Source organism: Amyelois transitella, chromosome 20 (assembly GCF_032362555.1).
Source record: "Amyelois transitella isolate CPQ chromosome 20, ilAmyTran1.1, whole genome shotgun sequence".
Classification (NCBI taxonomy): Eukaryota; Metazoa; Arthropoda; class Insecta; order Lepidoptera; family Pyralidae; genus Amyelois; species Amyelois transitella.
In genome coordinates, this window is record NC_083523.1 from 8490675 (window position 1) to 8779032 (window position 288358).

At 34.6% G+C, this 288358-nt stretch overlaps 12 protein-coding genes across 13 annotated transcripts; 7 read left to right on the forward strand and 5 right to left on the reverse strand.

The window, feature by feature from the left end:
• Positions 1 to 11919: 11919 nt before the first annotated feature.
• On the forward strand, positions 11920 to 12999 carry LOC132902949 (uncharacterized). The gene is made up of 3 exons (XM_060949995.1): positions 11920 to 12043; positions 12241 to 12373; positions 12550 to 12999. The coding sequence occupies exons 1-3, from the start codon at positions 11969 to 11971 to the stop codon at positions 12819 to 12821; spliced, it is 480 nt and encodes a 159-aa protein (XP_060805978.1). The 5' UTR covers positions 11920 to 11968; the 3' UTR covers positions 12822 to 12999.
• A 92-nt stretch (positions 13000 to 13091) lies between these two features.
• LOC106139939 (putative nuclease HARBI1) lies at positions 13092 to 14919 on the reverse strand. 2 transcript variants are annotated; one of them, XM_060949967.1, is made up of 6 exons: positions 14798 to 14919; positions 14445 to 14685; positions 14166 to 14362; positions 13934 to 14066; positions 13692 to 13833; positions 13092 to 13538 (listed from the first exon to the last, which is right to left on the reverse strand). In XM_060949967.1, the coding sequence occupies exons 2-6, from the start codon at positions 14679 to 14681 to the stop codon at positions 13111 to 13113; spliced, it is 1137 nt and encodes a 378-aa protein (XP_060805950.1). In that variant the 5' UTR covers positions 14682 to 14685; positions 14798 to 14919; the 3' UTR covers positions 13092 to 13110. The 2 variants fall into 2 exon arrangements, with proteins under 2 accessions (XP_060805950.1, XP_060805949.1); XM_060949966.1 differs by having other exon boundaries at positions 14445 to 14919.
• A 6-nt stretch (positions 14920 to 14925) lies between these two features.
• Positions 14926 to 17378, forward strand: LOC132902941 (uncharacterized). Its single transcript, XM_060949965.1, has 2 exons — positions 14926 to 15604; positions 16496 to 17378. The coding sequence occupies exons 1-2, from the start codon at positions 15104 to 15106 to the stop codon at positions 17264 to 17266; spliced, it is 1272 nt and encodes a 423-aa protein (XP_060805948.1). The 5' UTR covers positions 14926 to 15103; the 3' UTR covers positions 17267 to 17378.
• LOC132902942 (uncharacterized) lies at positions 15598 to 17754 on the reverse strand. The gene is made up of 2 exons (XM_060949968.1): positions 17377 to 17754; positions 15598 to 16443 (listed from the first exon to the last, which is right to left on the reverse strand). Exons 1-2 carry the CDS (start codon positions 17752 to 17754, stop codon positions 15694 to 15696), a joined length of 1128 nt encoding a protein of 375 aa, XP_060805951.1. The 3' UTR covers positions 15598 to 15693.
• Positions 17755 to 19746: 1992 nt separating this feature from the next.
• Positions 19747 to 26712, reverse strand: LOC106131520 (general odorant-binding protein 56a). The gene is made up of 4 exons (XM_013330635.2): positions 26650 to 26712; positions 22762 to 22872; positions 21996 to 22110; positions 19747 to 20230 (listed from the first exon to the last, which is right to left on the reverse strand). Exons 1-4 carry the CDS (start codon positions 26692 to 26694, stop codon positions 20100 to 20102), a joined length of 402 nt encoding a protein of 133 aa, XP_013186089.1. The 5' UTR covers positions 26695 to 26712; the 3' UTR covers positions 19747 to 20099.
• Positions 26713 to 32753: 6041 nt separating this feature from the next.
• LOC106131550 (uncharacterized) lies at positions 32754 to 34064 on the forward strand. The gene has a single exon (XM_013330666.2). The coding sequence runs from the start codon at positions 32754 to 32756 to the stop codon at positions 34062 to 34064; it is 1311 nt and encodes a 436-aa protein (XP_013186120.1).
• Positions 34065 to 34496: 432 nt separating this feature from the next.
• Positions 34497 to 35267, forward strand: LOC106131556 (protein tipE). Its single transcript, XM_013330671.2, has one exon. It carries the CDS (start codon positions 34497 to 34499, stop codon positions 35265 to 35267), a length of 771 nt encoding a protein of 256 aa, XP_013186125.2.
• An 8794-nt stretch (positions 35268 to 44061) lies between these two features.
• On the forward strand, positions 44062 to 56774 carry LOC106131547 (protein tipE). Its single transcript, XM_060950049.1, has 3 exons — positions 44062 to 44208; positions 52981 to 54065; positions 56719 to 56774. Exons 2-3 carry the CDS (start codon positions 53137 to 53139, stop codon positions 56744 to 56746), a joined length of 957 nt encoding a protein of 318 aa, XP_060806032.1. The 5' UTR covers positions 44062 to 44208; positions 52981 to 53136; the 3' UTR covers positions 56747 to 56774.
• A 10599-nt stretch (positions 56775 to 67373) lies between these two features.
• On the reverse strand, positions 67374 to 74264 carry LOC106131545 (dynein regulatory complex subunit 4). Its single transcript, XM_060949996.1, has 8 exons — positions 74221 to 74264; positions 73771 to 73810; positions 72597 to 73289; positions 71298 to 71485; positions 70268 to 70353; positions 69613 to 69757; positions 68979 to 69121; positions 67374 to 67487 (listed from the first exon to the last, which is right to left on the reverse strand). The coding sequence occupies exons 1-8, from the start codon at positions 74221 to 74223 to the stop codon at positions 67403 to 67405; spliced, it is 1383 nt and encodes a 460-aa protein (XP_060805979.1). The 5' UTR covers positions 74224 to 74264; the 3' UTR covers positions 67374 to 67402.
• Positions 74265 to 74986: 722 nt separating this feature from the next.
• Positions 74987 to 77506, forward strand: LOC106131465 (uncharacterized). Its single transcript, XM_060950156.1, has 4 exons — positions 74987 to 75226; positions 76007 to 76123; positions 76795 to 76899; positions 77294 to 77506. Exons 1-4 carry the CDS (start codon positions 74987 to 74989, stop codon positions 77504 to 77506), a joined length of 675 nt encoding a protein of 224 aa, XP_060806139.1.
• Positions 77507 to 96556: 19050 nt separating this feature from the next.
• Positions 96557 to 209974, reverse strand: LOC106131698 (uncharacterized). The gene is made up of 3 exons (XM_013330871.2): positions 209218 to 209974; positions 124567 to 124892; positions 96557 to 96956 (listed from the first exon to the last, which is right to left on the reverse strand). The coding sequence occupies exons 1-3, from the start codon at positions 209366 to 209368 to the stop codon at positions 96816 to 96818; spliced, it is 618 nt and encodes a 205-aa protein (XP_013186325.1). The 5' UTR covers positions 209369 to 209974; the 3' UTR covers positions 96557 to 96815.
• Positions 209975 to 249249: 39275 nt separating this feature from the next.
• On the forward strand, positions 249250 to 251475 carry LOC106131541 (uncharacterized). Its single transcript, XM_013330657.2, has 2 exons — positions 249250 to 249331; positions 250098 to 251475. The coding sequence occupies exon 2, from the start codon at positions 250106 to 250108 to the stop codon at positions 251399 to 251401; it is 1296 nt and encodes a 431-aa protein (XP_013186111.1). The 5' UTR covers positions 249250 to 249331; positions 250098 to 250105; the 3' UTR covers positions 251402 to 251475.
• Positions 251476 to 288358: the final 36883 nt, after the last annotated feature.

Consider the following 288358-nt stretch of genomic DNA (forward strand, 5'->3'; position numbering starts at 1 on the left):
CCCTGGCCGGGATTCGAACCCGGGACCTCCGGTGTTACAGACAAGCGTACTTACTACCGCTGCGCCACAGAGGCCGTCTCCTTAATTACTCCTGTCTAACATCGTTATGCTTTCGCATAACGCCATCAAATTAAACACAATATTATATGTAATGCCGCTCAAGTTTACCAGGTGCCCGATATCCATCTTAATCGGCGTAGTGTGTATCACGCGACTCTTATTAATACAATTTTGCACCTTTATTCCTTATTAATTGTTACTTTTCTGATTGTAGATACGGTTACCAGAATATGCCGCTTTGTTTGTTGACCCTGTTAAATGTATTAAACAGTTAGTCTTTCTTGACTGCCTCTGTGGCGCAGCGGTAGTATGCTTGTCCGTGAGACCAGAGGTCCCGGGTTCGAATCCCGGCCAGGACATGATGAGAAAAGAACTTTCTCTGATTGGCCTGGGTTTTGCATTTTTATCTAGATAAGTAATTATTATAAAATATAGTATCGTTGAGTTAGTATCTCGTAACACAAGTCTCGAACTTACTTCGAGGCTAACTCAATCTGTGTAACTTGCCCCGTATATAATTCTATTTTTAACTTATTGATCAAAATAAGCCAAATAAAATTAAAAATGAATTTAATAAGAAATTTTATTGTTTGGTTTTAAATTGAACGTGGCCTCTCAGTCTTTTCAAGACTGTTGGCTCTGTCTACCCCGCAAGGGATATAGACATAATTATAATATAGATATACATGGTTTTAAGCGATTCGGAAAAAGAGAATATATGTACTTTTCAAAAGATACCGTAAAAACAAAAAAAACGTCAGCGGTAGTAATGTTTTAAAATCTAAATAACATTTTCCTAAGTATAACAAACACTTTCCTAAAAACCGCATCAAAATCGGTTTAGCGATACGCGAGATAAACCCGGACTAACATACACACTTACAGGTCAAACTGAGAATTAACTTTTTTTTATAAAAGGCAGTTAAAATTGAAAACACAGGTTGAAATCCTTCTACTATCACCAGAGATCGGAATAGGTAGATTGAATTGGGGTCAATGAACCGAAACGTATATATTAATATGGACATGCCTCCGGGATTGCGGGATTTGTAAATTATTAAGATTTTATCCGGAATTTTTTACAAGTGGGATGAAGAATATATTAGTGGTAGCAGCCCCGACTTCGTTCATGTAAATTGTATCCAAAGAGGCTTATCCATGTTATGCTTTCTATGGTAATTCATGATGCAAGTACATAAAATCAATCTACCTATTCCGATCTTTGACTATCACGCACCAATGTCTCGTTTCTTAACATTAATAATGACTAATATATGTATAAGTACTATTAAGGTTAGGAAGTGTCGTGTCGTGTGGTTCCCGGCACCAATACAAAAAGAATAGGACCACTGCATCTCTTTCCCATGGAAGTCTTAAAAGGCGACTAAGAGATAGGCTTACAAACTTGGGATTCTTTTTTATGCGATGGGTTAGCAACATGTCACTATTTGAATCTCAATTATATCTTCGATCCAAAAAGCTGAACGTGGCCATTCAGTCTTTTCAAGTCTGTTGGCTCTGTCTACCCCGCAAGGGATATAGACGTTACCATATGTACGTATGTATGAGTTACTTACCTAACTTGTGAATTTTCCAGGCAAGAATGAACATTTTAATAACAATGTATAAAATTTGAGCTTACTTATTAATATTAATAATGAATTATACTTAATTATTAATAATGACTAAAACTTGAGCTTACGTCGACCACCTTAGGCCTCATCTTGCTTACCATCAGGCAGGATGGAGGTCAATCTCAGGAGGTCAAACGCGCTCAAATCTATTAAATTATAAAAAAAATCATCATGATGATGCTATCAAAACTTGATAACAAACAGCTGTCAATGACACGAAACGAACAAACTTGAAAAAATGATACAAAAATATATATTTACTAAGGTATTTGATGAAAAATTCATTACTTTACACTAGTTATCAAACAACAAAGTAACATACAATCAATAAATTGCATCTTTTATTAAAACAATTGTTTATTTAACTAAATGTCATGTTGAAAAGTCAATAGTCGTAACTCGCCATCATTGAGTAATGATTGGAAGAGAGTGCGCATTTTGCTCGTAAAAAACTAATGGTAAGTGTGAATTTTTTAATTTAAGTGCCGTGTGGTTATTGGTATCAATATAAAAAAGAATAGGCCTATTTCTTTCGCACGGATGTCGTAAACGGAGACTAAGGGAGAGGCATGCCAACTTAGGATTCTTCTTTTAGGTGATGGGCTAGCAACCTGTCACTATTTGAATCTCAGTTCTATCATTAAGTCTATCAACTGAGCGTGGTCAATCAGTATTACAAAACTGCTGGCTCTATCTACCCCGCAAGGGACTTGAAGACGGGATCATAATATGAATGAATAAAGGAATGCCATTTTTAAACTGTCTTGTAGGTAGTTAATTGTTTATTAATGCTCTTACGTATTCTATGGTAACACCAAATTTTTATTTTTAAACGCCTTTTCGTTCCCTATTTCTTATATAAATATCGAATGCCAAATTGGAACACAACGAATTCTACCATTCTTTTTGACTTGCTTACTCTAAGCTTGAACCAAACGGGTTTGAATTTCGAATGTCGGCTCAAAAAGCGGCATATCTACGAAATCTGACAATTTGCGCGCAAGCTGGCTGCGCGTGCGCACCAACAAATTTATTATTATTGTCAGCGGAATGACAACAAAAAGGCGGAGTTGGTTAGCGACACTCTTAGTTATGGTGCTAATTTTTAATTCATATTTTATTTACTTTATGTCACATAGTGCCGTGTGGTTTTTGATACTTTAGAATGGAACCACTTCATATACTTCACATAAATGTCGTAGGTATTTATGTGAAAAACTAGTATCATCGTAAGAATTTTACACAACATACATACATATTTATAGTCACGTCTATATTCCTCGCGGGTAAGACAAAGCCAACAGTCTCAAAAAGACTGAATGTTCACAATCAGCTGCACGACTTCATGATAGAATTGAGATTCAAATAGTAACAGGTTGCTAGCTTATCGCCTACAAGAGGAATGCCAAGTTTAGAAGCTATCTCTTAGTCGCCTTTTACGACATCCATTGGAAAGAGTGGTGTTATTTTTCTATTGGCACACGGTACCACACGGCTCAACATTTAAAACAAAATCTCTTCTACTCCAAATTTTTTTAATAAATAAATACTGTCAGGATTTTATTTTGTTATACTTATAAGAATTCCTTACCAAATACTGTAAGAGGTGTATACCTACTACTACCGTTGCATTTTTGGCGTAAAGAAATAAAATAAATAAATAAATTTACCACGGAACCCTAATAATTCCAGAACGATACCCCAAACGCGTGGGTCAATTACCATCCTTTGTGGGACGCCGCTAAACATCAAATAAGCCGCTCTGAACGATTCGTCACACTCATTTAGTATATTAAACCAGCCACAAACCAGTCTAGTCAGACCCCCATAACCTTTGGGGATTCCACCGATATGGACCAGGAATGTATGGGGATAATTAGCCGTGGAAGGTCTCTGATGATGGCAGGGCAAAACAGCTTTGTACAAGTTAAATAGACAAAGATATACCGACTAATTTTCTTATTAATACTGATAGCGTTACGTTCATTCATAAGTCTTCTCTGGGGTCTAAGTTTTATTGGTGTTAGAGTAGGAGGTAGTCAAATTCTGAGTCTTCTCTGAGATCTGGTGGTTTTGATTGGGAGGTGGTTTCAAATTCTTTAATCATACATACTTACATACATATCTACATATCATCACGTCTATATCCCTTGCGGGTTAGACAGAGCCGACAGTCTCGAAAAGACTGCTAGACCACGTTCAGCTGGTTGGCTTAATGACAGAATTGACATTCAAATAGTGGAAGGTTGAGCCCATCGCCTAAAAAAAGAATCCTAAGTTTATAAGAATATGCCTTAGTCGCCTTTTACGACATCCATGGGAACGATATGGAGTGATCCTATTCTTTTTTTTTTATTGGTGCCGGTACCACACGGCATTCTTTAATCAATCAATCATAATTATTTTTGTCAAACACTGTTTAAGATAATCGGTAAGATGCCCGGTTAATATGCCTGATGGGCAGAAAAGCACAGGTTCCAATCCCACCTCGGCCACGTATCAATGTCTATTTTCGAATTTATGTAAGTACATTGGTTTCAATACTAACCGATGCTCGTACGGTGAGGGAAAACGTCGTGAGGAAACCTGCACATTCAGGCAACTGGATGTGTAAGTCATGATCGATCCTATACGGGTAGGTATAAAGGCTGCCGAGGTCAGATGGAAGTCTTTTCGTGTAAAAACTAGATTCACCCAATCCAGGATCCATGGTTAAAGTCATACCCTCCTCTCCAGAGTGATGATGATGCAACCGGGACTAGAGCCAGGAGGAATATTGCTTGAGATTATCCTTATGTTAAAGGCTTTTGTCGATTTAATAATCTTCTCAAAACACACACACACACACACAATAAGATCTTAATTCAGACAAACTTTTAGCAACTTTCTTTAGGCTATGTTACTTAACACATACCTAAAGTGAAATATAACAAAATAGAGGCCGCCCGCGACTTCGTCAGCTTTAAAATTCATATCATAACGTGACAATCAATCCCGCGGGAACTCCGGGATAAAAAGTAGCCTATGTGTTATTCCGGGTTTTCAGTACATACCAAATTTCATCGTAATTGGTTCAGGAGTTTTTGCGTGAAAGAGTAACAAACATCCATACTGACATCCTGACATCCTGACATCCTGACATAGGTACCTACTCGCAAACTTTCGCATTTATAATATTAGTAGGATTACAAAACAGTTATTGGATTAAGGAGGAAATTTACAATGTCAGACTTATCCCAATTGGGATTTCTTCCAGTCAACCAAACTAAGTTGTTGACCATGTGAAATATACGCTTAGAACTATAAGTAAGGCGACTAAGGGATTGGCTTATTAACTCGGGATTCTTCTTTTTGGCGATGGGCTAGCAACCTGTCACTATTTGAATCTCAATTCTATCAAAAAGCCAACCCCATGTACCTACCCGTAAGGGATATAGACGTGATGTTATGTATGTATGAATGTACAAGCAAGTAAATTCACGGGAAATAAGTTTGCTATCATAACCCATCTCGTTATGAGTATAATGTCCGAAATTTACAACGAACGTAAGTACAGCAGCCTTCCGTGACCCGCCCTAGCGAGCCCGCGATTGGCTACCGGCCACAGCGTTAGAAATGACCTCACAAATTTACATCTGTCTCGCTCACTCCTATAGAAATAAAGCGTGGTTCGTTTACCCTCTCTGTCTAACATCAGCTGTAAAAGATTACAGAAAGGTACTGTTAATTCATTTTTCCTACTAATTCTAGTAACTGTATCAAACGATCATTACAATTAAAAATCTCAATCGAATTTCGAACTTGTAATTCACAATTTAAGATCGAATTTATCGTATTTTTCCATGGCGTTTACGACGTTTCGTTTGCTTGTTAAAAGTATAATTTTAAAACAGTTTTTTTTTTTTGCTAAACACCATAATAACTGGAAGGCAAAATGGAGGTCGTTTTTTTTTCTGAAAAATTCCTCGTGGACCGCTGTTTATAATTACGTTGCTATCTTGATTTTAGATAAAAGGTTTTTACATACTTTATTAGATGTGTCCTTCCGTTTATATTTAAAAAAAAAAAAGTAAATTGCATTCGACAATGCAGTTATGCTTTTCCGATTCGCGTAGGGTTGTCAGAATTGTTGACAAAAACATAAGTAGTTATGTACGTACAAAGTTACCTATGCCTAAATTATTCTCACTTACTGCTCAATCTATGAATTTCCAAAATAAAGTCTATGTTACTCCCCTCTATAATAATTGTATCTCTGTATATAAGTATACCTATTTTTTTCAAATCTTTTATAAAGTGTTTGAGGTTAAGTCTCTTACAATAAATAAAATGACGCCATTTCTTGCAATATTTTATCATCTTCCTATAATATAAAAACATAATAAATGCAAGCTTACTAAAATAAATAAAAATAAAAAGCCCAAGCCAATCAGAAAAAAAAAATTCCATCATGACCTGACCTGAGATCGAACCCGGGACCTACATTGACATGATGTCTATATCTTCTGTGGGGTAGACAGAGCCAACAGTCTTTAAAAGACTGAAACGCCACGGTCAATTATTTGGCTTTAAAATGCACTTGAAATAAAAAAAAGTGACAGGTTACTAACACATAGCTTACAAGAGGAATCCCAAATTTATAAACCTATCACTTCATCGCCTTTTACAACATCAATGGAAAATATATACGGAGTGGTTCTATCCTGTGGCGGAAACCAAACGACGCACCTTCGGATTCAGACGCGAGAATTTGACAACTACGCCTATCTAGAAGCCATCAGGTTTACCCAGAAATGTGATGCATCCGAACCTATTCCTCCAAATGAATCCCAATTCCATCATTGAGAACTAACAGCTGAACGTGGCCTGTCAGTCTTTCATGACTGCCGGCCCTGTCTACCCCGCAACGGTTATAGACGTGATTATACGAATGAATTTCTCTTAATTGCCGTGTGGTTCCCGGCACCAATACAAAAAAGAATGGGACCACTCCATCTCTTTCCCATGGATGTCGTAAAAGGCGACTAAGAAAAGAAAAAACTAAGAAAAAAAAAGAATCCCAAGTAGGTATGTAAGCCTATCCGGTTTACAAACTTGGAATTATTTTTTAGGCGATGGGCTAGCAACCTGTCACTAGTTGAATCTCAATTTAATCTTAAAGTCAAATAGCTGAACGTGGCCTATCAGTCTTTACAAGACTGCCGGCTCTGTCTATCCCGCAACGGTTATAGACGTGATTATACGAATTAATTTCTTCAAATTTATCGCCATAATGTCTAACCAAGTAGTACTTACCTAACTAAAAACTAATTACACAAAGTTCAGGAGAAGGCAACCCTAGATGAAAGATACAAACATACACAGCGGAACTATTGACGTCGGCTACCGCGGAAATAATGACACACAATGTGATATGTATACCCTGTCAATCATGGCGGGTAAATGATGCACTTATATTGATAGTACCAATTGTTGGCATAGGTACTTACTTACTATACCTAACCTTACAAACTTGGGATTCTTTTTTAGGCGGCTAGCAACCTGTCACTATTTAAATCTCAATTCTATCATTAAGCCAAATAGCAATAGCCTTTTCAAGACTGTTGGCTCTGTCTACCCCGCAAGGGATATAGACGATACCATATGTATGTATGTATGTATACCTAATCTATGTAAATTCAGTTGCAAGGTATAAAAGTCTAACGCAATATGAGTAATCTGTGCCGTATCTATCCTGCTAATATTATAAAGCTGAAGAGTTTGTTTAAACGCGTTAGTCTCAGTAACTACTGGTTCAAATAGAAAAATTATTTTTGTGTTGAATAGACCATTTATCGAGAAAGGCTATAATGACAACACGCTGCAACTATTTGGAGCGAAGAAATAATGGAAAATGTGAAAAAAAAACGAGGATATTTATTCATCCTTGAGGGCTTCAATGATGCCTAAAATAACTATTCCACGCGGACGAAGTCGCGGGCACAGCTAGTTAAAAAATAAAGTGTATTACAAGCACTATATTAGTTCAACTGAAAATTGATGTTGTATTTACATACATATTATCACGTCTATATCCCTTGCGGGTAGACAGAGCCAACAATCTGAAAAATACTGATAGGCCACGTTCAGGTGATTGGCTTTCTGATAGAATTGAGATTCAAATAGTGACATAGTGACAGGTTGCTAGCCCATCGCCTGTAAGAATCCCAGGTTTATAACCCTATCCCTAAGTCGCCTATTAAGACATCCATGGGAACGAGATGGAGTGATCCTGTTCTTTTTTAATTTTTAATTGGCGCCGGGAACCACACGGCACTATATTCAACAACATACCTAATATTATTTACAAACATATCATAAGTTACTGGCAAATTAGTCTGCGTACAATAACAAAAAAAAAAAGAAAATTGCATTGCGGAATGCATAATGCGCATTAGTTTACAATTTACAAGTTATGCTTGCCAACTCCATACCTTAAATAGATAGTTGCCTGAACGCGTCTGAGATGAGTGATTCAGATGTAAAGACAATTTGGTTCCGTATTATTTTATTTAAAACTAGCTGTGCCCGCGACTTCGTCCGCATGGAATAGTTACTTTGGTAATCATTGAAGCCCTCAAGGATGAATAATTTTCCCCGTTTTTTTTTTCACATTTTCCATTATTCGCCATATTTCGCTCCTAATAGTTGCAGCGTGATGTTATATAGCCTAAAGCCTTCCTCGATAAATGGTGTATTCAAAACAAAAAGAATTTTTCAATTCGAACCAGTAGTTCCTGATATTAGCGCGTTCAAACAAACAAACAAAGCTCTCAATAATATTAGTATAGAGTATAGATTTTATTAGGTATTTTATTTTATTTATTGCTTATTAGGCATTAGGTACATAAATACAATAAAAAAGAAACAATTAAATATTTTTGAAGTTCATTTTAAGTTCATCATCTTTAAATATTATTTTTTTTATGAGTATATTAAGTATACTCACACTCAAAAGAACCAAATAAAAAAAAAAACAATTTAAAATAAAACAATTAATACATAAGATATCTATTCATACATATGATCACGTCTATATCCTAGTTCTATCCTTGTTCTAGTGTATAACTTCACTGATAATTGTCTATTTCACATTTTCATTTTACATAGTTTGCCGTGTGGTTCCCGGCACCAATAGAAAAAAGAATAGAACCACTCCATCTCGTTACCATGGATGTCGTAAAAGGCGACTAAGGGGTAGGCTTATAAACTTGGGATTCTTCTTTCAGGCGATGGGCTAGCAACCTGTCACTATTTGAATCTCAATTCAATCTTAAAGCCAAACGGCTGAACTTGGCCTATTAGTCTTTACAAGACTGTTGGCTCTGTCTACCCCGCAAGGGATATAGACGTATGTATGTTATATCAGCACACACAAGAATGCTTAAGTTATTATTGTATTCACCTGCGGATCCCCAAAAACAAGTAACGTTGAACCAGTGATGCAGTAAACTATTGAAATTTTCTCCACGCGATGAAAAAAAAACCAGCCGATACTCAGAACTGGTGCAATTATTCTTACTTATTTGCATAGATTCGTAATTACCTATTTATAGAGAAAAGATGAAAACTTTAAATATGGCGAGCCGTTATTTGCCCTGTTTTTTTTTTTTTCAATTTCCACGTGCAACTTTTACTTGAGTGTTTTACCAATCGAGTTATGTAGGTAGGTACATAAGTTATTCTTTGTAAAAGTGACTGTTGAATTTAAAAAAAAAAAACAAATATTGGTACTTACTTTACTGTCATTTTTATTACTTGCATAATTATTGTAACCGAGATTACTGCAATAAAGAATATTTTATTTTATATTTTTTTTTTTGTATTACGTACGCATACAATTTTGATCCGGGCACCGGCTCCAAAAATGTAGGTATGTTAGGTTCCAACCTAATCGCCTAGCTATTGTCAATTAAGTTTTCAATTATTTTTAACATTAAAGTGTTTTTTTTTATTTGGTCCTTTTTGGTGTGAGTATAAATAAAAAAGAATAGGACCACTCCATCTACAAGGCGACTAAGGGATAGGCTTACAAACTTGGGATTCTTTTTTTAGGCGATGGGCTAGCAAACTGTCACTAGGTATATGAATCTCAATTCAATCAAAAAGCTAAACAGCTGAACGTGGCCTGTCAGTCTTTTCTGGACTGTTGGCTCTGTCTAACCCGCAAGGGGTTATTTTATGTATGTATATACTATAATTTTTTTAAACAAAATTCTGTAGGTACTTAGGTAAGTCCATTCTAACTATATACAAAAAGTATGTAAGTATATTATGTCTGTAATTTACAGGCTACATTATGGTAGTACTGATGCATGTAGAGATTGCATATAATTGTCGCTTTGGCGGTTATAATGCTAAGCATAATTGCATACGTGTAAAAAATATATTTACGTAAATTATAAGGGCACATTATGGGCAATTTTGTGTTCGACATAGTTGTAGGGACAATGCGATCTATTATAGAGTAGTGTGAATCCACCTCAATTTTAATAAATAAATACATACATACATAAAAATCACGCCTCTTTCCCGGAGGGGTACGCAGAGACTACATCTTTCCACTTGCCACGATATCTGCCTGCATACATCCTTCGCTTCGTCCACATTCATAACTCTCTTCATGCAAGCTTGGCGGTTTCGGGTACTCTTGACCTGACCCTTTGCCAGGACGTCCTTAATTTGATCAAGAAACGTTCGTCTCTAAATAAATGTTAAAAGTAACCTGCCCTAGTACATAAGTCCGCGACTCTGAAAAACTGCCGTGGGAAATTCTAGAAAAACTTAGCCTTTGACATTCCGAAGGTCTATTCTATATCTGTGCCAAATATGGTGATAATCAGTCCAGTAATTTTTGAGTTTATTCGTACAAAAATAAAATTGTTTCCTCTTTATTATTTATTACTCACAAAATTTAGCTAATGAATCAGCTCAACTTGTCAAGAAAAACTACAGTGAATAATAAAGGACATTTTTTTCCTAATATACTTACCTATGTACTAAAGTGATCCTGGATATTTATTTTTATTTATATTACAAATCAGATGAATCGTAAAACAAAATACAAAAGTATCAAACGGAATAAACAGCAGGCCAACTCTTGACTTTGATTCGATCTCGATATTCGATCTCGATTCGATCTCGACAAAATCTGATATTGATCACAAAACGGTACTCTTGAGCCGAATCGAATCGAAATCGAGATCGAGTTGAAATCAACCTAAGATGGCGATCCGTTAACCATTTCCGGGTAATGACGTAATCTACATCGAATGAAAGGTTCTTTATAGTGACACTACTATCTAAAATTTTAAATTTACAATGACTTCTTTTCTTCCAAAAACACATATATTTTGTAATGTTTCTGTAAATATAAGCTATTTTACATCAAATAAGGGCACAATAACTAGTGAAACGTTACTAATTTTCGATCAAACTAAAGAATTTTATTGGATTAATAAATACCTTTGCACAATTTTTAAAAAAGAACTTTGACAGTGACACTTCATAGAAAAAGGGGCGCGCGTTTATAAAAAAATTTAGTAAAAACAGAAAACTTTCAAGTGCTTGGAATGTTTGAAAAAATGTTTAAGTGGTTTTGTGTTGCCTTTTTAACAGAATTTATGTTATTTATTGATATGGGTTTTATAAGTAAGTCGAAGAGTGAGCTTCGTTTGTTCACACGTCTAATATTTTTACTTCATCTGTTATATTTCCTTTAATACGCTATCAAAACTTTTTGAACATGAGTCAGAATGCAAGGCCTACATATCCCCAGTTGGAAGCTTTGGTGAATTTTTTGGAGGAAAATCCAGGAATAGCTAAAGGTCATCTGCGTTCCGCTCAAGCAAAGTGGGAGACTAAAAGAAAATGGGAAGAAATTACCATTACGCTAAATGCTATGGGAGGGACGCAAAAAGATGCCAAAGGTTGGACAAAGGTAAGATGTTTAATGCATGATATATAAATAATTAAATATTGCTAGTAGTTTCATTGTGAAGATAATGTTGATGCATTTTTCTATGGATATTTACAAGTTTCTTTATTCAATCATAAATGTTTTATTAAAAAAGTATCAATATGCATAATGTTAATGGTTATTTATTCGTTTTCAGTTTTGGACTGACAAAAAATATGCCCTAAAGAAAGTTTTAGGGCAGCGTAATGCAGATGCCAGCTGAACCGGAGGTGGTAGATCTGCCAACTTACCTCCACTCACATGTATAGAGGAGAGAATGGTGGCTATTCTTGGTGGCAGGGGTTTTGCAGAAGGGGACTCTCAGTTTAGTGTTCCAATACTACCATCTCAGGTGATAATTTTTATTAAAGAAGTTAAAATAGCAAAGAGAGATCGCATAAAATTTTGCATTTAAAATATTTATTCCACAATCCTTTGCCCCTCAGTGCTAAATTAAACAAAGAACTTATTGGAACATGCAGGTTAGAACCATGGAGTTGATAAATTTGTTTTTCTATTGTTAAACTAATTCTGAATTATTGTAATTAGGACCAACCATCAACCAGCCAGCCATTGCCAGCCAGTGTAACATCAACACCACTAGGACAACAGGAAGATTCTATCGTCTTACCTCTACCGGGAACTCCAGCCCACTCTCCACCTTTAGCCTCTATGCAATCTAGTAAGTTTGTCTTTCTATTTTATGCAATGGGAGTACAAACTTTGGATTTCTTCCCCTTTTTCAGCTAGATAAAATCTATATAATTATATATATATAATATGAAATTAATTACCTAAAGATTTATGTTATGTTAGTTAATAAATAAAGTTTACCAATATTATGTTTTAATTTTACAGCCCCGAGAAGAAGCCCTCGAATTCGAGCCAGGTTGAGTCGTCAAGCTGCCAGAACAACAGGAGAGCGAGGTAGGCGATCTCAACTTCAAGTTGAAAGAGATCGCCTTGTTTCCATTGAAGAGAAGCGGGTCAAGGCAGAGCTTCTTCAGGCTAGAGCATTGCAAGAGAATATGGCGGGACTTGCTGCAGCTTGCAATAATATAGCTGAAGCCATATCAATATTTGGGGAAAGACTGGTTAATGTTGTAGAAACTTTTATGCAATCACATTAAAGTTTCTACAATTAAACGTAAAAGTAAAGTAGTTTTTGGATTTATGGATATGGATGGTATTGCTGTTTATTTGTTGTTTTTCTTTTTTATTCCATGTTATAACTAGTAGATTACATTAGTATTATTTGACAAATACCAATGTTAACAGAAATACTTTGTAATGTGTACCATATTTTTAAGTGTTACAATTATGTTTACTTAATAATTTTTGCAATTAAATTAATAGCATACAGTAGTAGTGGTAGTATAAATGTATAAAATAAAACAATATTAATATGATATATCTTTATTAATTTGTTCGTCTCCTTGTCCACAACATATTCACTATACGTTGCCGGGCTTCAACTCCTCTGCGCAGTTCCAGCGTGGCTCCAGCGCTGTGCGCGGCGGCGCTCGGCGCGGGCTCCGACGATGGCTGCTGCGCGGTGCCCGACGACAGCGAAGGGTTAACTTCGCTGGGGGAGGGGATGCGTGCTGTGTTACACATATTATGTAGCACACAACATGCGTTAATTATTTTTGAAACCATGTCTGGTTTATAATGAAGCACCCTATGCTTCAGCAAACACCGCCAACGTGCCTTTAATAACCCTATCGTTCGTTCCACTCTGTTACGAGCTGAACAGTGTATTTGTGTATAGAATTCTTCTGGAGAACCAGCTGCAGCATTGACAATTGGTGTCATCATGTACTCTCTTTGTGCATACCCCGAGTCACCTGCAAATATTAACAAGATGTCATTATTTAAGTTCAGCTTAGTACCTAGACTGGGCACCTATGCTTAACAGCTGAGGTAGCATCTAGGAAAATATTCTAATGAAATTTTTCCAATCATAGAAATGTAAATAAATAATAAAAATAAACACTTACCTAACAAATACACTGTCTCCCCTTGGTTCACTAAATCAATTAGGTGATTTTTGATTGCATGTTGGTTAAAGATGTGTGAATCATGGGTAGCACCACCAAAACATGCATCTACACTTATAATATTTAGATCAAAATCACATATCTGAAACAATAAAAAAATTAATATACCTTTTAACAGTGGCAACCTATACATTCACAAATTACTTCATTTGGTAAGGTATAGTTAATTTAAATGATCTTACAATTTGCACATTTCTGGAATGGTAGTGTTTTCGGTTGAAATACCAATCCTCATTCTCTGATGGTCTTACCATGGCCACATGTGTTCCATCTACACAACCAATAACACCGGGTATTCCATATTTTTCATAGAATCTAAAAGTTAAAAAAAAATTATGAAATGTAATATTTATTATAAAATTTATGTTTCCTACAAACATTTTCCTATAAGAAAATTTTATTGTAACTACTTACTTCATCTTTATAGCATTCCGTTCATTAACATTAGTAGGGAACTTTATATATTTTTGTAGAATTATTATTTGGTTGAACGCATCGGTCACCTCTTTGATACACCTTGACACTGACTGCTGTGACATTGCAGTACCATAGTTCCTTCCTACGATACGTTGATAACTGCCTGATGCATAAAAAGAGAGAGCAACCAATATCTATAACAAGAAGAAAATTTAAAGATTTAGGTATAGATTTTAGAACTAGAACGAAAAAACTATAAAGAACTCAAATACTTGCCTTAAATTTTATGGGAATATCACTTCTGCGAGAAGGTGCCTTTAAGTATGGGGAGAGCACCTCCACAAGCTCCAAAAAAATTTCTTTTGTTATTCGATAGTTTGCCACAAATTCTTCATCGCCAATTTCTATAGCTGCTGCACAATAACGTGCTATTTGCGTTCTTCTTCTTCTTTGGCGTGCGTCAACTCTCTCAGCTTCATCCAATAAATTTAATTGTGCTGCAAGTCGAGCCATCCTGCTATCAATCCACAAAACAAAGTTGTAGACAAAAAATTGCAAATATTTCCCAGCACTTTCACTCACGAAGAAAGATTATTGTATCTCAAAGCATTATTGTTAAAGAAACTTACCTATTTTCTATAATTTAATCTTGAAAACACACTTTTGATTTCAAAAAAGTAGCGTCTTGTGAATCGTGTGATTTGACGTATGTTTTCGATTTAAACATGAGCATAACTCGATCTCGATAGTGTCGAGAGTAAAGGTACAGTTACACATGCTCATTACTAGCATGCTAAAAAACGTGCTATTAGTATGCTTAATATGAGTATGCTTATGAACTGTTTACATTTGCTAGCAATAAGCATGCTAGTTTTAAGTATGCTACTAAATAAGCATGCTCAAAGCAAACACTCCAACACAAATGCGATTTTAGCATGCTCTTTGTTAGTTCAAACAAAACCATGGACGATGAAACAACCATCCGTACGGAGCTTAATAAAGTTATTCTTTTGCTATCGTTGCAATGCATCCGAAGACTTCTCTCAGGTAGAAAGAGAAAAAACCAATGTAAAAGGAATAGGAAGATTTGGGTCCGTGATTGGCTAAGTAGAAGGGAACAACTTGGAGCAAGTACTCGATTGCTAGTAGAAATGCGAGAAGAAGATATTGATGGTTACAAAAATCATTTGCGCATGTTACCGCATCAGTTTGACGAATTACTATCTAAAGTTGAAAGCGCTATAAAGAAACAAGATACACACATGCGAAATGCTATTCCACCAAAAGTGAAACTGGAAGTGACATTGAGGTATCTAGCAACTGGAGATTCGTTATACACATTAGAAGCACTTCACAGAGTTGCAAGGTCTACTATATCTCTATTTATACCTGAAGTGTGTGATGCAATATACAATGTTCTGAAGGATTATATGCGGGTAAGTAAAGTAAACCAGTGATTATTAGTTTAAATCAAGTATTTATTGTTTAAAATCTAGATTAAAAACTTACTAAACTAAATTTAACTTTAACACATTTTCCATGCTTTGTTCAACAAATCTTCTTCAGAGACAGTAGAATCTGATTGGGATAACGCGTAAGGAAGTGTGTAAGTGACTGTATTTGTGTTTGTACTGGGAGGTATGAAAGTCATTGTCTGTGTGTTTGTAGTAGGAGGAGTGTAAGTGACTGTATTTGTGTTTGTACTGGGAGGTATGAAAGTCATTGTCTGTGTGTTTGTAGTAGGAGGAGTGTAAGTGACTGTATTTGTGTTTGTACTGGGAGGTATGAAAGTCATTGTCTGTGTGTTTGTAGTAGGAGGTGTGTAAGTGACTGTATTTGTGTTTGTACTGGGAGGTATGAAAGTCATTGTTTGTGTAAAGGGAGACAAATTTGGGTACTGGCGTCGACGTCTTGCTGCAGTCAGAATTGTTTGGATCTCATGTTGTACATCTAATGCGTCGTACAATGGTAGAGTTCGCAATTGAGCTGCAACATTTTGAGCAAAATAATGGAATTCGTCGTAATTAGGCGGTGCATTTATAGCAGAACTAATATTTTGTAAACGATCGAGAGCATATGTAATGGGTTCTTCTTGTAAGCTTCTTTTTCTACGTCGTGTTGATGAGTTATTAGATGAACGCGATTGTGATCGATCTTCTGTAGTTGGACTAGGAGAGGGTGATAACACATTCATCGATTGCGGCGTCAACGAGTTTGAATATGAAACAGCGTCACTTGGTTGTGAATCTTGCGATGGCTCGTCTCTGTCTTGTATCTGTAAAAAAAATATATTAAGTTTATAAAATACTTATTTGTTTTTTTTACAGATTCCCGGTTCTGAAGATTGGAAACGCATTGAACATGGATTTAGAACTAAATGGAACTTTCCAGGTTGTGTCGGAGCGTTGGATGGCAAACATATAAATATATTCGCCCCTGATGATACTTCTGACTACTATAACTACAAGGGCGCTCATAGCATCATACTTCTGGCATTAGTTGATGATGACTATTGTTTTTCATACGTAAATGTTGGGACTAATGGTAGAGCTTCTGATGGAGGTGTTTATCAAAAATCTAATTTAGCACAAGCTTTGGAAAATAATTCTCTCAATTTTCCGGACCAATCAGTTATTGTGGCAGACGCTGCTTTTCCTCTAAAGTCATACCTTATGAAGCCCTATCGAACAACTCCAACGCGTAAAGAAAAAATATTTAACTACCGTTTATCGAGAGCCAGACGAATCGTTGAAAATGCGTTTGGTATTTTAGTGACACGATTTCGAGTTTTTATGGATGCCATAGATATGGCCCCCAAAAATGTCGATAGAATTACATTAGCTGCCTGCTCTTTACACAATTGGCTTCGGAAAACATCTGATATGTACATCACGCAAAGATGCGTCGACTTTGAAGATACACAACAACGTGTTGTGGTACCAGGATCATGGAGGGCACAACTACGGACTGCTTTGGAAGGCTTACCACCTACACGCTACGCTAACCACGCTTCTCGACAGGCAGGAGCGATAAGAGACATCTATGCGCAGCTCTTTGAAACTACAGAGGCGGTACCGTGGCAAGGTCATATGATTTAAATTAATAACTACATAGAAAATGCTGTACTACTTATTCTATGATATTAAATAATTGTGTGTTACTAACAGTTACGTGCATTTTTATTTAAGTATTGTAAACCAAAACTCACCAATTCCATAGAAATAGGGTCCCTGTAATCGCCAGTGTCTCCAAGGAAAGAATGCATTTCGTGAAACCAGGACATAGATGGGTTGTACACAGTAGCGGCACCAGAACCGGATCGCTTGGAATTCTCAATTTTTTTTAATTCGCTGTGGTAAACGGACCTCAAGTTCTTGATTTTTGATTTTATAATTTTCACAGTCAAAGTAGGATCGTCCATGTTGGTTAATAAATCTTGATATGCATTATTTCTTGCAATATTGTTTTTGTACTGTGGTATATGCGGATTCCATAGGCACTCGTTGTTCCGATATAAAATTACAAATTTCAACGTTTTTTCATCGCCCCAGCGAGACATTTTTGGCGAGAAATTGTGCACGCGCATCTACTGTGAACGACTGATCGCTACTAGCATGCTCAATAAGCAAACCTGTTTACACGCGCTAAAAGCACGCCCCCTTCCACCCGCGCCGCAGGTAGCATGCCCAAAAATCGCACGGCCGTCGATTTTTGAGCATACTCGTAATTAGCATGCTAATTATTAGCAATGTTTCGACACACATACCACTAAGTAGCAATTGCTCAATAGTGGCATGCTTTCGTGCTAGTAATGAGCATGTGTAACTGTAGCTTATAAGACATAACGGCGGTTTTCGATTTCAAGTAGTTCACTATTCGACCACAACTCGATTGGCGCTTCGGTCGTTTTCCAGAGTACCAAATTACTGATTCTCGATGTCAATTCGATTTTGATCGTAACTCGACCGCGTCAAGAGTAACCCTACAGTTCAAAGTTATTAAGTACCTCTCATTTTGAAATAAGCTAAAGCGCCATCTAGTCGACATTTACTGTACTAATAAATATAACAGCGCTATCTATACAAATTGTTCATTAAAATACAACAAAGCATGCTCGTATTGTTTGGTACAATGCTATTCGCTGTTGTTAGTTCTAAAAGTACACACTAGATGGCAGTCTTACAATTTTTAAAGGAAACAAGTTTTCTCATACCAATCGTGGAGATTATCTATTGAATATATGCATTGAAATACCTACATATTAAATTTTAAAAATAACTATTACGAAAAGATATAAGAATCGTGGCAAGTGGAAAGATGTAGTCTCTGCCTACTCCTTCGGAAGAGAGGTGTGAAAAAAAGAAGCTATAACAGAAAAAAGCGTAGTAAAAAGAAGCAAAGCCCTTGGCAAAAGATGATACAATTTCTTTCATAGCTTTGCGTACACCTTCCCCACATAGTTTCGAGCCCCGGGTCCGGCTTTTTCTCCCTCTTTTCTCTCTCTCCCTCTTTCTCTTACAGTCATAACTCTATTTATGAAAACTCGCGGTTTCGAACACTCTTACCTGGGCCTTAAACCAGGATATCCTTAACTTAAAATTTTAATAATAAATGTCTTAATAATTTTGGCGTCATTGTGTACAGTCGGCCACATAGAAAAGTGTACCACTTTCATATCATCGACTTATCGAAGGTTTCTTTTTCTTTGTGATCCACTGTACACGTCTAATACGATTTAAAAGGTTTGCTGCCTTGCCAGATACAAGGTGTACAGACATAAAATAACATATAATCACGTCTCTATCCCCTGCGGGGTAGACAGAGCCGACAGTCACCAAAAGACTGAATCAAATGATTGTGAAAGCTTCCGCTGTTTGGCTAAATGATACAGACATACATATGTACTTATAATCACGTCTTTATCCCATACGGGGTGGACAGTGTCTAAAAGACTGAAAGGCATATCAGGGTGTTACTAACTGTTAATGGCTTCTCAATACATTATGTATGTAAGTATTTATGTCTTTTGTTTGTAATGTATGTTTTCTTTTCAGTATGCATGTGCACTTTATCACACAACCAACTTAAAGATTTTCCATTTGGTCAGCTGGTAGAGAATGCCAAACGGCATTAAGTCCGCCTTTTGCACATTTATTTGTGTAATAATTATTTTTTATGTATAACTGACCTCAATTCGGAATTGAACTTAACGCTCACTAGTTATTTACCGATTTATTTTGGTTGTAGGCAACCGTCTTTATTAATTAACCCGAACTATCGCTCCCGCTACACGTATTGACTTATCATAATATCTACATTCAGGTCTACCCTTTTTTTAAAGGCTAACGCCATTATTGGACACATGGAACTTTTTCTCAAAAAAAACGGGATCTTCAGTTTTTACCGGAATGAAAAGTACTATGTTTTTCGCCAGACTCTTAATTAGAGACAACAAACAAACAAAAAATTACTTTCGCATATAATGTACATAACATTATATTATTTGGGATTCATTTCGTTCGGAAAAGGCGAGAAGTATAAAAAAATATAAAACATATTCATCATTTTATTTCTGACAACTACTTAAATTCGTTCCGGCAGTACTGTTTAAAACTAAGTATTTACCAAACATTTGTTTCTACACCCTGTATTACGCTTTCACATAAAAATAATCTCAACTTTAAAAAAAAATCAGACGACAAACTTCGCTAATCTCAAAATAGATTTATGACAACTGAGAAAAATTAATAAAATGAACATAAAAAAAATAAACATGTTAAAAATTATATCGAACATTCTGTTCCAAATTTAAAAATTACCAAATTCCATTTGATGTATTAATTCAAATAGTTCAAATTAAATTCAATTGATTGATCGGTCAAGTTGATGGGTTCAATTGTTTGATGGGTCCATTTTGTGGGTCCAATTGGTTTATAGGAAGATTGCGTGTTTCGGGTCCTTCTCGTGGTAGCATTTGACGTAGTTCCACGCTGTCTGGGCCGGGTTGTTGCCTTTGTTGGCTAAGCAGGCGTCTATCAGCTTCTCCACGTTGGTTTTGTCAGCTGTGTAATGAAAACGTGTTGACATTATGGAATATGTAATGTATGTAACATTATATTCGACGGCCTGTGTGGCGCAGCGGTAGTACGCTTGTCTGTGACACCGGAGTCCCGGGTTCGAATCCTGGCCAGGGCATGATGAGAAATGAACTTTTTCTGATTAGCCTGGGTTTCGGATGTTTATCTAATACTATAAGTATATAAGTATTTATTATAAAATATAGTATCGTTGAGTTAGTATCTCGTAACACAAGTCTCGAACTTACTTCGAGGCTAACTCGATCTGTGTAATTTGTCCCGTATATAATATTTATTTAATATTAGTTGAACTGACTTTACTACTGAAGGGATTTTCAGAAAATGGTTGTCTTTTTTTGACATTGCAAAATATTGTTGATTCCTTTGATTATGAAAATGTTATCAAAATCTGTAAAAAAGTGCGTAGACTTATAAATGAGGGATTCTTCTTTTAGACGATGGGCTAGCAACCTATCCCTATTTGAATCTCAATTCTATCATAAAGCCAAATAGCTGAACGAGGCCTATCAGTCATTTCAAGACTGTTGGCTCTGTCTACCCTGCATTTATGCAGACACGTCAGTATAATAAACTCTCGACCAGAGATTAGAACTTCCCCAGTATCATCCCGTTCGACTTTAGTTCTGTGGTCATAAGTAATACAGTTGTTTTTGACCTGGTCAGTTTCCAACGGGAATTACCATTTCCTGTCTAGTCATAAAATTAAGATAGTTATCACGAGTCGGCAAAATTAGTTTGTACTGCGTTCGTAGAGAGCCCAGGACACTGTATTGTCACATTTTATTTTTATTTTGATGTGCTTTCACATTGTGATTTATATATTTGTGATTTTGAGAATAATTGGAGTGCTTGTGTGTTACCGAAATGAGTTGTGTTGCGGTGAAATGTTGTGATACTTATTTTAAAATGTCAGAGGTATATGTATAAAAGTAAGATGTCTAACAATTCGGCCAGAATGTAAATCTATAATAACGGTTTTTTTCCTTTGCTTCTTAACAAAAAAATTGCTCAGCGTATAAGTCACACGATTCAGCGGTAAACGCTGCCAGTGTTCTGGGCACGATGCCTCCATGTGGCGCATTGGAGCGTTTATATAATACTTAATTGAAATCTTTTACGAAATATAGTTTAATGTAAGTGTCAAGTAAACTGTCTAAAGCGACTTAAATTGTTTATATATAATATTAACGTAAGGTTTTTTAACAATAAAGAGTTTTTAAATATACCTAACGATGGAGCGAAACATTCCGAGTCCAAATATATAAAAAACTAATTTTGGCCAAAATGGCACTTACGTTAAGTATTTCTTTGCTCCTTATAGTTGCAGCGTGATGTTATATATTCAACGCAAAAATATTTTTTCAATTCGAACCAGTAGTTCCTGAGATTAGCGCGTTCAAACAAACAAACTCTTCAGCTTTATAATATTAGTATAGATGTATATGTCGGCCTCTGTGGCGCAGCGGTAGTACGCTTGTCTGTGACACCGGAGGTCCCGGGTTCGAATTCCGGCCAGGGCATGATGAGAAAAGACCTTTTTCTGATTGGCCTGGGTCTTGGATGTTTATCTATATAAGTATTTATTATAAAATATAGTATCGTTGAGTTAGTATCCCGTAACACAAGTTTCGAACTTACTTCGAGGCTAATTCAATCAGTGTAATTTGTCCCGTATATATTTTTATTTATTTATTTAGATGTTGCACCCTTAATAATGATGAACTCTTACCTGGGTTAGGAACCTTGGCGAGGGCTACATCCTTCTTGAACTTGCCGTCCTTCGTCATCAGCTCAGACTTCACCAGCATACACAGAGCATACTTCTTCAATGGCTCGTTTTCTGTCTGAGATTTAAAAAGAAAAAAATTTTTTTTTTTTCAATAATTTCTAACAGAAAGTAAGTTTAGGTAGTCGTGTTATGAAAGACTTAAACATGGTATCACGTACATTCAATCACGTCTATGTCCCTTGCGGGGTTGACAAGAGCCAACAGTATTAAAAAGACTGAAATACCTCGTTCAGCTTTATGGCTCGAAGATGGAACTAAATCATTGATTACTCATAATAAAGTAGATATTGTGTAAATTACCAACTTTTTTCAGGCAGTGAAAAAATAAAACTAAAGCGAGAAGCCTTTTTCCGTAAAAAAATTAGGAGACGACTCAATAATTTACAAGCAACATGTATAACTAAGGGATAGGCTTACACACTTGGGATTTTTTAAGCGATGGTTTAGCAACCTGTCACTATTTGAATCTCAATTCTATCATTAAGCCAAATAGCTGAACGTGGCCATTCAGTCTTTTCAAGACTGTTGGCTCTGTCTACCCCGCAAGGGATATAGACGTGACCGTATGTATGTTTGTATGTTGGCTCTGTCTACCCCGCAAGGCATATAGACGTGATCATATGTATGTATGTCGGCTCTGTCTACCCCGCAAGGGATATAGACGTGACTATATGTATGTATGTATGTACTATACCGTATACGGTACCTTGTAGTCACCAGTCTTCAGTTTGTTGACCAGCTGTTCATCCACCTTGGTCTCAGCGAGACATTCCGAGCGATGTTTCTTTAGTTTCTCTTTTTGTTCGTCTGTTAGGGCCTGAGACAGAGAATGTGTATTAAAATCGGCAGAATATGAGTGGACTTTATTGACATTAGTTGTATGTATATATATTTAAGCTATATCTATACATATAATAAATCTGTAGAAAGGTCAATTCTGTACATTGAAAATATTGAAAAAATAAATAGCAGGGGGTGTTACTGGATCGATACCAAACACAAAAATGTGATTAAAAAAATTTTTGTCTGTCTGTCTGTATGTTCAGGCATCACGTGAAAACTAACGGTTCGATTTTGATGAAACTTGGTATAATTATACCTTATTATCCTGGGCGTAAAATAGGATACTTTTTATCCCGAAAAAATACGAAGAAAAAAAAATCTTAATTTTTCAGTTTATCCATAGACGTTGTTCTGTAGAACCGCGAACACACGTTGCGTTACCCGCAGTGGATTTAGCGCCGTAACCTGTAGCGCCTAAAGTCGGCTTTGGCTTGAACCGTTTGCTGCACAAGCGGGCCGCTACTAATTACTATGAAAAAAATACTACATAGCTACATTAATTCCCATCAAGCTGAAAATGAGTATAATTATTTAAAACACAATCAAAAGCATTATTTCAAAATTCCCCATGATTCCGGTTTAAGGAAAAAAATTTACTCACGGTCAAAGGTAAAAAATGGGTGTATCGCAATTTTCTTTAAAACGGTAAGTTTTTCAAATCGGAAAATTACCTCAGACATGAATTGAAGATCATAAAGTTATCTATAAAAAAGGTATCAATAATTTTTTTCAACAAAGCTACCGTTTCTGTGATATAACGATGCAAAAAGTTGCAAGCGTCATAATATGCATCCGTTTCCTTGCCACCTCTGAGGTAGTGTACTATTAGCGCGTTTTTTTTTTTACATTTTTATTATTAAACTTGAAAAAGTCTGAAATAGGTTAGAATAAACACGTGTTTTCACTACGCAGTGGCACTCAAGACTAACTTTCGTATTTATTATTTAAAAAAAAAATTGGAATAACCCTAAGTAAAGAAAATGATTTTAGGACAATAATAGAGGTTACAATTATCAAATTCAATGCAATAATCAAATTAAAACTAAAGCTACTTATAAAAAGAAAGAAAAAAGATGACTAAAAACTAAAATTTAATTTATAAATTGTACAGTCCTTGCATAGCATCAACATGCGGGAATGTGCCCAGAAGGCTGGCAGCATTGCCAATTCGAATGGCAATGCTGATTCTCTGAGCCAGATAATTTCCAGCCCTCCGGTCAAGATATACCTCAATTAGCTTTTTCGACAATTGTCGGAAAAGCTGATGGGCAGATAGGCCCCCCGGTCCCAGAGTTTCTACCCCAAAAGGTTCAAAAGTATAGATATTACCGATAACTACATACATACATACATAAAATCACGCCTCTTTCCCGGAGGGGTAGGCAGAGACTACCTCTTTCCACTTGCCACGATCCCTGCATACTTCCTTTGCTTCATCTACATTCATAACTCTCTTCATGCAAGCTCGGCGGTTTCAGGTACTTTTGACCTGACCCTTTACCAGGACGTCCTTAATTTGATCAAGATATGTTCGTCTAGGTCTTCCCACCCCGACCTTTCCCTCCACACTCTCCATGTATATCTGCTTAGTCAACCTGTTTTCATTCATCCTCTCCACATGACCGAACCATCTCAACATACCCTTTTCTATTCCTGTAACTACATCTTCTTTCACATCACAACATTCCCTTATCACACTGTTCCTTATCCGGTCACTCAATTTCACACCCAACATATTCCTTAACGCTCTCATTTCCACTGCATTTATTCTGCTTTCGTGCTTCTTTTGCCATACCCAACTTTCACTCCCATACATTAATGTCGGGACCAACACGCCCCTGTGCACAGCCAGTTGAGCCTTTTTGGATAGTTTCTGACTGCTCATAAAGGCATGCAAAGCTCCATTCACCATGTTCCCCGCGTTCACTCTCCTTTCAATATCACTATCACACTTGCCATCTGATGTAAACTTTGATCCCGATAACTACATATTTGCGCCTTTTGAGGTTTTTTGCCTCATTTGAAGCAAAACGGCCTTAGATTTAGTAACCTGAAGATGAGACGGCGCAAGTGTGTCGACACAAGTAGCATCCCACACCAAAGGCTGCCCCAATCTCCAGGGTACCAAAGTCATACCATCCGGTCTCTTGGCATCATCCCGAGCCAGACCGTTTGGTTCTAGGAGGATTATATCATTTAGGGCGGCATGGCGCCCTAAACGGCCGGCACTCCTAGGGCATGAGAGGCCGTGGTGTCCATAGCCGACAACGGTTATTATGCAAGGACAACTATTATTAAAGACTAACGGTATTTCATGTGTTGAGCATTCTGAGATAAAGCAGCTATACGACCCTAGCCACGTACACAATTAATCAGAGAGACAGATGTTGTCTCAAGGTTTCACTACAGTATAAATGAAGGGACTGGGTTTCATTATACTTATGTATATTTTATATTTTGAATTCAAGTTAAAATTACCGACAGAACAATATTTTTACTTATATTACTGCTACATAGAGTATATACGAGACGTGCTTATGCATATTTATGACGCTTGCAACTTTTTGCATCGTAATATCTCAGAAACGGTAGCATTATTGAAAAAAAATATTGATTCCTTTTTATAGATATCTTTATGATCTACAATCTATGTCTGAGGTAATTTTCCTATAAAACTTACCGTTTTGAAGAAAATCGTGAAAATCCCATTTTCTTACCTTTGACCTTGGGTAATTTTTTTCTTTAAACCGGAATCATGGGGAATTTTGAAATAATGCTTTTGATTGTGTTTTAAACAATTATACTCATTTTCAGCTTGCTGGGAATTAATGTAGCTTCATTCCTATTTTTTGGTCTAAATTGACCGGATTGAAAATAAAATGGAGAAATAAACCATCTACGCGAAGACCGACATCCGCGCGGACGGAGTCGCGGGGGAAAGCTAGTTTCTACTATAATTTATTTATTTATTTATTTATTTACTAATTTATGTACACAGAAAACATCGAGACTGATAAACACAAGAAACAAAATTACAAAGGTTCTGCTTATTTCAAAACAAATCTCTTCCAGCAGACCCGAGATAGGAAGGCAGGATAGGAGGGATAGGCATGATGGAAAGGGTGACAGGCGTGTACTTATATAAATATATATATATTTATGTGTGTGTTTGTAACGAACAAACACAAAAACTACTGAACTAATTTTCACGACATAAGGCACAGCTACAGCTGTACCTACGAATAGACTACATTTTTTATAACCAAGGTTCCTTTTTTTTTGGAATTTTCCACTGGAGCGAAGTACTGCCAGTTAAAGAAGTCAATCAATTTTTTTTTTAATGTTTAAAATTCTTTTAATAGTCATTTGAACTTAAATTTTATACCTGCTCTTAGTTAAAATATTGTGCACATTTTTTTTTCAAATATTCTCACAATGTCTTCAAACATACATAGATTTTATGTATGTAGATAGATATATAAAAACTCTTTATTGCACCATAAGAGTTAAACATACAAAACAGCATAAAACAGATAGAGATGGTACAAAGGCGGACTTATCGCTAATGCAAATAATGCACTCTATCTCCTATTCTTAAAATTTGGACAACTCTTTTGTCTTTTTCCTCCTATCAATTCGAATTTTTTATCAATTTTTTGAGGCAAAATACATCAATTCACACCAAGGTTACCTTGTCTAACAATCAAATAATAAGCTGAGAAAATTAAAATAAGTAAAATTGAACACTTACCTGAGCCAAAACTAGGCAGGCAGCGATTACGATAAAAGTTTTCATATTGGCAATGTTCTTGTACAAACTGACAAACATGCGTTCAAACTTCTATATATATAGTCGATGATCCGACGATTCAGGATAATAACACCGGGATCACGGGATGGCCAGGGGTTGATAACATTGAGGTATATTTTTTTATGCCGTGCCGTGGCGTGTGGTTCCCGGCACCAATACATAAGAGAATAGGACCACTCCATCTCTTTCCCATGGATGTCGTAAAGGGCGACTAAGGGATAGGCTTACAAACTTGGAATTCCTTTTTTAGGCGATGCGCTAGCAACCGGTCACTATTTGAATCTCAATTCTATCATTAAGCCAAATAGCTGAACGTGGCCATTCAGTCTTTTCTAGACTGTTGGCTCTGTCTACCCTGCTAGTGATATAGACGTGACCATATTCATCTAACATCCCGACCTGTATTCGGGTGTATTCGGAGGAGGTAGACGCTAAGCATTGCGATTAATAAATTATGTACGATTTAATTCAAAAGAAAAATTGGCAATCCATTTTAAATAATAGATAATATACAGTATTGTATTGTATTTTTTATCAGCTGAAAATATTCAGTTACCTGTATGAAACATAATTAGATAACCTTATTATGACAACTCTTACCTAAAAATATTTAATTAATATTTTATTTAGAATAAGTAGCATTTTTTCTAATTATTAAATAATAATGGCAAGTATTATGAAAATTACAAAAAGAAACCACTCTCCTAAACTGCTATATATTTCAATGTCTTATAGTTTTATCTGGTGATAAGGATTAATTTTTGCATACATACATACAAATTATCACGTCTATATCCCTTGCGGGGTAGCCAGACCTAACAGCCTTGAACAGACTGAAAGGCCACGTTCAACCGTATGGCTTAAAAACCAAACAGTGTCGGGTTGCTAGCCCATCGCTTACTAGAACAATCCCTAGTTTATAATCCTATCCCTTAGTCTTATAAACTAGGGATTGTTCTTGCAGAGATTTTTACGACACCCACTCTTTTTCGCATAACTTGTATATTATGAGGGATATATTCATCTGTACTGTCGTGTGTTATTTATTAAAAGTTAATAATAATCGTGAGCAGAAAATGTTTTGAACACCTGTTACAGCACTTAGGTAGGCAGGACTGGAAAGATCTGGCTGGGACTTGCGATGTCACTCCTCGCATCTGTCCACACTACGCGATATATTATCAGATTTAACTGGTTTCATGATAGAACCTTCCAACGATCTCACTTTTATCTGGGTAATTCTTGTTTTGAGTTGAGACAAGTTTGACTGCTTGTAGAATTAAAAAATTGTATAGAGTTAATGGCATGAAGAGGTTGCGCGTCATGTTTTTATTGTACGTTTTGCATTGAAGTTATTATTTATCATTCATGGGAATGAGACGGAGTGGTCCTATTGTTTTTTTTTATTGGTGCCGGGAACCACACGGCACGATCTCTTCATTACTCTCTCTATATTACATTTTGAATCAAAATTCAAATTTTTTTATTCATTATTATAGGATACTTCATATCGCTTAATAATTATCAAATTTACTTTTGGTTTCACAACATTGGTTGATGTTAAATAAATTACTTAAAACTAAGTTTACCGCCGATTCCAAAGCGTCAGTGCAGACGAAGCGGTAAAAAACGGCACTGCAGCATTTTCTTCAACAACGTCAACTTCACGACTATCCAAACTTGGAATAGAATGTGGACGAGAGAATACATTGTTACTACAATCTACAAAATTGTACAATCATACATTGTATAATTTTTTTGGCGTTGTTCAGACAATTGTTGCATAGTGTCGCTACTGTTATTGCCTAGACTAGATTTTACTATTCTGCCTATGATGGTTTTGAGATGTCTAACCTTTAAGTGTGTGGATAGGCTTATAAACTTGGGATTCTTCTCTTAGGCGATGGGCTAGCAACCTGTCACTATTCTCATTCTATCAGCTAAACGTGGCCTATCAGTATTTCAATACTGTTAAGCTCTGTCAACCCAGCACGTCTATATCACTATATAGACGTGATTATATGGATAAATGAAAGCAGGTTGACTAAGCAGATATACAAGGAGAGTGTGAAGGGAAAGGTCGGAGTGGGAAGACTTAGACGAACGTATCTTAATCAAATTAAGGACGTCCTGGCAAAGGTCAAGAGTACCCGAAACCGCCGAGCTTTCATGAAAGAAGAATAATGAATGTGGATGAAGCGAAGGAAGTATGCAGAGATCGTAGCAAGTGGAAAGATGTAGTCTCTGCCAACCGCTCCGGGAAAAAAGCGTGATTTTATGTATGTTTGTATGCCTGTATGCATGTCTGTATGTATATATATATGTATGTATGTATGTATGTATCTATGTATGTTTGTATATATGTATGTATGTTGAAAGTAAGCAAAACAAAATCGTGTCGTGTAGCCCGTCCAGCCGCTAACAGATAAATTGCATTTGGACAATAATAACTAACGACGTAATGCAACAATCGGCCGCCATCATTGATTTATTGTTGGACGTTGACCCGAATGGCCTCTAGCCTCTGTGAGAAAAATTTACATTATATTTGTAAACAAATTTGGCGTTTTTTTGAGAAAAACATACATTAATACGTCTTTATCCCTTGCGGGGTAGACAGAGTTAATAGTCTTGAAAAGACTGATAGGCCACGTTCAGCTGTTTGGCTTGATGATATAATTAAGATTCAAATAGAGACAGGTTACTAGCCCACCGCCTGAAAGAAGAATTCCAAGTGTATGAGCCTATATATATAGTTAAATTATTTTTAAGCCTATAGTTTTATGTTTTTTATAAGTTTCTTAATCGTATTTTACGAAATCCATGGAAAAGATATAGAGTAGTACTATTCTTATTTATATTGGTGCTGGGACAAGCATGTAACTATTTATATGAGAAAAACATATCTTTTGTTTATAGAGATAAGCCTACATTTTCTTGCTTTAAGAGTAGAAGCTGTCAAAAAACACAAACACACGCACGTATCATGTATCCTTTGCGAGGTAGACAGAGCCAATAGACAGTGATTCTAGATTGCTAGCCCAAATCTGAAGACTCGCAAGGTTTTTATGTCTTTCTCTGTTACAGTCTGGGAAGAGAAGCACTTTATAAGTGTTTTGAAGTTTGGCGATTTCAAATTAAATGAAGATTAAAAAAACTTGACAATATTGTAAAAAAAAAGTATATTTTTTCGTTATGTTAATGTAGATTCATCATTAAGATTGACTTTCAGCTGTTTGTTTGAACGCTCATCTCAGGAACTATTGGTTCGAATTGAAAAATTCTCTTTGCTTTAAGTAGAACATTTATCGAGGAAGGCTTTAGGTTATATAACATCATGCTGCAACTATAAGGAGCAAAGAAATAATGTAATATGTGAAAAAAAAGGGATAATTATTCATCCTTGGGGGCTTCAATAATGCCCAAAATAACTATTCCACGCGGACGAAGTGGCGGGCACAGCTTGTATGAGATAAAAATTAATTTAATATAAGATCCCGGTTCCTTTTTCCTTTCATCCCGGAAGGATGTAATGATGAGAAATGAACTTTCTGTGATTGGCCTCGGTCTTGAATGTTTATCTATATAAGTATTTTTTATAAAACTAGATGCCGTACGCGACTTCGTCCGCGTGGAATCAGTCTCGCGGGAACTCCGGGAAATATAGTAAATATAGCCTATATGTTATTCTGGGTCTTCAGCTACCGACATACCAAATAACATCGTAATCGGTTCAGTAGTTTTTGCGTGAAAGAGTAACAAACATCCATTCCGACATCCTGACATACTTACACACTTTCGCATTTATAATATTAGTAGAATATAGTATCTATCGTTGAGTTAGTATCTCGTAACACAAATCTCGAACTTACTTCGAGGCTGACTCAATGAGTGTAATTTGTCCCGTATATATTTATTTATAACAATATGAGAATTCATGAGAGTGCTGTGTGGTTCCCGGCACCAATGAAAAAAAGAATAGGACCACTCCATCTCTTTCCCATAGATGTCGACTAAGGGTTAGATAGGCTTACAAACTCGGGATTCTTCTATAGGCGATGGGCTAGCAACCTGTCACTATTTGAATCTCAATTCTATCATTAAGCCAAATAGCTGAACGTGGCTGTTCAGTCTTTTCAAGACTGTTGGCTCTGTCTACCCCGCAAGGGATTTAGACGTGACCATATGTATGAGAATTCATATTCGAATGTCGATGAAAACGTTGCAGGAGCACCAAAATCTGGCTATGACACAAGCATGCGCCATAGACCGCCTAAACTTCAACAAACTTAAACGCAACAAAACAGCCCTTTTAGTGACACGTGTACCATTTAGAAACATGAAAAACAAACAGCCGAATGTGAAAATGTAACATGTTAAATTGTTTTTGAAAATGGAACAACGCTTAAACATTTTTGGGTAAGAGAATTTAAGTGTAAAATCTAAATTTGGAAATGTAATGTATTATTTGTGAAAATGGATTAGCGTTAAAAATTTTGTGATAAGAAAATTTTTGTCTATTATTTTTGTAAATGGAACAGCGCTTAATGTTAAGTGACAAGAAAATTTAAGTAGTGTTAAAAATTTACGAAACAAATTGAAAATGGAATTGTGTTAAGTGTTCCTATATAATTAAACAGCAGGTTACATTGTTTATGTAGGTACGTTAAAACTATTTATTCACATCTGCAGTAGGTAATACTATTAATTTCAAAGATATCCATGAGACAAGCGGATAATAATCAAAATTTAAAGTCATTTCTGAACCTTTTTTATGTTAAAATACTTTAAGTTTACAGAGAGATCTGCAGTTATACCAATCCATGGTCAGTCTTTTGGTAGTAACTAAAAATTCAGTAATGCGATGACAATTACCAATTTACGTTACTTTATGCGGTAAAACAGTGATGAAAACAACTTCAGACTGGTACTAACAAACCGCATTGCGCAGGCTGACTTACACATAACTTCGCGTTAGTTGACTTAATTCAGGATGGCATGTCAGCGAAAAACAACAATTACTGTGATAATATAACAAATTGCTGCTATTTTTAATACAAATATTGGACATTTTCTCAAAAATTGTAATACTTGACGGCAGTTCTAAGACATTTTCTTAAGGAATACGGAATCTCGGTGAGTTTTCATGTGATAAGGTATAATATTAGTTACGAGTATTTTTCTTTTTTTGGGGTATCGTCTACTAGTTCATTGAGTGAATTTTTAATAGCCTATTTAAAGTTAATAATCTGTGAATATCTTTTCATTATTTTATCTCTAGTCATAAATAAATCAATTGTAAATAGTCATAATAGTCTCTATGTTTGTAGCGAAGCTCTAGATCTTCTTCTTTCACTCTTCTCTCAATTTTACATGCTATTTGCCTGTTGTCTACTGTTTTAGAACGTAAATATTTACTCGGTTAATTAGATTGTTATATGATTTTCTGTAATTCATTGACATAATCTGCAATATTATTGTATTGTTTTTCATTCATATTAAAACTGTTCGTAATATTTATATATTGTAATCATCAGTTAACGTAAATACAATAATTATAATTCACAATGATCAAATAACGATAATACCACAATATGTCATAATAATGTGTCAAATTTAATATGAAAGTCTATTAGTGGGAGATCTATATACAAAATGAATACATCATTTGAACAGGAGTAGGTAAACTTAAAATATATGTGGATAAATATGTTAAAAAAATAATGTAAAACTCAGAAACCATATTTCCGCGTTTTAAGACGTTTTTAGATGTAATACCAAAGAGTAAGTATCATTTTATTATGTAATAGATGAAAGACATTAAAGTTAAAAAACAGGAAGCCATAACACAATGTTAAGTATACATCATATGTCTATTTTATTATTAGTATCATAGCGGCCGTTGACATCAATGAATTATAAAAAAAATAGCACATTCGGGGTTGCCCGCACTGCGACCGAATCGATCCGGCCACAGCGCCTGCGCAAACCACCCCAACGCACGTCAGTGGTGATACGACGCGGCTGGCTGCTGGTATCACAAAATGCCTAAGCCGACGCCTGTCGAGGACTTGATCATCCCCCCTCAAGATCAAAAGATATGTGGGACAATATGTGTGTGTCAAATGACAGCTGTGCTGAGTTGTGTCGCGATTGTGTACCTCACGGTGGCTATTTACATGCCGTACTCCCGCGCTATAGCATCAGGCATCGATCCTACTCCAATTATGTGTACGACTACTCGGGCTGTAAATAAAGATAACTGCGACTGGGGATCCTGCGGAGAATGGTGTTTGAGCAAAACCTCCGGCGCTTGCATCCAAATATACGTAAATGTCAGAAAGAATGGCTCATCTTTACTTTTGTCCGAATGCGGCAGCGCTGCAAACAAAACATGCTACGGAATAGATCAAGAAAATGCTCGAAAGTACCACTGCATACGAGATGAATGTAGGAATCTAACTGGAACCTTCAATTGCACCGAAGGAAAATGTATAAACATAACCGATGCATTCGAATGTGCGTTCAGAGAAACAGATCCACCGTTAAAATGTTCTGGAAGGAGAGGGAAGATTACATGTATAGATGTTCACGGATTGTTTTCGTGCACAAGAGGCACTTGTAGAAAAATAAGAACACCGTATAATTGTGATCGGAGATGCGTTGATATCCCGACCCGAAATAAGAATGTGATAGTTTTGAGTGGGGACAGAGTATTTTTGGCGAAATGTGCTAAATTAGCTCAAGAGGATGGTGGTGCGGTCGTCTGGACTGATAATGGGGAGGAAGTGTTAATGTTGTCATGTCATGCAGTCCATAATGGCACATCCGGTGTTGTGGCTGTAGATTGTATCAATGCGGCTTTGTTACCCCGCAATGACATCTCTGATTTGACCAATTTTACCTACCTTCAATATTTATATACAATGAGAGCTACACCAAATCGTTTCATAGCTCCATCTGAAGTAGAGCTAACCTTAGCCAATGATAGCCGCCTAATGATTAATCTCGAAGGATGTGTCAATACACTAGCTGACGAATGTAAGGAATTTCTTAAAGATTACGGAAGAGATGGAGCTGATCATAACGCCAAAGCCAGATTCCCTTGTTTTTACACTGACAATGATTCTGAAACTGTGGTTGCAAGATTTGACTTAGATGCCACCTATCGTCAATTTATAGTGGCACTGAGTTTACCAACAGTATTGGTGTTTGTGTCGTGCATAACATTGGTATTGTGTCAAAAGACTATTGAAGTTGGCGATGATGCAAAGATGAGATTTAAAGCATTTAAGAAAGGAGGTATTCAAGCTGACATGCAAATGTCTCCAAATGATCCTGTTTCTCCACTCTGAGATCAGTCACGTGAGATATATTTATTTAATTTTCACTTTTTCATCGTGTCAAAAATTTCATTAATGTTATGGTAACATGAACTATGACGTAAATAAAACTGATTTGACGTGTAAAGAATTACGTAACAAATAACCTTGACACGTTTATTCGTTTATATGGTGTTCCAAAATGTATATAACACTATGGATTACCCTACTAATGTGTATTTTAATTTTGATTTGTTGCATAATTACTTTCTGGTTAATTTGTCACGTTTATATTTATTTCTTTTTTAATACGAGTCTACATGTATGTGATATCTAGCCATTATCATAATTAACTAATTCTGTTTTTTTGTCTATTCCAGGCGTTCCCCTCCTCTGCGAGGGTCCGGCTAGTTCACTAAGAGACGACTAAATGCTTGCAATGCTTTCTGCCAGCTAACTTCCCTCATGTCTTCGATGAGCAGATCTCGTGCCAGCCTCTCCCCGGCTGCTTCAGAGAGGTCTACACTGCCTATGGGCGCCTCTGCAGAGCCAGGAAGTCCAGAGTTTCAGCCTTTGGAGCCAACGAGGGAACAGTTATTAGCGCACTTTTTCGAAAGATTCAAATTTTACACATCATTGTGTCTCGGAACGTCAGCCATACTCGCAGTATTTGCTTTTCTCTTCCTGATACCCTTCGTCGTTGAACCAGCGATACAGACTATTTTAGCCGAGTTCGTGCCAGAAGCTGGAATATGTGCAGTTTCAGAGCATGTTCACGCTGAGACATTGACTAACTGCACTTGGGCATCATGCCGAGAAGGTTGTACGACGGCGCATACGAAATGCCACAAAATAAGGGTCAATTTGAAACGAAAACCGTTCGAAGAAAACACACCTATTCCGTCAGAATGGGATGAAACCGATTTGAAGTTCTTGATAAATCCAGAGGGATGTGGTTATCCGCCGAGAGTGAATTGTTCGGTGTTTGCACACGAGTACGCAGGGCCGAAGGCTCCGAAAATTTTCCCGTGTTATTACAGTATGACACGGCCAGATTTGGTAGTAGCAAGATATTCGTGGGACTCCACCATCAGAGGTCTGGTCCTGGCACTGGTGCTGCCAACAGCGGTTTTCGTGTTCAGTTTGAGTGTGCTGGCCTATTGGCACTGTCGTTGTTGCGAAAGAGCCTGCAATAGACGAGTACACGCCGAATCGTATGCGAGTAAAGAAGAGTAAGTACTTTTTTGATAATTTTAATGTATTATAAATGATGTATTTAGAAGTCTAAGTATTTTTATTTTTCAGAGTAGTCACTAGATTTTCACTATGATTTAAGTTATTGATTTATTTAAAAACTGGACTTTCAGGTCCGATAGTGATTTCAAGTTTGGCGATGGAAAATCTTAGTCGCCATTGTTTCATGGAACTAGTAGGATACAAGTACGTTTCATGTTGAAAAAATGCACTGTACCGCGTGAAAAACAAATCTGTTTCTAAATTAATCTGTAAATCATATTTCTAGAACTGCCTTATATTTGCTTACAGCTTAATACTTAAATGATATAAATAATTATATGGGCTAAGAAAAAGCACAACTTCTGAATTGAATAAGCCTGCTACTGTTATAATTAAGAAATACATATGTAAAATTGGGGTATTTTGCCACTAATTTCTAATGTCTTCTTCCAATATTAGTGAAAGCACTGAATATACTATTGACTGAATTTTAATCCAACGGCTTTTTTTTTTAATTTTGCATGGTTTGTTAAAGAAAATTTTTATATTTCAAATTTAAAATATTTTTTTAATGTAATGTTAGTCATTTTGCTGATGTGAATACAAGGCGGTCAATACACAACACAAGTGAAATGTAGACCTTCAGTTACCCACGTTTTAGTGGCGCCCTCTAGAGATTGAAAGAAATCTTATCACTTTTCTTTTTATTTTTGGTGTATAGAACTCAGTTATAAATGGTAATAATATAAAAATATAAATATATATATGTATATTATAATGCATAAAAATAGGAATTAAAAAAAAAACGTTTGATTTATATAAGAATATTTTTTTTGGTTGTAAATTTTTTAATAATATTTTCTATAGCGGGGGCACCACTTTCACGAGTAAAATCGTTCTATAGATTGCACAATTAAACTGACTTACTATGTAAAAATCCTTCAGCACTGTACGTTCTACTCTACATAGAAGTTTTAGTAGTCTTAGATATACTTACTTATTTCTCTTGTTTCTGTAAGACATATTTTTTACCAAAATATTATTGAACCTAAAACATAAAGATCTTAATATACTAGTTAGTATAAATATTTGGTAAATGATAAAAATAATTTAAATTTCAATTAAACTCAATCAAGCATTTTTTGAAATGCCTATAATATATTTTGTAAACTTTAACTAACTGAAAAATAAAATTGTCAATTTTTTTTCTTCGCAATTTTTAATTAAAAAATTAAATTGTCAATTTTTATTTCGCAATTCTTAAATTAAAAAAAAATTACCAAAATTATAAAAATTTATTTTTCTCTAAATTTCAGTAGTAAATTACTATGCGAGTTGGACGACGACCCGAGTGACGACGTGTTCTGACGCCGCGCGTCAGCCGCCCGCCGCCGTGCCTCGCCCCGCGCTGGATACCAGCAATTTTAAACACGACCATTGTGTATTTGTAATTCCTATCAATTCTTTATCTGATTGGACCCAGGCTAATTATTTTAATTGTGAAATTAGGAAATTGTGGGTAAAGATGTTTCTCAGTATAAATATTTATTACAAAAATTATCGTTGAGTTACCGTAACACGGATGTCTCGAACTTAATTTGTATATTTTTTCCGTATATTCCAAATTTAGGTTATCACGATAATTCTTTATTATATTAAAATATTCAAACTACCATCAACAAAACTAAAATAAAATTAATTAAGGAAAACTGAAAGATATAAATATATTTTAAATCTTTAAGTTACATGAATAGTATAATCAATCGTGAACTTTTAGAAACAATTTTGAACTTGATTTATTATTACCTTGAAAGTCTGAGACGATTATTGATTGCTCATTGCTTGTTGTTCAAATTTTAATTTTGAAAAATATGTACCCATTCCAGTATCATAATTTTGAAGTTTTTATTTTTATTTTTTATGATACTCATAGAGTTTCAACACTTAGGAAAGCTAATAAAAAAAATAATATTAAAAAGAGATATTTTCTTATATATTTCTGACCATTACATTGTGGTTGCGTTTACATTGCATGAAATTTAGACGCACAAAATGACTGCTGCATGTTAAGCTAAGCTTCAATGGATTAAAGATTGAATCTTAAATAAATTTCCGCTGCTTTGTAGTAGCTAGCATTTCTGGGAATTTTGTGATTAATTTTATAACTTTTACAGTGTAATCGTTGTTAAAATATAATCTTTTTGTTGTTAGCATATCTTGACCTGTCTTTTTAATAATGCGGGAAGGTTTATTGTGAGGAAGGGTGAGGTTGAAAACCAGTATTAAAATGTGAAAAATTGGCGGGGAGCTTAAGCTGAAGCTTAAAAAAAAATAAAAAAATAATATTTAAAATTTCGAAAAGCGTCTCTTTGTTCTAAAATTGAGCTAAGCCGGATAGTCATAAGTTTTTAATTATTTGCTTCCGGATTTCTCTCCCGGTTTGTACAAATAGTATATATTATAATTAATTAGATAGTCTTTTACAAATATGTACATTTTCAGATTACTCAATGAACACAATTCGTTTTAACCATTTTAGTCACAGATGTAAAAAATGTGTTGATTAATATTGGTATTATAAATATACGATTGGTTTTTTATTAATTTAGTTCCATTGTCTAACAAATTAAGTTATACGATAACAACCAAAACAATTTTATTCAAATTGTTCAATATATTTTTAAGATTAACAATCACCTAAATGGAATAATTTCATTAGTAGGTATAAATATGACATGAATATTATATTAAAATAGTTTATACATTTAAAATTATATTTCTATTTTTCTTCTTTGACTTGAATTAAATTTCATTGTAAAATAGTGCTTGTTTTCATTAAGCTTAAAAAAGGGATAATTATACTGCCCATGAAACTCGTATTTTATAAAATATCTGCCATATTTTTGTGATACTAGCGCTTATTGTGTACAAATACAATAAAGTTTAAATTTCTAAAAGAAAATATATTATTCGAAATTGTCATGAATTTAAAATATTTTTTATTATACTTAAGATTTGGGGGATAACTTTTTGTTCCTACTATTCGAAAATTTTAAACTTTCTTTAAATCAGAATCTTTATCTGCTAGAACCCGGTTTTCTTTAAATAAGTAGTGGTTATTTTTACGTTAAATTAAGATTATGTTCGTAATATTGTAATGTTAAGTATTCTGTAATGTACGTGTTAGTATTTTGCAATTATTGTAATAACTTTAAGCTTATCTACTTATAATTTAAAAAATAAAATAATTTAAAAATAATTTTATTTTTAATATTTTATTTAATAGCTTAATTAAATATATTTTTTAATTTACTAACTGTAAATGGAACATAAATTCCGATGTTATGATTATATAATTATGTGCAAAAATTAAAAAAAAATATTCATATATTGCCTCACTGAGCGTTTGTAAATAATTTCAATAAATTATTGTAAATAATCAATTTCTTGTTAATATAAATTGGATGACTATCTATTTAGACGTAGTAGACAATATTGTAAGTTGCAAGTGGCATCGTTAAGCACAAAAGACACAAATCAATGACAAATAAAGCTTGTTTTCTAGAGCTGTGTTTTATTGTTTTATTATTATTATTGTTTTTTTTTTTGCTGTTAATAACTTTTTTAATTTACTCATGGTTTTTTTTCCTTTCGCGTGGGACGGGCTAAGTGAACCTTTTCCTAAGCTAACACGTTTATTGATTTTATTTAAAGAAAAAGGTCCTTCACTTTTTTCAGTGTTTCAGGAAGTTTTACATTCATAAATAAATTACATTTTTATCATTAATGAAAAACAGAATATAATTATCGACACATATTTTTTATAATTGCCATCCTTAATATATAGAGAAAATAAAATATTTATTTTATTACAAATATTTTTTTGTTTAAAGACTCAAGTAGGTATTACCAAAGAAATTACTCTTGTCTGACTGACTGAAAGGCATTATTACAGCTAAATAAATATATGAGAAACTGATCAAAAAAACATATGTAGGTATTAACAAAGAATTAACTCTGGTCTGACTGACTGACCGACGGTAACAGAGCTGAAACTTCGGGGCGTAAGAAACTGAAGAAAGAAATCTGACATGTTTGTTATTTGATCAATGTATCAGCGCTAAGAAATATCTATCGAAATTCCAATAAAACAACGGATGTAAGCGATTATATAAGTCCAAATCCATAAGTCCTTTTATACTATTACTTTCTTAAAAACTACTATAGTTTTTCAAAACCTAACCCGCTAGACCCATTTAAAAAAAGTTGATATGGTGGTAGATAAAAGTTGGAACAGCTAATCAAATTACAAAAACAATTAATCAAATGTATGTTACTGAAATTTGGAAGTATATGTTTCTTGAGAAGTATAGGCGAGCCTAAAATTGGTTTGGTAATTTTTTTCTTAACTTATTTTTCTTAAAAAAAACTGTATTTAAATACCATTATTTAATTTTATTCTTTTTTAGACATTTAAAAAGGTGTTCATTCTTAAAAAATAAGTTTTTGTGGTGTGACATCATATACTCAGCAAGTCATTGCGTTTTGTACGAGTATTTTATCATCGTCAATGACTCTTCAATTTGATAACTTTTCATTATAATGGTTTTTATTTATAAATTAACCGATTCGTTGCGGATGACACGTATCCGTGCCATCACTTTTTTTTGCGTGTGGCGTTAGACACGGATGTGTGCCATTTTGAAATCGATGCCAACTCTTTCAATTTAGCTTAAAAAAATTTTTACCCAGAACCAAATTATCATCATTTTGCACGTATATTAAGCTCGTAGTATTCGTTTCTGGATATTGTAAAAAAAAATATTAAATAGGGGTAACCAACCTTTTTAAAAGTTGCGTTATTTTTTATTTAACCATCATAATATGAACAATTATTAATGTATTAAACAATAAATAAAAACATTTATTAATCAGACAACATGATCCAAAGCGTTAGTTACAAGAGCTTATATTCTATGTACTAACATATATTCTATATACTAACTATGTAAATACAATTTAAAAACAAAAGAATGTTGTCACAGACTGTTGTCTGTGGATTAATTTTCAAATAACTGGACAGTTCCCACGATTGGCTATGGCATCCAAAACACTATTGCGGCTGACGGTGAGTTTTGTGAGTGTTCCTCCCAGTCTTGTGAATTCTGTTCTATAACTTTGTCATCGTCGCTTTGTGTTTCAATCTCTGTGTCGGGAATGTACTTTCTTTTACGCCGCAATTCTTGAACAGTAAATAACCATAATACTTAATTTAAACAGTTGAAATTTGTTATGAGGAAAACCAAACAATGCTTATAGATCTTATTTAATACTTCATAATCAATCAAATCATTAGGAAATGCAAAAAAAGTTAAAAAGGTTTAGCACAACTGCATTCAAAAAGTCACTTACCCTCTATTTCCCAGAAATACACTTATTTTGACACTTCTAATCACTTATATCTCTTTGCCTGACCGTTCACGTTATTTTCTAATCCAAACTAAGAGTATTCAATCTTTAAAACGCGTCAAACATGGTCAAATACATTTATACTTATCCGCATGGCTGAAGACACGGATTCGTGTCATCTAATCGTATGGCGTTGGGCACTGATCAGTGTCACGTTACTTTTGTTCGACGCCACAGTTAAAAGTTAGCGAAATTAGACATCGCAACGAATCGGTTCAGACATTTCATCGTAGGAAAACAGTTACGAAAATCCCCTTGATAAATAACGTTATGCGACAATAAATAAAATATATATATAAATGAAAATATTCCTAAATCACTGAAAAATAAAAGCTTTTAAAATAAGGACTATAGGATAATAAAAAAACCCACGTAATGACTTTAAGACAAATTAAAGTGGTCATTATAATAAGTACATAGGGTCGCAGATTACATTTTCAATTTTTTACTATAGTTTCTCAGTTCTTCGCAGATCTATGGCAAGACCTAGGCCTGCTGCCTAAAGGTTGAATGACCTCAAATCTTGCGTTTCACTGCATTGCCGTATAAACTAGTACTACGTGGTAACTAACTAATAGGCATATTACTAAATAGCATACATACATACATTTTAAATATTATTGTCGTTATACCGTGTGGTTCCCGGCACCAATAGGAAAAAGAAGAGGACCACTCTCCATCTCTTTCCCATTGATGTCGTAAAAGGCGACTAAGGGTTAAGCTTATAAACTTGGGATTCTCCCTTTAAGCGACAGGCTAGCAACCTGTCACTATTTGAATCTCAATTCTATCATTAAGCCTTGTAGCTGAACGTGGCTGTCGTAGATTGTCGGCTTTGTCTACCCCGCAAGGGATATAGACGTGAGTATATGTATGTATGTTATACTACATTACGGTTATCTTTATTCTGAAAATTCTATGTTGGTCTGACAGCGAAGAAAAATTATAGTGTGCCTGCTGCTTCTCTTACCGTGCAGATTGGAAAAGTCAATCAAAGGAGGTAAAGGCTTATAAATTTCTCTCAAAAGACTCTAAGGACTAACATACATACATCATCACTTCTATATCCCTTTTTTTTCCTCCGAAGGGGAAATCCTTATAACGGACTGCCTCCCGGGTCTTCACCCGGGAGAGTGTGGAACTCCTGGCATCTAATGTGCCAGCCTACCCACTAAAACCCCTCCAGTGCGCCCTTTTCGCCATTTTGTTGCAGGGAAGACAACTAACAGTATCGAATAGACTAATAGACCACGTTCAGCTGTTTGGCTCAATGATAGAATTGAGATTCAAATAGTGACAGGTGGCTAGCCTATCGCCTAAAAGGAGAATCATTAGATCAAGGAAAATATTATGCGGTTTGCAAAAATGTCGCATTTTTATTGTTTGTAAAAAGAAATGGGTCAGCTATAATTGACGGTGTAGTTCAATGCCCGTCAAAGTGATTTGCCGCATTACATGTAAAAAAGATAATTGTACATTCACCTTTAGATATGTGCCGTGTGGTTCCCGGCACCAATACAAAAAAGAATTGACAAATGCTGATAATAACAGATACCTACATTAACATACACGGGATAGAGTGACCGTATCTTGAAAATGCCAGCTACCTGAAATGTACATATATACATAAAATCTTAATGTTTCCCGGAGTGGTAGGCAGAGACTACATCTTTCCACTTGCCACGATATCTGCATACTTCCTTCGCTTCATCCACATTCATAACTCTTTTATGCAAGCTCGGTTTCGGGTACCCTTGACCTGACCTTTTGCCAGGACGTCCTTAATTTGATGAAGATACGTTCGTCTATGCCTGCCCACTCGACCTTTCCCTCCACACTCTCTTTGTATATCTGCTTAGTCAACCTTCTTCCATTCATCCTCTCCACATAACCGAACGTGGCCTTTCAGTCTTTATGATACTGTTGGCTCTGTCTACCCCGCAAGTGATAAAGACGTGATTATAAGTATGTATCAATTTAGACAATCGCTTTTACATCAGTTAGTCCGTCTGTATGTTTGAGTGCTAAGAAAATAAATCTTTATTTAATCAACAGTATAATAAAACCACATATTAAATTATAATAAACATGCAAACAATTTTCTTATACCAACTAACACACCAAAACAGAAATGTGTTTTTTATCCTTATTTTTTTTCTTTCAATATAATGCAAATAAAACAAAACAAGATTTATTCTATGTTACATACATACATACATACAATCACGTCTATATCCCTTGCGGGGTAGACAGAGCCTACAGTCTTGTAAAGACTGATAGGCCACGTTCAGCTATTTGGCTTTAAGATAGGATTGAGATTCAAATAGCGACAGGTTGCTAGCCCATCGCCTAAAAGAAGAATCCCAAGTTTATAAGCCTACCCCTTAGTAGGCTTTTACGACATCCATGGGAAAGAGATGGAGTGGTCCTATTCTTTTTTGTATTGGTGCCGGAAACCACACGGCACTATATATTATTCTATGTTCCAAGTTGCTATTTAGTTTATGCCTATAAACTAAATCGCAACTGGCAGCTCTATTTTCTTGGCATAATGCCAGATCGATTAACTATTTAAAATAGGTCACCTTTGTCTTTTTCATCAAGTAAATCCATTAACCCTATGAATGACAATACGATTGTTTTTCATGTAATTGAAAAAAAAAAAAACTTAAATTCATTCATTACAATGCAACGGAGAGTGCGCTTTCAAAAAATCGTATAACACAGAAATCATTTTTGCGTGAGTCCAAAGGGGACGATCCTATGAATTTTGTATAGTCGCATCCCACTGAAGCGCACAGGAAAATAATCTCAATAAAACGTCGCAGTAAAACCCCAGAATTGTAAAACAAGACTGTCTGTCGCCGAACGGTGCGGAGCGCATGGAACGGGCTGTATCGACCGGGCAAGGGCGACGCGCGCACTCAAATAAACGAATGTAGAACTGCCAAAAACATTATCAAATTACAATATTTTTCAAAAATAGAACATTTAAATGGAAAATGCTTTTGACAAATTTTGTGAAAAAAAAATTGGTTTTTTAATTTTTAAAAATTGGAATATCGTATTCCAAAAGATTGCAACCAGTTCTAATTTTCAAATATGTTTTTGTTTTAAATTTTATTATAATTTTCTTTTTTTTTTGACAGTTTTTATTTAATAGAAATCGTGGTTTTGTTCCAAAGTTATTTTGATTTTGTACATAGACGGTTTTGAAGAGCCAATATGACCAATACGACACAGCCTGCGCCCAGTAGTGAGCGGGTCGCGGAATCGCGTCGACGTCTTGCGTAAACCGACGTCATTACAAGGGAATACAATCGAAGACGTTGTCAATTATCAAAATAAAGGTCTAGTGTTGGATATCGAGTGTTTGCATACACTTATATCGGTAACGTGCGGTAATAAGAATGATCTGTGAAAGAAAGGTTTGAAAGGACAGGTTTACTCGACGTCGATGCTTCTATTTTTGGTCAGCACCACACATTTGTTATATTTGCTCCATTTACATTCCACTAAATGGTATTGGCTTTTATAATCTGTTTTATTGCCACACACAGGCTTGAAAACGTGTTAAGTCATCACTGCGCTATGTTTAAATTGACTAAGTTTGTTATTGTTTAAATATCATTTTCAAAAATCGTATTACTGCCCTACTTTTTAATTTATTTTTTAATACCAACTTTTGTAGAATTGTTTTTGTTTATGTCATGTTCTTTTTTTAATTACATGTTCTTGTTCGGTTTGACATTTCTTTTTTTTTTCTGTAATGACATGATATTTAAAAAATAAGCCAGTATGTACCTACAATACCTATACAGGACTTGGTTAAAAATTGGCATAACTTCAATCTGTGACGTCAGATCTGATTCTTTTGAGGTTAGGTTATGTAACAGTTCTTTATTATAACTAGAGAACCCTAGGTTTTAAATATGGCTGGGCGAAGTATTTAATAGTCTAAGCATGTTTTATATCAAATAATTTTAGAGAGAACTACATTTTAGAACTTTTTGGTAAGGTACTTATTTCATTGTATTTTCATATAGGTACATAATAATTTAAAAATACTATCAATGATAGTTCTTATGCTTAAACTATGATGTTAAGTTTAAGAGATTTTGTCATATTAATCTAGTGACTCTTCGACGTTGTATTCAACTTAAAAGTAGGTACCTTTTAGTATACATAAACTTTTCGGAAAATTATTACATTCATTCACACAATCACGTCTATATCCCTTGCGGGGTAGACGGAGCCAGTAGTCTTGAAAGACAGGCCTTCGTTCAGCTGTATGGCCTAATAATATAATTGAGGTTTAAATACTGAAAGGTTGCTAGCCCATCGCCTTAAAGGAGAATCCAAATATTAAAATTAAAAAATATAACCTATAACTCAATAACAGTAACAATCCCTTGCGAGGTTTAGAATGATCTAAAGAAAGTTGGAAAATTAATAAACAGTACCTACTTTGTATTTGAAGCAGTAGATATAATTCGATTTAGGTGATGTGACGTCAATAAGTGATACCCTGTAAACTGTACCTATCCAATTTTGAAAAAAAAAAAGGAACATAATCTATATGCAAAAAAAAAAAATAGTGGGCTAAATCTGAAAAAAGTGCTAATTATGTGTCGTTAAGTCTTAGTCGAATAGTTATTATCACTGAAACTCTAGCGACTTCGCTTCATACTATTTAGTGATAGTGCTTTAAGTGAGTTAGACCTCAACCTGATTGCCTGTAAGCGACATACATACATACATATGGTCACGTCTATATCCAGGGTAGATAGAGTCAACAGTCTTGAAAAGACTGAATGGCCACGTTCACCTATTTGAATTAATGATAGAATTGAGATTCAAATAGTGACAGGTTGCGAACCCATCGCCCAAAAAAAGAATCCCAAGTTTGTAAGCATATCCCTTAGTCACCTTTTACGACATCCATGGGAAAGAGATGGAGTGGTCCTATTCTTTTTTGAATTGGTGCCGGCAACCACACGGCACAAAGCGACATATCTATAATAATAGACGCAACCTTATCTATATTAATTCTATAATATATTAATATTTCTTTTATTCAACTTATTTCTTTCTCACAACATTTTCAAAAAAATATATATTAAAAAAAAACAAAGGAGGAGGACCCTTACTATCGGTGGTCAGGGCACAATAGAGTATTATTAATATTAATTAACCTTTAATAAATTACATTTTCAGTAGTTTTCCAAGCATTGATGATCCGAGAATAATGCCTGATCAATTTTACCTTTTAAATTTCGTTTTCAGTAATTCCCCACGTAAGAAAGTATAACGTATAAGGCTGCATTCCGATTAGTTGCAAGACGTAAAGATATTAAAAAAAAAAAACAGAAAGTATCCATTTATAGAATCTGTTTTTTCAATTTCCCTCTCTTTTGATGCCTTCGCCTCGAGATACGAGCCGTGCTGACACGTTGCGCGAGCCAAACAAAAGGCGTCGGAACTCCGTGTTTTTGTTCCCTTGTCTATGTCTCGTCTCTTTGATAGTTGTTCCATTTTCAAATTTTCCAATTTTTTTTTTATTTCATGCATCGGAGTTTTTTGTTATTATTGGTTTTTTTTTAGAGATTTTCGAATCGTTCTTTTTTTAATAATGGAAGAAAGTTTTCTTGACTTAATGTAATAATTTAATGTGTAATTTAAATTAGCAAATTAACATTTTTTTTTTAAACTGATTTATTTTAAAACATGTATGTGAAAAAAATATATATCATAAAGTTTATCAACAATTTTGACATAATTAACAATTAATTACATACAAATTGACGGGCTTCGTTTTCAGGTTAAATTGAAATAATTGTTTTCATTTAAAAACTTAGTAATAGGATCCCGTTTTTAACTTTTAGGTACGGAAATAAATGTCTTGTGAAAGAAAATTTCAAAACGTACAAACAATTGCAACAACTTTGTTATAATATCTATCGTATTGGTTTGATACATACCTACATACATAGAGGAAAGTAACCAAATATGGGCTACCATTTTTTATTTGCCTCAGAAATAAAAAACTATTAAAAAATTGACCATTTATTGTGGTCAAAATAATCACACATACATTTTTAAAGAGCTAAGTAACAATCATATGTTCTTAATATTATTATATATTATTATCTTGAGCATTAAACAAAATATCAAAATAGATTCTAAATATGGAACAGGTACTTAAATATGGGCTACTAATAGAAACTTAATATGTCTTCTACGAAAATAACAATTATAAATATTTACCTTATAAGAGATCAAATTACTTTGGTAGATGGAAGAAATCACATAATTTACTTACAAAAATCACATATCCAAGTGTCAAACTCTGGCCCAGCACAGTCATTATGTGCCCAGAGCTGACACATTAAACATCTTACCCACAGTTCTCCTGCCTCGTTTTCGGAAAAAAATTCCTGACGCTGCATCGGCAGTATCAGGAGCCTCTCTTCCTATAGGGGCATCTGGTTCACTATCTGAATCAAATTGGACATATTCTTCACTTACACTTTCTTCCTTGGTCTTGGCTTTCTTATTTCCTAAACTTCTTTTCTTTTGCTTGGGTTTCTTATCTTTTGTTTTATTTTCTTTTTCAATTTTCTTCCTATTTGTTGCAATAAGGTCATTTTTATATGGAGACAAAGTTATGACCGAAGCCACAGCAGCCCATATTTAGGACCATAGTAATAGCCCATATTCGGAATTCTTAACTAAAATAAATTTGATCTTGTTCTTTACAAATCATATATAGCAAGCAATAAATCGATCGAAAATCATAAAATTAAACTTATATTTTGCAATAAAACACATGGTTACAGTATTAAGACCTAATTTTCTTTGATTAAACAACACATTGATACGTACCTCAGAAAACTTTTCGACAGCAGCAACACAAGTACAGCTGACAATGGCGACAGCTCGCGCGCGATTGACGAGAGTGAGTGAGTGCGATGTAAAAGCGAATGAATGCGATGGACGATCGTCGTTTGTTGTGTCATTCGACTGTAGGTTTTCGAGAATTGTTACTAGCCCATATTAAAGCACTAGCCCACATTTAGTTACTTTCCTCTACACATCATCATATCTACATCCCTTGCGGGATAGACAGAGCCAACAGTCTTGAAAAGACTGAAAGGCCACATTCAGCTTTGAGATGAATTTGAGATTCAAACAGTGCCAGGTTGCTAGCCCATTGCCTAAAATAAGAATCCCAAGTTTATAAGCCAATCCCTTAGTCGCCTTTTACGGCATCCATGGGAAAGAGATGGAGTAGTCCTATCTTTTTTTCTATTGGTGCCGAGAACCACATTGGCATTGGTTTGATCTGTAATCTAAAAGAACAAAAAATAATTATAAAATTAAAAAAAATATAGATCTACATCTTACGAAACATTTGCAATAGACAATGCAGGCATTATATCAATTCACAGTAGCCTATTATATCCAGAACCCTGAACATCTCGATTCAGAGGTATCAGAATGACTTCTCGATGCCAAAATCGATATTTGGAATCCACCCAGACTTTTCGGCTGCGAAATAAACATAATGATTGAATGATATTGTCCTTCATTTGAATAAAATTACTCTCTCATCTCTTAGCAAAATGCTTAAACTAAACATTACGTATACAAAAAACACGCCTGTTTCCAAAAAGGGTAGGCAGAGACTACATCTTTCCACTTGCCACGATTACACTTACACTTTATACTTCTTTCGCTTCATACACATTCAATTTATCACGTTTTCATCTTGAACGGGGTAGATAGAGCCAATGGTCAGACTCGAGGACCATTTAAGTGGATGTCTTAGTGATGGAATTTTGATTCCAAGATACCTTAATTAATGGCAGGTTGCTGACCCATCATGTAAAAGAAGAATCTCAGCGACGAACATGACACGCGCGATGCTTTCTTTATCGCGCGAAAAACTATCGCCGTTCCGCTATTTATTGTGATGTGAAAAGGGACAGCGATAGTTATTCGAACTCGTGACAGCAATACAAGCATGTTCGCGCGTGGCATGGTCTATTTCTAAACCTGTCCCCGGGGTTTGAAGCAGAAAATGATGCAGTGCAGTTTGTTACCGCTTCTTCTGCACTGACTGACACCTTTGAAGCGGCAGTAATCATAAGTAGTTTTAAGTATTTTATCTGACGTCAACCAATGTTGTGAAACCACAAGATTTGACAATTATTAAGCGATTTGAAGTGTCCTTAAATAATGAATAAAAAAATTTTTTAAATTCGTTTAAAAACTTTTGTTGACTTCTACAATCTGCGTTAGAAAGAGAAGCTTAAAGTTAAATACAATTTTGTTTTTATTTCGCTATAGTAGACCGGTTGTTCCTAGTAGTGGAGGCTTGCACGTGATGAATGTGCATGTGCAATTGTGCATTGTGCACATTGATCAATCTAGCCGAATTTGGCGATGGGCTAGCAACCTATCACTATTTGAATCCCAATTCTATCATAAAGCCATACAGCTGAACGTGGCCTTTCAGTCTTTTAAAGAATGTGCTCTGTCTACCTCGCTTGAGATATAGACGTGACTATATGTAGGTATGTATTTAGCTGAAATTCCTCGAAATCAATGTAAATTCTATCGCTTTGATCTGAATAGGGAATCTATTCAGAGTTATTTTGAGGTTAGGTACAATGGACGTTTGGATTCCAGATTTCCATCTAGACAGACTGAAATAATTGTGGTTAAACTACTATTAATAATTTGTGGGTTAAGCCAAATATAGATTATCTATTAATTCGTGCTATATTCAACTTTCTAAAGCCATACAACTGAACGTTTCAGTCTTTTCATGACTGTTGGCTCTGTCTACCCTGCTAGGGATATAGTCGTGACTATATGTATGTATGTTATATTCAAGTCGTGTCCATATGGATGAATTATATTCCCTAACCGCATACAATGTAAGAAGTTTTTGATAAAATCTAAAATTTACAAAAAAAAATATTTTATTATTAGTTTAAAGATTTTTGTTAATGATTGATGAGTTTTGATAATGATTATACTATTTATAAATACTAAATGTATTAAACGCGTTTATTTTATCTCGGACATTTCGAATCATATGCAATATATATGTATATACATATACATGTATATATATATATATATATATTATACATGTATATATATATATATACATGTATTTATATATATATATATATATATACATGTATATGTATATGTATATATACATGTATATATATATATATATATATATATATATATACATATATATTATATATATATATATATATATAATCATATCAATACAATGATCCGTGGTCAAGTGCCGTGTGGTTTCCGGTACCAATATAAAAAAGAATAGGATTATTCCTTCATTTCTTTCCCATGTATGTCGTAAAAGGCGAGTTAGGTATAGGCTTTTAAACTTGGTATTCTTCTCTTACGCGATGGGCTAGCAAGTTGTCACTATTTGAATCTCATTTCTATCATCAAGCCAAACAGGTGCCTGTCAGTCTTTCAAGACTGCTGGCTCTGTCTACCCCGCAAGGGATAAAGACTTGATTATATGTATGTAGTAAGTAGAGTTAAAGTCTAAATGGTATCAATATTTCATTTACAACATCAATCAAATGAGCACATTAAAGCATATTATAATATTCCACAAGAACGATGTAAAATGATTGATGTGGCTGTCTGTCGTATTGTAATCAAACTGTATGCCTCCGTAACTGAGGTAGTAGGTTCAAATTTATGGTTTGTTTCCCACCATATAATAAACGTATCGTTAATATATATATATATATGTACGGCCTGGTAGTGTTTCTGCTCTGAGACACAGGATAAAACTGAAGACTTTTACATTGTATATTTTTTAAAATAAGTATTTATTTTAAAATATAGTGAAGTTGAATTAGTATTTATACCACAACCCAAGTACGTAAGTGAGTAGTTTAACTTAATGTCTGTAATTGATTTCATATACATTTATTTATATACTACCGAAATCAGAGACAGATTTTGAAAAAGACTCTTAAGGCATTTATATAAATAAAAATGGTATAACTAACAAGATATATAAAGTAAGTAGGTACATTGATAAACTGTTGTTGTCTTCATGTCCTTGAGTCGCCTTTTAGTTGCCATAAATGACATTTGAAGAGACATGTTGCCAAAAAATATTTTTTCTTTCTTTTTGTTTTGTTTAAACTTTTATTGCATTTGACCCTTACTGTCAAGGACCAAGGGAATCTGAGCAAGACAAGGTTAGACCTTAAAATAAAATAATACCTATATTACTAGTCTTAGGTATAACTTTTAACAATTTTTCATTCACAATTTCTTGGCTCATTAAGTCACGGCATCAAATTTTGCCTTATTTCAGAGGCGCTCAGTGTTACAAGTTATGAAATATCGCCCCTCAGAGAATTAACTCTTTATGAATTATGATGATCTCGGGTGATTCTTAAAATATCTTTCTAAATATTAGTATTAAAAATTCTAAAAATACTTCGATATTAGTGCACAATTATTCCGTCAGCCAGTCTTCAGTTATCGTGTTTTATATTTTACAAGAGGCCGCCCGCGACTTCGTTCGCGTGGAATCTTTCCCGCGGGGACTCCGGGATAAAAAGTAGCCTATATGTTATTCTGAGTCTTCAGCTACCTACATACCAAATTTCATCGTAATCGGTTCAGTAGTTTTTGCGTGAAAGAGTAACAAACATCCATACTCACAAACTCACAAACTTCCGCATTTATAATATTAGTAGGATTACAAACCTATATACTCGTAAGTCAAATGACACAGAAAAGTTAGGAAGCTCACGTATACAGTCCACCAATTCTCTACAGTTTCTGATGTCATTATAACTAACTTTAAATTGCGTGTGTATGTATTTTTTTTTTTATTTTACTTACCTAATTTCTCTTTAATTACCAAAATATAAATCACCAACGAAATTGTTCTACGGTTCACATTATATCTTGCTGTAAAATTGGTTATGTTTCTTAGTAAAAACCCATTATTGAGACCTTTGGCGCCCAATTAAATAATGCAGAAACTAGTTATATAACTAGAAGTTATGATTATATGTAGAACTTAAAGTAAATTTATGTAGTATGTACATGTGTGTGAAAACAAAACGACGCAGGCGACTCTTAAAAACAATATATTAGCACAACTTTCGTTCACTATTTTTACATAACAGGTCTCTGAGTTAGGATTCAGATAAGCACAGCAAACGAAAAAGTACGATGCAAATCCGTATATATTTTTATACATACATATACATACATATGGTCACGTCTATATCCCTTGCGGGGTAGACAGAGCCAACAGTCTTGAAAAGACTGAATGGCCACGTTCAGCTATTTGGCTTAATGATAGAACCGAGATTCAAATAGTGACAGGTTGCTAGCCCATCGCCTAAAAGAGGAATCCTAAGTTTATAAGCCTATCCCTTAGTCGCCTTTTACGACATCCATGGGAAAGAGATGGAGTGGTCCTATTCTTTTTTGTAATAGTGCCGGGAACCACACGGCACTATTACAAAAAATACACGGCATATATTTTTAGACCTAAAAATTACGCACGAGCGTATGTAGATTCACCTTTAACGAGCTAAATTGGTATAAAGTACGTCACAATCTCCTTATTAACATTATCGTTGGGCTAAAATTGAATAAGTACGTGTGCCTTTGTTCTCAAATTGTTACAATTAGGTTATGTATATATCTATCTACACATTTTAAGCAACTGATGCTCTTACAGTGAAGGAAAAAATCGTGACGAACAGCACATTCAGGCAACTGGATGTGTAATCATTCGATCCAATACGGGTTAGGTTTTCCCTGCAAAGGTTGCGGAGGTCAGACGGGAGTCGCTTCGTGTAAAAACCTGACTCACCCAATCCAGGATCAATGCTCTAGGGCTTACCCCGGGCTCCTCTCCAGAGTGGTGAGGATACGACTGGTACAGAGACAAATTGTTAAATAAACAACTCCAAATGTACGCAAGCCAATCAACTCCACATGTATTCTTCCTAAGTAGAAAGTGTTAATTAGCATCAACGAAAATCAAAGACATTTACTTATAGATCATTCATCTAGACTCATCAAGTATTCATTATGTCAATTTATTAATTTTATTTTGTTTTGCTTTCATTGATTTCCTTTACAGTGATGAATGATGGTACGTTGAGTAAACCTGCCTCTGATGTAACCACTTCTTTCACAGGAGTTAATAACAATGTAACTGAACAGATAGTTATAAACACACAAAAAAATCAAAGCAACAACTAACACATAACAAGACTGAGATGACCGTTTCAATGAAATGAGGCAGGTTAGCTGAAACAAGCGATATGGTCGCTTCTAGTCGATTCACGCCAACATGGCCGACGAAGAAAAAATACCTCCGACCTTCCTCGAAAAGTTGCTCTTCTACACGACTGCAAGCTTCGTACTCCTCGCCATCTTCAGCCTCTTTGCCTTCCTCTTCTTAGTACCGTTTGTGATAGAACCAGCCTTCACGACCATATTCATGCAATTCGATCCAACCGCAGCGCTGTGTGTGACCTCACAAGTCAAACATCTCGTCGGAGCCAGCAACTGCACCTGGGCGTCTTGCCGAGAGGGCTGCACCAAAGACCTTTTCGAATGCACTCAAATAAGAGTCAACTACAAACTCGGCAATGATACAAATGTCACATTGGCAGATTTTGAAGAACTCGTTAGAGAAGAAAGAGCACTGAGGAAGGATTACGAATACGACAGCTTCGATTCCACAGACGAACTACCCGACGTCTTACCAACCGGTCTCCAGGGCAGTGACTCCGAATGGTATTTCACGGGCGCTCGTCTGTTCCCAAACGTGAAAGGATGCGGTTACCCGCCCATTTTGAATTGCACCATCTTCTATGGCAAATACAGGCCTTTGGGCACCAACTACTCGTGCTACTACAGCAGAGTGGACCCTGGTTTGGTGATCACGGAGTTAGATATGTGGCAGAACACGTTAAATTTGGTGTATGCGATGGCTATACCGATCCCGTCGTTTATAATATCGGTGATATATCTAACGTTCGCGTACTTCAAGATTTATAATACGGAGGAGGAATCTGAGCAAGAGCCGTTGAAGAATGATGCGGAGGCGATGGCGACGGGTGATGATGAGAAACCGACGACGCCAGGGTCGGATACTTTCAGGGAAGACTTGGCTTGCTTCGGACATCAGCTGAAGTTGCAGCTAGCGAACGAAAAGCCTAAGGAAGGCTTCGAGTCCAATAGTCCACCAATTTCCAATTCGGCATCTTTATCTGGGTAAGATTTCAGATTGTTATCATCTTTTATCTGTCGTTTATGAATAAAGAGTGTATTTTATTTCGAATATGAAGTCATCTGGTGTGTGATATAATTACTTAATGTTTTGTCATGTGCTGTGTTGGCTGTAAAATGAGTTCTTTTTAATCATATATCTGTGTGTTACACTTTTGCGAGACACCACCTTTTGACTTCGTATTGTAATAAAGTATGCTTTTATGTTTTTAGAAGCATGAGAAAATGGATATGAGATGATTCTTTTAGAGAACGTCGCATGTTTGTTTTAGAAATTGTACAATTAGATTATTTGTTTAACAAGTTACCTTCGAATAGTCGGTATTTTTGATTTTAATTAAACACAGGACAGTATAAAGGAACTAAACTTTATCTTAATTAAAGTCGAATTGATTTATTAATTTTTATGTTCCATGAAGAAATTTTATTTGTATCATAACAATATCTACGTAAGAGCTAAATATAGTCGAGACAAATTACATCCAACTTAGTATTTATTTTGTATATAAATAAAATAAAATATATTGATTTCCTTCCATGAAACTAATCGAAGTCATTCTAATTTTTTTAGAAGAATAAAAAAAACGAAATACTTAAAAAAAAAAGATAATTTCAGTCTGTTCATGTCAATAGAAAAGACTTTTCTGTCAATAAATACTCGTATGTTATCCAAAGGCCGAGCGACCAATAGAAAACAGTTTCAATGTTCCGCAGCTTGTTACCGCTTCTTCTGCACTGACGCCTTGGAAGCGGCAGTAAACTTAGTTTTTAAGTAATTTATTTGACGTCAACCAAGTTGTTAAACCATACGACAATTATTAAGCGATATAATAATATCCTATAATAATGAATAAAAAATTTTGAATTTTTTTTTTAATTTTGTTCAATAATTCAAAAATTAATCTGAGCCACAATTCTTCTAGCAGATTACTGTAATAACCACAGAGTGAAAACGCCCGCCTCACAGTCTTTCTTGATTTGTGGTAATTTTCTTCAATAATTTCCCTGTTGTTCTTGTCTTTGTAATGCATATAATTCACCCTTGAAACGCTAGTTGAAATGACGTGGCGTCACTCAAAGTTGCCCTTTAGACCTTCCAGTGAAATAAATATATACGGGACAAATTACACTGATTTAGTTAGCCTCGAAGTAAGTTCGAGACTTGTGTTACGAGATATTAACTCAACGATACGATATTTTAATAAAATATAACATACTTTACATGCCACTTTTATAATTTCGAAACTTTTTTTTAAATTTTAAATTAAAATTCATAATGAATTTTAAACTTTACTTATATTTTTTACCAAGTTTTTTTTTTAAATAATTAAATCTGCATTTCAAAGGCTAATATTAAAGATTTTATCATAAAAAGTAAATAATTAACGTGTGAATAGAAACTCAAGAAACGACGTGCTGTGTGGTTCCCGGCACCAATAAAAAGAAGAGGATCCGTTCCATCTCGTTCCAATGAATGTCGTAAAAGGCGACTTAAGGATAGGCTTATTAACTTGGGATTTTTCTTTAAGCCGATGAGCTAGCAACCTGTCACTATTTGAATCTCAATTCTATCATTAAACCAAACAACTGCGGGCTCTGTCTACCCCGCAAGGGATTTTAACGTGATTATATGTATGTATGTTAAAGAAACGATATTTAACAAATAATAAAATAGTAGGTATACCACACCTAGTCAGTACATTATGACGGGCGGAATAAATTTGCAAAACTTGGGTATTAACTTTGAACAGTAAGTCTGAACACATCTTTTCAATATGTAGATAAACTTAATGGGAATAGAAGTAAGTACTTAAAACACACTCAAAGTTTCCTTTCGAGAAGAATCTTTAGCGTTCTTTATGACTTTAATACATACAAACAAAAATGCATATAATCACGTCTATATCCTTTGCGGGGTAGACAGAGCCGACAGTCTTAAAAAGACTAATAGGCCCCGTTCGGTTGTTTGGCTTAATGATAGCATTGAGATTCAAATAATGTCGGGTTGCTATCTCATCACCTATAAGAATAATCCCATGTTTATAAGCCTATTCCTTTATCGCCTTTTTGAATTTTTGCCCCTTTCGAATTGAGATTCAAATAGTGACAGGTTGCCAGCTTCCTATGAAACAATAAAGTTGAAGAAACCCTAATTTATTACTTTAATCTTATATATATGTATAAAAGCGAAAAACACTCACTTAGGAATCACGAAATCTCGAAATCTACTGAGCCAATAAAGATGAAGGTAGATTTTAATCAGGAGGGATCCACTAAGAAAGGATTTTTGGAAATTCTATTCCTAAAGGGGTGAAATAGGGGTTGCAAGTTTGTATGAAACTTCGTCATTTTAAGTGTGGTATAATTACTTGAAATTTTAGATTTAAATTTACGTTTTGATTAAAATAATCTACAAGAAGGGACATTTATTTTAAAATATTAAGGGACCTCCGCTATACGCTTTGTGTAGGGACTTTTAAACTATTTTTACAGAATTTTATACTGATAAATCACACGACATTAAAAATAAAACTTCAAAAAAAAATTTTTTTTTTGTTTTTTTATATATATATATTTTAAAATAAAACAAAAAAATTATACAAAAATTTTATGTAAATATGTATAATTACCTTGACAGGACCAAGTCATCATTCGTGAACGCCTAATCGTGAATAACAGCTTTAAATAAAATAGAGGTATGTGACGCTTTTGTTTCGTTATAAGGCACAAATAAATATATAATTATTTTTTATAATTACATAATCATTATAATTAAAATTATATACACCAACGCTAATTTCTTGTGCACTATAAAACTACATTTAATTTAAGCATACTTTATTTAGACTTATTAAAATTGATGTTGTTTTGTTTTTTTAATGTCAAGAGTGTGAATCATTATTTAGCTTTATATATATATTGTATAAAATATATTTATGTTAGCGGCATCTTTCGCTTTACTTAATTTTTAATATTTTCAATATATGTATGTGTAGTTAGTTTGGGTATGTAAATAAAGAAGGACTTAAGTACGTGTTTGTGTGAAATATCTATTATTAGGTATACATACATACATATGGATATAGTCACGGCTACATATCTCTTGCGGGGAAGACAGAGCCAGCAGTTTTGTAAGACTGACAGGCCACGTTCAGCTGTTTAGCTTAATGATAGAATTGAGATTCAAATAGTGACGGTTTGCTGTCCTATCACCTATAAGCATAATCCCATGTTTATAAGCCTTTCCCTTAGTCAACTTTTACGACATCCATGGGAAGAGATGGAGTGGTCCTATTCTTTTTTATATTGGTGCCGGGAACCACACGGTATTACATACATACATACATACATATAATCACGTCTATATCCCTTGCGGGGTAGACAGAGCCAACAGTCCTGAGCGGACTGATAGGCCACGTTCAGCTATTTGGCTTTAAGATAGAATTGAGATTCGAATAGTGACAAGTTGCTAGCCTATCGCCTAAAAAAAGAATCTCAAGTTTGTAAGCCTATCCCTTAGTCGCCTTTTACGACATCCATGGGAAAGAGATGGAGTGGTCCTATTCTTTTTTGTATTGGTGCCGGGAACCACACGGCACCGGTATTACAAAGTAATTAAAACTAGAGGAGAAAACTGTTTAGTTGTGACTGCTAATGTTGTTCTAACTAATGCAGTGTAGTTTGTTCCGCCGCTTCTTCTACACATGCGCTTTGGAAGCGGTAGTAGTTATAATTAGATTTAAGTGATGCGACGTCAATAAGTGAAACCATGTATCTAATTTTGAAAATAAATCTATTCTTTTATATTAATGTATGGGAGTGAAAGTTGGCTGTAGCAGGAGAAGAACGAAAATAGACTAAACGCAGTGGAAATAAGAGTGCTTAGTATTATGGTGATGATGAGAGATATTATAAGGGATAGCATGATAAAGGAATCTTGTGATGTGGAAGAATAAATACATACATACATACATATGGTCACGTCTATATCCCATGCGGGGTAGACAGAGCCAACAGGCTTGAAAAGACTGAATGGCCACGTTCAGCTATTCGGCTTAATGAAAGAATTGGGATTCAAATAGTGACAGGTTGCTAGCCCATCGCCTAAAAGAGGAATCCCAAGTTTATAAGCCTATCCCTTAGTCGCCTTTTACGACATCCGTGGGAAAGAGATGGAGTGGTCCTATTCTTTTTTGTATTGGTGCCGGGAACCACACGGCACCAATACAAAACAACAAAAATGAAGAAGAAGATATAGTAACATGAATAGAAAAGGAATGCTTAGATGGTTTGGTCTACACCTCCGGAAAAGTGGCGTGATTTATGTATGTATGTGTGTATTGATTTCATAAAATTTTTATTACGTAGCCTCCATGAATTATAGTACAACATTGGCATTGATTGTGCTGCAATAGTAATTGCAAATGCAGGAGTGGGTTTTAATTCTAAATTCAATGTATATTTCTTTAAATGTACTAGTATATTTGTAGGTGTAGTACGTATAAATATAATTATATACCTACTAGCTGTCCCGGCAAACGTTGTTTTGCATTTTGTGGGTTTGAGAAATAGATGTTGGCCGATTCTCAGACTTACTCAATATGCTCACAAAATTTCATGAGAATCGGTCAAGCCGTTTCGGAGGAGTACGGGAACGAAACTTGTGACACGAGAGTCTTGGCTCTATCTACCTCGCAAGGGATGTAGACGTGATTATATGTATGTTTTTTGAATACAGAATACACATTAAAAAAATGTGGGCGAAAGTTAACCCTTTCTAATTATAATTGACAAGTTTATATTTCTGTTTCAGATGACAGGAGTCCTGAAGATTCGGAATTGGTTACAGAGTTTACCACGAGATGAGGTGAATGACAAACTCTTATAGAAAGAAAGTGCTCTATATGTGATTTTATACTGACAGAATAATACGACTTTTAAAATTCCTCTCACTCGCTTCTAAAGGAGAAGAGGCTATAGCTATATGCAAGTGTTTGTAAATGATAAAACAATTGGCAAAATGTCAAACTTAGGCGAAAGAGATTTTTATAATGCGTTGTGAAACTAAAATGATAACGATTGTCATGATAATAATTTCTTTATATTGATAATTTAATCTAAAGATTGATTTTGAAAATACTCGTTTTCAAAAACATCAGATTTAATCAAAAATATCTATAGACCTTAAAAACTGTTTTATGTTTAGACATTTTACTGAATTATGCAATAATATATTGCTCAAATTCAAGTAATTTGCAAAGAAATTTTTATCATGAATAACAGTTTATATTAGGCATAAAAGAAATTTTATCTCCTTACATATAGCAAATAACTTATTTAAGATTTTATGCTCGTATGCTAATTGTGTCAAAATGCACGCGTGCTGATTATATTGAAATATATATAAATATATAATATACTGAGTAAAAATATGATGAAAAATGTTGGTTACAATAAAAGATAAATATATAATTATTCATTGTTGATTTTGAAAAGCAATAGTTGAAGATAAATTTGAAATAGCATTCGACATTTAATAGTAAAATAAAATGTGGAATAAATAATATTTAAATACATCGAGTAATTAAAATTTATGACATTATAGAAATAATTTATTAGTACAATTCCATTATATCATTTTAGTTTGTAAGTATAGTCTATTTTGTTTGAAAAATTTATGTAATTTACCTACTTTATTATAATGTTGAAAAGGTAGCACGCTTAAAATTATCTTTAATTTTTACCAATAAAGAAATGAGCATATTTAATACAATTAACGGTAAATATCAACCCAATTTGGTTAACTTATAAAATAAACATTACATATAAATATTTGATAAAAATAATTTTGACAATGTTTAGTAAGTATTTAGTGTTCAAAACCGCCCAACAAAATTCTTAAACACGCTGTAAAAAAACACACAAAACTAACATAAAGGCAATTGTATGAATTATTGAGAACGCGTTTATAATACCTTGCTTTACCGCTGTAGGCGGTATCGATCCTTCCGTCCCGTATCTATTTAAAAATTCAACGATACTTATTGTCCATACCAATCCGACCGAGAATCTTACCAAAATAGAAAACGTTATCCAATCGATAAAGATTTCCAAATCCGTATAATTTAATGTGAATTTCAGAAAATACTTTGAACAGAAATAAAGAAAAAATTTGAAGTTAAATGAGAATTTCATATTCATAAAAAAAGAAAATAAAAGCATTTTGTTGTAATAAAAGTAAAAGGCTTGTGAATTAATGTACGATTAAAAATAAATTCGTACTTATTACATGATTATTTAATTTTTTAAATCATCAGTTAATTTATTCTATTACAATATGATTGCACTCGATAATTGTGTAATGTTTTATAAATAAATAAATATAAGTGTTGCTTTTGATGATATACAATAATATTTAAAGGTCAGATTTGGCAACATTTATTCACCTAGACTGGAAAATAAGGAATAGGTACTTAGATATGGCTAAATACTACGCACACGTTTAGATTTATTGAACTAACTTATAAGGAAAAATCTAATTGCCTCGTTTCGTAATAAAAAGAAAATCATTTGTCACTTGTAATTATTTTTCTTTTTCGATATTCAAAATTATTGTTTTAATTTTTAAGTAGAATTCATTTGAAGCAAATTATAAAAACCTGGTATTGTTCAAATCGATATTAAAAAAAACTCAATTATTTTATCAATTGTCAAATTGTAACAGCAAAGCAATTTATTAAATATCATTGTAATTTAATGTCAATTTGTTTAAGGTAGCGATCGCGATAACACAAAACTAAAACTCACAATGTCGTCTGATATTTTTCTTAATTTTTTTTACAGAGATTTTTTGATTTATCAGGAAAATACACAGAATCAACAACAATAACTGATTTTTAATGATAAATATTTATTTCTAATCGTTATTTGAAAAAAAAAATATATTAAAAATATTAATTCAAAATTTATAAATGTACATTTTAATTAAAATACTTTTGTATCAGACCGCACAAAATTAAAAATGAAAGACATTCGAGTTTTGTGTTAACACGATGAAAGTTATTTTTCCATGTCAACGTCTGAATTTTGGGTTGTGTAAGATATTTTAGTGTAATTTTTGAACGCCCATATTTGCGCTTGATGTGATATCACTATTAATGTAAGTTTCATTAACTTTAGTTCTTTTTTCTGTTTTGCTAAAATTGTTAAAACTTTAAAGGGGTTTATAATCATGATTAAATCTGGTTCTTATATAAATCAAATTGGGATTCTCAAAAAAGAAAAAGCTGCCGCACTTTCGTCATGAGCAATATCTAAGCTTAAATTGTAAATAATAATTACGAAAAGTAAGCTAAAAAATAAACTTGATTTTCAAACTTTTTCATTTCTAGTGTAATATATACTAACACCAATTCAATGTGTGTAATCTTTATGACTGTTTGTGTTACGATGTAACGATGACTGCTCTAAGCTTTGTGGCTTTTAAAAATGGAACACTTTTATACGGTTAATTTTTTAATAGGCCGTTTCAAGTTATCATTGTATACATATAATAAAATAGTAACTGACCGTTGTCTTTACCTGAAAGATGTTGTCAAAAAATTGATATGAAAGATCTATTTAAGATCAACAGAAGTCAAAAATGTGATTTTCAGAATTAGTGTCTGTCTGTATTCCCATTACGACAAAACTGATTTCAATGCGGTTTTCTCAAATGTGTTATGCTTAGTCCAACTTAATATGGTAACTGGTATATAAAAAATTCTTCCCCACCACTCTAAGAAAGCAACATCAGGTCACTTCTTTTGTTTAAAGATTGTCAGTAAACTTTAGCGCGAATGAAGTCGCGGGTAACAGAGGGGTTACTGTGAGTTTTACACTAACAATCTCGTGGAACCAGTAAACGCGAATTTGTATGGAAATTCATTAGTGCCATCGCGTTACCACTAGGTGGCGCTTTTTGAATCAATTCAGGTTCACTTGCTCATCGCGTTTTATCGAGTAAAACTCTCACTGATCCCACAGTAAGTATGATAAATAAATCGGCCATAAATAAAAATAGTCTGGAAGAGACACAGAGGTTGACACAAACTACTTTTGTTTTTGGCACTATTGCAATTTATTTATAGACTACTAGAGACCGCCCGCGACTTTGTCCACGTGGAATCAATCCCGCGGGAACTCCGGGATAAAAATGTAGCCTATATGTTTCAGCTACCTACATACCAAATTTCATTGTGATCGGTTCAGTAATTTTTGCGTGTAAGAGTAACAAACATCCATACTGACATCCTGACATACTCACAAACTTTCGCATTTATAATATTATTAGGATAATTTATGTGCCTATTGAAAAACTAGCCTTATGTAGCTCATGTTCCAATGACTTAATTCAAATTTACACTTTAATTCAATTCATCGCTTAATTACTTAGGATGCCTGAATTTTGTCAAATAAAAATCAGCTTTATGACCGCCCTGCAAGACTTTCAAAGTAAATAATTTCATGCAACAAAGTTCCGCTTTCATTTGTTAATGAAATATAGTATTTAAGTGCACCTAATTTTGTTTATATGTATAATTAAAAATCATAATTACTCGTACATTATTTAATACATCCTACGAGATTACATTTAATTGCAGCAATAGTAGAAAATATGTTTTATTGTACATTATTAATTTCTTCAAATTGACATCTATAGAACATGATTTATTTAATTTGACAAAATATCTTCTTTACATAAAGTACCTTTAAGAAGTGAATGCTTATTAATTAATTAAGCATTCACTTCTAAGGTACATGTACTTTATTTACTTTTTTTATACCAATTGGTATAAAAATTTGCTTGCATGCGAATCTTGTGTAATCACAGATGACCATGTCTCATCTATCGGTCGTATGTCAAGGAAAATTAAAGATTATATTGTCTCTTAGGTAATAATCAGAGATCGGAATAGGTAGATTGATTTTATGTACTTGCATCATGAATTACCATAGAAAGCATAACATGGATAAGCCTCTTTTCCGGGATTCCATTTCAGTACTTACACTTACAGTAAACTACATTGTCCGCGGGTAACATAGGACTACAATTTACGTGAACGAAGTCGGGGGGAAACAGCTACCACTAATATATTCTTCGTCCCACTTGTAAAAATTCCGGAAAAAATCTACAAATCCCGGACGGAGGCATGTCCATATTAATATATACGTTTCAGTTCATTGACCCCAATTCAATCTACCTATTCCGACCTTTAGTAATAATTGAAAGTCCACTTTACCTGTGAAATCATTTGTTTCGAACTATTTAGATATTGTAAAGTATAGCTTTAAGATTTGTAGGAATTCGCATTTGTGCTGGTTTTAAACGTGCAATTGGTAAAAATATACAGTAAGTTATCAAAATGTAATTATTGTACATACATACATAATAATCACGTCTTTTAAAAGTCATGAAAATACTGAAAGGCCACGTTCAGCTGTATGGCTTAATGATAGAATTGAGATTCAAATAATGACAGCTTGATAGCATACAAGAGGAATACCAAAGGTCATATGCCTATCCCTTAATCACCTTTAACGAAATCCGCGGGAAAGATATGGAGTGGTTCTTTTCGAAAGTACCGGGAACCACACGACAGAAGTTAACTGTAATTATTTAACCGATTTGTGATAGTTTTAGTAAAGACCCCGAGTTCTTGGATATATACTTTTGTACGGTTATTATGCTCACAAAACATACATACCATCACGCCTGTTTCCCATTGGGGTGGACAGAGACTATGGATTTCCATTTGCTACGGGATCCTTATAGACCTCCCCGCTTCCTCCACACTCACTACACTTTTCATGCTTCGACTATTACGGGTACTCCTAACCTTAATTATGACACTTACAAAAGCGTTTATTACGACTTCCAAAGGGAAGATCTTCCGCCAGGCTAGGTGTGATGCCTGGGGAACCGCGGCTCCGACGATGTTGAGTCGGAGGTTGTATAATATATACTCCGATCCGTGAAATCTTTGCTTGCGCGATTTAGACTATTTGTATTTTTCCACTCGTAATTGGTTAATGCTGGATGTCGTCACAAAACTATTATTAAATCAGTTCTATTATCACTACATAGTATAAAACAAAGTCGCTATTTTAGTCTGTCTGTCTGTATGCTTAAATCTTTAAAATTACGCAACGGATTTTGATGCGGTTTTTTGTAACAGGTAGAGTGATTCAAGAGGAAGGTTTTTATGTATAATTTTTTCCGAATTTTGCACCCGTGCGAGGCCGGGGCGGGTCGCTAGTTTATAATAAATCATAATTTATAGATTTCACCAATTGCACGTGCCTACGCAATCAGCTTTTACATCAAAATGTGTGTAAAGCAAAAAAAATGTTTAATATTATATCATTAAAGTGCGTTTTCATTCGTTTTGAACTGTTGCCTTATGACCTTTTTGTACATACAGAAATAAATTTAAAAAAAAAAAGTTGGTAGGAAATAAATACACTTATTGGCTTCGATTAGTGTTTTCTTTCATTCATATCTACCTCTCATTCTGACCTTTTCATACGCCGTACTTAAATTTTGTATGAGAAAATCGATTGAAGGAACTATGATGGGTGCTTCGTATTATTTATTCACAAATACTACCTAATTCTGGTGTTTCTAAATTTGTAATATGAAATGGAATTCTCCATTTTGTCGTTATTCGTCTTTAAATAACAGCCTACAGTATAGATCAGTGATTCCCAAAGTGGTCTACATTGACCCTGATAATTAAGGGGGCTATGACAACCTGCTAAGGGGTCAACGGAAAAAAAAATTGGGGTCAATAAAACGAAAATGAGGGTCCACGATAGTGGATCTTAACACATACACTGATAGTAGGTACCTATTTACTTACATCATACTATATTTTAATATCAAAACATACACATTATTTATAAAAGTACCTATGAAGTAAAAAAAATATAATATATGTGTTGGGGATGACCGAAAAGGTTGGGTTTCAGAATATTTCTTTATATTTAATGTAGTTTTTTGTGGCTGTCTCGTTTTGTCAGTGGAAAAGTAAAGACCGTATTTTTGCAATCTCTTTATTTTATTTATTCCTGCCGCTATTTAGGGGAATCTCTGGAACAAGGACAGCTGCGGGTCTACCGGGCAAAACGAATCCATAACAATCACTACATAGTATAAAACAAAGTTGCTATTTTAGTCTGTTTGTCTGTATGCTTAAATCTTTAAAATTACGCAACGGATTTTGATGCGGTTTTTTGTAACAGGTAGAGTGATTCAAGAGGAAGGTTTTTATGTATAATTTTTTCCGAATTTTGCACCCGTGCGAAGCCGGGGCGGGTCGCTAGTATGTTTATAAAATTATGTATGTTGTAAGACAGGAAACCAATATCAGGTAAGTAGGGGGTCTACCCACGGAAAAACATGGCAAGGGGTCTACGAAACAAAATAGTTTGAGGAACTCTGGCCTAGATACTAACTATTTCTGGTGTTTAATTTAAATATGAAATGGAATTCTCCAATTTGTCGTTTCTTTAAATAATAGCCTACAATTTGTAATAAATAAGTGAAGCTTTAAGAAAATCATAATAATAATGTGTTAGGATGAAGCGAAGGAAGTATGCAGAGATCGTGGCAAGTGGAAAGAGGTAGTCTCTGCCTACCCCTCCGGGAAAGAGGCGTGATTTTATGTATGTATGTATAATGTGTTAGGTTCCTCTGCAAAGGTTGCGGAGATCAGACGGGAGTCTCTCGTCCAGGGGAACGTAACTCATATCGGATCATGGTTACACATATAATTGCCTGAAGGTTTCCTCACGATGTTTTCCCTCACAGTAAGCGCATCGGTTTGTATTCAAACTAATGTACGTATCTTTGACAATTGTAATTGGTACATCAACTCGGCACTTTTTGGATTTGGCACTCTTTTTGTCTCTACAAAAAGCCTTATGGTTAGAAAGTTAGAATTGACGGCAACTTCTTTATTGTCTATGCTTCAGCAAGGATGAGATAGTTAAAGGAAATAGTAACTTTCGCCGTGTGGTTCCCGGCACCAATAGTAAAAAAAAAATTGAACCACTCCATCTCTTTCTCATGGATATCGTAAAATACATCTAAGGGATAGGCTTATAAACATGGGATTCTTCTTTTAGGCGATGGGCTAACAATCTGTCACGGTTTCAATCTCAATTCTATCATTAACCCAAACCGATGAACGTGACCTATTAGACTTTTCGAGACTGTTGGCTCTGTCTACTCCGTAAGGAAAATAGACGTGATTAAATATATGTATGTAACTTTGGCCCAGGGCGCCCACCCTGCCCCTCTGTAGATACGCCCCATTATGAACCGTATGTTACCATATTAAGTATGCACAGCTGTGGGCGGTAATCATGAGGGCAATTGTGTATTCGACACACGATCCAATTGGGGTTAACATATTACGTCGTTAGTTAAAAAAAAATTGGTAAGTAACTACCTACTAATTTTATTTTTGTTCTCCCACGAAGTGGCGGTTTAGTTCGGCATAATTGCGGTTATAGGTTGAATTTCACCATTATTACACTTTATATGTATAATTTAATAAATTTATTCTTTTAATTAATTTTTTTTATTATTATTAATTAAATTAATTTAATTAATCTTAGAATAGAATAGATTTATTTTCAAAATTGGATACAAGGTATCACTTATTGACGTCCCATCATTTAAATCGAATTATAACTACTACCGCTTCCAAAGCGCCCGTGAAGCGGCGGAACAAATTACACTGCAGCATTTTCATCGGACGTCAATATACAAATCAATACAATCTCTAATTAATTATCTTTTTATCAAGAATGAAAAGCCGTAAAATCCGTCTATCCCGCTAAGTCCTATGTGTTGTCCATTGGCGGGGCAATAGAGACACATACGTAAAGCGTGTAAGATAATAGGCGCACGCGCACATTCATCTAGTTGCTCCTTTTCCGTGTAGATCTAACTAGGTATTATCTTGAAATTCTTCTTTCAGGCGATGGGCTAGCAAACTGTCACTATTTGAATCTTAACACAATCATTGAGTCAGATAGCTGAATGTTGCCTGTCGGTATTTTCAAGACTGTCAAGGCTCTGTCTGCCCCGTAAGAGATCAACACGTAATTTTATGTATTATATGTAAGTAGTAATCATAATTATTTTGGTCAAGTATACGATTCTGACAATGTTATTGTGAAATAACCATTAAAAACAAGAATTATGTAAGCACACAAATATATTTCTATGAACTATGTAAATAAAATGATTTCCAAAATATATTCCATGTTTATTAAACCTGGTCCTTGGTTATAAGGCCAGCTGGTCCCAGGCCAATTACTGGGGACAGTCCAGCCACGGCTACCGCTTTTAATGGCCTGAAAAATGAGCAAACTTTTTGACCTGCAACACAGACAGATAAGTCATACATACATACATATAATCACGTCCACATCCCTTACGGGATAGACAATAGTCCCGAAAAGACTGAATGGCCACGTTCAGCTGCTCGGCTTAATGATGGAATTGAGATCCAAATAACACAGGTTGCTAACCCATCGCCTAAAATAAGGATCGCAATTTTATAAGCTTATCCCTTAGTCGCCTTTTACGACACCCATGGGAAAGAGATGGAGTGGTCCTATTCTTTTTTGTATTGGTGCCGGGAACCACACGGCACAGATAAGACTGTAAGCTTAAACTATTACTATTAAATTTGATCAGATATAGATTACTAATTACATTACAAATTTAATTGTAATATTTTATAATAACGTAGTTACCTCCGTCCGATTATATAAAGCTAAAGTAATAACAGTTTCAAGAGCTAAAATCAACATTGTAGGTAGTAAGGTTAATTGCTTACCCAATATTGTTTGGCACAGTGACGGTCAAGATATTAATAACTAATAATTATGTAGTTACTTGCTTTGACATAAAATTATACTCTTTAAGCACAAGATCTAACCATAAGAATGATAATATACTTCTTCTTCTAAGACGGCTATACGAGGATGGAACAGCCTCTGTGCGCACAGAAGACGTCTTGTCAGGAAACTTTCGCCCTAGTGCCGGAGTACGCCAGGGATGCATAATATCACCGCTCTTGTTCAATGTATACACTGAGTTAATAATGCGCATCACTCTAGAGGATTGGACAGACGGTGTGAAAATTGGTGGATACAAAATTGCCAATCTACGTTATGCTGATGACACCACTCTCTTTGCAACTAGTACCCAACACATGGAAGATCTACTTCAGAAAATGGAACGTGTTGGCCTCGAGTTCGGTCTGAAAATAAATCGCAGCAAGACGAAGATGATGGTTGTGGATCGCGCTAACAGTAATTCGCCAGAAGTAACTAGAATCGCGAACTGTGACGTGGTCCAATCGTACACTTACCTTGGCGCTCTGATTTCGAATAACGGTGGATGTATCGACGAGATAAAGCGACGAATGGCAATCACAAGATCGGCAATGGACAGAATGAGAAAAGTATGGAGGATAATATACTTAGAAAACTAGATTAAAAAGTAACTTAAATAGTAACAATTCTTTCTTATAATTACAAAAAAAAGAGAAACTTTAATAAGTGCTTCCATCTATAGAAAATATTTAAAGTAAATAAAACTGTGCTATGATGCTGACATCTATGTAAAACCTTAACAATCAGTACATGAAATAGTTTATAATTTGACAAATAGATGGAGCTATACAATACAATAGTATTATCTACACTAACTAGATGGCGCTGTAAGTTACATATATTATTTAGTTCTTACATTTATTACTAGATGTCGTCTAATCTAACTACAGGTCATGTTTTCTCTATGCTTCGCTAGATGGCGCGGAATTGAATTTCGCTTACTTGAAGCCTAATTCCTCACGAGGAACGCCAAGATTGACAAGTTTTGCTTCGTAAGTTGCCAATAGGTCATCATGGGCCTTCTTTAGCCTTGCCGCTTCGTATCTTAAGTCTTCTACTTGCGTGTCTTTCAGTTTCAGCAGCTCCTGAGAAAATAAAATAACAATTGAATGAATGAATTTTTGAATTAGGTATTCTTTATTGCACAATAGAACAAAACTTAGCTAGATACTTGTCACTATTGCATCTATTCCATCATTAAACAATCCAGCTGAAAATTTTGTTTTTTCTACACTGTTGGCACTATATACCATGTAAGATATAAAAACGCGATTATTATATAAGTATATATTTACAAAATAAACCTAACAGTATGCCGTGTGATTCCCGGCACCAATACAATAAATAATAGTACCACTCCATCTCTTTCCCATGGATGTCGTAAAAGGCGACTGAAGGGATATGCTTACAAATTAGCGATTCTCTTTTTACGCTATGGGCTAGCAACCTGTCATTATTTCAATCTCAATTCGATCACTACTGACTGATTGACTTTGATTCAAGACTGTTGGCTCTGTCTACCCCACAAGGGATATAGAAGTGACGATATGTATGTGTGTGTGTGTGTAAACCTTACAGTCAACTCTGTAGGGCCCAGGTCTCTACCCTCCATGTTCTTCAACTTGGTCTCCAAGAGAGCAGTCTTCAGCGCCGCTCGCTGCTGGACTTCCAGCACCGCCCTCGTGAACCGGGACTTCAGCTCGTCGCGTTCAACCATGATCCTTGGGGAAAGGGTGGGTATGGTCATCCATCCGTTATCGTAAGTATAACGGAATCCTACTACTATTATAAAGGCGAAAGTTTGTATGGATGTTTGTTACTCTTTCACGCAAAAACTACTGAACCGATTACCATGAAATTTGGTATGTAGGTAGCTGAAGACCCTGAATAACATATAGGCTACTTTTTATTCCAGAGTTCCCGCGGGATTGATAGGGTTTCCATGCGGACGAAGTCGCGGGCGGCCTCTAGTATATATATAAAGAGCTTTTTTATATGTTACGCTGTAATGCATTTGCATAGGAATGTTTGCAATGACTAAATAGATAAAAGATTTACAATTTTAATAAATGAAATAAACGGGTATTTGTATGTGATTTGTATCAGCGCCATCTAGTAGTAACGCGATGGCACTAATGCAGTTCCACACAAATTCGTGATTACTTGCTCGACGCGTTTGAACAAGTTAAACTCGAACTTACCCCTCAGGTAATAAATTTCTAAATTCTTACCTGTCAAACCTCACTTGCAGAACTTCGTATTCCCATTTCAGGACTTCAAACTGCTTCTCAAGGGACGCGAGTTGTTTAGTTTTCGCCTAAAATGTTGAATAGATGTGTAATGTTGTGTTAGACAAAAAGATTGCAATTTTAGTAGCTATACATATATATGCCGTGTGGTTCCCGGCACTAATTTAATAAAGAATAGGAGCACTCCATATCTTTCCTATGGATATCGTAAAAGGCGACTAAGAAATAGGCTTATTAACTTCTTTTAGGCGATGGGCTTGCAACCTGTCACAGTTTTAATCACAATTCTATCATTAAACCTAACAGCTGAACGTGGCTTCTCAGTCTTTTCGACACTTTTAGCTCTGTCTACCTCGTAAACGATACAGCTGTTATTATATGTAATTATTTACTATTTAAGCAGATTGACTTAGCAGATATACAAGGAGGTTGTAGAGGGTAAGGTCGGAGTGGGAAGGCCTAGACGAACGTATCTTGGTCAAATTAAGGACGTCCTGGTAAAGGGTCAGGTCAAGAGTACCCGAAACCGCCGAGCTTGCATGAAGAGAGTTATGAATGTGGGTGAAGCGAAGGAAGTATGCAGAGATCGTGGCAAGTGGAATAGAATAGAATAGATGTATTTTCAAAATTGGATACAAGGTATCACTTATTGACGTCACATTACTTTAATCTAATTAGAACTACGACCGCTCCCAAAGCGCATGTGTAGAAGAAGCGCCGGAACAAATTACACTGGAGCATTTTCATCGGACGTCAATTTACAAAGATGATTGATGACTGACGACATTTTTTAAAGAGGTAGTCTCTGCCTACCCCTCCGGGAAAGAGGCGTCATTTAATGTATGTATGTATTTACTACTTATAGTATGTACTTTACTAAACCTAGAAAATACAACATTAACCTTTAATTAAATCGTCATTTGTTCCTAAAAGTACAAACCTAAAGGCTAAACTTCAAAACCGGACCATAAATGTAGAAAACTATTTTGTTTTTCGATAGAAACTTACTCACCGCCAAAGCAGCCTTATCCCTGTCGTAATTGGACATCTGCCTCTTCAACTCCTTATTGTCTATGATGGCCAGCTCCAGAGGCTCCCTCAGACTCTTCGTCTCAGCCACGGCGTCTCTCGCAATCTTCTCAGCTCTCTCCTTCACTTTCTGCATATCCTCCATTTGCTGTTTCAAACTGCTGATCAAACCTGTAAATATTATTAGTAAAAGCCGACTAAATGATAGTTTAATAAACTGGGCCGTGTGGTTCCCGACACCAATATAAATAAAGAATAGGACCACTCCATCTCATTTTCATAGGATACCGTAAGAGGCTACTAAGGGATTGGGCGATGGGCTTGCAACCTGTCACTATTTGAATCTCAGCATACATACATACAAACATATGGTCACATCTATATCTCTTGCAGGGTAGACAGAGTCAACAGTCATTAAAAACACTGAAAGGCCACGTTCAGCTATTTGGCTTAATGATAGAGTTGAGATTCAAATAGTGACAGGTTGCTAGCCCATCGCCTTAAAAAGAATACCAAGTTTGTAAGCCTATCCCTTAGTCGCTTTTTACGACATCCATGGGAAAGAGATGGAGTGGTTCTATTATTTTTTGTATTGGTGCCGGGAACCACACAGAATTGAATCTCAATTCTATCATAAAGCCGAACAGCTGAACGTGGCCTTTCAGTCTTTTCTTGACTGTTGACTCTTCCTACTCCTGATAGGTTATAGACGTGATGTTAATTTGGTAAATTTGAAACACGTAACAACCTAGGTTTCTAAATGGACTTCGGGCTCTGAAGCAAATAATGTTTAGAATAAAATCGGTAAAAGATACATAGGATGATATAAATGTACAATAGTCTGTCGTACCTATAAATTATATATACGGGACAAATTACACTAATCGAGTTAGCCTCGAAGTAAGTTCGAGACTTGTGTTACGAGATACTAACTCAACGATTGTATATTTTATAATAAATACTTATATAGATAAACATCCAAGACCCAGGCACATCAGAAAAAGTTCTTTTCTCATCATGCCCTCGCCGGGATTCGAACCCGGGACCTCCGATGTCACAGACAAGCGTACTACCGTTGCGCCGCAGAGGCCTTTGCATGTTTGTTTAACTATTCGTATACATAGGATCCAGTAAGGGCAACTAATTAGGTCAACCTTAAGTCAGTTAAGCCACATTTCTGATTAAGCTTGACATGATTAAACGAACGCATTAATATCTAATGAATACCACTTGAACTGCATTACGAATACTTTTAACGATGCCGCAAAAATCAATACTTTACCTAGATTATTCAATGTGATGTCATTGTAATAATTTTTCAAATCAGAAAATGCTCTCTCATGATGCGCTATCAGCTCTGATAATTGTTTATTCTTCCTTTCTTCCACTTCGGCAATTTCAGTTCTGTGTTTCACTGTTAATTCCACTTTAGTTTCCTGAAGTTTCCTTTCAGCTTTCTCTTCAATCTGTTTTGCTCTTTCTTGAAACTCATCTCTTGTTTTCGATAGCTCTTCAGCGTGTATAAGTTTAGCACGTCTCAACTCATCTAACGCCGCAGAAACTTTCTCTCTCATTTCTGCACGCAATGTCCGCTTATCATTAAGCAATTCTAGCTCTTGTTCGGCATGTTCTTCCTTAGCTGCTTTTAGTGCTACTAAATTTTCAGCACGCAAAGCGGCTGCAGCGGCTTGCTGTTCATATTTAAGATGCTTTATTTTCTGTTTTTCAGTTTCGAGGAGCGCTTCATTCTCTTCTTGAGCCTCTTCAGTGGCGCGTTCTCTATTCCTCAATTCCGCTTTAGCTTCTTCTAACTGTTGCCTTGTGATTTCCCAGAAAGTTCTGATTTTGTCTCTTTCTAGTTGGAAGTAATTGCGTTCTTCTCTTTCTTTGTCTAACTCTTCTTTGACTTTGAGAGCGAACTGCTCGAGTTTCTCTCGGGTCATCTCAGATGTGTCCACGCCATCGATGATGATGGCTGAAAACGAATTTTGAAATTTATATTTATCTAACAAACAACAACAATGGCTTTTTTGATAACTGTTGCATGTAAATACATACATACATACATATGGTCACGTCTATATCCCTTGTGGGGTAGACAGAGCCAACAGTCTTGAAAAGACTGAATGGCCACGTTCAGCTATTTGGCTTAATGATAGAAATGAGATTCAAATAGTGACAGGTTGCTAGCCCATCGCCTAGAAAAGAATCCCAAGTTTGTAAGCCTATCCCTTAGTCGCCTTTTACGACATCCATGGGAAAGAGATGGAGTGGTCCTATTCTTTTTTGTATTTGGTGCCGGGAACCACACGGCACAAATACAAAAAAAAATATAATTGCATGTAAATGTTCAGTCTTTTCAAGACTGTTGGCTTTGTCTACCCTGCAAGGAATATAGACGTGACCATATGTATGTATGTATGTTGCATGTAAATCACCAAAGATTAAAAGCATACCTGGTGCCTTTTTGCCACCGCCTTTCCCTGCTTTCGGCGGCTGAAATGATAAAAATTTATGTTTTATTTTGTAAATAAACACAATAAATTTGACTTCAAAATATAACCAGAAATACGGCCCACTTTGATTCCAATCAATCACCAATCATCATTAAATATATAAAAATTAAATGTAAATAAAATCCGGCCTCAATGGCGCAGCGGTAGTACGCTTGTCTGTGACACCGGAGGTCCCGGGTCCGAATCCCGGCCAGGGCATGATGAGAAACATACTTTTTCTGATTGGCCTGGGTCTTAGATGTTTATCTGTATAAGTATTTATTATAAAACATAGTATCGTTGAGTCAATATCTCGTAGCACAAGTCTCGAACTTACTTCGAGGCTAACTCAATCTGTGTAATTTGTTCCGTGTATATACGTATATACCCAAAAAAATCAGAAACACTCACCATTATGTACAATTTAACGCGTCAGTCTACACAACTGATTATTAATAATATTGCAACGAAATCACAGTAAGTATGTGGTATTTTCCATTGTCCTTATCAAAAATAAACGTTGCCATGACAAAAACATAGTTGTTGGCATAGATACCTCTAACAGGAATACCATGGAGGTACTAAATGTTTATAAACTTCGTGAATAAATTAGTAGGTAATAGTGCCGTGTGGGGAACCACACTAAATACAAAAAAGAATAGAACCACTCCGTCTCTTTCCCATGGATGTCATAAAAGGCGACTAAGGGATAGGCTTATAAACTTGCGATTATTATTTTTGGCGATTGGCTAGAAATCTGTCACTATTTGAATCTCAATTCTATCTTAAGTCGTGACTTACGTTAGACTTACGTTCAGCTGCGTGCAGCTGAACGTGGCCCGTCAGTGTTTTCGGGACTGTCGGCTCTGTCTACCCCGTAAGGGATATAGACGTGATTTTATGTATGTATAAATTAATTAATTTAGTGAATACAACGTGAAATAAATAAATAAACATTATTTTTTCATTTGAACAGATTGAGTAAGCGTCGAAGTAAACTCGAGACTTGTATTACGAGATACTAACCCAACGATACTAAATTTTATAATAAATACTTATATACGTCAATCTGAAAACGTCAGTATTAATGACGCAATAGTTCAGGATGACAACAAATCAACATTAAAAGTTGAATCATGTAAAATCTATTAGTATATAAAGGATTCTCGTTTTAAAAATGCCAGTTAGCATAACACAGCCCGTCTTCAACTATCTCCTACTATTTGGGTTATTCTTATTAGATTTTATCATTGGAAATGGAGTTATAGATGTTGTCCAGAAAGCTCTCTGCAGGATCGTATGTTTTACAAAGAAGATTATCATTGAGGAAGCGAAACATTCAAATGTAGTGAACGAGAGTCCTATAAGTTTTTCAGTATTTTTCACTGAGATTTTAGTACTGACTGTGACCGTAGTTGTAAGTATCCTACAAAAATCATTTGAGATGAGACAAGTACATACATACATATAGTCACGTCCACATCCCCTAAGGGGCAAACAGAGCCAACAGTCCCGAAAAGACTGAATGGCCACGTTCAGCTGCTCGGCTTAATGATGGAATTGAGATCCAAATAGTGACAGGTTGCTAGCCCATCGCCTAAAAAAAGGATCGCAATTTTATAAGCCATCCCTTAGTCGCCTTTTACGACATCCATGGGAAAGAGATGGTGTGGTCCTATTCTTTTTTTGTATTGGTGCCGGGAACCACACGGCGCAAAAACTACTGAACCGATTACGATGAAATTTGGTATGTAGGCAGCTGAAGACCCAATATAACATATAGGCTTTTGATCCCGGAGTTCTCGCGGAAATTCCACGCGGAAGTAGTCGCGGGCGGTCTCTTGTATATAATATAGTCACGTATATATCCATGCATCTGTTAGGGTAGCTGCCCACCTGGTTCCAGGATTTTGCCTTTCACTACCCAAAGGTTGGCTGGAAGAGATTGCTTAGCGATAAGTCTACCTTTGCTCAACATATTCATAATGTATGTTTCTACAACATACCTATGTATTTTTTAATGAGCAATAAAGATAATTTGTATTGTATCCCTACGTATAGAATAAAACCAAAAGAAATAAGAATAAGACCACTCCATTTCCATCCAATGAAGTTCGTAAATAGCGACTAAGGTATAGGTTTATAAAATTGTTTTTTTTTTATTATAATTGTTTAGATTTAAAAAAATCTTTTTCAGATACTAAATAAATATAAGCGGAGTCGGGCGAGCGACAAACTGGACGAACTATTGGACGAAAGCAAAGACTCCTTGAGACAGACCAACGAGTTTCTGGAGAAATGGAGAATGAGACGGGTTAGTTAAACTACATACATACACATAACATACATACCTACATACGTATAACATACATACATACATATAACATTCATACATAAAATCACGCCTTATTATACATATAATCAAATAATACTTCTTTTAATACATATAATCACGTCTATATCCCTTGCGGGGTAGACAGAGACAACAGCCTCGAAAACACTGACAGCCCACGATCAGTCGCTTGGCTTAATGATAGAATTGAAATTAAAATAGTGACAGGTTGCTAAATCATCGCCTAAAAGAAGAATGCAATGTTAATAAGCCTATCCCTTAGTCGCCTTTTACGACATCCATGGGAACGAGATGGAATGGTCCTATTCTTTTTCTTATTGGTGCCGGGAACTACACGGCACGGTATGTTTGTAAATACTTTATTGCACATAAAAGAGTTACAAAAAAAAAACAATCCGCCATTGCAAATTATTCATTTATTTTATAACTATCTACTATTTCTTGTAACTGTGTAAATTTCTGTCCAATAAAGATACTATAAATGAACAAAAAAAAATAGTATGGCATAAAACATAAAGCACAATGATGGACTTGCCTCCAGGAAGGAATTTCTTCTATCCAAGGTCCGATACAAAAAGAATGAATGCAAAGAACTTGTAAACATGTGATCGCAATAAATCATCCATTCCCAGGTTCAATGGCAGATGTCAAAAGATTTCTCTTATTTGGACGAAGAGCCACAGGTGATCAAGCCCCTCAGAGTAGAGATACCCATTCTTCATATGGCTATAATAGATGTAAGTTAATACATACATACATAAAATGACGCCTCTTTCCCGGAGGGGTACGCAGAGACTACATCTTTCCACTTGCCACGATCTCTGCATACTTCCTTCGCTTCATCTACATTCATAACTCTCTTCGTGCAAGCTCGACGGTTTCGGGTACTCTTGACCTGACCCTTTGCCAGGACGTCCTTAATTTGATCAAGATACGTGCGTCTAGGTCTTCCCACTCCGACCTTTCCCTCCACACTCTCCTTGTATATCTGCTTAGTCAACCTGCTTTCATTACACGACATCATAGATATGGAGTGGTCTTATTCCCGAGAACCACACAGCAATTTATTGTTGTACAAATGAAATAACGGTAACAGTACAATAAATAACAAAACAACCATTATTTTTTCAGACCCTAGGTACCAATCGAAGTCTAGAACGAGGTGACGCAGGCGACTCAGCCAACATAACCAACTCAGCTATACTCTCAGTCACATCCCTAGACGACGATTACGAATCTATACCAGATCAAAACATTCCTGATGATGTGAAGAATTGCGAATTCGGCAGTCGACATCTTTGGAATGTCATGGAGGAAGATTCGTGTGAACATTTTGATATTTAAGAATGTTAGTGTGTGTTGTCACGTCTTGGTAATAAATTTTGTGGTGTTCACGAAAATATTTTATTATAATTTAGATATTCATAAAGCTTCAGATTTGTCTTCGATTGAAAATTGTCAAGAATCAGATATTGTTATCGGAAATACATAGTCACGTCTATATACTTACCTTGTAGGGTAGACAGAGCCAACAGTCACTGAAAGGCCACGTTCAGCTGTATGGATTATTGATGGAATTGAGATTCAAATAGTGATTTTGCTTGCCTATCGCCTACAAGAAGGATCCCAAGTTTATTATCCAAGTTTATTATTAGTCGCTTTCTACGACATCGATTGGTAATATATTTTAGTGGTCCTATTCTAAGTAATTAGCCTTTCCTTAAGTCGCCTTCTACTACATGTATATTTTACTTTTTTCTTTTATTTGACATTATGTGTAAGATAGTGGTCCTATTCTAAAACCCCATGAACCACACGGCACGGCACATCAATATATATATATATATAGTCATAGTCATAGCTTAAAGTAATTACCAATTCCCTTTACATCCAAAATCGACAGTCGTGTTATTAACAACAAATACTGCATAAGTAATGTAATAAGCAGAAAATTCAGGCGCTAATCCCTCAAAGGAACTTGGGTGTTAAATCCTACTTAAGGGGATAAAAGTGGGGATTAAAATGTCCATACCAACTGAAGATATTATTATTTTTTTTTGTTTTGAAGTGATGTAAAAAATTTAAGAGCTTCTTCGATGACCAAGACAAAACTATCAGGTAATCGTGTGTTTGAAAAAATAATGTCTAGGTAAGTGAGCAAGAAAAAGTGGTTAAAAGGCTTTTTAAACACGGATATTATCTTACGTCTATTCGGGATTAAGTCTAAAAGAAAATCATTACGGGTATAACGACATACACACATACAATAATCACGTCTATATCCCTTGCGATGTAGACAAAGCATACACTCTTGAAAAAAATGAAAGGCCACATTTAGTATGGTTTATTGATGGAATTGAGATTCAAATAGTGACTAACTAGCCCATCGCCTACAAGAAGACTCACAATTTTATTAGCATATACATATATATAGTCACGTCTATATCTCTTGCGGGGTAGACAGAGCCAACAGTCTTTAAAGACTGAATGGCCACGTTCAGCTATTTGGCTTAATGATAGAATTGAGATTCAAATAGTGACAGGTTGCTAGCCCATCGTCTAAAAGAGCATTCCAAGTTTGTAAGCCTATCCTTTAGTCGCCTTTAACGACATCCATGGCAAAGAGATGGAGTGGTCCTATTCTTTTTTGTATTGGTGCCGGGAACAACACGGCACCAATTTAATTAGCTTATATCTTCAGTCACCTTATGCGGATATTGCAATAGTACATTCAGATTCACAATAATACTCACCTAATGACTGGCCTCATAAATATATAATTTATTCCGAGCCAGCTAATCTCTGCTGGAATAAATTAATTTCCGCACCCTAGGCTCTCATTAGACACGATTCGACACCACAAGTGTGTCCTTTGAGGGATTATACAAGTTGTCTGTCATAAAATATGAGTAAGTGTTAATAAATGTTGAGAGAGGTTCATATTTCATCACCAGATTTGAAAAGATTTACCTTACATACATACATACATACATACATACATATATAGTCACGTCTATATCCCTTGCGGGGCAAACAGAGCCAACAGTCTTGAAAGGCGGCGTTGGCTCTGCCTACCCCGCAAGGATTATAGGCGTGTCTATATGTATGTATGTATGTAAGGTAAATCTTTTCTAATCTGGTGATGAAGTGAAGAAATGAGGCTTATCAACTTGGGATTCATCTTTAAGGCTTTAGACGGGCTTGCCACCTGTCACTTTACATGAATTTCAATTCTATTAGTAATCCAAACAGTTCAAAATCAAATTTAAATTCAAAATTTTTATTCATTATTATAGGATACTTCATATTGCTTAATAATTTTCAAACTGATCGTAGCCAATCAGTGTTTTCAAGACTTGTTGGTTCTGTCTACCCCGCAAGGGTTATAGACCTGATTATCTGTATGTGTAGGCAACCTTCTTGGTATTCGCCATAGCAACGGTTGCCATGATGTTGTTTATTAGAGATATGTCAAAAATAATTTTTATTGTTAGATGTTCTTAAGATATACGTTGCATAATATAGACATTTTAAACTGATTATTATCTCCTCTTTTCTCCTTCTTTCTCCTGTAGGAATAAATAACTTTAATAACTATACTTCCTACAGTATGTTTGTATGTTAAACAAATGAAGCTACTATCATGTTTCCACTCCAAGGAGCAGCAGTTCGACACCAAATTGACAACATTCATTTATAACCTCAGTTCACAGCAGAATCCGGAATGATGAATGTGTCAAAAACTGATCATTTTTCAATTCCGATTCTATTGTTTTAGTTGTATTTTAGTTGATGTTGGGTTTTGAATCCTATTAACATTATAAATGCGAAAGTTTGTAAGTATGTCAGCATGTATGTTTGTTACTCTTTCACGCAAAAACTACTGAACCCATTATGATGAAATTTGGTGGGTAGGTAGCTGAAGACCCAGAAAATCATATAGGCTTTTTATCCTGGAGTTCCCGCGGGATTGACAGGGTTTCCATGCGGACGAAATTGCGGGCGGCTGGGAACCACACGGCGACTTTTTTTCCTATTATTCTTCTGACGTTAGTCTTGGTAACATCTTCACCTCTCTGGATAGGAACCCCGGGCCTCTTTTACTAACATACTGGATTGAGTGAGACATGTTTTTCCGTCGTATGAAAGTTTTCATGAAATACGTCTGCTAAATTTCATATTATAGCACTTTTAATTTTTTTCATCTTTAAAAATTAAACACCCGTTCACACGTCCTATCCCCAAATCACAGACAAACCCGTGAGGCGTGTTCATATCAATCATCTGTGGTATCATTACACCGCATTTACGAAAGAAGGGTAAGTCACGTGCCGCTACGAACCAAATTATAGTGTTAGAAGCATGGTTGGAGTTGCATTGTTAAATGATTTGTTTGTTGTTAAGCCGTTTTGGAAAATTAAACGTGTTCTACGTTCAGAATTCAAATTCAAAAATTTTATTCATTTTTATGGGACACTTGATAATTGTCATATCTTTCGGTTTCACAACATTGGTTGACGTCAAATAAATTACTGAAAACTATATTACTGCCGCTTCCAATGCGTCAGCCGCTTCCAATGCGTCAGCGCTGAAAAAGCGGTAACAAACTGCACTGCAGAATTTTCTTCAACAACGCCAACTTCAAAACTATCCAAATTTAGAATAGAAATGTTTAGAATTTTGTTATCGAGTGGAATAAATAAAATATGGAATCATCACCACTAAAATCACGCAGAACTTTTATTTGCGCATAAGAAGATTTAAGAAGAAAAGAGTCGTTAAATACAAAATTCGACTTGGCGTACGTATAGAGTAATATAATAAATAATACAGGTTTTTTCGCAAACACGTGAATTATACTTAGTTTTTACCGGAATGAAAAGTATCCTATGACTCTTAATGTATTGTGATAAGGTCGCCTTTTGCTGCTTTGTTTTTAATACATTATTATTGTGAATTTGCTGTAATTTATTGTGATGCAATAAAGAGTTATTGTATTGTATTAATTATCATATATACTTTAAATTTTAAGAATTTTGCTTCAACGCGGGGAGAGACAACAAACAAATTAACTTACTTTCGCATTTTATAGTTGGGATAATAATCAGGTTAGTTTAACTAAAAACCATCATCAAACACAATTTCTAAAGAACTATATCTATTGGGAATATTTCACATAATAAGATAACGACGACCAGGCGTCCATGATCTCTGAGGCGATCCATTTATCACCCTCCTCTCTTTTTGTCCCTTTCTATTCAATACTTTTTGCGTGGAAGATTAAATTTCGCACGTCTAGCTGAGGTCCTAACCATTAATACTATGCGACCAATTTCAAAAGTACCCCCTTACGAGTGGCTCGCAAAGGTATCAGGAGGTCTTCTAAAATTGGTAATGTTCATCCCAGTCATGTCATAGGTTTTATTTCCAACAAGTCTGGTTTCTGTTACGCTGATTATGATTTTTGTGTTTTGGGAATTATTACGAAGGGTTGAATTGATGTTTTGGTAACGTGCTCTCGTTTTGTTTTGTCTGACACTTCTGTTTGTATTGTAATTATATTATTTATCAATATATGTATGTTGAAGACTGCCATGTGGTTTCCGGCGCCAATACAAAAAAGAATGGGACCACTCCATCTCTTTCCCATGGATGTCGTAAAAGGCGACTTAGGGATTGGCTTATAAATTAGGGATTTTTTTAGGCGATGAGCTAGCAACCCGTCACTATTTGAATCTCAATTCTTTCGTTAAGCCAAATAGCTGAACGTGGCCATTCAGTCTTTTCAAGACTGCTACCCCTACAGGCTCTGTCTACCCCGCAAGGGATATAGACGTGACCATATGTATGTATGTATGTATATGTTGAAGAAATTTTAAAATTTCCGTTACTAGTGATGATAGGTGACCATGGGATAATACAGGTGAAAGGCCAGGCTGAAACTACTCGTCTACTTTGAGAATTTAGGTGAAAATTATAAAAATTAAATCACGAATCCACCACTAACTTTTGTTTAAGTTGAATACACGATAACTTAAATAATATGAAAAAAAAAACGGTAGTAATTAAACAGTTATTAAGTAGGTTCATTCAACCTGTGAAAAATCAGCTAGTTATAAATGTCTAAGCCGTAATTTCATCCCTTTATTTACTGTTATTGCAGTTAACTAAACAAACACCAAATCGGGTGTCATCAACACTGCAAATAAAGGCGTACGTTCCCGGACATAATACAAGACAAATTACAAGAAAATCTAACGCCCCTACATTATAAATCAACAAAACTATGGTGAAAACCTAAAGCTCTTTATACAATATTAAATTGCTTGAAATATATCTTTTGCAGTCAACATAACCATTATTACAAGGCAATAAGAGTTATTCTTGAAAATTATATTTGTATTATGAATAATGTCGAAAAATTCTAAATTCAAATGCTTGAAGTAATGACCGTTAAACTTACCATCGTAACTTGGACCGTTACACGCACAGCTATGTACTCATTGAGGGGTAAATTTATACTAGAAATCGTTTCAAAGATGGCCGCCATGTGGCCACGTGTTGGTCACGTGACTGAGAAGAAAATGCAAGCGTTGGTTCGGAATAACGACTTAAATGCCGTCATTAGTGACTTGATTATAGTTTTTTGTTCATTGTTTGTTTCGATAGGATTCGTAATAGATAGGGGTATACCAAATATTTTTTGTGGCTTTGATTATTGCGAGAAATCAAAGAGAATTAATAATCATCTGACTGTCTTTGGAACTAGAATTCAGAAGGAAGATTTTACTATTTATTTTTAGTTTAAATTTCGGTTATTAAAAACATGCTTAATTGAAAACTATAGCTTTTAAAAATTATTTTCAAAATAATTATTGCTGGCTGAAATCAATTGAAATTTTTATTTTATTAACTTCTTATAAAGTTTTTTTCTAAGAAATGTTGCATACATACAAAAATATCATCACATCTATATCCCTTGCGGGAAAGACAGAGCCAACATTATTGTAAGACTACTTAATAGGCCACGTTCAGTCGTGATTCAAATATTGACTATGAAAAGTTGATTCAAAATCAGTTGAGATCAAATTAAAAAATGTTGATAATGCGCAAAATAAAAAAAAAATACTGAGGAATACTGGCTTGTTAATAATTAAGTAATTTGCGACTACTTAAACGGAGTTTTAACTTTCTTTTTAAGTAAGTGATTTTTCGCTCAAAAAATGCATTTTGTTTTTTCTAAATCCCATTAATCTCTTCCCACAGTCAGTGACTAAGTAGAAAGATATTAAATATTTTGACACGTGCCCTTATATTAGCCCTTCAGTGCAAACCAGCGGGCGGTGTGAACCGCACCTTATAAAGGTAAGTGAATTATTAATTATTAATATTTTGTGGTTTATGATTTTAATAGGGTTATTTTTTTGTGTGTAGTCTAATTCGCTTAAGGTTTTATTGGATTAATTTTATGGGACGCTGATACGTGTATGATCTACGTGCGAATAATTTTTCAAAACAATCTATACTAATATTATAAAGCTGAAGAGTTTGTTTGTTTGAACGCCAATGTTGACCATACGAAGAATGAAATGTGGATGAAGCGAAAGAAGTTTGCAGGGATTGTGGCAAGTGCAGTAATTAAATGTTTGCCCACCCCGTCCGTGAAATATGTGTTGGCATAAGTATTTAGCTATACATACATACATACATATACATATGGTCACGTCTTTATCTCTTGCGGGGTAGACAGAGCCGTTAGTCTTGAAAAGACTGATAGGCCACATTCAGCTGTTAGGCTCAATGATAGAATTGAGATTCAAATAGTGACATGTTGCTAGCCCATCGCCTAAAAGAAGAATCCCAAGTTTATAAGCCTATCCCTTAGTCGCTTTTTACGTCGTCCATGGCAAATAGATTTATTTGATTCTATTTTTTTATTGGTGCCGGGAACCACACGGCATCTATGAATCATTTCGTTTGAGTTTCAATTTCCTCCCAATTGATGTACCTACTTACATCTAGACACCCAGTAATTATAATCCCAACTTCGGTACAACACTGTACATCACATTACACAATACGTACGCGAGTAGACACATTTGCATCGATATTAAATGTCCAACGGCCTACGCGGTGCAATCAAGGGATGATTTTACAAGCAAAGAGTATGAAATTTGTGCAGACGATTCGCATTTGTTATACATACTTACAAATGGTGACGTCTATATCTCTTGCGAGGTAGACAGAGCCAATAGTCTTGAAAAGCCACGTTCAGCTATTTGGCTCAATGATAGAATTGAGATTCAAATAGTGACAGGTTGCTAGTCCATCGCCTAAAAAAAGAATCTCAAGTTTGTAAGCCTATACCTTAGTCGCCTTTTACGACATCCATGGGAAAGAGATGGAGTGGTCCTATTCTTTTTTGTATCGGTGCCGGGAACAACACGGCTGTATATTGTTATACTCGTGCTAAGTTCTTATATTGTCTTTCGCCTGGCTTCAGTCCCGGTTGCATCCTCACCACTCTGGAGAGGAGCCCGGGGTGTGCCTTTGACCATGGATCCTGGATTGGGTGAGACAGGTTTTTGCACGAAGCGACTGCCGTCTGACCTCAGCAATTTTTACAGCGGAACTTAACCCGTATTGGTTTGACCATGGTTACACAAACAGCTGCCTGAATGTGCAGGTTTATCCAACTAAATATTATAAATGCAATTTTTGTATGTCAGGATGTCAGTATGGATGTTTGTTACTCTTTCACGCAAAAACTACTGAACCGATTATAATGAAATTTGTTATGTAGGTAGCTGAATAACAAGAATAACATATAGGCTACTTTTTTCCAGGAGATCCCGCGGGACTGATAGGGTTTCCATGCAGACGAAGTCGCGGGCGGCCTCTAGTATAATATAGTATGTAAACTAATGTACATTACTTCTATAATAGTCATTGGTACATAATTGATATGTTTAAGGTTTAAGTAGGAAAATTGCATATTTTTACCAGCATGGCACGCGCGGCGACTTTTTTATCGCGCGATAAACTATCGCTGTCCCGTTTCATGTCATAATAAAAAGCGGAACAGCGATAGTTTGTCGCGCGATGAAAACGACGTCGCGCGTAATATGCGCATAATTGTCTTCTTTTGGTTTCACAACATTGGTTGGCGTCAAATAAATTACCTACTTAAAACTAAGTTTACTGCCGCTTCCAAAGCGTCAGTGCAGAAGAAGCGGTAACAAACTGCACTGCAGCATTTTCTTCAACAACGTCAACTTCACTTGTTCAAATAAGTAGCACCTTTGTACTACAATTACTGTGTTAAATGCTCCTGTATATATGGACATAACATAAATAAATACATAAATGTGTAAATTTCTATGCAATAAAGATATTACAGACAAACAAATAAATAGTTACTCTATGGCCACTCCCGAATATTATTAAGGCTTCACATTTGGGGTCCATTCTGCGTGTTTAAGTGATATTAGACAACGTCTGTCATGATTGATTCCGGCAATTCCGATGCGATGACGGCTGGTACCTCGAATTTCTGGTAATAGGTAGGTTATGTGTCCAGTTAGAGGGTAGAATGCATTAGACGGTGGTGATGGTCATTATTGACGACTTGTTCCACGTTATTGTAACTATACTATCATAATTGTCTGTAGATTCTTTATTATATTACTTTTATTCAACTTATTTCTTCAAATCAAATCAAATCGTTTATTTTATGAACATAGGTTACCACAGGTTGACATTTTATTGTGAAAATGTACACTATGCCCCGCCATTGGGCATACAAAATTAATATTTTAAACTAAATAATAAATATTACTTTGCCTCATATCCATTTAAAAAAAAAAACAAACAAAAATGTTCATGCATGCTCTTTATTACAACATTTTGAAATTTAAATTTAATTAAAAAAAAAAAAATATTTTAATATATTTTAGAAGGCCACTCAATGACTGGAGGTAAGAACCCTTACTGTCGGTGGTCAGGGTTCAAGAGAAAGAAACCTCCTTACAATGGGCCGTGTCTAGAAGTACTGATTTTTGTATCTGACCCATGACCCAACTGCCAAGCGGGAGCCTATCTATACGCGTATTATATTATTATGTTGGTACATATGATTGTTCTCGGGCCGATGGAGACCAGGTTAATTTGGAAGGCTTTCATTAAGCTGAAGCCGACATGAAGAGGCTTGGTACCTTTTTAATTTAAACTAGCTGTGCTCGCGACTTCGTCCGCGTGGAATAGTTATTTTGGGCATCATTGAAGCCCCTCAAGCATAAATAATTTTACCCGATTTTTTTACATTCTCCATTATTTCTTCGCTCCTAATAGTTGCAGCGTGATGTTATCTTCTTTGATAAATGGTCTATTCAACACAAAAATATTTTTTAATTCGAACCAGTAGTTTCTGAGATAAGCGCGTTCAAACAAACAAACAAACTTTTCAGCTTTATAATATTAGTATAGATAGATAATTATTTCATACCTTGATAGATATGACACTCAAAACTTGACAAGTGATATAGCATACCTCTCATATTGCAAATTAAAAATTAAATAAAAAAAATGAGCTGGCGTAATATTATATTTTTTCACCTTTTTAATTAAAAATTGGATAGAGAAATTCCTGAGAATCTATATAAAAATACAAACAAAAACTCATATGAAACAATTACACGGCTGCAGTATATTCATTTCGACAGCCCCGCTGCCAAATCAGCATAACTCGTAAAATGAACAAAAATAACACCACATAACATAGGTTTAATGATGTAACCCGACGCGTCACACTATGACACAACCCCTTCGCGGGTTATTCTGCGTTTTGTGTTTTAAACCCACTCCAAAAATGAAGGAAGAATTCTCAATTGATTGCTGTTTTTGTATGTTGGTCGTGGAGAAAAATAAATATATATGTTAATACTTCTGTAGTACGGTTATATAACAAGTTAAAAGAATATAATAAAACATCTAACTTAAATCAATGAAAAATCAATTTGAGCTTACTTTAAGATAGATTTTTAACCGACTTTAAAAATAGGAAGGTTCTCAACTGCACCGTATTTTTTATAATATTTTTACAATTAACTTTTTCCAATAGAGTTAAAAATGATTAGACGCCTATATAATTTAAAAAAAACAATAATTTTTTTAAGCAAAATATTTTTTAAATTTCTGACATTTGTTTTAACATCAAAAACCTTTCAATAAATCATTAACCATTAAATGGTTAATGGCAATTATAACAATGATTTATTTATCCATACTACATATGGATGTACATATGTATGTAAGTGAATGAATTCACTCAATTAGCCGACTACATTACATTACATACATATAGGTATTGAACGTAATTACATACCATTGATTGATATCCGTACCTGATCTGCCTATTATATTACCATCCGATTAGTTCCTGATTGAATAATGGCCTTAATTTACCTTAATACCTAATAGATATTGGAATGGTTTATTTGGTAATGGCATCTTAGTAATCGAACATATAGTTTTGTGACAGTTCGATATATAATTCATTCATTCAATCTTATGATCATGTCTATAATCCGTGCGGGGTAGACATAGCCAGCAGTCTTGAAAAGACTGAGAGGCGACGTTTAGTTGTCAGGTTTAATGATGAATTGAGACTGAATTATTGAAATTAAATTCTAATACCATTACTAAAAGATTTTTTTATGAATATGTGTAATAGAATCTAATGATTTGTGCGTTGTATTCAACAAATTATAATTTTTAAAAAATATTTTCTATATTAGAAATCACGTTATAAGGATATTTCTTAACTATAAAAAATTAGGCGATTTTTTACAGTTATTTACGACTAAGGGATACGTGACCTTTCAGTCTTTAAGACTGTTAGCTCTGTCTATCTCACAAAGGATAAAGACTTGACTATATAAATATATGTATGTATATACTATTAGATACAATTATGATATGTAAAATTTTAATGTGTCCATCACGGAAAATTAAAATTAAAAAACAAAAATAACGATCAAGAATAACCCTACACCGCAACTGTCCCCAGAACCAAAAAAACAATATGTAACAAATTTGTTTTTCAATTTCGCACCAATTTTGCATACAGTCCCCGACACCGCCGAGTGAGAGCGGTATTGTGTTTTTTTACGACGCGTAAATTTTTTTATTTTTTTTTTCTATTTTTTTTTCAACTTTTATTGGCGTCGCAAGGTGGAAATGAAAAGAGGTTTTTCGCCATAATGTCGGGTGTATTGTCGTCGGAATTTGCTAATAACACCATGGGATTTGATTCATTTTTTTACGACTCACTTTTTCGTGTTATTGTAATGCCGCACTGAACTTTATATCGCCTATGTTTTTCTTTTTCTATTGTACGGTTATTGAAATCGGTTATTATGAAGTTTTATAAAATATTTTTGATATACAAAATTATTTTTTTATACATTTGTGTACGCTTACTTGACACAGATTGGACTATTTAGTGCATTCACAAGTCGATATAATTATTTAATATTTTTTTTTTAATTCTTACGAAAGTTGAGTTTAAATTAAATATAACTAGGGGCCGCCCGCGACTTTGTCCGCATGGAAATCCTATCAATCCCGCGGGAACTCCGGGATAGAAAGTAGCCTATATGTTATTCTGGGTCTTCAGCTACCTACATACCAAATTTCATCGTAATCGGTTCAGTAGTTTTTGCGAGAAAGAGTAACAAACATCCATACTGACATCCTGACATACTCACAAACTTTTGCATTTATAATATTAGTAGGATTTTCCGATCAACGAATCTATTGACAAATCAGCCAATAGAAAGCAAATGACTGCATGCAAACCCCATATAATTCATCTCAATAATCACTCCATAAATAACAATATATTATTGAAATCGCATGATCGATGTTCGCTACCTTGTCTAAATGCAAATGTGGGTAGTTCGCGGCTGCCAAAAATCTGAATTTCAAATTTATTTGTTTATTTTTTCGATATGGCAACTAATAGTGCGTACACGGTTCAAATATTGCGTATGCAAAAATTTCGATTATTCAGTTGTGCGATTTTGCATTCTGGTACAGTCGGCCTGATAAACGTTGAGGATATTTTTTTTTATTTCCTTTATTCTCATCCATACCTATCCACTGTTTTAATAATAATTAAATTTGTCAGATAAGTATCAGTTTTAAAAATATTATATAAAAAATATACAATAATTTTTACTTAATAAAACATGTGCATTTTTCGTTCGATATTTATTTAAAATTTTATTGCAGAAAATAAAATGTACTAAAGTAAGACTATTTATGTTTAATGTCAAAAATTAATAAACAATTGTCACACAAATATTTTGATCTTTTTAATATTCTCTTTCACATTACATTATTACTGATTTAACTTAACCCGTTAGTGCTTGCATTCATTTATGTAAAGGACTGTACCATCGAAAGTATTTGATTGATTCTGATTTTATTTTAGATTGACGAATTGCTTGGCTTATTAGCATTTTTTGATAGTTAACAATGTAAGGGATATCAATAGAAATAGTTAAGTATGAAATGATTGAGACAAATTATCAAGTTCCTTTATTTTATTTTAGAGACAACCAATAATTATCCTATTATTGGTATTAAAAATTCTCCCTTGCTTACCAAATACATACATACGTACATAATATCAAGTTTATATCCCTTGCGGGGTAGGCAGAGCCAACAGTATCGAGAAGACCAACATCCAACAGGCCACGTTCAGCTGTTTAGTGATAGAGTTGAAATCCAAATAGTGACAGGTTGTCAGCCCATCGTCTTAAAAAAATTCGAAGTTTATAAGCCTATCCTTTAGTCGCTTTTTACACATCCATGGAAAATAGAGTGGTCCAATTTTTTTTCAATTGGTGCCGGGAACCACACGGCACACGGTTTTATGTATGTATGTTTTTATGTCAGTTTTTGTGACTTGTCCAACCTAGTTTTATTCATGTGGCTTCTGAGTTATAAGTCCACTGACTCACTGACTCACATCTCATGTCATCCGTAGCAACGAGTCATGATTTTAATGTTTAACCCCTAATTTATTTTTTAGTTCTTACGTTCAAATCTATGGGAACAGTTAATTACTTACCCTCGGTGTGAAACTCGACTATCTTATAGATAAAAACACCCCATGAATATGCGCACGCACACATTTTTTTTTGTGCTCTTGCGTTTGTGTGAAATGTGTGTTTAATCTTCAAATTGAAATTTCATCGCATCATTTAAACGATTAATAGAATACCTGCTGAGTTTATACTCGTTCTCACGATAATTTCTTTCAATATAAATCTATTATCCATATCACGTCTATATCCCTTGCGGGGTAGCCAGAGCCTTGAAAGGATCTTGAAAAGACTTCAAATTCAGAAATTTATTCAATTATATGGAAAACTTCATATCACTTAATGATTGTCATATCTTTTGGTTTCACAACATTGGTTGACGTCAAATAAATTACTTAAAACTAAGTTTACTGCCGCTTCTAAAACTTCAGTGCAGAAGAAGCGGTAACAAACTGCACTGCAGCATTTTCGTAAACAACGTCAACTTCAGACTGAAAGATAGATAGATAAACTCTTTATTGCACCATAAGAAAAAGAAAAACAGAAAAAAAAACACAGGTAGTCAATGAGGTACAAAGGCGGACTTATCGCTGAAGCAATCTCTTCCAGTCAACCTTAGGGTGGGAGGAAATTAAAAATAATAAGGCGATTGGCGCAGTACATATAAAATAAAACGCAGAATATAAATATACCTAAACCTAATATAAATACATACTACATTGAATACCTACATAAATAATAACTTACAAAATATGTCCCTACAAATGAAATACATAATTATGACAACCTACAAATACATATATACATGATATAATATAAATTTGGAAAGTGTAGAAAGATAGTGAGACTTAACTTGATTTTTGACACTGCCTATAGTCTGGGCTTTTCGAATGTGAACAGGAAGGCATTCCACAGGCGGATAGCCAGCACAGTGAAGGAGTGAGAAAAGAATTTAGTATGGAAAACAGGCAATCTAAGTCGGAGAGAAACCGTACTACGCAATGCACGTGTGGTGTCTTGAGCATCGCTGTAAAAACAGAAACGCTCCCTTAAGTAAGGTGGAAAACAAGGCGACTAAGGGATAGGCTTACGAACTTGGGATTCTTTTTAAACCGTTGGGTTAGTAACCTGTCGGCTCTGTTGGCTCTGTCTACCCCGCAAGGGATATAAACGTGACCATATGTATGTATGTATAGGAATATATGTATACTCTTACAGCATACATACGTGATATGTGTATTTGTGCGCTGATGTCAATTTTATTTATAGAATAAATGTTTCTGTTAAAGACAGTATTCAGACTTTACTGCAGCTTTTCAAAGAATTATTATAGTAGTGTATTTACTATACTATAAATTCTAATAACATTGTTATTTATACTGTAATAATCTACAATGGGATGTTTGTTTGTAGTAACATATGTTTATGTCCCAATAATTAGTGAAGGACTAATTTAAACCGATTTATTGTTAGGGGAGAATGAAAAAGGGAATTCCAGGAATTCAAATTTTGTGTCGAATATAAAAAAAAAGATAAAATGGAATAAGGGAAATACGCAAACGCAATAGTTGAAGGAAAAAAAAAATTAAATATTTATATTAGTTCTTTCAATTTCAAATTTTGCAAGTATAGAAATTGCATTTTCAAGCAGTCATTCCTATTATTTTGCTTTTAGTTCTTTTTTTTAAGAGGCGAGGCATACTGCGCTTTTTTAAAATCGGTTTAGTTGTCCAAAATAAATTGTCTAATCTGATAATTGAATTTGATAGTTGGTTTGCTATTAATGGATAAACCTAGTGTATGTATGCTGTTTCTCTTCCCTCGCATTGGTAAAAGTCAATTAAAGGATAAGGTTTATCAACTAAGAATTTTTCTTTTGCATCGCCCAAAGGTTAGCAACCTGATATCTATCTATCTTTGCATCGCAATTTCATCACAAGGCCGTTAGTTAAGCCTGGCTTTTTGATGTGATTGTTTGGCTCTAACTAGCCCGTAAACAAATAGATAAAAATCTCTTCTCTCGTTCTCAAATTGTTAAGAAAAAACAACATTTTCTCAACTTGAAAACTTCAACTTCCACCGCAATAGTACTTCAAGTTACTATTAAGTTAACTGCGTAACTTACCAGTATAATATTGGTCTAAGTTGTAAAAGACATCTAAGTTAGATGGATGGTGCTTAGATACCATATGAGTTTGAAACTTGGGCGCCATTTTTAAAATATCACTTTATAAAATTGCCTTGAAGTTTTAATAGATTTATTGTTTTACTAGCTCACCCTTTCGGCTTTGCCCTTCCAGGATACATCGTAGTACAAAACTTGCTACAGTTATGCACATTAGTTTGATTGCTAACCGATTCTCTTTCGTTTAGAAAAATATCATTAGGGATCCTTTACATTCAGGCAACTGGATGTGTAACCATAATTCAAGAAGAGTTAGATTCCTCTACTATAAAGATGCGGAGGTCCATTACATTTACCATTGATCCAATACGGGTTAGGTTTACCTGTAAAGGATGCGTCAGAGGTCAGATGGGAGTCGCACCGTGTGAAAACCTGACTCACTAAATCTAGAATCCATGGTCAAAGGCATACCCCGGGCTCCTCTCCAGAGAAGTGAGGATGCAACCGGGACTAAAGTCAGGAGGAAGAAAGATGCAGAGGTAGACGGGGATAGTTTCATTCTTAACTTACTAATTACTAACTGACCAATGCAGGATTGTGGTCTTAGGTCTCAATAAGTATTTGATTTATCCTAATATAAAATTTGTTCTAAGGTGAGACAGAGGATCATCATTATGTATTTAATTCAGTTGTCTGAATGCTTTCTCATAAAGTTTGATAGAACTTTCACTCACTTACTGGATTAAAACTCGGCAGAGAGTCATTGTTTCAACTTGGGATTCTTCTTTTAGGCTATGGGCTAGCAACCTGTCACTATTTGAAACTTAATTTTATCATTAGGTAATCTTATTTGTATCTTTTCTCTGGGTGAAGTTTTATACACGATTTACAGGTAACCTGGAAGGGATTGCTTTTACTAATAAAGTCGCCTTTTGCTGCTATGTTTTTAGTAAATGATTGTGTATTTGCTGTATATTATTGTATTGTATTAAGCTAAACAGCTAAATGGGACCTGTCAATCAGATTGATGGCTCTGTCTATCCCGCGAGGGATATAGACGCGATTATATATATATATATGTACATATATTTTCTGCTTTTAGGCGATGGGCTAGCAACCTGATACTATTCGAATCTCAATTCTATCATTATTTCCGTAGTAAATAGGTTATATCAGACAAAATACATTTTATTTATAAAAAAGTATATTTTCAAATAAAGATATTTAAACAGACGTAATAATTGGCAGTTTCAAAAAATAATAAAAAAGATTACACAATTTATAAAATAAAAATAAAAAACGCACGTGAAATGCTGACAGATTATATGAAAATTATAACTAGGGCATATTAACTAAAAAAATCTTATAGCTAAAATATACAGGCCATTTTTTTAATGTAATTTACATCACATTTTTTTTATTATACAAAATAAATCTACAAACACAAAGTACCTAAAAATAAAGATATAAATTGTTTTTATTGAATTTTCAATCGAAGTTAAGAAAGACTTGGTAGTGAGACTTACATATCTATCAGTTTATAATTATATTGCTTACGGTTCCTTTATTTATAAATGTCGTTATAATATTTTGTTATATGCAATAAGCTTTTTACATTTGTATACAAGACTCAAATCCAGAAACGAAAATTTAAATTTAATTAAATGTTCTACTTTCAGAAAAATTTTACCTTTTATTTTTTAATACTGTAAAAAAGTTATCTGTATTGAGCCGTATATACAAATGTAATTTTTTTGTTTATGTCAAGCATTAATTTCATTATGGAAATTTAGAAAATTTTCACTACAAGTTACATTAAGCATACCAATTTTAATTTATGTACAAAACTCTTAAATGCATCGCACGTTTCTATTCACCATTTTGTGTTCACAAAATTTAAACTATTCACAATTCTCCATTTATTTCCACGATCATGTTTAACATTTTGTTCACACAAAGCAACAAATAATTTCTAGGCAATTAAGAGTTCCCAAGAGATCATTAGGAAAACTTCTTTTTATTTAACCATTTTCTTAAATAAATACAATATCACATTTGAACACATGCTTCTATGTATTTTGTAACACCTTAAATTAAACCACTATAACATATTAATTAAATAAAATGGTATTAAAAAAATCTCATAAACACGTTGATCCCAAAATAATTTGTTCCCAATGTAATTTACTGTTACATTTTAATTTATATTTTGATACATTCAAAATATACATTAAAAAAATCAGTTCAATAACATCATGTACCCTTTTTTCTTATATAAAAAGAGTATAAATAAATGCGAAATTATTGATTTGAAAATAATTCAAATTAGGAATCACCAGACGCGAATGCTTCGAAACGTAGTGAAAGATATCGTGGTTGAAATAAAAAGCATTAACTAAATAGAACTCCCAATTATAAAAAAAAAGAAATAGTATTTCTTTTATACTGTAATATTTAAATTATGAAGTTTTAGAACCCTTCCACTGCGTTCCGAAGCATGATTTAATATTTGAAGCCTCGGAACTTAATTTATGAGTAACCAACTAGCTTGAAACTATGGAGTATTAGTACTATTGTAAATGTATTAATTGGAATAATCTTTATTCCTATGTACCAGCTATTATAGTCACATACCTTGCTTGATACCAAAGCCTTTAAAGACCTATTTGGAAGCAAACTTTCATCATGGTGGAGTCTTTTCAGTTTTATAATTTTATTATTAAAGTAGCGTTACGAAGTGTAATATGTATGTAAGTGTAAAATTAAAACCAATCAATTTTTATTTTTATTTTTGTTGTCAGTTATTTTAGAATGATCCAGGGGAAAACGCTGACAAATTTTAATACATACACACAGTAGTAGTACATACATACATCTTGAAAAGAGCCAACAGTCTTGAAAATACTAATAGGCCACTTTCCTGTTAGGCATGATAATAGAATTGAGATTCAAATTTTAATTTATAAATAAATACCAATCATAAAACTGAAATAACTGGCCACCCATCATTCTTAATTAAATTATTTACAATTACGTAATCATAATATTAAAATATACGATCTCTGATAAAACTCTCCACTTAACAACTTGGCACGAACCTATCCAAATCGCCCACTCATAAATACGTTACAATTCTAAAATAAACATTTTCATTACACAAAAATTAAAAATGAGATCAATCGATGATAAATTTTAGGCTGCTCTCTTTGGAACAATTCGCGGGAAAAATGGACTTTATTTCGCTTCAAATAAAATCTATTTTATATGTCTATACACTTTCAAAACTGGTCTTTTTTTTTACAAAATATTTTTATAGGACATTTCACTACTAAAATAGCACTTTTAAATGTATGCATTTCAATATAACTATGGATATATTTCAACACCAAAAGCGGAATGTAAAATTGACATTTGAATTATCATAAAAAATATTTTATTATTATAATTATGAATAAACAGAATCACCATTTTGAAGTATTTTGTAATCATGAAATGTATCGTCTCGTTTAAAATTACTTAGAAATGGTGATGATATAATACCGATTATTTATATCTTATATTTTAATTAACTTGTTTTGTAATAACAATACAAACAGTAGTTCCTTTTAAAAAACATCTTAAATTACAATGCAGTTTTACAAATTTGAAGAAAATTGTGTTGTAATAGTTTCATTTCGTTTTTTTTTTTGGTTTATTTAATTACATTCGGAAAACAAACTTTTATAAATCATTTATCGAAATACAATATTTGCCATGCAACGTCTTAATTAAATATATATAAAATATATCTACAATGTGCGTTCACAGACGTTAACACAACCACACTTATCAAAAAGCCATGATTGTTCACGTCTTTGTAAAATGGTTATACAAAATTTACAATTCATTATTATTATAGTGAATGAAATAATGTTTTGAAATTCTTTTAATTACTTTTTATATACTCATAAACTTTGAAATACAGAAAAGTTGAAACTGTCATAAATTCTGAATTTCCAAATAGTCTAATTTAAAAAAATTAATTTAGTAATTATTCTGAGAATTATTTTTTTGGATACCTATTCAAAAAATATGTCTCAAATACATATTTGTGCACATGCATTGCGTGTGCAATAAATTTACTATATGTAATAATATAAACGTAAGCTTGACGCATTTTTACTAATAATTTTAATAATGTGACAAAACTTCAATTGACTAACTCACATAATGACTATTAAACCGATAAGTTTAATCAATTTGCAACTAAAAACTCTATGAGTGAGTAATTTATTGTTTTACATTTAATTTTACCACTATTTCATTCACTATATACAATATATTATAATACACGTGACATTTAGAATAACCCGGACATTATTCTTCGCACGCTTTACATTACTCGTTAGCTTCAGTTCTGATCAATGTTTATATTAATTCACCGTTTATTGGACAGCAGCTTCCAGCCTAACATGAAGAGGACGACCGTGCAGATGGAGCCTGGTAGCTTGTCTTTGATGATTGATGAGATGGAACCCTCGGACTTTTCTGAACTTGTTGGACTCGTTACAGCATCAGTCTGAAAAGACGAGAAAAAAAAATGCAATAACCATATTTTGATAAACCACATTTAACCTTTTTTTTTTTAATTTGGTAAATTTATTAAGAACTGTAATAATCACATTTTATTAACATAATATTATTAATTAGTAAACATTATTTAATTTTGAAAGAAAAAATATATTTATTGTTTCTTCTTGTAGAGGCATTTTCAATTATAAAGGTTGGCAATTATAATAGGTACTTTGAAAGCTTGTGATAGTGACTTAGTTTATTTATTTCCCTATTTTTTTTTTAAATGAAATTAAATACCATGTGGTCCCATCACCAAAACAATATGACGACTCTATCTTTTTCCCATGAATGTCGTACAGGGTGACTAAGGGATAAGTTTTTAAACGCGATGGGCCAGCGACCTGTCACTATTTGACTCTCAATTACGCAAGCCAAATTAAGCCTTACAGCCGAACGTGACCTGTCGGTCTTTTAAGACCGCTGGCTCTATCTACCCCCCAAGGAATAAAGACGAGCTTTTATGAATGAATGAATAAATTAAATTGAAAATAAGTAATACAGATAAGCATAGATTGGTCTATAGCAGTCATACTTCCGTTTATAACTTAAACGTCAATATCAAAAATAAAATAAAATAATGCAATAATAGTAGTTTCAATAGCGTGTTTCATTGTACTAAAGCGTTATTGACCGGGAATCGAAGCAGTATAACGCGACCATAACACTTGCACGCTTGCACCCCACTATAAAAATACCATTCAAATTATCCGTACTATAAAATGGGCAAGTGTATCACTCACTTGAATTGCCAACAACTGTGTTTTATATGTCTCGATACGATAAAATTAATTTAATATCGATAATAAAAGTATTTAAACAATATTAAGACCGAACGTTAAAATGTTAAAAAGAAATTAAAAATAAATTATGCCCAATATGGTTGACTGGTAGATAATGCTTCTAGCATTAAGTCCGCCAATTGTGCTATACTTTTTGTATTTTGTGCAATGAATAAGTAAATAAATAAAATAGTTTTTTTTTCCGACATTTTAAAACTTAATACAAAGCTGCCTGTCATATTTTATAAAAATGTAAGTCTTTATAACTCAGGATAAGTTATTAATTTTAAGACTTAATTTTTCATATAATTTCATTTGACTTTTATATGAAATGTAAATTAATACTATACTTTCCCTTAAGACAACTTGCACGATTTTTTCCTAGAAAATCGAATGAGAACAAATCGAATCGGAATCGGATTGTATAAAAACAGAGAACCAACTCCATACTAAACTTTACGAGGGCATTGTTTTATTAATATCTATAAAAAGTGCTTCCAAGTACTTCACTTTAGCTAGAATCTTCTTATAGCCTTAGTATTTACAGTCTTAATGGATGTGCTAAGTTTATTGTTCTTATGACTTACTTTTGTTTTGTTTATTGTATTGTTATAGTTAAAAGTTAAACCCGATACGAAACAATAAAGGAATGTAATTATTTCCTTCTGGTAATAGCTTTCGTTAATGTTTCTTTGTTATTTTATTTTTTTTAAAGATGGTGTTTTGTAGTATTTTGTGCCTTTAAAAAACACATGGTGTAACTCTTATTACTTTTATTACATTTAAATTTCTTTTGACTTCCTGAAATTACCTAATTTTTTAAAACAGGTCTTTTATTATTTATTTTACAAACTTGCGTACATTTTTTAAATAAGTAAATCCGTAGTTCGTCCGTCGATAGAACTTTAAAATCAGTAAAAAATTAAAAGACATTATAAAAAATGTTTTTTATTTTTTACTGATTTTAAAGTTCTGTGAAGTTTTAAAAACACATAGCTTTAATCAACTAAGCTGAAACAAACCAAATATCACCCACGCAATAAACAATACCAAACGATCTCAATTCTTAATCTCCTTTTACAAAATAAGCCCTCAATCCGAGCAAATAAGACATTCAAATTAACATCCTACGTCTCTCAATCAGAGATGAAATTCCCTTGTCTCCAAATCCCTAAAAGGAAATTGGTAGGAAACTAATTTATTTTTTTATTTACTCCTTGTGAAATGTATGTAAATGATTCCTTGCAATTGATGCTTCTTATCAGGTGGGTTTTCTGTCTCTCTTTTTCTTGATACGATTTGTATATTTGCATTTCATTTTCCTCCTTAATAATGGAAGCAATTTGTTGGTAGCAAATTCAATTTGTAAAATAAAATTAGGGCATAATAAAATTATACAGATTTTGCGAGGTACGTATAATGTGGGTTATTTGAGGGTTTAAATTATGTTCAAGGGGAGTCTTATAAGCTCTTTTGTACTTATTTGTAATCTACTTAGTAACATGTCAATGATTAAACCGTTTTCTGAACAGATATTATAAAAGATTAGGATTTGTTGTTTTACCGTCAAAGTAAAATGAAATTTTCATAGTAGGGATTATTCTATATCTGTATACATATTTTATTCTAACAAAATTTTTACCTACTAAATATTAATCTAATATGTTAAATGTCAATATTTTGAAATTAACCTTTGTGTTTTCATACACCTGTTTAAATTTAAATAGATAGTTTACTTTCGTAGCAAATGAATACTTAAGAAATAAATTAAAATTATAATTTTAACATATTTTATTTATTTATTTATATTTTTAATGTACTACATCAAGGGGAAAAAATACAACTGGAACTGAATCTAAGGAGAAACTTAGTAAAAGGGCACTACTTATTTCTAAAGAAATTTCTTTCAGTAGGCCCACGACAGAAAAATGTAAAGAAATCCATTGAATTACTTGTACATAAATAATTACCAAGGTACAAACTTACATAAACTTACTGACACTTAAAACTATTCTTTATTTTGGAATTTTTCAAAAATAATCTTTCAACAAAAGTTATAAATTAAAAAAATACTCAATTTTTTTGTAAAATAAAAATACATACCACATCGCATCGCTGTGTAACCAAACGAAAAGTCTCACAAAATGAGTTTTATTAATACGAATTGCGTTTGTTCATAAAAGGGATCATTGATGTCTGCGAAGATCCGAAAGGGTGTATTAAATTTTGTAAAGGCACGTTCTTATTAAACTCTCATCTTGTGAAAGTATTTCATAATTTTTATTTTTGTACACAAACTTTGTGATGAATATTAAATTTGGATAATTGAAATGTCCAAATTTTTTGAGAGTTTTCAGTAGGTACATATATGGTTATCAATTATAGGTCCTAATTTCGAGAGGGAAATAACCGATATAAAAGTGAATAGAAAAGGGAATGGCGAGATGGTTTGGTCATGTTGAGAGGATGAATGAAAGCAGGTTTTATAAGCTAACAAAGGAAGAACATGTGAAATATGAATATGAAAAACATGTGGCGTTATGCCTATATCCATTGCGGGGTAGATAGAGCAAAAAGCCTTGAACTAATAGGCCACAGTCAGTTGTTTGGCTAAATGATAGAATCAAGATTCAAATAGTGACAGGTTGCTAGCCCGTCGCCTAAAAGAAGAATCCCAAGTTCATAGGTCACCACTTAGTCGTCTTTTACGACATCCATGGGAAAGAGATGGAGTGGACCTGTTCTTTTTTCTATTGGTGCCGGAAACCACCTTTCTTTGTTAATTGGATTCGTTGTGAATACAAAAATATTAAAAATATCAGTTGCCGTGTGGTTCTCGACGGCTGGCTCTGTCTACCCCGCACAGAGCCAACAGTCCTTAAAATAATAATAAGCCACGATATAGCTTAATGATATAATTGAGATTCAAATAGTGACAGGTTGCTAGCCCATTGAATAAAAGAAGAATCCCAGGTTTAGAAGCCTTATGAAGCATATCCCTTAGTCGCCTTTTACATCATTCATAGGAAAGAGAAAAAGTGGTCCACACGGCACATAGAAGCTCTTTTTCTCGCAAACACGACGTAGATATTCCAACTACAGATAATGAAACGACAATGTAAGTTGATATTGTCGCTGCAATAAACTTTTATTGATATCAATATAGAAATGAAACTATTTACAGCTGTATATCATAAACTATGAACACGGCGCATCGTTTTGTCGATATTGAAAAGTCAAATGATGTTTGTAACTATGCTTCATTCATTCATTCATAAAATCACGTCTTTATGCCTCGCAGGGTAGACAGAGCCAGCAGTCTTGAAAAACTGATTTATTTACATTTTTACTAAACAAAACGTAAATATAAAAAATATGATGATTGATGCTAAAATAAAAATCATATATACTACTCTGTCAAGAAAGTAGCGGGAAAAGATCAATAATACACAAACTGTTTGTTATTCATCCAAATTTATTTTATCACCTTCAAAATATGCTCCTTTAGAAACGATACACTTACGCCAACGAATAATCCAATCATCAAAACATTTTTTAAACGCTGTTTCCGGAATTGAGGTCAGTTCTCGCCGCGAATTCTCTTTTATGTCTTCAACCGATTGAAAACGGGTGCCACGAAGTGGTAATTTGAGTTTAGGAAAAAGAAAAAAGTCAGCTGGAGCCATATCTGGTGAATATGGTGGTTGCTCGATGGTATTTGTTGAGTGTTTGGTTAAAAATTCGTTCACAATGATGGCCTTGTGCGAAGGTGCATTATCATGGTGCAAAATCTAAGAATTTTCTTTCCACAAATCTGGCCTTTTTCGTCGGATTTGCTCTCTTAAACGCCGCATAACACTCAAATAATATTCCTTATTTACCGTTTGACCTTCCGGCAAGAATTCCGAGTGCACAACACCGCGATAGTCAAAGAAAACAGTCAACATGACTTTGACTTTTGAACGACTTTGGCGTGGTTTTTTCGGTTTCGGTTCAGTTGGAAGGCGCCACTCCGAAGCTTGTTGACTAGTTTGCATGTCAAACTCGTAAACCCACGTCTCGTCACCAGTAACAATGCGTTTCATGAATGTTGGGTCGGAATTGACTCGTTCTAGCATGTCCTCAGCGACTCTCATGCGATTGAGTTTTTGAAAAAAATTCAGGTCTTTTGGGACTAGCCGAGCGGCAACATGTTTCATACCCGAATTATTAGTTAAAATGGTACGGATCGACTCGTGGGATACAGAAAGTTCGGTGGCTATCTCTCTCAAAGTTGAATGAGGATTTTCAGTCACTATTTCCTTCACTTTTGCGATGTTAACTTCAGTTGCAGACGTTGATGGCCTACCAGAGCGAGGCAAATCTTCCATCACATCTCGACCGCTTTTGAACGCTTTGTACCACTCATAAGCACGAGTTTTTGATAAAGTCGATTCACCGTAAGCCTTCTGTAACATTTTCAGTGACTCCGAACACGATATTCCATTGGCAATGCAAAATTTAAGACAAACTCTTTGTTCGATGTTTTTATCCATTATAAAATTAGCAATACACACTAGATATGATATAACTAAAAATAGCACTGTATTTAATGTAAACAACAGATGCAACTCAAACTCCGCGCCAAAATGGAAAACAGTTGTGCCAATCTAACAACAACAAAAAAAAACAAAAATTTGAATTTGGAACCATAAATAAATAATCCATTCCCGATACTTTTCTGACTGAATGTACATACACATACATACATACATACATATGTTCACGTCTATATCCCATGCGGGGGAAGACAGAGCCAACAGTCTTGAGGACTAGAGACTAAATGGCCACGTTCACCTATTTGGCTTAATAATAGAATTGAGATTCAAATAGTGACAGGTTGCTAGCCCATCGCCTAAAAGAAGAATCCCAAGTTTATAAGCCTATCCCTTAGCCTCCTTTTACGACATCCATGGGAAAGAGATGGAGTGGTCCTATTATTTTTTGTATTGATGCCGGGAACCTCACTGCATCATATATACATCGGGAAAAATATTATATGACTATTCACTACAGTAAAAGGCAAAGAATTGAACTGAAACTTCTGTTAAGAGATATTAAATCAACAAAGTCTAACTTCATACATTGACGATTGTAATCGTCCATAAAGTGAAGTGCCAAGTCTTAGGTACGCTAGATTTTATCTATATCATTGAAATGCTTTATTGCAAGACTATGAATGCAATATCCTTTAAACAGCTCGACCGTTTGAAAAATATTACCCGTTCTAAAATCAAACGTTGTTGACAAAGTTGTAGTAGAGGCTATAGATAGTTTGCCTCTCGTAAAAGACCATATATTTTAATGTAATAAATAAGTTAAATGTATATTTCATAATTTTTATGAAAAAGGACATAACGTTAAACGTGGTTGATGTTATAACTAATGAACGGAAAGCCCAAACAACTTTGAAGTTTCACATTAGAGTGAAAACTTGTGCGAACTTAGATAAGGACCGCTCCATCTCTTACATACATACATATATAAAATCACGCCTCTTTCCCGGAGGGGCAGGCAGAGCCTACCTTTTTCCACTTGCCACGATCTCTGCATACTTCCTTCGCTTCATCCACATCCACCATCTTCATGTAAGCTCGGCGGTGCACCGCTCCATCTCTTTCCCATGGATATCGTAGAATGTGACTAATAGATACGCTAAAAACTTGGGATTGTCACTAAACTGTCACTATTTGAAAATCTCATTTCCATTAAGCCATATATTTAAACTTGGCCTTTCAGTCTTTGCGAGACGGTTAGCTCTGTCTACCTTGTAAAGGATAAAGATGTTATTATATATGTAAACTGTAGGTGTGTATGTAAACATCTATATATTTACTTTATCATTCAAAATCCAAATTGTTTTTTTTTTCTATTCATATTAGGATAAAAGTATACACGGAAATTCTAATCCTGTTAATATTATTTTGTTTCTTGTCATCAGTTCGCTCCTCAAAATCAAGATTTCCATCATTCAGCTAATATACTCGAAGTTAAACTTAGCCTTTCAGTCTTTGCAAGACCGTTAGCTCTGTCTACCGCTTAAAGGATAAAGATGTGATTATCTATGTAAAAGTTTACACAGAAATTCTAATCCTGATAATATTATTTTGTTCCTTGTCATCAGTTTGCTCCTCAAAATCGATTCACGTTTTCGCTGACAAACAATACAAGGTAATATGTCAAAAGAAACGTCTCTCAATCTCGTCTCAGCAATCACGTAAGTGGGTCGTTAAAAACCGCATCGGTAATAATAATTTCAAAACTCACAACGATACGAACATCGACGTTTACGATGACACAAATAAATTAAAGTCGATCATAAAAAATGTATAATATCGATGGGTATCGGACGCGTGTCGCGTCACTATAAAACGAAAATCGAATAATGTGAACACGTTTGTGATTTTTTGGGTTCTGTATTATTTTTTTTTATTTTTTTTTTTAGTATGGTTAAAAGCGACAACCCTGAATTCCCTGCTCTCCAGAGAGGCCGAGTCGGGATTAATACCAGGAGAAAGAAGTATAGGTTAAAAGCCAGAATTCTTTTTTTGCTAAATTAAAACTTACTTATTACAATTTCGGACCAAAGTTGTGTGTTTCTGTGAAACACTGATTAATTTATCTTTTGTCTATGTTTCATTTTGAAAAAATATGATTATTATTTATGTAAATTGCTGTAGTGAATAAAAAAACATCCATTATTTTCATTTCGTGTTACTACTACTCGTAGAAAAATATTCAATTTTCATTTATAAAAGAAAAGAAATGTGAAAATATTTTGAAAGTATATTAAACTAACATTTTTTTTTCAAATACATCCTACGTCTATATGACACATCATTCTATCAATAAAAGTAACTATAAATGGACCCTACCGTAAACCACTGATCCCCAAAACATAAATGCGTCAAATAAAAAAGTTGAGTTATTATTTTTTGCTCAGTATTTTTATATGCATTATTTACGGTCAAGTCGTAACGATTTTGGCTAATCTCTCTCGGAATAAATTCACATCTTTCTCCATCACATTTCAATAATAAAAACACAACAACAGTTTAGTATTTATAACATACAACAATTGTCTCAGATTCCACACTTCAGAATCATTTTTTACCGTCAATGTTGTAAGACGCGTCTAGAGTATTTTTTTCCCTAATGCAACAAGTATATGTAGTCCCATCTATTTTAACGCCCCTGATACCAGGCTATGATTTTTATCAAATCCTAAGAGGCGGTCAAAGACGAACCCAGGGCCCCACTTCAGGGAGCATAAAGCAGAGAGAAATGCTTACTTATGAATTTTTGAAGACAAATCAAAATTGATTACAACGAATTTCCACTTTCATAAAAGCATCATAACTGTCAATAAAATAAAATTAACGAGACGAAGAAATTGTGAGAGTAATGAACAGGACTATTCAATGGTTTTACGAGTGAGTCGCGTGCGCATGTTTCAATGCAAGCATGTTCATCTTTTTTTTTAAAGACGCACATATTGTGCTTGCCCGTAAGAAAATCAAGACTTGTGATATGTTGTTCTTAATATATTTGTATACCATATTTTAATATAAATTACATTAACCTATTATATATCGTATAAGTACCTACTTATGTTCGAAGCAACCTAAAAAAATGCATTTGGTTTTTTAAAATGAGAATTCTTTGAATCTAGAGGAATTTTTAAAATTAGAAAAAAAAAATCAAAATTCACATGTTATTTTTAGAAAAAGAAGCAGAGGAATTTTTAAATTTGTAAAAAGTTAATCCATTTATTCCTTTCACACTCATTGACCTGGTCTCCAAGGTGAAAAAATATAAGATTTAATAACTCATTTGTAAAACTTTATCGTTTTTTATACGTTTACAATTCCAGATATTTTACGATGTATCTGATAAAGGGGTTTTTTATCGGGCGTTTAGTACTAATTGCATTTTATTGTGGTCCAAATTAATGTACTCACAACGATTTTACGGGCCGAAAATAAGAGCTGTTGATTTTACGATCGGCTTGCAATTGGTACCTTGTTTTAGTTTTGTGTAATGAAATATTACATTATTTCAAATAAAACATTTAAATATCCCTTGCGGGGTAGATAGAGTCAACAGTCTTGAAAAGACTGAAAGGCCACTTTCAGCTGTTTGGCTTAATGATAGAATTGAGATTCAAATAGTGACAGGTTGCTAATCCTGTAATAGAATTATAAGCTTTGCCAAGTAGACACATAAAGACGAATAAAGTCGACACAAAAAAAGATACTTACGCAAGATTTAATTAAAATAATCTGATCACCCACGAAAACTCTCCCCTAAAGCCTATTTGTTATTATTCCAGCTCGAATGTTAACAATTTTTATGTATCTCTTTTATTCCCAGTATCTCCTTTACATCCGTCCACATAAAACAGGGAATAAAAGATTTGTTGTAAAAATTAAACTCTTAAGAAAAACCCCCTTTATCAAATGTAATTTTTATTGTTGTTCTAAAAAAGAAATCGCCCGCCATCTTTGTTTTAACGTTTTGAATTTGAAAAGGAAGAAATAAAAAGAACGTTATTTTTTTTTACATTTTTTATTGGCGAAATGAAACGGAGTTATTGCGATTAATATTAAAATTGATAAGATTAAATGAAAATACGTAAAAAAAATCTTATTCTTGTATTAAGTAAGCGTCTGCCCGCGGGGTTACTTGCGTTTAAAATTGCGTGAAATAGTTACAAATTAACATATATATTCAAAAATAACACAAGATAAGTATGGCGATGTGATAAATTCCTTTAATAGCGATGTTTCTTGCCTGTCGAGAAGTAATAAACTGGCTCAAATTTCCAGTTAGGCAAAAAAAATATACATCAAACCAAAATATTTGAAACTTATTATATATTTTTTAACATTCATAATTTAAAAAAAATATAAATTATTATGATTAGGTTGATGTAATTATTGTGTAATTATCTTAGTTCATCTGATTGGTGTGTGGTTCCAGGCACCATTAGAAAAAGAATAGGATTACTCCGACTCTTTCCCATGGATGTCGTAAAAGGCGACTAAGGGATTGGCTTACAATCTTGGGATTTACAGTCTTCTTTTAGGCGATGGGCTAGCAACCTATCACTATTTGAATCTCAATTCTAACATTAAGCCAAACAGCTGAACGTGGCGTCTTAGTTTTTTCGTCGCTGTTAGCTCTGTCTACCTCGTAAACGATACAGCTGTTATTATATGTAATTATTTACTATTTAAGCAGGTAAGGTAACCTTTACGGGCTAGACAGTTGGCTCTGTCTAGCCCGTAAAGGATATAGACGTGACTATATGTATGTATGTATGAAATTATGAAAGAGCTTACATCTACGGCCGTAAAAATAATCTAAAGATAACAAATAAAACGTACTTACCTACATCTTTTAAATATTTTTATACAAACGTGTCATATCGACGAATACTAAACCGATCGTTTACTTTATACGATTATGAAACGCGAGTTTCCATTTCGTTATAAAAAAGTAAAAGATCTTAAATTTAATGCCGTTTTTATTGTGCAGATTACAATAATGTTAGGGTGGGATTTGTATTGAACGAGATTTCAGTATGTTTTACCCTCAGTCGCAAAAGAAGGGTTATTATTCCAATACAAGAGGTAAAGTTTGTCACTTAGGATTCTTTTTTAGGCGATGGGCTAGCAACCTGTCGCTATTTGAATCTCAATTTTATCATTACCTAAGCCAAAAAGCTGTTAGTTGCCGTTCTGTCTTTTCAAGACTGTTGGCTCTGTCTACCCCGCAAGGGATATTAGACGTGACCATATGTATGTATGTAAAGTTTGTAACTCTGTTAATTTAGCTCTGATTGTTTGTTTGTTTGTAAGGTCTTACCTTCGGAAATACTGGACCATCATGAAATTTTTTTCATAGGTATTAAAAAAATGGAGGATATATAAGTACCCTGCCTTTTGAGTAAAGTTTACTCAGATGGATTGAACACTGTACGGGTATTTATTATAGGCTATGTAAGAATTATTACAAGCGACTATGATTTCATTGAAGCATGATTTTATATGCCGTGTGGTTGCCGTCACTTGAGAATAGAACCAGTCCGTTTATTGCCCATGAATGTTTTAAAGGCAACTAAGGGAGAAGGCACATTCAACTAGTAAAGCTTTTACCATGATACAATATGGGTAAGGTTCCCTTGCGAAGGTTGCGGAGGTCAGACGGCAATTGTTTGATGTCAATTTTTAAATATAAATATATACGGGACAAATTACACAGATTGAGTTAGCCTCGAAGTAAGTTCGAGACTTGTGTTACGAGATACTAACTCAACGATACTTTATTTTATAATAAATACTTATATAGATAAACATCCAAGACCCACGCCAATCAGAGAAAGTTCTTTTCTCATCATGCCCTGACCGGGATTCGAACCCGGGACTTCCGGTGACACAGACAAGCGTACTACCGCTGCGCCACAGAGGCCGTCAAATTTTTTAATATAAAAAGTCAGACTAGTCTAACCCTGGATCATTGTTAGAAGGCGCACCCCGGGCTCCACTCCAGACAGGTGAGGATAAAAAAAAAAAAAAAAAAAAAAAATAAGTTTATTGAACTTGCTTCTTAACAATAATGTTACAATCAGATTGCGTACATAGTAACAATGAGAAAAGCAACTCTGTTGTCCCTCCCTACCATCGAACTAGGAACAAACCTGTATCTCGAGTAGTAGGATGAGACACGATTGCATCTTTAAGAATTAATTGTTAGAAACAATACAAAAGGGAAAACAAAAGGTTTGAATGTAGTAATTCCCAAACTAGAAGTTTCTGTATTTTGGGAATTGTGTTCTAGCTACAGTGAGGTTATAACATACAATGTAGCTACGGAAATGCTCTCAGCCGCCTTAGTGTCTATAATTATATACTTAAATATCTTTATATAGGTATATATACATATATTTATACTTATATATTTATACTTGTATACGACGTTAAACATTTATGATACTATTATATATTGAGCACTACTAATATATGTGTACGTCTGTGTACTTCAGCAAGAAAAGAATCTATCAACTATGATGTATACATACTGCAATAATCATTAATCAAATTGTGCTATCTTGGTTTTAAATAGAAATTTCAAAAGTTACTGTATATGAGATTTTCAGTTTCAGTATAATTCAGTTTCAACAACCACTCCTGTATAAAAAGGATGTATCCGGGACTAACACGAAGAGGAATAAGGATAGCTAGTTACTGATTGACTATTTAGTTTCAGCGTTTACACATCACAAACAAACATATTTCTTATTCACAATGTTACTGTAGATTGAAGAAAATTGGTTACATAAATAGGAATAATGAGTCCATTGCATCATTCAACCCACTGTCAATTTGAAGTCAGCGATATAATTCTGAGTATTGGACAAAGGAACAATATTTTGCCGTGTGGTTCCCGGCACCTATACAAAAAAGAATAGGACCACTCCATCTCTTTCCCATGGATGTCGATAATGCGACTAAGGGATTGGCTTACAAACTTGGGATTATTTTTTAAGGCGATGGGCTAGCAACCTGTAACTATTTGAATCTCAATTCTATCGTTAAGCCAAATAGCTGAACGTGGCCATTCAGTCTTTTCAAGACTGTTGGCTCTGTCTACCCCGCAAGGGATATAGACGTGACCATAACAATATTTTCTATGCAATTTATTAACTAACTGAATTTCTTACTTTTAAATAAAATATTTTTTTTAAATCTTTTTTTCATTGTAATTTCGAAAGAAAACTCTACCTCAAGGGTGAATAATTTACCCAGTTTTTTTTTTACATTTTCCATTATTTCTTCGCTCCTTATACTTGCAGCGTGATGTTATACAGCCTGAAGCCTTCCTCGATAAATGGTCTATTCAACGCAAAAATATTTTTTCAATTCGAACCAGTTCGGTCCAGTTCTTGAGATTAACGCATTCAAACAAACAATTCGAACCAGTAGTTCATGAGAGAGTTGCGTTCAAACAAACAGTCTTCAGCTTTATAATATTAGTAGAGATAACAAATATGTACATGCATCAAACATAAAACATTATCGCATAACATATTCCCCTGTATAAAACTTTAAAAGCTGCCAACTGCGTAAAACGGAATGAGTTTCGCATAAACTGTTATTAACAATAAATCGCACCCGGCTTCTCTTATCGAATCTATCATACATACGTGAAACACAATGTATTTTTATTAGGTTGGCAGTAAAAAAACATAACATGATACGTTTTTAAGCAGCATACATACATCTTTACATACATACATCTATACATACATATATATATACATACATCTATACATACATATATATATATAATCACGTTTATATCCCTTGCATGGTAGACAGAGCCAACAGTCTTAAAAAGACTGATAGGCCACGTTCGGCTATTTGGCTTTAAGATATCATTAAGCCAAACAGCTGAACGTGGCCTTTCAGTCTTTTTAAGACTGTTGGCTCTGTCTACCCCGCAAGGGATATAAATAGTATATTTAGTTACAAAATCATGAATCGTAACGGGTTGCGGTTGAAAACAATACGAGACTATCATCTTACCCTTTGTGTTCAGCCGTTCCCATGACAGGTGGTGCAAGGGTTGTCACGGGTTCAATTCTCGGTTAATTAATTTTGTATGAGTTATGAATGAATATGGTGACTTGATAATTTCGCGTGTCTAATTTTATGGGAATAATGGGTTAAGCGTCTGTATTGTACTATTATTGTTTAAAATATTAATAAGGGTGATTCTTGAATTCATTTGAAGTGTGGTTAAAGCAAAAAATTAATTAATCTATTTATTGATGCCGCGTGGTTCCCGGCATTAATACAAAAAGAATAAGACCAGTCCATCTTTTTGCCATGGACGACATTCATGGCAAAGAAGAAAAGAAGATGAAGAAAAGGCAACTAAGGGATAAGCTTATAAATTATTTTAGGCGACGGGCTAGCAACCTGTCACCCTTTGAATCTCAGTTCTATCATTAAGCCAAATGGCTAATCGCGGCCTATTAGTCTTTTCAAGACTGTTATCTCTGTCTCCCCGTAAGTAGGTAATATTCTTACTTACGAAACAAATTCATAAGATCGTGGCAAGTTGAAAGATGTAGTCTCTGCCTACCCCGGTAGACTATGCATGGTTGTATTTTTGTACAAATTTTGAGTTACTACAACGAATGATTTTTTTAAGAGATGTGAATTATTCGCACCTCTTTTAGAGTTCGGTAAAGAGGCGTGATTGTATTTTTGAAAATTCAGAATTTCAAAATAAACTTTTTACAAGACTCTATAATTTTATAGTGTTATGTTATATATATATATGAGTTAGTAGTATTCTTAGATTCCACATTCACAATTTCAGGGCAATACAATTTCTTCCACTTTGATATTTTTACAAGGAAATATAAAAACCTCTCAAAGCATTCCATTCCAACAAAAGATATCGCGGCCCAATAAGCGAAACTCATGCAAATCATAATGATATTGATATAATCTAATATCGCGCGACAAAAGATCACAAGAAAATAAGCAAATAAATCTCGACGTCTTTTGTACGTATCGTAATGAAATCGGGACGCCGGGAATTAAGGGGGAGCTAACAAGATATCTAAACATAAATTTTTTTTTTTCAAAACTACGTCTAATTAATTTATATAATGCAATATTTTTAAAGAGGAAACTGACCATAGTTGGTTCCATTCTTTTTCGATTTTTGTTTGTTTTTTAATATTTTTATTGCACAGAAATTTACACAGTTACAAAAAATAGTACATAGTTATAAATGAAATAAATCACTTGCAATGGCGGACTTGTCCCATGAAGGGATCTTTTTCAGTCACCCGGCTTATAATAAAGGAACTAGATAATTAAATAAAAAAGCAGCAAGTTGTGAAATATTTCAATTCGTTTTTAACCGTTACCTATGTTATGACATTCGTATGGATTTTCTCATTTAAAGTTTCCATTCACACTCTATGTATAATTTAAAAGACAATCAACGATAAAATGTTTTTAAATAAAACATTTCGTAAATCTTAAAAAAAAAACATTATTTGTAAAAAAATGTCATGGTACATAATGGAAATGTTTCGCCTTAACAAAACACCTTGGAGTCTTTTCAGAACATCCAAATCAGAGTGTGGCGAGAGTGAGACGTCATAATAAAAAGAATAAAGATAAAAAATACAGATTTCCCCTGCGCTTTCGAGTTTTTATTACTTACGCCTCTTTTCTATCTGATAAGCGGCATCCCGGAAAATGTATTGTGGATTTAATTTTTATGTGTCATTTAATTTATATCTCGTATTTTTACATTTGTTCATTTCATGTATTTTTCATTATGTATTATTATCACAGATTGTCAAACATGTAGCATATTAACCAGTTTTTGAAGATTGACCACGATACACCACATAAAAGAAAATCTCCAAGTTTAAGTCTTTCGCGGAGAAAGTAGAAGCTGGCAAATATTATGGTTTCTCATCGCTACCCGACCGGCGAAGCTTTAACTCCTCATATTTATAACAGGGGATTTCCAAAATTCCCGCAGGAATGATTAATCTGTGCCGTGTGGGTCCCGGCACCTACAAAAAAGAATAGGACCACTCCATCCCTTTCCAATGGATGTCGTAAAAGGCGACTAAGGGATAGGCTTATAAACTTGGGATTCTTCTTTTAGGCGATGGGCTAGCAACCTGTCACTATTTGAATCTCAATTCTATCATTCAGCCAAATAGCTGAATGTGGCCATTTAGTCTTCAAGACTGTTGGCCCTGTCTTCCCCGCATGGGATATGGACGTGACCATATGTATGTATGTATGTATGATTAATCTGCAATTTAAGATTACAAAGTCGAGGTATAAAGCAAGTTAGTTTAACTAGACGATATCATTAAACTATCATGCATTTGTCACGTAACTAGCCTCCATGGTTTCAATGCCATGGATTAAATTTACATCTAAATTAAGTTTTTGTAAGTACTTATATGGTCCTAAGTTAAAAAAAAGTGTGAACCCCGATGACGCCGCATAATATCAGCGAAAAGGATTTTCGCCTCACTCAAAGATCAGTGACACTCGCTTTTTTCATAAATAAAAAAAGATTAGCGTTAAAAAGTAAAAAAGAATGCACTCCGAGTTAATGATATGGCACGGTGAGTAGCGGGAAACAAAGCATCGGGGGGCATTTACACCGTGCTGTAACAGAGGTTTCAAGAAAAAATATACTATAAAAGACTTAAAATTTTTACAAAATAGTTCCATTGTGTTTTAAAAATACGTTAATTCTTATCGGAAGTCGGCATGTGTTTTATATTAAATTTCAGCTTTAATTTGATGTGCCAACAAACTGTGCCTTTTATAAATAACTACATCTACAATTTGAAGAAAATGCAGATTATTACATGTAACTTTACACGAAGACATAAAATAATGTCTTTTCCTTTATTATAAATTGACCCGCGAATTTATAGGAAAAGAAGAATTTAAATCATTTTAATCAAGTTTGTAAGCTTTTGCACATTGTGCAGATTTCGTCATCCATAGGAAATATTTGAAGTGGTCTGCCACAAATTTGACAAGAACCACATTACCTTAATAAAATTGTTAATGTCGTTTAGTACTTTCAATTATTGTTTGGTTTGTCTTAAAAAAAACATTTGCCGACCGATTCCACTTCGGTGTAACACGCCGCCTCCAAAAAAGCAAGCTTCGAGGCTTGAGACTGCTGTAGATGTCTCGATTTTTTTATTCTCGATCCTTCCCGAAGGATTTTCGAAACGTCTGGCGCAGTTTCCTCGTACACTTCATGGTTTAGAAAAAGATTGTTTTTTTTTTCGTCTCAGAATTCTCAGGTTTTATGGAACGTCGCGTCCGAGCACTCAGAATTGTTTAAGGAAAACTCTTTTAGGTGTTCTAAGGTATTTAATTTTTTTAGCGAGGTGACGGTGAACAAAAGGTTTTTCTTCGCCATGATTATAACCGAAGGAAATATTAACGAAATGAACTTTGTTTAGCATTAATATGTAAAACCCACTATTAAAAAAGAAAATAAAAATTATTCCTGTAATACCATTTCCAATTCTTGTGATTATTGTAGTAAGTAAATTAGGTACAAATATGTTATCTGTAACAAGATTCATCATAAGATTAAATCTTAACATATGTTTTGTCTTAACTTTTTCGACTTGCAAACTTTGGAAGTCGAAAATGTTAAGTAGAGGCTCATTAATTTGGAACTCAGGGTAATCTTCAATACGCCAACCAGCTGAACTTTCTGTCTTATGACTATTCGCTCTGTCTATGCTGTATAAGATAAAAACGTGATTAAATTTACCTCTGTTTCGTCTAATTGAAATGAAGTTCTTTGTTAGTCCTATTTTTTATTATTTCGCAAATATCTCCAATTACTGTCATTCCTTGTAAATAATCTCAGCATCAGGAACATCATCTTGCTCTTTAAACTCCTGAGACATCTCAAAGATTTCAACAAAACCCTCAGTCTGCCACATTTCATATTCAACCGTAATTATACCAAATCGCGATCCCATCTCTTCGCAAAGGGCGTCTTTAACTTGTTTTACTTTTTCTATAATACCTTCCTCTCCGACGGTTGATTGCTCTACACAAGTGCATGTATACAATGGGATGCCATTTTCTTTTTAATCCCTTATCTTTCCCCCCGCCTCGTAAGATGTGAGGGCTATGAGATGGGTATATTTAAATGAGTCAGGTGTCTCGGTACTATGAATACTTATTTATGAGCGGAAAATTTGCATCTTTTCTGCTTTCGAGTTTTCAAGGACGTTTTCTTGTTGTTTCTTTTTGACTAGATTTTGACTTCATTGTCGAAAGTGATTTTGTTTAATTACTTTAGGTACTTTAAAATTAATTTGACGATTTTTTTATAATATAGTTCAAAGATTGCTTGATTTCTTTGGATTAAATTGACACATGAATTACAAAAGTGCCACACATAGTACAATAGGATTATAAATATAGAGGCTAATGAATAATGTTGCTCGTATCGTAATTTGTAAGTAACTAATTTCACACGTAAATTTTCTTATAAAATATCACACAGGTATGGTTGCTAAATAGTGGCTCAACTTTATACAAGAACTCTATTATCATAACAAGATTCTTACATTAAAACTTAAAGAAAATCAAAATAAAAAATGAACCCTCGCAAAAAGAAAGTGCCTGCAAATCCGAATCTCCATCACAAGTAAACACTCCCAAATATTAAATGTGCGTGAAACGGAACGCGTTTCTTTATAATCCTTTGTGTTTTGTCATCCGTCAAAATATGTTTTCTTCTGGGACCGGCAAGGGAGCCCTACGTAAGTGTCCTCAATACAAGATGTCTTTTCATTCGTCTTATTTTCTCCAGTTTTAATATTCATAAGCGAATTGCTATGATCCGAAATGGATATTGTCGTTACATTTTTTCTTTTTCTTTTTGTATTTACGCTCCATCCGTTTTGATTGAATTGAAATGTTGTTCGGGTTTTAAATATTTTTCTGAAAAAAAAAGACAAGATTGAGGCAGCAAATCCTTTTTTTTTTAATTAAAAAAAAAAGAAATCTACTTTAATCATATTGCTAATGCACATTTTAGTATTCCATTAAAAAGTGCTGAACTAATTCTGGTTAGCTCTTAGTTTGTGTTTTCCGTCATATTTCTATGTATTTTTCTGCATATCTACCTAAGTACCTTAATCAAAGCGAACGTCCACAGATAGCTGGTCAGGTCAAGTCAACAGAATCCTAAACTGACGATCTTGAATGAAAATATTGATGACGAAGTAAAATGAGAAAAATAAAATTTCTCTTTCTTTTTATGCAACACCTAAAGAGTTTATCTATCTATCTAAGAATGCAGGGATAAGGGCAAGTGAACAGCATCCGCTTATCATGCAAAGTACAAAGGCGTGATTAAGAACGTATAATTATGGTTTTTATCTAAATTTTGTATCAATACAGTTAACTGAGATTCACCTCGTAGCAAACATACGAACATCAACACAGAGCTATCGTATTTCAAACAATAATTGTCTCGGGTTCAATTTCGAAATGGCTAATAAAAGACGTGGAACCATACCGCAGTAACTATTCACGATAACTCGAGCAGTTACGACTAATGCAGACGTGCGTTTTTTTTATTCAAATCACGATATGCAATAAAATTTCATTATTTTAAAAAGTGTCGGGTCATAAGCAATATTTTTATGTTTCTAACTGGCAGTAAATAAAAAAATAAATAAAATAGAACGAAAATAAAAAAGTGATGTAAGACGAGTTTAAGAGCAATTATTAACATATAAGTCCCGATTGTATTTAATGTATAATTTAATTGTTTTAACGAAAATATAAAATTCTAAATTAGTACAGGAATATTGGAGTTTAAATTGCATTTGTTTTTTATATATTTTCATTTTGACGACGATGCTAAGTAGATTAATACCGTGTCTAGCTATGACCCTTTTTCTTTGTAAAGCGGTACGTTAGGGTTGAAAAAAGCGGGAAATTTTCCGGTTTTTTTCAAATTCCCTCGTTTTTATACAAGTTTTTTACGAAAGTTTCAAGAAAAATAAGAATGAAATATTTCATGTTTTTTATTAATAAAACGGAAAAATATAAAAGAAACGGAAAAATACGATAGGAAAAGTATTGATTACCTTACAATATGCATCATTGTTTTAAAAATTGGTAATTATACATAGAATATATATATATAATTACCTAGTTATTACCAGAATATATAGTTCTTCAATCGTTTTTTTCTTATTTTTCGAAACAAACGACGAAAATCTCAATAAAACCGTTTTTTCCCCAAGGTTTTAATCTGATATATTTCAATGTAACAAACCAATAAAACGGTAAAAAACGAAAAAACGTTTCTTTCACCGAAAAAAACAATTTGTTTCTTTCGGAATTTTCAACGCTAGGTACGATACATTCTACGAGTAACTTGGCACACGGCACAGTTCAACTGATAAGCTACTACGCCTTTTCCAGTTTTTATCTTCTCGACTCTAATACATTTCTAGAAAACTTTCATGTTTAGCCAAAAGTTTTCTGAGAGCATCTATGAAACTCCTCTTTATAGTCATCCTTCTATCAGTTCATAGCTTTTTTATAAAAAAACCTATATTATCCCTCCTTACGTGCTACATTCACATCATCTCCATCCGTCACATTTTACAATTTTCGTCAGCTTTAGCAGCCAACAAATTCAGTCATGCCTCCTTTTTTACTCATTTTTTTTTAATTTTACCATCCCGCTCATCATTGAAAACTATTTTTATTAATTCCTTGTAGATATTGTAAATTTTTTAATCGACCATTTTCCTCACAAACTCTTTCATTTCTTACACATCTCGCTCAGCATTGAAAACAATGTTATCAATTTGAAAAAAAATTATTAATCGTCAATTTTCTAAGTACCTAGTCGATATCAAAAGTATCTCGTCTACTCGACACTACGCTTATTGGTTAATTAGACAAGGGTTCATCGCGTTGCCGCGCATGCCGTTTTATGCATGCTCTCCTCTCCCGCCGTGAATCAGGGTACAGGAATAGTGCTACAATATGTGTTTGCGTTGTCCAGTGCCGCTGTTGACGATTGGCCAGCTGCACAGAGCAAGGTATTTCCATGTCACGGCGATTCCTTGCTCTGTGCTCCGGCTGTAATTTTTTTCGAGTATAGGGCATTATGGTGGAACAGAATTCACATTTTAATTTGTCGTGCAGTGTATTTTGTTATGTCGCTTTTTTTTCTACACTAGCGTACTGAAACGATACTAAACTATAAGTAATTTGAACTTAAGTCATACGTTGTATCTAATATTGAAAAATAAAGTATTAAATTGCCAATAATTTGAGAGCCAAGTTCGTATAAAGACAAAACGCAGACTTTATTCAGTCAGTCATATTACAAATTCATACATACATATAATAGGATCTATATCCCTTGCGGGGTAGACAGAACCAACAGTCTTAAAAAGATTGATAGGCCACGTTCAGCTATTTGGCTTTAAGATAGAATTGAGAACAACAAATTCAGTTGAATTTTTCTATATCAATCTAGACCATTGAGGTAATCGCATACATTTTATAAAGTTTTGTAATCACTATCTAATAATATTCTAACCTAAGAGAATACAGTCAAAAGAGACCAATGACCAATGCTAAAGAACTATTATGAAACGACAGACGACTATAACGAAAGCGATGGTGTTGTTTCAGTTGGTTTATTGCTGGACAAACAAAGCCGCGGCATGGCGCAAGGTCAGCTTGTTATTCTACCTTTTACGATGAGGTCGACGGTTTTAAATAGCTTTGACAAAGTCAAGTTTGGTCGTAAAGTATCTATTAGTGTCTATGATTATTATTTGGTCAAGTAAAGGGTTAATGTTCGCAATACCTGGGCGATCGAGCGGAGCTAGGTGTTTTAGTCTAAGTATAAAGATTTATGTAATTGGCAATCGAACCTGGAACTCCAACGTAATAGTTTTCAACACGCTGACCATGCGACCAACATATTCAAATCAGAGCAATAGTTTTTGCAACGGATATTCTTAAAAAATATATTTTTGGCTTCTGTTGGTCTTAAATATTTTGGCAATATCTTTAAAGTACAGCATCGGTCACTTATTATTTTATTTTAATGCATGAAAAAGTTCAAATATTTACTTAATTTAATCTATACCAATATTATAAAGCTGAAGAGTTGGTTTGTTTGTTTGAACGCGCTAATCTCAGTAACTACTGGTTCGAATTGAAAAATTCTTTATCGAGAAAAGATCGGAGAAAATTATTCATCCTTGAGGGCTTCAATGATGCCCAAAATAACTATTCCACGCGGAAGAAGTCGCAGGCACAGCTAGTTTACTATAAAGTCGAATTTCATAGACCCATCATACTCTTTGGGCACCATTTCACTCTCGTTTTATACCAAAAGTAAAATAAAACTTATTTTAGTATTTAGTACAAAATTAATTGCCCACAAAAGCTCAGGCGCTTTACGGTGGAGCTTTACGCCTTATTGGTGATTTGATGTGCCCGGGAATCGAATCCGTGACTCATCGGGTGCAATAAAATTAGTTAACTGCATTGAACAATGAATTGGTTTGTTAGACGATAAAAATGAGAAGGTTAGGGGAAGCTTTTGAGATCATCCATCAAGTCTTTCCACTTTTTTTGGGTTCCGACTTGTGTTTTAAAAGAAAGCTGTGCTTTTAGTAATTGTTGTTTGTTGGCTAATTTCGTTAGGTATGAGTATAATGCAAAATATTTTTTTTATATAACATAACATATAATCCCGTCTATATCTATGTTTATATATGTAGACGGAGCCAACAGTCATCAAAGAACTGAAAGAACACGTTTAGCTGTTTGGCTCAATGGTAGAATTAAGTTTCAAATAGTGACAGGTTGCTAGCCCATCGCCTAAAAGAAGAATCCCAAGTATATAAGCCTATCCCTCAGTCGCCTGGTCGAGTCGAGTGGTCCTATTCTTTTTTTCTATTGGTGCCGGGAACCACACGGCACCAATTGTTTAAAATAATTATATTAATATACGTACTTACACTATTGTAACGTAATCTTGGTCATAGGTGAGCTCCGAATTCTATCCAGTTTTGTAATAAAACAAATAAAAATAATTTAATGCTAATCCCATGGACGTCATAAAAGGCGACTAAGTGATAGGCTTACAAACTTGGGATTCTTTTTTAGGCGATGGGCTACCAACCTGTCACTATTTGAATCTCAATTCTATCATTATGCCAAATAGCTGAACGTGGCCGTTCAGTCTTTTAAAGACTGTTGGCTCTGTCTAACCCTGAAAGGCAAATAGACGTGACAATATGTATGTATGTTATTTAAAACTGCCCGGGTGGCCGAAGCTTGTCAAACGAAATTTCATCATTATTCCCACAGAATATTTCATTTATCTCACTCAATACATACATACATACATATGATCACGTCTATATCCCTTGCGGGGTAGACAGAGCCAACAGTCTTGAAAAGACTGAATGGCCACGTTCAGCTATTTGGCTTAATGATAGAACCGAGATTCAAATAGTGACAGGTTGCTAGCCCATCGCCTAAAAGAGGAATCCTAAGTTAATAAGCCTATCCCTTAGTCGCCTTTTACGACATCCATGGGAAAGAGATGGAGTGGTCCTATTCTTTTTTGTAATAGTGCCGGGAACCACACGGCACTCACACATCTCACTCAATATTTCACAATAATGACAACGGTGACCCATTTACGTCCATTTGGAATATAACAAAAACAGACATAGTAAGTACGTAAATAGAAGTATTGCGCAATATATCCTTCTTGGACATATTTATTTTGTAGCACACGTGCTATTGTTTACGATATTTTCATGCTTTAGGGCGACTGCAGTCATGATACATAAAATATTAATTTAAGTTTAAACAAATCAAAGTTAAATTAATGTTTGAATTATATGTATGTCACGATAAGGGAATATAGTATGTCTCACTAGACACATTTTGAGTTGCTGTGTATTTTAAAACAGTTCAATTTAATTTAGTTCCAAAAAAAAAAATTCATTTTTCGAATACTGAAGTTTATTTCGGAATAATATTTATAAAAACTTCAATAAAATGAACAAAGTAAAGATACCTACTCCACTTTATATATCAAACTTCAATAAAATGAACAAAGTAAAGATACTCTATATATCAAAGTAGCCTATAATTACAAAATATAGTTATAGGTCGGTAACTATAGTTAGGTTTGGAATAAATTAGATAGTACTTGCTATATACATAATCGTTTTAATCCAAGAGTTTAATTAAATTCAGAAAATAAAGTTTCAGTACATCATTAGATACCTAATCATTTTGGATAAAACATCGTTAAGTTTAAGACTACTACACTTGGGATTCTTCTTATCGATCGCGATCGATCGCGTCCACATCCCTTGCGGGGTAGACAGAGCCAACAGTTTCGGAAAAACTAACAGACCACGTTCAGCTGTTTAATAAAATAATCCAGATTCAAATAGTGACAGGTTGCTAGCCGATCGCCTTAAAAAAAGAATCCCAAGTTTATAAGACTATCCCTTAGTCACCTTTTACGACCTCCTACTTTTTTGTATTAGTGCCAGGAACCACACGGCATTACCTTTCAGTGAAGACGTAGTATTTTATGTAGTACCTTAAATCTTTTTGCATTGTAGTTGAACTTTATCGCTTGTATCGAACGTTTGTAAACGCCCTTATCCTTAGGATCAAGCCTCATCACATTTTCTCTTTAAAATTAGTCAGGAATAACCGCGAGATGGCAGTTCGCCAAGATTTCGAGGTGAAGTAAAATTAATGCACTTAAGATATTGCTAGTTGCAAGGATTCTATTATTTTGGTTCTTACATCACGCTAAAGATATTGCCACTGCAAGCTTCATCTTACTATTATAAATGCGAATAATAATAGTTCTTTATTTGCATATCTACACTTTGGTTAGTGCCGTGTGGTTCCCGGCACCAATGAAAAAAGAATAGGACCACTACTTCTCTTTCCCATAGATGTCGTAAAAGGCGACTAATATAAACTTGGGGTTCTTCTTTTAGGCGATGGGCTAGCAACCTGTCACTATTTGAATCTGAATTCTATCATTGAGCCAAACAGTTGAACGTGGCAATTTATGCTTTTGTTAACTGCTGGCTCTGTCTACCCTGCAAGGGATATAGACGTAATTATATGTAAGTAAAAGTTCTTTATAAAACTTCTAACAAAACTCAAAACACTAAACCATCTAAGCTACTCCAAAAAAATAAAAATGTAGATATACACACGCATCACAATTTACAATACTCATACAATTTTTATTTGTACGTAAACTGTGACTATAGGATATATTTAATTTGGCTTCAGTCAGCACTTCTTATTTTATTATACTATTAACAGTTTTGACGACGTGATTGGATGTAGGTAATATTTATTTCAGTAGCCACGGCGGGCGTCGTTAAAAATACAATTAACATTTTATGAAATGAGTTCCGGAAATGAGTTTATCCCTAATAAAAAATAACATTGTTACAACTTTAAATCCCTACTTAACAATAAAATAAATGTCGTTTTGTAAGATAGACATTTCTCAAAAAGGATATTTTGATAACTTCAATAAAAGTTTGAAAGATTGCGCCTGATAAAATTTAATAGCAATGAGATGAAGATTGGTTGCTTGCTCTGATTTTTTTAAAATTCTTCTCCGCGCGTTCCTTTCTACCGATACCTATGAATTAAGGATTTTTGAGGCAAGATTACCTATTCACAGACAACATTTGAACTTATTTATATACCACCGATTGTTCATTAAAATTCCCAATAAAAAACTCTCCTTCTCACAGTAAGCTCTTAATTTAAGTATTCATCAAAACTAACCTTCTGAATAACTGAATCTCAATTCTATCATTTGAACGTGGCGAATCAATTTTTTCGAGACTATTGACTGTAAGGAGTTAAGACATGTTTGTGGTGAGTATGTATCTACCTAGTACCTAAAAATACTAAAACAATACATACATAAGTCATGCCTCTTACCCGGAGGGTTCGACAGAGACTACATATTTCCACTTGCCACGATCCCTGCATACTTCTTTCGCTTCATCCACACTCATAACTCTCTTCATGCAAGCTCGGCGGTTTCGGGTACTCTTGACCTGACCTTTTGCCGTCGTCTCAAATTTTATTAATGTACGTTCGTCTAGGCCCTCCCATTCCACGAGTCCCATTTCGTAGTAACAGGAATTGAAAAGGGAATTCTTCAATGGTCTTATCATGTCGAGAGGATGAATAAAAATAGGTAATAAAAATAATAATAAATAAATTTACTAAAACAATACTTGCATTAAAATAATCCTCTTAATATACCTTATTGATACTAGATGTGCCCGCGACTTCGTCCACGTGGAAAAGTTATTTTGGGCATCATTGAAGCCCTCAAGGATGAATAATTTACCCAGTTTTTTTTCACATTTTCCATTATTTCTTCGCTCCTAATAGTTGCGTGATGTTATATAGCCTAAAGATTTCCCCTATAAGTGGTATATTCAAAACAAAAAGAAGTTTTCAATTCGAACCAGTAGTTCCTGAGATTAGTGCGTTTAAACAAACAAACAAACTCTTTAGCTTTATAATATTAGTAGATATAGATGGTATTTAAATTCGTCACTTTTACAATCTCATTATTAAACCATGAAGCAAGTAGCACATATAAGTTCTACCGATAAAAGAAAGATAAACATTAAACAGACAGACACTAAAACGCAATTTGTTTCAACTTGGACTAAAACCTTTGTTGTCAGTGAGTCATAATGGCCGATGACTTCGGTACTCATCACACGTTTACTTACCTCTGTTTTATAGCGGTTTCACACACACATACAGTAATAACGTCACTATATCTCACTGAGTTGACAAAGCCTATTGACAAGTGTCAAAGATGAGCTGAATGATTCAGAGACAATCCAATTTTTTATAAGTAGTAACTACTTAAATAAATATAAGTGTTTATTAAAAAAATGAGAAGACAAAATGAAATGAAAATTAATTATCAGATGTCACAAAACATTACTTTACCAATTTTTGTTTTCAGATTGAAAAGCCTTTCAATAGTTACTGTTTACCTTTATTTATTCTTTTTTTTTAAATTTATTTTCAAGAAAAAATACAAATACAACTTAGACTAAGGATTAACTTTGTACTCGTATAAGGGCACTAATTATTTCTTAAGAAATGGACTGTATGTTAAATTATAACTGTTACATCGCATTTTATACTAACAAAGTCGCCGTCAGTACATACTTACATAAATAAAACGTATCTATTTAATGAGAAATAAAATAAATCGCAAAAATGAGGCAACGATAATGCCAACCGCAAATCCAATCATTTAACGTCTAATTAACTCATTGTTAATTTATTCCAAGAAGCGTTAATTAATAATTTGTAAAAATCAGTTGAAGTACAGTTGACGCCAAAGGCTTGACACCACTAAGTAAGGTTTTGGGTTCGTGACAGTTGATGTAAGTACATTCAACAGCTGAGAAACCCCTGTATGATTTTGGGGTTTATTCCCGTGTGGCCCTCACAATTTGATCCGTTTTCTTTTAATCTTCTTTTTTATCTTTATGCCTTGCCGTTCTGGTGCCGTGTGGTTCCCGGCACCAATACAAAAAAGAATGGGACCACTCCATCTCTTTCCCATGGATGTCGTAAAAGGCGACTAAGGGATGGGCTTACAAACTAGGGATTCTTTTTTTGGGCGATGGGCTAGCAACTTGTTACTATTTGAATCTCAATTCTATCATTAAGCCAAATAGCTTAACGTGGCCTCTCAGTCTTTTCAAGACTGTTGGCTCTGTCTACCATGCAAGGGATATAGACGTGACCATATATGTATGTATGTATGTTTATTCTGATCGCCGTCCCTACCGAAATACTTCAGTGTGGCTGATCCACTCAGAAATATTTTGTATTCTGTTCTGTTCATCCGCATAATTGTTTCTCCATAGCTCAGCAATCCAGTCCACTAGCATCCCATCTGATTGACCCCAACCTTGTAAATCCCTGGCAATAGTTAGGCAGCTGTGTATCCTAATGGCATCTTATCCTGAATTGAGATAGTTACTAAAATAATTGACATTAAAACTGCTCTTACCACATCGGCATCAGTTACTCCATCAGCCACATCCGTCCCCCCCTTATCCCTCCAATGCTTCTCGCTGGACACCGAGAACGTGAACTTTCTATCCCTTCTTGGACTCAGGAGCACCCCAGCAGGAGTCCTAGGGCTCCCGTAGCCGAAGATCTCAAGGTTCGTGGTCGAGAATGGGTCGTTCCCGTTATCTGTTCGGGGACACACGAAGACATCATCTTCGAGGTCTGAGTCGAAGGTCAGGGTGAGGGGGGGCGAGGAAGCTGAACGGCGGTTTTGCGGCGGTGGGGAGTTATGGCGGTCCAGGTCCGATTCGGAGAAGGGGCGATCTGGAAGACAAAAGAAGATGGTGATTAACAGCAGAATTGTCTGAAGCCAACCCAACTGATATTATAAATGCAGAAAAATAAGATCGTGAGTAACTAAAAAATGACTATGAAATCTGATATTATAAATGCAGAAGTAGGTACCTAAGTGTGTTTGTTTGTTATCTATTTAAGGCATCTGCTGAACAAATATTCTTGAAATTTCGCGTACCTATATATGTGCACGGAAATTAACAGGAACATACAAATTTCCTAGAAAAATTATAATCTTAAGTAAGATTCCAAACGAGAGATGAATTCCCGATTTGATTTGCGAAAAACTGTATTATTTTGTAGCTGGCGCTAAATTCGCGCGGGCGAAGCTAATAAATATATAAATAGGTATATAATCTAAAAAAAAAAACACGCAATTTTGTCTCTTAACAAAAGTAAAAGCCTAACGCAATCCTTGACCCCCCTCCCACGCGTGACTGGGGCCATGTAGGCGAAACGACCAATAAACTCTGATTTACGGTCCAGATTCACTATCTGATTTTAATGACCGGGTCAGAAAACTACTTCGTACTGTTATACCTAAATTAATACAGAAATCTGAATATTTGGCTATTAAGATTTTTGTCGTCGGCGGTCCAAATGTTAAGGTGGCTAAGTGAAAAAACCTTATAGACGATACAAAAGTGGACTTATCACTATAATTGCAATCTCTTCATCTATGTCCACTCTTGACTGTATTATTACAAAGTTTGATTATGATGCTCCATTGTTTTCTACATACAGACATATCACGTCCATGTCACTTGCGGGGAAGACAGAGCCAACAGACTTGAAAAGCCACGTTCAGCTGCCTCAATATAAGTATGCCTCAATAATGGAATTGAGATTCATAAAGTGACAGGTTGCTAGCCCATCGCCTAAAAAAGAATCCCAAGTTTGTAAGCCTATCCCTTAGTCGCCTTTTACGACATCCATGGGAAAGAGACGGAGTGGTCCTATTCTTTTTTTGTATTGGTGCCGGGTACCACACAGCACAAATCAATACTAGTAGCAACCGAATTAGCAATTAACATTGAAATAACCTCGACTCATTCCAAGAAATGTGTACAAAACCTTTGCATCTGCTACGGAAGGCAAATAAGGCCCTATTGTGCCTTGACAAATATGTTCAAAACAAAAACGACCATAGTGGCTGACAGAACAAAGAAAAGCAATTTGTTATCAAGGGAATCGATGGAGGTACCAGGCAAGCAGAGGAATCGAGGAGTTACAAAATATCAAAAGACTCATTCGGGCAGCATTTACACCGCAGTACATTATAGAACGTCGGTGAGCAAATTCAAATTAAAAATTTTTATTTGATTATTATAGGATACTTCATATCGCTTAATAATTGTCAAATCTTTTGGTTTCACAACATTGGTTGACGTCAAATAAATTAATTAAATCTAAGTTTACTGCCGCTCCCAAGGCGTCAGTGCAGAAGCGGTAACAAACTGCTCTGCACTACACACAATCGGTATGTATACACCATAAAAGGCATAAGTTTAACCCTCACGTGCCGTGTGGTTCCCGGTACCAATGTAAAAAGTATGTTTTGTATTAAAAAGGTTAAAAACAAAATAAATATATTTCCGCGGAGCACCTTCTTTCCCGGAGGGGTAGGCAGAGAGAGACTAAATCTTGCCAATTGCTACGCATATTGTACAACCATTCATCCACATTCATAACTCTCTTCTTGCAAGCGCGTCGGTTTCGGGTACTCCTGACCTGACCATTTGCTATGACGTTTATACATTTTTTTTTATTGCAAGGATAGTAGAGTTCTGTGTAAATGAGGCTACAGAAAAACACAAATTAATAAAATCTTGCGCCGCCCGCGTCCGAGCGAAACCCGTTCCGCGACACACGTGCAGCGACCGTGCGAGCGGGACGACGATACAGCTGGCTCGCTCTAAAGTGCATTGTGAGGATAGTATGGACAAGACATTATTACTCTTTATTAATTTAAAAAAAAACATTAGTGTCCCGTTAATAAAAATGATTAAATTACAGTATTTAAAAAAAGAACAACTATTCATACAATCACGTCTTTATCCCTTACAGGGTAGGCAAAGCCACATAGGGTAATACAGCTGAACTTAAGGGATAAATAATTAATTCATATATATGTTAAAGATAATAAATATCATTATTTAAATTTTATTCAAGTTTATTTTAATTATCAAATATTTACATACATATATACATATGGTCACATCTATATCCCTTGTGGGGTAGACAGAGTAAAAAATCTTGAAAATATCAGTCTTTTCAAGATTTTTTACTCTGCCACGCTCAGCTATTAGGCTTAATGATAGAATTGAGATTCAAATAGTGACAGGTTGCTAGCCCATCGCCTAAAAAAAGAATCCCAAGTTTATAAGCCTATCCCTTACTCGCCTTTTACGACATCCGTAGGAGCGAGATGGTATGGTCCTAGTCTTTTTTTATTAGTACCTGGAACCACACGGCATCAAATATTTTATACACAAATATTGTAAGGTAATGTCGATGTAGTATACTTAATCGTTATATCCACATTATTCTTTAGTTATATAGATCTAAGACATCGATGCTCCTACGACGCAGGCCGGCCGCGTAACACAGGTGTCCAGTCCACTCTCACACAGGTTCTGAAACCGTTTGTTTATTTAAACGTATTCTGCGATTTGTGGTCCACCTCCCTGGAAGGCTTTGAACCGTCAAATTTGTAACACAGTTGTCAGTTCATTTTTATATATATATATATATATGTAGGAATGAAAGTAAAACAGTGCGGAATTATAACGTAAATCTTCTTATTTTATTGGACTTCTTAAAACACAACTTATAACAGTCTTACATCGTACCACAGACTTTCTATTCTATCTCTTAATGTTACCAACGTAAAAATAAGTAAGAGGTCAACTAACAAAAAGGAATTAAATAAAAACAAAAAACAAAACTTCTCCCACATATATTTCAGTTTTGTGCCGTGGGAACCACACGGGCACCAGTACAAAAAAGAATAGGATCACTCCATCTCCTTCCCATGGTTGTCGTTGCGACTAAGGGATAGGGATAGGCTAGCAACCTGTCACTATTTGAATCTCAATTCTATCATTGAGCCAAATAGCTATTTGGCTTGAAAAGACTGATAGGCCATGCTCAGCTGAGCATGGCCTATCAGTCTTTTCAAGAGTGTTGACTCTGTCTACCCCACAAGGGATATAGACGTCATCATATGTATGTATGTATGTAAATATTTGACAACAACATCCATGCGAAATAGATGTAGAGGTCCTATGTATGTATGAGTAATTACCTTTAACGAAATATCTATTGCAGTATTTCTAAAATCGACTTACATCTTTCAGGTTCAATTAATTACTAAACCTATGGACACTATAAAACATATAGCGCTGACAAGGTAATAAATATTATAAATTGTATAACTTATACACCATTAATTGTTCACTATTCCTAATCAGGAATATATAAATCATTATGATAAACGAAGAGAGATGCTGAACGTGGCCTATCAGTCCGCTCAGGACTGTTGGCTCTGTCTACCCCGCAAGGGATATAGACGTGATTATATGTATGTATGTATGTATGATAAACGAACGTGTCTCAAATTGGTATTGGTGTTATACAAATTATGTTACCTTTTGTATAAATCAGGTTACATTTTTATGGTGTGATATTTCAATATATATATTATAACTAGTAGTGCCCGCGACTTCGTCCGCGTGGAATAGTTATTTTGGGCATCATTGAAGCCCTCAAGGATGAATAATTTTCCCCGTTTTTTTTACATTTTCCATTATTTCTTCGCTCCTAAAAGTTGCAGCGTGATGTTATATAGCCTAAAGCCTTCTTCGATAAATGGTCTATTCAACACAAGAAATTTTTAATTCGAAGCAGTGGTTCTTGAGATTAGCGCGTTCAAACAAACAAACAAACTCTTGAGCTTTATAATATTAGTATAGATTAGTATAGTTATTCGTGTTATGTCTTCTCTATGTCAGACGACTGACGCCATCGGTCAAGCAGTTACAGGAGATGTTGAACTGAACGAACGAAGCTTTGTGGAAACGTAAGAAAGTTAAGATAAGTAGGTGATAAGTAGAAATAAAGCACCACTTTCTGAAAAATAAGGAGGAAATGACAAAATGCGATATTCTGATAACGATATTTCATCTTTAAGGACCAAAATTACCAAAAATCTAAAACCACATTTATTTGGATCGCTTAATGACTTCCAATTCCTTAACAATCCTGATTCGCTAACACGTTGATCGAAACCTCAATCTATTCTACTTTCTCTATACTTCAATACAACCCTATCATTAATCCCATGCTCCAATGTAAACACGACCTGTTTAACCCACATAAAATGCGTTCCGTATCTTCAAATCACTATTTACTACAACCTGATTTCATCACTCGCCTTACGGTACATTGATTTGCTAATTCGTGCGTAATTCTAGTACTAAATGACGTGTAACTGAGTTTCTAGAAACGAGTAATGTCAGGTTTGTGTAAGCTGACTTGTGGGGAATTCGATTATTGCGATTTGCGACTAAATTAAAAAGAAACGTATTCGAGTTTGCTTTCGAGCTAATCTCGAGTAATGACTTAATTAGTACAAACGCAGGGATAACAAGTCAAGTGCGTGTCTTCAAATAAGCGAAAATACGAAAAAAGATATAAATCTAATGCATTAAAATGTGACTTATAATTGAATGAGATTACAAATAAATTAAGGAGCACAAGTTTTCTTTGCTAACTGACTATTAAAAGTGAGATAAGAAAAAATATCAATTAAGTCGATTAATATCGACTATATTTTCGATCATCGATCATCACCGACCATGTAATCCATCCATCTCAGTTTGGTCTAAAGGTTCGACTGGCAGAGAATGCCTTATAGCATTAAGTCCACCTGTTGTACATTTTACGTGCATAAAGTTTAAATAAATAATAACGAAAGTAAAACTTGATCACATCGTTAACTAGTAAGCCAGTCTTCACCTATTATTTTTAGATCTATATATATTCTACTACAACTTATTTAAAAAAATATTCACTTATAAATCTATTATTTCACAATCTTATATCTTAATAGCAGTCTTAGTTGGTAGCGAAACTTAATGGTCGATAAAACAAAACCTCTGAAACTCAGCTACTTTGTTTAAGTAAACATGAGGTGGATGAAGCACATCAAACACTTTGAGCAATAAAACGGTCAGTTTATGGCGATCATAAATCAAGTATCGACGATTTCGATCATCAAACGACAAAGTCGATTCAGCGGAACCGTTCCTTAAGCGTCAAACGGACGATTGAAATGCAGTTTGAAATTTTAAGACTTTTGCTTTGAAAGTAATGATTATCTGTAATGACGTTTAGGTTTACGTTATTACTTTTATAAGTAAGTAAAGTGAGTTTTATGTATGTTATCATGACTTAATTGAAATTTAGCATACAGTTGGTATGATTCAGGACAATGTTGTAAAATTAAAGGTCAGTTAATGTTTTGATAGAAATGCTTAGCGTCAGAATGTGCTTGCTAGTGAAATGCACAATATTTATTAGTAAGTAATTTAATTTTAATAAATTGTGATTTTATTATGTGAGAATATTTTTTAAACATCCACAAGGCAATGACAATGTATGATGTAAAATTTAATTTTTTTTATCTTTTCCTTGTTCTTTCTCGCAACAATCGTCATGAAGTTTTTCACACGCGTAGTCTAGAATATTAAGAAAAACATATGGTAATTTTCCTAAAAAAAACAACAATTTTTATGCGATGACAATTTAATTTACGCGTATTAAAGCGGGCAAAACCGCGCGTAAGTCTAGTCGCAATATACATACATGCAACTAAATAATTAATATTTGAAGTGTTCTGCACAGGTGTTATGCATATAAGGTTATAAACCATATTTGTACCACGTTAAGCTATGTTGATGATATATTGGTCATTGTCTCATGATATTACTCTTTTTAATTACGTAGCAAGAGTGTATTGTCATTGAATTACATAATATTGTGTAATAGTAAATTTTTTTTATAAGGTCAATCAAGGGAAAATGATAAAACGTAAAAGGAATGAGGGGATCCGTAGATGAACTAAAGTAACCGAAATAGCATAGTTTGGTCCAAAGGTTCGACTGGCAGAGATTGCCTTGTGGCATTAATTCCACCCGTTTTACATTTTACGTACATATGTAAATGCAATGCACTCCGAAATGGGAAGGCCTACGAACGTACCTTGATCAAATTAAGGACGTCCTGGCAAAGGGTCAGGTCAAGTGAGTGTGGATGAAGCGAAGGAAGTGTGCAGAGATCGTGGCAAGTGGAAAGATGTAGTCTCTGCCTACCCCTCCGGGGAAAAAGGCGTGATATTCATACATAAATGTACGTAGAAAGTGAACCCCGGGCTCCGAAGACGTGACAATAAACATTTTTTTTAAGTTTGACCGTTCCCAACAGGTGTAGATACTATGGACCATTACATTCATCAACATAATCCTAAGAAATCGATTAATCATTCGATTTTTGTGCACAGTCACTGAACTGATATCTCGATTAAAGGATTTTAATCGTTATTGTGACAAATTATTCGAGTGATGAAAGGCGGTCGATAACTTGTTTTATGGGAATAGTTAAATCTGTTGAGTGAATTGGAATGGACATCACTATAGAAAATATTATGTTAAAAAAAGGAACACGTTTCTTAAAAATCGTTGGTCATTTAATCTCAAGTTATTCTTATTAGTTGTTACTCGCGAGTTCGTTCTAAAAAAAAACAAAATTGGTTTTACCCTTAAGAATAAACCCTCTTCTAGTTCCGAAGATAACATACATACATACATATGGTCACGTCTATATCCCTTGCGGGGTAGACAGAGCCAACAGTCTTGAAAAGACTGAAAGGCCATGTTCAGCTATTTGGCTTAATGATAGAATTGAGATTCAAATATTGACAGGTTGCTAGCCCATCGTCTAAAAAAAAATTCCAAGTTTGTAAGCCTATTCCTTAGTCGCCTTTTACGACATCCATGGGAAAGAGATGGAGTGGTCCTATAACTAGAAGCCGCCTGTGACTTCGTCCGCGTGGAATAATTTCCGCGGGGACACCGAGATAAAAGTAGCCTATATGTTATTCTGGGTCTTCAGTTACCTACATACAAAATTTCATTGTAATTGGTTCAGTAGTTTTTGCGTTAAAGAGTAACAAACATCATACTCACTAACTTTCGCATTTATAATATTAAGTAGTAGGATAATATTTTACATCAAAACTCTCACACATAAAGCCCGGGGCTATGTTAGGATATGAAACAATAGAAATAAAAACATCAAAAGAAATGATTGCTCACCAAAAAGTCATTAAATGAAGCATCGATGTTACCATTTCAATGATATGTAGTTTGATCGCGTTTAATCACGCGTTGCCTATAATTTCGTATAAAATGTAATAATAGCAGTGACGTCGAAAAACATCACATTTTAGTTTTTTTCAAAATGAATGTTACGACTTTCACAATAAAGGCTACGGAACTATTTTAGACGTGCCTAGTGCAACAATTAACTTTAATAACAGGTAATGATTTAAAAGGCTTACGGCTGGTCTATGCCTCTGGTCATTTGAGGTCCATTTTTCTGATTGACGCTAATCAATTAAATGTATTTAGAATTGTTCAAAATTGTCTGTGATTTATTAAATGTGTATGATATGCACTATTATTACACATAAAAAAAAATGTTTTATTTCGATGAGATAAGAAATTAAAGATGGCGTAAATGAAAGGTTGTCAGGTCTGTATAATTTAGTTCTTTCAAATCTCAGGTATCAGGTGATCTGAAGGGTATCACCCGAAACTTTGCCCGCGTGAAATAAAACATTCCGTTAATTTCCGTATCTGTGGGAATTTCGCTTATAAACATGGGATTCTTTTTTTAGGCGACTGGCTAGGTAACATGTCACTATTTCTCTTTTGATTCTCAATTCTGTCGTTAAGCCAAAGAGCTGCACGTGGCCTATCAGTCTTTTCAAGACTGTTGGCTCTGTCCACCCCGCAAGGGATATAGACGTGATTGATATGTATTTATGTGATATTGATATATTAATGGTAACATAATCTTGCAAAAGTAAGCTCACTGACTGACATATACACGTCACTATATAAATCGTTTATTCTGTGAACGCTTCCAGACGTCGTTGTATTGTATGCAAATGCACTGAAACCTCAAACTTATTAATTATTGTGCCTGCATACTGCCATGAATAATAAATAGTTTTCTAGATGCAGCGGGCGTAGCAGACGAGCGGATATTTGTCGCGACTTTTCAGAAAGACGCGCTGCGATTTTTCATTTTTTTTTTCTGGTGAAATAGCAAACCCTGTTTGAAAAATAAATTATTAAAAAAGATGTCATAGGTATGTAAACACATATCTACATATTCAATACCAGATATTCTGCGATAATTACTTTTTAACTTACAACCCATGTCTTTACTCGGATACATTGTACGATAGTTAAATAAAAACCCAAATTTTCCTTAAAATATTGCTGGGAGTGTTATAATTTTTAGTAGGAATTATTTAATAAAAAGTTTTGTATGTGTTTCGTGTTTTAGTTGTTGATAGATGATACTGTTAGCTCCCCTTTACACATACCCATTTTATAATTTCTACATACATACATATAATCACGTTTAAATACACATATATAGATAGAGCCAACAGTCTTATAAAGACTGATAGGCCACGTTCAGCTGTTTGGCTTAATGATAGAATAGAGATTCAAAAAGTGACAGTTTGCTAGTCTGTCGCCCAAAAGTAGAATCCCAAGTTTATAAACCTGTCTCTTAGTCGCCTTTTACGACATCCATGGAAATGAGGTGGAGTGGTCCTATTCTTTTTTTCTAACCGTGCCTGGAACCACACGGCACCATATATTATTTCTGTGCAATACCTAAAGATATTACAAACAAACAAACCTATCCCACTAATATTTAATTCATAGGTTAGGAAAATATTAAGCGTATTTTAAATAGAAACACATAAAAATTCAACAGTTTCAACGACTAATCGACAAATTTTTTTTATTAAAAAGTCGCTCGTTTATCAATTTTTTTTACATCGTAACAACTAAACGTCGCTACCGAACTACGCACTCTTTCAAATGTTAATATTCTCAAACCATTGTCTAAGATGTCGAGTTTCCATCTCTTAACTTTTTAACTTAATGATAAATTGTCCCTTTGTCATCTCGGCCTTAATTGTGGACAGTTAAAACTGTTGAGTTGTTTGTTGTTTTTTTTTTTAATTTACTCTTTAAGGAAATTAACATGTCAACTGATATAATGGATTGACGGAGTAAAAGATTGTGATTGACCATGTTCAAAAATGATTATAACAACTCAAGTACCCTTCTACATATACTATGTAGGTATATACAAACACTGACATACAAAAGCTGAACGTGGCCTTTCAGTCTTTTCAAGACTGTCGGGTCTGTCTATCCCGCAAGTGATATAGACGTGACTACCTATATATATAATATTTACTGACGCCTATGATTTTAACTTTGGACAGACGTCATAAAAAGGGTTTACTATTTTACGTATGTTATTCATTTAAAATTAGTTGCGTATACGATTTGTGTTAGATATGGCAGATAAAAGATCTATGACCAAATATAAGTGCATAAAAATTTTACGCCCTTCTAATTTCAAACCTGTCAAAGTAAAAAAATAAATTTAAAAAAACTCAAGATCTATACAAAAGATACTGGCACAGTGAGAATTAAAAAAAAGGGGCAATAAAAATAACATAAAAGTCCCGAAACATGCCCGTATCTCAGAATTTATTTGCGGCCAAATACAGAGAGTCAAAATATTTCTTTCCTAAAACTTTATTGGTGCGTTTCGATTCGACCCGTATGGCAACACAGGTAGCTGCGGTTTTGATTTTGAATTGAATTTGGAATTTTGGAGTTCACAGTTCCAGTTCTTCAAATCCTTTGTAAGTGTATGATGGTTCTGTTATAAGGTTTTAGTTCCACTGCGGTTATGTAATATTTGTTACTATTTATCTTTTTCGTAAATTAATCCGAGTTTGCTCTTACTATGAAAGAAAATATGTATATACCTACGTAAAATTAAATCACGTCTATATTTCTTGCGGGAAGACAGAGCCAACAGTATTGGAAAGACTAATAGAAATGAGATATGATTGACTGAATAGAATTAAGATTCAAATAGTAATAGGTTGCAAGATCATTTCATCAGTTTGTAAGCCTATCCCTTAGTCGCCTATTACAACTATCATGTGAAAAAGACGGAGGGTTATAATTACTTTTTATATTGGTGCCGTGAACCATATGACACTAAATATTGTGATTTATATAACGATCAAATAAATTAATTTATTTAAGAAAGACGTAACCTAAATATATACTGACAAAAACAGTTCATTTATAATAATCGAAACCGATTTTATCGATACTAGTGTTGGGAGCCGCGTCGCAATGTTTGTAAGCGCTATCAGATTTTACGCTGTGATTTGTTACGCGTAGTCCAAGCGTGGGTGTATGTAGCTACTGTTTGGATTTAGAGGTACAGTGGGCTACATAGAAAGGTCCACTAGTTTTATAACATAGACGTATCAAAAGTAGGTTTCTACCTACGCAGCGTATCTGTTTTGTGACAGATGTGATGTGACGAAGGGAAAAATTAAAAAAACATCATCCGAGTTAGTTTTGCCTTCTTTTTTTGTTTTCTTATTAGAATAGAATAGGTTTATTTTCAAAATTGGAATATATTATTTATTTTCAATATTGGAACTAAACCTAAATTACACGGCACAATACAATGACAATGGTATCATTGTATAAGGACTAGTTCTACGTAGTAAAATTATGAATGAATATGTCTACATAAGATACCTTGATCATATTAAGGACGTCCTGGTAAAAGGTCAGGTCAAGAGTACACGAAACCGCCGTTGCATGAAGAGAGTTATGAATGTGGATGAAGCGAAAGAAGTATGCAGAGATCGTGGCAAGTGTACTGATGTAGTCTTTGCCTACTCCTCCGGGAAAAAGGTGTGATTTTATGTATGTAGGTACTTTATTTTGTTATATCATACGCAGTTGTTAAGAAAGCTAAAAGAGAATACAACATTTTGTACCACACGACATCAACACGACAAGATTTATTTATCTATTCTTCTTAAAAAAATAAAACATAAGATAGGCTAATTAACTTGGGATTCTTCTTGTCCGCGATGGGCTAGCAACCTGTCACTTTTTGAATCTCAATTCCATTATAAAACCATAAGCTGAACGTGGCTTTTCGGTCTTTTCGAGACTGTTGGCTACCCCGCAAATGATATAGTCGTGGTAATATGTATGTATGGTTGTAAAGAAAAAACCAGTACCAACAAAAATTTAAAAAAACACCTTCATTCCTCTTTATCGATAATTACTAGAAATTTTATTGGTCCTTTACTATTCTGCTACAAATCTTTATGTCAATATTTAATGATAATCACTGATTTAGTTTTGTTAAGAAAAAAATTGTAGATAAAAGAAAAAAAAAACATATTAGATATAATTCACAAAAATCGTAAAACCATCGACATATCGTAAGGGCCATCTCAAAAGGCCAGTGACCCAAAAAGGCTTCAGAACAAAAAAAAATAAAAAAAAGGAAAAAAAAACGATATTTTATTTTCGAGATACAAGTACTATCGTGGCATAAATTAAAGGGTTTATTATTTTCTCTTTTTATCGTACCACGTGTTTCGATGTGCTTACGGAGACTCAAATACGGTCTGCAAAAATGTTTTAATAATTAAAATACTTAAATATATATTTTTTGTCTTCTTCTAATAATTTGGTGGACTTTATGAATAGGAATCGAATGAAATAATTATGAAATGAAATAGGAATTGAAACATTTTAATACAATATTAAATTAAATTGTAGCATATGAGAAAGGAAGGAAAATTTTACCAGTTTACTTTTATTTTATAAGAACCTTACGGCTTTTATAAACAATATTACAATATTATGAAAATGGTGATATTGAGTAGTTTATTAAAAAACACAAAATAAATAAAAAAAAAATTATTTTACCTAAATCTGTTTTGCTAACCCTACTTTAGTTATTACCGTTGAGTTACGTATAAACTGGCTTACTACTGGGTTTACGCGGTGTATTTGTGTGTGTGTATTTCTTTGTGTGTGTGTATGTGTGTGTGTGACAACGTCAACGCACAAAACTGGATTCGCCCCGATACCTGGGCGAGTCTTGGTAGAAAAGTAATTTGCTGTGAGCTAATTAATACTGCGCCCGTGGAAATATACGTTTGAGTATAGATAAAAGAAGTGAGTGCCGTGTGGTTCCCGGCACCAATATAAAAAAGAATAGGACCACTCTATCTTTTTCTCATGGCTTTCGATAAAGGCTTATAAACTTGGGATTCTTCTTTTAGGCGATGTGCTAGCTGTCACTTTTTGAATTTCAATTCCACGATAAAGCCAGCTGAACGTGACCATTCAGTCTTTTCAAGACTGTTGCCTCTGTCTTCCCCGCAAGGGATACAGACGTGACTATATGTATATGTGTATGTTTATTTTAAGACTACTGTTTTTTAAATGTAATGCAACATTTTTTTTATGATTTCTTATACAAACCACGAATATTCTTTATAGAACTAAAACTAGACACAAAAAGGTGTACAATTTGGTAACAATCATGCACAAACAACCAACAAAATGGTACAGTAATGAGCGAGATAATAATATCTCGGATTATATCGCTGCGTTATTATTTTTGTATCACTATACTTGCACTATAAAAAATGTTTTTTTACATGTCCACAATCTAATGTGAACCTTAACCGAAATATATTAGGTTCACTTTGAAATTACAGCGCGAAATGTTTATTTAGTTCTTAAGTTTGTCAGCGAGACGAAAATAGACTCTTGTTGAAACGAACATGATTCTTATAGTTGAGATATTAAGGTTTATAATTCTACGTGTAAAGAAAATACGATTATAATTTTAAGGTTGCAGTCTTTTGTTTTTGCTAACGGTACACATTGCCACATGAAAATTACGCGTCGTGATAGATATGGATGGACATTTTGTTTTGTCTTTTATTTCTGTGCATACGAATTTTGAGCAACATAATAGATTAATAACTTTACATTATATAACGTGACGGCCTCTGTGGCGCAGCGGTAGTACGCTTGTCTGTGACACCGGAGGTCCCGGGTTCGAATCTCGGCCAGGGCATGATGAGGAAAGAACTTTTTCTGGTTGGCCTGGGTCTTGGATGTTTATCTATATAAGTATTTATTATTATTATTATTATAAAATATAGTATCGTTGAGTTAGTAACTTACTTCGAGGCTAACTCAATCAGTGTAATTTGTCCCGTATATATTTAACGTCCAGTTATCTCAGGGGTTGACATTTAGAAATATAAATTTTGTGTAAAATAACAGATATCTCGGTCGTCACGAATCATGTAACAATGGTAAAATAAAGATACTCGTACATTACAGATGCTTTTAATACTAATCTTATATATCAAATTCTCATGTCACAATGTTCGTTCCCGTACCTACTCCTCTGAAACGGCTTGACCGATTCTCATGAAATTTTGTGAGCATATTGAGTAGGTCTGTGAATCGGCCATCATCTATTTTTCATACCCACAAAATGCAAAACAACGTTTGCCGGAACAGTAGGTAGGTAGTATAAAACGTATTTACATCCCAAAACTGTTGATTTGTTATTTGCTAGGTAGATTTCCTTGGGTAGTTTAAGGTATTCCAGTAGGGAAGTACTTATGTATATCACCCGAATTTTTCACGAGAAGAAAAATGGACGGAGCCGCGTGCATATTAAGTATAGTTTTAACTAAATTTGCGTCAGATAACTACGACATTATTAAGTATATCTTCAATATATATAAACAAAAGTTAATGCATATGTCAGTCAGAACGTTATCAATGCACAAGTGAACACTTTCTCATCTCATCATATCAAATAACACAAAATATTATAATGACAATACAAAATATTAAAATAATTAATAATAAATTATGTTTTTATAAGTTCAAAATATTATGTTATAAATTATCTTAAGGTGCCGCCTACAGTTTAATTTGTAAACTGGATATATATAATTTGAACTAATAATAATTACGACTGGTTTTATCAGTTAAGAAACTATTAAGATTTGCATTATAAATTTATTCAATATTATTGAATAAATTATTTGCAAACAGGTGCAAAAGACTTTTAGTTAAGACGATCAGAGTATGTTTTATCTGTTAAAAGCACGGGCTGTAAATATTATTTATGAACTGTTAATTTGTTTTAGCTATCAATAGGTACTTGTTATCTACAAAAGAAATATATATTTATTAATTTTGAAATTGAGTTTTGTTAGAATTTATTAATTATGAAAAAAACTATTCGTAAGATTTTTTGAACTAAATAAATTTTTACTATCAAGCATTTAGGTACTTAACTATCACATATAGGTAAGTACATCTTAATAAGATACTAGGTATTCTTTTTCTTACGGCGAGGGAAAACAACATGACGAAACCTGCACATTCAGGCAACTGGACGTGTAACCATGATCGATCCAATACGGGTTAGGTTTACCTGCAAAGGTTGCGGAGGTCAGACGGGAGTCGCTTCGTGTAAAAACCTGACTCATCCAATCCAGGTTTCATGGTCAAAGGCATATTCCGAGCTCCTCTCCAGAGAGGTGAGGAATGCAACCGGGACTAAAGCTAGAGACATATCACGTCTATATCCCTTGAGGAGTAGACAGAGCCTACTGTCTTCAAGAGTCTTTCAAGTCTCTTTCAGTCTTTCAAGAGTGATAGGCCACGTTCAGCTCATAGGCTTAATGATAGAATTGAGATTAAAATAGTGACAGGTTCCTGGTTGAGAGGTGAGGTTGCAACCAGGACAATGCCAGGAGGAGAAATGAAGATACTATTATTTTTCATTAATAAACAATACCACGTACCAATGAATTCATTTATGCGTATAATTCCAATTTATCAGAATGTCACTAACACGACAAATCCAAAATAATACGATATTCCACAAAGGAATCATTAGGGTGACATAATACTTTTTTTTATCCCCACATAATAGGCGGTAATGCTATGTTGATTACTTTTACACCGCGATGAACAAGGGGTAAGTATGTAGACATAGGATTGAAATAATCGGTATGTATGTAACTTATTTTCTATCAGTAAATTTCTGTAAGTTTTAATTTAATTCCTACATAAAAAAAAAACGTTTTGTCTAAAAATTGCTATTTTTCACTTTCATCTTAAATATAAAAATAAATAGGAAAATTTTAGAAATTTTTAATAAGTACTAGATAATTTTAATATATAAAACGTCCGAATCAATAAACAAACTTCTGACTTTATTTTAATTTATAAGAAAATTAAAGATACTCAAAATTCAGCTCAGGTGAGAAATTTGAAACCCCTTTTTATATAGGTAATTTTTTGAAATTTCACTGAAATATTCTATGTGGCTCAACTTGTCATAAAAAATCCAAAAATATACAAAACCTTTATTTTGAATAATTTCAGATGGTATACAAATAAAGTCACAGACAGATATATGAATTTGTTACCATATCTTTATATTTTCATAAGGAACAGTCTTACTAAAACCAGTCTCACCCAATGACCTAATCTGAAGATCAAAATGTATTTAAAAAGTCGCAAAAAACCAGACGGTTAAGCTCGGTTTAGTTCAACCTAAAAATAAAATAACATTAATTGGTCAACTTAGACTAAAATATAGCTAAAAGCAACAAAATAAACCAAAAAGGCACAGCTTGTGGAACAAAACGAAATAAAAAATACAAAGATCCGTCACGAACATAGGCGAGGGAGAGCGGGAGAAAAAAAAATACAAGTTCAACGTTTATTTTCGTTGCGTCTCTTTCACGCCGAACCTGTTTTTGTATTTACCTCTCTTTCTTGCGGACCGAACGCTGGACACCTGTGCTTTAGTTTCCCCTGAGTACCAACGACCTCTTGCGCATCGCGAGTTAAAACGTCACAACTCGGTTATTACCTTTTTTAAATTGTGTACCTTCCTCCCCGTCGTAACGGTTTATTTTTGAATGAAAGTTATGTAATTATAGATGTGTTATTTTTCGAAGTAAAGCAATGATTGTCGTATACCGATTTGATTCGTAGCGAGCTCGAAAGCTAAGTTTTTTTTTTCTATTTTTTTTTTGTTTAATGCGTAAACTAATGTATTGTAATAATAATATTGGAACACCTGTTCAGTACTAATCCTATTGTTGAAATCTTTGAAAGTAAGGTAAATTGGGGGCTGATGTATTTTTTTTGTATCATTACATTACGCTTTTTGGACTAAATTATATTGACAGATGGCAGACTGCTGGGATTTTTTGCTTATTTTTTTATTAAGTGTTAAAATGACATCTTCTCATTTTTTTTACTGTTTCTTGTGTTGAAATTTGTGTGTAGGTACCTAATTTATATAAATTTCAAAATAAGGAAGTCACATCGAAAATTTCGAAAAAAAAAAATTAAAGACGAAATTAATTTCAACAAGGAGTTAAGGGCACCATCGTAAGTCAAAGTCACAAAATAAAAACTTCTTCTTCTTACTCGCTGACTGATATGCCTTGCTAATGCGTCTCACTTGACAGCGCTGAAATTGATTTATTGCCAACTCTTTGAGTGTCAGTGAGGAGGGACACGCGTTTGGATTTTAGATAACATCTTAAAAGTTATTTTTGTAACATATTTACTTTTGACAATGTTCTTTATTGTTTATACCTACATGCATATATACGTAAAATCACTCCTTTATCCCGGAGTTGAGCTAGACCAAATTAAATATACACATAGTCATGTCTATATTCGCGGGGTAGATAGAGCCGATAGTCCGGAAAAGACTAAAAGGCCACGTTCAGCTGTATGACTTTATGATGGAATTGGGATTCAAATAGTGACAGATTGCTGGCCCATCACCAAAAAGAAGAATCACAAGTTAATCAGCCTCTCCCTTAGTCGCATTTTACGACATCGATGGGAAAGAGATGGAGTGGTACTCTTTCCCGGAGGGATAGGCAGAGACTACATGTTTTCACTTGCCACGATCCCTACATACTATTTTCGCTTCATCCACATTTATACTTAACTCTCTTCATGCAAGCTCGGCGGTTTCGGGTACTCTTGACCTGACCCTTTGCCAGGACGTCCTTAATTTGATCAAGATACGTTCGTCTAGGCTTTTTCACTCCGACCTTTTTCTCTCTCCTTGTATATTTGCTGAGTCAAGTCTGCTTTGAATCATCCTCTCCACATGACCAAACCATCTTAACACCGTTATAGTTAATAACTGCAAGTAATTACGCTATTAATGTTGGTCATGTTAAGGTAAAATGTACAAGAAAATGGATTAAATAATTCGGAAAATACTTCACCATTATTCTGGTCCAAAAGAATATTTTATAGGACTTACCTGAAAAAGAAAAAATAAATAAATAAACAATCATGAAATTTCTACACATTACAAATTAACATCAAAGTTTAAAATTCATAAAATTATAAAAAAATAAATAAAAAATAAACACTTTAAGACATTTGACACTAGCACAAAATGTGAGAACATTTTTTTTTAGAAAAAATAAACTTCCACACATATTTTTTTTTTCTTGAATACATTATCAAGTCTTTCTGATAATGTAGGTATGAATGATGAATGACGCGTCTTCGTATGCTGACACCCGAGTGTTAAGTCATATTGATTATTCTAAAACGATTTTAGACTTTTTTTCCCATATCATTAGTTAATTTGAATATGAATGGAGTCGATATCAAACGAGGGGTTTTTAATTCAAAACTTTTAAAATTACATCGTGCTACTTGATACTTTTAAAAGTTAAAAAAATAATAGGCGCTCAAAATATTCATGACACTTATATAGTTTTTGTCAGTTTTTTTTAACTAGCTAAAGAACTTTGATAATAATATACTGGGTAACACATTTGTATGCTGCTAAAATATATTTTTTTTTTTAATAATGGAAAGTCATACATACATACTATGTATCCATTATATATCCGGTATATAGACGTGATTAGGTATATATTTTGCGGGGTAGACAAAGCCGACTGTCTTGAAGATATAAGATTCAAATAATGACAGGTAGCTAGCCCATCGCATTAAAAAATCACAAGTTTATAAGAGCCACCTTTTAAGACATCCATGGGTAAGAGATGGAATGGCCCTCTTTTTTTTCTATTAGTGCCACAGGCACAGGGGTAAACACACTGTAGGTACTGGAAAGTCATGACTTACATAAAATAGTATATAGGTAAGTAACTTTTGGATTTTTACCAAATTAATAATAAGATACAGCCAATACGCTTACCAATAAAAGACGAAAAAAGTAAGAAAGTTACATTGTGTCGATAAAAAAACAAGTTACTAAAATTGATATTAAATTAAAAAACAAAAAACTTCAAATCTAATTAATAAAATAAATTTATTACCTTTGTAATACAATATCATAATATTATCTCACTTTATTCTTGTTATTTATGATTTTGTAATGTAACTGAAAACTCTATCTCCACACACAAATCCTCCGAACTCAATAAAACAGAAGTGTGTAAGTCAAATTTCGAAAAAAAAAACTAAAAAAAAACAAAAAAAAAAACTAAAACTCGTTCCAACATAAGATGTTACAAGAGATAGCACACATTATTTATATTGTATTAAACGTGGCTACCGTAAGTTATTGACCTCGAGCGGTCAACGGCGCGCCTCGTTTTTTTTTCAATCGCTCTTATTGTGTATGGCTTTTTGATTTGTGAGGTTTTGTAGGCTCTAGATTCTTAATAACGAACCTAAGGACCACAAAATTCGTTGATTTTGTGTAATAATTTCCGATACATCTGCGACAGCTAGTGGGTCTCATGACAATTGTAGAAATAGTGTCGGTTCTAGATTCATAATGACTAACCTAAGGACAACAAAATCCGTTGATTTTGTGTAATAATTTCTGATACATCTGCGACAGTTAGTGGGTCTCATGACAATTGTAGAAATAGTGTCGGTTCTAGATTCATAATGACTAACCCAAGGACAAAAAATCCGTTGATTTTGTGTAATAATTTCTGATACATGTGCGACACCTAGTGGGTCTCATGACAATTGTAGAAATAGTGTCGGTTCTAGATTCATAATGACTAACCTAAGGACAACAAAATTCGTTGGTTTTATGTAATAATTTCTGATACATCTGCGACACCAAGGGGGTTTCATAAAAATTGTAGAAATAGTAATTAGGTGCTTACGTGTAATTTTGTTGGTTTATTTATTTACTAGCTGTGCCCGCGACTTTGTCCGCGTGGAATAGTTATTTTGGGCATCATTGAAGCCCTCAAGGATGAATAATTTTCCCCGTTTTTTCACACTTTCCATTATTTCTTTGCTTCTTATAGTAGTTGCAGCGTGATGTTATATAGCCTAAAGCCTTCCTCGAGCAATGGTCTATTCGACACAAAAATAATTTTTCAATTCGAACCAGTAGTTCCTGAGATTAGCGCGTCAAACAAACAAACTCTTCAGCTTTATAATATTAGTATAGATTTACAACTTAATTGTAGCGGTTTCGGAGGTCAGATGGGAGTAGCTTCGTGTAAAAAACCTATTCCAGGATCCATGGTCAAAGGCATACCCCGGGCTCCTCTCCAGAGAAGTGAGGATGCAACCGGGACTAAAAGAGGAAGATAGGTACCGAAATATTATGTACCTAAATTCCGAATAAAATAAAGTGACCTTTGCGTATTGTTACAATGGACTTGTGTCTAGCCCGCAATGGATAAAAACGTGATAATTATGAGTGTGTGAAATAATAAGAAGAAAAATCTGTTAAGTCACACTGTAGGAATTCCGAGCTCGCCAACTCCTGACTGACCATTTAGTCGTGTGGACTTAACAAATGACTAAAACGCCGACACTTAGTCGCTTTGGTCCCACGAGAGTGCTTATTGGTAACATAATGGGTATGGAATGTAATAATTAGTTGCGCACATAAGTATTCCACTTTCCATTTTTGGTTGCGAACAGATGTTGGTTCACAAAATATGGTTTTATTTTATATATTTATTTATTTAAATTAGTGCCGTGTGGTTCCCGGATAGAAATTCGAATTTAATCCGAAATCCGAATTCACCAATAGAAAAAAGAATAGGACTACTCCATCTATTTCCCATGGATGTCGTAAAAGGCTAAGGGATAGGCAGTAGACGGGGTAGACAAAGCCAACAGTCTTGAAAATACTGATAGGCCACATTCAGCTGTTCGGCTTACTAGTAGAATTGAGATTCATATAAAGTGATAGGTTGCTAGCTCATCGCCTAAAAGAACAATCCCAAATTTATTAGCCTATCCCTTAGTCGTCTCTTACGACATCCTCATGGATGTCGAACGAGATCGAGTGATCCTGTTCCTTTTTCTTTATGGTGCCGGGAACCACACGGTACATGAACGCTATCTATAGAAACCATTATTTATAATATTCCTTAATAGCAAAGTGAATGTTTCGCATTGTTTTTCTCAGATGTTATTTCAAAATTTTCACCTTTCACAGTCTGAACAAAACGCAATATCGCCGGCGAGTCAAAGAGCAAAGGGAGAGTAACAAGTAAACAAGCGCAAACAATAACGTTGAATAGTTAATTTGTTTACTATTTCAGTTATTTCCAGTTTCATAAATACAAGTAGAAGCAGGGTTGGCACGCGGTGAATATTTATAAATCACTAGTAGTCTGGTAAGTTTAATAAAAATACGAACATATCATATGACAACACACTAAATTTTCACTAAATTGGGAATATCTCAAATATTACTTAATCTTTTTTGAAGACCTACGAACTTAAAAATTCTATTGACAGATCCAACATACCTACATTTTTTAATGTCATCAAAATAAGTCCTACGGTGCGAAAGTTATCGATACCTACTGTACAATAATAATACGAAAGTGGTACTTACTGCTAGCCACTAAGAAAAAAAAACAGAATATTAAAAAAAATATTTTATGGAACTGGTATAGACTGCTGGCCACTAAGTAAAAAAAGAAAACATAAACAGAATATTGAAAAAATATTTGAATTCCTAATTCAAATAATTTTTCAAGTGCGCATGTTAACTATGCCAAATCGACATAAATCTAATTTAGTACATTAATTATATCGTCACGGATGTTAATACCTAATGTATAAACCAAATCCAAAAAATATAAGTTCAGAGAGTTTTAAAAAAAAGCTGTTTTATTTTTTGTAAAAACAAGTTCCGACAAAAATCAACAAATATTTCTAAATTAAACTCACACATACATACAAAAAAATGTATTTGATTGGTAGAAATAAAACAGAACGGATGGAGAGACGCTCCACGTGACTCCATCAACAAAAGCTAGTTCTTAAAATTAGAGGAGAAAAAAGATAGTGTGCGCCAGTTGTTTTTTCTGCGCAGATTATAATAATCAATCAAGAGAAAAGACATCGAAAAAGAGGTTATTTTAGACGATTGACTACGAAAAAGAATCGCACTTGTTCGGTTTTAAAAAAATACAACTATTTCCATCAAACGTCAAATATAAATAAGATAAAAAGTTTTCAAAAATAGAAATAAAAAGTTTTCAAAAATAGAAAGAATCATAGCCCTGGCCGTCTGTTGTTTACGGTATTGGTTTATGAGAAATGGCCCCACATTGACGTAGGTCACGAACATCTGTGTGTTTGTCTGTTCGTCGTCTACCGTTTTATATTTGTATATACAGCTCCTTTCCTAAGGGCGTCGGTGGGCAGTTAAGGTGCCTGGTTAAAAAAGCGTGATGCAAAGATTCAAATCCACCAAATTATTATTATAAGGGATAGGCTTATAAACTTTTAGGCAATCTGTCACTATTTGATTCTCAATTCTATCATTACGCCAAACAGCTACTACTACTCTATCTACCCCGTAAGGGATATAGACGTGATTTTATGTATGTATGTAGTGTAGTGTAGCCAACAGTCTTGAAAAGACTGAATGACCACGTTCAGCTATTTGGCTTAATGATAGAATTGAGATTTAAATAGGGCCAGCTTGCTAGCCCATCGCCTAAAAAAGAACCCCAAGTTTGTAAGCCTATCCCTTAGTCGCCTTTTACGGCATCCATGGGAAAGACATGAAGTGGTCCTATTATTTTTTGTACTGGTGCCGGGAACCACACGGCACTTATAAATGAACCAAATAATAATAGTTTCTGGATTATAAATTTAAAATTGATTTCAATCCGATGACCAATGTCGATAGAAAATATCGCGTGGAAACCTGCACATTCAGGCAATTGGAAGTGTTACCATAAGGTTATGGGTCAGCTGCTCTGGCAAGGTTCTTGAAGTCAGACGGGAATAGCTTCGGGTAAATTATTTTAATTACCTACCCATTGAGATGGAGTAGTCCTATTCTTTTTCCATTGGTGCCGGGAACCACACGGCACTTCGTCATACCAATAAAATAAATACTCCCGGCCCTTTGGCACCTCAAAACTGTAATGATTTCTCACAGTTTTAATGATTTAAATCACGTATTGACACAATCGGTCATTCACCCGCGATACTACGTGACTATGCATTTGTATGAGATAGTTAGTTTGTTTTGATCAAAACTAGAATTAAGTATGTTATTCTGAGAACGATATTGCGTGGCTACTGATGGATAAATTGCATACATACATACATATGGTCACGTCTATATCCCTTGCGGGGTAGACAGAGCCAACAGTCTGGAAAAGACTAAATGGCCACGTTCAGCTATTTGGCTTAATGATAGAATTGAGATTCGAATAGTGAATCCCAAGTTTGTGAGCCTATCCCTTAGACGCCTTTTACGACATCCATAGGAAAGAAATGGAGTGGTTCTATTCTTTTTTGTATTGGTGCCGGGAACCACGCAGCACATGGATAAATTGATTTTCAATAAACATACATACATACATACAATCACGCAGTTTCCCATTGGGGTAGGCAGAGACTATGGATTGCCACTATACACCTATTTTCAATATACATGCGTTTAGTCATGGCTCTGACTACCCCGCGAGGGATATGTTTGTTGTGAGTCTTATTGTTGTTTTAAAGTCCAAAGTGAGACTCAAAAGAACTATTAAGTCTTAAGAGCTCTTAAGTCTTAACGCAGGAAGGAAGGATTTAAGTGATAATACCTACTGTTATTTCTTAAAATCGAAAATTCTTTGCTATTCTGCAATGCAGTATCAATAGTCTTTAGATGGGACTTACTAAATATATATAAATAAAAATGTTTATTTAGGTAACCAAAGGTAATTACATACCTAATTGTGGGAGTCTCCTTTTAAGCAAAATTTGCTTGTGCCAAGTGGTACCAACGACACAACTTAATAAATACAGGACGCACAACTTAATAAATACAGGATTATTCTTTTAAGTGCACCTTTCACTGTTTAAAAATTTGAAGATAACGTAGTAAGTTAAGCAGATTGTTTTCATCGCGAAGTCAGAATTAAACTTGGCTTTCTCATCCTGTGACTATGGGCTTTTATTGCAATTCGACACTTAAAACAATCATGTCATCAAAATAAAACACAAGGATATCAATAAGCCACGTAGTAACAGCTAACTGTTCATAGCCGCCGGTTATGGCCAATGTAGTTTGAATTCGGTTTGGGTTCGTAACGCCTGTTATATTAACGGTAAGCTTACTTGATGTTGGTGAGTGTGGTATAAACGCGAAGCGGGTAAAAAATAATTAAATACATACATATAATCACGTCTATATCCCTTGCGGGGTAGACAGAGCCAACAGTCTTGTAAAGACTGATAGGCCACGTTCAACTGCATGGCTTCATGATAGAATTGAGATTCATATAGTGACAAGTTGCTAGACGATCGCCTAAAAGAAGAATCCCATGTGTATAAGCCTAACCCTTAGTCGTCTATTACGACTTCCATGGGAAAGAGATGGAGTGGTTCTATTCTTTTTTTCTATTGGTGTCGGGTACTGTCTGTATTTATGCGCTTATTACGGAAAGTCGTTAACGGAATTTGTTCATTTGAAATTTCGCAAAGAGGGTTTTCTGAGAAAGGTTTGTATCTATAAATAATGGCGAATGAAGTAGCGGACAACAGCTTGTACTATTTATAAATGAAATAATGTGTTGTCCGTCTTTCTCGTGTAAACCACTAAACCGATCTCCATGAAATTTTGCATATGTATATGGGGATAACGGTGAAGAACATAAGGTACATTTTGACGACTCTTTCGAGATGGGCGACCATTGACTCTTTTTATTTATTATTTGCTAACCGATCCTCTTACGATGAAGGAAAACATCGTGGACAAATCTGCATATTCATGCAACTGGATGTGTATTACAAATATGGGTTAGGTTCCCCTGCAGAGGACACACCTGTTCGAAGCGTTAAAAAAATTAATTGGTTGTCAAAGCTTACCAAATTTATACATACATGTATGTATGTACATATAGTCACGTCTACATCCCTTGCGGGGTAGACAGAGCCAACAGTCTTGAAAAGACTGAATGGCCACGTTCAGCTATTTGGCTTAATGCTAGAATTGAGATTCAATTAGTGACAGGTTGCTAGCCTATCGCGTAAAAAAGAATCCCAAGTTGGTGAGCCTATCCCTTAGTCGCCTTTTACGACATCCATAGGAAAGAAATGGAGAGGTTCTATTCTTTTTTGTATTGGTGCCGGGAACCACACGGCAAATTTATACATATTTTTTATTTAATTTTTTACTTACTACGAGTATAGTTAGTTGTTTCATCTTCACAAGTTTTTTTTAATCCGTCACAAAAATATAAAATATTGTATTTAAAGAATATTCTTCTATAACTTGAGGAGCGTAAGTTAGATGGGTAGATTTGCTAACCCCCACAAAACCGGTTCGCCGGCAGGTTTGCCGGCTACGTTTTGTTTACGGTTTATTTTTAGCTTCATCCTCCCGTGTTGTGATAGCGATGTATCTTATCATTCAATTCGACATTTTGTTAAGTTTTTGGGAATAATTGGTTGTCACATGTTTTTTTTTTTGACAAATTACACATATTGATTTAGCCTCGAAGTAAGTTCGAGACTTGTGTTACGAGATAATAACTTAATGATACTATATTTTATAATACATACTAATATAGTAAACATCCAAGACCCAGGCCAATCAGAAAAAAATATTTTCTCATCATGCCCTGGCCGGGATTCGAACCCGGGACCTCCGGTGTCACAGACGCGTACTACCGCTGCGCCACAGAGGCCGTCACATTTGGCTGTCACATAATTGTTGCTTGCACAAAAAAACGCCCCAATTGCGTTCTGTGCTCGTAGAAATTTTGGAAGTAGTCCATTACATTTTAAGAAAAATAAATGATAAAATTTCAGCCCAGTACTTTGGATACGCTGTCTGTCCGTCACTTAGTAACGCAAGACGTTATGTGTGTTTAACGAACAATTCTGTCTTCTCAATTACATAAATAAAAATAAAGCGTAATTTAAAAGACGACTAAGGGATAGGCTTATAAACTTGGGGCTCTTCTCTTAGGCGATGGTCTAACAACCTGTTACTATTTGAATCTTAATTCTATAATTACCAAACACGTTGAACGTGGCATTTCAGTATTTCAAGACTGTAGGCCCTGTCTACCCTTCAAAGGATAAAGACAAAATTATATATATGTGTGTAGTATATATAATAGAAAACATAAATCCTAAATTTAAAAGTGTACGATCGATAAGTAAGTCTTTATTATTATGTTAAGATTTCCATAACTCCTAATTCTTTACTTCATTGCTTAGTTTAAAAAATTCGTGACCAATCAATTGCAATTGTAATCTAAATGACATAATAATTAAACGATCCGCTTGAGACGCAGATAATATACAAGTCTCAAGTAATAATCAAGGCTTTGTAAATGCACACGTGCATACAGAAACAATCTATTGGGCCTGCATTAAATATAAACAAACGTTGACATTCAACTTGCAAGAGTTGAAGACCTTGATCGCTATAGCCCTTCATGTAGGGTTGCCATAATATAAAGCTAAACGTAGACAGGCATATTTTATTGTCTGTCCGGCCGAAATTAATTTCGAAATTCATTATATATAGTCCTCCTCTTTATCCCTTGCGGGGTAGATAAAGCTAACAGTCTCGATAAAACTGAATGGCCACGTTCAGTTGTATGGCTTAAAGATGGAATTGAGATTCAAATAGTGATAGGTTTCTAGCCCATCGCCTACAAGAGGAATTCTGAGTTTATAAGCATATCACTCAGTCGCATTTTAGAACATCCATGAGAAAGATGTGGAGTGGTTCGAAATAAAATAATGAAGCGAAAGAAGTTTGCAGAGACCGTGGCAAATGAAAAGATGTAGTCTCTGATTACCTCTACAAGGAAGAGATTATATGACAATATGAGATTATATATGAGGTCAAACTCATAGCTCGGTAAAACTAGTAACCTGGCAACCCTGCCTACACATGATGATTACAATAATAATAATGATGTAAACATACCTATAGATGATAGAATTACAACTTTAGATCATGAGAAATAAAACTTCGATTCCAATGAAGTCGATAAGGTTTATATAGTAACGTACGATATTACAGACAGGTTTGTGTATGTTATTCTGAAAATGGAAACTGGGAAATCGCTTGTGTGTCCTTGGCATTACTTGACATGCTTTATACAAACGTAGTAAATTGTTGGACCTCATGTGAATAAGGTTTATAAAGAAGTACGAGTATTTTTTATATAGTTTCTCGATAAGGGATAGGCTTATAAACTTGGGATTCTTCATTTAGGCGTTGGGCTAGCAACCTGTCAATATTTGAATCTCAATTCTGTCAATAAGCTAGGCTCTGTCTACCCCGCAAGGGATATAGAGTAATGATTACTAAGTAATGATTTACGTCAATACATTTAACATTGAATAAAGTATAGTAAATTTATTCACATAAGTTGTGTGTACGCAAGTACGTATATTATCTTATTAGATGTGCCCGCGACTTCGTCCGCGTGGAATAGTTATTTCGGGCATCATTGAAGCCCTAAAGGATGAATAATTTTCCCCGTTTTTTCACATATTCCATTATTTCTTTGCTCATTATAGTTGCAGCGTGATGTTATACAGCCTAAAACCTTCCTCGATAAATGGTCTATTCTAGGCAAAAATATTTTTTCCAAAAAAAAATCCTTAGATTAGCGCGTTCTAACAAACAAACAAACAAACTCTTCAGTTTTATAATATTAGTATAGATTAATGCCCAAACAAATTATAGTAAACTAGAGAATCTGGATTTATTAACACGATATTTGGCACAGATATAGAATACATCTTTGGGAGTAACAGAGGCTACGTTTTTCTACAATTTCTCACGGCAGCAAAACTCCACGCTAAAGCTAGTTCACACTAAAGATATGGACAGAACAACAGTTGGCTCACAATGTGCTGTTTCTACGCCACTAGACCAGCATTGAAACTTTTTAAGTTTCAATGCTGGTAGATAGATGAGCTTAATTCTGTTTTGGTAATGGTAACATATTAAATCATCTAGCCATGCATTTTGCCTCATATAGTTTACTTCACTTGAGAATATTGCCGTGTGGTTCCCAACAATGCTTCCGGCACCTATAAAAAAAAAGAATTGGACCACTCCATCTCGTTCCCATGGATGTAGTAAAAGGCGACGAAGATATAGGCTTATAAACTTGGGATTCTTCTTTAAGACGATGGGCTAGCAACCTGCCACTATTTGAATCTCAATTCTATCATCTACCCAAAAAGCCGCTATCAGTCTTTTCAAAACTGTTGGCTCTGTCTACCCCGCAAGGGATATAGACGTGACTATATGTGTGTATGTACTTACATAGAATATTGTGACTAATATAACAAACCGTATTGTAACAATACAAAATACTGTAACACGTGCAGACAGCGCGGCGCGGTCTTTGTTTTGTGCTGGCTCACGTCCGCAGCCTTGGCAAATATTGCAAGTGTTTTACTCATTGTAGTACCATGGTGATTTAGTATCAGGTTTACTGACATGCGTAAACTCAACTGTAACTAAATAAATAATAAATATATACGGGACAAATTACACAGATAGAGTAAGCCTCGATGATACTATAACGTGGTAAATACTGGTAACGATATTATATTTTATAATAAATACTTATATAGATAAACATCCAAGACCCAGGCCAATCAGAGAAAGTTCGTTTCTCATTATGCCTTGGCCGGGATTCGAACCCGGGACCTCCGGTACCACAGACAAGCGCACTACCGCTGCGCCACAGAGGCCGTTAAATAACTAATAGATAAAATGCAACTGCCCAAAATTAAAATCTGAATATATCTTTTTCGGAAATGTTACAAATGATCCAACACAAGTCCAGAACATTCTACAAACACAACTCGCCAAAGTAACTAAATCCGTTGCTAAATTAGCAATAGTACCCCCCAAGGATTCAAATTTAGGAGTTACTGTAACAACATTAGCTGAAATAGAATCCAAAGGGAATCCGTCTTTAAAATCTGAAGCTGAAGATTCAAATTCAAATGTCATTCCAAATGTGGATGCCAAAAAAGAAATAGAAGTAGAATTAGATGTTGGAATTGAAATAGCGGCCTTGAAACCTGCTGCATAAGGTTTTGAATGGAACGATGTGATAGTATTCAAGGATGCAGATCTAGAAAGGGCATTAGCGAATACCTTTGCAACAGATCAGAGCCAGCTGCGTATGTGTCACCTCTCAGAAATAACTGGACCAAACACAGCAGACTACGCGGCGACTGAAATGGTGCGTCGTAATGCGATATTTTTATTACGTTGACGTTTGATAATTACTGTATTTGTCGTTTTATGATTTGTTTGTATTAAATTACAGACAGTAATTTATCTGTAATATAAGTGTTAACTTTGCCATTTGATATGATGTAGATAATGTTATAAAATTATACTTCACGATTTTATTTCATAACTCAATCTTTACCTTTTCATGATTGTTTAATAACGATTTCGGATATTTTTGCCGATATAGCAGAACGTATTCCTCGGAACAATATAGATAGTTGAATTTAAGACATACCTACGTAATGAGAAAATGAAAATATACATTATTATTTTTGTTAATCATTTCAAGTTATAATTTTTATAGAAACGCACGTGAAATGAAAATAATTTGCATTAATTGTCATTAATAATTACAATTCTCCAAAAATGTTTCGAAAAACTGAAATAAACAAAACAAAAAAGGCAAAAAAACTAAGAATAATAAACATAAAGTTAAAACAATGGACTAGCCCGTGTTTATCCCCACTAATCTACTTCTCAGATGTTTTTTACGAGATCATATAAAAATATATCACCGAAGACGCTGGTGATGTTGAAGTGCTATTATTATGCTTTACTACACCGAAACTTAAATCTCTTGAGCCTCTAATGGTTGTATGGTGAGATATAGCTAAGTTTATTTTGGAAATTTAAAGCTGGGATAAAAAGTAATTAAAACATAGGTACTGTTTTGATATATATACATACATTGCGTATCATTATGGAACATGGATAATTTGTAAGAAAAATCCAGACATCCAGACATATCCAGTGACAATTTTAACATACATACATATGATCACGTCTTTATCCCTTACGGGGTAGACAGAGCCAACAGTCTTGAAAAGACTGATAGGCCACGTTCAGCTGTTTGGCTTAATGATAGAATTGAGATTCAAATAGTGACGGGTTGCTAGCCCATCGCCTAAAAGAAGAATCCCAAGTTTATAAGCCTATCCCGTGGTCGCCTTTTACGACATCCATGGGAACGAGATGGAGTGGTCCTATTCTTTTTTGTATTGGTGCCGGGAACCACACAGCATTTTAACTGTTTATTTTTTTAATTTGATTGTACAATTAAAAATGGGAAGTCTTTAAAATGACTGAATGAATGATTTTAAATACGCACAAATCATACAGATTGACCTAGCCCAATAGTAAAAACATTAATCAATATGTTATCAACCTCAACTTAATTTCAATGAAGTAAGTTCTCATTGTCCAGTACACTATTTCTATCAAATGTTGTTACCGTTTCTATTTTAGGCAACATGGGAACTTCCGAACTAGCCACTCGAAATACAAAGTGCCCTAACTCTTAGCTACACAACCACTACTCGTTATTATTGGTAAATGTTTATTGATATTGTAATTGATTTATTTTTGTACGGTGGGAAGGTTTTAAGAATGGTTTTTTTATTATATACTTACATTGGGCATTGAAAGTAATTATCAAAATAAGTCTTTTAAATCACCGGTTCCTTCTCTTATCTTATCACAGTATTTATTCATATCAGGTCTATAGCCCTTGCGGGCTGAACCGGCAGTATTGAAATACTGATAGGCCACGTTCAGCTGTTAGGTTTAATGATAGAATTGAGATTCAAATAGTGACAGGTTGCTAGCCCATCGCCTAAAAGAAGAATCCCAAGTCTATAAGCCTATCCCTCAGTCGACTTTCCATAGTATTTATTTACCAATTGCACTATTTCTTGTGAATCTACATGTAAGAAGTAAATACTTTATTTATCTGTAGAATGATTTGGGAAAGCTGTTTTTGTGCATACACAAGTATAGTTGACTGTTTAAATTCATTTCAACTTTATAGTTTTTGATACCATATTTCGTTGCTTTTATATTTAAATCATATCTAGACGTACTATGATACTTGCATCTAGCAATATCCCAAGATATAAATAAAATTGCTTTAATAAACTCCAGTGAAAACTACTTATGTAATTCTTAATTTTAAGTTGATTTTAACATTAATTAATGGAAATCGTTTTACCAGAAAAAATATAACACTTACAAGTTGAAGCAATTTCATGTATTGACACTGAAGATACACACAAAACAAAATTAGAAGCCAATTAGACTGTCAATTTAGAAGATCTATTTACAGAAAAGCGGGGTTTCTCCCCAAAATTCGGAGTTAAAAAATTCATCCCAACAACATGACAAATGTTCTTAAATCTCGACAGGATGACACGAACATTGATTTTCGACATTTTAATTTCAGGTTAAATGACGTCCCCTTAAAGTATTTCTGAGACTACATCGTTTTTAGTTTAATACGGAATTCGGGGAATGTGACATGACAACTATGAGTTTGGCGCGATGTAGGTAAATGAGATTTTGTTGATGTAAATCTTTTGGTATGTTTTCGTGTTTCTATTATTAGATATTGTATTCTTAGTTATTTACAATACATAAATCATTTGTGCATCAAAAATCTCCAGTTGGTTGCAGCCATAAAATTGGAATTAATCATTTCTTGAAGATTTTTATTTGATTAACATTGATTTTGATCATTGCTGATATTCAAATTTAAAGCTATGTGTTTAAAAAGAAATGAAAAGAATACTATTCCAAACTGCTCCAAAAAAAATTTAAATTGACATAAAGCAAAACATCACTATTTATTAAATTCTCAGACAAATCATCAACATGTTTTGATGTCTCGAAAAGATTTATTCAAATTTTAAGAAGCAAATGTCTGATTAATAATAATTTAACCTTATATATGAAAAGCAGTGCATAATCCAGCCGAGTTAACACTGAAGATATAAATAAACTGAGCTAGCAGACCATTGGCTCTAACAACCACATAAAGGGTACAATGTAGCATTATGACTTAAGTTAACGTATCATGCTTTAGAAGCTCTAGAACAATGGCTACTTGTTGTGTTTCGAACGAAACTTTCTTTGAAGATTATGGCTAAAGAGACATCGAGGTGTTTTTAACCGGATAGTTTGTTTGAGTGATATCACATGAACGAACATTTTTACAATTTGAAAATTTTATAAGAGTTGTGAAGTGGGCGGTAAGAGTTTAAATTACATTAATTGTTTTTTTTTTTCACTAATATTATAATCAGTTTTGTAGTTATTGCAACTACAACAGTTGCAATAACTACAAAACTGATTATGCTTACACATTTATGTCTGATATGTTACATATAATCACGTTTATATCCCTTGAGGGTTAAACAGAGCCAACAATCTTAAAAAGACTGATAGGCCACGTTCAGTTGTTTGGTTTAATGGTAGAATTGAGAAACTAAGCCTTTTATTTGATTAAAGCATGAAAATAAATGTTCACAAGACAGTTTCTCATATTTTTTAACATTTCTTTATTACTGCTAATATCAGTTTTAATTTCAAGTAATTTTAATTCAAACCACGTAGCCACCACCACGAGTTAAGTTACTGAAAAGTTTGCATTACCTCAATTTTCGCAATCACCAAAGATTGAACCTGAACGGTTGCACTAAGCTTGACTGCGCCATTATTTTTTACGGCACAGCAGTCGTTTGGAGAAATTGACGATAGAGAGAACTCTGGATAACCTGGTCTATCGACAGACTTAAAAGTTCACGTTATTAGACATTAATTTTTAGGAGGTTCGTGTCCGAAATTTGATAGTACACATTTATAATAACTTGAAAATGAACGCAGATTTTCACGTAAAAATGGAATTGTTATTGGTAATAAATAATTATATTCTCTATTAAGGAAATTTCGGGTGGGCTGTGGTTTTATTTGTTTTTATTTTATTTTAAATTAACTAGATGTTGACATTAAATAAGTTAAGTATACATTTACATTTGACAGTAGACTCCATTACCAGAAGCTTATTAGGGGAGAGTGCAATTAAAATACGCAAAGACGGGAGAAAAATATCATATCTATAGGTATTTATTTGATGATAATAACGTTTTTTTAATTTTTGTGTAATTTAAATAATAATAAAACCAATCTGAGTTGCGTAAATTTTCAGTAAGTATTAGTAGAATTTTTAATTCCACTCCAAAATTATTCTTTAAGCATTTTATCAATATCAATAGGATTATTACTGAAGTAGTTCGTAATAGCGATTTGGAAAAATAAACGGCTATCTCTAGCGTTATGGTTTTTTGAGTGGCACCGTTATCGACGGTAGAAGTTGAATTCTGATTAGCCACTTCCCTAATATGGGATGTAACACAGCATGGGGTTTGTATATAAATTTGTACAACTTTAGAATATTGATTTGCTGTTATTTATATCATTTACGATCAAAGTATACAAATTATTCGTAGATGAACAAAATGTGCCGTGTGGTTCCCGGCACCATTAGAAAAAAGAATAGGACCACTCCATCTCTTTCCCATGGATGTGGTTAAAGGCGACTAAGGGATATGCTTATAAACTTGGTATTCTTCTTTTAGGCGATGGGCTAGCAACCTGTCACTATTTGAATCTCAATTCTATCATTAAGCCAAACAGCTGAACGTGGCCTATCAGTCTTTTTAAGACTGTTGGCTCTGTTTACCCCGCAAGGGATATAGACATGATTAAATATATGAACAAAATGAAATAAGCATCGCATATTTTCATAAAGTGTTTTTTCCCGTCCATGTATAAATTATTTCAACGATAATTTGGTAATCCTTCTAAATCTTTACGACCTATAATAGCCCTTATTGTGTTTATGTTAAAAACTAATCTATATTAACAAATGAGAAATCTTTATCTACACCAAACATCACACAATTTATTACTATTTAACCAATAAATTAACGTGATCCAGTCTTAACTCAACTTTCAACGGAAAATCCTTGACTATAATTACACCCAAATTTATTTCCTTTAGGGATCTTTTGTCAAAAGAAGTTTGTAAAAAACTAACATCAATCTAACGTCGACGTGTCGTTTTTTAAGTAGCGTTTTGTCTTGTGACTTATTCGAGTTTAGTTACTGAAAATTAGGGTGCTTTCTGTCCCCACCTCATTCATATTCATTTGAGATCCGACTACGATTAAGTTGAAAGACTATTGTACTATTTTGGTGGAGACTTATTGAACGCATTTGTCATAACGCCGTGTTTTCTGAAGTATGTTTGAAATATTGTTCGCGATTCGTTAGTTTGGTGAATGAGTAATTAAGAGCGACTGTAGGAATGTTTAGATTTTATTCTTTTGTTTTGTATAATTTGAATTTTTATTTCTGTCTGCTATTAAAAAAAATTAAGTGTTTAGAGATTTCTACAGCGGTAACTGAGTTATTTTTTGTATCTTTTTTCACTTGGTCAGTATTATTATCTATTTGTCTTAAGTTCTTAGGCAGTAAGGGAGCGATGTTTCGATTATTTTGAAGGTGTATTGAAAAAAAGAGCGGTAATTTTTGCGAGTTCAGTACTTTCAAGTACCACTCAAAAATCAATGCTCTAAAAAGTTAGTTAAGCATTTTATAATTTGAGGTACTTATAATTCAAATCCAACTACTTTTATGCAATAATCATTTTAATCCTCCATATAGCGTACTGTTTACTATCTTCAAGCATAAGAAGGTATCATTATTAACTAAAGTATAAAATAACAGTACTAGTACTTCCCTTAAGTACTAGGAAAGCAGGAGACTACAGGCGTCAACTTGGAACAAAAAGAACACGCTCAATTACAAGTGAACCTATCATTTTGATATGTCTCTTTCTTTCTTAATAATTTTACTAGCGTTCGAATGGGACAGCGATAGGTAAGCCAGCAAAGGTAATAATTTTCTGCCTCTCATCAGGGTAATTGGTGAGGTCTCGTGTTTTTACTATATGTTTATCGATGACTTTTCTATTTCAAATGTGGGATTGCCATTGCGTGCATCGTCATCGACAGGTTTTAGGGATGGGTCTTGTGATACGATTTAAAAATAAATTGAATTTACATTTTAAAATTTTGTTGGAATAATTTACAAGAACTACCGAACAAAAATTTTTAGCTTATTTTTTATTACTCTTTTAAAAACGGTAAGTTTAATATCGAAGAGCTTAATTCTAAACTCTATTCGAAGAAATAAAATATGAGACTACTCTAAATAAGATAACCAAATTACGGATTGGTAAATTTAAAGAACATTTGGAATGATAAAGATAAAGCTAAGACCAGAAACCAGTTCATTAAAATATATGAAAATAACAATAAATAACTAGCAAAAGTCATTTAAAATTGGGAAATTTTATCGACACAATTTGCCCATCCCTAGCTAGCAAGAGTGGGTGATTTGTCATTAGCATTCGACAGTAGCACTGGATGCGTGGCAAAGCACAGCGGGTATAACTACGTGTTATGGTAACCAGAAGAGAACCATATTATTCGTTTCTCAATATACGATTAACTTAATCCGATAACAGCAGTATCTTAAATTTTCATCATTAATTTATCTGTTTCTCTAGATTATTCCTCCATTTATTTTAACAACAGGACTAAAATCAATTATATGATCTTCTGTAACCAAACGTCAGAGTTTTAATTATTAATTATAATTAACTTTACGAAAAAACTATTCTTAGTGTTTGGTTAGAATAGTAATTTAAATATATGTATGTCTAAATGTTATCTTATATTAAAATAAAGTGGTAATAAAAAAATATTAACTTCAAAGATTATATTGTACTAAATCCATCTATGATTTAAGATGTGCAACTGTAAGGATAAACTCAATTAACTTAATGATTTATTGCGTAAAATTAAATCATTTCTAAAAATACCTACCTATAAAGAAAGGAAGAAAACAACTATAATAAAAAATCTTAGAACATAAAAATAATCCTTACTTATTGCGTCTCAAATCATTGTTGTAGAAAAATTAACAAAAGACGATCGTACTTTTTCGTCTCTTAAAATTATTTTTTTTCTGTAAGCGGTCAGTGCGTAACTTAAACAATTCATTTTTTAAACACCTCCTTTATTATATTATGTTTCTCTCTAAAATTCAGGTCAAGAAATAGCTGAAGGAATATCTTCAGCGGCTCATATACCTAGTGAACTTTAATTGAGTTAGCAATCGCTATTTTGTTTGCTTTAAGAAAATCCAAAATGACCTTATCCAAACTAGAAACAAATAAACTGTACTAATTTCTCGGCGGCATATGAACTCACGGCCTCGGGTCATCAAGCAAGCTCTTTAACCACTGGACAGCATAAAGCAGTTAAGCCAAGTACTTGAACATAATCACTTCTTGAATACTACGTATGTATTTCTTGGCAACGCGCCAAGCCAGAGGAGACATAATTGAACGCGCATTTATTTGCAAATATCGTACGATAGAAGATTTATCGACAATTTGCGGATCGTGTCCCATCATTAGTCGGGTGACGTTTAAAAATTGCGTTGTTTATGTTGGTATTTTATCTCATTTTATAAGTGAAACAAATAATTCTTATAAGCTTGCAACCAATTATAGTGACACTCTCTGAATCTCAGTTCCATTATTAATTCGTTCAGCTCAATGTTGGCTTTCAGCCTTTCAAAACTATTGGCTCTGCCTACCCGACTAGGTTAAAGACGTGATATATATGTATGTATATTATTTGACAAACTATATGGTATAAGTTTAGTATTTAATTTTTTACAGCCTGGTAACGGGCAGACAGCGGAGTCTTAATAATTGGGTCCCGTTTTTTCCTTTTAGATACGGAACCCTAAAACATTTAAATTAAAATCTGTCATATTAGCAAGCAACTCGAGTAAGTAAATTTTACAAAATAAATGATTTCTTTACAACGTGATAATTTTGATTCGTAATAAATCTATACTATTATTATAAAGCTGAAGAGTTTGTTTGTTTGTTTGTTTGAACGCGCTAATCTCAAGAATTACTGGTTCGAATTGAAACATTATTTTTGTCAATGTTGTCCAAAATAACTATTCCACGCGGACGAAGTTGCGGGCACAGCTAGTTTTATATACCTAAACCTACTTACAATTATGGATAATAAAATTTTATTGCGCGTTCAACGTTGACACAATTAATTGTGTTCAAATTTAACTATTAAATGATTTCTATACTGCGTTAATATTATTTAAATACCTTATAAGTTATAGGTTTGTAATAAATAATGTTACAATTATAAAATACTTACCGCTCATTACCCGGGACTTTAGAATAAGACTATTCTATTTTTTAAGTATGGGCTAGTAACCTATAACTATTTGAATCTCAATTCTATTAATTAATTAATTATTAAGCCAAATAGCTGAACGTGGCCATTCAGTCTTTTCAAGACTGTTGGCTCTGTCTACCCCGCAAGGGATATAGACGTGACTATATGTATGTATGTATGTTCATTATCTTTTTCATAGATTGAAAAAAAGCTGAAACACACTATGTAAGTCTTTGCTACCAGATTTATTAATGGAAGCTTTTACTAGATAACTATACAATTATAGTGTGCAATACTTAAATCAGACCTCCAAAGAAGTGGACTGTCTTACAAAGGGCAAAGGTCGTCTGCGATCAAACAGCTGAGATTCTCGGGTTATGCGTTCAAAAGACACAAACAAACGAACATCAAAGTGAGCCCCACAAAGCGGCGGTTGAAAAAAAAAAAAATATGAGTGTTTTTAAAAAAAAATTACAGGGTTCTTTATTTATTAATTTTTTCATAAAGCGACAAATCCTGTTTATTTACCTTCCCGTGGGAATTTTTGGTTAACTGAGGAATATGTCAATGTCATTCGTGTCAATAGATTATGTCAAATTGAGATTTAAATCCATCCAGTGCCGTGTGGTTCCCGGCGCCAATAAAAAAATGAATAGGACCACTCCCTCTCATTCCCATGGATGTCGAAAAAGGCGACTAAGGGATATGCTTATAAACTTAAGATTCTTCTTTTAGGCGATGGGCTGGCAACCTGTCACTATTTGAATGTCAATTCTATCATTAAGCCAAACAGCTAAACGTGGCCTATCAGTCTTTTTAAGACTGTCTACCCAGTATGAGATATAGACGTGAACTTTGACACATCAAAGTATAAACGTTCATGTCATGACAGACACAATAGAGTAATTTGATTAAAATCAAAATATGGTTCTCTTTTTACTTCGCGGCTCTCTAAATTCCTAGCTAAGGGTGTGTTTACATTACGCCGGCTCAGCCTAACATAAATGCCATATTTATTTACGTTCAAAATAATGCGCGCGCGTTAGAGGCACGTGGTCATATGTGTCATAAAATATACGGATTCTCGACCATCTGGTGTGTACCGGGCTTTATAATTTAGAAATACTCGTGCAGTGTTAAAAAATAAACTGTCATAATAAATATTTTACGGGTGTTTGTGACAATTTCGTCTTTAAGATGGCATTAAAATCTGATCGTAAAGTTGTTAATCTGACGTAAATTGTTTGGTGTATTCACACATTTTTGAGATGAGATACTGTTTTGGAAACGACATTACGGATTTAACTTGGTACAGAATCTTTTAAAGCTACTACAGGTATCTTTGAGTTAGTATCATAAGACTATATTCCCTGACAAGTTATGTCCGAGAATATTCAGAAGTAGAATAAATGGGTATCTCTAGAATAGGCATGTAATATCTTCGTTTACATCGTCACTTTACAAGTAATTAAAATGTAATGTAAGGCAAATGGACAAATGCCTAAACTTATCATGAATAAAGAAAATATTTAAAAAAAATACTAATATCATAAATGCGAAAGTGTGTTTGCGTGTTCGTCTTCTCGTCAAAACTACTGAACTTATTTCCATGAAATTTTGCATACATTTAGAGTACGATGAAGGGCCTAGGGTACTTTTTAAGTTATTAATATAAAGAAAGTTCACACCGAGCTGAACGTGGCCTTTCAGTCGTTTTAGACCGTTTGCTCTATCCACCCCGGAAATAATATAAACGTTAGTTACATGTAAGTTAAAGCCGTGGTAGGATTACGAATATTGTTGGCTTTGTCTATCCCGTCAGGGAGAAAAACGTGATAATAATGAATGTCTCTGTCAGAGTCACAGACAGACAGACAGGGCCAACAGTCTTTAAGACTGATAGGCCACGTTCAGCTGTTTGGCTCAATGATAGAATTACATACTTATATGAAAATAAAGTCCATCTCAACTATCATATTTGTACTTCAGATATTGAACAATACAAATGTCAAACTGTTTGTGTCACCATACCCCCGCGCCGAGGCGTGATATGCCAAAGCTTTCAAAACAGTAAGCGCTCGGAGCTTTCGTTGTTTACCAAGCGTTTTACATTATGACAAACTTTAGCGTGAGCTTTGATAAGGAGCTTTTTTGAAGATGACTATGTCGTGTTAACATTTTTTTTTGCTGTTCTTGCAATCAGTTTGTAATATCTTTAAAGTAAACATACATGCCGTGTGGTTCCCGGCACCAATACAAAAGAGAATTAAGACCAATCCATCTCTTTCCCATGGATGTTGGAAATACACTGATCATTCACGTTCAGCTATTTGGCTTAATGATAGAATTGAGATTCAAATAGGTGACAGGTTGCTACCCTTTCGCCTAAAATAATAAGTTATAAGCCAAGTTTATAAGCCTATCCCTTAGTCGCCTTTTACGACATCCATGGGAACGAGATGGAGTGATCCTGTTCATTTTTTTATTGGGATTGCCGGGAACCACACGGCACATAACAGAAATAAATGATTAAGTATCTTAATCAACTATAAAAATATTAAACGGTTTATTGCAATCTCTAGCTAAATAAACTACATATTTAAAACCTACTTAATATTATAAATGCGAAAGTTTGTGACTATGTCAGTATGGATGTTTGTTACTCTTTCACGCAAAAACTACTGAACCGATTACCATGAAATTTGGTATGTAGGTAGCTGAAGACCCAGAATAACACATAGGCTACTTTTTATCCCAGAGTTCCCGCGGGATCGATAGGGTTTCCAAGCGGACGAAGTCGCGGGCGGCCTCTAGTATTATTATAAATGCGAAAGTTTGTGACTATGTCAGTATGGATGTTTGTTACTCTTTCACGCGAAAACTACTGAACCGATTACGATGAAATTTGGTATGTATGTAGCTGAAGACCCAGAAAAACATATAGGCTACTTTTTAACCCGGAGTTCCCGCGGCATTGATAGGCTTTTCATGCGAACGAAGTTGCGGGCGGCTTCTAACAGCAAATATTTTCAAGAATTCAATAAGAAGAGCTTAATTACCTCAACTACCTTATAAAATCTATCAACATTCAATTTTGCATGCACGAACTAAAGCTGTCTTGCAGCCTAACCTTGGCACGTATAGCTTAATAGCGAACACCTGTGTCCGACTTTATGTTTGTCTGGTTGTTATTTCTCGGTAACTTATTATATAAATTGTCCTGGATGCACGAGATTGTGTTAATGTGATTTTTTTTAACTACATATTAGCACGTCTATGTCCCTTACTGGGTAGACAGAGCTTGTAAAAAGAAGGAAAGGCCACGTTCAGCTTGCTTAAAATTATCGTAGCCTAGTAACCGAATAACTTTTGTAAAAAGAAAATCGCCTCCGATCGATATCCTCATTTTTTGAATCTGGTTAATATTTATAAGACCTCTTTCTAACACATACCTTCGTTAAAACCGCATCAAAATCGGTTCAGCGAAACGCGAGATAGTCGCGGACAAACATACTTCCAAAATACATACGTACAAGTCTGGTTCTCAGAAACAGCAACCGCCACCAACCCTAACATAATATACTTTCATAAAAAAATGCGCAAGAGTTTACTTTCAATATAATTTAATTTAGGCTTAACTATTTAAAATTATCAGTTTTACCGAACATCTGACCAGTATTTCACAATAGCACCTACAAAGAGACATACCTACACTAATTTTATGTAAGTAACATATAACAGACTGTAATCACCTAAACTAATGCACGGTACACTCGCGTGCACTCGTAATTTGTGCCAAATTACTGAGCTTCGTAAATTATTGGCTATTATTTAAATGCTTATGTTTTGTAGGCGAGCGTCCTGGGTTATTGACCTATATCTTCATTCAGTTAAAGGGCAATACAATTGGAAAGCAAAGAGGTTGAGGTTACGGAATTGCTCGTTGCCGTGTGGTTCCCGGCACCAACATAGTAAAGAATAGAACCACTCCTTAAAAATATAAAAATACCTTCCATAATAGAATAAAAAAGAATAGGACCACTCCATCTCTTTCCCATAGATGTCGTCAAAGGCGACTAAGGGATAGGCTTCTACACTTGGGATTCTTATCTTAGGCGATGGGCAAGCAGTTGCTTGCCCATCGCCTGTCACTATTTGAATCTCAATGCTATCATTAAGCCAAACAGCTGAATATGGCCAGTATTTCAAGACTGCTGGCTCTGTCTACCCCGCAAGGGATATAGACGTGATTATATGAATGAATGAATGAGTTGCTCGTTGTTCTTAAGGCGAGGAAAAACGTATAATGTGTAAAAATGGAAACGTAACGCATATTGCATCATTGTTACACAGACTATATATGCAGGTTTCCTTACGATGTTTCTGCCGGCCGTCTCGTGTCGTGTGGTTCCCGGCACCAATAGAAAAAGAAATAAGACTTCTCCATCTCTTTACCGTGGACAAGACTTTTGGCTCTGCCTACCCCTACCCTAAAAACGTAATATTAAATTTATTTATTGGTTTTTCAATTTCAAAAATCGAATTGTATCTAAAAATAGCTTAAGTACCACCGTACAGATTCAATTAGAACCATACTTTCACTAAGTATCACGTTACGAGATAACATCAAACACTGCGCCTGCGCACAGTGACGTTTCTTTAGCATTTAATTACCGACAAATTGAACGTTTACAGTCGATGCTTAAGTTTGGGTGGTACAATGGAAACGTGGAGAGCGTTTTCACGCAAAATTTTTTCATCATACGATATTTTTTTTACCTTTAATTGGGGTCAAAATATAAAATAATAATTGTTGGTTTTTTTTTATCTTTTAGCTAATAGTTTTTCGGAACAATATCAACGATATAAATGAGATTTTTTTGTTATTGAATAATATAAGATATAATATACTTGTGTTATATTTTAGCACGGCCTAAAGTTATAGTTTATTATGTTATAAATGTTCTCCATTTTATTTTACAAGATCGGATTGATATATCCTAGACGAACGTACCTTGATCAAATTAAGGACGTCCTAGTATTTTATTGCACGTAAAATAATATATAACACTAGTGGCCGCCCGTGACTTCGTCCGCATGAAAACCCTATCAATTTCGCGGGAACTCTGGGATAATAAGTAGCCTATGTGTTATTCTGGGTCTTCAGCTACCCACATACCAAATTTCATCGTTATCGGTTCAGTAGTTTTTCCGTGAAAGAGTAACAAACATCCATACTGACAAACAAACTTTCGCATTTATAATATAATAAATAGGATGTCGACCTAATGCCATAAGTCGAACCTTTAGAGCCAAAATGAGATTGTAATCGCTTAACGCTTATATGCTGTGTGGTTCTGGCACCAATACAAAAAAGAATAGGACCACTCCATCATTTCCCATGGATGTCGTAAAAGGCGACTAAGGGATATGCTTACAAACTTGGTATTCTTTTTTAAGAGATGGGCTAGTCTACTAAGAGCTATTCAGTCTTTTCAAGACTGTTGGCTCTGTCTACCCCGCAAGGGATATAGACGTGATCATATGTATGTATGTATGTATTTAACGCTTATATCTTGGACCACAAAGGTGTGTTAAACAGACGATGCCTCCATTTGCAACTCGACACCCGACTGAGATGCTCGATGTTAGATAACAAACAGTAAATAATTATAAACGAAACAGTATTGTTGCTAAGAAATAATAATAACTATCCGTGCCCGCGACTTCGTCCGCGTGGAATAGTTTTTAGGGCATCATTGTAGCCCTCAAGGATGAATATTTTTTTTTCAGTTTTTTTACATTTTCCATTATTTCTTAGCTCCCTAAAAATAATAATAATGTACTGTGCCTGCGACTTCGTCCGCGTGGAATAGTTACATTGGGTATCATTGAAGCCTTCAAGGATCAATAATTTTGTTTCCGTATTTTTCACATTTTCCATTATATCTTTGCTCCTTATAGTTGCAGCGTGATGTTGTATAGCCTAAAGCCTTCCTCGATAAATGGTCCAGTCAACGCAAAAAGAATTTGTCAATCCGAACCAGTAGTTATTGAGATTAGCGCGTTCAAACAAACAAACAAACTTTTCAGCTTTATAATATTAGTATAGATTAGCCGTTTAGATGCCTTCAAGTCATAAAATGACCCGAAGGAATGAAAAAATAGGCTAATAAAAAGCTAAACAAAATAGTACCTACCATTTTATCGTGGCTCAGCCCCGGTTGCATCATTATCAGAATAGAATAGAATAGATTTATTTTCAAAATTGGATACTAGGTATCACTTATTGACGTCACATCACTTAAATCTAATTATAACTAATACCGCTTCCAAAGCGCATGGTGTAGCAAAAGCGGCTGAACAAACTACACTGCAGCATCACTCTGGAGGAGCCCGGGGTATGCCTCTGAACATGAATCCTGGATTGGGTGAGTCGGGTTTTTGCACGAAGCGACTCCCATCTGACCTCCACAACTTTTGCAAGTAAACCTAACCTGTATTGTATCTATCACTGAGACGAGATACTGACTCAACGATACTATATTTCATAATATAGATAAATATCCAAGACCCAGGATAATCAGAAAAAGTTCTTTTCTCATCATGCCCTGGCCGGTATTCGAACCCTGGACCTCCGGCCGGTGTCACAGACAAGCGCACTACCGCTGCGCCACAGAGGCCGTCTCTCTAAAGAGTTGGTACTTTATATACTTTTACTGGTACGGAGTATATCAGTGATCGTCCGACCGATCGTGACTGGCTTTGAACCCGAAGGCGGCTTCTGTGCTACTATACCATAGGGTTGTCAACTTTCAATAGTTCATGGTTCATTTTATAGGAACATCAGTGGCGAACATACATACATACATACATACAGTCTCGTCTATATCCCTTGGGGGTAGACAAAGCCAACAGTCTTGAAAGAGTCTTAGACCTCGATTAGCTGTTTGGCTTAATGATAGAAATGAGATTCAAATAGTGACATAATAATAATAACATACAAATAATGATAAGCAAATTTTTAAGACGATGGGCTAGTAAGCCCATCACCTAAAAAAAACGCATGTCATTATTTGAATCTCAATTCCATCATAAAGTCATACAGCTGAACGTGATCTTTAAGGCTTTTTTAGACTATTGATTAAATGTATGTATGTAGGTATGTATAAAAATTGTGCTTATCAGTTAATTCCGACATTACATTGACCAGTATGACCATGGCCATGCCATGGCCTCAGGCGCACGGATGTTTCATAGAAAATGAGAAATTATTTCGTTATAAGAAATATTAAACATACTCATTTGTGTCTTTTTTGTTATCCATAGGATTAAGAAAATGTAAGTAAACCTTTGAAGTACATACTAATATGATTTTTTTCCTTTATGTACATGGTATTTTATTTATATATAACTCTTTCCCGGTGGGATAAGCAGTCTTTTTTCCACTTACTATGAACCCTGCATACTTCTTTCGCTTCATCGACATTCACTACTATAAATATAGTCCTCAGTCGGGAAAGGAGGGTACTACTATTGTATATTAGTTATTATATAAATAAAATAATAAAAAAAAGTATTTACAAGGGGTAAATACTTCTTTTTATTATTTTATTTATAAATCTAATATAGTTAGTATGAACAAGTTTGTCAGTGACAGCCCTACGGCCCTCGACACTTTTTGCCTCGGATATCTAACGACAAAGGCGTCATTATCTAATCACAAACTGTCAGTTTTTTTGTACACAGCTACCACCTAAACCGCTAGCAGTTGTTGTTCAATTTATATAACAGCTTTTTATGAAAGGAGGTCAAGAAAAACTGTATCGTTCTGACGTCTACTTAACTTACTGTTGAAACAATATCTTCAGTTAAAATATGCTAAACGTTATTTATGCACACGCCATACCGCTCCAGAATTCATCTCTCCTCTCGGCTCTATTGAAAGAGATATCTTTTGAAATAAGTAGCACCTTTATAATAGAATTACTCTAATAATTGCTCCCGTATATAATTTTGTGTACATGAATTTAGATTTAAGGCAGTTAACGTATGTATGATTTTATTTGAAATGCTATTAAATATTATTTGAATTGAACATATGTACATATTGCACATAAATGGCCTATAAAATTCAACAATGGGTAATATTTCATTTGTACAGTCAGGTTAATAAGTGGTTGTAGATTTTATTTAATCACTAGGGGCCGCCCGCGATTTCATCCGCATGGAAACCCTATCAATCCCGCGGAAAGTCTGGGATAAAAAGTAGCCTATATGTTATTCTGGGTCTTCAGCTACCTACGAACCAATATATACCATAAATTTCATCGTAATCGGTTCAGTAGTTTTTGCGTGAAAGAGTAACAAACATCCATACACATAAACTTTCGCATTTATAATATTAGTAGGATTAATCATATATTTTCGCTCAACATAGTCAGAACTAAAATCTAATATCGTTTTAAATATATGCTCGCGGTTCATATCACAATATAATACTTATTCGACCTCTATTTCTGCTAACCTTCAATCATTAAATTTAGGAAGACGCAAGGTTTTAAAGGATGTTAAGGAAAGATTTTCTGCAGAAATAAAAACACTGAAAGTATTACCTTGCAAACGAGAATTAAACCCTCGAATTCGCAAGCAAATAGCTGCCAAATATAATTTTTAGACTTTAAGCTATTATTCATTATCACATTATTTGGTAAGTCATACGTAAAAAAAAAATATATAACTTAATTTAGGCAATAACAAGGATGTCTGTTCTTTTTTGTATTTTGTTTAACATATTAAATCATTCCATTCCAAATCACAATATTAGATATGTATCTACATAATAATTGTTAACTGTCGAGTAATTGGAGGTAAAGGTCGGAGTGGAAAGACCTAAACGACCGTATCTTGATCAAATTAAGGACGTCCTGGTAAAGGGTCATGAATGTGGATGAAGCGAAGGAAGCATGCAGAGATCGTGGCAAGTGGAAAGAGGTAGTCTCTGCCTACCCCTTCGGGAAAGAGGCGTGATTTTATGTTTGTATGTTAAACGATATTTATACACACTATACCGCTCCAATATTCATCTCTCCTATAATGTCATGATTTCTATTGAAATAAGTAGCACCGTATTACTACAATTACTGTATTAAATGCTCCTGTAAATATTTTATGTACTATATTAAATGGAAATTCGTTTCAACAAATTATGTGTCTAACTGTACCAAGTGCATTACAATTATTTATCAATTTGTTGTAATGATGCCAGTTACACTGGCTGTATAAACTTTAATGACTTCAATCAACGAAACGTATGTATGATTGGAAATTAAATAATCATATAAATTGTTGAATATTGTATCTCATTGTACTTATATCATTCCGATATTCATGTACAAGTTTATAGATACATTTTTTGTCGTGTGGTTCCCGGCATCAATAGAAAAAATAATAGGACCACTCCATCTCTTTCCCATGGATGCAACATAGGCTTTAGAATAATTTAGAATTAAGGAATTCTGTGGTAGAAGAGTATTCTTTTATCTATAAGAATACTCTTCTACCACATCATGCCCGGGATTCGAACCCAGGACCTCTGGTGTCACAGACAAGCGTACTACCACTGCGCCACAGAGGCCGTCAAAAATAGTGCTTATCAGTTAATTCCGACATTACATTGACCATTATGACCACTGCCATGGACTCAGGCGCCCCGTGCGTTTCATAGAAAATGAGAAATTATTCCGTTATAAGAAATATTAAACAAACTCATTTGTGTCTTTTTTGTTATCCATAAGATAAAGAAAATGTTAGCAAAACTATGAAATCTATACTAATATGATTTTTTCCTTTATGTACCTGGTATTTTATTTATATATAACTCTTTCCCGGTGGGATAAGCAGTCTTTTTTCCACTTACTACGAACCCTGCATACTTCTTTCGCTTCATCCACTTTCACCACTATAAATATAGTACTCAATCGGGAAAGGAGGGTACTACTATTGTATATTAGTTATTATATAAATAAAATAATAAAAAAGTATTTACCCCTTCTCTAATCTAATATAGTTAGTATGAACGAGTTTGTCAGTGACAGCCCTACGGCCCTCGACACTTTTTGCCTCGGATATCTAACGACAAAGGCGTCATTATCTAATCACAAACTGTCAGTTTTTTTGTACACAGCTACCACCTAAACCGCTAGCAGTTGTTGTTCAATTTATATAACAGCTTTTTATGAAAGGAGGTCAAGAAAAACTGTATCGTTCTGACGTTACTGTTGAAACAATATCTTTAGTTAAAATATGCTAAACGTTATTTATGCACACGCCATACCGCTCCAGAATTCATCTCTTCTCTTATGGGTCTACTGGAAGAGATATCTTTAGTAATAAGTAGCACCTTTGTACTAGAATTACTCTAATAAATGCATGTATATAATTTTGTCTACATAAATAAATAAATAAATAATAATTTAGATTTAAGGTATTTAACGATTTTATTTGAAATGCTATTAAATATTATTTGAATTGAACATACATTTTGTACATAAATGGCCTATAAAATTCAACAATGGGTAATTTTTCATTTGTACAGTCACGTAAATAAGTGGTTGTAGATTTTATTTAATCACTAGGGGCCGCCCGCGATTTCATCCGCATGGAAACTCCAGGATAAAAAGAAGCCTATATGTTATTTTTCCTGCAGAAATAAAAACACTCAAAGTATTGCCCTGTAAACGAGAATTAAACCCTCGAAAAGCTTCGCAAGCAAATAGCTGCCAAAACAATCAGTTCAAGTTTTAATTATAATCACAATATTTGGTAAGACAATTAAAAAAATATTACTTAATTAAGTCAATAACAAGGATGTCTGTTCTTTTTTGTATTTTGTTTAACATATTAAATCATTCCATCCCAAATCTTAATATTATATCTACATAATAATTGTTAATAGTGCTGTGTGGTTCCCGGCACCAATAAAAAAAAGAATAGGACCACTCCATCTCGTTCAAATGAATGTCGTCAGGCGACTAAGAGATGGGCTTATAAACTTGGGATTCTTCTTTTAGGCGATGGGCTAGCAACCTGTCACTATTTTAATCTCAATCTTCTGTCTTCTATATATATAAAAGCGAAAAACACTCACTTAGGAATCACGAAATCTCGAAATCTACTGAGCCAATAAAGATGAAATTTGGCAGGCAGGTAGATTTTAATTAGGAGGGATCTTTTTGGAAATTCTTTTCCTAAGGGGGTGAAATAGGGGTTGCAAGTTTGTATGAAACTTCGTCATTTTTAGTGTGGGTTAGGTGGACGAAGTCGCGGGCAACAGCTAGTTCAATTATAAAGCCAAACAGCTGAACGTGGCCTATCAGTCTTTTCAAGACTGTTGGCTCTGTCTACCCCGCAAGGGATATAGACGTGCTTATATGTATGTAATAATTGTTAACATGTATGTTAAACGATATTTATGCACACACCATACCGCTCCAATATTCATCTCTTCTGTCATGTCATGATTTCTATTGAAATAAGTAGCACCGTAGTACTACAATTACTGTATTAAATGCTCCTGTAAATATTTTATGTACTATATTAAATAGAAATTCGTTTCAACAAATTATGTGTCTAACTGTACTTGCCAAGTGCATTACAATTATTTATCAATTTGTTGTAATGATGCCAGTTACACTGGCTGTATAAACTTTAATGACTTCAATCAACGAAACGTATGTATGATTGGAAATTAAATAATCATATAAATTGTTGAATATTGTATCTGATTGTACTTATATCATTCCGATATTCATGTATAAGTTTATACATTATTTTTTTTCGTGTGGTTCCCGGCACCAATAGAAAAAAGAATAGGACCACTCCATCTTTTTCCCATGGATGTTGTAAATGGCGACTAAGGGATAGGGTTACAAACTTGTGAGATGTTTATACATATATACATGCATTCAAATAGTCACGTCTATATCCTTTGCGGGTTACATTGAGCCGACAGTCTTCAAAAGACTGATAGGCCACGTTCAGCTTCTTGGCTTGATGATAGAATTGAGATTCAATTAGTGAAAGGTTGCTAGCCAATCGCCTAAAAGAAGAATCTCAAGCTTATAAGCCTATCCCTTAGTCGCTAAGTTTATGCTCGCAAAATAGACTTACAAACATACATACACACTGGGCTCCTCGACTGGGTCTAAAGCCAGAAGAAAGAAGTGACAGATACTCATAATTAAATCACGTCTACATCCCTTACGGACCGACAGTTTCTAAAAGACTGAAAAGCTACGCTCTCAAGGAAGGCTTAAAAATTTAATTTACAAAACTATAGTATTCCAATTATAATAATAATCTAATGATTATGTTTACCGCTACATTCGAAAACAGAATCTTTACTTAAAAACCGATATAAGAATGCTCTTTCGGTGAGAGAAAACATCGTGAGGAAACCTGCACATTCAGGCAACTTGATGTGTGACCATGATCGATCCAATACAGGTAAGGTTCTCCTGCAAAGGTTGCGGAGGTCAGACGGGAATCGGTACGTGTAAAAACCTGACTCACCCAATCCAGAACCTATGATCAAGGGCTTACCCCGGGCTCCTCCCCAGAGTGGTGAGGATGCAACCGGGACTAAAGCCAGGTGGAAGATCTCTTCCTCTTGGCTTTAGTATAAATTAGATAGGCTTTAGAATAATTTGGAATTAAGGAATTCTGTGGTAGAAGAGTATATATATAAGATATATTATAAGATATCTATAAGAACACTCTTCTACCACAGAATTCTTATACTTTTGTCTATAAACGATTGCAAATCAATTGCAAAACATAATTCCATAATGATTCACACCGAATCGGTTGATCGCTCTTGACCCACTTGCAAACATGAAGGATGCTATATCTTCCGTATTGGAGTGCACGCATACCAATCTTGTATGAATCATCTTTGTTATCTGTTATAACTGGTAGATTTCTACCAATAATTCAATATTCAAGTTTGTGGTTGTCGCTTACATACATACATAATCACGTCTATATTCCTTGCGGGGTAGACGGAGTCAATAGTCTTGAAAATACTGATACGTTCCGCTATTTGGCTTAATGATTGAATTGAGCTTCAACTAGTGACAGGTTGCTAGCCCATCGCCTAAAAAAGAATCCCAAGTTTGTAAGCATATCCCTTAGTCGCCTTTTAGACATCCATGGGAAAGAGATGGAGTGGTCCTATTCTTTTTTATATTGGTACTAGGAACCACACGGCAAACGGCGTTTCATACCTGAGGTATTTATAAATAGACAAAATTACTTTTATTACGACGAAGCTTTTGCATCTTAGACAGTTTCAATACATTCTAAACAGTCTAGGCATTTAGTTCAATGTCTCATTCAGTAACTAGGTCACGACAATCACACCATCAAATCTCATTAAAATTGCCAACGTTTACAAAACTTTATAGCCGAACGTGTCTCAATAACTAATTCTTGTCTAACCTAGGTACCCTAGGCACGTAGGCAGGTGTTAGGTCTAGAAGCATGCATAATTACTAGGTCCGTTAGTATCGTGACGATTCCGCCATGTTTTGATTGGTGAGAAGAATATTTTAACGGGTTTTGTGATGGACACATGTGGCGACAAATAGCTGTTGTCCAAGGATTATTTGCCGTGGAAATTTCCGAAAACACTACCTTAGTGGTTCCTCTACTAGTAAAAACATAGATGTAGAGGTGCTTATTTTACGTGACAAAATTAAGGCAAATTTCATTTGAGATCTGTTGTAACCGTTATTTATCCAAGTATAAAAATTTCATATCAATGGTGATTCGAGATGATTCAGAAAAAAATGATCTAAAATACTGCCGATAAGAGTTTTTATAATTAATTTGATTTGAAAAACTGTTTCACGTCATAATAAAAGCGAAATAGCGATAGTTTTACGCGTATGAGCAAACAATATATAAAAATAAAATATTACGGCGTGTGCTGTTTTACCGACCGTGTTGCAGCTTTTTTTCTCATAGATGGCGTTGTCGGTGTACCTCGTGACGCGTGCCATTCTCCAGGAGCAGAACTGAAGATTTAATAGTACACACGGGTAGGCAGAAACTATATCATTCCACTTGCCACGATCCCTGCATACTTATTCGTTTCATTCACATTCTCAACTTTCCTCATGCAAGCTCGTCAGTTTAGAGTATTCCTCCTTAAACTTTCTTCAGGACGTCGCCGATTTGATCAAAACATACATACATATAATCACGTCTATATCCCTTGCGGGGTAGACAGAGCCAACAGTCTTGAAAAGACTGATAGGACACGTTCAGCTGTTTGCTATATGATGGAATTGAGATTAAAATAGTGACAGGTTGCTAGCCCATCGCCTAAAAGAAGAATCCCAAGTTTATAAGCATATCCCTTAGTCGCCTTTTAGGACATCCATGGAAACGGGATGGAGTGGTCCTATTATTTTTTATTTGAGCCGGGAACCACACGGCACTTGATACTTTATTGATTACTTTGATCAAAGTACGTTCATATGAGGATATCCCTTTACACTCAAGGTGTTGTGTTGTTTAAATCTTCGAGACAAACTTTATAGGTCATGAAATCTGTTCGGAATTACATTCGCAACCTGCGTTGTATTAATTTAGCAGGTCCTCCCACGTCATGTAGGCGTTTGGTTGACATAAACTAGTGTCTGGAACATGTACCTACTACCTAGGTACATGTCTTGGTTTAGTATAGTATACAAACATACAAATATTATCACGTCTATAGGTATCGATACGATAAACCGCTGAACAAATCTTCATTAAATTTTACATATTTATAGGGGTGACATTTCTACAAATAATTACTAATTAATTAAATTTATTTGCGTGTATAGTTCAAGATGTGATTATTTCTTATGGCAAACAGATTTATACATGATTACGACTCTTTCCCGGAGGCGTGGGCGGGAAAAATAGAGTATTTTACGCTTTCCACGATCCCTTTATACCCCCTTTATCTACATTTACCAACCTTTTTTATAAAAACTCGTTAGTTATGATAACCGTTGACAGAATATACAAAGTAACCATAATAATAATGGCCAGTTACGAAACTCTTAATAGTAGTAATTTATTACCTAATTATTATAACACTAAATACTAGATTTACACTTTCCTACGCAGATTGCCTTTACGCAACTCAGCACCTGCCTTCATCTGTAGATGAAAAACAATGCGGAGACTAAGCAAGGAACATATAATTGTTTTAGCAAAACGAAAATTTATTACTTTTCTATTTAAAAGTGTTCTGAATTTTTTAAATTGCTTAACTGGACTAACAATGATATATAAACGCAGTAACTTTATCTTCACTCCAAATGCACCCCAGACTAAAGATACATCAATTTCATAAAATGTAAAGTAAAATTAGTTACAGCATTGTAGTAAATTTTTAATTTAATTAAATTAAATTTTTCACATTTTATTGTGTAGCGTAGTAAACAAGGAAGCCATATAGTTTCGCTATGTTTGTTTGTAATATCTTTATTGCATAGAAATTTACACAGTAACAAGAAAATAGTAAGTACCTACATAGTTATAAAAGATACAAATCACAAATCATATCTGTCTGTTTACGGTTTTACCCAGTCATAATTACTAGTAGAAAGCTGTAATTTGGTACGAATACATATATAAATAACGGCAAAAAAGTCGAAGAAAGAAATCTTAAAAAAAATTCATTAAGGGTAATTCACAATAATTTTAGCCATATTTTTAAAGATAACGCTTGGTCTCTGATCGTTTTTCCTCTATAATCTCCACTTCGTTAACTAACACACTGTCAATAAGTTCAGTTAACTGAAACATTTTGACAACTGTACACTTTACGAATCAATTCCATTATTTATTGAGCGACTTTGTTCAACGATACGAAATGTTATTGGTATCTTTCAGTTAAGATTGTAAAGACTGTATAACAAGTGTTTTGGGAATAATATATTTGCGATTTGTTTTGATATTAAAACAACTGATATATTATATCCGTATTATATATGTATATTACTAAAGGCCGCCCGCGACTTCGTCCGCGTGGAAACCCAATAATAACGTAACAATCAATCCCGCGGGAACTCCGGGATAAAAAGTAGCCTATATGTTATTGTGGGTCTTCAGCTACCTATATACCAAATTTCATCGCAATCGGGTTAGTAGTTTTTGCGAGAAAGAATAACAAACATCCATCTGATATACTCACAAACTTTCGCATTTATGATATTAGTAGGATGTGCCGTTCCTGGCACCAATACAAAAAAGAATAGGACCACTCCATCTCTTTCCCATGGATGTCGTAAAAGGCAATTAAAGGATACGCTTATGAACTTGCGATTCTTCTTTTAGGCGATGGGCTATCAGTCTTTCAAGACTGCTGGCTCTGTCTACCCCACAAGGGATGTAGACGTGATGATATGAATGAATAAAATATAATATCTGTAATATAATTAATGCAAAAGTAAATTTTTAAAATTAGGATCGTATAAATATTTAAAGGGTACTCCCGTACAATTAACGTGTGTTTTTTTACATATTTTTTTTTTTATTTTATTAAATTAGTAATATGATAAAGCTATACACGTTTATGTTACAGATCCTAATAAGGCTAACGACGTTTATGATAACAAAATGATAATGAACACAAAAATATCTTAGTAATAAATACTCAAACCCAATTTATAGTTCGATGTCACCACACAAAATTAGTCCTTACGACAATCTTAATAATGTCTAGTCGAGTGTATAATTAAATTTGCCTTCACAGATTTACGCAGTAGCAATAACTTGCATTGATATTTAACTGCAGCATATAATTTATGTTCAGATTAGAATTATAATGTTTATACTGTGTCGAAAACTAGTGGCTCGATCGTTACTTGTTTTGCAGTCTACATCTTGGTAGACATCTGAAGTTTCAGCTTAAAGCTTACGAAGGCTCGTAGTCGAAATGGCGTGTGTGTTTGAAGAGTTCATGTTAAGCAACTCCGGGAGCAGTCTCTACTTGGATGGGTCACCGCAAGTGGCATAAAATTTTTTCGAGCTGACTTGCGCTTCGGAGTGCATTTTAAGATGAGCTAGATTTGTCATAAAGCCATGTCAGATGTCTTTTTAGGTAGCTTGAAAAATCTGACACCGCAGTGTTGGCAACTTTACACACACGAGATTATCCTGTACTTACCTTCTACAGCGAAATTCATTTTTTTTTTAAATTTCATCCATGGCCTAATATTTTATTTCTTTGTTTTATATCTTGCGAAGAAACGACTTGAAGAGGAGAATAAATCCTACAAGAACTACCTGAAGAAGAAGAAGAAGAAAATGCTGCAATGCAGTTTGTTACCGCTTCTTCTGCACTGACGCCTTGGAAGCGGCAGTAAACTTAGTTTGACGTCAACCAATGTTGTGAAACCAAAAATTTTGACAATTATTAAGCGATATGAAGTATCCTATAATAATGAATAAAAATTTTTAATTTTAAATCATTTGAATACAGATTTCTTAAGTTGAGACTCCTGCATCCGAAGCATTTGAAGATCTCATAGGTACAATTGTTAACGATAATTCGTGGTAAAAGTCTCGCCAATAAACCCAGGAACAAAGGTGGAACCAGGAAACGTATAGCTAAGTGATTGTACGTGTGTACTAGTCTGAGATAGTATCGTGGATGGGAGGTAATAAAGACGCCTCATAGCAAAATCTAACCGTTGGCACAGAGAGAGCTATGGAGACGACATTGCTTTTAAAAAATAATTAACATTTTTGTAAAATAAAACTTTGTGTGGCTTTCTCCATCTATTTCACTCTGGCTTTAGTCCCGGTTGCATCCTCACCGCTCTGGAGAGGATCCCGGGGTATGCCTTTGATCATGGATCCTGATTTTGGTGAGTCAATGTCGCTCTCTTCATGACTAAAGATTATGAAAGTCAATGATGGCTTATATCCACGTGATACATAAGCAATGTTTTAAGCGATGGGCTAGCAACCTGTCACTTTTTTAATTCCACACACTCACATATCTCTTGCGGGATCGGCAGAGCCGACGGTCTTGAAAAGACTTATAAGCCACGTTCAGCTGAATGGCTTAATGATATAATTTAGATTCAAATATTTACAGGTTGCTAGCCCACCAAATACAAGAAGAAGCCCGTGGATGTAGTAAAAAACGACTAAGTGATAGGCTTACAAACTTGTGATTCTTTTTTTAGGCAATGGGCTAGCAACCTGTCACTATTTGTATCTCAATTCTATCATTGAGCCGAACAGCTGAACGCGGCATTTCAGTCTTTTCAAGACTGTTGGCTCTGTCTACCCCACAAGGGATATAGACGTGACCATATTTATGTAGTAGGTATGTAAGATTTAAAAAGATGTCGGCTCCATCGCTCTATGTTCTTCAGAGTCAACGTGCAGTATTCTAAAAACCGGTTCCACTACTTCTGCCTGCAAAGTTCATACCGAGTGTGGTCAACTACAATATACTTAAATGTAGTTTGAGGATTTTTAACGACAGCCTACTGACTTTACGGTACACCGTTAAGTTAAAGTGTGGATGGATTTTGTTTGTTTACTTATTTGTTATTGTGGTTTATGATACTTATAACAGCGCTGGATTAGAGTTTATGAGTTTTTAAACTGTGAAATTCAATTGTTTTTCGTTTGGAAAAATGCCTGTCTATACTAATACTTTAAAGCTGAAGAGTTTGTTTGTTGGTGTGTTCGAACGCGCTAATCTCAGGAACTACTGGTTCGAATTTAAAGTAAATTCCTAAGTATATAATCCCTTGAGATCCCTTAAGATTCTTTTTTAGGCGATGGGCTGCAACCTGTCACTATTTGAATCTCAATTCTATCATTAAACCAAATAGCTGAACGTGGCCATTCAGTCTTTTCAAGACTATTGGCTCTGTCTTCCCTGCAAGGGATATAGACGTGACCATATGTATGTATAATCCCTTGATAGACTTTACTATCCTATGTAGGAAGATGAACGTCTGACGGACGCTATAATTTCTCTTTATTATTTTTTTTTTATTTATAAGTGATTTAAACCGTTTTTCCTAATTTGATAAAATATTATAATGCATATTCCTCGCATTATTATTAGCTATGGCAACATTTCGAGTAATGAATAAGAAAAATAGTAAGCAGGTTGACTAAGCGCGATATACAAGGAGAGTGTGGAGGGAAAGGTCGGAGTGGGAAGACCTAGACGAACTTATCTTGATCAAATTAAGGACGTCCTGGTAAAGGGTCAGGTCAAAAGTACCCGAAACCGTAGAGCTTGCATGAAGAGAGAGAATGTGGATGAAGCGAAGGAAGTATGCAGAGATCGTGGCAAGTGAAAAGAGGTAGTCTCTGCCTACCCCTCCGGGAAAGAGGCGTGATTTTTATGTAGGTATGTACGTATGTATGTAATAAGATAAAATAAAGTAAAGTATGAACTATTACAGTTCTGAAGCACAGTTTATATTTCCCACCCTACTGTCCCTTCTTGTTGATTGACTGATAAGGTCTCGCAAATAAAGTGAAATATAAACACTTGTAGTAAAATGTTTGCATTGATGTTGAAAAGCGCATTGGTTTTATTCAATATGGCAGTAAATTAATATACACACATACAAACATAAGTAAAATCACGCCTTTTTCCCGGAGGGGTGGGCAGAGACTACATCTTTCCACTTGTCACGATCTCTGCATACTTCTTTCGCTTCAACTACATTCGTAACTCTCTTCATGCAAGCTCGGCGGTTTCGGGTACTCTTGACCTGACCCTTTACCAGGACGTCCTTCATTTGATCAAGATACGTTCGTCTAGATCTTCCCACTCCGACCTGAACATTTGTATGCACAATTAACCCCTACACTATAACCATAGATAAGCCGCCGTGCGCCATTAAAACAAAGGATTTGTTTATACAATAACAAACTGACATTACGATTCTACTATATATATATAGGTATTTATGAGATAATTTTACAACTGCACTACGCAAGTGTATAGAGATAAGAATTGTATTGCGTTATATACTGAACTGTTAAGGGGAAGCCTGTTAATTTTTTAATCCATCTTCTTTGTCGTTACCTTTTCCCTTTTTCCCTTTCTACGTGGTTGCACAGTATATATAGATTTTTCCAATTACTTTACTTACTTGCAAGCTCGGCGGTTTCGGGTACTCTTGACCAGACCCTTTGCCAGGACGCCTGAAGTACTCACAAACTTTCGTATTTATAATTATTAGTAGGATAAAGATAAATATTGCAATGTTTAAAATTAGTAAGAAACATAGGACAATAATAATTTGAATTGGATAAATAAACGAATAGATAGATAATTAATAAGTTACGTAACTTCGATTTTACGACGTAATTCATGCATATTGATAAACTCTATAAATTTATACAAACAGATCCAGTTTGTACAATACAGAAATTATATTATACCTACATTTATATTTTAGTTCGATAATTACCAATAATGCCGTGTGGTTCCCGGCACCATTACAAAAGAATAGGACCACTCCATCTCTTTCCCACGGATGTCGTAAGAGCCGACTAAGGGATAGACTTGGGATTCCTCTTTAATGTAAATCCCTGCCAATCTAAGGTCTGCCGCGCCGATGGATGCATGGCTAGGGGCGAGCCTAGTCTCGAGCGTGCCACTTCCGCCATGGGGTTGGGCGACCCCCAGGTAATGGCTAGCCTTACCCTGGCATGCGGGGCTCTGCTGGGGCGGACAAAATTTTTCCCTAGCGTCTCGTGGGAATCGCATGGATGCAAATCTTTTGAAAGAGCACCTAGATGGCGGCGATGGTGTCCGCACCCCATCACGTCTCGTTCCCGGCGGGAGCGGTATGCGGTCTGCTGAAAGCCGCTTTGCGACGATGAATGTAAGAGGAGGAATGAAGGATAAGATTGAGGAAGTATGCCAGATGATGGATGAAAGACGTTTGGATGTGTTGTGCGTGAATGAAACGAAGCGGAAAGGATGCGACGCGACGCAGCACGGCCCTTACACGGCGTATTGGTCTGGAATTTCCAGTACCAGCCGAGGCTGTCAAGGGGTCGGTCTAATTCTTTCTGCACGAATGGCTGAGTGCGTGAATGAGTATGAGTGTGTCAGCCCTCGTCTTCTATGGATTAGGCTGAAAGTTGGAATCACTCGGATCTTCGTTCTAGGTGTTTATGCACCTTGGGATGTGGGTTCGAGGGGTACAACATCAGCAAAAAGCGAAAACGAGGAGTTCTGGAATAGTGTAAGAGAAGTATTGAAAGTTACCAAGCCAAATGAGAAGATTATTATGTTAGGTGATTTTAATGGATGGGTGGGTGTAAAGCGTGATGGATATGAAAAGGTGCTTGGTGCGTTTGGTGACGAAAAGGTGAATGATAATGGAAGAAGTGTATTAGAAATTTGTCTAGAGTGGGATCTTTTTGTGTCGAACTCAATGTTTCAACATAAAGAGATCCACACCTACACAAGAGTGGAAGGTATTTTAAAAAGTATGATAGACTTTGTGATTGTAGATGAAAGATTGAAGAACAAAGTGCTGGATACCCGTGCATATCGCGGTGCTGGCATTGACTCGGACCATTTACTGGTGATATCCCGGATAAGGGGTATCTTCAATCGCTGGCGGCACAGGGTAAGGGAGCAAACCAGCGCTTTGGAAAGAGTAAAAGTAGAAAATTTGCAAGATATGGATGTAGGTAAGAAGTATATTAATAGACTGAAGGATGAATTTGAAGATTTAGAGGAAATGAGCGATATTGAAGATGGATGGAAGGAATTTAAAGAAAGAATTGTGAAAGTAGCTGTTGAAGTGTGTGGTGTAAGTAGAAGAAGGAAAGGAAAAAATCACAAAAATGCGTGGATGAGTAAAGATGTGCAAGAACTTGTGCGATTAAAGAAGAAAGCATGGCTGGATTTGTTAGCAGCAAAAGCTAACTTAAGAATGCAAGAGGTTATAGATGAAGATGTGAATGAAGCACGTAAGGAATATAAGAAAATGAAAGATTTGGTTAAGAAAGCTGTGATTAGAAAGAAAGAAGAGTATAAAGAGGATTTTGATAAAAGGCTATCAGAAGACTTTCAGTCAAATCTGAAAGTATTCTGGAAATCCGTAAGGTCAGCCCGAGGAAATACTATAACCAGAGAGCTGACTAGGATCAGATGCCAGGATGGTAGCGTTGTGAAAGGAGAAGAATGTGTACTAAAGATATGGAAGGACTATTTTGAAAGTTTATTTGAAAAAAAGGAAGGAAATAAGAAAGATTTCTGCTATAGCGAAGAAAAAGAGAATGAGATGGAAGGCGAAATTGAAATGTTCGAAATTGTGGAAGCACTTAAGAGTATGAAAGCGGGAAAGGCTGCTGGGTGTGATAGAGTGTCGGTCGAGATGCTTAAAGCAGGAAAAGGCGTAGTAGCTAGTCAGTTGTACTGCCTTTTCAATTTGTGTTGGAGAAGCGGCCGAGTACCAAAAGATTGGTGTAAGGCTGTTATCGTGCCACTTTACAAAGGAAAAGGGTCACAGCTGGACTGCAAAAATTATCGTGGTATAAGCCTGCTTAGCGTCGTCGGCAAATTGTATGCTAAGGTATTGATTAATAGAGTCAGGAATGAAACTGATGACAAAATATGGGATGCTCAAGCGGGATTTCGAAAGGGAATGGGATGTACTGATCAGGTCTTTTCCTTGCGGTGCATAGCCGAAAAGTTTTTGGCCAAGAGTCAAAAAGTCTATTGCACATTCGTAGATCTGGAAAAGGCCTATGACAGAGTTGAGAGGAATGAATTGTGGTCAGCACTTTCTATGCATGGGGTGAGCAGTCTCTTAATACGAGCACTGAAATCCTTATATGAGGATTCGAGTGCTTGTGTCAGGATAAACGGAGCGCACACTGAGTGGTTTAAGATTGAGAAAGGCGTTAGGCAAGGATGTGTTGCGTCACCGTGGCTGTTCAACCTATTTATGGATAGCTGTTTGACAGATTTGAAAGAGTCTAAAAGTGGATTAAGGATGAATGAGTTACTCGTCAAATGTCTGCTCTATGCCGACGATCAGGTTATACTGGCGTCATCAGCGGAGGAGTTACAGGAGATGGTAAACTGTATGCATGAAGCTTTAAAAGAGAAAGGAATGAAAGTGAACGTAAGTAAAACTAAAACACTGGTTTTTGAAATGGAGAAAGAAATGACAGCATGTAATATTTTGATTGGAGGAGAAAAAGTGGAGCAAGTGAAAGAGTTTGTATATCTAGGATCAAAGTTTACATCAGATGGCAAGTATGATAGTGATATTGAAAGGAGAGTGAACGCGGGGAACATGGTGAATGGAGCTTTGCATGCCTTTATGAGCAGTCAGAAACTATCCAAAAAGGCTCGACTGGCTGTGCACAGGGGCGTGTTGGTCCCGACATTAATGTATGGGAGTGAAAGTTGGGTATGGCAAAAGAAGCATGAAAGCAGAATAAATGCAGTGGAAATGAGAGCGTTAAGGAGTATGATGGGTGTGAAATTGAGTGACAGGATAAGGAACAGCGTGATAAGGGAATGTTGTGATGTGAAAGAAGATGTAGTTACAGGAATAGAAAAGGGTATGTTAAGATGGTTCGGTCATGTGGAGAGGATGAATGAAAGCAGGTTGACTAAGCAGATATACAAGGAGAGTGTGGAGGGAAAGGTCGGAGTGGGAAGACCTAGACGAACGTATCTTGATCAAATTAAGGACGTCCTGGTAAAGGGTCAGGTCAAAAGTACCCGAAACCGCCGAGCTTGTATGAAGAGAGTTATGAATGTGGACGAAGCGAAAGAAGTATGCAGAGATCGTGGCAAGTGGAAAGAGGTAGTCTCTGCCTACCCCTCCGGGAAAGAGGCGTGATTTTATGTATGTATGTATGTATGTATTACCAATAATTATATAAAATATGTTTTAGTTGTTATATTTGTGTCATTATTCCTACGGCTACCGTTCCGTCTACCCCGTAAGGGACAACGTGGTATAATATAGCGGTTCCCGGCACTAATAGAAAAAAGAAAAGGACCACTCCATCTCCTTCCCATGGATGTCGTAAAAGACGACTAAGGGACACGCTTTTAAACTTGGGATTCTTCTTTTAGGCGATGAGCTAACAACCTGTCACTATTTCAATCTCAATTCTATCACTTAGCCGAACAGCTGAACATGCCCTTGAAAGTCTTTTCAAGACTGTTGGCTCTGTCTACCGCGCAAGTTATATAGACGTGATGGAATGTATGTATGTACGTATACTCAGTTGTTATTTAACTGTTTAATTCCATGAATCACATTGACCGTGACTTATTGTTATTCATTTGTTATCATGTTATATTAAAACATTGTCGACCTCTGTGGCGCAGCGGTAGTGCACTTGTCTGTGACACCGGTGGTCCCGGGTTCGTATCTCGGCCAGAGCATGTTGAGAAACGAAATTTCTCTGATTGGCCTTGACCTTGGATGTTTATCTATATAAGTATTTACTATAAAATATAGTATCGTTGAGTTAGTATCTCGTAACACAAGTCTTACTTTGAGACTAACTCAATCTTCGTAATTTGTCCAGTACCTATAAGTTTTATTTAATTATTTATTGTCTTAATTCTTAGTTATTATAAAGTTCGCATGTCTTTGTAATTTTAGCCAACAGGAAGGCTTATTAAATTCAAATCTTGTTGGCTCTATCTACTGATAAAGCCAACAGCGTAGTAACGTTAGGGATGAAGTAGTTATGAATTTCCTGTGTTGTGCTAAACTATACCAAATTAAATAAATATATACGGGACAAATTACACAGATTGAGTTAGCCTCGAAGTAAGTTCGAGACTTGTGTTACGAGATACTAACTTAACGATACTATATTTTATAATAAATACTTAGATAGATAAACATCCATGACCCAGACCAAACAGAGAGAGTTCGTTTCTCATCATGCCCTGACCGGGATTCGAACCCGGGACCTCCGGTGTTACAGACAAACGTATTACCGCTGCGCCACAGAGGCCGTCAATTTGAATGTTTAAATATTGTGAAAACATAAAACTTAAAAAAAATTGTGTTCAAAAATTGATAATTTTATAGTAGACTGTGCCTTAACTAAAAATTAAATACAAACAAAATGTAAATTGAAACTGCGCTATCGGAGGAAGCCAGTGGAGGCGCGCCCGATAACATATAATAATATAGAATTGAAAAGCGCATAGATAATAAACTTTATTAGGTATGCCGTCCACAAAGCGATAGTGCATACAGTGATTTTGTTATGAAACATTAAGAACCCTCTTTTAAAAGTTCTATACAATATTGTTTTGGTTTTATTTCAAAATTAATAATTTAATTTAAAAGAGAAAAGAAAAATGAAATGTTATAAATTGTGTAGTCCCTGTAAATCGGCAACGTGCCCAGAAGGCTGGTTGCATTGCCATGTTGAATAGCAATGCAACCAGCCTTCTGGAAACTTTTTAGGTCAAAAAATCTTTGACCTAAGAAGTTTCCAGCCTTCTGGTCACGGGATACCTTGATCAGTCTCTTAGAAAGAAAATTAAAAAGATGATGCGCTTATGGACCCCAAGAAAATAAATTTCTAAATGATACTCTGAATTTCCATGAAAGTGAAAAACTGAACATTTGATTATTTTCGAGATAATATCGGTCAGTTTTAGGTGAACCATAATTTTAACACATGAATTTAAAATAACTAATTTCGAAAATATGTATAAAATTAATAGTCTAAGTAAAGATGGATGGAACTTATATTTAGAGGAAGTGACAGGTTGCTAGCCTTTTTAGCTAGCTAGCTAACTTAAAGGCCTTTCTCTTGATTGACTTTTATAATCTGCGTAATAAGAGAACCACAAAATATTTGTTTTATTTATCACTAGCGACCCGCCCCGACTTCGCACGGGTGCAATGCTGATAGCAAAATATATTACGGAATATCTTTGTATACTCGTTAATAGCATTAATTTTTTACATTGTTACTTATTTATTTTCATAAAGTCCTATAGAGAAAAGTGTGCCTTTCCACCGCGCCGGGAACCACACGGCATGTTATGTTGCATCTTCTTCAATAAATAAATAATTCTAGTTATTTTTATGACTTCTCATTATCTTTGGTCAGCAAGTTGTATGTTGTTTATTCTTGTTACTGAATGTATAAATAAACAATTCTGACCACGTCTATAGCAGTCTAGAATAATTTATTTTATATGCAGTTATACATACATCAGATAAAATAATTGATTTTATGTTATGACAACTTTATATATGACTATTTTATAAACTTAAATTTTAATTATTCGTTTGTAATTACATATAACTGATATATCTATTTAAGAATCACAGCTAAACAATAACTCTTTTACAAAATTTATTTTTATTTATTTCTGAAAGTGTCATACAAAACAGTTGAGAACTTTTTTATGTGAAACTTTCATATTAACTTATATTTACACTTACAGTATTTATTTTAAAAATCTCAATTCTATCATTAAGTCAAATAGCTGAACGTGGCCATTCAGTCTTTTCAAGACTGTGGGCTTTGTCTACCCCGCAAGGGTTATAGACGTGACCATATGTATGTATATAGTATTTATTTAAAAAAAATGATAATAGGTATCTAAGAAATTTCAAAAGCAAGAAAGAACTGGCAGGTTACTGCAATAATAAAAAAAAAAAAACAAAACGATTCGAACCACAATCGAATATCGAAGCGGTCCAAAATCATTGCGGTCTGTTCACACGGCACGGGCTACTGTATAATTCCTTTGAAATTACATATAAAACAAAAGGTAATTCTATTTCAATATTAGATTAGTAAGGGTCCGGTTACACCGATGTACCGACCGCATAATATTGTATTTTCTTACCGCAAGACCGTTTGCTGCGACAGACTTGTGGAGAAATAGTAAGGGGAGTGTTTACTATATCGATAAATATTAAAAGTCCATAAATTTTAATGCAATCATAAAATGTTTAAGACGACTGCTCTAAGAATCAGTTTCGTATCATTATTTTCTCATTTTTCTGATCGGTATATTTTTAACATTTAATAAATTATACAAAAACCTTTGGGTTAATTTGTCGCTTCAAAGCGATAGCTAGCTAGCGTAGTAGCGGGGATAGAAATGAATTGATAATATTTGGCTTAACAATAAAACTCGTATAAGTGACTTGTTAGGTAGGTATGTGCTATTTGACCCGTATTTATTTATAGACAGAAACAAAAAAAACACACAACATTACACAAACTAAATTTTTAACTTTCTGATCAGTAACTCTATCGATAAATCCCAAAACATCGACCTCACACCACACATCCCTACGAAGATACATTAACCCGATGTTTCGATAGGCGCACGCGCCGAGCGACCAGTTGTAATACTATATTTATTGCATGATTGCTAACTTACGAGGAGTTGAGAAGATGGTGCGAGCGAGATAGACGCAGTTGTACTACGCGTCAATTTGTCCTAGAAATATCGAGTCGTTGGAACTTTTGCTATGAGTAAATTGGCTATAGGCTGACAGCTCCGTCTAGATTATTGCAAATTAATTGTACTGATTGAACCTATTTGAAATAAATTGACTTAGAGATCGATATACCTTTAAAGAATGCTATAAATGATTTTGTCAGTCGATTGCCTGAAAAATCTGAAAAAAATTTTTGATGCTCTAGCAATGTGTCATTTTTCCGTCAATCACCTCTTTATATCATACAAAATTTATGTCCGTATTTAATTGTTTATTCACATGTTTATCCCTAACGGAGAAGACAAACACAATAAACTCGAAATTTATATAGGTACAGCTGCACGATTTAATTATAGAAATAAGATAAAGATAATGTCAGGTTGCTAGCCCATCGCCTTAAAGAAGAATGCCAAGTTTGTAAGCCTATCCCTCAGTCGCCTTTTACGACATCCATGGGATAGAGATGGATTGGTCCTATTCTTTTTTGTATTGGTGCCGGGAACCACACGGTGTTTACTATATATCCGCCAATTTAATCCAAATGATAAACCTGTATAGCACATAATAAAGCCAGATCATAACTCATAATCCAAACCCATTTATAAGTCCCAACTCAGAATTTACAACTACAATAAACATCTGCATGAACTCAAAAGGAGTTGGTGGAAATAAATCACTAGAATTCTAAAGCTAGGCAAGGACACAGGCTAAACGGCTAAAATTACTAGGCAAAGCTTAGGGTACCTAGCATTAAGTACTAACTAACATAAAGCTGGTTTATAAAACGGTAGCTGGCTAACACAAAGATGCTTACGGCTGCCGCTCACACCGCACTGTAATTTGGTTTTATTGCGTGTAATTGATGTAATAACATTATTGTTACGGTTTACTTCTTGATGAAGTATTATGTTCGGCGAGGTGAATTAATTTGCTATGGCGCAAGAGACGTTAGTGAGGTTGTATTTTGAATTGACAGTGTAAGTGGAAAGACAAGTTTCTGTCAGCTAAAGACTAATGAGCTTATTGGAGATATTTTAAAGTACTAATCAATATTGTTTTGGTAATCTAAAAGAGTATTAAAGAAACACAAAATGTGTAAGAATCATACATGTTACATGCTGAGATCTCACTCGAAGTATGCATACAATAACGTGTTACATAACCAAAAAGGAAAAAAGAAAATCATAACATCAACTTCTCCAAAGGGCCTCTACGTATTGGATTTATATCCCCACGCACGCCTCTCAAAAATCCGGGGTGTATAGACTCGTGAAATCTAAGAGGAGAAACATAACAGAAAATAAATAACAGATCCAAGCCATAATTTTAATAAAAATATTTGACCAAGGATTGAACTTGGAGGTTCCTAGTTCAAAGAAAAGAATCTGTTGCAAGATTCTAGACAGAATTCGATTTAATTTGACTTACGTGTAATTTTATAATAATTTGCATGCTATAATTAATAGCTGATCAGAAATATGTTTTATTCCACTCCTTTTGTAAACCCTAATCATAAGTAAATAAATATCTATTCTATTCTTTCCGCCAATAACCGCCGTCACCTCAGCAAAATATTCGCCCCAATACGAATTCAAGGCTAACATAAACATATCAAATATATATATTAGTAACATACACTTCGGTGTGACAGCGTGCCGCTAAGTGCCCTCATACACAACCAACGTTTAGCGTAGATTTATAACGCATATCTGCGTAACGGTAACCCTGATGTCTTTTGATGTAATAGACACAATAAATGCCCATCATCTGAACATTTCCGTATGCTTTTTGTCACATGATTTATGGTGTAATTAACGATTTGATGATGTTAACCTTTAAGGTTGTTTGTTACATTTGTTTTTCAAAGCTAATTTCTTTTTGCTTAATGTTGGTGTTAAGACAGATCTACTATAGTCTCTAGTATTTGTATTTTTTTAGTAGTGGGTAATTAAAAAAAATTGCATCCGCTCCAAGGTCAACGTTATTTTAGTCCAAATAAACTGCTCAGCTGAATCTCTATACCCTACGGAGTTAATGTTGTATCCATTTATATGCCAGTTGCTATTGTAGTAATTAGAACTGAATTGACCTATATGATATGCAATAAATAAATTGAAAATGGAATATACAGCTGTCCTGTATAAACTGCTGCCATCTGCAAATCTTTTTTGTGTGAACATTCGCCAAATAGGAACACTTAGTGAACAAAACCCGGCCAGGTCATGATGAGAAAAGAACTTTTTCTGATTGGCCTGGGTCCTGCATGTTTATCTATATAAGTATTTATTATTTATTATAAAATATAATATCGTTGAGTTAGTATCTCGTAACACAAGTCTCGGACTTACTTCGAGGCTAACTCAATCTGTGTAATTTGTCCCCCGTATATATTTATATTTATTTATTTATTTTAAGTGATGCAAAAGGTGAAATAGTAGAACAATTTATATGGTGGCCGGGGCGTATGACATATTTGGGACTTCCACTATACCTACTTATATTATAATTTGGAAGTAAATTATTGCGGGCACCACCTTAGACCTCATCTTGCTTACCATCAGGCAGATCGGAATCAAACGCATACAATTTAAAAAAAAAAGATCGAGATTGAAATTTGTACCTATGGAAGACCAAGCTGCGCCTGCGCCGTCTTTAACGCACTTGGCCTGTTTTATATGTTGATGTATATTATGAGTATGACACATATACATATATATTACGCCACTCGAGATCACACGCACACCACACGCTTCGGCCGCGTCTGGACACTGTCATAGGCAATAATGTGTAAAATAAAATCATTTTTGTACACAGTTAATGGATCTTGAGACACACGGATGAAGAGTTCAGTCATCAATTTAATATACATACATACATACATATAATCACGTCTATATCCCTTGCGGGTTAGACAGAGCCAACAGTCTTGTAAAGACTGATAGGCCACGTTCAGCTGTAAGGCTTAATGACGAATTTGAGTTTCAAATAGTGACAGGTTACAAGGTTCAATTTAATATAAATTGTCAATTTATCAAGTATTGCATTAGCGATAAGTCCGCCTTTGTACCGTCTCTCTGTTTTGTGCTGTTTTGTTAGTTTTACTCTTAGGGTGCAATGAAGAGGTTTATCTATCTATCAGTCATGTTTAAAGATATGTTGAAAATAAAAAAATAATAATTACATCTAAAAAATTTAACTCTTTGTCACCCCTTCGGAGACAAGCGTGATTTTATGTATTTATGTGGAAATTTAGTACCTAACGTGACTTTTTTATTAAATAAATATGGAACATATCACACAAATTGAGCTAGCCCTAAATTAAATTCAAGTAACATCGAAAAGACTGAAAGGCCACGTTCAGCTGTAAGGCTTAATGATGAATTTGAGCTTCAAATAGTGACAGGTTGCCAGCCTATCGCCAAAAAGTCCCAAGTTTATTAGCCACTACCTCTCCCTTATAGAAATACATACATACATATAATCACGTCCATATCCCTTTAGGGGTAGACAGAGCCAACAGTCTTAAAAAGACTGATAGGCCACGTTTACTGGTTAGTTTAATGATAGAATTGAGATTCAAATAGTGACAGGTTGCTTGTCTGTCGCCTATAAGAAGAATCCCAAGTTTATAAGCCTATCCCTTAATCGCCGTTTACGACATCTATGGGAAAGGGATAGAGTGGTCCTATTCTTTCTTTTCTAATGATTCCGGAAACCACATGGCACTTATACTTATAGAAATATTTAGTCCAAATTGTCTAAACTTTTACACAGTGTGTCACAACTTCAAGTATGCATTAAGAGTGTGATCTACGCAGCACGAGCGTCGGATGCGCAGTCAATAATTCGTGTTAATCCTCTGCTGATGCCCGTTAATGGAGTTTTCAGTACTTTTATTCGATACTAAGACGTAAACTTAAAATATAATTATAAATAAAAGCTGTATAAAAGAGGAATTTGCTAAAACTTATTAGGAATATATGAGCATCCATGTTAAAACAAAAATATTTTTATAAGACAATAATATTATTCGCGATCTATACAGAAAAAAAAATAACAAGAGAAAGAAGTCTTACGGTGAGGGAAAACATCGCGAGTAAACCTGCACATTCACGCAACTAGATGTGTAACCATAGATATGGGTTAGGTTCACCTGCAAATTGTTGTGGAGGTCAGATGGGAGTCGCTTCGTCTAAAAATCTGACTCACCCAATCTAGGATCAATGGTCAAAGGTATACCCCGGGCTCCTCTCCAGAGAGGTGAGGATGCAGCCGAGTCTAAAGCAAGGGGGAAAAAGATGAAAAGCCTTTGTGTCTAGTAATTTTCCCTCTAACACTCAAAGCCCAAGGTTCTAATCCAGACAAGTAGATCATGATAAAAAAAATCTGATTTGCCTGAATCTGATATATTGATCTGTACATTATAATGATGGGTCCCGTATATATTTATTTGCATTTTCAACATATTTTTTTCTTCAACCAGTATCATAACTCAATTCTATCATTAAGTCAAATAGCTGAACGTGACGGGGTAGACAGAGCCAACAGTCTTTTCAAGACTATTGGCTCTGTCTACCCCGCAAGTATATACATACATACATATGGTCACGTCTATATCCCAAAGTATGTACCAATATCATTTTCATAAAACAGTGATAACGATAGAATATTAAAGCTAAAGGCTTGCATTAAAGACAATGTTAATCACAATATCATTAGTCATTTCGTAACTTGTATACTTAGCATTACTAAATCATCCAACGAGCCAATTAAAAAGCTTCCAACAGACGATAATGGGCTGTAAACGGTAATAGCACTTTGCACTTTACGTTTTGAAGATCGATTCTTTGTCATAATTTATTACTACGAAATGTACTCGGAAAGGTATAAAAATAATCATAACTGTAACTTTAGTGTTTCTTTGTTGCAACCTGAATGTGTGATTTAAAAAAGAATGTGTGTAAAAAATACAGGAAAGAGAGCAGCTACTCGTAATGTAAAAAAATATATACGGGACAGATTACACAGATTGAGTTTACCTCGAAGTAAGTTCGAGACTTGTGTTATGAGATACTAACACAATGATACTATATTTTATAATAAATATTTTTTATGATTATTTTTTACACATACCAGTAGGTAATAAGATAATGCTACTCACAGTAATAAAACTCAAAAAACAAATGAACATAATCAAAAATGAAAGACCAGACATAACATACAACTCTCGAAGCAGCAAAAACGATACACAATTTATTATAAGTGCTGAGAGTACTATCAACAAAATGGTATCCTTGGAACTATTATGTCCTGGCACAATTTTTATATAAAAACACACAAGTAACAGACCTTATAGAAGATGAATTCGATATACTTTTGCTAAATGAAGCGGAACGCCCATAAGCCTTTGTGTGCTTTCTTGTTGCAACTTATTTTGTTAGTCTATCTAAAACCAGCGACGAAAAAGATAATCCTGTTGAATTTTCAACTCTATTCTTTAACAATAAAGATGATAAACTTCAAAACGAACATGGATTTAAAGTTGTAGAAGATCAGATATTGTCTATTGAAGTTTGAGTCAGTTTTGCTTGCAAATGATTTATGGTTTCGTTCCGGTCGCATATAGCCTTTCTAGTAAGTCTGTTTCCTACAAGTCTAGCACTTAGTCGTTGCTAATGTCTTTGATCATCATATTTATTTATATCTTTTCGTAGACAAAGGCGATTAACGTGACGATTAAAGGCAATACTGTCACATCTCTATCCATTATGGGGTAGACAGAGCCAACAGTCTCGAAAAGACTGAAACGCCATGTTTAGCTGTGGTTTTATGATGGATTTGTGTCCGCTAAAATTATTATGTAAGTTCAAATTGATTAAGATTTATCGACCATTCAATAAACAACTTACTCGTATTATATTTTATTGTATTTAACCCTAGATTACTAACCTTCGTCGATTCGACGACGCGTCACCAAAAAAATCGCGATAACTTTTGCGCGTGCGACCGTGCGGTTTTCTAATTCGAGCTAATCCCAGTCGACCCGTTGCCCTCGCGACGGACGGTAGTGTTCTGTGCGTAGGGGGGCTGTGCGCGCCGTTCCAGCAACCATGGCTCGTCGCATCGACGAAGGTTAGTAGTAACGTAACTTTTTGTACTATTTAGTTAAGTTAAAATAACGTTCTTTTATCTTTTTTTGATTAATAATGGTGTCTAATATTTCATTTTTTTAGATGCGGTCCTTGCGGTGTTATTAAATGATGACAGTGAGGAGGAAAATTTGTCAGAGAGTGAGCCCGAAGACCACCTTGAGGCTGATCCCGCGTATGAAACGGAGGGTGAAGATGAAGTTTTTACTGTGAATGACGAGCAACTTCCGGATGAAGATTATGAGGCAAATGATACATCTCCACCATGTTCTACTGATGACGCGACACCTAGTACTTCAGCAGACCGTAGCGACTTGATTATAAGACCATCGCGTAGGTACTATTCTTCGTGGGAAAGATAAAACACAAATGGTCGTCACAACAGTCAAGGTCACTAAGCAGAACAGCTTCAAGGAACATAGTTCATATAAGACCTGGACCTGTACGCTCTTGTAAAAATCTTTTAGAGCCTCTGGGATGCTTTTCATGTTTCATTACTGATAATATGATTGATTTAATTGTCACCCACACCAATGCCGAGATAGCAATAAAATCTCATAAATATAAAACATTAAAATCTACACAGAGAGAGAGACCAACCGATCCTAATGAAATTAGAGCTCTCATTGGCATTCTCACATTATCTGCAGCAATGAAAGATAATCATTTATTATACTTATATGACTAAGAGTAGGTGCACTAAGTGCAATAAATCGTTGTGTGGGGAACACAAACTTGATGTGTGTCACAAATGTTTTAGTTCCTAAGCTATTGCCAAAATTTTGTTTTTAATTGATTATTCTAATATTATTTTTATAATTAACAGTTTATTTAGAACAATTTGATGTTATATATAATATGTACCGTTATGTTTATAAATTTTGAAAAAGTTGATTTTGCATGTAAACTGAGATCTCATTAATAAGACTGTTTGAATAAAAAAAAATGTTAAAGTGTATATTATTATCTTTAAATATGAAGATTAATACTTTGTTTTTAAAATAAAAACATTAATTAGAATATATATTTTTTTAATAAACCTCTAAGCCCCCTCCATTATAGAGCGTAGTCGAAACGACGAAGGTTAGTATTAAACGTCGTAAAATAAGGTTAGTGATCTAGGGTTAAAATGATACATACCACTGGTTTTATTATTATAATGAATCTATTTTGTTACAGTACATACAACTATGTAAATAAAATTCATAAAAAAATAATCTTTTCACCCGTTTTATGAAGCTTTATTCCAGAATATTTAGTAATATTTATATTCCCCTAATTAAATCAAGTGTACCATTTCTCTCGGTCGTGTCAAATTACGTCCACCTTCAAATCGAAAGTTAATCTGACGTTTAATAAACTTTGTATGATCGATCGTTGCTGCATCAACAATGTTATTTATATCATTTATTTTGGAATACCAAGTTAATTCTGGTTCTTAATCTTGTTCAGATTAAAGTTTGTTATCGACTGCATCTTTCGTTTTAAACAGAAAATGTAAGTTGGTCAACATTTTGGTTTTTGTTGAGGTTGCAGTAAGTAGAAGATTAGGATTGAAAAGTGATTGAACTTTATGCTTCAGTGAATGATATGGTTTTGTTAATCGCGTCTTGAAGATAGTCTGTGTGTCCTACTTTATTTTTCTTATTATTAAGTACGATTTTAATAGTATCTGAAATACTTAATAATTAATTAATTTAATTTAAAACATTTTTAAAATATTCGAATTATTTTTCAATATGTGAAAGGGTTTACCAAATAGTTAACTTATTTACCTTCACTAGACAGCAAACAATAGTGAGATGACTTACCTGAAACAAAATAAGATTAAGTAAATATACTTTTAAACATAGAGGTTTTAGACTGTAATTTAAAGTTAATATAATTGATCAAATAAAACGATTTTTTTTTTATCGACTAGAACTCAAACGATTCCAAACTATGTCATATTTTAAAATCAAGCTAAATGTGTTTCAAAGATACTATTTTCTAATTTGATGAACAGGCTTATCTAAATTGAAGATTATTCAAAACTGAATCAGAACAAAGACTAAAATAATTCTAAGAAAGATACAAAACCTTTTTCCTCAACGCCCTTCTGGTAAATATTACAAAGGTTCTTAGAAACAATTTTGCGGTTCGTAGTATGATAATGGAAAGAAGCATCATTTAATTTATAGCGTGTCTTCTCTCTCTTTATTGAGTAAGTATCAATCTGAACGTCGATTCCATAATGTAGCTTATCTAAAGTTAAGGTAACATAGAATAGAATAGATTTATTTTCAAAATTGGATACAACCTTTTTGACGTCACGTGCGTTTCAAGTCACAAGATCTCTACGCTGAGAATTTTTCAGTTTTACAGCAAGGAAACAAATTAAAAAATATTATAAATACCAACATTAAATTATATTCAAATCATTATATAAGTTTTAATAATTTTAAATAATGTATAAAATTTAAAATTCGATTATTCAACTCTGAGCTAAATCTAAATTACAAACAAACAAAACTGGTTTTTAAGATAATGAACATCCACATTAATTTCGACCTATCCTTACCATAATTTTTGGGTAAGTCACGACTAGCCACTAAACAGGAACCTTGGGAAAAACGCTCATTTGAACCAGAAACATTTTAAAATGGGCTGTTAGGAGATTTAAGGTTTAAATAATGCACATAGAATGTTTTAAAGTAAGATTTTGTTATTTAAGAGACAATTTATAGCATTCTTAAATTGTATACTTACGAGTAGATTTTTCTTTGTAATACTGTGTTAATGTTTTGATTAAATCTTAATTTCTTTGTATGTAAAATAAAGAAAATAAACGTTGGGAATTTTGATGCAATAATTGCTAGGCCTTTTGCGTTTTAGTCGTTGTATAATTTATTTAATAAAAGTTTTAGGTACGTGCCGTGTGGTTCCCCGCACCAATACCTACAAAAAAGAATAGGACCACTCCATCTCTTTCCCATGGATGTCGTAAAAGGCGACTAAGGGATAGGCTTATAAAATTGCGATCCTTTTTTTAGGCGATGGGCTAGCAACCTGTCACTATTTGGATCTCAATTCCATCATTAAGCCGAGCAGCTGAACGTGGCCATTCAGTCTTTTCGACTACTGGCTCTGTCTACCCCGTAAGGGATATAGACGTGACTATATGTATGTACGTATTTAGGTACGTTTGACCTCAATCTGCCTGGTGATAAGCAAAATGAAACCTTAGCCTTACCTTTAACTGTGCGTCGATAAGTCAGTCAGTCATTCACTTTCTTCTTTTTTATATTAAGATATAGGTATATACCCTGATAAATACTTCTACAGATACAAATTTATATTTTTCCATCACGACCTGACCGACCATGATAGTAACTTCTACGAATTCCTTCATTCGGATTATTATGTCTCATCTTTATCAAAAACTAAGTAAATTTCTATAACGCAAATTGAGAATGAAATTTTTAAAACGGAAACTACTTTAAGACTGAGAAACAAAGTAATTTAATACTTCTCAGGCATTGAACCATATAATTCCCACGAATAAAAGTAGTTAAAATAATGCATTATTGTTATTAAAAAAGTAATAATGTTATAACGTTATATTGTTTCATAAATGCAGGGATTTACATGATGTAGTTGCATAGAGTTATGTTCGTACAGAGGCGAACGTTAGGAAAATGATGATAAAGGATTTTGAAAGAAACGAACAAATACTTGTAAGCCTTTCAGCTGGATGACTTAATGATAGTAACTTATCAAGGTTCCTAAGTTAAAGCCGAAAAGAGTAATCCCAGGTTCATAATATCTTTTGTGAAAAGAGAACCGCCTCCAATCAACATCCTCCTTTTCGAATTCGGTTAAATTTTTAGAGCCTTTTCCTAAGCGTAACATACTTTTTAATGCGGTTAAAAATATAATTATGAGAAACGTTGAAAATAACACGAAAGTTATCTTCAATAACAAATTTCCTTCACTAGCAAAATACATAGTTGATTTCTATTATGATTTTAAATAAAAAAAAAAACTAGAACGTCACATCTCTTTTTTATCAATATGCCTTAGGCGGTGTAACTCTATAAAATATAAAATACAATCCTAATCTGTATGATTAATTCTGTAACAATAACATTAAGGTGTGCCGCCTCTACAAATTCATTGGACTATGCGCACTACGTCAGCCCACGACAGACAATAGCCAAGTCTTTTGTCTTAGATAATTGCTGACACGTGGTTCTAAGTAAGGTTATTGCAACTTACGATTGAATAATAGGTTTATGAGTCGTAATAAGTATGTTTACTGTTCCTACTATTTTATCTTCTTACTTTCAGACAACTTAAAATAAATTTTGGGCAAAATTTTATTCAGAAAATAGGCATTCGCGTTCACATTTTCCTGTAATTACTTTATAATATTTCAATAAATAAGTAATAAAATTTAAGTAACATATCGTGCGTAAAGTAAAATAATCTTAACAACTGAAAATATCTGACGTATAAGTGCATATCATCATGACAACTATATTGCAAATCTATGAGATTATGTTTACCGCTTGGGTTTAATTAATTTAATTTAGCTTTTTTTTAAGTTACTTTGTAAGCCTATACCTTAAAATAATCTCATAGATTTGCAATATGGTCGTTAAATTTAAGTTATATTTAATATATTAGTATTTGTCAAAAAGTTACAAGCTACAAACTAAGTATGCACATAAACCCCTTGAGGCTGGAGTCCCTTTCAAGGAACAGAAAGGAGCGCTCTTCAAAATGGACATAGAATCTCTGAACGAAACGTTAGCAATCTATCGCTATTTGAATTGCAACTCCATCAATCCTATCCAATTCTAATTCTTGGCTCTTGTAGGCAAGAGCCATTATGGGGTAGGCCCCATAATGGATAAAGACGTAATTATATGTAGGGATGACAACATATCATGACGGCCTCTGTGGCGCAGCGGTAGTACGCTTGCCTGTGACATCGGTGGTTCCGGATTCGAATCCCGGCCAGGGCGTGATGAGAAAAGAACTTTTTCTGATTGGCCTGGGTCTTGGATGTTTATCTATATAAGTATTCTTATAAAACATAGTATCGTTGAGTTAGTATCTCGTAACACAAGTCTCGAACTTACTTCGAGGCTAACTCAATCAGTGTAATTTGTCCCGTATATATTTATTTATTTATTTATTTCATAGTTATCCAACAGCAATTCATAGCAAACTATGTCCTTTCCTTCAACAAGCCAAGCGCTTACGAAAAACTTTTACACAAATTCGTATATAAACATCCCTTCTTAAATCGTAATAAAGATGAACTCATTGTGGTCAATGGGTCACCGAATTATTAACCTGACCTTTTATAACTTTATGACCCATGAAATATTTGTTCAAATGACTTACCAACAAACATCTTTATAGATAAAAAGGGTGGTTGCTTTTGTGATTTTAATTTGTTTTATTGGGCGTGTAATAGGTATGAGAACTTGAGTGTGTAAAAATACTTCTTCAAGAAGGGAACGAGATATTTTTCTAAAAAGGGGACGAGCCATCTTGTATCTACTGCCTCTGAACCACAGGTCCCGGGTTCAATCCTGGTCAGGTTCAGGGGGATGTTTTTTAATTAACTAGTTGTTCGTCGCGAACAAGGCGGAATAAAACAAAAGAATACAGATTTTTCGCAAATCCCACGGGAATGTTATTTCTACCCGGGATGAAAAGTACTCTATGTCCTTCTTCATTCAGTGGATAATTGGTGAAGAGGTAACAAACAAATAATCTTACTTTCGCATTTATATTATTAGTTTTAGTTAGAAAAATATTGAAAGTTAAACAGTTCATTGCACTTAAAAGTAGTACTTAATAGTCAAGTTATTATCTGTAAATAATATTCGCCTTTTAACTCATCAGCGAAAAAAAAATATACCTGACTTCAAATTTTAACCATCATCACAACAAAAGGGTGCGTGTGACCATTCTTAACAATATTATTATTAATCTATGGTTATGTGATCCCACCGCTGCCACCACAGACAGGTGCCTCAAACAAGTCCGAACAAGCTTCATCTTTGACCACTCCTACTGTGTTTTTTTATATCGACGTAGAACTAATGGTAATTTATTGCAACGAGCTTTGAATTTTAACGCTCTGATTGAAATTGTTAGTAGCGCGATGGGACTGAATGATATAATAATTAATATTTAGTGATTTGTTGTATCAGTTCAGGTTTGTTTGATATAATCATCCAATTTGGACGTACATACATACATACATATGATCACGCCTATATCCCTTGCGGGGTAGACACTTGGACATAGTTAAACAGAAATATTCCAATCCACACTAACCTTGTTTTGAGATACGATTTTTTTTTGTTTGAATGATGATTACTCAATAATCTATACTTATAATAAATCTGTAGAGAGGTCAATTCTGTACATGGAATATATTTTCAAAATAACTATCAGGGGGTGATTAGTGATCGATACTGATGCCAAAAATGCAATCAGTAAAATTTTTGTCTGTCTGTCTGTCTGTCTGTCTGTCTGTCTGTCTGTCTGTCTGTATGTTCTTTATAGAAACAAAAACTACTTGACAGATTTTAACGAAACTTGGTACAGTTATTCTTCATACTCCTGAGCAGGTTATAGTATACTTTTCATTACGCTACAATCACTAGGAGCAGAGCAGTGAAAGGAAATGTTGGGAAAACGGGAGAAGTTACTTGATTTATTAAGCTTCCGTCGCGTGTGCAGCCTTAATGGTTAAAGATACAGCGAAACCATGTATAATGGAAATATTCTACATAAAATTTAAAAAAAAATATCCCAAGACAGCATAAGTATCTTTTATGGTTGACTCACAATAACACGTGTAATTCCTAATAGCTTAGCAGTTCGGAGATTTCTGATTATATTTCTTTACTCTAATGTTTATAATACCAATAAAACTCGCACTCATTCGTAATTCTTAATAATTAATATAAGTACCTATTCAATAAAAAAAGAATTATACATGAAATAAAATACCCTAACAAGCCATCGCGCGTAAATACTGAATCATGCTTTAAGGATTATTTTTGCGCAACGGTTGCCGCGCTCGACGCGGCTAGCGGCGGCAGGGTATAAAAGGGGCAGGAGGTGAGCGCAAGCTTCATGACCAAGGCAGCCAGGGGGAGACCTCACGCAGTTCTCTCCTCCAGCCTCCCCCTGAGGACGAAAATCGGGATCTACCAAACGTACGTCAGATCCCGCCTCACGTACGCGGCCCCGGCGTGGTACGCATTCTGCTCTAAGACCAACAGGAGAAGACTCAGCGCCCAAGGGAACCAAAGTCTCAGAGCAGTCATCGGAGCCCCGCGCTACGTGAGGAACTCGACGATCCTCAGGGACCTGAAGTGGGAGAACTAGATATTCGAGAGGGCGGACGCGTCATCACACAGCCACCTGCGCGGCATCTCCCGCTCCACGCCCGCCCTCCGCGCCGTCGGGTGAAACTCTCCCCTCGCTGCCTTGCGGCAGACGTCGTCGACCAGTGACGACGCCGCCGCCGTTGGGAACTCCCAGTGTATGAAGACGTGAAGACCCAGGCCATCACGGCCGCCCCATCGACCTGCCTACAGTCGTAGGCAGCGATGATGCCATTGAAGAGGGCCAAAAGCCCTGACCAATCTACTTCGACTCCCCTCAGGGAGTATGGGAAGACCCGAAGACGGCAAGATGGTATTGCACAGGCGTTTCAACTTTATTTTCATTTTTTCTTTTGTAAGTTGTAGGTACATATTTCTGGGTATAATTCTATTAGAATATTTTTTTTAGTTTAAATAGGCACTTAGATTTATCTATACTAATATTATAAAACTGAAGAGTTTGTTTGTTTGTTTGAATGTGCTAATCTCAAGAACTACGGGTTCGATTTGAAAGATTATTTTTGTGTTGAATAGAACATTTATCGAGGAAGGCTTTAGGCTATAACGTCTAGCTGCAACTATTAGGAGCGAACAAATAATGGAAAATGTGAAAAAAATCGGGGAAGGAGCATCCTTGAGTGCTTCAATGATGCCCAAAATAACTATTCCACGTGGACGAAGTCGCAGGCACAGCTAGTTTTGAATATTATCATTCTTATTGCTTCTGTGAGAACATATTCTGTGTAAAGAATAGAATAGAATAGATTTATTTTCAAAATTGGATACAAGGTATCACTTATTGACGTCACATCACTTAAATCTAATTATAACTACTACCGCTTCCAAAGCGCCTGTGTAGAAGAAGCGGCGGAACAAACTACACTGCAGCATTTTCATCGGACGTCAATGTACAAATAGAGATCTCTTAAATCTAAATCATGGACGAATACACATTGTCTACATTAAAAAACACGAATGAATGTAGAACTAGTTATTTCAATACGAATATTTCGTCAAATAAATAAAGATAAAATAAAATATGTACTGTACACACTGTACAAATTATGTCAACACCATGTCAAAAATGCACAAGCATTTAAGAGGCCATTATGTCAAGCTCGGGCCACATAAATAGATAGGTTTTAAATGTTTATCTAGTAAATAATTTGAAAATATTCTTAGATAATAATATATTAGTTTGGATCCTTTTCGATAAATATTTTTTTGTTTCAAGTGAGTTTGATTTTATTTAGCAGTAATGAGCAACTAAAAAAAAATTAAAGAATTTATAATTGAAATAGTGACATTTCGCTAGTTCATCTACTACAAAAAGAATGCTAAGTTTACTAGCCATACCCTTAGTCGACATGCACAGGTAAGAGATGGAATGGTCATATTGTACTGCAAAAAGCCGGGAACCACACGGCACACATAAATGAATGTAACAAAAAAGAACCGTTGTATGCCAATCCTAAACACTTCATTACCATACTGACTCCACTAGTCCAATGTGCTTTATGGTCCGGAAAATGTGTATAAATCATGTGTCCATGCAGCAATATGGGTTTTGGTGCAAAATCTGGTTTAATTATCACCTGTTGCAGTATTTACCTGGGAGAGGCTTAAGGATTTTGTGAGTGATTTTTTCGAATGGTGAATGGTGGTATTAGCATTAGAATCGTTGCGTATAATACAGTCATATCACAAGACACAAAAACTTAAGTGTAATGGCAAAAAGTTCAATTTGACCTGTACATATCATGTTTGTCCGCGATTATCTCGCGGTTCTCTCAACCGATTTTGATGCGGTTTTCAGGAGTGTTTTTTTACATTTAGAAGAAGGATTTCAAAATTTTTGCTAACTTTAAAAAATGGAGGATATTGATTGAAGGTAGTTCTCTTTTCATTGCAAAAGTTATTGATTAATTTACTACTTGTAGTACCTATGGTACTTTATAGCGCACTTACAAATCATAAATCCTACCTTAGACTTCAACTTCATAAGCGTTAGCGTATTATGGTTATTTATTTAAAAAAGAATAATAAAAAAAAGATTAATTAGAATAATCGATGCAAAAGTAAAGTAAAGCATTTTTGAAATTGTATGAAATATACAGAAATTTAAACACTGAATCACATTTGGAATAGTTCACAACACAATTGACGAATTGTTTGAATGAAAGTCAAAATTTTTTAACCAAAAATAAATGCATCTAAGGCAAAACGTTTCATTATTTGCTAACAGTCTGAAATGTAATAAAAAAAACTCCCATCAAGGGAAAGGCTAATTATATCTGGGATTCGTTTTCTAGACGATGCATGGGCGGGCAAACTATTTCTATCTCTGATTTCAACTCAATCTGTGTAATTCGTTACTTTCCCAATAATTATAGCTACGAATTAAAACTGTAACCTTTTTTCTTGTATTGATGGAACAATCGTTCCGTTTTACAATAGCAGTACAAAAAAGTGAAGTTAAAGCAGTCGACACAATGACAATATATTTGAAGCAATGACAAAAAACATTATGATCTTTGGAATCGTTGGACCGTCCCTTTCCAGTTAAATAGAAATCAGAATATACCACAGAAAGCGTGACTTATTTCTTACTTACCATTCTCGTATTCTGGAGACCTGCAATAGTTTCTTAATCTAACTTGGATTAAAAAAAAAACAATATGTAAATTGCATAAATAAAATAATTTCAGTGAAGTTTGATACGCATTCTAGTTGGATTTTTTAAGAAATATTCTAATTTGAAAGGTTCCTATGTAGTCTAATTATAATTAAATATTTCTCGAGTTAGATTTTTGGAAATATAATCTTAGATATATAGGTATGGCAAAGCTGACGATAAAAGAGAAAGTTGTAAACTTGTAACATAAAAATATATATGTAAAAGTGAATAACTAGTAATCACAAACACCAAGGTTTGACAGCTACTATACAGAAAATACTTTCAAAAGTATCGAAAATATCTACTACTATCATATCAGACATATTTTATCTGTTTTATATTTTTTTTAAAAGAATACTTACGATGCTAATACCTTACCTACGTCTATTTGTAGACTTTCAACAAATATATTTACGACTTTTTTTTATTTTTTTTATAAAATCATTGAATTGTCCTTCGAGTAAAATTACTACTTACTTTTAAATTGTTACGTTTTCTATATAAATATCTTTTCTGTTCTTATTTGATTATTCTTAAAAGTGCCATCTTCTTTAATCCGCTGTAAGCCTTAAGCTGTAGTTCTCCTAAATCTCAGATCTAAAGCCGTCTACACTACAATTCTTTACGATTGTCATTTTCGATTTTTCAGGCACGACACGACAGGACACGACCAGTTTGTCGATTTTCGCTTTCGTTGCATTACCCGATTTGAGCCCAATGCCAATGCTGACGACGGCGCAAGTTATAAACTTTTCAGACTATGTTTTGTTTCTTGTTTGTTAATATCTTTATTGCACAAAAAATTACACAGTTGCAAGTAGTAGTACCTACATAGTTATAAAAGAAATAAATCACTTGCAATGGCGGATTTAATTATTTTTCTAAGCTGTCAGTATGTGTAAAAGTTATAACATTCTGTTAAATTCAGTGAAAGAATGAAATTTTTGAAAACAAAAATATTTTCTATAAAATAATTATATAAATTGTTTAACTGTAATAAAATATTCACTCAGAAAAAAATTCTGTTTATTTTTTTTTTATCTTATAAGAAACAGTAATATTTTTCTAAACTTTCATCGCGAATCTAAAAATCATTAATTTTTCTTGTTCAAAAAACAAATGTAATTTCCTTTTTGCGTTTCAGACAAATAAATATAAAACGCCTTTAAACCAGTGGTTACATTTAACATTTCTTTTTATTCTTAAAAAAAAAAAATATATCTCTCGTATTTTGTAGCTCACGCCGGCAGACTTCGTGACTGCTGCCACGGTACAGAACGTGCCAAGTTTACGTCTCTCGTTTCAAACTGGTTCATGTTTCCTTACTTGATACTATTGTATCCTGTATTATGCTATCTTTCCATCAAGCAATTTTGCTACTGTTGGCCTTTTTGTTCGCTATATCTTAAGCTTTTTTTTTCGTATTCCTTTTTAGTCGTCGTGTTAGTATAACAATTTAGAATTTTCATTTTTATTCTAATTATGAGTGTAAATTTGAAAATTCGTGTATAAATATTTAAAAAAAAATTGTTTAAAAATAAATATATTTTTTTAACACTATAAATTCTGTTTGATTAATATTGGTCCCTAGTAAAATTGTTAGCGATGAAATAAAGACTTGTTTCAAATAAAATCAGATAAAACAAAAAAAGGTTTTCACCCTGTTTTTTTGGTTGATTTTCTGACTATTGTTTGCAGGAACTAGTCGAAACAGGTTCGTTTCAAGCCATTCCCGTTTCTTGACATCATTAAATGTAAACAGAGTTATTTTCGTCCTGATTAACGGCCCAGCTTGACACTGTATCATGTGTAATAGTAACATGCGTGCAAGTTAGAAATCGTAATTTAGATTTTCTGATTATTGAACTGACCTTAGTGTGTGTTACGATTTAATCTATTTTTTTTTGGTAAAAAATTTTTTCGATAGGTATCTTTTATCGGTTTTTAGTCATCAATTTTCTTTATGGGTATCAATGATGTAAATTGAAAATTCACATGTTTTTTTTTACAAAATAATATTTATTTCACAAGTTTCTCAATCAATTGGAGTGGACATAAAATTAATAAACACAATCTTTTTAATCTATAAGTTGATTACACGTAGTACTTATTTGATGTAGGTATGCGTAAATTATAAAATTGAAAAAATTGAGAATACTTATACATTTATAATCACATACATTTTAAATGCAATATTTACATGTCTCAAAATATAAATCTAAATCCAAGTTTCTTTATACAAAATTAGGAAACAATATTTTTTTCGTCATTTTTACATTTAATTTTTGAAACAGAACATATTTATAAACAAAGTCTACTAAGCACTATAACAAAATTGTTATTACTTGGTCATAATATGGTATATACAAGACCCTAAATTTAACACAACAAAAGAAATGTAGAGAGAATTAATTTTACTGTTTCTTCAACGTATTTTTTTACTCCATTCATTTCATATATATTTAACTAATATTTGGCGTCTAATTAAATTGAAATCAAATAAATCACTTAGAAAAAATAATATAAGATATTTTGACTATCGTCATTATTTGGAACTTAATAATTTGAGATCCATATACGTATGTTCAATTAATGAAATAATGATTATTTAAAACTAAATTATAAAATTCCACAAACGATTTATGAAACTTTAAAAAATAAATTAAACTAAGTAATTAAAATTATTTCATTTAAAATCGACAAACAAAATAGGAGATCAAATGGAAATGTAACTTAATGTAAAAAACTTAACAGTGCTAATTTCATTGTAATGTTGATATTTGAGTTATGCTTACTTTTGCTGCGATAGAAAGCATGGCTTGTCATTTAATAATCCTGAATGTTTATTAAATTTTGATGAGAATGACAAAATAATGTACTTACAAGATCTTTTTAACAAATGTATCTAAAAATATTTTAGAAGAATAATTTGCGTAGTAAAATACGTTAAATTTTCGGAACTTAAATTATTATTCGAGGCGTTTTGTCAAACTTCACTCAAATTTTTTGTACAAAAGCAAATATTTGAAAAAGCATGGATTGTTAGACTTGCGAACCAATCAAAACTATAGGATGTGGCATCCCATTGTTTTATTTGGATAATAACCACCATTCTTAATTTAAGTGCAGTTGGACGCAACATCTCAAAATGGAAATGCAAATTTTACAAAGACGATTTTGTCTTAAACATACATAACAACAGTCCAGATCTGCTATGCAGTATCACCGTTAACAATCACTTATAAGTAAAAATCCTCATTTTATCTGATGGTGTTGAAGAGTGATGAAGTGAGTGAGACTTTTATAATGGCCACAACCATGACCAAGTTCACGATGTAGGTCGAATTGCATCTTAAGTGATACGGTGGTGGGTTATTGTCTCGAGGGCACTCACCTCGCCTGGTTTCCTGAGCTTCTTGCCCAGGCTGCCGCGATACCAGGATGTGGCATAGAACCTCGTACAACTCGGCTAGGAGCCGGTTCAACCTCGAGAAGTTCTCTTCTGTTGCCTCTCTCTCACTCGGCAAGTTGAATGCTATAGCCATCTTTGTTTCTCGCAGCGTCTTTTCCTACGGAAGAATCGAGGATAGATCGCCGTTTGTTTTTTATGCATAAATGCTAGCTGCTTTTTTTTCGGGACTCTTTTGCCCTTAAATTCTGCACCACCTTATAAACCTTGTCTTAGAAAAATCAGATTTTGTTATATCTCTCTCAATTTGCAAACAGCACTAGTCAACTTCAAAATTTCTCAATATTGTAGAAAATGTTTCCAAAATCTTCGTAAATATCATCGAAAATTCTTGAAAATTCGTTGAGTCGACAACTTAACCGACTATCACTTTAAAGAGTTTTTTTTTTTAAATGGCACTTCGAGTTCTAGTCGTAGAAATCATAAACACAGTTCATTAAATTTGGCGTCACCGAGATCACTTATTTTTAGTCCAAGCAAACAAAGTTCACAAACACAAAAAGTTTCTACGTAATAACTCCGAGCATTGTCCGATTCACTCGTAATTTGGCGTAACCGGCGACCGGCTAGCACACTCGCGATTAGTAGACGCGCTATGCATCGCACCAACTCGATGTAAACAAACTTGCAATCGCACGCCGATCGACAAAAGAGGTCGGCTGACAACTATTGTACGTGCGGCCGCCGCGGAAGCAAATCGTGTAATAAGGGATAATACTTCGTGCACATCATTGCCTCGACACGACTCCGCATGTGCTGGTGCGGTGCATAATGTAAGCACACACGCACACAGACAGCACGTATTTGATTATAAATAGTAGAACGCACAGTAGCACGTTCCCTTTGCACTAACCCGTCTCTTTCGCTCACGTTGGTCCTGCTAGTTTCATTTCTCTTTTCAAACTGGTTACATCATGTAACATCAGCGGTTGACAAAATGATTCCTTCTCGTTTCGCCCTATAGTAGTGGTCCCTTTGTATGAAAGAAAGCCAGTATTGTTGCATATTTGACTTTAGAATTGAGAAAGCGCGCCAAAGTGAATCGGCCAATCGGGTGGGATATTTCGTATGGGGTGAGGTGACGTAAGACGCTAGGGTCTCAGGTCTCGGGGTTGTTAAACGCTGAGCGTTCACTCGGCTTCGGGCATGCTGCCGTGGTTATTCTAAATTTCGTACGCGTCTGTTCTTCGTTTCAATCCCTTTGTCCACATACGTCCGCAAAGCTTGTTTTAACGCGAGTTTAGGATCGGGTTTACGATACTGTGACAGTACTCGGCGCGTGTGTTTTATTTGATTCGGTAATACTATCGTATACACGGCTTTACGTTCGTGGTTTAGCCTCACGCGTTTGTTTTGTGCAACCGAGGTGTTTTTGGGTTTATTGGCATTTAGCTCGAGTGGAAACCTTTGTTTAGTACTCAATACGGGTAATAAAATTGATAACCGGGTTTCAAACGTAAAAGCATACAATAAAATCAGTCAAGTTTTGAAATTGAAAGCGATAAAAATAAAATTACGATCTGTCAGGATGGTGCACATTTGGTGAAAAAAAAAATATTGAAAATGTAATGAAAACATAGAAATTATTTGAAAATAAATACTTACGAGGAAATAAATTTTGAATAATAATCGATAAGTGATTAAATCGAATTAAATAAATTCAAACTTGTGCACCAATATAAGTAGGTGGTAATTAAATGGAATGCAAAATAAAATTTTACACAAAAATTGAAAACATATTTTTTGAAATAAACTGAAATAATTTATGTGGAAATAAGACAGTAATATTATCGAGCACGTACTTAAATATATTCAACAATTTCCCAATGAATTTTTCATGTTTTTCAGCTCATCGTCTGCAGACTGTCAACAATACTTTAAAAAGTACATTTTTCCCAGATAAGTTTAAAATGCAGTACTTTTGAAATATAATTTAAAAAAATATTTATTTTAATTTCTAAAACATTACTAAGTACATATGTAGGTATGTCTAAATATTTTTAATAAAACCGCAGATATTTTTGAACTGGCGGTATTATTGCAAAATTATAACAAATAAGGTATAAATAATAATAAGATGAATTATTAAAAAAAAAGTAAATGAATACCTAAATATGCATTTATTTATAAATAAATATATCCATTATCATGAATTTAAAATTACATTATATTTTTATAAACAAGAATACTCACATAGAATTAGGCCGTTAACTTCGGAGAATTCTCTTTGTTTTCGCACTTCCAACCACTTATAACATCCAGAACTAAATGATGAAATAAAAATTAAGCAACTTGTTCCGTTAGAATTACTCATAGCCTCACATCCACAATACAAGCAAACTCCAGTATTCAAGGATTCCCCTGACTCATATCATGAATTAAATAAATATTGGGTGAATCGTAAATATTTGAACAGTTAATAAACCATAGATTTTTTTATAATAATATATTCATTAGAAGATAGATCTGAGGTCTTAACCTTAAAAGAATCACAAGTCTACAATTCTATTTTAATTGATCTATTTTTTTTCTATCCAGGTAGAGAAGTAGTTAGCATACGTTGTTATATATATGAATGAGGAAATATGATTAGGTATTTAAATGAAAAACCTTAGCTACAAGATTTTTCATCCAGAAAAAGCTTATTTACTTACCTACAACTGAAGGAAGGAAAACCCTCTAACACTTTTATTGGAGTGAATAAAATAAAACAGAATAAATGTACATGAAATATAAGTTATTTAAATAGATAAGACTGAGGAATAAATTTACATTTGTTTCATTATTTTTTAACAATTTTTTATATATTACTTACTACTTACTCTTACTCAGAATGAAATAAGTATGAAGTTATTTTATTTCACATGTTTTAATTATAATAAAACAAATAAAAACACTATTATACTACCTATCATAATCAATAAAGGCAAGCAATAATATGAACAAAACAAGTTCAAACGTGTTTTGGAGTAATAAGTAGGTCGATGTACGATCAAGCTGTAAAATATCAAGAGCAAAGTGAGATGACTCCAATTTGAACATTTAGCGTTGTACCACAATAGTGTTATTATAAAGTTAAAAACATACATACATAATTAATATTACATGCCAATGGAAAAAGAATAGGACCACTTATTGTCAGGTTGGTTGGGAGAGATCCCACTTAGGGATAAGCCCGCCTTTGTACTGTACTACTGTTTTGTAATGTACTCCTTTAGTGAGCATTTACTTACTTAATTACTCGTTCCCATGGATGATGTAAAAGGCGATTAAGGAATAGACTAACAAACTTTGGATCCATCTTTTAGGCGATGGACAAAGCAACCTGTCACTATTTGAATCTCATATTTATCATTAAGCCAAACAGCTGAACGTGTCCTATCAGTATTTTTAAGACTGCTAGATCTGTCTTTTTCACAAGGAATATAGGCGTGATTATAATGTATGTATGTATATATGTATCTTGTGAAAAAGACACAAAAAAAACAGACACAAAGAAAAAGACAGTCTTTATTTCTTATTTGGTAGTCAGATGTAAAAGTGATTTAATAATGGAATTTAGATATTAAGAACAGATATTAAATAAAACGATATTCTAAAGTAGATCATAAATAATTATATTATTATTTTTTAAATAAGTATATAATGACAGTTATATACCTACAATTAATTATGGTTCAAAACTACACAAGCAGAAAATAGAAACACAGTTTATAGAACAGTGAGTTTGCACGCTCCGAAGTAAAAATGCCAATAGATGGCGCTACAAGTTTGTCTATAAAGAATAATAACTTGTGTAATAATTACTTCATACTGCGAACTTATAATTATAAATTATGTAACTTTCAGATAAGATAATGTAAACATTAATACACTTTAATAAAGTTTTTGTTGTATATAATTGTACAATTGTTTCTGACTAATACCTACTTACAATTGTGTAATTTTCAATTAATGTTGAATGTTTCAAATTAACTACCATATAATTAAAAATAACCTGTTCTTAAACTGCCAAGTTTTAAAATACAGTGATAATCATGTTAAAATTTATTTTTTTAATATATATTTTTTTTTATAAATAACGAACTATTGAACTAACAAGACCATTTTGCATTAAGCTTCTGCACTATACCCTAATCAAAATATAAAAAAGGCGTCGATTCTTATATAAACATACGTACATAGGTACATACATATTTTCACGCCCTTGCGGGGTAGACAGAGCCAAAAGTCTTGAAAAGACTGATAGGCCACGTCCAGCTATTAGGCTTAATAATAGAATTGAAATTCAAATTGTGACAGGTTGCTAGCCCATCGCCTAAAAGAAGAATCCCAAGTTTATAAGCCTATCCCTTAATCTCCTTTACAGACATCCATGGGAAAGAGATGGATTGGTACTTTTCTTTTTTTTATATTGGTGCCGGGAACCACACGGCATAATACAAATTTATTGATATATTTTTCTTGATCACACTAAGCTGTGCCCGCGACTTCGTCCGCGTGGAATAGTTATTTTGGGCATCATTGAAGCCCAAATCAAGGACAATAATTTTCCCCCTTTTTTTTACATTTTCCATTATTTCTTCGCTCCTTATAATTGCAGCGTGATGTTATACAGCCTAAAGCCTTCCTCGATAAATGATCTATTCAACGCAAAAAGAATTTTTCAATTCGAACCAGTAGTTTCTGAGATTAGCGCGATCAAACAAACAAACAAACAAACTCATCAGCTTTATAATATTAGTATAGATCAGAAACTACATGAAAAGCTAGGTGCCCATCATTAATTATGATAATACTCGGTTTTGCATTATCGTTAAAACGCACTGTGTAAGCTCACATTAAGTGAAATGCATTTGCATGACTGACATTAAAGTAATATGGCTTTTATACTCATAAATTATTTAATTATGAGGACTCTGATGGCGGAGTTTAATAGATAAAGTGTGATACTACTGCGAAATTGTAGCAAATTAATACTAGACATCCTACTAATATTATAAATGCGAAAGTTTGTGAGTATGTCAGTATGGATGTTTGTTACTCTTTCACGCAAAAACTACTGAACCGATTACGATGAAATTTGGTGTGTAGGTAGCTGAACACCCAGAATTACATATATGCTACATTTTATCCCGGAGTTCCCGCGGGATTGATAGGGTTTCCATGCGGACGAAGTCGCGGGTGGCCTCTAGTACATACCTACATTAAATCACGCCACTTTCCCGGAGAGGTGGGCAAAGACTACACTTGCCACGATCCCTGCATATCTACTTCTTTTCGCTTCATACAGACATACATATAATGACATCTATATCCCTTGCGGAGTAGACAGAGCCAATAGTCTTGAAAAGACTGATGGCCACATTCTGCTATTTGGCTTGAGGTAAGAATTGAGATTCAAATAGTGACAGATTGCTAGCACATCGCCTAAAAGAAGATACCTAATTTTATAAGCCCATCCCTTAGTCGCCTTTTACGACATTTATGGGAAAGAGATGGAGTGGACGTATTCTTTTTTCCTTTTGGTGCCGGCACGGTCTTTTCGCTTCATCCACATCTCTTTTCATTCGAGCAAGATTCTTTTCAAGAATGTTGGATCCGTAGATAACGCGTACCTAAGAAACAAACTTACTTTCACATTTGTCAGGAATATTTTCAGCTAAATATTTTCCGTTTTATTTATATTAAAATGTTCACCCTATCGCCGCGGTCCGTCATGAAAACTGTTCCATCCCCATATTGAAAGCATGATTGCCCCCCCACTATTTAAACACTGTAAGCCCTGCCTGTATTTTAATAGTTTTTAAGCCTACGCACCGATTGGCTAAGTTCACTTTTTGTAACGTATCAGTACCGTGTATTTATTTATTTATTTTTAATAGTTAACTATTAAGTTCCACTCGTGAAAGAATCCTACGTTCTTCAAATAACTTAACTCTTGCTACCCCTTTTCATCGTACAGGTTTTACCTCCAATTCTTTCGCCGTTATGGCTTCTAGGCTCTGGAATTCACTCCCCGAGTCCATTAGGACATCTTCAAGTCGTTCTATTTTCTGCATAACGGAAAGTTTTTGAAAAAAAATTATGACTTCACATCACAATTCGTCTAATTATATCTACCACCGCTTTCAAAGCGCATGTGTAGAAGAAGCGACAGAAGAAACAACACTGCACCATTTTCACCGGACGTCAATTTACAAATATCCGTCAATCAGTAATCGACACATTTTGTAAGTCAGAACATTGTTTAAGTATTATTTGTATTTTATTGGGCAACAACTCCAACCGAGTCTTTTTACATGCTACTGAATATGCATGAAGAGAGTTATGAATGTGGATGAAGCGAAGGAAGTATGCAAAGATCGTGGCAAGTGGAAAGAGGTAGTCTCTGCCTACCCCTCCGGGAAAGATTAATGTATGAAAAGATTTTATGTATGTACTGAATATGAGGTTACAAAAATTCGTTAAAAAAAGTTAACTTATCCAATTGCCTCCCTGTAAATATCCTGCGTCAAACTAGCTGAGCACTTTATTTTCTGACATGTAGGTACTGATAGAATGAAACATAGCCGACGCAACCTATTGGGAGCACATGGGCCAAACTAGCTTTCGTAAGGGGCTTTGCCTGTGTGATCCTATGTTAAATTGCTAAAACCACACGGCACCTATATATAAAATTTTATTTATCAAGAACATTGATAAAGTTCAAATTCATTTATTTTATGTCTGGCAGCTAGAAAAAGTAAATTGTATGCAGGGTACTTTTTTCTTACTAAGCAGATTGTTGAAAAGTAAACAATTCCAGTTTAAATTTCCAGAAATTAACAAAGGTAATATAAGATTAATGAAAACGTACATACATAACATATACTCACGTTATAATCCCTTACGGGGTAGACAGAGCTATTGGTCTCGTAAGGACTAAAAGGCCACATTCAACCGTATTATATAAGATGGAACTGCAATTCAAATAGTGACAGGTTGCTAGCCCATCGCCTAAAAAAAGAATCCCAAGTTTGTAAGCCTATCCCTTAGTCGCCTTTTACGACATCCATGGGAAAGAGATGGAGTGGTCCTATTCTTTTTTTTGTATTGGTCCCGGGAACCACACTGCAGAGTCTATGTATGTAGGTATGTATGTATCAGCATTACATCCGCCTATTAGTAGGTACTATGCAAATTGTAAATTTTTCAATAAAAAAAAAAACAAAGTGCTGCTAAACCACACGGCACGGCACGGCACTGTTTATCCTGTTAGGTATAAAGACGTGATATTATGTACGTAGTTGTATTCTCTTTCATTTTCTCAGGCTTTCCATTTCACGCGCATCGCCCGTGACGAGAGAGTATGATTGCTGACGAGAAATGCAAATTATATACATTTTGTCAGTTCAATGTCTTTACATGATTTCCTTATAATTGTCACAGACAGACGCGAAAACTTAAACTAATAGCTATTTATAAATAATACGGGTATAATATATAAACGTACCGTACGTAGGTACGTTTCAGGTCAAAAGTACCCGAAACCGCCGAGCGATGAAGCGAAGGAAGTATGCAGTGATCGTGGCAAATGGAAAGAGGTAGTCTCTGCCTGCCTCTCAGGGAAAGAGGCGTGATTTTATGTATGTATGTATAAAACGTAGGTACCTTTATTGTATCTCGGGTGGATTATAAAAAAGGTATATAACGCACACGTTTTGATCTTTGTATTATTTATACATACATATGTATATACCATACATACATATGGTCACGTCTATATTCCTTGCGAGGTAGACAGAGCCAACAGTATTGAAAAGACTGAATGGCCACGTTCAGCTATTAGGCTTAATGACAGAACTGAGATTCAAATAGTGACAGGTTGCTAGCCCATCGCCTAAAAGAGGAATCCTAAGTTTATAAACCTATCCCTTAGTCGCCTTTTACGACATCCATGGGAAAGAGATGGAGTGGTCCTATTCTTTTTTGTAATGGTGCCGGGAACCACACGGCACATTACTTTTTAAATATAAAATCAGTATAAGACTAAATAGTATACATTGTGAAAATCTCTTCTTTCGTAAAATTTCATTCGGATCCCAAGTATACTTTTTGAATGAATAAAACTACGTTGTATTAAAATTTTGCCATGCGTTAAACCTAAAAGCAACTAATATTTTAAAAGATTCGCAAAGCTTTTTCGGTCCGTCAAATTTCAATTATTAAACACTCCAAGATTTTAGTGAACAAAGACAAAAGACCAAAAGACAAACGCTTCAAACCGGCAGTAGAACCCAAAATACACAGGCTACAAAAAAAAAAGTATTAATAAATGCTCGTCTTGACAACTATGATAAAAACTTTTCGTCGAAGATTTAAATATAGACAGTTTGCGACTGATTTACAACAAAATAATCTGAAGTTAACGTATAGAACCTGTAACCCAACCCTTGCAACCACTCTACCTACTCCGGTAGCAAAAAATACTGGCCACAGCTGGGCCGAGCAAAAAAAATATAAACAAACTGTTTTTTTTTCTATCGCAAGTTCGGACACATTTTGGGTGAAAGATAAACTGTGTAGGGTGAGTGTGCCAGTTATCGCTGGAAAATAATGTAATATATATTCTTTGATTTTGTTTAAAGTCGCAAATTTAAGCAAATGCCTCGTCGAATAAACGATTTTTAGAAAAATTGTGTCAAATAGTTGTCTGTTATAAAAAAAAGTCAATTTTAGCTATTTTCAATAAATGTCTTTGTTAAATTTTTAGGTGAGCGAGACAGCAAAAGTTTATTTTATTCACTCAATGCATAAATGAGTATGAATTTAATTACAATAGTATTCCGACATTATAGGTTTTATGAACATTTTGATATTCTTTATTGGAAACTATTTCAAATTTAAAATACAATCATTGGCACGTTTACCCTACCCTCCGAAAACTACTACGCAAAAGATTCGTGCAACAAAAACTAGTGGTTGTTGACGGAAAAAATCGTTAAAAAAAATTGTTATCTTAAGGCCATTAACTGATAAATCTCCCATTAGACTAAAGATAAAAAAAATGTATTGAAAGTGTTCACAAAGTTTTATTTTGTATTGCAATAGATAACTTATTGTTAATCATGACTGATTTTACCTTTTGTTAGTATAATCGTAATGCTTTTGTGTTTTAAGTTAAGAGACTTTGTTTTTAGTAAAAGATATTTTGTATTGTATTTGTGTAGCTTTTCTATTAAGGCATTTGGCAAGGTAGAGTAAGGATTAGGCCAATCCACCTTTTAAGTCATAAAAGTCAACTAAAGAACTAAAGCTGGAAAAATTCAATAAGTAGTTAATAGTGCATCGTAAAATCACAATGCCGATTTTTGGTAAACGCCCTTAAAAACTTTGACAAATCTTTTCAACCTTCTTAAGTGTAAAATTCCACTAATTTTGGAAAGTTTTGAAGCTAACCGAACCACAGAATGCTTTCATAAAGAAATCGACATTGTGAGGAAATATACAATTGTATTATTAGTCTTCGCCCGTGACTTCGCATGCGTGAAAAGTAGCTAGTGTCTATTACCTCACTAGGTACAGTATATTTATATGATGTCAAATTTAATAAAAATCGCTTTTATAATTTGGGGTAAATATTTAAATAAGGCTGTTTTTTGTTTAGACAATGTCTAAGAATGGCGAAAATTACGCGATTGAAAATCTAATGGTACTGAAATAAAGCTCATAAAATATACAAAATCGAGTCTATTTTCAAAGCAAACGAAAACTTAGCTTTGAGATAAATCCGATAAGCTTCAGATTTACGGCTGAAATGGATCTAGGAATCGATTGCGATACTAACCGGTTGAAGACAAAGGAATCCTTAGTTAAATTGTATTTAGGTTGATTGAGAGAATACAGCTGTGTATACACTTATTAACTTAAAAAATATATAAATATTTATGGGGCATATTACACAGAGTGCCGTGTGGTTCCCGGCACCAATACAAAAAAGAATAGGACCACTCCATCTCTTTCCCATGGATGTCGTAAAAGACGACTAAGGAATAGGCTTACAAACTTGGCATTCTTTTAAGGCGATGGGCTAGCAACCTGTCACTATTTGAATCTCAATTCTATCGTTAAGACAAATAGCTGTACGTGGCCATTCAGTCTTTTCAAGACTGTTGGCTCTGTCTACCCCGCAAGGGATATAGAAGTGACCATATGTATGTATGTATGTTTAATTTTATCGTAAATTATGCAATCGTGTTAAATCGTGTCGTGTCGATTTAAATCGATAAAATTACCTATCAGGAGTAACTCTATCTCTGCTCGTCGTATGTGACCTATTGCTATGCTTCGGGACCCTGAGTCCTATTTACTCTTTTCTCTTTCCACTTTGTCAGGTCAATACCTACTACCAGAAACTTTGAATAAAAGTCGAGTTAATTATGCTACGAGTCAATCAGAATTAACGATAATTGACCCAATATTGTCACAACCCACATAGTCCGCGTCAGTATTTACATAGATCTGAGTTGAGACATAAAATAACCTATAAATGTAATACCTAATGACCAGCTGCAGATGTTTACAGAAGTCGGATCGTGGGATAAAAGTTAAGAGTAGTCTACCAAAGCAAAAGTCTTGAGTTACAAATATACATACATACATAAAATCACGCCTCTTTCCCGGAAGGGTAGGCAGAGACTACATCTTTCCACTTGCCACGATCTCTGCATGCTTCCTTCGCTTCATCCACATTCATAACTCTCTTCATGCAAGCTCGGCGGTTTGACCTGACTTGACCCTTTGCCAGGACGTCCTTATGTAAGCATGGAACCAATACGGGTAAGGTTTACCTGCAAATGTTGCGGAGGTCAGATGGGAGTCGCTTCGTGCAAAAACCTGACTCACCCAATCTAGGATCCATGGTCAAAGGCATACCCCGGGCTTCTCTCCAGAGAGGTGAGGATGCAACCGGGACTAAAGCTTAAGCTAAGACATTGAAAAGCGAAAAATACTCTCATTCACTCAAACTTCTGATAACGTAATCTCAAAACTTTAGTCGCCTTTTACGACATCCATAGGAAAGAGATGGAGTGGTCCTATTCTTTTTTAGTATTGGTGCCAGGAACCACACGGCACAAAATTTATTTAGTTAAAATTATTATTATGATAAAAATGTTTATGCAGGTTTTGCAAGCAATGTAAGTCATTATCTAGTATTATTACTATAAAATATCAATGGAACAAAAAATATTTTTTTAAATTACGTATTGGGGTTAACTTTAGAACCGTTAGTTTGAAAATAATCGTGATGTCTGATTAAAATACTCTTAATGATGTCTATGTCGCGTTCACAGCGAACGAATTGTTAAATTAATTTAACGCAAAAACCTTAAAGTCATAAAATTTTCAACCAATATTATCATTGTCGTGACGGACAGACAAACTATTACGTTTTGCGAAACAGAAGTTATCTGTTCACAATGCAACTGCACGCAGCCTTGAACATTGTTTATGCAGGCGATGTTATGGTTTTAAACTGAATTTTAGGTCAGCCGTGGACGGGTTAACTTGCCTTTATGTATTACAATTTCGTAATATCTGAATTAATTTTCATCATTATTCTATCCCGGATAACATTTTTAACCCTTGTGGGGTAGACAGAGCTGATGAGCCACGTTCAGCTGTTCAGCTGATAGAATTGATATTGTGACGTCAATAAGTGATACCTGGTATTCAATTTTAAATATAAATCTATTCTAGGCGATGGGTTAGCAACCTGTCACTATTTGAATCTCAATTCTATCATTAAGCCAAATAGTTGAACGTGGCCATTCAGTTTTTTCAAGACTGTTGGCTCTGTCTACTCCGCAAGGGATATACTTAGATATGACCATATGTATGTATGTATGTCTATTCACATAGAGACAGGTTCATAAGCATATCCCATAGTCGCCTTTTACGACATTCATGGGAAAAAGAAAGAGTGGAACTATATTTTTTTTTATATCGGTGCGGGGAACCACCCGGCACTTCCAATTATATATATTTAAAACATTACTAATTAATTAAAAAATCTTTCGCTAGACCAACTAGCGCGCATGAAGGGAGTAATAAATGTGGATGATACGAAAGAGTATGCAGGGATCGTGGTAAGTGGAAAAATGTAATCTCTACCCCGCCGAGAAAGAGGCATAATTTTATTAAGAATGGCCGGAAAACGAATAAAAGTCTTGAACAGGTTTTTGCCAATCTCTCCCAATTCAAAGTGACAAAAAAAAAGTTAAACTACGAAATCTCTTCAGCTATAACACATGAGTGAACTTTTGTAGAACAAATAAAAGAAACGTGTCTGTCCGTTTATTGGCGCATATAGCAGGAACTGTTGACACAGCTGTAAGGGATTAGCTGTTTTTATGTAGTTTCGTGCGTGGGAGTAAGGTTCGAATCCCAAGTTCATTTATCAGTACAATGCCTCTTTATTTGCATATTGAGTTTAAGGTTTTGATCTTTGGCTTGGAAGTAGTTTATGGTTTTATGCCAGTTTGCATTGACAATGTTTTTATTCTTATAAACATAATTGAACGATAAGTATTCGAGCGGACTATTTCACTAAAATGTCATTTTGACATTCTTATCTTTAATTTTTCTGTGACAAATATTGTAAATTTTTAAGTTGTTTTTGTTGTTTTTTTTTTGTTTTTCTAAATTAAAACGATTTACCTAATAAGTATTTTGATCATGTGTTTATAATAATAAAGTCACATTATCACTCGTTAATAAAACAAAACTACTGTTTTTAGGAAATCATATTTATTAAAAAAAATAATAATAATATTTATTTATCAGCTTGCTTCCCTATTACGCACTTGGCAGATGGGTTTGGATAATTTTACAGACAGGCCACTTGCACATCCAAAAAAAAAAAAAAACTATAACAACAGGACCTGTACCGTCTGCCACACGTGTATTTGGCACAAAAGACTTTTTTTTTTGCAAAAACCCTAGTAGGTCAGAGTAAGGCAGAAAAAAAGAGAACAAATTTATGAATGCAGGTTTAGCAATCTTTATGCCGTTACGATAAAGTTGCAAATTAGGGTGGAGTTACAAAAATTATTGTGGTTGAAATATCTACCTGTTATTGCATAAAATGGGGCAAATTTTTTGCCGTAAAATTGGGTGTATTTGTATTCAAGTTTAATACTGATAAGTTTACTTGCATAGATGCTGTTAGAAAGAAAATAATGACAGGTTGCTAGCGTATTTATCACATAAACAAAAAAGTTTTAGTTCCTTGATTTATTTGTTTGTTTGTAAACTCTTTATAGCAACATAAAAAGAAACATAACAAATTGAAATTTTTGCCAATCAATCAATTATTATTAATTATCAGTAAAATCCTCGATTAACTATTATGAGGAATAATTATAATAAAAAATAAAAAAATAATGTCAAATTTCGGTCAGGGCATAATAAGAGACGAACTTTCTCTGATTGGTCTGCGTCTTGGATGTTTATCTATATAAGTATTTATTATAAAATATAGTATCGTTGAGTGAGTATCTCGTAACACAAGTTTCAAACTTACTTCCAAGCTTACTTAATATGTGTAATTTGTCCAGATTATATTTATTTATTTATATATTCTTTGTTACTGATGATGTGGCGAAGAGAGACAGAGATTGTGACTAAAGGACAAAGGTACTCGTACACATTGGCACAGAGAAAAACTCAAGTAATGATTCAGAAAATAACACCCGACAAGAGCAAACAAGAAATTCAATCACAGAAGTCATTATCATTCAAAAACAATTTTCAGAAATGTAAACACTTTTTGACATTTCTGGAAATAACATTTTTACGCAAACAGATATTCAATTAACGCGCTATGTATGTTCATATTTTGATTACTTGAACGAATTTCAACTCAACATAACATGTATTTAGTAATTTTAATGGTAAGTAATTTCTTAAGTACTAATCACCTAGTAAAAAGTATAAATATACAAACATACATTCATACATGGTCACGTCTATATCCCTTGCGGGGTTGACAATAAAAAATTAAATACCATCCAACTTAACACAAAACAAAATCACATACTTAAAAAGAGTATAACTTAGTAAAAAAAAACTTATTGAAAAATCAAAATAGGCGTAAATATTAATGTACCTATCTACTTTGTACGACCACTAATGTGTCTCTCGCGTGCATTCAGTGCCAAAATAACTAAGTATCTAATGGTTATTTAACCTAATTTATCGACGAATCGTAATAATCGCCATGCTTTTATCGTTCATCGGTTTGATGGTTTTTTATAGCGTTACTTGTTTTACCATGATGGTCGGGATATGAACTTTTAATGGTAAACATAATAGGTATATAAACCTATATATGACCGCAGTTGAGAAAGTAAACTGATTTATTGCAAGTTTCGTGGTTATCTTGTTTTATTTTAATTATTTTTTTAGATTTTTACATTCAGTCATTCATATAATCACGTCAATATCACTTGCGGAGTAGACAGAGCTAGGCTTAAAAGATTGATAGGCCACGTTCAGCTTTATGATAAAATAGTGACTGTTTGCAAGCCCATCGCCTAAAAAAAGATTCCTAAGTTGGTAAGCCTATACCTTGTCGCCTTTAACGACATCTATGGGAAAAAGATGGAGTGGTCCTATTCTTTTTTATATTGGTGATGGGAAACACACGGCACAAAAAGGTTTTAACATTTGTTATCATATGAGTAGCCATAATTATTACCGCGTTAACATTTAAATTGTTGATGTGAATTTTTTTTTATATAATGAACCACATATATCATAAGAAATTTAACTATAAAAGTAGAAATTCAAAAGAAAAACAGACTTCTTTGGAAAATATCTTATAAGTTATATATGAACTTTATAAGAAAAACGACTTCTTCATAACAATTTTATAAAGATTACTTCAACAGTACGTCGTTACACAACACTTCGCATTACAATTTAAGTACAGTCCCCAACCATAAACTGAAAAGTAATTATTTCGAAACATTTACGCCATTTAAATACAGAGCAATACCTAATAATACCCTAGACTATTAAACTTTTATAGAATGCCAGTTATCACCAACATAATTAAACCATTGTCTTGGAGCCAAAAATTATGGTCATCGTAAATTGTGAGGCGTCGCTGGAAAACGCCATATTTAAAATAGTACAATAAAAACGAAGGAACACACCAAAATTGTTGAGCTCCCCTGGCCAAAGATGTATTAGGCTCAAAACACAAAGATGGGACTTCAGACGAGGATCTTTTATAGAAGTTGTTTTGATATTAATGTATGGGAATCATGGGTTGTAAATGGAAAGTTAATAAAATTAATAATATACTGTTTTCCTTGCGGGGTAGTCAGACCCAACGGTCTTGAAACGACTGATAGGCCACGCTCAATGATGGGATTAAGATTCAAATAGTGACAGGTTGCTAGCCCATCGCCTAAAAAGGAATCCCAAGTTTGTTAGCGTATCTCTTAGTCGCCTTTTACGACATCCATAGGAAAGATTAGAATGGCCCTGTTCTTTTTCCTTTTGGTGCCGAGAACCACACGGTAGTATTGATATAACAGATGATTTCTAACGTCAACTATCGATATACAAAATATCGATAGTTTGGCAACACTATTTAAAATCATTTAAAGCTTAGTGTCCTATCAATTTTTTTAAGTCTTGTCGCCTAAAATATTTAAACTAATGCCGAATCATTTCATTCTTTTTGTTTTCTAGATTTATCTAAAAATAAATAATTTAGAGATAAGTAAGAGAACATGTAATAACGATAATACGATTAATAACGATAATTTACTTGGCAGCATTTTACTATAGTTTTATTTATTTTTTAGTGAAAGAAAAATGTATCGCCATGCTTAGCAATTACAAATTACGAATATTACGTAAATTATAGCAATACTAATAAAAAACTAAATTAATGTTTCAGTCTTAAATTAAAAACTAAAAAGATTATACATAGTATTATGATTGTTATTGGCTGGTTTTTTTTTTTAATTTTTTTTTTTAATATTTCCTCCATAGAATTCGTTTAGAACTTCACCAAAGGATCAAGTTACATTGGCTACCGAACGTTAAAAAATACAGTGTAAATCTACAATGATTCTTAAGGATGGTTCGGTGTTAAACATTTTATTGGTACTTAAAGTCGGCTTAATAACCTCCTTAAGATTACTGTAATAGTCAAAATCATTAGGGTGGCATAGATCAATGACTTTTACCTTGTAACCGTTACAAATTTATCATTCCAATTTTTCAACTAATATTAGAAATGCAAAAGTAAGTATGTTTATTGCCTCTTCACGCGTTATCTACAGAACAAATCTTGATGGAATTTCGCGAATACATAATCAAGAGTCTACAAAAGTTAACTAAGGAAGGTTTATATGTACCTACAAATGCTACTCGTGCGAAGCCGGAGCGGATGGCAGGTATTATTTTATTTTTTATTTTTATTTACTTGGTCTACCATTGTTTGCTACATTGATACATGATATAGGTACGGTCGCGTTCATAATTGCAGTCATAGTTCGCAAAACTTTATAGCTTGCAGTCACCGCTGTCACTCACACATTCACACAAATAACACAATAAACAACAAGCGGTGAAGCTTGGGTAACGCGCCATCAAAAAGAGGGTAGTGTAAAAAGTCGCCGCGCAGCGGCCGTCGTCCGCTTATCAACACAGCGACACGCCACACAGCGGAGATCCATGGTGGAACAGTACGAAAATAATGGCTTCATAGCGACCAGAACATTTGCGTAACAGTTCGACACATCAGTGGTTACTGTTCGTCGAGTTTGCACCGTGAGGGACTACACCACAGACACCCAGCAAGAAAGCCGTATTTATCCGAAATAAATAAGCAAAAACATTTAGAATTTGCTTGGCAGTATTTGGATTTTGACTGGAAAAAAGTTCGTTTATGTCATCGCAACATTGTAGGCTTCATTTATGGCGTAGAAGTGCAAATCGGTATGAAGAAAAAAATATTGTGCCAAATATGGAGTCTGGACGCATATCTGTAAATATGTGGGGTTGGATGAGTGCTGCTGGACCTGGGGAACAGGTGTGGATAGCAGGACGCGCTACAGCTGCTCATTATGTGCAAGTGCTGAAAGAAACCATGTTACCAACTGTGCGGTGTATTTATCCGATTGATGATATGCCAACAATATAAATTGTGCAAGACAACTAACTACCCTGTGCATCGAGTCCATATAGTGCGTGAAAGGTTCTGCCAGTTTATATTAAAACTACTTATTACTTAGATAGTATTTTAAGGACAGCTTCAATATCTTTTCTTTATGAAAACGAATAATTAAGCTGTAACCTTAATAACAGGAGATAAGTAGATGATACAATTAGTGTAATATGCTATATGTATAGCTTTATATAATCATCAATATGTAAACAAAAGTATAGGTAAACTGTTTCAATAAAATTTACTAATTTTAATTATTGAATGTTTTATTTTGCTCCCTCTTGTTTAATATTTCTTGCTGATTTCCGTGTTTGAAGACACGGGTATTGTAATTCTTAGATATCAGTTAGTTAGTTAGTCAGTCAGTTACTTAGTTCAAATGGCACCTTGAAACATTAAAAATTGTCAGTAACACTATTTTTTTTGTAAATCGACAAAAAATACTTGAATAACTTCGGAATCCAAGTAACGCTAGTAACTAGAACAAGCGAGTGTGAGCAAGCGAGATTATCTAATATATCTTAGATCTCACTTGCTCACACGAATTAATAAAATTGCTACCCAATAACTTTCAAAGGAACCACTACCTATGTTAGGGTCGTGTGCAGACAAACTTTCAACCTTATTGAAATGACATAAGTCTGGCAGTCGCAGACTTCCCTCTATAGGCAAATCTTATGCAAATAATAAGAGACGACTATATCTCGATCGACAATTATCGGGTCCAGTTCGGCCATAGTTGATTACCGTCTCTTTCTGTTTTGTTATGTTATATGTCATAGAATAATAAACTGTTTTACTTAGTAATCATTGGTATTAAAGACCGTATTCATTTGATGGAATATTTATTCTTTTTAAAGATGCATGTGTGTGTGTATCTAGTGGAACCACAGTGCACGCTATTTTAACCCGTAAGAATTTTAAAACTATGACTGCAGATATGAACGCGATCGTACAATCTAATAGGTAGGTACATATGTTAATTTAATTACTAAATGTGCAAACCATTTAAGGTAAACACCACATACTCAAATTATTAGTTGAAAACATTAAAAATATTGAAGTTCAAAAATTTTGAATATACCTATATATATACTTATATAAAATATACATAAAGCCAAACAGCTGAACGTGGCCTATTTTTCAAGACTTTGGCTCCGTCTACCCCGCAAGGGATATAGACGTAATAATATGTATGTACTATTACATTTAGCATTAATTCCACCTATAGGATTAAGTCACCTATTGGATCTTACTTACTCTACCAGTCAACCTTTAGAAAATAGCAAACAGATAACCAATACGGTGTCAATTTAAAGGTGAAAAATAAAAAATTAAACAATTTTTTGTTCATTTATATACTGTAGGCAACCTTTTTTATTTATTTTAAACTAGAGGCCGCCCGCGATTTCGTCCGCATGGAAACCCAATCAATCCCGCGGGAACACCGGGATAAAAAGTAGCCTATATGTTATTCTGGGTCTTCAGCTACCTACATACCAAATTTCATCGTATTCGGTTCTGTAGTTTTTGCGTGAAAGAGTAACAAACAACCATACTGACATACTCACAAAGGTTCGCATTTAAAATATTAGTAGCAGTAGTATGATTTTGACAAGGGCAGTATATGTTACTGCCCTTGTCAAAATCATAACGTAATAATCATTAGATACCTGCATGGGAAATTTCGGAATCGAACCATGGTTCATTAGATTAACGATGTCCCACTAATAGAATGTCCCATGCGATCCAAATTGTTAAAATGAGGGTAGGTAGAAATATACGTGTAAAAAAAAATATGAGAAGGAAATACCTATGTATATTTATGTGACTAGATATACTACCCATTATGGGTAGACAGTACCGTGTGGTTCCCGGCAACGAAGAAAAGGACAACTCCATCTCTTATACATGGATGTCGTAGAAGGCGACTAAGAGATAGACTTGTAAACTTGGAATTCTTCTTGTAGGTGATGGGATTGCAACCTGTCACTATTTGAGCCAAACAGCTGATCGTGGCCTATCTGTCGACCCCGCAAGGGATATTGGTACCTATGTACCTGGTACCTATGTTTATATAAATATATATATACCTATACATTATCTTGCCTAACTCCAAGGCCGTTTGTTGGCAAGACATTAAGGACGTCCTGGTAAAGGGTCAGGTCAAAAGTACCCGAAACCGCCGAGCTTGCATGAAGAGAGTTATGCATGTGGATGAAGCGAAGAAAGTATGCAGAGATCGTGGCAAGTGAAAAGAGGTAGTCTCTGCCTACCCCTCCGAGAAAGAGGCGTGATTTTATGTATGTATTACATTACATTATACATTTAGACCTTAACAGCTGCCTTTTCAGACAATCAGGTAAGTAATGTAGTGGACACAGTTACGGCAGCGGTAAGCTTCGAACCTTAAGCATTCCTTTTTTTAGTCCTTCATTTTAACCGCTCGACCGGCGCATTTAAAAATAACAAAACAACACACAAATTACACTTACCTGCCTGCAAGCATCATGATTCATTTTTAAACAAAACACAGGATATTGCTCACTATTTAACTAATGGTTGAAACTGTACCTAAATAAATATCAACTAATATATTTTAATACTTCCTGTTACAAAAAGTAATTCTAATAGAAAAGGGATGAAATTACATTTAAGTACTTTCAAAAGTAACTGGTTTCCGATTAAAGTTTGTTATTTTTTGTTTATTGATTAATTCTTTCATTTGGTCACGTCTATTTCCCTTGCGGGGAAGACAGAGTCAACAGTCTTGAAAAGACTGATAGACCACGTTCATCTGTTTTGCTTAAAGATAGAATTGAAATTCAAATAGTGACAAGTTGCTAGCTCATCGCCTAAAAGAATTAGCCAAAGTTTTTAAATCTATCCCCAAATCGCCTTTTACGACATCCATGAGAGATTGAGTGGTCTCCTATTTTTTTTTGTATTGGTGCCGGGAACCACACGGCGCTATAAAAGACCAACTGTAATATTTTAAAGCTATTATTACACAATTCTACTTCTTATCATTCTTTTCCTTTATTTTAATTATACAGCTATATCCACGAAGACGTGGCCATTCAGTCTTTTCAAGCTCTGTCTACCCCGCAAGGGATATAGACGTGACCATATGTATTTATCTACGAAGACTGAACCTAGGACCTTGTCAGTCCTAGTTCTTATGACATTCCGGAACTCTTTAAACATACACACATATATAAAATCACGCCTTTTTCCCGGAGGGTAGGCTAACTACATCTTTCCACTTGCCACGATCTTTACATACTTCCGTCGCTTCATCCACATTCATAACTCTCTTCATGCAAGCTCGGCGGTTTCGGGTACTCTCGATATGACCCTTTGCTTTCTCTTCAAACATCCCTATTTATTACTCCCGGGTGCACTGAAGACAGACGATTATTATGTTTACTAAGACTCCATAGAATAAACAAACATGCAAAGTCTTATTTACTATAATCACTTCATTGTCGTTAAAGTCGCGGCTTAGTGAATATCGTAAATATTAGAGGTTTTAAAATCAATCACCCCATACGGCTATAAAAGGCGTGACACGTTATAGTAATGTGCTACTTGGAAATCGTTTAGGAGTAAAATAATTAGACACACTGATTTTAGAAGCCGTGTAGTTCCCGGCAATTTAGGATAGAACCACTCCTTTCCCATAAGTAATACATATATCCATAAATCCCAGGCTAATAAATTTTGGATTTTTCATTAAGGCGATGGGCTAGCAACCTGTCACTATTTGAATCTCAATTCCATTATTATACTATACAGCTGAATGTGCATTTTCAGTCTTTTAAAGGCTCTGTTTACCCCGCAGATATAGTCGTAATTATATCTATATTATATAAGTACTCTATGTTACTTTTGAGCTTAAATTCAAAGTAATGAATTCCTTCGTTGATTTATTTTTATCTACTGAATACCTACGCTTAGTCTGTAAAAATATATTGACCAATAGTCTTATAGAAGCCTAGATAGCTGATCACGAGTTGGTTTGACCTGGATTGTTTAAATCAGGTTTTTTCACGAAGCTACTTCAGTCTGACCTCTGCACCTTTGCGGGGGAACCTAACCCAAACTGAATTACGGTTACACAACCAGTTGAATGTGCAACCTGCATGTCAATTCTGCTATTTTATTTTAATCCGAAACGGATCTGAAACGCATTGATGACAACTTTTGGTATTCTACTAACAATTTGTCAAAACGAAGCCGTAACGCATTGGTTGCGCAGCCGAAACGGTTCGGTTGTCGTATTCTGCTAAGGGACACGTAACCTTCCGTTTGCTATTATTTCGTATTCTGATAAGTTTTTGACAGTTGGTACGGCCGAAACGCAACGGTTCTGCATTGGTTGAATTGTCAAAAGTTACGGTTTTGCATCGGCAGCAAATAACCAACCGCTTCCGTTTCATTTGCGTTTCAGCTATCAACGTAAAGTTACTGGAATACCGTTTGACAATATAAACGCAACTGTAACCAAGCTGAAACGCATCCAAACTGTTTTGGTTAACAAATAGCAGAATTGGCCTGCTACACATTCAAGCAACTTCGTTATGTTTTCCTTTACAGTAATTCTGTGACGTCGTGTTTCTTCGGTCTTTTAACTTGTATAACAAGTCTAAATAAAGATTGTCTTTATTCTATCAATTTAATTATCTCTCATTTCTCTCACCTGCGACGTTTTACTAAAACGCCTGAACTCAGCTTAAAAAACGAAGGTAAGTATAAACAGCTATGCCGTGTGCATAACAAAAGCACTACCCAGCAAAGGGTTTCTTACTACTCGTATTGTAACGGGAGCGATGTTTCGGCTCGACCGCCGCTAAAGGGAAGATCTTCCGCCAGGCTAGGTGTGATGCCTGGGGAACCGCGGCTCCATCTACCATATTGGTGACCACGACGTGATTTAATTTGTACTGGAGGCCGCCCGCGACTTCGTCCGCATGGAAACCCTATCAATCCCGCGGGAAATCCGGGATAAAAGCCTATATGTTATTCTTTGTCTTCAGCTACCTACATACCAAATTTCATCGTAATCGGTTCAGTAGTTTTTGCGTGAAAGAGTAACAAACATCCATACAAACTTTCGCCTTTATAATAGTAGTAGGATTAGTAGGATTTTTGTGACTTGTGGCGTATAGATGCCGCTAAACTATTAAGGATTTTTGATTGAGAACTCATTACAGCACAGGACTTGTAGCTCAGATAAAGGTTTTATAACCAAGTTATTTTCCATTCCCTTGACCAATATAAACGTTGATAAAGATCATTGCGAATTGACAATGGGCTTAATAAACCAGCTTCGACTATTTGCAAACTGCTATCCACAATGGGTCGCGTAATTATTGGTTTGAGTTTGGAGCACAGAGCACTGAAGACTGCTCAGAGCGACGGTTTTAGTCTTTCGCGCTTTGTGGAGTTGTGTAACTTTATTGTAAGGTCATAAGTCTGGTTATAGATAATCACGTGATGTTTGATTCAATAAGGAATTTAGATTTAAATTACAGCTACTGTTTTGATTCACTTCAGATTTTAATAATTGGTTTTGTGTCAAGAAAAACACGTCTTTTAAGATACATATACATACGGGGTAGACAAGGCCAACAGGTTTAAAAATAGTGAATGGCCACATTTAGCTGTATGGATTAAAGATGAGATTACGGTTCTTGTAAAGTTTCTTTGAACTACCTACTTGAAGGCCTGTTTGACGCAGATGTCGTATTCTCATCTCTGAACCAAAAGGTCGTGGGTTCGATCCCTGGTCAGGTCATGGTTTTTGATATCTGTTTAAACTATTATAAAATATGGTGAGTATTATTCGGTAAGAATTCCATTACACAAGTCCCGAACTTACTTTGGTAATAGCTTAATCTGTGTGATTTGTCCTGTAATGTAATAACCAATTTTTTAATACCGGATCTCTGGCTCTCTCAAGGAAGGTCTAAAAGTTTTTGAATGACAGTAATTTATGCGAGAAGTAAGTAGTAACAGGTATAATCGTTGGAATAATTGTTTACGCTACAAAGATCATATTTTATGCGAACATAACAAGTCTCAACTTGACCTAGCAACGGTAAATTATAAAAAGTCTATTGTAGCTGGGTGTGTAGTTAATTATTACTGTTATTAAAATTAATACTTATTCACTTGTACTTAGGTTTGATTTCATTCGTCCGCATTTGAACTGTTAAGAATTTGTATGATTGTGCGCACGCGACGGTTTATCGTGTTGGTGAAAAAGGGAGTAAGTATTGTTTTAGACTAAATCGGTTTAAAAAAAATATTTCCATGAAACTGTATATTTTTTCATCTTCACTTTTTAGAATTATTACAAGAGGTATTTAAAGTCTGTTAAAGAAGAATATTTTATATCTTCAAGGCGATTTGGTAAAAGATGGCGTCAGGAAGGCGGCAGAATTAAAAAAAAATAGCAAGACCTTAGCTTCAAACAGCATGTATCTCTTTCATTTTTTATTGATTACAGCAAAAGTCATTATAAGCCAATCAGCAAACTCATGGTCATCAACATTAACCTAGAGAACTGTCCTATCCAGAATAAAGAGAGAGTAATTCGGAACTGAAGAGACAATAAAGAGTTAGTTTTAAGTCAAAATGGTGGACTGCTTAAACCTAGAAAGTGGATAGATTAGAACCATGAATAATATACCTGTCCAGATATCCCCTTTTCCTGGGAATGAGTCTTGACTCCGTCATACACTATTACCTAAGAGAGTCACAAAAAACATGTATGAACAATTCGAATTATTATACTTGCTCTAAGTAAATTATCTTATTTCTTTTGTCTTGTTTAAAAGGGAACGAGATAAAATAACTTTGTTTTAAACAACTTGTAATTTGGGAATTTCAAAATAAAAGAGAGTTATTTAAAAAAAAAAACAAAAAGCAGGTTATTCACCTTTTCTCGCTAAGTTACTTACAATAAGCCGTAAGCATAAAACACAACAGTTTTTGCGTTCATCCAATGCAGTTATTTTTCACACGATTATCATTCAATAGGACAATTTCTGAATACCATACCGCCTTTCTGAAATTAAGATTTCTTTCTGAAACGCTCTATATATTTCGTACAATGAGGTGTAATTAGAAAGATATCAATTTATTATAAGAACACGCAACTGACTATTCCTACTGAAAGCAGAAAATTAATCAAAAAAGTAGATTCTGCCCGTAGATAAATAGATTATAGAATTCCTATCCATATAAAATTTTACTATTTAAATTTCGTATAAATCAATTGATCTTAGCAATGTATTTTCTCGTTCACATAACATGACACAAGTTTGTATAAATGTAAAGTTGACATTATTCAAGAAAATGCTGCAGTGCAGTTTGTTAGCGACAGTAAACTTAGTTTTAAGTATTTAAATTGAAGTCACCTGTCACGATTTGAATCTCAATTTTGTCATTAAGCCTAACAGCTGATCGTGGCGTGGCCTGACAGTCTTTCAACACTTCTGGCTCTGTCTACCCCGCAAGGGATATAGACGTGATTATATTTAAAACAATCAAACATGTTACCTAGAGCTAAATAGTCAACTTTTTACCATATAAATTGATATTTAAATAAAAACAGTCGTAAATAACATTCGCTTAGGAAATGCTAACTCCAGACATATTTCACACGAGCCGTTTTGACATCAAATTACCGAAATTACAATTCAAATGAGCAATGCAATTGTGAAAAAGAATTTTTCATACAATTTTATCGCTAAAGCGTCACATTTCAACCCCCTATATCGGGATGGTCATTAAAATTAATGTGATGGTATGCAACCGCAGGGCTTTTTTAATAAGTCGGATGTTTTGATGTATTTAACGGTTATTAGACTTATCCGCCATTGCGTTTACGGATTTTTTATTTGCATATTATTTTTTTTAACTTTTGCGTAAGAAGGCAGTCAGTGTGAACGAGGGTTTTATTTTTGTCGATTTATACTTATCGCTCTTAAAGAGTTATTAAAAAAGAAATTAAATAGGAATAAGTTTATTGGGTTATTTTTCTGGACATTAATTTTATTTTTACATACATACATATGGTCACGTATATATCTCTTGCGGGATAGACAGAGCCAACAGTCTTGAAAAGACTGATGGGCCACGCTCAGCTATTTGGCTGAATGATAGACATACATACATACATACATAAAATCACGCCTCTTTCCCGGAGGGGTAGGCAGAGACTACCTCTTTCCACTTGCCACGATCTCTGCATACTTCTTTCGCTTCGTCCACATTCATAACTCTCTTCATACAAGCTCGGCGGTTTCGGGTACTTTTGACCTGACCCTTTACCAGGACGTCCTTAATTTGATCAAGATACGTTCGTCTAGGTCTTCCCACTCCGACCTTTCCCTCCACACTCTCCTTGTATATCTGCTTAGTCAACCTGCTTTCATTCATCCTCTCCACATGACCGAACCATCTTAACATACCCTTTTCTATTCCTGTAACTACATCTTCTTTCACATCACAACATTCCCTTATCACGCTGTTCCTTATCCTGTCACTCAATTTCACACCCATCATACTCCTTAACGCTCTCATTTCCACTGCATTTATTCTGCTTTCATGCTTCTTTTGCCATACCCAACTTTCACTCCCATACATTAATGTCGGGACCAACACGCCCCTGTGCACAGCCAGTCGAGCCTTTTTGGATAGTTTCTGACTGCTCATAAAGGCATGCAAAGCTCCATTCACCATGTTCCCCGCGTTCACTCTCCTTTCAATATCACTATCATACTTGCCATCTGATGTAAACTTTGATCCTAGATATACAAACTCTTTCACTTGCTCCACTTTTTCTCCTCCAATCAAAATATTACATGCTGTCATTTCTTTCTCCATTTCAAAAACCAGTGTTTTAGTTTTACTTACGTTCACTTTCATTCCTTTCTCTTTTAAAGCTTCATGCATACAGTTTACCATCTCCTGTAACTCCTCCTCTGATGACGCCAGTATAACCTGATCGTCGGCATAGAGCAGACATTTGACGAGTAACTCATTCATCCTTAATCCACTTTTAGACTCTTTCAAATCTGTCAAACAGCTATCCATAAATAGGTTGAACAGCCACGGTGACGCAACACATCCTTGCCTAACGCCTTTCTCAATCTTAAACCACTCAGTGTGCGCTCCGTTTATCCTGACACAAGCACTCGAATCCTCATATAAGGATTTCAGTGCTCGTATTAAGAGACTGCTCACCCCATGCATAGAAAGTGCTGACCACAATTCATTCCTCTCAACTCTGTCATAGGCCTTTTCCAGATCTACGAATGTGCAATAGACTTTTTGACTCTTGGCCAAAAACTTTTCGGCTATGCACCGCAAGGAAAAGACCTGATCAGTACATCCCATTCCCTTTCGAAATCCCGCTTGAGCATCCCATATTTTGTCATCAGTTTCATTCCTGACTCTATTAATCAATACCTTAGCATACAATTTGCCGACGACGCTAAGCAGGCTTATACCACGATAATTTTTGCAGTCCAGCTGTGACCCTTTTCCTTTGTAAAGTGGCACGATAACAGCCTTACACCAATCTTTTGGTACTCGGCCGCTTCTCCAACACAAATTGAAAAGGCAGTACAACTGACTAGCTACTACGCCTTTTCCTGCTTTAAGCATCTCGACCGACACTCTATCACACCCAGCAGCCTTTCCCGCTTTCATACTCTTAAGTGCTTCCACAATTTCGAACATTTCAATTTCGCCTTCCATCTCATTCTCTTTTTCTTCGCTATAGCAGAAATCTTTCTTATTTCCTTCCTTTTTTTCAAATAAACTTTCAAAATAGTCCTTCCATATCTTTAGTACACATTCTTCTCCTTTCACAACGCTACCATCCTGGCATCTGATCCTAGTCAGCTCTCTGGTTATAGTATTTCCTCGGGCTGACCTTACGGATTTCCAGAATACTTTCAGATTTGACTGAAAGTCTTCTGATAGCCTTTTATCAAAATCCTCTTTATACTCTTCTTTCTTTCTAATCACAGCTTTCTTAACCAAATCTTTCATTTTCTTATATTCCTTACGTGCTTCATTCACATCTTCATCTATAACCTCTTGCATTCTTAAGTTAGCTTTTGCTGCTAACAAATCTGAATGATAGAATTGAGATTAAAATAGTTACAGGTTGCTAGCCCATCGCCTAAAAAAAGAATCCCAAGTTGGTAAGCCTATCCCTTAGTCGCCTTTTACGACATCCATGGGAAAGAGTGGTTCTACTCTTTTTGTACTGGTGCCGGGAACCACACGGCACTTTTTATTTTTATACGAGTACAATAGACAATTTAGGTTCTTAATGGAGTTATTATGTAAGTATACAATATTTGGTATTTTTATTGCACTGCCGTGTAGTCCACGGTACCAATAGAAAAAAGAACAGGACCACTCCAACTCTTTCCCATGGATGTCGGAAAAGGCGACCAAGGAATACGATGGGCTAGCAACCTGTCCTTATTTGATTATATCATTGGGCCAAGCGGGTGATGTTGTCTCTGTCTATCCCACGAGGGATATAGACGTGATTATATGTTAATTTAGGTATTGCAGAAATTACCTATATCAAATACAATATTTGGAAAAAATCATGGAAATTTCATGGGTATTTTGCAAATTGAAATTACGTTATATGAAAATTTTCCCTTGCACTTGAGACTCAACTCAAGCGTCCTTAACCACGGTCACCAACGGTCTGAGTTTATGTTTTCTTGTATGTATATGACAGCATAGAGCAGGGAAGCCACACGAGTGAAATGGGCGATATTGCTCTGTGGCGTGTATCATAAAATTACATAATATCAGTCATAGATATACGTCATAATCGTTAAACCTCAACATTTTTACCAGTCACCCTCAAGCACAGGTTATTTTATCCCCATAGAGTTAGGAAAATTGTAAGACTATAGAAGTGGCGAGAACTGAAGAATGTGACGTCGCAAGTGATATCATGTTGTTTCTATATTGCATTTCAATTCTGAGATTTGACGGCTGTACAACTGCGCAGAAAACTACGTGCTGTATGTAGACGATGGGATTTAATTCTTATACAATATTATAATAACATGGTGTGCTTACGTTTATGTTATTTAGTAGTAGATGATAATCAAAATCAATCTCGGCTCCAATAGAAAAAGAATAGGATCACTCCATCTATTTCCCATGGATATCGCAAAGGCAGCTCAGGAATACGCTTATAAATTAACAAAGCATATTATGGTAACTGTTTTTTTTTTAAACGAATTCAATGAATTAATTGATATCCATACAGTGAGCCATTTCTGTTGGCTTATATTATTCTGATTCCTACATGTATCCCCCTTCGAAACCATGGCACCAAATGACCGAATATAATGACCAACTATTGTCATCGCCCCACGTTCGCGAAGCTTCATTTATTTTTATATCTCTATGGGTTTTTTAACAAAAAAGTAAAAATGGACACTGATGGCCAGAATTGATGTCTCGTGACGTTCTAAATTCAAATGTGACAGATATATATTTTTTTATTTCGCATGGTGACCTGAGCATTATGGGGGTTGTGATTTTTATTTACGCTGAAGTGAAAAATTTTGCTATAAAAATGTTTGGTACTTTTTACTTTTAAATACTTAATACTACTACTTTAAATAATCTTTTGATATATTAAGTTACTGTTCAGCCCAGTTCCATTCTGACCTATCTAGAGATAATCCCGGTATGAATCTTTGACCATGACCCTGAATTGGATAAGTCAAGTTTTTACATGAAGCGATTCCTATGTGACTTCCGACACCATTGCAGGAAAACTAGAATTTTTTTTATAAATGTTTTTATTTTTTTTATTTTTATTGTAATAGCCCCCGACCCAAAATCATTCCTATGTACGAAAAAAATACATTCGGAGCTCACATAATTATATTAAATTTACATACATACATATAATCACGTCTATATCCCTTGCGGGGTAGACAGAGCCAACAGTCTTGAAAAGACTAATAGGCCACATTGTGCTATTTGGCTTAATGATAGAATAATAATTGAGATTCAAATAGTGACAGGTTGCTAGCCTATCGCCTAAAAGTAGAATCCCAAGTTTATAAGCCTATCACTTAGTCACCTTTTACGACAACCAAGGGAACGAGATGGAGTGGTCCTATTCTTTTTTTTTATTGATGCCGGGAACGACACGGCACATTAAATTTAATAAATTACTCAAATATTTTCAACTGATCCTGCTAAGGTGACGCGACAAAGTACACTCGCGAACAAAAGTGGTATCCCAATTATCCGAGCGTGCCCAGTATATTTGTCTGCAGGAGACTTGGATGGCCACTCATTTTGCATAACCAATTAGTTTCGCAAACTAAAGCAGATGTCTTTGGAGTGTGATAGAACAGATAAAGGTGTGGAGTAGCTGGTTAAAATTATTTTGTTTTTGTATAGGTAACGTAAATTTATATAAAAATGATGAAATAAAAAAAAGATACGGCAAAGATAATAAAATATACAAGAGAAATTAATAATAAAAAATGTTGACAAATTTCAAAAGATTTTCTTGTCTATTTTTTAAAAATGTATTTGTTTTTCACGTAAATTCAACATGCATACATAAAATCACGCCTCTTTCCCGGAGGGGTAGGTAGATTAATTTCAAATCATGACAAATTATAATAATTTATGATCGTGCTACTCTAAAATTTAGAAACTCTAGTCATTTCATTATCATAGGTCTTAACAGGAGGTACAGCCACGAATTTTTTTTTATATTAAATTTAGTACAATCGCTTTCTAAAGGAAGATTATCTTCTAGTTTCGGTTATTTCTTTTTCACAAATGACTAGATTAAAGTACAAATGAAACCACGTAATTTACTCTGAGGGATGGACAGTGACTACATGTTTCCACTCACCACGAAATTTGCAAACTATTTTCATATAGGCGTTACCACATATCTCATTTAACTCCAACATTTATAAATTTTTGTAATAAGTATACTGTACAATATACTATACTACAACTACAACTAGTTTGCAGTTTAATTTCACCAACAAATTAAAGGTTAATTATTTGGAGTGAGTCGTCACGCCACTGACAAAATGTTTGCATATGCAAAAAGGGGGTTTTTACTATTGATTTAGTGGGTGGAGAGGTGATACTGTCACGAACAAAAGTGTTACTTAATTACTTTCTGTTATAAGTGTTTATTTGTTTGTCTTGTCTAGGGAACGGATTTTTTTAAATTATTATTCATTCATGAATACAATTACAAATAAATGATGAATGAACAAGGCAACTAAGGAATAGGCTTGTAAACTTGTAATTCTTCTTTTAAGCGATGTGTCACTATTTGAATCGCAATTCTATCATGAAGCCAAACAGCAGAACGTGATCTTTCAGTCTTTTTAAGACTGTTGGCTCTGTCTACCTGATTATATCAGAATTGAGATTCAAATTGTTATTGTATGTCATTTTCTTTAAATTATGTTTATTACCAATAACAATAAAAAAATTAACAAAATTTAATTTTTATTGTTATTAAACAAGCTACGTTAAATTCAAAGATTCTTTCTTCAACTTTAAATTCTCATCTATTCTTGTCATTTTTTGCATAGCATTGACCGACTATATTTTTTTTTTATTTCATTTTTATATTTTTGAAGTTTCAAATAATTAAGCTATTCCCATTTAAATACACAAATAAAACATTTTTCTCTCCACATATACATACCTTACACTGAAATAACCGGCCAAACTTTGCGATGCTATTTCAGATAGCTATTGGACAATAACATCTTCAAATTGTCAATTAACCGACGCCGTAGAGAGAGGTCATGTGTTTCTGTCCTGAGTACACAAACTGTGTTTATTTTGCTCAGTTGGTCCTGTCTCGTGTTGTGAATATAAACATTGTTTAAGGCATAACACTTGAGGTGATTATTAAGACCGTTTCAGCGATATTAATTAATACATATAGTTATCAAGCGTGCCGTGTGGTTCCCGGCACCAATACAAAAAATAATAGGACCACTCCATCTCTTTCCAATGGATGTCGTGATAGGCGACTAAGGGATTGACTTATAAACTTGCGATTCTTTTTAAGGGGATGGCCTGTCACAATTTGAATCTCTATTCTATCATTGAGCCAAACAGCTTAGCGTGGCCTATCAGTCTTTTCAAAACTGTTGCCTCTGTCTACCTAATTATATAAATGTATAAATGTACTCATTCGTTTCTGTCGTATTATCACGTCTTTATCCCTTGTGGGGTAGACAGAGTAGGTAGGGTAGTCAAGACTGTTGGCTCTGTCTACCCCGCAAGGGATATGGAAGTGACTATATTGTGTATGTATGTATCAAGGGTTTCCTTGTTTCAATTCTATCATTAAGCCTGAACGTGGCTATTTTTAATCTATTTTTTATATATACATAATTATGTTTGTTGACAGAATGGGTCAAGAAATTGCTAAGTTCCTAAAATTTGTCTTTATGTAATTATAAGAATAGAAAAAACAGAAAAATATTTATAAAAGGCAATAAGGTGGTTGTTAAAATTCTTCACAAATCAAAAATAGCATTAAAAAATGATAATATATACCTAACCTAAAATATACGTTAAAAATTTAACCCATCTCGTAAAGTCGGGCACATTCGGTCGACTGTCGAACATAATTCTAGTGCTGTATTTTCTTTACTAAAATCTTAAAAGCACTAAATTCATTTTATAGTGTTTACATGATTATTTCTTGAATGTTTACTCTATGAAGGTGACTGACCACTCATTATTAACAAAGGAAACTCATAAAACTGACTCAAATAACAATATTTTCAATCGTACCTTGTAAATCTTTTGGTAATCCTGGTAATACGCGACGCAATTCATAAGCTGACTGCGGGAGCAACTATAAGGAGCGGAAAAGTCAGCGTGGTACTTACGTGCGACTTTTTTGTCGCGCGATGAACTATCGCTGTTCTATTTTAACATACAAACATATATATGGTCACGTCTATATCCCTTGCGGCACTTGGTTCCCGGCACCAATACAAAAAGAATAGGACCACTCCATCTCTTTCCCATGGATGTCGTAAAAGGCGACTAAGGGATAGGCTTACAAACTTGGGATTCTTTTTTTATGCGATGGTTTAGCAAACTGTCACTATTTGAATCTCAATTCTATCATTAAAGTCAAATAGCTGAACGTGGCCTTTCAGTCTTTTCAAGACTGTTGGTTCTGTCTACTGCGCAAGGGATATAGACGTGACCATATGTATGTATGTACGTAAGTTTATGACTTAGCCCATACACAGATGAAACCCCCAACCAAATGCTTACATCCAGTGTAAATGATAGTGTTTATTGCTAGTTTTAATTGCGAATGCGAGCCGAACGAGGTTTATTGGCGGGCTAAAGAAAACACGGCCACCTGAAACGACCGCCTATACGATTGTGAATTATGAGTTTTATTGACTATGTATGTACATACGCCACAAATCACAAGAATCTATACTAATATTATAAAACTGAAGAGTTTGTTTGAAGGCGCTAATCTCAGAAACTACTGGTTCGAATTGAAAAATTCATTTTGCGTTGAATAGACCATTTATCGAGGAAGGTTTTAGGCTATATAACATCACGCTGCAACTATAAGGAGCAAAGAAATAATGAAAATCGGGGAAAATTATTCAGCCTTGAGGGCTTCAATGATGCCCATAATAACTATTCCACGCGGACGAAGTCGCGGGCACAGCTAGTAAAAAATAAAAATTACGCGACGCTATTAATCAAAAACAGCGAATAACCTAAATCGCGCAAGCAAACATTTCACGGATTGGAGATATATATACAACCTCCTACACTACATCGTTGGAGCCGCGGTTCCCCAGGCATAAAAGTAGATAATCCTTGAAGAGATAACAAAAAACTTTCTTTCGCATTCATAATATTAGTTGGTATAGTTGAGATAGGGTAATTTTAAGAGAAAGAAAGAATGAAAGAAAGAAAGAAAAGTTGTTTATTTAGTACATCTGGGGGTCGCTTGGAAAAGTTAATACATTTATAGCTTGTTTTGGAGACGAGAGTTTCAATGGCGTGAGGCGCGATAGACTAAAGAATTCATTGTAAATTTCAAGGAAGTATACAGAGATCGTGGTAAGTGGAAAGAGGAAGTCTCTGCCTACCCCTCCGGAAAAGAGGCGTGATTTTTTTGTATGTATGTATGTATTCATTGTTTTTTCATGCGATGTCCAAGTCGATCTATTTGTTTGAAACGTAAAATATTTTTAATTACATACATACATACATACATACATAAAATCACGCCTCTTTCCCGGAGGGGTAGGCAGAGACTACATCTTACCACTTGCCCCGATCTCTGCATACTTCCTTCGCTTCATCCACATTCATAACTCTCCTCATGCAAGCTCGGCGGTTTCGGGTACTTTTGACCTGACCCTTTACCAGGACGTCCTTAATTTGATCAAGATACGTTCGTCTAGGTCTGCCCACTCCGACCTTTCCCTCCACACTCTCTTTGTATATCTGCTAAATAATAATAATATTTTTAATATTGGCATGATAATAACTTAAGACAGAAGGTCCTATAAATAGAGACTATATAGATTAACCGTCTTGGTATTACATCGATCTCACAACTTTTTACGGTAAAACAAAGCTGTGAGACTTGGTTTTTTTATAGGATATTTTTGATGGCATAATAATAAGTATACTACTACTATTATAAAGGCGAAAGTTTGTATGGATGTTTGTTACTCTTTCACGCAAAAACTACTAAACCGATGACCATGAAATTTGGTATGTAGGTAGCTGAAGACCCAGAATAACACATAGGCTACTTTTTATCCCAGAGTTCCCGCGGGATTGATAGGGTTGCCATGCGGACGAAGTCGCGGGCGGCCTCTAGTATAATATAATAACAGAAAACTTAACCTGTAACAACTTTTGTACCAAAAATGGCCAATGGAGAAACACATTTTCTCTGATTTTAGTCACAACCTGAACATTCAGCTAATGTGTATAGTAATCTTAATGATATGTATCACGTAATAACAGACCACGACATTTCCGATAACGGTACTATGTTGCTCATTGGATAACATAAACTTTAATATACTTTCTTTGCAATACATACCGTGTGGTTCCCGGCACCAATAAAAAAAAGAATACGACTACTCCATCTCGTTCCCATGGATGTCGTAAAAGGCGACTGAGGGATGGGCTTATAAACTTGGGATGGTTCTTTTAAGCGTTAGGCTAGCAACCTCTCACTATTTGAATCTCATTTCTATAATGAAGCCAAACAGCTGGAGCCTCTGTCTTTTCAAGACTGTTGGCTCTGTCTACCCCACAAGGGATATAGACGTGATTATATGTTCGCAATACAAACATACGTAAAATCACGCCTCTTGCCCAAAGATGTTGGCAGAGAGTACATCTTTCCACTTGCTCATTCACTTCATACTTCTTTAGCATTATCCACAATATTAACCCTCTTCATGTAAGTTTGTCGGTTTCGGGTACTATGCAATACACGAGTAAATTATCTTAAAACGTTTAATTATTAAGAAAAACAACGCATCGAAGACGGTTTTAAAGAAAATTTACTTAAGATATCAATTAGATAGAAACTTCGTGAAGTGAAAATTGAAATTGATGAATTGATAAATTTTACACGAGGGGAACGACGATATTTTAATATTGAATGATCGCTTTATGCTATAATAGAATTTGACAAATTAAAACATTTCTTCATTGTAGGTAGGTATAATCCTTATTTTATTTAAAATCCTATAGTAAAATCACACAGAGGACTAACTCTACTTATCATACTTATTTCATACTGTTGTTTTTATTTTACAAGTCTTATTCTTTCAAATGTTTGTATGTAAATATATAAAATAGCTCCTGCATTCAAAAATTATAAACCTTAAAAGTAATAGCCTGATGAGCATTCTGTTTTAATGTATTAAAATGTATGATAAGCATTGCTCATAAAATAAACTCATAAGAACTCGCGGGCAAAAGCTATTCATAAAAAAAGCTATCTTTATAAGACTGCAAAGTCAAGGCTTACTACGCGACGAACTCACAATAACTTCTAATATTACATCATAAACTACTACATATAGTATGGCAAGATATTGTATATATACAATAGTTGACACGGTATACGTAATTACTATGTTGTCGACATAGTGCAACGTATTGCTTCGTACACTCAGCTATAGTTATACGAGATGATTGTATAGGGTACGTTCACAATGGTCAAGATTTTAAAATCGAAACCGTCAAATCAAAAATACAGTTATTTATTTTTTTATTATTTTTTTTATCAAGAATGTTGAATGGGTATCATAAAAGAAGAATCTCAAGTTTATAAGCCGCTCCAAAAATCATTATCTTTCAAAAATTTATACTAATTCTAATAAAGTTTTCATTATCATTAACATAGTATTTAATGAGACGGATTAAAAAGTAAAATATGCTTTACAGCGCGACGCCAGGGTGAAACACTAGTGATGTAATAAAACACAGAGATACGGCGGTCAGTAAATCACAGACAAAGCTATTTACTTCAAATGACCTCACCCATGACTATAAATTACCTTGTTTTTAGAATTTAAACCTCTGCTTTGCTGTTATTAGGCAAATAGATAATTGCTTGTTTGCGGTAAGAACATACATACATACATATCACGTCACGTCTATATCCCTAGCGGGGTAGACAGAGCCAACAGTCCTGAAAAGACTGAATGGCCACGTTCAGCTATTTGGCTTAATGATAGAATTGAGATTCAAATATTGACAGGTTGCTAACCCATCGCCTAAAAAAGAGTCCCAAGTTTGTAAGCCTATCCCTTAGTCGCCTTTTACGACATTCATGGGAAAGAGATGGAGTGGTCCTATTCTTTTTTGTATTGGTGCCGGGAACCACACGGCACGGTAAGAATAAAATAAAATTTATTCCATTGTTTTTCTTGGTGGGAGATCCGGTAAGATCATTTTTCTGGAGCCCAGGGTGCGCCTTTAACCATAATCTTGGATCAGGTAATGTTTTTAACATGATCTCTTCATCTCCCGTCTTACGCTCGCAATTATTGTAGGGAACTTATACATTGTATTTTGACTTGAATATAAATTTTGTATTTTTATATTTCTGAAATTATGTCACTAGCAAAAAAAAAAAAAATGTGGTGAAAAAAAATAAATGCATGAATGAAAAAAATAAAACACGAAAACGCCTCCTTTTTGTCCTATTTATTGTCCTTTATTGAATATTACTGTTTATTTTATTATTTATCTTTGTATGTGTTATCAATATTAAAGTCTAAATTAGTATAAATGTCGACGTGTAAATTTGATTCCTTGTTTAGTATACTAGTACTACTACTATAGTATACGTTATCGATTTGAGTATAGATATACAAATGGATTTCACCCATCAAATATTCATAATTCTACTAAGTGAACAATGGTGACAATTTCCTAGAAGTTTACAAGAAAACATTGACTCATTGGAAAAATCAATTTAATAGTGATTCTTTTACTTGCATAGGTAGTCCAAACATTCACTTTGATTTTGTATTGTACCTTTTTTAACTCTAAAATGTAGTTAAAAAACGTTATGTGTCGTGTGGTAACAGGCACTTTTGAATAAAACAATTCCATATGTATATTTACCATTAATGTCATAAAAGTCGACTAAGGGATAGGGTTAAACACTTAGGATTCGTCTTGCAGGCGATGGGCTAGCAACCTGTCACTATTTGAATCTCAGTACCATCATGATACTGCTGAACACCTTTCAAACTTATAGGGATACAGACGTGATGTTTGTATGAAAAAAATCAAGTGAAAATTTTGTCAATTTTATAAAAGTGGCTTATGGATAAAGATGAGATCTAGCCCAGACCTTTAACATGTTTAATGTATTTGTTTCTTTTTAGCACTTTTGTCTCTTAATTGCTTTCGTCATATGAAGGAGAATCACATTTTCTATAAACTTTCTGATTTTATTCATTACAATCAAAGTTCAAATTTTTTTTCTTAAATAAGTATCCAATATGAATACAGCTTTACCTTACTCCGGCGCAGCTGCACGATGCGCAGTCGCTACCGGTTTTGTGGCTAACGACTCCCCCCCTCCCCCCACCGCGCCTCGGATCGATCGGGGAGCGAAACGGAAAATTTTATAATATTTTTTTTTTCTTCTGATTTGTAAGGTTTTATAGGCGTTAGTTTGGGACTGATTTGGCTGTATCGGCCGTTGACCCTTGCTAACTGCAGTAAAAAACAAGATATTAGCTGAAGGTATATTTGGTATATCAATTTGGAAATCACGACTGAATACATCGACTGATTTCATAATAAATTAGTCATTTCGTATATTTTGTTAATAGTAAAAAAATAAACTATACTATTATTATAAAGCTGAAGAGTTTATTCGTTTGTTTGTTTGAACGCGCTAATCTCAGAAACTACTGGTTCGAATTGAAAAAATATTTTTGCGTTGAATAGACCATTTATCGGGGAAGGCTTTAGGCTGCAACAATTATAAGCGAAGAAATAATAGAAAATGTGAAAAAAAAACTGGGAAAATTATTCCTCCTTGAGGGCTTTAATGATGCCCAAAATAACTATTCCACGCGGACGAAGTCGCGGGCACAGCTAGTCGATTAATAAAGACGGCTAGTGACATTTAGGTTTGAATCATTGGAATGACGTTAACGATGGCGAGTTTTAGGACATACAACAACGCGACTTCAAAGAAAAAAATTTTTTTTTTGGTTTTGTTTCTCAACAGCATATTCATTATTATTATATTAATTATATTATATATTAAATTATTATATAAATTATAGTGTATTGAAACATTTCGCCAATTTTTTTTATAATAGATTTAAGTGCGCTTGACCTCAATCTGCCTAAGCAAGATGAGACCTAAGTTGGTGCGCGCAAGCTCTAGTAGTGCCTATTCACATACATATAGTCACGTCTATATCCCTTGCGGGGAAGACAGCCGCGTTCAGCTGTATGGCTTCATGATGAAATTGAGATGCAAATAGTAACATGTTGTTAGCCCATCGCCTACAAGGGGAATCCCAAGCCAATAAGCCTCTCCTTTAGTCGCCATTTACGACATCCATAGGAAAGATGTGTCCTATTCTAAAGTGCCGGAAACCACACGACACATAACTATTAGTTTTTGTTAACACGAGGATATGAAGCACAGATTGACTATACAACTTGGAACGCGTACTGTGTTCCCAAACAAACATAAAAAAATGCTATAAAATTAAATAGGAGCTTATTATCATCAATTTCCTTTCAAACCAGATATCACTTCAAACCAGTAACAATCAAAGCATGAGCGAGAGAAAAAAAACAACTAAAGTTCACTCTTGGGGTTACGTTTACGCACGCGGGTAGCGTAGCGGGGGAGGGGAGGCGAGGGGAGGGAGGTGTAGGACAAGTCCGTTTGACAGAGAATTAGAATATCTAGATGAAAATAATAAATCTATTGTTTGACCGGCAAGGTACAGGTGTAACTTTCATCTAAAGATTATATCTGATATACATATATATGTATACCATAGACACCTTCTTCCTCCTGGCTTTAGTCCGCATTGCATCCTCACGACTCTTGAGAGGAGCCCGGGGTAAGCCCTTGACCTTGGATCCTGGATTGGGTGAGTCACGTTTTTATACGAAGCGGATCCCGTCTGACCTCTGCAACCTTTGCAGGGGAACCTTAACCGAATTGGGTCATATGGGAGATTCAAATAGTGACAGGTGGCTAGCTCATCGCCTAAAAGAAGTATTACAAGTTTACAAGCCTATCCCTTTGTCACCTTCTACATCATCCATGGGAAAGAGATGGAGCGGTCCTATTCTCTCCTTTTTGGTGCCGGGAAGCACACAGGAAAGTGGTTTGATAAAATAATAATCTGTTAAGTATTCATTTGTGTATATTACAAAAGGATGAATCAAATATGAAACAAAATATCAATGACTTAAAGTTGAAATTAAATTAATAAAATTGTACTTCTAAATATAGTTAATTATCAGTTCATTAGAGTACAATATTCAGGGATCTTAGCAAATTGTCTTCTCTACGTACCCCACCAGGAAAGAGGCCATTTTGAAATAATCTATCAAACACTTAAACATTTTATTGACAATAATTTATTATTGAGTAGATCTAGAACTTTTAAATCCATGTGACATGCGCACAGGCACATCACCCGTCTCCCTCACACCGATATTTAAATTTAGAATCGCGTTTGTACGACGTTCGTTTGCAGTTCTTGTTTCATGTTGCATTCAAATACTAAATGTAGGTTTCTTTTGTGAGACCTGACTTTGAATGTGATGCATTTAAATTGGCGTTTGTTTGATCAATTGTTTGACCAATAGTTTGTGATTGCTATTTTTGACTTCATACCAAATTGATGTAGGCTCCTGAACACTACTTAGTTTGTATATCACACTAAAAATTTAAGAAAGACACAATCGACAATAAAAAGGTTTTATTAACTCAATTAACCTATTAAAAATAAACAAACAAGCTTCAATCATTGATTGACATTTTACCAAATCAGTATGGTTTCAAAATTTTTGTGATTACAATATTTTTTTTCGTATTTTTATCACCATGTAGGCATATTCAGTGAATTAAATCGAAATTATGTATTCGTTCAATTTGGGTGAATCGTTAGGTGTTCTAATTTTCTTTGTTCCAAGGTAATAATTGAGGTGAGTAGATTACGAGTACCTACTTTTACCTTTTATTGTGAACAGAGGTGACACGGGAGTAAAGTTCCTGTATGACCCGAGGGAAACAAGTAGAACAATCATGGATCTTGTGTTCTTGCCCCTGAACTATAGGTCCCAGGTTCGATACAAGGTTGGATCATGATCGACAATGAACTTTTCAAATTGGTCTGGCTCTTGGAAACTTATTCAAGTTTAGTGCATCTTAAGATTGTAAACAAAAGATTAAACTAAATGCTAATTGTCTGCCAGTCACCTTTGAAATCAGTTCTGTTTATAGTGAATATCCTTCGAGAACAACCTTGAATAATCCGTATTTTTATTACTATAAATATTCTCATACATACATACATACATATCGTCACGTCTATATCCCTTGCGGGGTAGACAGAGCCAACAGTCTTGGAAGACTGAATGGCCACGTTCAGCTGTTTGACTTAATGATTGAATTGAGATTCAAATAGTGACAGGTTGCTAGCCCATCGCCTAAAAAAGAATCCCAAGTTTGTAAGCCTATCCCTAAGTCGCCTTTTACGACATCCATGGGAAAGAGATGGAGTGGTCCCATTAATATCTATTTATACCTTCATTCCCACAATTAATATCTATCGGTATTTAGTCCAGTTATTTACTTATTATTGAACATTATTTTTTTTCATTTTCACTTAAGTATTATTTATTAAATTTTTAATTAATATTCTCATCTTTATAGAAAAGGGCATATATCAGCATGGCTTTTTTATTACAGATAGCATCATGGAGCAAATATTTATGATCGAAGTTTTTGTTAAAAGGATAGTTCTCAAAATAGAGCCACCTGAAAAAGATGAGTATGAGCTTAGAATGGAAGAAGAGGCCCGGAAACGGGAAGCGGAAGCTCTGGCTGCTCTAGAAGCTGCCCAAAAAGGCAAAAAAGGCAAGAAACCCCCTAAACCAAAAGGAAAGAAAGGGAAGAAAGGCAAAGAACCGCCAATGCCCTCTGAAGAAGAAATGAAGTTTATGCAAACGTGCACCATGCAAATGAATTGTCTACCTCTGTTTGATTTTTATGTAGCTCACGATAACTTCATCGCTCCACCGCCACCAGAGCCGCCAACGAAAGGTAAGAAGAAGAAACCACCAAAACCCAAAAAAGGTAAAAAAGGAAAAGCAGTCCCACAGAAGATTATCCTCCCTTCTGAACCTTTACCACAGCCACCCTTTTTCGGCGTCGGAAATTCCGTCATGTTTCTCTCTAGACCTTCCAAATTAGAGGATATGCTCAGAGACACTCCCATTTATATAACAGTTTGGAACAGAGACCAAGAAATGAACTGTATAGGTTTTTGCGTTGTTGAATGGCACAAATCATTCTTTGAATGCTTGCAAAGGGCTGCGGATCTCAATCCAGTTGACATGACAGCAGCCGAATACAGAGATACTAAGAAACCTGAGATGATAACAAACACCGTAGAACTGACTCGCCCACTGCAATGCGAAGAAGATTTGAAATCATCAGGCGAAGTAGAATTCTTCATTCGTCTGTCATGTATGGGAAACAGAGTGCTTAGTTACTTTGTTGCATTGCCAGAAATGGAACGTTTACCGGGAAGGAAATATCTCACGGACGACTTGAAACTTAAAGATGTTGAAGTGGTCAGACATTGGGAGGGAACAGCTATAGAATCTGTACCGCCAGTGGCATACTTTTTTGGAGCTCCAGACATTACTAAAGAGCCAATAAGACCTGAGCCTGAGCCTGTGATGTATGAAGACTTTGTAGCTCCATTTACTAAAAGTGAACTAGCTATTTTGGCAATGGGATTCCCTAAAGGTCCTTGTGGGGGTACTAATTGTCCAAAACGTATGGATTATAGAGGCAGTCAACATCAATTTATTCATGGTGAAATGGTTAAAGGTAAATATCAGCATGGTTCGTTTGTTAACAAGAGAGATGTTCATGGACCATGCGGAAGACTGGACTGTCCTTTAGCGAAGAAAGTTCGAAAATATATATGCAACGAAGGTGCTTATAAAACCTGCAAAAAACCATGCCCTAAAGAATATTACTAATTTGTCCAACATAAACCGTAGTTATGTTTTAATGATTGATAAAATGAAACTAATTAAAAATACTTTCAGTTTAATTTGGTCGTTTTGATTGAAAAGACGGTTTAAGAAAAGTATTATGTACCAATTCAAGAGTATATCTTATGCAAATATCTTTAAATGTCAACGTGTCAGCGTGGTTTCCAATAAAATAGCAATGAATAGCAATTTATGCTGTAGACTAGTACAATATTATGACTGCTAATTGCTCCCAAGGTTTTCAATGGACAGACTTTTAATATTACAATTATGCATGGACAGTATAGATACTCTCGCCCAGTTAATATTGTCTGCATACATACATACATACATATGGTCACGTCTATATCCCTTGCGGGGTAGACAGAGCCAACAGTCTTGAAAAGACTGAATGGCCACGTTCAGCTATTTGGCTTAATGATAGAATTGAGATTCAAATAGTGACAGGTTGCTAGCCCATCGCCCAAAAAAGAATCCCAAGTTTGTAAGCCTATCCCATAGTCGCCTTTTACGACATCCATGGGAAAGAGATGGAGTGGTCCTATTCTTTTTTGTATTGGTGCCGGGAACCACACGGCTAATATTGTCTGATTTCCAACAATGTAAGAATATCAGCATTCTAAACGACACTGTGCCGTGTGGTTCCCGGAATCATTAAAAAAAAGAATAGGACCACTCCATCTCTTTCCCATGGCTGTCGTAAAAGGCGACTAAGTGATAGGCTTATAAACTTGGGATTCTTCTTTTAGGCGACAGGCTAGCAACCTATTTGATTCTCAATTCTATCACTAAACCAAACAGCTGAACGTGGACTCAAAATCAGTCTAAAAAGTCTTAAAAAAGACTGTTGGCTCTGTCTACCCCGTAAGGGATATAGACATGATAATATGTAACAGACAGACTTTAAATACTTCAAGAGAATCAAAGAAATGTAAAGTCAATCAAAAGAAAGGCTAACAAACTAAGGATTCTTGTTTTAGGTGATACAATGGACTAACAACCTGTCTCTTTACAATTTTCAGTCTTTTCAACCTTTGATGATAAACATGTCAAGTAAAAACAACTTATCATGATACATACTTATAGTCACGTCTATATCCCTCGCGGGGTAGACAGCCAACAGTCTTGAAAAACTGAAAGGCCAAGTTCAACTGTTCATGATTAATTTAATATTCTTATCATTTGTACTCGACAGTAATATGAGTGTAGTTAATGGCTAGAACTTTGCAAAGACTAGAATTTAGATGAAAGATATTTATTTTTATCGATCAATGATTTATTTTAACACCAAAGAGAGTTGTATGATGAAATCAGAAGTATCGATAACATAACATACCTTAGTTAGGAACAACAAAAACCAATATAATATGACTCATGTCTGAACCACTTTCTCTTTCCGCGTAACGCCTACGGTAACTGGTTAGTATAATTAATATAGTGTCCGATGATTCGAGTATTTTAAAGATGATTTATTTACATTATTACAAACTTATGCACTAACGAGTTTATGACAATAATACACATACATACATACATTCACGTCTTTATCCCTTGCAGGGTAGACATAGCCAACAGTGTTGAAAAGACCGATAAGCCACGTTCAGTCGTATGGCTTTATGATGGAATTGAGATTCAAATATGTAGTGACAGGTTTCTAGCCTGTCGCCTAAAGGAAGAATCCCAAGTTTGTAAGCCTATTTCTTAGTCGCCTTTTACGATATCGATAGGAAAGAGATGGAGTGGTCCTATTCTTTTTCCTATTAGTGCCGGGAACCACACGGCAATTCCTTATGACAATAATATATGTATATCTTTTTTTTACATTGCTCGTCCACTTGCATTCTCCCTTACATAAGTACTTACATACATATAGACAGGTCTACATATATCTCTTGCGGAGTAGACAGAGCTGATAGTCTTCGAAAGACCGAAAGGCGACGTTAAGCTGTATGACTTTATGATGTGACAGGTTGCTAGCACATCGCCCACAAGTCTTATCCAAAGTTTATAAGCCTATCCCTTATTCAAATTTAACTCTTAGATATAACTTATTAAGTCGTCAACTGTATTAAGTAGTTTAAAGGTATTGTTTCTTTCGGATCGTTTTGATTATAATGATAAAAAACAATTACATAATCCAGGATACAACAAATCACAACGCAAGAAGCAAAATGAAAATTTGTGAGAATTCATTTTTTATGGTATAATTAACAATCCTTCACCTTGACACCGTTACTCAAATTGGAACGTAATAGCGTTTGCAAAAACGCATTTTGCAACGAAACTGTGCATTTTCTGCGTAACTCATTAGATGACAGCGTTTATTTTGTGATGGTGCATATTGTGGTCCTGCAAAAATATTAAAGAGTTTATTAAAATTGCCGTGTGGCTCCCGGCACCAATAAAAAAAAGAATAGGACCACTCCATCTCGTTCCCATGGATGTTGTAAAAGGCGACTAAGGGATAGGCTTATAAACTTGATATACTTCTTTTAGGCGATGGGCTAGCAACCTGTCACTATTTGAATCTCAATTCCAACGTAAAGCCAAACAGCTTAACGTGGCCTATCAGTCTTTTCAAGACTGTTGGCTCTGTCTACCCCGCAAGGGATATAGACGTGATTATATGTATGTATGTAATGTGAAATTAGCTTTAAGTACGTCACGCTTGTTGACTCTGAATAAAAGGTGTCGTAATTAGGTCTCTCAAGGGTTATTATGGTTTTGTATGAGCAAATATTGTTATTAGTGAGTCAACAGTAACGATGCCAGAAATGAACAGTGTTAAAATTTTTTTAGAAGTCGGTTCAGATGGTTCAGAAGGAAACTTTAACTCGGTCAATGAAAACAATACGTTTTTAGGTTATCGATAAAATATATGAAATACTAGCTGTTGCCCGCGACTTCGTCCGCGTAACCTACACTAAAAATAACGAAGTTTCATACAAACTTGCAACCCCTATTTCACCCCCTTAGGAATAGAATTTCCAAAAATCCTTTCTTAGTGGATCCCTCCTAATTAAAATCTACCTTCCTGCCAAATTTCATCTTTATTGGCTGAGTAGATTTCGAGATTTCGTGATTCCTAAGTGAGTGTTTTTCGCTTTTATATATATAGATTACGACAGATCTATCTTTGTCATGTATATTTAAAGTTCAATTAAATCAGTTAATCATGGCAAATTAGTAGATTAAGAGTTGTAACTTATTAGGTCAGAGGGGGTCATTGTTACTCAACGTAGCAATGCAACCAGCCTTCTGGGCACGTTGCCGTAGGTAACCGATTTACAGGATTTTAATGAATTGTAACTAGTTTTTTTTTTTTTAATATGATTAATAATTTTTAACTACTTATATTTTGTAAATAAGACAGAATTTAATGTTTGATAAAGTAAAAAAATCATGGCAATATATTTTCTCGTCCACATTTCTAGTCTAAGTTCGGATAATTGTAAAGTTGACGTAATTGAAGAGAAAACCAATCAAGGGAAAAGCTAATAATCTAGTGATTCTTCTGTGCCCATGATAGCTTCTTTCTCCTGACTTTATTCCAGTATAATTCCACAATATAATAATTCACTAAACATAGCTACTCAACAAATGTATCGAGTTACAAACTAATTTGTGCGATGTTTAGCGTAATGCATTCAAATTGCCTTAAACAATGAATCATTATACATTTATCTATGCAACTTGATATGCAAGGTCGTGTGTATATATACTGTTCGCTTTGTTTGTTATGATTTGGAAAGATAAAACAAAAATTACTATCAACTACAATTCATTAGCGCAAAGAACTCTAGAAGTAAGGTAGTAAATGTATTTTTATTTATTTAACTCCACTATCACTTAATGTGGCCCTGTGGTTCACGGCAATTTACAATAGAACCACTCTATATCTTTCCCATGGATGTCGTAAAAGACGACTAAGGGTTTGGGCTTATAAACTTGGGATTCCTCTTGTACGCGATGGGCTAGTAACCTGTCACTATTTGAATCCCAATTCTATCATTAAGCCAAACAGCCGATCGTGACCTATCAGTCTTTTCAAGATTCTTGGCTTTGTCTACCCCGCGAAGTTTGTATGTATGCTTAGATGGTTTGGTCATGTTAAAAGCAGGTTAACTAAGCTAATATAGAAAGGAAATGTGAATTGGACTGCTGGAGTGGGAAGGCCTAGACGAATGTACCTTGATCAATTCGTAGACGTTTTAACAAATGGTCAGGTCATGAGTACCCCAAACCAACAAGCTTTGCAAAAAGAATTATGCAGGGATCGTGGCAAATGGAAACATGTATTCTCTGCTCACCCGTCCAGGAAAGAGACGTGATTTTATATATGTTTGATTTTATTTTAACATTTTAGTTGACTTTTAATCTCTTTTTCTAAAAAAGCTCAAGAAAATTTCTAAGATACACAAAGACGCCTGATGATATTAAATAGCATCGTGTGTTTTAGCGTGAGAGCCTTCGTTGAAAGCTTTTCTGATATACTCCGTGTAAGGTAGCTATTGCTTTATCTTGTGTAAAAGTTTTATCCCTAACGGTTTAGTCAGAGACAACAGTTTTGAAAAGACTGAAAGGCCAATTTCAGCTAGTAACTTAATATTAGAATTACACACATACATACATATAGGCAACAATCTTAAAAATACTGATAGGCCACGTTAGGCTGTTTAGCTTAATGATAGAATGGAGATTCTAGCCCATCGCCTAAAAGAAGAATCTAAAGTTTAAAAGCCTATCCCTTTAGTCGCCTTTTCCGACATCCATAGGATTAGAATTAAGATCCAGATAGTGACTTAGTTTGTTAGCAATCGATTTCAACGAATAAAGAAACTAAGATTTATACACATATTCTACAGTCTAAAATAAAAATATTATACATACATACATACATATGGTCACTTCTATATCCCTTGTGGGGTAGACAGAGCCAACAGTCTTAAAAAAATGGATAGGCCACGCTCAGCTATTTGGCTTAATGATAGAATTGAGATTCAAATAGTGACAGGTTGCTAGCCTATCGCCTAAAAAAAGAATCCCAAGTTTATAAACCTATCCCTAATTCGCCTTTTACGACATCCACGGGAAAGAGATGGAGTGTTCCTAATCTTTTGTCTCATCGTGCCGGGAACCACACGGACAAAAAAACTATAGTTCCTGTAGGATAAACCTGTTTTCTTTTGTACTTAGTTGGCGCTAAATTCGCGCGTGTGAGATCAAGGGTACAAGCCATTCCTAAAAAATGTACCATAAATATTATGCAAACTGTTGAATAACCGTGTGTGTGAATAATTTGTCGTGTGGTTCCCCGCACCAATACAAAAAAGAATAGGACCACTCCATCTTTCCCATGGATGTCGTAAAAGGCGACTAAGGGATATTCTTACAAACTTGGGATTCTTTTTTTAGGCGATGGGCTTGCAACCTGTCACTATTTGAATTTCAATTCTATCATTAAGCCAAACAGTTCAGTCAAAGACAAATTCAGTCTTTTCAAGACTATTGGCTCTGTCTACCCCGCAAGGGATATAGACGTGACCATATGTATGTATGTATGTACTGTTGAATAACCATAACATAGCCATGACTAATACCTAGAAGAGCCTTAAAGCATGTGAGTGATGCAACAGTCTGTGAGTCACCATCAGGCCCAATACTTTGAGGTCATGATTTTGTTTGGAATCTCATCCTAAAATTAAAAGAAGCTTTTTAAATTTTATATCTTTAAAACGGGCTTAGGAGTATTCTCATTAATTAGTAAATAATCAGCCAAGTGTGAGTCGGATTCGCGCACGTGAGGTTGCATTATCCATTAAAAAAATTCGTGCCGTGTGGTTCCCGGCATCAATACAAAAAAAAAAAAGGACCACTCCATCTCTTTCCCATGGATGTCGTAAAAGGCGACTAAGGCATAGGCTTACTAACTTGGGATTATTTTTTAGGCGATGGGTTAGCAACCTGTCACTATTTGAATCTCAATTCTATCTTAAAGCCAAATAGCTGAACGTGGTCTATCAGACTTTACAAGACTGTTGGCTCTGTCTACCCCGCGAGGGATATAGACGTGATTATATGTATGAATGTATGTAAAAATTCGTTTGTTGGAAACGGGGTTTAGCCACACATCACTATCTGAATTTTAATTATGATTGAATATGCACTCTTGTATATAAAATCCATACATACATATGTACATTCATACATACATACATGAATACAAATACGTCTATATCCCTTGCGCGGTAGACAGAACCAACAGTCTTGAAAGACTGACGTTCAGCTGTTTGACTTGATAATAGTACAGTACAGATAGTGACAGGTTGCTTACCCATTGCCTAAAAGAATCCCAAATTAATAAGCCTATCCCTTAGTCGCATTTTACGACATCCAAAGGAAAGAGACGGACAGGTCCTATTCTTTGTTCAATTAGTGCCGGGAACCGCACGGCTATGTAAAATTCTTAATTTTTTTTTAATTGCGTACACAACTCTTTTATTTAACTTTCGTTTTGAATTATAACATCACCGTAAGTACCAACGATTATCAGACTTCAATAAATATCAATTAGTACAAGTATTAAGCGAAGGAAGTAAGCAGAGATCGTGGCACGTGGAAAGAGGTAGTCTCTGCCTACCCCTCCGGGAAAGAGGCGTGATTTTATGTATCTATGTATGTATTTATTAATAGAAATCGAGAACTGAACATGTGTTCCATAAAGCTTGTGTAAATAACATCCCTTTACTCATTATTTGAACACTCTTTTTGACATGATATGTTTGATGTGAAAACAACACCGGTATAGAGTTTACAAACCTATTTACTGTGCCGTGTGGTTCCCGGCACCAATAAAAAAAAGAATAGGACCACTCCATCTCTTTCCCATGGATGTCGGAAAAGGCGACTAAGGGATAGGCTCACAAACTTGAGATTCTTTTTTTAGGCGATAGGCTAGCAACTTGTCACTAATCGAATCTCAATTCTATCCTAAAGCCAAATAGCTGAACGTGGCCTTTCAGTCCGCTCAGGACTGTTGGCTCTGTCTACCCCGCAAGGGATATAGACAAGATTATATGTATGTATGTAATGCGAATTAATCCAAAACGCACAGCACATCACAAAGGCTGTAAATTATTGCTTAATTAAATATTTTACGTTCAAATTAATGGCAAAAGCATCAAACCACAGGCCTAATAGACAAAAAGGAATTTAATAAAATTTCATATCGCAAACGTGATTGTATGAAATATTCAGAAATATAAGAGCAAAAGCTAAAGTTTTTAATATATTTCAAAATGAAATGTGACGAAGGTAGTGTAATTACAAGGGTCGGTTATGAAGAGGGGGGAAAAACGGGTCAAGTAGGTAAATGCTAAACCCAGTGCGTTTTTAAAGGGGATGTTGTGTTTATGTTTTCAATTAATAACCATGCAATCACGTCTTTATCCCTTGCGGGGTAGACAGAGCCAACGGTCTTGAAAACACGTTCAGCTATTTGGCTTAATGAAAGAAATGAGATTCAAATAGTGACATGTTGCTAGCCCATCGCCTAAAAAAGAATCCCAAGTTTGTGAGCCTATCCCTTAGTCGCCTTTTACGACATCCATGGGAAAGAGATGGAGTGGTCCTATTCTTTTTTGTATTGGGGCCGGGAACCACACGGCATAAGATAAGTAAAGAAAATAAAAACGTAAGGGATATTTGCTTAATTAGAACTTAATTAGATTTAGTCCAATACGTTTATTCAAAACAGCCGAAGTTCCAATACACATTAGTATAACGGCCCCTGGCCAGTTCCATTAGACCAACTTTAAATTTAATCAACCATTCAAACTTGAACCTGCATACCGATGATTGCTTCTGGTTAGTCGGTACGTGTCGAAGTTTAACTACTGCTATAGTAAGTACTACTCTATTTGGTTTAAACTTTATCTAGGATGTTATGTTATCAGCTGTAATCATGTTTTCTCTATTGAAACGTAAGGTTGTATTTCTATGTATTAAACCTTCTTCTGATCATCTTGGTTCTTTTTATTGATTTGAAAATTTATATTATGATGCCTGCCCGTTATTATTTTATAGCTTAAGATCATATTGTCAAAGATATACAAGATAACATAGGCTACTTTTTATTTTACTACTATACTACTTTTTCTAAAATATATTTTTAAATTTATATATATTATGAGCCTATAGTTTTTTAATTTTGTTAAGTAATTATTGCAAAGGACAAGTTACAAACTTACTAATGAGATAAGACTATATTAAGTGATTTACTTATTTAAAACTTAATTGCCAAAAAAATTTGTACAAAAGATGGACTTAATGCCGGTTGACATTCTCTACCAGTCAACCAGCTGACCAAACTGAAAAACTTTAAGTTGGTGGTGCGATAAAGTGCACTTGCATACTGCAAATGTGTATGTAACATTGTAATATTACATACAAAAAATAAAAAATTAGGATGACCCATTATTGATCTGCTAAAGAAAAAATATTATATTAAGTGATTTGGTCTGTTAAAAAAAAACAAATATACAAAGTCACATAGGATTTTTTTATTTTGCAATAGGAAGTTAATAAATTCACTCACTTTGGGAAATGGTATGTTATTAGTAACTAATAATTATAATAGTGTAACGTGTAATAGATTGACTTCAAATTTCACGTAAGAGACAGCGGACAAGAACTAATGACTCATAACGTCATTTTGTACTTAATGCAACCTAATTCCTCTTTGTCAAAGCCACACGCATTTTAAAATTCATCCCTTTTCTATAGAGTGTATTTCTATAGCGATAGTTAATAAACAAGAAAATTGGGGCCTACTCCTTGCAGCTACAATACAAAAGAAGTCATCTGAAGATTAATATTGGTCATTTGAAGCGTATTAACATTGTTGGGTCAACCAAGGGCGTATATTTGGACCATAATTTTTATTACAACTATCTCCCTACATTTTTATTCGTATCGGATTAAGAGTCATAATGCTAAATCAGTTCGTAACTTAAGAGATATTTCAGTTGGTATTATTCGAAAGATCGTAATTATAATTTGAATCGTTTAGGAGTTAAATATTTTCGGCGTCAAATAGATAAAAAATGTTTGAAGACGTCGTCTCGACTTTGGTCAACAGTGCGTGAGGTTAGAGAAATCTATGGATGTATATTGTTGCAATGATTTTATCAGTACTGGTTTAAAAATTTATCTTTAGAACCTATTTTATTAATACATGCCTTATACTTTATTTTATTTAAATAAATTTTACCGTGTAGTTACCGGCACCAATAGAAAACAGAATGAAACCACTCTATCTCTTCCCCACGTTGTTGTAAAAGGCGACTGTGGGCATAGGCTTGTAAACTTTGGATTCTTCTTTTAGACGATGGGCTAGCAACCTGTCTAAAGTCACTATTTAAATTTCAATATCAACGTGGCCTATCAGACTTTTCAAGAGTGTTGGCTCTGTTTACCTCGCAAGGGATATACACGTGATTATATGTATGTATGTTTACTAATATTACAGGATAATATACGATTTTACAATGCTCATAAAATTATTTTAATACTGAAAGCATTATTATAATAGTCAAAATTTAAAATCAATTTAAGATTCTTGATAAGTATTCGCAGTTATTTTTCATGTCTGTTTTTCTCACCATTATTTATTTCGTAGAAGAATACATTGTTTTATTGTCTCTAGAATCTTCTAATTCGTCCAACTATCCACAACATACAAACGTACTAGGACTCCCATGACTTTCATATCTAGGATGACTGTAATAAGTTTTAAAGTAGTTGATGTACATAATACTTTGCACGCATCAAATTTTAATTAAATATTCGATTGCCGTCTCCATAGTTTCCTCCCATTCTTGTTCTCGTATGAGTCACAGCGATGTGGAACAGTGGTACGGGGAGGCACGGAAAAACTGCCTTATCTGTTGCATCAGATTGTATACGGGATGTTTTATTTGTTTAATTAGATATTGTAGTGATTAATAAGCTATCTTTTAAATTTAAAAGTATTTTAAATTTAGGAAATTGGACATTAGTCTCGGAAGCTAAGTGGACAATACATTGACGAAATATTCGTATTGAAATCATTAGTTTAACATTCATTTCTAGACAATCTGCTCTCGTCCACGATTTAGATTTAAGATATTTAAATTTGTAAATTGACGTCCGGTGAAAATGCTGCAGTATAGTTTGCTCCGCAGCTTCTTCTACACATGCGCTTTGGAGTAGTTATAATTAGATCTAAGTGATGTGACGTCAATAAGTGATACCTTGTATCCAATTTTGAAAATAAATCTATTCTATTCTATTGAAATAAAATATGTTTTTTTTTAAATACTTATAACGTTTCCTCGGAGTAAGGCAGGGAGTTTATTTTTAAACTTTCTGCTATTATTCATTTAATTTCGTCAACTTTCTTTCCTTATACCAAGATTCATTGTTTAGCCTGTAAACACCAACAATGGAGTTCAATTTAGCCGAGCCATAGTTAATGCTAGTCTACAAGTCTAGACACGGCACTATTGTTTGTGGACTCGTAAAGACCCGTGATTGAAAAGCAGGCGAAATGAAAATGGCAAAGGCTAATGAAACTTTGAATGTCATATGTGTGGTCACTTTATTCTTCACGGGGTCAATGGAGTCTGAAAATTGTAAAGGTCTATGAAAAAAATTTGTTCCCGAAATCGATGGACTGGCATGAAGAGAGTTATGAATGTGGATGAAGCGAAAGAAGCTGCCTGATGCGGGTTCAGGAATAGTGGCAAGTGAAAAGATGTACTATCTGCCTTCATCCTCCAAAAGAATATATGACATTATAATAATTATAATGTATGAAAACATAAACATTCAGATGAAAAGGGTGTTATTCTGCATACAGTCTTATGCAATTGACTTTTAGAAAATTATGCAAGAGGTAATATTTTTTTTCACATTTTTAGATTATTCATAAATATGATGTAAATTTATGAAGAACAAGTAATCATTAATAATTGTTTGCTGGAATAATGTATATTACATTTATGTTACACGCTAAAATCCATAGCCCAAAGTTAATCGCATTTATAATATTCTCCGCATTTGTAAGCTTTTGCTTCAGTTCACGTGAAAATTATCCAATGTTCTTTTCCGCAATTTCACATTTATAATACTAGTATGAATTAACTCATCTGAAGCATCAACCTGTATAACATGCGCCAGCGCAGATGAGTCACCGATCGTCAAACACTCTCACGACAATGGAATAGAGTTAAAAAATAAACACTTATGATTCGTGCCTATATGTTAATGACCTAGTTTGGTATTTGTATAGTTATTCGTAGGGTTAAGAAACTTAAAAATTCGGATGACTTTCTATACATCAACTGTTTGAATGATAAAAAATCACATGATGATAAAAAGTCATATCAAAGCAGCCCAAACCGCTGAATCGATATTTCTAAAAGCAAACTCAAAAATTATTTCTTAAAAAATACTATTGAAAACCCCAATAAAAATTGCCAACATTAAAAAAGGAATATTTTTTTTTATTTCATATCTTACATTGTATCATATAGATAACCGTTTAACAGTCCAATCATTGTATGATACATTGTATTTTATTAAAAAAGAAATAAAAATGTCCAAAAAAAGTTATGACCTAATAGATCAATGTAACATTATATTTACTAACGGTTCATACGTGATGTTCTAAATGTTGCCATATTTAACGATTTGAAACGTCATCGGACAATAGTGCTGCCAGTTTATGGACCAATTCGTAAATCAAAATGGTCATAAATTAGATTTCTTTGCGTATGTTTTATGATGGGAAAAGGTTTTTAAAGGCGTTGGTTTAATGCCGTGCGGTTCCCTGGGCTTTAGAGTAAAAATACTCCATCTCCTGCTCGTGGATGTTGTAAATGGTGATTATGGGAATGATTAGATATATTTACTGCAAGCGGATCTGGTAACTAAGACAAAACAATATATGCTCGTGAATATAGTAAAAGTAAAAAAAGTAATAAAAATAACGAATAGGACCACTCCATCTCGTTCCCACGGATATCGTAAAAGGTCACTAAGGAATAGGCTAATAAACTTGGGATTCTTCAAAAGAAGAAAGCCTAAAAGGCTAAAGACCTATTACTATTTGAATCTCAATTCTTTAAGCCAAACAGCTGAACGTGACCTAGCAGTCTCTTTAATTTTTTTTATACTTATTTCTGTACTATGGAGAAGTAAATAGATATAGTCTCTGCCTACACCTTTAGGAAGAAAGCGTCATCATATCATAATATTGTTATTACGTATTCATATATACATACATACATAAAATCACGCCTCTTTCCCGGAGGGGTAGGCAGAGACTACCTCTTTCCACTTGCCACGATCTCTGCATACTTCCTTCGTTTCATCCACATTCATAACTCTCTTCATGCAAGCTCGAAGTTTCGGGTATTTTTGACCTGACCCTTTACCAGGACGTCCTTTATTTGATCAAGATACGTTCGTCTAGGTCTTCCCACTCCGACCTTTCCCTCCACACTCTCCTATTACGTATTAATTTAAAAGAAAAACATGATATTGTTAAAACGGACCACAAATCCAAACCATTATACTTCAATCATTCACCACACTTTGTAAGTCCATGGTTTATGAACATAGTGTCGTAATGAACATTTTATTGACCATTACTGCGTTATTTCAATGCGTTCTTTATGAACTAATTGTAAAAGACTCTTTGAATCAACTTTGTATAATGTGCTAATTATAACATTGAAAGTGATTTTATCTGTACTATTATGAAGAAATGATTATAAAGTTGTAATATTTTTTTTTAGGCAATGGGTAAGCAATCTGTCTCTATTCGAATATCAATTCTATAATTTAGTCACTGAACTAGGACTTAGTATAGTTGGATCTGTCTACTGCACAAGGGTTTAGACGTAATTATATGTATGTATGTTGTTTTCATACATTATATGATGAAATTTTTTCAAAGTAGATACCATGAAGTCCCATAAAATATTAATATTAGTGCCGTGTGGTTTAACCCTCTCCATCTCTTCTATTGATTATAAGGAAATAAATAAAATAAAAATTAGTGCTAACCTTTTATAAAAATCTTTGGTTAGGTACTTATGACTAAAAACGGTCTCTATGGCGCAGCTGTAGTGCGCTTGGCTGTTACACCGGAGGTCCCGGGTTCGAATCCCGGCCATCATGAGAAACAAACTCTTCTCTGATTATATAGGAGCTTGGATGTTTATATTTTAAAGTATCGTTGAGTTAATATCTCGTAACACAAGATTCGAACTAACTTAGAGGCTAACTCAATCTGGGTAATCCTATAAATATTTATTTTATTTATTTATTTAATTTTTCTTTTTCCTTCTTTGGCCCTTTTCAACTATCTTTGTATAGGCTTCTTTCAGCACACATCATAAACACATATGGCTATTTCTTCTTCGTCGTTGCCTTCTCCCGCTTTCTACTTTTACTGCTGTCACTTGCCATGTCACTGGTCACTCCCTTTCCACTCATACTATCCTTTACGCCGTCCATCCATCTCTTTTTCGGTCTTCCCCTATTTCTTAAACCTTCCACTTCCATATTTAAAGCTCTATTAGTAACATAACCTTCCTCTCTTCTCATGATGTGTCCGTACCAACCCAGCTTATTACCATTCATCTTCTCTTTTATTGGCGCTACTTTCATATGACTCTTGGAATCCTAAAATCAGAGGCATTAGTTGCAAAGATAAAAATATGACAAAACAAGTGGATTATTATCTGAAATGACTAAGGTCATCGTTCTATGGACAAGTGTAAGTTGTAATATTAGTTAAACAAAAGATCAACTCCGTTATCAGTGACGGACGATGACGAAAGTGAGACATGAACGACATACCTACTGTTTGCTTTCGATAAACAGAATGTGGTTTAATTTGAGAAATTACAGCGATTTAAAATAAAGTTTTATTGCTCTGATACATGCTCTTAATTCATATAAATATGATCACGTCTATGTGTCTTGCGGGGTAGACAGAGCCAGCAGTCTTGAAAGACTGATAGGCCACGTTCAGCTGTTAGGTTTAATGATAGAATTGAGATTCAAATGGTGACATGTTGCTAGCCCATCGCCTCAAAGAAGAATCCCAAGTTTTTAAAACTTTCCCTTAGTCGCCTTCTACGAAATCCATGGGAAACAGATGGAAGTGATACTACTCTGTTTTCTTCTGGTGTCGGGGTCCGTGTGCCACACGGCACTAGAAATATTTATTTGGTGGAAATTAAAACTCACATCGGTAAAGGAGAAAACTAAAAAAAAAATTAAATCGCTTATTTCTTATCACTTAGGTCACACAATTTGTGTTAGTTAACAAATTTTAATAAGAACATATTAGTATTACTTCTTATTTTATGGCGTCGGAGCCATCGGTTAATTGTGTTGTAAAAATATTTGATAACGCCGTGAGCTTTATCGGGCTTTTGTTAAAGTTTACTGACACTATGATTCATAGTCCACTCGATATGCAAGTATGTCAGGATAAGCTTTTTAGATGATATATTAAAATGATGTTAACATATTGTGGTGCAATTTTAACTGTGTGTTGATATACTGTATTTCTGATAAACACAATGGAAGTGCCGTGTGGTTCTGGGCACTTTAGAATAGGATCACTCAACCTCTTTCCCATGGATATCGTACAAGGCGACTAAGGGTATAAACTTGATGTTCTTCGTGTAGGCGATGGGGTAATAACCTAGTGTCACTCTTTGGATTTTATTTCATCATTAGTCACACTGCTGAACGTGGACTTTTAGTTTTTTCAGGCTTATCGGCTCTGTTCACCCCGCAAAGGATACAGACGTGATTACTAATGTGTTTTTTTTTTAAACCAATTTGACATAATCCATCCATTAACTGCCATTATGTGAGTCATAACATGGTATCAATCTGCTTCTGGATAATTTGCATACGATTACCATATATTATAGGCAATTAGCGTTAATGCAAGGTGTGGTTACTAATCATTTGTATTGACATAGAAATAATTAAGGGGAAAATTACAGTGTGCCGTGTGGTTCCCGGCACCAATACGAAAAAGAATAGGACCATTCCATCTCTTTCCCATGGATGTCGTTATCGGATGGCTTACAAACTTGGGATTCTTTTTAGGCGATGAGTTAGCAACCTGTCACTATCTGAATCTCAATTGTATCATTAAGGTAAATAGCTGAACGTGGATATTCAGTCTTTTCAAGACTGTTGGCTCTGTCTATCCCGCAAGGGATATAGATGTGACTTTATGTATGTATGTTTATCTTAAATTTATTGGAATTTGTTTATGAGACGAAACCACGATTCAAACTAGTTATAGATTCTTTAAAGAAAGAAACTAGTTACGACTTTGATAATTAAATGGGCTGAGGTGTAATGTCAGCATACCTAGTCATAAACATACAATATTCATGTCAGAACAAGGTCTCCTTTGTGTCGTGTGAATCACCATGCGGGCTTGTGAAATGCTGAATTATGAAAATTCTTCAAGTTAATTACTACTGTTGTAAGTGTAAGTAGAGTTATTTTAATTTCAACAGACTTAGAAAGAAAAAGGTTAGATATTATTATCTTTACACAGATCGAGTTAGCCTCGAAGTAAGTTCGAGACTTGTGTTACGAGATACTAACTCAACGATACTATATTTTATAATTACCTACCTATATAGATAAACATCCAAGACCAGGGCCAATCAGAAAAAGTTCATTTGTCATCATGCCCTGACCAGGATTCGAACCCGGGACCTCCGGTGTCACAGACAAGCATACTACCGCTGCGCCACAGAGGCCGTCAGATAATATGTTGGATTCCAAAGGTTTAAATTGTCTATTTCATTTATCAGTCTTTTTACATAAAACTGTGCGAAGTGAAAAAAAATTCGTCAAGATCGGATGCTTAAAACTTGGATAAATTAAGGTAAAACTTATAAGTTAAAAAAAATTATAACTTACAATAGAAATAAAAGTTATAATTTACAAGGTGGTTGCTTTTAATATATGCAATTTCGTAAGCTATTCAGACATTTGTTTAGTTTGACCTGAAATATAGCCGTTTAATAAAAATAATAAATATATTGGAGTTATTATTGCTGCTGTGTAAATGAATAGGACCACTCCATCTCTTTCCCATGGAATGAATGGATGTCGTAAAAGGCAACTAAGGGATAGGCTTGTAAACTTGGGATTCTTCTTTTAGGCGATGGACTAGCAACCTGTCACTATTTGAGTCTCAATTCTATCTTAAAGCCAAATAGCTGAACGTGGCCTATCAGTATTTTCAAGACTGTTGGCTCTGTCTACTCCACAAGGGATATAGACGTGATTATATGTATGAATGTAAACAATTAAACTAGCAATAATTACACAAAAAGTATGCATAACCTACAAGGAAGTGGGGAGTCCCGAATCGAAATATACGGTAATAGGGTTGGAGAAAAAGAGACTATGAATATAAGAAATAATAATAAAAAGACCAGTAGCCCGTGCATTGATGCAAAACTAATAATAACATAATCAATATCCTACAAAATGACTTAACAAGAAATAATAATGCAAATGACAGGCGAATTCTTTTGCGTCACCAAATTAAATATTAAACCAACTCAATTTTCAGTCTCGTTTACCCTTTTTATAAATCGAATAATAGCAACATTTTTTTGTAAACAATAATGTAAGTACAACTCTGTTATAAAGACGTAAGGTTTGAAATAGTAAAGGGAATTGATTCTAAATTTGAATCGTAACTAATCGATCAATAATGGATGCATCGAAAATCGCAGGTGTTCGAATGAATCGATTTTTTTGCCTGAATCGTGCGAGGTTAGGCCCTTTGTGTGATGACAGAGTATTGTCATCCTATACATTGATTAGATTGTAAGTTAAATTGATTTTTACGCACTGTAACTATAAGGTTTATTATTTACATACATACATACATACATAAAATCACGCCTCTTTCCCGGAGGGGTAGGCAGAGACTACCTCTTTCCACTTGCCACGATCTCTGCATACTTCTTTCGCTTCGTCCACATTCATAACTCTCTTCATACAAGCTCGGCGGTTTCGGGTACTTTTGACCTGACCCTTTACCAGGACGTCCTTAATTTGATCAAGATACGTTCGTCTAGGTCTTCCCACTCCGACCTTTCCCTCCACACTCTCCTTGTATATCTGCTTAGTCAACCTGCTTTCATTCATCCTCTCCACATGACCGAACCATCTTAACATACCCTTTTCTATTCCTGTAACTACATCTTCTTTCACATCACAACATTCCCTTATCACGCTGTTCCTTATCCTGTCACTCAATTTCACACCCATCATACTCCTTAACGCTCTCATTTCCACTGCATTTATTCTGCTTTCATGCTTCTTTTGCCATACCCAACTTTCACTCCCATACATTAATGTCGGGACCAACACGCCCCTGTGCACAGCCAGTCGAGCCTTTTTGGATAGTTTCTGACTGCTCATAAAGGCATGCAAAGCTCCATTCACCATGTTCCCCGCGTTCACTCTCCTTTCAATATCACTATCATACTTGCCATCTGATGTAAACTTTGATCCTAGATATACAAACTCTTTCACTTGCTCCACTTTTTCTCCTCCAATCAAAATATTACATGCTGTCATTTCTTTCTCCATTTCAAAAACCAGTGTTTTAGTTTTACTTACGTTCACTTTCATTCCTTTCTCTTTTAAAGCTTCATGCATACAGTTTACCATCTCCTGTAACTCCTATTTAATACAGTTTATATGAACATTTGTGGGGCTTCTTTTGGGTTAGCGTTGCTTTGGCAGCATTTATTGCACAGGTTCAAATCCTATATATTTATATAGTATAAAGTTGACACAACATTTTTGCTACTGGAAAAGGAACCTGTCTCTTCCTGTGTATTTTGTAGGATCATATTTTTTTTATAATTACCATAACAAATTAACGTTGTATGTATGTATGTATGTGGACATCTTCCACAATAAATTAAGACATGTTCCATATTAAAATTTTAAAAATATCAAGATTTTCTGTACAGAAAGTACCAAAGAACCTTTATTTCCTACCACAAAATCTACAGACAATTTCTAGGCAAAATACACAAAATTCTGAATGCAGTCTGCTACCCACATTATCATACTAACATCATTACCTATAAGACGAAGGCATTAGTTCCTACGACTTCAATGTCTAGATATATCCTCATGAATATAACACTAAGTGTTTCATAAGCGGTGTCATATTTCTATTCAAAACAATGGCGTGGTAATGGTGAGAAGAAAAGGTTTTCAAGCAAAATTTTCGGAGCGGAACAGGTTTTGCTAAGACTTTGAAAGGGGAAGAGTACACACATATAATCACGTCTATATCCTTATAATAGTCTTGAAAAGACTGAATGGCCACGTTCAGCTGTTTGGCTTAATGATAGAATTGAGATTCAAATAGTGACTGGTTGCTAGCCCATCGCCTAAAAAACGATCCCAATTTTAAAAGCCTATCGCTTGGTCGCCTTTTACGACATCCATGGAAAAGAGCCTATTCTTTTTATTATTGGTGCCGGGAACCACACGGCACATGATTTTACTAATTGCCTCTCAATTAGCAAACCAAAACGAATTTTCGTTGAGACTGTACCGTACACTGAAAGTCAATATCACGGCCGGCATCAGTCACTCGCCCGCAATGTTCATTAAGCTGCAATAATTCCGTGACGGAGCGCCTCTGCTCGCCACTGTACTTAGTTTCGTTGCATTACCCAGGGTTTGTGGTAGGGTTGCTATTACTAGGTCCGGAGGAAATAAAGAACAATATATTCCAATATTAGAGCTGGCAATTCAATTCTATCATTAAGCCAAATAGCTGAACGTGGCCATTCAGTCTTTTCAAGACTGTTGGCTCTGTCTACCCCGCAAGGGATATAGACGTGATTATATGTATGTATGTAATATGGATCCCGTGCTCCTAACACGGGATCCGATTATTCATATATTTTGTTCCTTTTTTTGTTCACGTTTGCAAAAACGTGCGCAGGAGCACCACACAACCACGGCGTCAATACCACGCCAGTGGTCACGAGACATCTTTTATTTATACACTATTATACTTTCAAACTGTTAGTATAATGTTATATGACCTAGTGTCTTGGAAACATGAATATCACTGCAATTTAACCATGGCCTTCGTCTTATTCTATGTCGGACAATTTATGTCAAACTGTCTATATACATAAATGTTTGTCTGTCATGTGCCGTGCCGTGTGGTTCCCAGCACCAATAGAAAAAAGAATAGGACCACTCAACCTCTTTCTATATTATTTAAGCAAGGGATAGGCTTATAAACTTGGGATTCTACTTTTAGACGACGGGCTAGCAACCTGTCACTATTTGTTTCTGAATTCTATTATAAAGCCAAACAGTTGAACGTGGTCTGTCAGTCTTATTAAGACTGCTGGCTCTGTCTACCCCGCAAGGGATATAGACGTGATTATATGTATGTATGTATACATTGTTTTGGGGCCCGGGTCCGCCTTATACATAAACGTTTGTATAATATATGTTATGTAAACATTTATATAATATAGGAGTCATGTTAAGAGTACTCGAAACCGCCGAGCTTGCATGAAGGGTGTACTTAATTATTGATGATGAAGTGAAAGAAGTATGCAGAGATCGCTAGTGGAAAGATATAGTCTCTGCCTACCCCTCAAGAAGCGTGATTTTATGTATGTATCTATGTCATATATGTCATTTTGCAGTATGGTTTCCAGCAATTCCAAATAAGACCACGAAAATGACAACATCGTCTGAGCCTCGGTTCCCCAGTCATAACACTTAGCCTGGCGGAAGATCTTCCCTAAGTGACGGTCGAGCCCCAACCGCGTCATTAGTTAATAAATAAATAAAACAAGTAAATAACAATCATGACACGATCAGTAACAAGATCACAACATCATCTATAAACACAAAAACCACAGAATAACGCTCGACCACACCAACCCCCAGCCCTGCCGCAAAATCAGCCGCTTTTGTGCAACGCTGACACTATGATTAATAACGTGTATGAAAACCGTTAATTTCAGCACCGACACCGTCTGAAACCGTTAAAAGTTTAATTAAATTAACACGATCAGGAACGCCTTTCGGTTGTATCATTTCATTTGTTTAAAGCGTGTTTTATTTTAATTATCGGCTGACTATGCGCTTTAAAATAATAAATATATTACGGGAAATATATATGTAGAAACAAATGCTACTAAAACTCCACTCTTCCTAAATTCCTGAATTCCTAAACTTCTAATTAATGCAGGAGTATTAATTAGAAGTGTATATTTTCGTTAAAACAATAACATTATACATTAAATACAATCGGGACTTGTAAGTTAACAATTGCTCTTCAACTCGTCTTACGATCGTCACTTTTTTATTTTCGATTTTTCATTTTAGTTTTTATTTGTGGCCAGGCCAGTGAAAAACATAAAAAGGTTACTTGTTCCCAGACTGCGACATCGATTAATGGTCAATTTACTCATTTCGTTGACTGGTTTCGGAACAAATCACATGTTTGGCAATTTTTTTAATTCTATTTAGGTAAATGTATTCTGGTACAATGTACCAAAGCCAACCAAAAGTTTGTTTGTAATTTTTCTTTACTGTAAGTTTTACATAAAAGTTACAAAATGATAAAAATCAATATTATAATAAAATTATCCATTAGTCAAAACGTTGCCTACAGGAAGGCATAACAAAAAAAGAGACAACAATGTTAAAAAAATACCAGATTTTGTTCAACTAATATCAATTCGTTAATTTTTATAAAAAAAAAAAAAACTTTAAAAGAAATTCATCCCTTGCAAATGTTCAAAAAAGTCTGTTTACATAACGGCCGCTTTAACTGACATTTTTAACCATAATTTTCTCGTTAACATTTCATTAAATCAAAAACCTGTTCCGTGTTCCCGTCTTGTTATTTTGGGAATCGAAAATTGCAAGAATTCACACACTATCACCAATCAACGCTAATCTTCTAATTTGAATATGTCAATATCGGAAATATTTGCAATTTACATACACACACACAAAAAAAAAAAAACACCTTGCATTTTTTTTTCGACCACAGATAAAATATGCAAAGAATTCTTTTTTCAAACTTCTCTCACGGTCAATTTGGTGCTAGTGAGAGAAAAAAAAATGTTGTACATTTGTCAGGGGTAAATTATTTAAATTGTTTCCGATTGGATGGTACTAGGGATGTATGCAAATTTTGCAATCTGGCGACGTCGGTGCCAAACGAGTATTTTATACAAAAGGTCCAAGCATTCCGGTGTCGGGTGGTTTTCGTAGGATTTAATTTGTTTTTGTTTATTTAACTTTAAATTAAATAGTTATTTTGGGACCTAATAGAAGAATTTTCATATTAAATTAATAAAAATTATACATACGTTTGTCTTATGCCATTTATATAAATAAAAAAACAAATTTATATTAATGTAATAACTTTATTTAAAATTACAATAAACTACCTTCCTCGATTTAATTTTTTTTGTCACATCTCTCTTTTTTCTAATAAGAGAATTTATGACTATATTCAGAAAATATTTAGAAATATTTATTTTATCATATTTTTTCCATTACTTCAATACTAGTCACCCAATAAAAAAAAAATAATAATAAACCAAAAAAAAAAATTGAATTTTAACGAAGAACGTCTCGATTATGATAATATCGAATAATTTAAATACCTAAAGAACATGGTCAATTTGACACGTAACCACACGGAAAAGTAATAGTGTTGCGCTAGTGAGAATTTTTATATCGATATTTCATTCAAATGAGATAAACAATTTGATTATGCAAAGGGTATCTATATAATATCATTTATTTGTTGATAAATTTTTGTCACCTGTGAGACGGTAGAGAAGTGTTATATTATTTACATAATCAGGTATGTTGTTATTGTAAGCATCTATGGTATGTGTCGTGTGGTTACCGGCATTTTGATGGAACGGGACCACTCCATATCTTTCCTATGGTTGTCAATATTTTTCATCCTGGTAAAAACTCAATTTCTCGTCGTATTTGCGAAAAACCTCTATTTTTTCGTAGGTGGCGCTAAATTCGCGCGTGAAGCTCCATCTCTTTCCCATGGATGTCGTAAAAGGCGACTAAGGGATAGGCTTATAAACTTGAGATTCCTCTTTTAGGCGATGGGCTAGCAACCTGTCACTATTTGAATCTCAATTCTATCATTAAGCCAAATAGCTGAACGTGGCCATTCAGTCTTTTCAAGACTGTTGGCTCTGTCTATAACGCAAGGGATATAGACGTGACCATATGTATGTATGTAACATATATTATTCTAATTTAGCAGTCCTAAGACCTAACTTAAACCTTGATGCGTCAAGGTGGAAGTCTCATCTTGGCCTATTTCCAAAGGCTGTATGCAGGTATGAGCCGTTAGGATAAATCATATGATAACCTTGGCCGCATATTTATAAAGATCAAGGAATTTTTATATGACGTTGTCACAGGAAAATACTGTTTAGTAAGCGGTACTCTTTTCAAGTAAGCCGTGTGGTTCCCGGCACTAATAGAAAAAAGAATAGGACCAGTCAATCTATTTCCTATGTCGTAAAAGGTGACTAAGGGACAGGCTTATGAGAACTTGCGATTCTTCTTTTAGGCGATGGGCTTGATTATGGCGATGATTTAATTCAGATTCAATTGAGGTTGCTACTCAATTGAATCTGAATTAAATCAATAATCCAAACAGGTGAACGTCGCCTTTCAGTATCTTGATGACTGTTAGCTCTGTCTACCCCGCAAGGGATATAGACGACACTATATGAATGTATGTATGCCTCTTTCATAAAACACACATAGATATACCAGTTTAATGATAACGTGACTAATCTAATTCAAGAATATATCTAGATTAAAATAATGGCACCCACATTTACCTAACCATGAAGTTGGCTACCGGAAATTGCTTGCATTCTTTTTATAAACATCGTCGGATGCACACACCCATTCACACCGCCGAGCTTGCATGAAGAGAGTTATGAATGTGGATGAAGCTAAAGATGTATGCAGGGATGCTGGCAAGTAGAAAATGTAACCTCTGCGTAACATCTGGATGAGATGACCCGCGTGATTTTTATTTATAGAATGTAATATTATAAATAAAATTGGTAAATTATTTTGTAATGGATCAATTAGAAAAAATAAAATAAAAGATAGAACATCTACGATGTGTGATTGGCTTCTTTTTTGTCTAGAAAAACTCAAGGGAGTTAGAAAATTTAGGAAATGCCTTTTAATTCTTCTTCCTGGCCTTATAATACAAGTTACATCGTCACCTCTCTAGAAAAGAGCCAGGTATAAGCTTCTTGACTATGATTCTTTTTTTTTTAAGTAATAAAAAAATAACTTTTTTCCCCACTCTATAAACGAAAGAAAGAGCCTGGTGTGAGTTTCTTGACTATGATTCCTTTTTCAAAATACAGTAAGAAAAAATGACAAAAACTTTTTTTTTTTTCTAAAAAAAAACCAGTCTTTCACGGTCAGTTGTGTATCGTTCTATATTTTTTGCATCGCAACCGCACGATGATAAATTAAGATTTCTCCTCCGCTATGACTCAGCGTCTGATGCAATATGAGTCCAGTTATATTAATTTGTTGCCAAGTCGATGTATTGATTAATCATTGTTAGTAAGTCTTCTGTGGACGTTTAATAGACATTTAGTAGTATAGTTTTATATTTTAACTCTTTCTCTTTTTTGAGTAGACTGCTACTGGGTCCATTGATCAAAATTTGTTTATATACCTATAAGTAGTTGATTATTCGTGAGAAAGCTAGACTACTTTTATCATGGAAATTCTTTCGGGAGCGAAACCGCGGGCAATACTTATTAGGATATATTTTTAAGCAATGGATATCGTAGGCGACTAAGGGAATAGGCACATTCATTCCTCTCCTCAGAGGCTGTAAGGATTCAAACCGGAAAGATGATACTTACCTAAAGAAAAAAGATACCTTTGTTCTAGGATTACTGTATTGAATGCTTCTGTATATAATTTTGTGTACATAAATAAATAAGATATTTTTAACGACCGAGGAGGGCACAGTTATTTTTATGTAATTAAAAAAATATATACTTTACTTAACAAGCTGACAACAATGAAAAATCACTTTATTTTTATGTAAAGGATTTTTTTATACTGTGCCGTGTGGTTCCAGTGCAAAATAGAATAGGACCACACCATCTCTTTCCCACGGATGTCGTAAAAGGCGACTAAGGGAAAGGCTTACAAACTTGGATTTCTTGTTTTAGGCGATGGGCTCGCAACCCGTCACTATTTGAATCTCAATTCTATCATTAAACCAAATAGCTGAACGTGGCCGATCATTTCAAGACTGTTGACTCTGTCTACCCCACATGGGATATAGACGTGTCCATATGTATGTATGTAGATTTTTTATTAACGGTTTTATTCCAAAATTGCTTTATAAAAAAGCGTCAAAACAAACTTAACTCGAAGACAAGTGATCTCCACCGATGATTCACAAACAAGTATACCTTTCAATCGCCCTTAATTTCACTTTCCTATACAAATTTGCATGATTCGACAAAACCTTAATAAAACATATCTATGCCAAACAAAATTACACCTTCTCCGAATTGCATTAAAGTAGATTTCAGTTAAATAGCTTTATGTGATATACGACGTTTTGAAGTCTGTAAATCATGAAGAGGTATAGGTGCTTAGTGGTGCAGGTGTCCGCGGGACAAAAGGGTTTAAGTTCGATCCTTCGGTGTATAGCGATTTGTAAAAAAAAACAACAAACAATAGGTTTATTCCTTGTGCTTGTGATACGTTTTAAAACAGGGGACCCTTTTTGTTTACATCAGCTTTATCACGCGACTTTGTACGCGCAATATGTAAGTTCATATTCTGAGGGAATTTCCAGAAGCTTCTTAGTGCTTTACAATACATACCTACCTATAATAAACAGTTAAAAAAAATTGTCCGTACATTGAGTTATACAGTCAAAACCTGATATAACGACATTGAAGGGACCGTATAGTTGCCGACGTTATATCCGATAGTCTTTATATGCAATACAGTCATATACACAAGTACAGTAGTTACATATATGTATGTATTTAAAAAATAATAATTTATAACGACATAAAAATAGTTACCCAGCGAGTGGTCCCCGGCACCAATAGAAAAAAACAATAGGACCACTCCATCTCTTTCTCATGGATGTCGTAAAAGGCGACTAAGGAATAGGCTTATAAAATTGGGATTATTATTTTAGGCGATGGGTTAACAACCTGTCACTATTTGAATCTCAATTCTATCTTAAAGCGAAATAGCTGAACGTGGCCTATCAGTCTTTTCAAGACTGTTGGCTCTGTCTACCCCGGAAGGGATATAGACATGATGATATGTATTTATATTGAAGGAATCGCCACTAAAGGGGCACTTTTGGCTAAAAGCCAGTCTTTAAATAAGACCTCAAAGCCCACGTGATATCAAAACACCATTACTATAAAAAGCCTGATTCGCGCAGAACCATACGCTAAAAAGGTGAAAAGGCAAGTTCGCAAAACGTACAGTCACGATCATCAATCTGTCGCTAAATGGATGTAAAGGTGGGGTTTACATCCATTACTGTACTGGATATAGTAAAAATAGTTTGGTGAATCAATTTTTGATTGTCATAATCCTGCTCCGTCTTTGATTAAGGACCAGGGAGGTGTAACGGTAGTGGAATAATTTATTCTATCAAAAATCTACAAATTTTTTACTAAAATAAATGTTCAATCTCAACTAATATGATAAATACAAAACTAAGTTTATTTATTTGTTACCTTTTCACGGGTTCTACTGAACGAATCTTTTCATTCATTCATATAGTCACGTCTATATTCCTTGCGGGGTAGACAGAGCCAACAGTCTTGAAGAGTCCGATAGGCCACGTTCAGCTATTTGGTTTTATGGTAGAATTGAGATTCAAATAGTGGCAGATTGCTAGACCATCGCCTAAAGAATTCCAAGTTTGTAAGCCTTAGTCGCCTTTTACGACATCCATGGGAATGAGATGGAGTGGTTCTATTCTTTTTTATATTGGTGCCGGTAACCACACGGCAATGCCGTCTTATTTTCCTGTGTCATCTACGCCTGCATATTTTTATTGATTCAAGCAATAAATGTAAGAGTCATTTGTCGTTCAAATTCAAACAAAACGCGTACAACACAAATCGTTTTCCCGAAATCGCTCGAACAGTTTAATTTGGCATCAATTTTATTGTACAAAGGATCAGAATCGATACTGTGACGAATCGCCAGACGTTATTATTTTCATATTAGGGTCTCGTTGCAAAATGTCGAGAGTACAGATAGGTTTCATCCAATGATAATATTAAAATAAATTATTCATACGTAGAATTTATATAAGTACGTAACGATATATAGCTAAAAGGTGTATGTATGTATGTACAAGTACAATAGATGCAGTGTTTAGTGTGTCAACTTCATCACCATAAGATGGTCAAAGGCATACCCCAGGCTCCTCTCCAGAGTGGTGAGGATGCAACCGGAACAAGAGTCAGGACGAAGAAGAAGAACTGAATCGCTTCTTGTAAAAGAATGGTGAACATTGGGGCCCTGGATCGCTCCAGAAATGTGAGAACGTAGCTGGGACTAACTCCAGAACGATGATGACTCTCATATCTCACTCTCACTTTTGTTCCTAGTCGCACCCGCCGTCATTACGAGTATGCTTCGAGACCTAGGGCCACAAAAAGAAAGTCTCATCTGTAACTTCTAAAATCTCATCTGCACATACATACATAAAATAACGCCTTTTCCTGGAGGGGTAGGCAGAGACTACATCTTTCCACTTGGCACTATCTCTGCATACTTCTTTCGCTTCATCTACATTCATAACTCTCTTCATGCAAGCTCGGCGGTTACGGGTACTCTTGACCTGACCCTTTGCCAGGACGTCAATTTAATAGTTAAGTTAATTTCATCAAGACGCGTTCATCTAGGCCTTCTCACTCCGACCTCGACTCATCTGTAACTTTTTTAATTTGTGTTTTGCCTGTGGTAACGAAGTCTGACGGCAATTAACCGTAAAAAAAAGGTTAAACCTGTGTCTGGCCGGTTTATATATATTGTATACCGTCGTTGGTAAATTACCTTTGATAATACATACATATATTGGGTAATTTAATGTCTAATGTATCACGTGGAGGTGACTGAAATACTCGTAATAAATTAATTATCTACATATATTGTAATTAGGCATAGAAAAAAAGAATACGACCACTCCATCTCTTTCCCATGGATGTTGCAAAAGCCGACTAAGCGAAGCTGAACGTGGCCTATTGTCCTTTTCAAGACTGATGGCTCTGTCTACCCCGTAAGGGTTATAGACGTGACTGTATGATGTTATTTGACAAATTAACGCATATGCTAAAGGAATACTACATATATTATCCTCATTGTAAAAATTAAAATATTTATAAGATCATATTTCCTAAACTTGGATGTCTGATGATTTAAATTATTTTAAAAATGTTAAAAAAAAACCTGGATCAAGAGAAATCTTTAGTGAAAACTAGTTCAGAATATAAATACAGTTGGCTATTTAATAAGTATACCTTTGATACGCCTACGGTATCCGGTACCTACCTTTGATACGGTACGGTAAGTGGAAATTTTCTATGTGGCTTAATTTACCCAAGTACTTACTTTGTGACTGAAAAATTGACACTTTAGCATTCACAAATGCAAAAATTGATATAAAAACAGTTATAAATCAATTGACATTGGCAAATAACGGCAAAAGTCACAGGCAATAACTACAACTTGCAAATTGCAATTTCACGAGGAAACAGCCATGTTTACCGAAAGAACAATAAACACAATAAACATAAACAATTACCAGCGTTCTCAAACTAAGTGAAAAAGTTAAGGCTGAGTGCAATTTAGTGACGGCCTCTTTGGCACAGTGGTTACTCGTATCTATGTTCTTACCTCAATACTAGGTAGTAGGAATTCAATCTACGATACTCTTGATGGGGAACAAATTTTTCTGATTTTCCTGGATCTTACATATACAATATTGTACAAGAGGCCGCCCGCGACTTCGTCGACATGAAAACCCTATCCATCCCGCGGGAACTTCGGGATAAAAAGTAGCTTAATTGTTATTCTGGGTCTTCAGCTACCTACATACCAAATTTCATAGTAATCGGTTCAGTAGTTTTTGCGTGAAAGACTAACAAACATACATACTGACATACTCACAAACTTTCGCATTTATAATATTAGTAGAATGTATAATAAATACATTTGATCAAAATCAGAATCATCAAAAATGGTTCAAAAGTTATCGCGTTACAAACATACTCGTACATCCAAAAAATGTATTTTCGCCCAAATTTCATTGGCACCAATTAATGTAAGTACTGTTATTCAATAATACAACAACAATAAATTTTCCAATTAGGCTGAAATTGTTACTCGTATACTCATTACCTACATGAATTTACACAAAGTGAGAAGTTGCAAAATTACAATTACTACATAGTTTTATATTCAACCTTAAGGGTGGCTTTTCGATTATTTTTTTTTATTATTTGTTTGGTTATTCGGTAAAGTCAGAGTTTTTTTTTTAATTTGACCTCAGAGATCAATAACTTGCAAAAACTTATGTTTTGCAACGCGGCGTCTTAACTTTTATCAGTGAATGAGCGTCTGCAGCTAAGTGTTATACTGGCTCCATCTAATTGGACTTTATTTGAGACTGAAATTAGCACCTTCGTCTCGTCCCGTAATAAATAAATAGTTTGTGTATCTAAGTTTGCTTGTGACTGTGACAAATTAAATGTTATCACTTCTTTGACTCTCCTTATTCTATTTAATTATGGCCTGTAGATTATCTGCTGTTTATATTGTTTACTTAAAAAGGATGAACAGTTAAAGAATTGACTGATGAAGAAATAATATATTATGTTTAATTAGCTTATCTTCTGCTTCTTTCCGAGTTTGTGAGTCAAGTACAAATAATATTGTTGCCCGCGTCTTTAGTGATTGTCTTTTTAATTTTGTAGATTGTAAAAACTACTTTAAATTACATATAAACTTGCGATTAAGACTACTGACTTTTATATTGTGAATACTAGTACTATTACTGAGATTTACGTGGATAAATAGCTTAGATAATTTTTCACACAAAAATGTTTGTGTCGATTTTGGATGAAATTTGACAGTGACATAGCTAACATCAAAATAATTCGTGTTATTCATAAGCTTACAAAAACAACGCAAGCGCAACCCCCTTCGTACGTATATTGTAACATTTACATACTCTTAAAAGAGTTTGCCGTGTGGTTCCCGGCACCAATAGGAAAAAAAAAATAGAACCACTCCGTTTCCTTCCCATTTATATCGTAAAAAGCGACGAAGCGATAGGCTTATTAACTTAGGATTCTTCTTTAAGGCGCTGGACTGGCAATCTGTCGCTATTTGAATCTCATTTCTATTATTAAGCCAAACAGTATGTTTGTATGTATGTAAAAGATTTTGCGACGTTTCGCGGTCGCTCGCTTGTCTGACACCAGACTTTTTTTCTTTAAAACTAACACCTTATTACATTACATTCTTAATCTCATTTGGTAAAGGCGAGAAAAATTCAAATTCCCAAAGCTAACACTTACAAAATGGCGGCGCGCACCTGCAACTTTGCAATAACAGTTGAAATTTTCGTTGAGACCCTAACTTCAGATAATTCGCTATTACAGTGGAGTGTTCTTACAAGCATCTGGAGTTATTAGTTAAAATAACTTTAAATTTCATAGTTCCGTGCTTATTTTACGGTAACTTTGTGAATTTGTCTAGTTATGAAAGAAAATAGTTGAGAATACAATCATACTAATATTATGTAGGTACTAAAGGCCGCCCACGACTTCGTCCGCTTGGAAACCTTATCAATCCCGCGGGAACTCCGGAAAAAAAGTAGCCTATATGTTATTCTGGGTCTTCAGCTACCTACATGCCAAATTTCATCGTAATCGGTTCAGTAGTTTTTGCGTGAAAGAGTAACAAACATCCATACTGACATCCTGACATACTCACAAACTTTCGCATTTATAATATTACTAGAGGCCGCCCGCGACTTCGTCCGCATGGAAACCCTATCAATCCCGCGAAGACTCTGGGGTAAAAAGTAGCCTATGTGTTATTCTGGGTCTTCAGCTACCTACATACCAAATTTCATGGTAATCGGTTCAGTAGTTTTTGCGTGAAAGAGTAACAAACATCCATGCATCCATACAAACTTTCGCCTTTATAATAGTATAGTAGGATAGTAGAATAGTAGGATAGGATAGTAGGATTAGGATATATACAATTTGGAAAAAATGTCATTCACACTATACAGTTCATAACAATTTCTCTTCACAATGAGTAAACGCATAAAAAAAAAAATACAGTTGCATTCATTTCACAAAAACCATTGAAACAAAGTCAGCTTTCTTTTCCGATTCCGCTATTACAAATGACCTAATGTTTCGTTTCGCAAATAAAAAATGCAAACCCGTTAATTAGCAGTTGTCGGCATTAGCATAAAAGTTGCATTACTCCTATACCGAGACATAAAAGAGCACGAAAGGTGCAATACTGAAGGCATAGTTATTTTGTTCGCGGGCAAAAAATGCGGGCCGTGAGTCACACTGACCGTTAGTAGACGGACAAAGAGTAAATAAAGGTGCTTTCACACACAGCAAAAAGTTTTACCATTCATTCATACGCAGTGCGGGTAACATTTTAGGAATTGTATCGAGTTTTGGAGATCGTTTGTTGACTCATCCGTAGACAGGAATATGTCAACATACATACATATAATCACGTCTTTACTCTTTGCGAGGTAGACAGGGCCAACAGTCTCGAAAAGACTGATAGGCCACCTTCAGCTTTTAGGCTTAATGATAGAATTGAGATTCAAATATTGACAGGTTGCTAGCCTGTCGCCTAAAAGAAAATCCCAAGTTTATGAGCTACCTACCAACCCTTAGTCGCCTATTACGACTGCATGGGAACGAGTTGGAGTGGTCCTATTCTTTTTTTTATTGGTACGATTTTAAATTTAGTTAAATATTTGAAGTTGTTTTAGTTACACATTTACTTAATTAAATATAGGTACCTAATTATACTTTATTGACAAAAATAAGGTAAACTTAAGAAATAAATATTTTTTGATTTGGTTAAAAACAGATTACATTCAAATATAAAATCACTTCTCTTTTCCGGAGGGGTAGGCTGAAAAAAGAAAATGTCATATCTTATTAATCAACTCACTTTAATTAAATAAAAATTGTGATACCTAGCTAGCTAGTGCCGTGCGGTTCCCGGCACCAGTACAAAAAAGAATAGGACCTCTCCATCTCTTTCCTATGGATGTCGTAAAAGGCAACTAAAGGATAGGCTTACAAACTTGGGATGCTTTTTTAGGGGATGGGCTAGCAACCTGCCACTATTTGAATCTCAATTCTATAATTTAGCCAAATAGCTGAGCGTGGCCTATCAGTCTTTTCAAGACAATTGGCTTTGTCTACCCAACAAGGTATATAGACGTGACCATATGTATGTATGTATGTATACCTAACTACCTTGCAACATATCTATCGACAATCTTTCTTTAAATTTATTTCAGTGTATACTCACCCCTATACAACTTATTGTTTATTTAGTCTACTTCTTGGTAAGTAATCGCCGTATATTGGATTAGAATGGTTTGAGTTAGTAGAATAAAATTAGGATTTAACGAATAATCTGGACGAGCGGCTTGTTATTTACAATTTGGTAATTTCAAGAAATGTTTTGTAAAAATTACAATCTGATATTGCTTTAACTACATACATACATATGGTCACGTCTATATCCCTTGCGTGGTAGAGAGAGCCAACAGTCTTGAAAAGACTAAATGGCCACGTTCAGCTATTTGGCTTAAAGATAGAATTGAGATTCAACTAGTGACAGGTTGCTAGCCCATCGCCTAAAAAGTATCCCAAGTTTGTAAGCCTATCCCTTAGTCGCCTTTTACGACATCCATGGGAAAGAGATAGAGTGGTCCTATTCTTTTTTGTATTGATGCCGGGCACCACACGGCATTAACTAATCTAAAGTATTTATACCTTTGTTTATTTAATCTTGCTGTTGAATGAAACAAAAAGGAAAGTTTAAAAAAAAAACAGCTGAACGTGGCCTATCAGTATTTTCGAGACTGTTGGCTCTGTCTACCCCGCAAGGGATATAGACGTGACTACAGGTATATAATAATGAAGGCAGTCAATCCTATAAGGTACCCGACCAAATGATGGATGTCGTAAAAGGCGACTAATTGATAGGCTTATCTACTTGGTATTTGCTCTTGTAGCAACCTATCATTATTTGAATCTCAATTCAACCATAAAGCTATTTTTATTAACAAATTTTATCTTTTTTGTAAGACTCGTAACACCTTCTTAGCTGTCAATTTTTTTCAAATATCAGCAATTGCAAAGAACGATAAAATTTAAAAAGGCAATTTGTAATACTTTTGATATCTTCAAAAGTTTAATTTAAAAGTCGTAAAAAGTAACAGAAAATAGGTATTAAATAAATTTTATTACTTCCGACGGGTAATTCATTGGATTAGGATTTTTATACTAATTAAGTAGATATTTTTATGGTGCATTAAATATATATATTTTTTAATGTAAACAACATGATTTAGTTTAAGAGATCTGTTTTTGTAAATTGACGTCCGGTAAAAATGATGCAGTGTAGTTTGTTCCGTTGCTTCTTATACATATGCGCTTTGAACTTAGAAATTATAGGACTTAAGTTATCTTAACGTCTATAAGTAGTAAAAAATTTTTAGGATAAAGTATCTATTTGGATTGAACATGCGTAATTAAACAGTTACTTACATACTTATCACGTCTATATCTCTTTCTGGGTAGACAGAGGTAACTGTCTTGAAAATACAAAGGCCACGTTCAGCTGTATGGTTCAATGAGTGAATTGCGATTCAAATAGTGGCAGGTTGCTAGCCCATCGCCTGTAAGAAGAATTCTAAGTTACCAAGTACTGGCGCACATTATGTTTTTAATAGCTACTAGGCTAGCAGTCAGCTCCAGAAAAACATACATACATACATACATATGGTCACATCTTTATCCCTTGTGGGGTAGATAGAGCCAACAGTCTTAAAAATACTGCTAGGCCACGTTCAGCTGTTTGACTTAATGATAGAAATTGGGATTCAAATAGTGACAGGTTGCTAGCCCATCGCCTAAAAGAAGAATCACAAGTTTAATAGCATATCCCTTAGTCGCCTTTTTCGACTTCCATGGGAAAGAGATAGAGTGGCACTATTCTTTTTTCTATTGGTGCCGGGAACCACACGGCTAAATGTCTCCAGAAGAATAGTAAAAGAAAACTCAAATTTACAAAAACTTAAATATAGACACAAAAGGCGACTAAGGAAAATGCTTGTAAACTTGGGATTCTTCTTGTAGGCGATGAGCCAGCAACCTGTCACTATTTGAATCTCAATTCTATCAGTAAGCCAAACAGCTGAACGTGGCCTATCAGTCTTTTCGAGACTGTTGGCCCTGTCTTCCCCGCAAGGGTAAGACGTGACTATATGTATGTAAATATAGACAGACATAATGTAAGCCTTTCTTCTGTCTGTATATACGTAAACATAGACTACATTAAATATAAGCAAATCCTCATGATGAAAGCTAGCAATATCTCGCTTCTGCAACTTTGTATGGAACAACTTTTCATACTTCATTAATTTTGTGCACATTAAAAGCTATGCTAAATAATATAGGAGACTTCATTTGTGGCCATTAAAACAGATCAAGTAGTCTTTAATTTGTAATAAATATACATATACAAGAAATAGTACATAGTCATAAAATAAATAAATCACCTGCAATGGCGGACTTATCCCATTAATTCTATTTTGATGGGCTAACACCCTGTTTGAATCTCAATTCTATCAATAGGCCAAACAGCCTTTCAAGATTGCTGGCTCTGTCTACCCCGCAAGGGATATAGACGTGGCCATATGTATGTATTAAATTAATTAATATTGTGTAATTTGTCCCGTATATATTTATTTAATCTACCGTACTTGATGGCAATGGATTCAATGAAATAGTACCTACAGTAAAATCGCTGTGCTTATAAGTTTCGTGGCCCACCCTCACTCTCACTAGGATTAAGATAAGGGGATCCGCCATTTCGTCAAACGTCCACATTTAGAGTGCATAATAAGTTAGAGTTATTAGCAGGAAGAGTGGGTTTGGAGTTAATGAATCGTATTCAAAGTTGTGTGTGTATCTGCAAAGCAATCACCATTAACTTTATAGAATTTGTATATTTATAACATCTTTTGATAAAAAACATACACTTACATACACTCATGTAAAGAGGAAAAGTTTAAACCTTTGATTTAATCACGCCTACATCGATACGTCTACCTTGCAGGGTAGACAGAGCCAAAAGTCTTGAAAAGACTAATAGGCCCCGTTCAGCTGTATCACTTGATAATGGAATTGAGATTCAAATAGTAACAGGTTGCTAGCCCAGTGCCTAAAAAAAGAATATTAGGTTAATAACCCTATCCCTAAGTCGCCTTTTACGACATCCATGGAAAAGAGATGAAGAAACATACATACATACAATCACGTCTATATCGCTTGCGGGGTAGTCAGAGCCAATAGTCTTGAAAAGGCTTAATGATATGCTAAAAAAAACCAATTTGCACTTAATATTAAAATCATGTCACGTTTAAAAAGCGACTTTCTTAAACACTATCATTTAACGGAAATACAATCACGCGATAATACCTCACGTTTTATGGTTTAATTTCCTGAACGCGACCATTTTGTTTGTTAAGGTTGGTATCATACGTGTTAGAAGTCGTTACTACTGTTCGTGTAACGACTTAAATGAATGAAGTTATATGAAGTTAACATCTTATTAAATTTTATTGTTATCTTAACATGACATTACATAACATTAAAATCACGCCTCTTTCCCGGAGGTGTAGGCAGAGACTACATCTTTCCACTTGCCACGATCTCTGTATACTTCCTTCGCTTCATCCACATTCATAACTCTCTTCATGCAAGCTCGGCGGTTTCGGGTACTTATTTCGGGTATCTTAACTTCTAAAACAATTTGAGGTAAAATCATAACTTAAAATCTTGGTACTGAAATAATAAAATTCATATAAACCTTGTCATTCCGATTGCTATCACAGTTCTGTTAACTTTGTAGTTTAAGATTCGATAAAGATAACTTAATAAAAAATGGGTAAGTCTTAGAATTCATATACCTAATCACGTCTATGCCCCTTGCGGGGTAGACAGAGCTAGCGGTCTTGAAAGTCTGACAGGCCACGTTCAGCTGTTAGGCTTAATGATAGAATTGAGATTCAAATAGTGCCAGGTGGCTAGTCCATCGCCTACAAGAAGAATCCCAAGCTTATAACTCTATCCCTTAGTCGCTTTTTACGACATCCATGGAAAACAGATAGAGTGGTGAAAATCTTTTTTATATTGGTGCATGGAACCACACGGCACGGGTTATGGGGTAACGGGTTAAGTCAGGTACAAAGAGCGTCGATGATCGAATCAGAAAGGCACAGGTTCATATCCCACGTTGGCCATATTTTTTACCAATGAGTATTTCCAAATTAATGTAGTACTTACATTGGTTTGAATACCAACCGATGCTTTTAAGGCGAGGGAAAACATCGTGAGGAAACCTCGCAACTGGATGTGTAAAGTACTTACATACATACATACATATGATAACGTCTTTATCCCTTACAGGGTAGACAGAGCCAACAGTCTTGAAAAGACTGATAGGCCACGTTCAGCTGTTTGGCTTAATGATAGAATTGGATGTGTAACGTGATCGATCCAATACGGGTCAGGTTTACCTGCAAAGGTTGCGGAGGTCAGATGGGAGTCAATTCGTGTAAAAACCTGATGGGAGTCGCTTCGTGTAAAACCTGACTTGCCCAATGCATTGTCGTGATGATATACAACAAAAGACTACAAAAAGAGAAAAAGGGATACATTAAGGAAACAAATAGAGATATAAAAACACAAATAGCTAAGACTATTTATGACACCTTTCGATTATGAAGTTATAAATATAGGCTTTGATAAACATATAATTATAGGAAATAATTACCTCAATCTTTTCAAAGCGATTCGATATTTTTTATATAGATCATATATAAATACAGAGACCAAGCTAATTTCATAGAGTAGAAACGATTATTAATGGATATACATATTTTTTTAAGTGCAGTAACCAATAAGAACCGTGTTCCTCATATCGTGTAAGTAGAAATGAAAAGCTAGTCTTTTATTAAATATCTTGAGCAAGTAAGCCTACAAACTATTACTTAAATACTTTAAAAAAATCCTGACGGTCTCAATTTTTTTTTTATTTTTTACTCTTAGATAAGTTTTAAGAGATCTCAGATCAGTGAACAAACCTCTTTCCTCTACAATTTGTATGTAGTTTAATACATCTTGGGCTCTAGGTTTAATTGCGCGACGAACAAACATCGCAATACGCCTAATAATCGCGGTTATACTAAGAATATCCCATTCATTGCAGATTGGAATAGTTCTACAATGGACACTCTTCAAACAATTTTCTGTCATTACTTGAGAACACAAAAGATTTGCGAGGGACGTGGATGAAAAACGTATTTTTGTTAAGGCGAAGCTCTTTATTTGAAGTTGAGATTTATTTATTTTACTCGTATAATTTGATTTCACCAGT

Excerpts from the sequence above, each read along its gene's own strand:
- LOC132902949 (XM_060949995.1), top strand. The coding sequence starts at position 11,969 with ATGGTGGCTATTCTTGGTGGCAGGGGTTTTGCAGAAGGGGACTCTCAG. Across the intron at positions 12,044-12,240 it reads TTCCAATACTACCATCTCAG|GACCAACCATCAACCAGCCA; the intron begins GTGATAATTTTT and ends TATTGTAATTAG. Across the intron at positions 12,374-12,549 it reads TTTAGCCTCTATGCAATCTA|CCCCGAGAAGAAGCCCTCGA; the intron begins GTAAGTTTGTCT and ends TTAATTTTACAG.
- LOC106139939 (XM_060949967.1), bottom strand. The coding sequence starts at position 14,681 with ATGGCTCGACTTGCAGCACAATTAAATTTATTGGATGAAGCTGAGAGA. Across the intron at positions 14,363-14,444 it reads ATATTCCCATAAAATTTAAG|ATATTGGTTGCTCTCTCTTT; the intron begins GCAAGTATTTGA and ends TTCTTGTTATAG. Across the intron at positions 14,067-14,165 it reads CGGAATGCTATAAAGATGAA|ATTCTATGAAAAATATGGAA; the intron begins GTAAGTAGTTAC and ends TTTAACTTTTAG.
- LOC132902941 (XM_060949965.1), top strand. The coding sequence starts at position 15,104 with ATGCTCTTTGTTAGTTCAAACAAAACCATGGACGATGAAACAACCATC. Across the intron at positions 15,605-16,495 it reads TTCTGAAGGATTATATGCGG|ATTCCCGGTTCTGAAGATTG; the intron begins GTAAGTAAAGTA and ends TTTTTTTTACAG.
- LOC132902942 (XM_060949968.1), bottom strand. The coding sequence starts at position 17,754 with ATGCGCGTGCACAATTTCTCGCCAAAAATGTCTCGCTGGGGCGATGAA. Across the intron at positions 16,444-17,376 it reads ACCCTATTTCTATGGAATTG|ATACAAGACAGAGACGAGCC; the intron begins GTGAGTTTTGGT and ends TTTTTTTTACAG.
- LOC106131520 (XM_013330635.2), bottom strand. The coding sequence starts at position 26,694 with ATGAAAACTTTTATCGTAATCGCTGCCTGCCTAGTTTTGGCTCAG. Across the intron at positions 22,873-26,649 it reads CCTGCCTAGTTTTGGCTCAG|GCCCTAACAGACGAACAAAA; the intron begins GTAAGTGTTCAA and ends TCTCTGTCTCAG. Across the intron at positions 22,111-22,761 it reads TGAAGACTGGTGACTACAAG|ACAGAAAACGAGCCATTGAA; the intron begins GTACCGTATACG and ends TTTAAATCTCAG.
- LOC106131550 (XM_013330666.2), top strand. The coding sequence starts at position 32,754 with ATGCCTAAGCCGACGCCTGTCGAGGACTTGATCATCCCCCCTCAAGAT.
- LOC106131556 (XM_013330671.2), top strand. The coding sequence starts at position 34,497 with ATGTCTTCGATGAGCAGATCTCGTGCCAGCCTCTCCCCGGCTGCTTCA.
- LOC106131547 (XM_060950049.1), top strand. The coding sequence starts at position 53,137 with ATGGCCGACGAAGAAAAAATACCTCCGACCTTCCTCGAAAAGTTGCTC. Across the intron at positions 54,066-56,718 it reads AATTCGGCATCTTTATCTGG|GACCAAGTCATCATTCGTGA; the intron begins GTAAGATTTCAG and ends TTACCTTGACAG.
- LOC106131545 (XM_060949996.1), bottom strand. Across the intron at positions 70,354-71,297 it reads GGGATAAGGCTGCTTTGGCG|GCGAAAACTAAACAACTCGC; the intron begins GTGAGTAAGTTT and ends TCAACATTTTAG. Across the intron at positions 67,488-68,978 it reads CGTGAGGAATTAGGCTTCAA|GCCATTAAAAGCGGTAGCCG; the intron begins GTAAGCGAAATT and ends CTCATTTTTCAG.
- LOC106131465 (XM_060950156.1), top strand. The coding sequence starts at position 74,987 with ATGCCAGTTAGCATAACACAGCCCGTCTTCAACTATCTCCTACTATTT. Across the intron at positions 75,227-76,006 it reads TACTGACTGTGACCGTAGTT|ATACTAAATAAATATAAGCG; the intron begins GTAAGTATCCTA and ends AATCTTTTTCAG. Across the intron at positions 76,900-77,293 it reads TTCATATGGCTATAATAGAT|ACCCTAGGTACCAATCGAAG; the intron begins GTAAGTTAATAC and ends TTATTTTTTCAG.
- LOC106131698 (XM_013330871.2), bottom strand. The coding sequence starts at position 209,368 with ATGGCTATAGCATTCAACTTGCCGAGTGAGAGAGAGGCAACAGAAGAG. Across the intron at positions 124,893-209,217 it reads AGCTCAGGAAACCAGGCGAG|ATCGCCCCTTCTCCGAATCG; the intron begins GTGAGTGCCCTC and ends TTTGTCTTCCAG. Across the intron at positions 96,957-124,566 it reads GAGTAACTGATGCCGATGTG|ACTGATGCTGTAACGAGTCC; the intron begins GTAAGAGCAGTT and ends TCGTCTTTTCAG.
- LOC106131541 (XM_013330657.2), top strand. The coding sequence starts at position 250,106 with ATGGAGCAAATATTTATGATCGAAGTTTTTGTTAAAAGGATAGTTCTC.